The sequence below is a fragment of the Oreochromis niloticus genome, linkage group LG8 (assembly GCF_001858045.2).
Source record: "Oreochromis niloticus isolate F11D_XX linkage group LG8, O_niloticus_UMD_NMBU, whole genome shotgun sequence".
Classification (NCBI taxonomy): domain Eukaryota; kingdom Metazoa; phylum Chordata; class Actinopteri; order Cichliformes; family Cichlidae; genus Oreochromis; species Oreochromis niloticus.
Genome location: NC_031973.2, coordinates 3,170,364 through 3,425,889, shown reverse-complemented (window position 1 = coordinate 3,425,889; position 255,526 = coordinate 3,170,364). Strand labels below are relative to the sequence as shown.

The following is a 255,526-nucleotide window of genomic DNA, read 5'->3' as shown; positions in this document are numbered from 1 at the left end:
AGATTCCTGCTCAGCCAGAATGCCTGAGCACATCTTGGATGTCTCTGACCGCTGCATGCTGCTTTTTTCAGAAAAGCTAAATCTAGTCCTTTGGTAGAATTTTAAAAATATTTAGAATTCGTACAACAAATCATCTGTGCTCTGCACGTTGCAGATAAGAGCAGCTGTGTAGCTCATCAGGATAAACAGAACCCGTGATTGCTTGTGGTTTAAAAGGCCTCAGCAGAACAGATGGAAATCACTGCTGCGAAGACGAAATCAGTTCTCCCAAATTACCAGGGTAGTTTTATTTTTGTATTTTCTTGTGTTAAGGCGCTGCGGTTATTTCCTGAGATGTTGTTCTGGCAACAGATGTTGTCAAGCTTTTGCACGTCATTGTTTTTAATGTTTGGAAGCACTGCTCCCAGCTGACTTTGTAAGGGTCTGAGCTACTTTGATGTTCGTATGTGGACACTTTGTGCACTCTTATCAGAGGCAACTTTTTTTGTGGTTTTGGATTATGGGCAGTGTAAAAGAAGGATATAAAGGGGGACTCAAAAGTGAAGTCGGCAGGGGCGACCCCTCTGGTTGCAAACACTCCTGTCGTAGAGTAAATGTCTCCCTTACTCTTTGGAAACACTCCTTGGATGAGTTTATGGTCTCACACGTTAGTTTGAGGCCATACTGAATAAAGCATGAAGTTCATTAATAAATTTTGGTCCTCAGGATTCAATATAAAGGATACTTTTACATGCAAACTAGTGAAGCGGCCTCCTGGTCCTCTTTCTGATCCTTGTTCATCATGTGCACTTTGAAAACACCAACATGGCTTCATAATGGCACTTTACTAACAAATGGATCATGTCTGCATTCATACTTTTAAACCTCATACTCCTCAGTTCTGCTATAAAGGAGCTCGATGCTAGTGAATTCAATTAACGTATTAATTAATCTACGCTGTGGCTGGAGGCCAAAGGAGTAAGAACATGGATACAAGTGGATAAAATGAGCTTTGTCAGGAGGGTGTCTGTGCTCACCCTTGGAGGGAGATGTGAAGCTCAGTTATTCAGGAGAAGAGCTGCTGCTCCTCTTCATCACTTAGGATGCCTCCTGGACACTTCCAAGGTGAGGTATTTTGGGTATGTCCAACCAAGAGGCTTTCATAGGGCATATTCAGGACATCCTGTAGAGATGATGTCTCTCAGCTGGGGAGAGGGAGGTCTGGGCACATCTGCTAGGAATGCTGCCCCTGTGTCCCACACCCAGATAAGCAGGACAAAATGAACGAAGCTTATTTTTTCCTATCTAGAAAGGAAACCTCACCGTTAGTCTTCAGGCACACAGCTGAAGCATTTTGTTTCTGACTGACGTCCTGTGGTGTTTCATTCATGCTTTATTTACCCTGAAGGGAACAGTTGGTTACAGAACTCGGGCTACCAGCTGTAACCTTCTCATCAAATAAAAGAGAAACTTTAAGTACAGATATACAGCATCCAGTCCAGAGTAAGTGTTCTTTTGTGTTCTGCATCAGTTTTCACTGCGTGACCTCAGCTTTTAAGAAAAAGTGAAGTTTGTTTTTATCCTCAGTGCAGACTGATAACGCAGTATGACGACTGCACTTCATTGCATGACGGTAAATTGAAAACCCAAATCTTTCCACTCCTGTCACTCCCACTGCTCTTTTCAAAAAATCTTTGGCATGAAAAAAGTGTAATTAATCTCATTAAGGTCCCTGAATTGGGTGTTGAAGGACTCATCCAGCAAGCCTCTGAGCCTAATTGAAATTGACTCCATAAAGGCCAATTCAGCTGAGGCGTCACATTTAGCAGACACACATTAGTGTGGTGGATTAGCACGGCAGAGTCGTGCATACAACCTCCTAATGATGTGTGAAAACACAAAGCTGTGTCCTGATGCAGTGTGTATAACAGTATTGTGCTGCACTGCCTGTGACTGAAAGTAAGTTGAATCACAGAGACATTTAACTCCTGCCAGCGATCCTGCAGGAAAATGGATCTAAAATGACAACGAGACATTTTGTCTAATGTGTGCAGCCTGATATGCAGCCATGCTGGCAGGTCTCCAGCCCAGCAAACTAAATTATGACTAAGCAGCTGTCATTATTTATTCAGTTTACTGACTCACAGGTTCATTCAGGGGTGACAAACATAAGGCCCGGGGGCCAGAATCGGCCAAAGATCTGCAATCTGACTCAGTGGATAGCTTTGGGAAATGTTTAGGAGCGCATAAATTTAGACTTTTTAGCCAAATTTTCATATGTTTTACAGTTTTTCGTACTGATAAAACGAGTTTAACATCCTTGGGTTAGTTTATAAATGTCAGGAAAGAGTGAGCCTGACCTTGAGCAGACACCTGAAATTATTGTTTTTATATGTTTCAGTTTATTGTTGAGGTCAGTGGTTAGTGAGAGAAGGGAACAGGTGGAGAGAGCACGGAGAGGTGGACGTATGCACTGGAGAGGAATGAAAGTCAGTTGAAGAAGACAGAATGCATGAATAAAGTCCATTATTCGTCCTCCCCTCCTTTATTCATTATTCTCAGGTGGTGTTGGCCGACTCTGCTGGAGGTTTCCGCCCTTGGGCGGAGTCTCTTGGAGCCACCGGTGCCACAAACTTCAAAACGAAAGCAGTAAATTTAGGTCAGAGTAATGAGTAATATACCAAACTAACCACCTTCTATTAACAGTTTTAATTCAGTTTTTATATAAATAAATGCATAAAAACATAACTCTACATACTTGTGAGTAATTTCAAATTGAATTTGTGTTAACACTGCAGTGCATTCACAGCCCACCAGTGGACCCTAGCCAACACTAAGGGAACCACTGCTCAGGTAAAATATCACCAACTTCAACCTCTGCTCAACATAAAATAATAAAATAAAGCAGAGACAGCACCACCCTCAACACAGTGACCTCTGTCAGAACAAGAGTTTGACTGTTTCAAAATCTAAAGCTAAGAAACTTAAACGTCTTAACCTCAGGCTGATCCAAGCCTGAGACCAGTATTGCCATGGCAACAATAAGTGCTGCTTTGAGTGGTGGCATTCATAAAAAAAGAGGAAACAATGGCTCTTAATTTGTGGCTTGCCCACCACAGTGAAAGCAATGAGAAGGGAAAGAGTTTTCAGAGACTGCAGTAACTTGCTGGGAATATGCTGCAGTGAGGCTGTCAGCTCTTTCTGTTTGCCCGAGGAAACTGCCCTACTAATGGTTTAACAAAAGTACTGAGCCCTGTCAAATCAGGAAGCAACTGCATCTAAGGTTTGCTACAGGTTTGCATTATATCAAGATTTCGTACAACAGGAGGTTCGCTATGCTATCTACAGTACAACAGACTGTAGTTAGTCTCCTCTGATTTATTTACCATGTTATTCCAAAGACAAACATTAATATCTTAAAAAATGTTGAAATTCTAATTATGTTTTGGTTCTCTTGTGTCCTTCAAAGTTACTCTGTGATATACTTGGTTGTAGAAAAATGAAATGTTCCCAGTGTTCATTAGATTTTAACAGATACAATACCAAAGAGTCATTTTTGGAGTCATTTTTATTGCAGAATATGTTGTTGAGTCTTACCGTGATCGTCTTGATGTACTGTACATCCTATTGAAAGAGGATGTTAGGAGCAGATGTGATGTGGGGGAGAGTCACACCTTTCTGTGAACCATGTCAGATAAGAAGGACGAGGCTGATTGATTTGACTGGAGCAATGGAAGGAAGCACTGGTGAGATTTTATGATGAAACCAATCAGTGCACACAGGAGGCTCCTGTAAAGATTTACTTCTTTCTAACTTTCAGGAAGTGATACATTTCTAACCGCTGACTTGTTGCCTTACACACTGCAGGAGGTTTAATGTTTTATACTTTTTATTGTGCATTCAGAAATGGCTGAACAGGAAGGTGAGCAGAAAGACGGTCAAGATACAACAAAGCATTGTCTGTAAAATGGTTTGCAGACTCTGAGACAAAGTTGAAGAAGGAAACTCTTCCTTTTGTTAATTTTATAGGAGTCAAAACAAAACGGTTCAGTGCCTTTGTTAGATGGAGAAACAGGCTGTGGGGCAGCCAGCAGGGGTCTTAGCTTGTAAACAAGCAAAATGACTCTTTTTCTAATATAATTCCACAAATTAACAATCTGCTGCAACCAGGAGCAACATAAAAGGGTGCTGTTAGAATCACTGTGACACACTCATTTAGGGCGTTATCTGTTTCCTAGCAGTCAGCACAATGTGCGGCTCCTGTTTCTCCCTGCAGAGTTTGTTACTGGAGTTTGTGCCTTAATCATTTTTCCTTCCCCATGGGCATTGTTCCTGCCTGCAGGACGTAGGCATAACTCCACCACCCAAGCAGATGCTCACGAACAAACATTTAGACTTCGTAATTAATTAGTCTTCAATATATTTGCTCATGCATTTTAGAATCTTGAGAATAACAGCGCTGATTTAAAGACAGATTTAAGAAAGTGAAAAACTCTGATAAAAGAATCACAATTTATAGAAAAAGTGATGCTCCAAATAAGGAATGTGGAGGATTTATTTGAGAAATGACATGAAATTACAAATATAGAGTGTGAAAAAGTGTTTGCCTCCTTTCTGATTTCCAATTTTTCTAGATGTTTGCCACGCCTGAATGTTTAGGTCATAAAATAAATGTAAATATTAGACAGAGATAACACAAGTAAACACAAAATGCATGTTATTATAACATAAATTAACTCTGGTGTATGACATCTTTGGAAAGCTGAGCTCAGTTTCTCTAGCCACACCCAGGACTCATTACTGCCGCACCTGTTCTCAATCAAGGAAACACTTAAATAGGACCTGCCTGACAAAGTGGAGTAGACTTTGAAAAAGCAAGACGTTATGTCGCAATCCAAGAAAATTCAGGAACAAATGAGAAACAAAATAATTGATCATTCAGTCTGGAAAAGGTTATAAAGCTATTTCTAAAGCTGTGGGACTCCAGTGAACCAAAGTGCGAGTCATTATTGGCAAATGATGAAAACATGGAGCAGTGATGAACCTTCCCAGGAGTGGGCAACCAAAATTACCCCAAGAACGTAACGCCAACTCATCCAAGAGGTCACAAGTGACCAGAGAACAACATCCAAAGAACTGCAGGCCTGCCTTGCTTCAGTTAAGGTCAGAGTTCATGATTCACAATAAGAAAGAGACCGGCCTGTATGGCAGAGTTCCAATACAAAACCAGTGCTGAGCAAAAGTGACATAACAGCTTGGTTTTGTCAAAACATCTTAATGATCCCCCAAGACTTTTGGGAAAATACTCACAAAATTTGAACTTTTTGGAAGGTGTGTGTCCCGTTACATATGGCGTAAAAATAACACAGCATTTCAGAAAAGGAACCTCAAACAAACAGTAAAATACGGTGGTGATGGTGTGATGGTCTGCTGCTGTTTTGATGCCTTAGGTCTTGGAAGACTTGCTGTGGATAAACCATTCGTGACCTCAGGCTGAAACACACTGGGGTTCTAAAATAGAACAATGATCTAGGGCAGGGGGAAGCAACTCCAGGCCTCGAGTACGGTGTCCTGTAGGTTTTAGATATCACCCTGTGTCAACACACCTGAATCAAATGATTAGTTAATTCCCCGGCCTCTAGAGAACTTCAAGACATGTTGAGGAGGTAATTAATCCATTTGAATCAGCTGTGTTGGATCAAGGACACATCTAAAACCTGCAGGGCACTGGCCCTTGAGGCCTGGAGTTTCCATGTAGGTTAGATTTTTTTTAAATCCTTGTCTAAGATACAAGATGATCTGAAAATATTGTGGGTAAAAAAACCAAAAACCCATGCAACACTTCACACCACTACATCAGACAGTCCGAGCACAAAGACAAAATACAGTTAGCAACATACTGAATGTGAGCAGCATGTAAGGATGTGAATGTGATGTGAATCCTGTACAATATGGGATACAATATGCTAAGTCAACTGTTCTGCTTACTTAGCAGATCTGCATATTTAGATGCTGATGTAACAACGAGTAGAGATTTTCTATCATAGGGTAAAAGATAATTTTTTTGTATTTAATTTAATCGTTCTGCCAAATGGAGACCCTTTCTCCTCTAAACTGTTTGTGTGATATTAAATATTAAATCATCTGAGTTGTTCTGTGGTTTTTCAAAGCTGAAAATGATGCATGCTGTCAAAAACTGCAACGGAACTTTTGTTACAAGAAGGAACTTTACTGGCTGCATCCTACGTGGAAGATGGGCACTAATATGAAACACTGTATATAAAAGGTGGACGTAGCCACCATGATTGTTTTTTTTTTTTTTTTTAAAGCTTCTTTGGAAGTGGATCTATATCAGCTGGGGCTAAAGTTCAGCACCACCCCCAAGCTGCACTTCTCTTGTTTATGGACCAAATGTGGTTCCACCCAGGTTTCCTGTTGGACACTCCTCATTATGGGGGCAGCCATGTGACCTCACTGAACATTCATGGTGATGTCTTCCTTTGGTTCTGGACTGATTTTAGTGTTTTGGCTACTGCCATTTTGGATTCTGGAAGCCAAGAACCCGACATAGCCATAGCCAAAATATTTGGACAGGAGACCAGAACTGAGTCCCAATTCATAGGCCGCATCCTTTGGAGGTTGCATTTGAGGGCAAATTATGTCACAGCCAGGCGACGAAGGCTGTCCCAGTTCGAAAACTGCTCCAAATGCGGCCGACAAACGCGCCCTTCATTTCCCCGGATTTGAAGGGTGGGTTGGGCGTATCCTTCATGGCCCAACCTATCCCAGAATTCATAGGGCGGCCCAGACAATTCCAGTTTCCAACAATGGCGGCAGCCACTTAGTTTTAATATTACTCTTATTACTCTTTCTGGGGCGCAAAATAAACTTTTTTTTCCTCAAAGATATTTTTATTGATTTAAAGCAACAAAGAAAAACAGATACACTCAGAATTGTTAAACAACAAACAAGTAAGTTTCACAGTGACTGTTTGAACTGAAATATTAAAATACAGATTAATGACACACTCACATGTCTTATAATTGCTTTCATCAGTTTACCCCCTACCCATACCACTTAAAACCCCTATCCCTCAGGCCAGGTAGGAAAAAAAAACAAAAAAACAAACAAAGCAAGAAAAAAAGAAAAAACAAACACACAAACAACAGAAACAAAAAACACACACATGAAAATAAAAATACAAAAAAACAACGCAAATACAACAAGAAGAAAATAAGACAAACACAAATGACTAAAAAAAAAATTAAATAACATTTAAAAAAAATAAAATAAAATAAAAAGAAGAAGAAGGAGGGGGGGAGGACTTACTGAGTAATGCTGGAAGTTGGGTTCGCAACCTGGAGGCTGGAAATGTATTTCAGGAATTGCCCCCCCACCTTGTAAAACTTACCGCTGTTATTACTAATCGCATATCGGATCTTTTCAAGGCTCAGATAGTACATAAGGTCCCTCAGCCATTGAGTCTGGGTGGGCAAAGGGGCACCCCTCCATCTTAGTAGGATTGCACGTCTAGCTACAAGGGAGGCGAAGGAGAGCATGGCAAAATAAACTTTTAACATATTTTCATGCGAGAATGGAGCTGAGCATACTTCAAATATCTGCTTGATTTATCAAGACATCGCATAGTTGCAAAAGTGCTGCGACATTTTCAGAGACGTCTGTTACCGACCCGCTCGATCGCTGGCCGGGTGGTCGAGGCTCACTAGAGCCGGCGAGAACACTGGACTCCCAGCACATCGTTTTCAGAACCCCCGCAGTCTTTCGCTACTCAGGTTAAACATGATGCTTAGATCACTTTAAAATGTTACTGTTTGGCTTTTTTCAGTGTTTTATTTGTTCCTGAGTTTGGCTGAGATTAAAGGTCTAGTTTTCACACAGCTGAATAAACGTCAAACAGAAAACTGATTAAACAGAAGTGTGAGATGGTCGAGAATTTACTCCAATGTCCTGTAATATTTTAGTAAGCAAGGAGCAGGCTGGGTTTATTAAACTCCACCGAGACAGCTGGCGACGCAAATCTGAAGGCTAGACCGTCCCATTTTACAGCCTCGCACTTCCAGCTTTTTTGGTCTTCGAAGGACCCGGCCCACGGGTACTCGGGTCCAACCAATAGTTAGGGATGTGCTTATGTTTATATATATTAGCAGATAATTAATGCTTTACAGAAGACTAAACTTTGATGATAGCAGAGTCTTTATAACCACACCTAAATGTCATTCCCTCAGACACCATTAAACACAGCAACGGTTTCGACCAATAAGCTCTTTCAAATGTATTCAACACTTCTCTGATGGGTTTTTAAGAGAGGCAGGAATTCATAAAATATCTCCAGTCAATAGAATATAATCTACTAGAATATTCTATTAGATCGAATATTTCTGAGTTGGTGTTACAAGCTTGTTGGAGCACATGCTGTTTACAGGCCCCACAGAGTGAAAGCAGAAAGCAGTAACTCAGCATGTGGAGCTACCTCTCCAGAGGGAGCTGTTAAGGCTGGGCTCAAAGCCTGCCCGGGGCCACTGCGATCCACCCTCATCGCCCCCCTGGGACAGCTCTGAATTGTGGGGTGAGGATGAAGGTGGACGTGGTGTCAGGGGTGAATTGCTTTTTAAATTCCATCAGTGTAATTCAGTTTCTGCTTTACCTGCCACAAAATACATGCAGATTGATTTGCATAATGCTTTGGGTGTAATTAGCTGACTAGAAAAATATATAAAGGTACAAAGATTCAGTGCAGCTCACCTCAAGCTCTTCCCACTTGGTGTAAATGTTAAGTAAGAGGAAAACACTGTCTTCTCTGCTGGCATTTCAGAAATCCATCTTATCCTCTCCTTTCTGTTTCCAGGGAAACCGCAGACATGCAACACAATGTATCAGCGAGTCGAATATGACGTGATGAGACAGTGAAACAAGAGGAAGAGGAGGAGGCGGAGGAGAAGTGAAAAGACTTAGAAGGAATATTCCTGTCAGAGAAATCAAATATCCAAAAATAGGAAAATATAGACTCTCCTTCATCTTCCACATGCCGTCCGCTCCTCGCCTTCCTCTGCTTTCACTGTCTCTACACAGGTACACACAGAGAAATCACATCTAGTACTTCATAAAATACCAATAAACTTATAGATCTAACTTAATTTAAAGGCTATAGAAAGTCAGTTCTTCAGCAAATATCCTTTTTAAGCCTCCACAGATTAATTTTTGCACAATATTAATTTATAACCACTATCAACACAGTCTGGATTGGTAGACCGAGGCGGGGCACTAGAGAAGGTACTTGTTCTTCACCCCCTGACTGCCTACTCAGGCATATGGCCTTGGTTGAAGCTCCTTTGGGAGGATGGGGTATCAGGTCTGCTGTCAGGGACTGTTTGGTGCCTGTACAGCCGCAGGGAGAGCAGGGTTTGGATTGTCAGCAATAGGCCACACTCGTTCTCAGTGGTTGCTGGACTCTGCCAGAGCTGCCCTGTGTTTATAACTTTTGATGGACAGAATTTTGTCCAAGAGCCAGTGGGCATCCAGTCTGGTAGCCTGATCTGATGTGCTTAAGAGAGAGCTGAGTGTGAAGGCCAAGCTGCTGATTTACATCCCCACTCTCATCTGTGACCACAAGCTGTGTGTAGTAACTAGAAGAATGAGAATGAGCTTCTTCTGAAGGCTGTCTGGACTCAGAGATGGGATCATGAGCTCAGGCATTCAGGAGGGGCTCAGAGCAAAGCCGCTGATCCTCCACAGCTACAGAACCCAGCTGAGGATATGTGCTTTTGAGACATGCTGTAAGAGAGAGAGGAATGTTTGAGTATGACCTCCACAGTAAACCCAACTGAAAGTCCAAGGAAACAATATGTTTGACTGAGCCCACATCATCATCGTAATGCCCCCAGTACAATTTCACAGACTTAACAAATCTATGCTGTTCATTCTTAAAGTGCAAAGGTGTGACTTTGGTTATAACTTTGGGGCATGTTCTTGACCCTAAAGCACTAAAACTGAACCTGGTTCTCAATATGCACCTGAGGTACTTTTACTATGTTGTTTGTTTATTGTAGGATTTACTTTTTTTTTATTTTTTATTATTCGGTCTCTCTGCCTGCCTATCTAGGTGTCAGCTATTTAAATATCAGCTAACAGACATAAAGCATGAAACAGATACCTCACCCCAGCCTGTGCTACAAAATAGTTTATATCAGTTTCTGCTCAATTAAATAATAAAAAAAAAAAGAGTGGTGTATTTTTCTACAGGTGTGGTTACTTAACCTTAACATTGATTTAAAAACTCAGCATGATAAGAGGTGATTAAAATGGTCTTCACCTTAGGAAATGTGCTTTTTGCCTGCTTGAGGGGCACTTTCACTATTGATGCTTGAGTATGTTTTGCAGCTGATGTTTTTTGCACACCAGTAAAACTGTGAATGCAGGATTCTCATGCATTAGAGGTTTTTATATAAAACATCTCAGTGGGCATTATAACAGGGTTAGGGTTAGACTATTTTTGGATCTGCAGAACAAAGAAGAATGTAAGATGAAAATGGCCCTTCAGGACATACCGGCTGCAAAGTAATCTGATCAGTGAGGAAACCCACAGACAGCTGAAAGGGCAACGAGAGAGAAATAAAATGCAGGCATGAAAGAAAGCTTTTATAAATGAGCATTTGTTGAGATGTATTTCTCCTTAAATCAGGCCCTTAAATGTCTCAAGACTTCGTAGTACCACATCATCCCAACAGAGCACTTTGCTCTTACACTGCAGCCTCATCTGAGTTTCTAAAAGTAGAATGACAGGCCGAGGCTTCAGGTCTGGATTCAGGAGACAGGCACAAACTCTGCTTTCAAGATTAGGCTTCAAACTTTCCTTTTTGATAAAGCTTACAGTTAGGGCTGGATCAGGTGAGCGTGTTGTGCTGCTATAGTCTCAAGCTGTTCGGTAACAGGCACTCATGCACTGAGTACTTATGTTTTTGTCTTCCTTTATTCACTTTCCTCTTCTTATTTCCCCTCACCATCTAGCTAGCCCCTGTTGGAGGCCTCTTCCTGTTAAAAGGGAGTTCTTCCTGCCCACTGTTGCCAAGTGTTTTCTCATAGGAGATCATCTGATTTTTATATTTTCTCTCTAACAGTCTTTACCTTACTATACAGGCACCTTGAGGTGAGTGTTGTTGTGAACATGTGTAGTTTTGAATGAAACTGAATTGAATTTGTCACCCAGAAACAATTCTTACTTACACAGCACTGATGATTTTCACATTGCTGTCTGTGTTTCTGGCACTTCAAGTAGGGATATTCACCAGGACTAGATATCTATTAATAATAAACTATATATTGCATAACAATTCATCCATACAACAAAGAGCAGGGTGCACAGCTACAGTGATAGAAAACCTGACAGAGAGTTTGTGTTTGTGCTTTGAGCCATTATATTTATCCCTTTTCTTTCTTTGGCAGCTCAGCCTGTGACATCTCTGTGGCCCAGCGTGGGTGAAGCATTACAATCATAGTAAGGATGTAAGATGCACAAGGAAAAAAAAAAAAAAAAGTTAACTCCCTCTGGTGCAAGGAATCCAATCTGATGAGAGGAGAGGAGGATGGGGGGGATTGGCTGAGGCTGAATGCTGTGGAGTGGGGGGAGGGGGCCTCATCCAACACGTATGAACAGCAGGATTAGAGCGGGGATAGTCCTGAGAGCCAAGTCCTGCTGTGTGCCTTTCTCCTGCATTACATCACAGCCTGTTCATGGGAGATTTTCTAAATGGCTATCATTTTACTCATCCAGGGAAAGACACTGCTGCGGGCCCTGTTCCCACAAGCATAAAACAAATATAGTAACAGCATAGAAGAAAAAATAGAAATGAAGGTGCGGCCTTTACGTCAGTGATGGCAAATTGTCTTTTTAGCAGAAAAAAAACGTTTCTCGCTGCTGATCTTTCTGTTCACTTCAGTACTGTATATGTCAGTCAGCTGAACATGCTCAAGCAGCACAGTAGCCTATCCACAGTCTCCCTAGCCCACCCCCCCTTTTTGCAGACAGGGCGCAAAAACGCTCCATAAATTCTCTTTGGGTGCATTACCGAGCAAGATGGCGCTCTCGCTGTCAGCACCTCGGATAGCTCCGGCAGCTCTGACAGAAAACTGAACGTTTGTCCCGTTTTTATTTATTTTGCAGAGGTGTCATCGTGTGAGATGTTCGCTGGGAGCTCTCAGGTGATGTGAACGGCATCCAGGTGTCGGCAAAGTGAGCAGCCAAAAAAGAAAGAAGAAAAGGAAAGGAGAGCCACAATCCACAAATCAAGATCAAGTTAACAGGACTTTTGCAGAGGTGGATGAAAAACTAGATTTTGGAGGTCAGGAGAATTATTATTATTATTATTTTAAAAGACCTCAGATTGTGGTGACTTTATATTGAAGGAGGACTGCGTCTCTGTCCGCATCTGTCTTAAATCACACCGGTAAGAGGAGGAATGGAGGGGCGCGTTGCGAAATGGCATGGGTCCGCTTCGGAAGGGAGAAATGAAGCCATGCTCGAGAAATAGTGTCGCTTAATTTGCTTTCCTCCGAGCCCTGCAGTTGCTTTCTCTTTCGGTTATTGCCACACCGGCTGTGAAGATGCTGGCTCTCCTGATGATGATGATGTCTTCAGGGTTTTTCAGCCCCGGCTTTGCTCTCAGCTCTCATTTCAGCTCAGGTGAGCCGACACAAACACGGTGCTTTTATTTAAGAATGCTCCTTAAAACACTGACAAAGCGAGCACATGTAATCATTGCTAAATGCACATCATTATATTCTATAGAAACAATGTGATATCTCCATGAGATTGTGTGTCCTTGCACTGGGAGGGGAAAAAGCGAACTAATGAGAAATTGTGGCTCCAGCGTGTAAACGATGCATATTTTTAAAACCTCTAGACACACAGCTCTAATATTTGCCTCAATCCAAAACCTCAGGTCAGCTGAACAGTTCAGAGGTGCTCTGGGTGGAAAGGTGAAAGGGGGTGGAGAAGTTGAAAGGTGAAAAGCAATTGTGGGAGCTGAGGAGCAGAGGCTTCCTCCTAATTGGAGCAGGGAGAGGAGGAGTAGGCCAGCAGGAGTTATCCAATTAATGCTGACAAAGGAGAGGATTATGGGAGACAACGAACGGAGGCAGATTACCTCACATAACGATGAAATAATCAGAAATCACCGGAAACCAAAATGCTTTCTTTTTTTTATGATTCAGCGTAAGCAGCTGCTAGCCTGTCATTTAGGTGGTTTCTATGGCAACCAGGAGGCAGCAATCTGTAGCGTTCCCATTTTTTCTGTCCACCTGTGAATAATACATTGATTTATTCCTACAGTCTACAACAGCACTTTCAGTTTTTGGACCGTTTTTGAACATAAAGCCTTCTGTGAGCCATAAAACCAAATGCCTAATGCGCATGTCTGTTGTCTTCCCTTTGCTATTCGCCAAATATGCTTAAGTGCATCCCCGCCGCCTTCCTTGCAGTGGCTACAATGGTTTCATAATGCCCTCCTGCCCTTTTCAAAACACATTATCTGAATTGCATAAATCCCTCTTTCCCCATTCCAACATTTAGCCTCTGCAGCACTCGGTTTGTACCAGGTCACTAAATGAGAAAACAACTCTGTATTGTCAGAGTCCCATTTGCTCAAGAATATGAGTCATGACCTGTTTGTGTGTTGGGCCTATAAAAGCGCTGAATTTAATGCTTACATTTTGAGTTGTCAGTTGTGAGGCAAATGCATCTTCCCCATATGGTTTTATAGTTCAGAGTGCTATGTTGTGTGTATACAAATGTCTGCTGGAGCTCACCAAGGTGTGTCAGGCTCTCTCATGTGGGATCAACATATAGAAACAAAGCTGGCCCAGGAGCCAGAACCCAAAGTAACTGCCTTTGCAAAGTATAAAGAGAGAAGTGATGACATTAATTACTCAAAATTTTCAATAAAAAGAAACCGCTACTCCTTTTTGTTGGGATGCTACTGTTAAAAAGGAGTGAAAACAATGGAAAATTAGAAATATTTCTACAGCAGACGTAGGCAGGTGGTTTGAATCATAGAGACGTAAAAAAAAATATTTTTTGTTTAGCTGCAGAATCTCTACATTTCTAAGTTCTTCACAATTAAAAACATACCTTTAAAACTGCACTTATCCCAGACTATTTATCATGTGTATTGTAGTGTATACACAATATATCGTATTTGACTTGGACCTGTGCTGTCAGCTTCTTTTAAAAAGAAAATCTTGGCTGTAAGTGAATTTGATTGGCCTTAAATGTAAATACCTGCAAATTGTGTTACTGCTCTAGTGTACCCTGTATCCGTTTGAGCTGTATTTATGTGCTACGCGGATTAAAATGAGTTTGACATCCCTTCTCTAAAGTAATGTCAAAGGAAAATTTAGAGATTTTTCAACCTATAGACCAATTTATCAGGTAGATTTGGGAAATGCTGACTCTCAATAATTTATAGTAAATCTACCTGTCTTTACCTCAGAGGTACAGACTGTATATTAAAGATGGACTTGGCCCACTGGTTTTAGATTCTGGGTTTTGAAGCATTTTAACAGTTGCTGTTTTAGGGGGGCTCATCCAGTGTTTTAATGTCTTGATAGATTAGCTGTTGTGTTCCTTTTTGCTTTTCCTCTTCTTTGCATAATGATTCAAATGCAGTTAAAAACGTAGCGTTTTTTTAAATAAGGGAAAAATCAAGAGTAACTCAGCATGTACGATTAATAGAGTCTCAACAGTTTTAAAACCAAAACCCTAAATTGTCGGCTCCTAACCAAATAAAACAAATTTATTGGTCCTCATTGTTTAGGAATGAGGATGGGAGGGTTAGCTAGTGGAGGGTGGGAACTGCAGAAGCTGCCTGATGTAGCTGAGAAATAGAAATGTCAAAGCAAATATGATTATAGAAGGACAAAGTGAAAGAGAGAAGACTCTCCCTCTGATGACCGTTGTGTAAGAGGGCGGATATAGGGATGACATCACAGCCCAGTAAAGGCAGGGCTTGATGATGATGGTGTGGGTGATTTTTGCTGGCAGCGCTGGCTCATTTCCCGGGCCCCAGGTTATCCATTTCATATTTCTCAGTGGGCTCTTGGCTACGCATACAGCAGCACGCTCTAATTACATGGACACAAAACAGAAGGGGAAGCAGGACACGGCGTGTTTAAAACCCCCAGCAGATCTTCATCTCTACAGGCTATCACTAAACTACCAGGTCGAGCTGCTGGAGGACGCAGGCAGGGAGCCAGAGGAGCAGGTAAAACCCAGTTGAGAGGGGTTGTTGACTTGAAGATGTATGACAGGAGTTGGTCGAGGAGCGTGTGTGTTGATCTTTGATCTTCACACCGAGGAAAAAACTAGGTTGCATCCAAAACTCAGGGATTAAATGTGATTGAGCAGCTGATGTTGAAGCTTTGATGGAAGGGGAAGCTCAAGCTGGTGGCAACCTACAGAAGTGCAAGGTACAAAGCTATGATTATAAATTAGATTCATGCCATTTACAGCAATTGAAAAGCCTCTAAAAGCTTTCTCCTCTGATCTGCACCTTAAAACCTCCTGTTAGGAACAGCTCTCCAATACTCACACTGATGTGAAGAGATGAAAGGACTGTGGCACTCTTAAATTGTGAGTCTTTGCAAGCAGAAGCTGCTTTTTTTCCAGTTGTGTTTTCGGTTTCTGCAGAGGAGCTTGTTAAAAAAATCATTTCTGTACTGAAAGACCCGGAGTGTCTTAAGTGAGGCTGCAGCAAACATGCCTCTGATTACTAATAGCTTTTGCACTCAGAGAGAGCTTCTTTGTGTTTGTGCGTGCGTGTGTGTGTTTGTCTGAAGAATAATCGCTTCTGATTGCACACAAACTATTTTTCTAGACGGAAACAAACAGCCTCCTACGCGTGTCTCCACCTTGGTTCAAATTAGGATCCAGCTGTTGTGATTTAAGGTGAATTCCTGTCAAACTCTGCTTGTTTTAAAAATCCTTGGGTTGCATTAGACGAAAGGCACAAACGTGCTCTCAGCACTGATACGTTAATGGCTCGATGCAACATAAAGATGCCATCAGTGAATCGACCAGCATGTCTAGCCAGGCTGTTTGCCACTGTCTGAACCCTGAATTCTTGAATTTTTACCAAGGCACCTACTAAACACTGTACATCCGAAATATGTCCAACATATTGTGGACATTACATTATAACGGCTATATGTGCTGCACAGTTAAGCCTCTGTACCTTAGAAGACTTTGAAAAAAGAGCACAAAAGGTTAAGATCTGGCAGTCTCTCACATCTAAAGACAGCGCTGCGTAAGCCAGAGTTTTTAGTTATAGACTATAAGATTTTGCAAAGACTGTGGATCAGTGTCTCAAACACTACAACCAGAATCTTATAGGGATTATTTCACGTCTTTCTCAAGAGGCCTGTGCTACAGATCTGCAGGATCTCAGGTTTAGTGAGGGAATTTCAGATATAACCTGTTTTTTGTTTTTTTGTTTTTTTTAGAATTAGGAAGGTGCTTCATTTCTTAACAGGCCGCATTCACCATGGTAACAAATGCTGCAGACCTAACCGGTCCCAGAGCAGGTTCAAGATAAGAGACCGGTCAGTTAAATGGAAAATGAGATTGTCTGATGTCTCAGTGTTTTTCTCATGAGAATCAGTCATGAAAAAAAGATTTCTAGGAGCTTTCCTGCTTTCTGCAAACAATTGTAACCTCATTGCATTATTTTACAAGCCTTAATATGATTCCATAATCCTAAAACATGATTCTAAGCTGTGCGTGTAGCAGGCAGAATGTGGACCCAAATGCAAGACTCGGGATGCAGGAAGAAATTGAAAAGGCATCTTTAATGCTGTTACTTGAAATGATAAAAAGCATACAGGAGTAAAGGGCAAGAGTGGGGAACTGAATAGTAAGAAAACATGGATTCCGAAAACACACACACCATGAGAGAGGACACAACAACAGACAAGAGTCAGCTGCGAAATACAGCAGGAACAAATCAGGAATAACAGGAAAGGGGAGGTTACACTCAACACAATGCACAAAAGAAAAAGAGACTACCAAAATAAAACAGGAAATATAAGTAACACAGAGATGGAGGAACAGAAAAAGGAACTACCAAATCTATCTTCACCAAAACCAAAGGAAGGAACAAAACGCATAAAATAACAAAAACATCAAACAACAACAGAAGACTAAAGCCTGCTCATAATCCCTTCACAACAACAGATGTGTAATCCACCAAAACTCAAAACCCCGGATCCAAGACCCAAGGACCGTGACAAAAGGAAAAGCTTAATTTAAGTAAAACCTTAATTTAATTATAGGCAGATCCTCTCTTGCCTTAAGGATCGGGTAGTAATACAGATAAGTCTGTTAGCTTACACAGCCATCTTTCTTTTCTGGCATTTATGCAGCACTTCTCCAGCCTTACTGACCACCAAAACCACTTAAAGTGCACAAGGATTCATAGCGCGCACACACACACACACACACACACACACACACACACACACACACACCTGCTCTGCTGAAGTATGGCACGTTTTATTGTTTAACCGCCACAGAGTTGCTTTTAATTTCTCAAATATTTTCACTCCTCTGCCTCTTTTATGTGAGAACAGTGGGTTGACTTATCGCCCTGATAACCGACTTCTGGTGGAGGTATCTTGGCATGTTGGACTTGCTCTGTGGCTTTTGACCACTGCTGTGCTTGTTTGTGTGAGAAACAACACTGCACAAAGTGGACACGACACTGGGTGAGAGAACAAAGAGAGTACTCCTATTGGTTGTTGATGGTGTTTGCCTGATAATAATAAGCTTGAGATGTGTTTGATTTTATCAGAATGTTAAAATGAAGTTTTATGATCTCTTTATGGCAAAAAATTTGAGATATTAGGATGAAATATTTGGAGAAGTTGTTCAAAGCAGCGGCTTCGATAATTCAGTGATTGCAGGAACATCAGGAGCCAAAAGTCTGTGATGTTTTATGTGCCTTAGTTTTCTCACATAACAAATTAGAGCAGAACAGAAAGTTAAACATTCATCCCTTTGGATTTGGGCGTGTGTCATACCAGCTGTGTGTAAAAAGAGCTGTGATGATTTTAACGTCTTGTGGCGATTCAAAGGCAAACTCAATGAAATAATAATGAAGTGTAATTCTTCATTGATCCTTGTGGGGAAATTCTCTTGTCTTTCTGCATGGTGGCCAGGGTCACCCGTAACACAGCAGCATAATAGACTCACCAGGGTCCACTTCAGCTTCCTGCCTCTGCTGCCATACAGAGATGGTCCAGCATGAGGCTCTGTGTTGGCCAGCAGTGTGATTGCTGCTCTGTAAATGAAGTGGGATTAATCTTAGTTCATGGGTGTGTGGGAGGTGGGGCCACCTACTACTGAGCTGAAACCACACTTAATTAAAAAAGTGTCACGGTCCACGCAGAAGCTCTTTTTCCACACAGGAGTACTTCTTTAAAATGACCTCCTGTCAAATATCAGTGTTTTCAAAAACCACGGTGACTTTGATTAATATTATTACGTATTCAGTGTGTTTTGTAGCTGCCTAACCTTCAGTTTTTATAAGCATGGCTAGGTCTATGTGTTGGCTCTGTGACAGACTAGTGGTTAGCCCAGTTTGTACTATCCCAGTGAGCATATAGAGCAATACACGCTGTAATGTACCTCTTTAATTTTTCGCATTTTTACATTTTCAGTCCACTAAAAGTACAGGGCTACGTATTCACAGTTACAGAAGATGCTCCCACTGATCACTAAGGCAATCCAAAGAGCTTTAGTAGCAGTTGGCATGAGCTAGCCACTAACCTTGCTCACAGAAAACAGGCTGATTATGGCTGATTACAGTGATCAGCTTCTCCTTTATTTTGATGTTGGACGACAGGTTGCACACACATCCACCTGCTCGCTCGTTTATATAACAGACTCAACGGTAAAACAGTGCATAAGCCCTAATGATGATGATAATGGATCACTGGAGCTTTAATTTTAATCACAACAGGAGTGTTTCACCTCCTGATCCTCTCATTGATCCTTTCTGTAGATATTTCCACACAGCTGGAGAGTTTTAGGTTCATTTCTGCTCCTATTTCAGATGCAGCGGTGCCCTTGAGCAAGGTTTATTATCCTGCGACTTCCATCTTACCCTGCTCTGTGTCTGACTAATGGCATGGATGATGGAGTGTGACACCCATCGCCTCTTTAGATCTCTTCTGTGCTTTTGCTCTAGCTCTGTGCCTGGATCCATGTCTCTGCAGGCCCTGATCAGGTCCACTGAATTTCACAGTTGATCAGAGAGATTCTGGTGGTGTTGACTAAATACACCGCAAGCCTGATGGGTGTTTTTGCCTCAGAGGCAGCTGAAATAAAAGCTATGTTGCCTTCCCATCATACAGCATGTGGGATGTTTTAGCACTATGGACAGCTCCTGATATGAAAACAAACGAGGCCCTGAGTTGAAGAACAGAAGGAAGTTTTGTTTTTCATTTTTCTGGCCTAAAAACTGAAAGTGCAAATCCATTATTGATCTTGAAAACATCTCCCAGCGAGACATAATTAGCAAGTCTTCTGGGGTATTTCAGTATTTCAGAGATGACCTATTTGGGAAAGTTCAGTTTAGCCACAGAGCTCAAAAGTGAATTTTCAAACTCAATGAACCTTTTTCGTGTCTCTCGCTCAGCTCTCCCCTCTTAATGGGGCACGTGCCCTGGTATTGATCTGTAGCACCTGTATTTGGCATTGGATTTAGACTGATAATAAATGGAAACGAAAATTTTTTTATTCAGATGCACAATATTAAAGCAATGCGCCTAACCCAAAATACAAGCTGCAGAGCACATCTTGCCAGCATGTCCATGAGTGAAAAATAAATAATACAGTTAAATACTGAAAAAGTGAATCAAGAGGCATTTGTACACTTCTCAGAATAGTTTTTTAAAAAGTTTTAGATTAAATATGTTTCAGCTTAAATAGCTGACTAAGGTCATTAATATTTGAAGTAAACTGCAACGCAGGTTAGAGAGAAAGCTGGACTGCTTCATACACATGAACATGCACCAGGCTTCTCACGCTGAAAATTTTATATAGCACATTTTATACACAGCAAAACTAAAAAAAATGCCCACTATTGCCTCAGTACATCTTTTTGTCTAGCAACACCCGTGCTATTAACAAAAGGAAATTTGTGTGTTCCTAAAAATGGGAAACGCATTTCCCTTTTCCAAAAATATTCTGAAAATGTAATTTCTTAAAAAAAAATCAAATCACCGCGCACCGCCATGTTTGCTCGCTCGAGTCCATCTCGCTGACTGTTGCTGGTGCATTGCTGCATTTCTTGGCATTTTTTCCTCACCAACTGTCGATTAGCAGAATAGTGTGAAAGTGTTGGCAGGAATGTGGCTGCATGCACATTTGGGCCTCCCATCAATGTGCTAGTAGAGCAAGAGTGAAACCAAATGGGACCAACTGCTCAAAATATTATTCTAAAGAACTGCTATGGTCAAAATACACATTCCTGTTAAGAATGCATATAGATGATAAATCTTGTATTTAAATGTAAAATTACAAGCATGTTGTTTACGTGATACATCGCTCCAACCTCTACGCTGTGGCTATAATCGCACCTCCAAATTTTCCCAGTACTTTTATTCTGAAAAGGAGCAACAATGTGGTCTAACAGGCAGCCATCTCTGGAGTGCAGCTGTAGTTACGATTGAGCCCTCGCACATCAGGATTAAAAAAATGAGCCTAAAAAAGCAATTTGTCCTCCGGATGAAACCATGCTGTCTATTATTTCTTTTATGACTTTGTCTGTCTGTGCAATCATGAGTGTACTGCAGGAATAATTCCATTTCCTGGTCTCTTTTTAGCCTCTCAGTCGTGGCATTAATGGCAAATTGACTTGCTATAAAGTGAAACATCCAGTTATCGTCTTTGCCCTGTTTAGTCTGTTTGCACAAGAGAGAGGCTGATCACTACACTACACAGTCAGCACATGAATGGAGCCCTGCACTGACTGATTGGAGACTTTTTGCAGATTCAATCAATACACGACAATGCTGATTGCTTTTAATCCCAGTCTTGTCTGCCGCAGTGGTCTGTAGTTTCCTTTATCTTCCTCGATCCTTTCTTCTTAATGTCTGTCTGTGCCCACATCTCTAAATCTATCAATCTCCTCCTCTCTATGAATTGTTTAATGGAAGCCCTCACAGTCCACGCAGTATCACAGCAGGCTGCTAAGCTAGTTATTTAGAAGGATTCGTCATTGGCCAAGCTTAGCTGGCTGAGAAATGGGGTGACTGGTTTTCAGACTCCAAGTACGTCCTGATGCAGAGAGAGATGGAGAGGGTGTCAGCAGAGGAATAAACATGAGACAGAAAGATGAAATCAGCATGTCAGTGAAAGAACTGGTCAGACTGCGATACAGATGTGAAGCTCTGTGTCGGTCAGGACACCTAATGTGTTACTGTGGTTTTGATCACTATAGGTGCCTGGCAAGGTTTTAGTAAATGTCTTACATTGAAATGCAGATAATTCAAAGAGTCATGACAACTATGATATGTCAGTGCAGAGCGCTGCAGGTACGGCATTTCTGTAGGTCAAACTGGAATTTAGAAAAACTGGATTTTAGACGTGTGGTTAAGGCAGAAAATGTTGATACGATAATGTTGACAAACTGATTATTAATCTTTGTAAGCATCGATTTTCTTACAAAAAAAAAAATGCTCGATTACAAAGGAACTAGACTACCGCAACTCAACACTACGCTTAGATGACACTAGATGTCCCTGCCAAGGTCTGTGCGATCATTTAGCAAACACATTTTCTGGGACAACAGTCTAAAAATTCCCATTTAGGTTTATATATATATAGATATAATTCAATTTTTTTTTTTTTGTAGAATAAAATTTGAAAACATCTTAAACTGCTGTTAACCACAGAAATGTATTTTATCATCTAAAAGTTATTTCACAATTTACATTCTTAAAATTATGACAGTTTCTCTCATTCACTGCAGTGGAATTCCTTCTGAATCACAATGACAATTATTATTATTACTATTAGACAGCAAAAATAGCTTTTTCCTCCTTATTTATCTTAATTACTTGCTTTTATACTGATGATCATGTATTTTATTTGTAAACCAGTTCTTATAAAGTGCTTTTCAGCTCTCAGGGCATTTTCTACAAAACATTATTTTTTACTCACATGTTCATGCAAACACTTGTTTCTGTGTCAAAGTGCGTTCGATCTATTATTCTACTCCAGTGAACACACTGGATACTTTGGCAGACTGAAGCAACCAGACCACCCGCTCTACCTACTGAGCCACATGGTTAGCACTTAGATTGCCATGGTTACTATTTCATAACAGCCCAATTTGACCACAAACTTTTCCTAAACATAACAGTTCATTTTATGGCGTAAATCTAACCAAGCACCTCTTAGTACTTAAACTGAACCAGCGAGTGAAAGTGAAAACCAAGCAAATGAGGATACAACCAGTACACTCAAAACACACAGCGTTACTAAACAACTGCTTTAAGATCTCTTGCTTTGTTTGTGTAGTAAGTAAAACAGTCAAACAAACGGATCAATTTACAGTCAAAATAGTTATAAACCAAATGGAGGAACTCAAGAGAAGAAAAGGAAAAAACCAGAAAGGAAAATAGTTCGAGTCCTTTTATGGTTTCATGTTGACATTTTCAAACTACAAAGTTGCTGGTTTGTCGGTTTCAGAGTGAAGGTTGCTCTGTTGTCTGTTTCCTTCTAACATGGCTGCCATGGAGAAAAAGAAAACGATGTCAGTGACCACTTGTTCACGAAGCCTTTATTGCTGCACAGATCAGAGGATCATTAGCTGACCTGAGCACCAGGCTCCTCATCAGTTCTTTTCAAGGCACCACTGAAACAGCCCACACGCTTTCTGTTGTAATTAAGACTTCTATTAATGAACCTTATCAGTTATAATTTTGTGACACCAGGCTTGTACTATGCCACAGCTATTTAGGATGCACACACTGTGTGCAGGTAACACACTCGTTTGTGCTCCACGCTTCAGATGTGGCCAGGTGTTGAAACAGAAGCAGTCAACAGGAAAACGACACAACTCCTTTGTCTTTCTGTCCCTTGTTGTTCCATTTCGAGCTCCGCAGCTCTTCATCAAACGAGACAGAAAAACAATCAGAGTAAAAATAAAGAAAGGAACCAGATAGGTGAAAAATTAAAGCAAAAACCAACGTAGAGCTCTCTTTGTAAGACAAAGATAGACGCCTTATGTAAGACCACAGAAATAATGACTGTAAACTTTAAAATTTAATGAAATGGTCCACTTAAAATTATCTAAAGTCTTCTTGAGAGATGCTGTTTCTGATTATCTTTGCAAACATGTAACCTTAAAAACATTTAAGTCTCCCTTCCAATCTGCATACCAGCCTGCCCTTTGTCACAGCAGGCCATCCGGTGTGTGCTACCAGACAGACTAGAGAAGGAAACATCTGTAAAGCACTCTCTGCAGTATCAGGCTCACATGCAGTGAGAGCAGAAACCACAAATGAGTGAATCATCCATTTTACCAACTCCATAGCATCCTTCATCTTATCTTTACAGCTGCATGATGCTCTTCAGGGAATTTGGTAAGCAAAAAACTGATATAGGATATGTCCATACCAGAAATCACATATGATTTATTCTCCTTGTTGTGCATGAGTCAGCTTTTTCATTGCCTAGAGGGACTTTTTTTCTTTAAGGGGGCTTGTGTTTTTTGCACTAGCGTTTTTCTTATCACGAGGAATCAGCATCAGTTAAAATAATACAAATCTAAGTTACAGGTCATCATTCATTTGTCCTAAACAGTTATCAAAGCATAAAAGTACTCAAGCAGATCACATTTTGGCCCCAGCTGAATTGGTTTGAAAAGGATACCACACCTTTGTCATCATATTTACAAGTGTGGGTAACCATCCAACACATCCAGAGAGATAAACCTGCAATGGTTGCTGGTTTAGCTCAGTGGTTGAGAAGTCCAAATGCAGTGGTCTGGGTACAACTCTGACCCAAGGACCGTTCTTTTCCAGTCTCCTTCTCAATGAAAACATATTGTAGGTTATCAATGAAACTTACAAAAAAAAGCTCTTTAGTGGATATCTGTGAAGGTTCTCAGTCATCCAGGTCATCGTAGTCTAAGGAGCTTGGAAAGAAAAGCGTCTGGACTTCTTTAAGTTGCTTGAAGACGTTTCACCTCTCATCCGAGAAGCTTTTTCAGTTGAACTGAAGACTATCTGAGTCAGGAACAAACAGAAGCTTCCTGACCTCATGTTCAATGTTTTGTCCATTGGTTCATCCACCTTCACCTCCTTCTTGGCTCCTGTGACCACTAGAAGTCTGTGCTCCTGCCTTTGACTGAAACAGCAAGTGGTGCTTCACACAACAGCTAGTCTTCATAATCTTCAGAAAATATAGTATGCAGCAAAAAAATGTAAATGCGCCCCTATCAAAAATAGATAAAGATGTTACTTTACAAGAACAGGTGATTAATGAATTTAAAAACAAGTCTGTGGGAGAATTTTGAAATACGTTAAAAAGCTTTTTAGCCAGAGCTTCATGACCATTTCTGCTGTATGATGGCAGGCCTGTCTCTCTGCTCATAGCAAAGATGGCTATGAGGAGAGAGATGGGGCTATTCATTTATTCATAAAGTGAATTAGCACACTGACATAAGCCACTAATGAAACTGCACACATGTGTAGTAGAGATACCACTTACACAACAACAACAACTACAACTTAATTTTGGGGCAAAGTTCAAAAGTATTGAAACAGTTTTGATTAGATTTATATAATTTGTGTTATATATGTGCAGTTTTTGTGTCCCTGCGAGCACTGAGTGCCACAGGATGAGTGTTATAACCCAGAAATAAGTTGCCTTGCATAAATTAGAGTCCTGTAACAAAGTCTGTGGCTAACATGAGCTTCAGACACTTCTACATTGTGTCTTATAATCTAAATAAGGTGATAGTATCCATCCATTCTCTTTCACTTATCCAATTCAGAGTCATGGGTGGGCTGGAGCCTATCCCATAGGGCGAGGTACACCCGGGACAGGTGGCCAAGCTGCCACAGGGCTAACATGAAGAGACAGACAACTGTTCACACTTAAATCCAAACCTATGGCCAGTTTATCACCAGTTAACCAAACACAGTAACTGCATATCTTTAGACATGGAAGCTGATACTCCACTCATGGACCTTGGAAATCCCCCAGAGGAGGCAGTTGTCAGGATTTATCCTACCAGAGCTGTTTTTCAGCATCATGCTGATCAGAGGAGCTTATTCTTTGGAAAATCAAAAGCAGGTTTATCTCATTTATAGTTAGCCTTTTACTTCTCAGGATTCAATTTAACCTTCAGATGTCATAAACTGTTATTTTCCCCAGTCCCGCTGGCTTGTCATTAAGGGAATTAGAGAGACTGTAACTTCCTACAAAACAAAGTAATCCCTGTGAGACCATAGAAAGTAATGTTAACGCTCTCCGCCATTCTTTTAGTCTTAAAATGACCAGATAACTGTCTGAAGGCATTTCAAAGATTGCTTCTGAGTGATAAGACTTCCTTCTCAAAGGACTTTTGATGAAGTTAAACCACTGAGCAGCAAAAAACTCTGCTTCACTCCACGTGTGAGACCTGCTCTAGAACATGGAGGACTTATTTATGTCATTTTGTTGTTCCTGAAGGGTCCACTTTGACACACGGTAGGTCTGCATGGCAGTTGACCTGTGAGGTCAGCGCCACTGACCACCCACACAGCATTTTAAACCGCCATCTGCATCAGTAGCTGTTAGACTGCAGATACTCCATCAAACCATCTCCATGGAAACACATCTTCCTGCCTCAGCACTGCCATTCATCACAGGTTAATTCAGCGTTTTCAGAGCCCTTTTTACAAATCAGCATCTGAGAAAGAATAAAAAGTCTCTTTCTCTTTTTTCTCCCTCTATAAATCTGTATCTGTTTGCTCTCTCGCTCACATTTGCCCCTGACTAGTTTGCACGTGAGCCGACAGCCGCCACACGTGAAGGCGTCTCACTTGGAGAAGTTTGGCTGTTCATGTTATGATAAGGAGTGACAATGAGGAGTGAAGGATGCTAATTTACATATACATTCATTACACATTCATAAAGCATCTGAGCCGTGGCAGTAAGCTTGTCTGCACACATATAGAGTATTATTTTCAACGTGAATAGAGACTCTAAAAGAAAAAGAGCATCTGTGTAGTTGCTGTGTGGGTGGATGTGTTAGCGTTCGCATTTTATGTGACAGCATTTGCTCCAATTCATGGTGTTTTGGCCGTTGCCCCTTCCTCTTCTCAGTCACAGATGAGCTCATCCAATATTTAGAACATCAGCGACTTCAGTGTGGATCAGTATTCCCTGATCGCAGCCACGCATGGCCGAGTCTGGAGCCAGCAGTCTCTGAGATACACCGGCACACCTTTGATTTCATTTTCCTCTTTCACTTTACCTCAGTGGTAAGATAAGCTGAAAACAATGCAAAGGAATAAAGAGAAGAACATGGCAGGTAGAGGAGAGGAAAAAGAAACAGTTCAGAGAAATGTAAGTAATAACTGAGGACCGAGCGAGCCGTGAATTGGAAAGTGCCTGCATCAGCTACAGATGAGTCATTCCTCAGCAAAAACTGAAGTCTGAGTCTATTATGTTGAGTTACTATGAAATGAATGGGAGGCTATTTCAATAAATCAATAGGTAACTATAATAAATCTATTCATTTCTGTATTTCATAATGAAATCATAGTGAAATTTTGTACTTTTGAATGTGATAATATCAAATGCAGCTATAAAAAAGTAATGACCCAGCTCATTTCTTCCCATTCACGGCTCATTAAATAACATCAGGGTGTCAGAGGCACTGTTGTCACTGCCCAGACACACTGGGTTATAGCAACAATGAGACGGGTTCCTGACACACAAGGTTAATGTTGTGAGGCCTGATTTATTTGTTCATTTTACTCAGAATCAAAGTCTTTTCTAAAGGCAACCAAGTATTTTTCAGCACCTCGACCTACGGCAGGGGTGGGCACCGAGGGCCGGTGTCCCTGCAGGTTTTACATGTGTCCTTGAACCAACACAGCTGATTTAAATGGCTAAATTATCTCCTCAACATGTCCTGATGTTCTCCAGAGGCCTGGTAACGAACTAATCATGTGATTCAGGTGTGTTGACCCAAGGTGAGATCTAAAACCTGCAGGGATACCGGCCCTCAGGGCCTGGAATTGCCCACCCCTGACCTATGGCAAGTAGACGTCAGAGCCCAAACCTAACTAATGAGTAAACAGTTCAATTCAATTCATTGGGTGCCAAGTTACAACAACTGTTGCCACTGTTGCCAGGTGCTTCCCTATGAAGAAGCACCTGGCAACAGTGGGAAGGAAAACCTCCCTTTTAACAGGACAACACCTCCTGCAGAAACTGGCTCAGTAAGGGGCAGCCATCTGACATGACGGGTTGTGGGTGAAGGAAGCAAGTTAGTACAAAATAAGGACAGAAGCAGAGATTAATAGTAAGAAATGATGACACAGTGAATGAAAAAGAAACACATGTCATGCCATAATAAGGACTGATAAAGATATGTCTTATCTGACATGAAAGGTTGTTACACCCTGGGATGAGAACACGTTGAATGATCAAGTTGTTTTGAGGCACCTGCAGAATTTAAATTGATCACTATAAAGTGAGTGAGTAAAAAGCTTACAATGTGTGTGAAATATGGTTGAAGTACCATGAAGTTTATACTCAAACCTTTAATACCACAAAATGACTGCAATGAAGTTCCAACAAACCACAGAGAGACAAAAATATTCAAAAACAAACCCAAAATGAACAAAAGCAATTTAAAAAGACCACAGAGGCACAATTAAAGGGATCCAAAGTGACCAGAGCCATTGTTTATTAAGGATGTGGTTTGTGCTGCTCAGCCCTCAGTGGTGGTTTAGATCAGGAACAAGTTACATGAAGAAAGTCAATTCTGTCTCAGATATTTATGAACTACCCCTCACTTAATTATTTATTCATAGTTTTGCTCCATCTCCAAGTAACTCATCATTATCTGCTGTACTTGATTCTGTGTTATTCATGCACTTCTCCTTGGTGATGTGATAATTGGGAACTTTTTATTCTGATCTGCCCCTCAGTAACTCGTCAGTTATTCTTTGCACCGTGCTGTAATGATGTCTGAAGTAAAAGGAATGAAGTAACCACTGCCCGACATGTGACAGAACTCGTCCTGATGAGAGACCTGTACATACGGTATATCATTCACTGCCCCATGCTCTTCACATGGATATGAACTTGAACAACACCCCATTGTTAATCCACAGGGTTTAATGTGATGTTAGCCAACTCTTTGTGGCTATAATAGCTTCATCTCCTCTGCTTTCCATGAGGGTTAGGATTGTTTATGGGAATTTTTGACCATTCTTCCAGAAGCATATTTGTAAAGTCAGACACTGATGTTGGACGAGAAGGTAATGCTCTGCTCTAATTCATCCCAAAGGTGTTACAGCCAACACCAAACTGGCTCATTCATGGCTCGTCTTTATGGACCTTGCTCTGTGTAGTGGTGCAGTCATATTGGGAAAAGAAGAGTTGGCTTCAAACTGTTCCCACAAAGTTGGGAGCATGAAATTGTCCAAAAGCTAGCATTAAGATTTTCTTTCAGTGGAACTAAGAAGACCAGCCCAACTCCTGAAAACAACTCCACACCGTAATCCCCCCTCCACTTGGATGCAGCTGATTGCCATGGAAACCTGTTCAATGAACCTCTCTATGCAAGGTTTTTGAGCTAATCTGAAGGCTACATGAAGTTTGGAAATCTGTAGCGATTGCCTCTGCAGAAAGTTGGTGATGTATGCTCACTATGCACCGTCCACTTCCACTTTGCTATAATCTCAATAACAGTTGACTGAGGAATATTTAGTAGTGAGGTGAGCGAACTATTCTTTTACAAACGTTTGTAGAAGCAGTCTGCATACATGGGCACTTGATTTTATATACATGTGGACATGGAAGTGATTGGAACACCTGCATTCAGTGGTTTGGGTCGGTGCCATACGTGTGTCTATTCACACATGCACTCACAAGGACAGACAGAGATAGCGGACTTACCTAAAGCCTTATCATACAAGTTCAGCTGGTCCATGTTTCATGTAACTGAGTTATATAAAGCTTCCTCTGCTCTCATAAAATACCATACCTGTTCTTATTCTAGTTCCAAACAGGAAGTTCTAATTCTGGTCCCATCTCTTTGTAAAAGCACTTTAAAGACATAATGTTCCCAGCCATCAACGCACTTCACAAGCGGCAACACACTAAAATGAGGCAGCCTGGTATACTAAAAGCATCTCCATGGCAACCATGCTTGGAAACCTGCGCACAACGGGGGGGCACTTTAGAGCGTGTCCGCTGCCTGTGATCACGCATAATCATGGCAGACGCATATCACAAACTCGGCCTGCATCTCTCATTAATACTTGAAAAGATGCTGCAGTCTGTGAAGAGACGCTCCACAGCCTCTGTGCTCTTTCAAAGTGAAGACACTTGATTAAGTAAAAGGTGCTTTTATGCAGATGTCCAAGAGAGAAGGAGAAAAATGCCACCACATTTAAACACTCCTGATGAATCGGAATTTGCCGAAGTCAGCTTTTTAATGTCTGCAGTAATGAGTGTCATATTTAACTCTGGGATTCAAACAATTGTTCTTTCCTTTTCTAAGAATTGTAATTTTCCTGGAATTTCCTCATCTCCACTTTGTGTTTTTAGCCATTTGATTTCACTTTTTGTGTGCTTGCTTGTTTGTTTGAATGATTAAAATGAAGGAAATCTATTTAAGAAATCAGAAAGCTTTACAACTTACGAAACTCCTCAGCATCTTATTACATAACCTTATTAGCATTTGGAACCCGTCCATCCATTTTCCTAATAGCTTATTCAGCTTTAGATTTGTGAGGGTGTTGGAGCCTATCCCAGCTGTCATTTGGAGAGTGTCAGGGTACATGTTGCCAGTCCATCACAGGGCGAACACACAGAGAGGCGGTTTAGGATGACCAGTTAACCCAGTGACTCTTAAACTGTGGAGCATACGCCTACTGGAGGTAAACCAGGTTTAAAAAACAAGAAGTGCAATGAAGCTGAATGAAAATGTTTTGAGGGAAAATAAGCAAGCACTTGTGAAGGACTTGTGTTTGGCTGTTCTACTGACCTCTTTTTTTCTATTTTTTTTTAGTTAATAATGATTGACGTGTCAGAACAAACAAACAAACAACGAATTAAGCTAAGATGTGTGTCTTTCTAAAAACCCCAGAACGACCTTTGACTTTGAGTTGTTTGTTATTACAGCATGATGAAAACTCAAGATTCCCCTGTTCACGGTGACTGGCCAGGCTAGCACAAGGAAATAACGCACAAAGGCAACGGATGCAGCACAATCTAAACTTGTAAAACTCAAAATTAAAGAAACAAATCAAACGTTATTAACCTAAACTGAAGTGACATCAGTACTGTAACTATCACATGTAGTCAAGGCTAAAGAGTTTCTTTCTATCTATATGGAGGATTTTGCTTCATGTTGTAAAAGGAAAACATTAAACAGTTAGCGCCATAATAAGTGACAAAAAATGGAAAAATATAGTAAAAAGAACATGATGTTATAGTGCAAAAGTATTTTTTTCCTTATTGAAATAAAAACACATCCTGCAGCACAAACTGTATCTTCCCCTGCTCTGCTGCTGGGTTTAAATTATTATTACTGCTTTAAAGTATCGTCCAATTTGACTCCTAACGGGCAAATGGCATTTATAATGAAATAGCAGCTGTAAAGGGAAGATGACATTGAAGGAAGTTTGTAATGTACGTCCCATATAAACATTTAATATAATCCTCTAAAGGAGATACAATTGTGACAGGCTACCCTGTGATGGAGTAGTTCACTGTAATGTCATCAGGTGGTGCTTCCTTGTGCTGTATTTCCAACAACCCGTGGTCTGTAGTACCATACAGTGGCTCCTTTGTGCTTCATTGTTTTTTTATTTTACTGTCTCAGAGTGGACAGTTACATGGTTATGCAAGCTGAAGCATGAATAAATGATAAATGTCAATAATGCTTTTTAAACTGCTTAAAAAAAGTCACACATCACTGCTGACATGTGTTGTTTACACATGTGATTGCCTGTTTATACATCTGGCATACATTGAGTTTCATCTGACCACTAAGAAAATCCTTGTTACTCTTGTTTGGTCTCCACCAAATCCTAAGAAAAAATATTCTCCACCATGATGTTCACTGTTGCTGCTGTTTGGTGTTGAATGTGTAATTGTAGATTATTTTTTTCATTTTTATTATTTTAAAAAACAACTTCTGGTTTCAACATGCCATAAAAACCTAACTGAGCTGAGTGGAGGTTCAGAGTTCAAGGTCATAATTTATTGGGTGTCTTTACTATGTATGACACTGGTTTTATTAAATATTGTTAATATGAATAAGACGTAGGATCTTTTCTAAAAATATAAAATAAAAGCATATACCAAATTATACGCTGTTTAATACCTGCAGGAATGCACCGCTGTAACTTTGAGCTAAACTGTATTTTTATATTTCACGTTAATATAAAATAACACTTTGTAAATTTGAAGTATGTGTGCGTGTTATGTAATAGCCCCCATGTGGCATCTGAGATGTGATGTCATATCTGAGCGCGTGCAGCAGCCGAGAGCAAGAAGAGGAGATTCATTCTGCTCCAGTGACTTCTCATCCACGCACAAGAAGAGATGGCGATGACAAGAGAGAGACAGAGAAGGGAGAAAAATCTGTGAGCGAGTGAGAGAAACTGGGGAGTTTTGGGGAAGTGTAGGAAGGCTCCTGGGAGAGAATAGTGAGGAGGAAGGAGGAAGTCAGAGATTAAAGAAGTAGATGGCGGACCAGAGGAGTAAGTAGGCATAGAGGAATATGTGAAAGCCACAGCTCCACAGACTGTTATGATGGTTTTTATTTTCTCTGCTCCATTAAGTCTCACCAACTGTGATGATTCATCCACATAAGAACCACTAACAGCAGGACATGTTCATGCTCTGCTCACATGCTCACCGGGGTCGCTCAGGTGAACCATCTAATGTTCCAGCATGTTTCCGACGTTCCCGCGTGCCGCGGTTCAATTTACCAGACGTCTCGCTTCACTTTTAGTGGTGCCTGTGTGTGCATACATAACAGTCATCTACGTGAAGCCTTGTTGTGTTTCCATGCTTCACTGCACTCGGAGCTCAGCTGCACATGAACTGCACGCTCCAAAGGCCCATCGTGCCTTTCTTCTGTGCTGCTCTCCAAGCTGCGAGGGCTTGAGAAATGTCAGGATTTCACAACGTATCACACCGAATAATCTTCTCAAGTGAACATCTTGACAAATGAACTCAGTGAGGCTGTGTGCTGAATACTTATAAACAAATTAAATGCAAATCAGGAAAGAGACAGCAGTTCATTTTTTTTACTAAGGTTCTCTGCGTCAGTCTTGGAGATCATTCTTCAGCTAATTCTTTTTAATAGTAAAAAATGACGTTGGGGTTAATGTTCACTCTGGATCCATAATTCATCCATTTGCATTATGCTAAACCTTGTCCCTGAACTTGACCTCTTCACTGTGCTTGTGGTTTTTGAGCTTTTTAGAACATTTTAACTGAATTATGCATCACATATGATGAGTGAAGCCCTGTATTTTTTTTAGTCTAATTAGTTAATCAGCTATGCATTGCACCTGTACGGTTTGTGAATCAGCTAGCATTAGCTGATAATTCACCGCTCCATCCTCTCATCAAATGATGGCCACTTCTAGCTGCAGAAAACGAACCTGGAGGCAACCGAAAGGATTCCACTGAGGCTTCAAAATGCAGAATCCAGAATCAGAGGGTGTCATAACTCATAACTCTACTTGTATGACTACTATGACATTTTTGTAACCCTAGCAACCTTACTGAGGTAGTGACTGATAAACTCTGTGTTTGGAGGTAACCTCGAGTGTCTCCTCCTGCTGGTGATTTGAAAGAATACAGGTTTTAAGCATTTCTGCATTGAGCGTTCAGGTCTGATAGCTTTTGTGTTTACTCGATGGTGTCACTGACTATTAGGTTAGGACTATCAGGCACAGGTCTAGAGACAGGACGTCAGCGCTCTGGTATCAAGGGAGAAATATGTAGTCCTCGGTCAGTTGGAGAGTAGCTGCTGGTTGTTGCTGGGTAAAATCCGTCACAAAGAGGGTGTTGCACTAAAAACCTTCATGCGATTGCTTTGGTCCCTAACAGATTACCATGACTTGTCTTCAAAAACCTGCTAACTGACCACTGGGTGGCTCTCAAACCATCCAAGATGGAGATGGCAGAAACACTCATTTTGGGAATTCAGGAACCAGTGGGTGACATCATGGTGGTCACATCCATCTTTACTGTCTATGGGTGAAGTACCATCATGTTACCAAGAGAGAACATCCAGCAGCCACTCACCAACCACCTGGAGAATACTCATTTTCTCTGGTTGGCAGTTGGCTTAGATACGAAAACTACTTAATTAGTTTACGAGTCATATTCTAATTTAAGTCAAAATAGACCTTTCAGTAATGTTAAAGTCAAATTTCTCTCCATTTTGTTCCTTATCATGTGCCAGTGCTTTTCTGAAAAGGACATTTTCATGCACTTACTCACACTGCTGCAAGAAATAGCATTTATTAGTCAGAGGCGCTTTAATGCCCTTCAAAAATCAGCGAGTATTGTCTTCCTGGTGAGGTCGGGCAGCATTATCCACCAGCGTCTGTCTCCTCACTGAAAGCAAAGCTTCCTGTTGAGGTGTAATGCACCATTAGGCCATGAATGTCAAATGCAGTGATGGCACAGATGTCAAAAACATTTTAACTATTATCTTCAGCACATTTCATTAATATTCACATCCATGTGTCACATTATCAGCCGACACAGCCACATTATCTGCCCTTGAGTGTGAGGTTTTTGGTTTTTTTTACTAACATTCAAATCCTCGCAGCGGGCTGTCTGTTTCTCCTCTCTGTGACAAAGCAAAACCCACAGAGAACAATACAACTGCTGTTTATCCCCACACAGAATAAAATAACCATGCTCCGGTTGTTTTCAGTGCAAGGCACCCACACATACACGTACAACAATATCCCATCATCCCAAGGGACAGCGATGTGTTATGATGGAGAGAAAAGAGCAGAGAAGACGAAGACAAACAAAGGAGTGACATTCATGTTTGTCATGATGGGAGGTCAGAGGGAGCGACTGCACCGCTGGTTTTTACACTGCTGTGACCTTTAAAAGATCACAAACACACACAGAGAGCTTACCATGGGGCACACTTTCAGATAAATGCCTCAGCACGTGAGTGTGAGAACACTTCATTTGAAATGTAAGAAAAGATAATGGAAAGAAAGTCAACGAGTAAGAAATAAAGAAGGAATTGGTAGAAAAGAATCAAAAGGAGTAAAAAGAGAGAGGAAGGTCAGGCAGGAGAAAGTGCAGACAAAAGATGGGAAAGAAAGAGCAAAAAGTGCCAGACGAAGACAGGAAATCGAAGATATTATGGAAAAAGAGAAAATCTGGTGATAAAAGGGGAAAAAGAGAGAATTTGGTAAAGAAATAGAAGAAAATGGTGAACAACAGCAAGAGAAACATGAAGAAAAATGAAGAACAAGGACAGACAAAGGAGAAAGAAGGGAAAGAAAGGAATACACAAAGTCAAGAAAAGGAAAGAAGGCAGAGAATCAGTGAAGAGGGGAAAAGCAAATGAGAGAAAATGAAGAAAAGGGAAAACAAGGAAAATAAGAACAAAGAACAAGAGAAACAGAACTTTACAGCGAATAAACAGCAAGAAAAGAAAGCCTGGTGAAAATGAAAAAGAACACAAAACCAAATGAAAGTAAACAAAAAAGAGAGAGAAACTAAAAAAAGTAAAAAAGTGTGAAGGAGAAAGGTGGAGGAAACTATCCACCACTGCTGGACATCCTGCTGATGTTCCCGTCAGGCCCTCCAGAGAGCTCTGTGCTGAATAAACCAGACGAGACTGTGGTGTTTCTGGGCAGCGCGTTATCAGGGGAGGGAAACGAGAGCAGAGCCGCAGGTGGAGGCTGTCAGACAGCCGATGATACGTTCAGCATACTGAAGTGTAGTTCTGCCACAGCAGGGCAGGGGAAATCAGGTAGACATCACATTCATGCACACACACACACTGAAATAAATAAACTCCTGCAGGCAGAAGTGCCGACGCGGGTGATCCGGAGGACTATTCTCCTATTTGTACAGGGTTGCTGAGCAGAGATAATATGGCTGCTCCGGGGAGATGTGTTTTGTGGTTAGCAGCTCCGAATTACAGCGTCCTGTGTAATTAGGTTACAGTACGTGGGCTGCCTGCTTATATGTAGGAAAGGCAGATCTGACTCCCGAGTGATATGAATAGCTAATCCTCCATATCCTATGTTTCCGTACATTGTAATTGTTCTGTGACTCCACTCGAGGGTCTTAAGTTGAATGACAGTGAAAGGCTTCGGGAGAGGAAATTAAAGTGGGGAGTATTTTTTGAAAGTGGCCCATAAATTCTGGAGAGCAGCCTGTATGACTTTGCAAAAAAAGAGCATTCATTTGGGAATGAGGGCATCCGCTGATGGAGTGTTGCTCTTATCTGTGGAAAGAGGCAGGCAAAAGATTACACTTCCTGAGAAACAGTCACGATACTGAAGAAGAAGGGGTTAGAGGATGGGTTTTATTCCTGGGAAAGAGGGCTGTGAGTCAGCTGGAGATGTCCACTATCCGTGTTTCTGTGAAGTGACGGATCACAGAAAATCCTCCCAGTCCTCTGCAAGAACAGAAAGTGTCGGAGAAAATAGTTTCAGTGGGACTCCATACATGAATGTGGAGAGATGAAGAGAAGAACCCGGTGTTTATTCATCATCCACTCATCAAAAACAGTCTTACTTCCAATTCTTCACAGGTACGCTTGGCCATATATTACAGCTCCCTGACGAGTTCCCTTCTGATTGGCTGAATCCATGGTGTGGTTGTTGATGTGCCAGCTGTGTCCGGCCATTGAAAAAAAACCCCAAAACCCCTGAAAGCCATCATATTCACATCAAAAAGAAAATGCTGAGCACTTCCTGTTTGTTTTTTCTATTTGTGCATCTTTTCAAATCCTCCTACATATTATTCCACAAAGTCCCTCCATAGACTGTTGTTCAGCCTGGAGTACTTTACATTCAGGTTTTGGTGTCTTGTTCTTGTCTGAGTTTGCATTAATACATAATACCTTTAACCAATGACGTCTGGTTACATCCTTCTATTTTGCACTCCCTTCCACCTAAACAGAGGCTAAACCTAAACCAAGGGAGCCACCTAAACAGAGGCTCCCTTCCACCTAAACCAGAACCCGAACTTTTCATATGAATGCACATCACCACCCTCCTGCATCCTCCTGCAGTATTTCTTGGAGTTTCAAACAGCAGCAGTTATTCTGGATGGAGCATCACAGAGGATTTTCCCTGCCTTTGACAAACTGCCGCTGTATGACTACCTGGGAATGAGAGGGAGTTGAGTGACAGTGGGAGTTGAAGTGAAAATTGTAACTTCATTAAAGCAGACATGTAGTGAATTTAATGCAACACACTGACTGCTGACCGCTTAGAAAAATTTCAAACTTACCAACAGTGGGGAATTTGCTGGAAGAGCTCATTAAAACAGAAGAAAAGATGTTTGGTGGTGTCAAAGGAGCATTGTAAAGTGTGTCGTTTTGATGAAAGGATTTTGTGTGAAATGTAAAACTGAAAACAGAGAGTTTATTCTCCTGGTATTTCTTTGCTTTACAGTGTAGTGACATTGTTGTTGATGAAAAATGTTCAGGTTTAATTTAATGGATCCTTTGGGTCCTCTGTAAACTCTTCATCTCAACCTCTTTGTGTTCATTATAAGCAGGAATATTATTATGAGGGTTATTTTTGATAACTTCATAGGAACTGTAGTCAACAAATCTCTGTGAAAATGCCCGTAAAGTCATCATAATTAGCAGCAGATGGTAAATTAAATTACCAACATTAATACAGTTGATTTAGCCAATTCAGAAGGAGCTGCATGGTCTCTGCAGTTTGCTTGTTAATGAGCTAGAAGTGCGCTGCACTTATTAACAGTGATTTCAATAGGCGGAAATCCAGTGGGCAGGGAGAAGTTGAGTTTAGCTGTGAAAAGTAAGAGTAGGTGGGAGAAACAATAGCACATGAACTTTTTAAAAATCAAAGCAAGGTTTGAGTCCCTCCTGACAAAACGAGTCCTGAGGCTGTGTTACAGTGAGTCACAGCGACAGCTTCCCCTTCTTTGAATAAATAGTGCCTCAAAATCCTGCTGAGCTTTTCAAAGATGACTTAAAATTTTAGACACATGATTATTGGACGGTGGTAGAGTGGCCTCACAGCAAGAAGGTTCTAGGCTTCAAACAGCAAAGCCTTTCATTTTAAACTTACATGTTCTCCCTGTGCCTGCCTACATTTCAATGGTGATCAATAAGCTGTCGGTCTGGATGTGAGGGTGAATGGTTGTCCGCCTCTATGCATTAGCTCTGTAATGGATTCAAAACCTGTCCAGGATGTGTCCCACTTGTTTTCCAGTTTGCTCCCAGTGCTAATGTCCAAGTCCTCCTAGAAGCAAATCTTTTTACTTTATTTATACACAACATTAAACAGACTGCATGGCAACAATTTACTTCATCCATCCATCCATCCATCCATCCATCCATCCATCCATCCATCCATCTGCTTATACATCTGCTTATTATTGGGGGGGGGGGTCTGGAGCTTAACCCTGGACAAGTTGTTTGTGTATTGCAGATCATTTAAGCCATTTAAAAATATGAAAACAATTCAAACAGTAGTCAAATAAAAGTTTTTAAAAGTTAAAAACATAAACAGTAAAACAAACAACATCAATACCAACTGGGACAAGAATACATTTAAGGATATGCTGGGAAAACTGAGGCTGCACACAAAGGACTTAGCTGTGAACTGAACCTAATCTGAAGCTGGAAAGGCCAGCGAGCTAACGCATGTTTTCATTTGGGATTTGAATATTGTTAGTATGTTGGATGACCTAATTTGGAGGAGGAGGTTGTTCCAAAGTTTCAGAGCTGCAACTGAAAAAGCTGAGGAGCTACAATAGGAACTGCTACAAGCTGCTGATCAACTGACCTGAGGAAGTGGTATAGGATATACAACTGTAAATGACAGTATTTTAAAAATGGTCCCAGTATACACAGGATGTCAGTGTTACCATGCCAGAAAATGTGATGACTATGTTTCCTTCAGTATTTTGAAGTGCGATTGTAATATTAGTAGTTTGTTACATAAAATTACAGATTTGATCCCTGAAGTTACATAGAATGTATTTGCCTGAGATTTAATACAATGCCAAGGATCAAAGCTATATAAAAGCCTCTGGGCAGGTGTACTGAGACCACTGTCTAAATGAGTGGAGAGCCTGAACATTAATATCTATGATCACGGGAACATAAAAACTGATTCTATTGGATTGTCAGTAAAATCTGAAAAAAGGCTTTAAAAAGCTTTTTTGCCTGCAAGTTCTACTTCTGTGCCAAGAGTTCTCTCTAGTTTATTGAGCCATAAATCTTAACATCTATGGTTCAAATCAGAGTGATACCATAATCAGTTCATCTGCTCATCCCACAAGAGCTCTGAAGAAATGCCATGGTAATGCAAAGCATGGACAGTCTTCAGGGTGACGTTGATGAATTAAGATGGTGATAAAATGATAATAGGATGAAGTTGGTCTGCTAACAGTTTGATTGGATCAAATTGCCAAGATGACCCATTCTGTTTGTGATTGTGTGGTGATAAATCAGCAAAAATCACAAATCTGTTGGACAGAAATTCACATTAAAAACAAATTAATATTAACCACTTTCCTTCAGAAATTACTCAACAACTTGTGACATGGTTGCTGCAGAAAAGGACATCCTCAAATGTATATTGGAATATAACCAGAACACAACCAGCTGAGTCAAGTTCCTTATTGCAAAGAGTCTGTGTTTATACATTACATGGCAGTTACTTCAAACCTTTGCCAAGAGTGAATGCAGTGAGTCCAAGACAGACAGCGATTGTTTGGAGACAAATTACCAGGCAACCCGTGCAATCATCTTGTAATCAAAAGTGGTTTCTCAGAGGTTGAAGGTACTGCACGCTCTGTCTTTCTTTTTTTCCTCCAAGTCTCAATGAGGTTTCTGTCCTACTTTGACTTTATAAGTGACGCCATAAGTGAATTTATTCTGTATTCTAGTGGAAAAGAAAAAAAAAAGCACACTTATTTATATCTATACCATAAGTCGCATGCCTGCTTCCACACACCTGAAACTGTTGTGAACCTCTGCTGTGGTAACAGATCTACTGGGTCATATGGTTCCCACTTCTACTGTTTATTTGCTCTTTTGAGGAAGGGCCATGATAAAAGCCAGCTTTGGCGTTTCAGATTCTCTAATTTCTAGATATTTGGTGAATGTCATTTCTTCTCACATGTTTCTTTTCTTTCTTATATGTTTCTATTGTTTGAGAGCAAATGTGAAGAATGCTTGTCGCCTGCATTGTTTCGAAATGTAAGACGGTTTTATAGATGAGTGTGTGAAAGGTTAATTTTCTTTCTGCTGTCAGGGCAAGTTCTTCTTTGTTTTGGCACAGCATCTGTGAGGATTATGAGGACATTTGAATAAGTCTGAAAGGGATTTCAAGGGAAGAAGTCACCATGGAAACCATTTGATTTTATTTTTTCGAGCGTGCTCTTGAGTGAGAAATTCCAGCAGCTGTTCGCTAGCATTTGGTCCTGTTTACATTCACGTTGGTGATGAGAAACTAAACCTGCATTACTGTTGTTGTCTTTTTCTATATGTCGCTCTGTCAGTATGAAGAATGACCAGAAGCAGAAGTGTGTGCCAGCAGATGTACAGCAGATTGGTTTCGTATTTGTCCCCCAACGCAGATTGTTCATGACCAGATCATCAGCTTCACGCGGTTCACATGTGTTTGCCCCAAATGTTCCTGTTTAACTATCTATAACCCTCCCACCACCCATCTGTTTTGCCTCCTGTCACCATACCTCTCCTCTGTTGTTGTTTTTTTTCTTTAATAATGACTCTTCCTGGTGCCATCTTGCTCTCGGTAAACATGGATGTACCGAATCGTGTCAGCAGGAGTTTTGCAGGGTAGCAGAAGACAGAGGAGGGGTTTCTGTAAGACTTATTTTACTAGCACCAGTATTTTTGATGCAGTGGCTATGTTGGCTGTGAGAGCAGAAGCTTCATCTCTGTCACCAGTTTGGCACACAGACACTCATGCATTCAGGAGCTTCTACTGATTCTATCCATTCCTTAACTTATGATCCCCATTCCTGTCATCTGCAGTAGAGATTGATGTGTTTCTTATGAATTTATTTAGAATTCACAAGAGTATTTTAGGTGTGATGTGCATCGAATAAATACAGTATTTTTTATGCTGTAAAAGCCCTAAAGGCTGCTTAACCAGACAAAAGTGAAAAGTAATGGTTGCTCATGCTCCTCAGATTGCTCATAAGATATTAATTAAGGGCTTTTCTGTTTCTGATTACTGCAGACTGTGGGAGATTTAAGAACTTATAATATTAATGAAGCTCATGTGTGTGCAAAATGTGGAATGATTAAAGTGTTTTTATTGATTCTGATAATAATCTAATATCTAAACTTCTATTAATTAATTATATATTTCCATTGTTATTGTAGGATTTTATGCATAAACACCATTTGAATCATGAAAACTTAGTGGTGATTTTCATCCATCCAATGCAGTTTTATTTATACAGCGCCAAATCACAACAACAGTCGCCTCAAGCCAACATATAGTAAGACCTTAGAATAATACAAAGAAATCCCCAACATAAAACTCACTATGAGCCAGAAAAAACTCACTTTTAACATAAAGAAACCTGCAGAACTCAGGGAGGGGAAGCCATGACCGGTTTAGGTGGTGCAGAGGGAGAAAAATCCATCCATGCATCTATCTCCAGTTTTTTCCCATTCCCTTTTTAGACTTAGACTTTAGACTGTTTTTCCCAGAAACATTTTCCAGTTCATCTTAGCGGATCCTGAGGTACCTCCAGGCCCTATTAGTTATATAATCTCTTCAGGGAGCTCTGGGACTATTCCAGGATCTCCTCCCATGTGGGTGTACCTGGAAATCTTCCAAAGGTGAGGTACCCCATGAAGCACCCAGCTTACATTCATGTAACAACTCAGCTGGTGACTTGAACTGAAGGAGGAGCTGCTTTACTCCAAGATTTCTCCAGATACTTGAGTGTCCTAACGTATCTGTAAGGATGGGTCCAGCCAAGAAACTCATCCTTTGGGACTCTACACAGTGGTCAGTACCATATGTGAGTCTTGGAAGCCAGTGTCTGTGCTTTCTGGGTTAGAGGTGCTGACTAATATTCTGGCTAACCCAAAGTTAGTATAAACAAAAAAAAACCCCAACCCCCCCCAAAAACAATATTTAAAATGTCAGGATATACCCATTAGCTTTAATGGGGCTTTCAGGCTCACAAACCCCTTGAAGATGTAGAAACATGGCCAACAAACCTCATGATAGAAGACAAATGAGGTCACACAGTGGGGAAAACATCAATCCTCAACATTTTTAAGCTGACTTGTTGTCTGTCATGGTTATTTTACTTCTGTGGGATGCAAACATCACTCATTTTGCATATTCTCATGTTTGACTGTCACTGTATTTAGCTGTCAGTCATTACGTGTCAATCAGTCCAGCAATACCTCAGTGAAAAGATGCTGAGATGTGGTGTGAAAGACAACAAACCATCTTCTTGAAAAGACATTGAGAAAAAGATTTTATTTCCCTTTATTTCTTTATAAAACTAGTGAAAATACACTCCCCTATTACAGCACCTCTAAAAACTCTGTCCAGCATATTCAAACCCAGATGAAGCAGCAGGGCTGACCACTGCCCCACCACGCCAGCCAAGCATGTGGGAACAATAAGTTTTGCCTGTAAGGAGTCTCATATAAGTAAAGTCATCATGCAAATTCCAAGAGACACAGTTTATGAAATGGCACACACATTTTTAATTTATATTTTAAAAAATTATTATCTGGGAATACAACCCCAGTGGCCTAATGGATAAGGCACTGGCCTCCTATGCCAGGGATTGTGGTTTTGAGTCCCATCTGGGGTGGGAAGTGATTTTACATAATTTCCTTAGGGATTAATAAAGTATTCTGAATCTGAATAGTCTGTGCAAGTGATGTTTGGCTAAAATATATCTGTTGTGGGTGTGATCCACATCTACCACACTAAAGTGATTTTAGCCTTGTCAGGTTCTTTTAGACCTCGGTATGACATGTGATCGCCTGCTCAATGCACTGAGCCCAAAAAGATGAGATTTAACCCAGAAGTCAACGTCCATGTCTGCTGCTTGGAGGATATTTTATTGGAGCATGCCTGGTCGGTGACACTTTAAAACCAAACCAGATACAGTATGTTTGTTTTCAGGTAAATGCTGACAGTCACAGAGAGGAGAAGTTATTTTTCGGTTGGTATACAATTTACGCAATTAAAGCGCTATACAAATACAGACCATTTACCATTTACATCCATGCATGATGTAACATTTTAATAAAGTTCAGTTGTGTCCAGACTGATGTAGTATGTGTAGAACGGTGACCTTTTGAAGATGCTATCGGCCACATTTGCATCTAGCTCAGAAAGCTCCTTGAACCCTGGTCTGGTTTCCATGTTCTTATCTTAAACATGAAGTTTGCGCGTGACCTTTCATTTCTTTTCACTGAAGGCCTCAAATGATTTCAGATATTTTGTCCTTTGGAAAGCCTCATGATTACTGATTAAAATGTCAAAAAGACCATCCTGCCCGGCTTTCTGGAATGAATATCTTTATTCCTCATCTCTTTTCACTCTCCCTCTATCAGCCTTAATTGGGATCACAGTGCTAAATCTTTGCTCTGGCCTTTTTCCAGCCCTTCAGGTGATCTCACCTTTCTTTCTGCTGAGCTTTAGATAATTTAGCTGTGTCGTGGACAGTAACAGGCCCGATGATGGGTGAAGGGTGTCAGCATTCCCCAGGATATACTTCCTGCTGATCGCTCTCAGATGGATGTGAGCGGCCAGCTCAGGCCGAGAGCCAGGGCAGAGCTGCAACTATTCTGGCTTTACCTCAGGCAGTGAATAGTGTCCCTGTCAGCTACTGCATAAAGTCGGCTATCAAAAGGGAGTAGGCTTAAAAGGAGTGACACACTGAGAGCTAAATTAGGTCTAGAAAAAAATGCCTGTAATGTAATAATACAAGTGAAATTGTGTTTGCTGGAAGAGCTTTTGTTTCATGCTCTTAACACCTGCAGAGTTAATGACATAATGGGTCACCCCATCCAGGCTGATAGCCATGGTATTATGTTGACGAGGCTCGGAGTTGAAACTTGACACAGAGGCTGTCCGCTCCGCTCTGATCGAAATGACTGATCTACCCCTGCTTCACTTTAGTGCATCTGACAAGACGAGTCACACCAGCATGGTGACTCAGAGCTGACGGAGCTGAGTTGCTTGTTGTTTGTGGTGTATGGAAAATACCAGCTTTGCTGTGTGTCAGTAAGAATGAAACCCCCAGGCTGCATCCAAAGTGATGTCACCCACTGGTTTCTGTTTTGAAACCTGAAATCTTGTGTTTGGGCTCCTGCCGTGTGAATTATTTTAATTATATGTTGAAGACAGTTCAAATAGGAGGCATCATTTGAGAGAATTAACCGTGGTTTACTAAGACAGAGAAATGAATTAATGTATTTGGTGATTAAACTCCGGTGATGCAAGATGGCAGAATCGAATCAAGTGGTGATAGGGCTTAGGACATGACCCCACCGGACGCCTTTGGAGTCTAGATGCTGGAGCTGGCAAAGATGAAGATGGACCTCCAATGCAGAAATGGGGGAGGGGGTGGATTGCATGAAGGAGAGTCTTAAAGGGAAAATAATCAAAGAGCTCTAAGAGTTAAACTGCACAGAATGAAGCGTGCGGAGGCAAGCAAGAAGATGATTAGACTAGAGTAATGATGTTATTGAGTTTGACAGAGTGGGAAAGTGGAAGTGATGTAAAGAACAGACTAGCAGCCAAACAGCCAGGAAAGCAGGCAGATGAGTGATTACAGATCTTCCTTATTGAACTTACACATAAGCTTCATGTGGAGTGCTACGTTATCAGCTAAGTCACTCAAATCCATTTCTTTTGAATTGTGTTGATTTCATGAAAAACGTAAACGGTCTCTGTCTTCGGTTTGTTTTGCACTTCAAGCTTCACTGTTGCTCACTGGTTGGTTATCAGATATTTGCAGGTAAATTTGTCTTTTCCAGCCAAACTACTGCTGCTGATCACTGCTAGTGTGTGTGTGTGTGTGGGGGGGGGGGGATGTGTGTTTTTCCCTACATGGTAGCTAACTGGTCTCCTGAGGTCAAATTATTAGTCATAAAATTTTGCTTAAATGCTCTAAAAAGCACAGAAAGGTGAAGTTCAGCAGACATCCTGCACCTACAGCAGCAACACACCTGTCAATCAAGCTAGCGATAGTTAGTGATAATAATGAAGGATGGAAACCAAAACTATCCTCAGGTCCTTGTTTTTGCAATGACATTGGCAGTTTTATTTATAGAGCACATTTCATTACACCAAAACTCAATATTCTTAACATGAAACTGCATCATGCACATGGAGTTAGTGAGAACTTTTGGACCCTTGAAGGGCTTCTAGTACAAGAGGTCATTTCACCGAGTGCTTTCACTGTCAGCAATACAACCCTCATCTTGTACTTGGCCGCTGTGGCGTTCCTCAAAGGAATAGTTTGACATTTTAGGAAACACACTTGCTCATTTCCCTGCAAGGCTGTGGAAGGAAAGGTTGATATGACTCTAAATGTAAATATGGCCTCCCAGCCATGAAATTATTCTATCAGCATATCTCGGTTAGATTATTCTGATGAAAACACAAATGTTAAAAGGACACATGCTTGGTGGACACGTTTTGGTTGGTGCTTTGTCATCACCATGATGTTGCCAGGCAACCTGTGGTGGCTAAGCTAAGCTAATCGCCTGCTGGCTCTGACTCCAGTTTTAGCTTGCAGAAATTACAGTAGTTCAATATTTATTTTCAAATCTCAGAAAAATGTCAATTTTCTCTCTTTCTCGAAAAGTGAAGTCCCCGCTTCAGTGCAACTTTTTGAACTATTGCTAGCATTTGATATTGCAGCAATGCAGAGCTCACAGGGTTTTGTGGTGCCGGGGTTTTCTGGAAATCAGTCGGTGTCATGGATATAATGCGGCAAACTCATTAAACTGGAAAAATATCCCGAGTGGTTTTTCACTCAGCTCCGTCTCTGTGAAGGCAGAACAAACACATGAGGCTGTCAGATAGACTCAGTTTTTTTTCACACTCTGCAGTTTCTGCCTCTGTCTGCTCCCCGTTAGACTGCGAGCTGCTGCTCCTCAGCTCATTTCTGTGTGGAGTACTGAGATGAGTTTCTCTCGTGGGAGAAGCTGCAGAGTACACAGCTCTTTTCGTCTTTCTCAGATTCTTTCTGCCCTCACCTCGTCTCCTCATGCTCGCACTCGTTTCATCATTTAGTCATCAAGATGTGCTTCAGCGTTCTGCCAAGGGAGGCTAAAAATGGCTACCACCTCTGACTAGCTGAGAGCTATACGGTGCTCAGGCTGCAGGCAGTACTAGTAAAGTGAGAGAAAAAATGCAACATCCACTAAAATGTGCGTGCACCTTCTTACTTGTTCACTCTAGTCTATGTTGGAGTGTGCTTAGTGAAGTTCCCTGGGGAGGGGGGCTATCCCAGTAAACTAACTCACCTTAAGTACTAAACTTTTGTCCCTTTGGTTCTTGTCTCATTACAGTTAACAAGAGAATGAATCTTCTCTAAATCATTAGAATTAGTGGTCAATAGCATTGATTTTACACAGCAGACAAAAACAAGGCATTTCTTTTATATTCTGGACTGTTACAAAGACAGACTCAAGCACTACCTGTCACATAACATTTACCGATCTGAACAGCAGCATCGCATGACTGCACCAATATATTATCACTGACCTTTCTCTCCTTTTCCTCCTGCACTCTCTTTAGATATAGCAGCTTTACTAACTGCTGTCTAAGCTTTTTTCAGAGTCTACCTTAATTTTTCCACTGGAAAAGGCTTAGGCATAAGATGGTAACACTTTCTTTAACACACTGCTTCCCTATTTCAACACCATCCCACTATGGCATGCTTTAACTTGCATTTTTTAAAATAATGCTTCATAAATGTGCTATATGTAGGTATATGCTATACTCTGGGAATACATTGATTGCATCAATTACCTTCCCACCCACTCAAGACAGTGTTTGACATTCAACCAGCCACACCAGAAGCAGCTCTCTGCTCTGCATTGCTTAAAATAGTGTCAGATGAATTTTTTAGGGAGGTCACCTCGAGCTGCACAGAGCAGATGAGGAGCGCAGGAAGTCAAACACAAGAACAGCTTTAGAGAATACAAATACTTCACTTCCCAAATGTCCCAGGTATAATTTGAATCACCCACTACCCTAAAAATCAATTACCTATGCAAACCTATGACGCTAGCTAGCTTGAGGTGCTTTACCCTGTCCAGGTGAGTTGCTCACCTCTGTTTTTGGTGATGCCTGCTCTTTTCTGTGCTGTGAACAGAGCCATATGCCCAAATATAAATTGGTGGATCTTTAACAACTGCACAAGTTTAGGTGTCCATTTTCTACCACTGTTTAATGCACATGTGACGCACTTGTGAATACTTGTAGCAGTTGGATGGTGTTGACTTTGTAATGAAGGGACAAGACAGCTTATGTGTGCATGTGTGCATTTTTGACAAAAATGGAGCAATAATATAGGATAGCACAAATACAAAATTGCACCAGATAACAATGCTTTGTACGTGTAGAAAGAAATGTATAATATGAGGTAGTAACATAACAGTTTTACATGGGCTTGTAATAAAAATGCACCAGTGGGATTTAAATGCTCTGTATTAATTTTTCTGGCACGTAGGCTGTGTGTTGTCCTCAGATATTAATACACACTGTGTGTGAATTTGTCAGCAAGAGAGTTTTAGATAAACCACAACAGACTTGGGCTGTGCGTCTGTGCTCTGTAATTATCCCCCTGACAATAAAGGTAATTGAATGTAAATCTTCTTGTGTAGTATCGCTAAGCGCTAAATGGATATTGACTGATTTTAAAAAGCTGACTTTTTCACCTCTTCCTCCCACTCTATGGCATCATGTTACACTGTTAAGGGACCACTGTTTTATTTTTTCGGTTTTATTAAAAAAAATCTGTAAAATTCAAATTCAGAGGCTGACTTCCAAAATCCCCTGAGCTGTCCAGCTAATCCTGTATTTAACTGTTAAATTTGCATGTTCTCTTCCTTCTTTCTGCCGGCCAGCCTCCCAAACAACAGTGCTCCCTCTCTGTCCAATTATACTAAGAGCCCAATACTCACTGAGAGCCAGTTGCACCAGCTTTCAGAGGATCAGCACAAACTGGCAGCAGAAATGACTCTGTGTGCTCTGTTTATTATGTATATGTGTGTGTGTGGAGCTGGGTGGCACTGGTGTTGGCAGGAATTGGTGTGAGAGATTTACAGCTGAAGGCAATCCTGCCTGGCCGTCCTTCCAATCTGTTTCCCTGGTGACGGTTGCATTTCGGAAGTTGTCGGAAAACGAGGGGGGAAAATGCTCTACTGCCCAAAAATGTCCCCAAAACTGGGAACAAGATTTTATTTATGAGATTGGACAGGATGCACGAAGCCCACATGGAGGATAATTCAAGCCACCGAGGCTTTGCTTTGAGACAGAGCCTGAAGGAAATACCTCACCAGAGAGCACCACCGCTTCTGAGCCAGGATTGGAGTGTGTAAATATTATAAATCAGCTTCATTAATATTGTAACATGATTACATTTTGCTTTTAATTATACCACCGGGTTGGTTGTCGAGATTTCTAACTGAAAAACTGTGAATATAGGAGAGGGAAGGTGCTTATCATCTCCCTCAATTCCAAAGTGCCCCACAGGGTGCCGTCAGTGTGGTGAACTGCTTTTTCAGTCTTTTTTTATTTCTGCTTTGTTGTGCATGCTATGATATTGTGTGTGAAAAAGATTTATTTTAAGACTTCTTGTAGTGTGAACGGGTGTTCAAGTGAACACACGTATGGTGAAACCTATGCTATGATTACCAATAGTTTTTACAGGTGATGTAATAGAAGAAAAGGAACTACATAAAAGTATAACATAAACAAACTTTAGCTTCCAAGTTGGAAAGATAAAAATGGAAGACTCTGTAAAATGTCCCACATAGTTGTCCAGTGTTTGACTTCATGTGGGACTGCAGAGGATTTGTATGCCTGGTAGGCCTGTCCCACATCCTGAGACAGTGTCCCACATTTTCATTTGCTCAATTTTGCTAATATTCAAAAGTCAGCGGTGCAGGACAGACATTATCTTCTGGCTTTTATCCAGAAAAATCTTTTCTTTTTTAATCTTTATGACTCGCACAAAGCAAGGAAATCTCTCATCATGGATGAAGTGCAGGCTCCACTTCTGCTGCACCTACACCAACACTAACAGGGAACGTTTAGAGGGTCCACAAAGTTACGCAGGTTTCAATGAATGTGATGGAAACCACAAAAACATATATCTGTCCTCGACATGCTAAATAATTGGAGTGTGTTAATTAAGTGTAACATACCAGACTTTGAGATTAGCTTAGCCGATTAGCAGCGTGTCCCAAATTGTCTCAGACAAACACACTGTTTGATTCATTTTGTTGGTGTTTTCTGTCTTTTTTACTGTTACTGCTGCTGCATTTCTAAAACACGGATAACACACAAACACAGAGAAAAGTAACAATGCTCATTCTGCAAAAAAGGAAATTGATTAAAAATACATGTTTATGACAAGCTGGTAAAGGTAGGCCCGAATTTACTGTACCAATACACTTTTTATTGTTAGATAAAATATTACATACATAATATGTGCTGATTAGAATCTACAGAATAATTAGTATATTACATAACCAAATAAATGTATAGGAGAGTAAAAACGAAAATATCTGAATGTGAAATGTAAGTACAGTGTTTGAGTACATGTACTTCCTTTGTATAATGAATTTTTGAAGGGCTTGATCTCATTATTTACTCATTATTTGAGTTACTTTCAGGGCAGCCTGCAGGAGTGTGATGACCTGGGTCTATGACAGGCACTATTTGTTATGAACAGACTGAGTTTCTGTATCTGGAGAGCTGATTAGGAGGGAATCCATGAAGCTCTGCATGAGATTACAACTTGTGAATTGTATGACTAGTTGTTCATGTTGATGTCTCAAAGACATCCATTTTTTGGAAATCATCAGGTTGTTTTTCCATAATAACTCCATTTAGTCTTAGCAGCAGACTTTGAATAGGACAGAATAGAAACAAACTCTCTACAAACCATCATAAAAATGCACATCAGGCAGAGGTTGTTGCAGTATGAGCTTGTTTCTAGGGCACTGCAGTAAAGCAAAATAATAATGCTTCAACTCATCCCCCTGAATCTTATTATACAAAAACATCCTTTTTATTTGGTTACAACAAATTAAAGTTAGCCAGTGTCATTTCTTTTTTCAAATCACCATCAAATATCTGTATTGTATATAAAAAATGTAATAAAAAAGAAAATTCCACAACCTTTAATTTCGGCGTTGTACTGTGCAGAGGTGTAATGTGGTTCTGGGTAACTGCAAGAAGACTATAATGTTTCCGAGAATTTAATTTCCATTAAAAACATGATTTTAGGCAATGAATCAAGCATTTGACTTTTGCAAATGAAAATATGAGATATCATAAGAAAGAAATGCAATGAAAAGACCTGAATGTCATTACATGCTTTAGTGCCTTAAAAAAAACAGCTCCCTTATATCTCAGATGCTTTAATGTGCAATTTGATCCCATGAATCTCATCCCACTGCTAACACTCTCGTGGCTCTCCTTCTGTCACTCTGTGTCCTGCAGATGGCGCTCCACTGAGTGAGCTGTCCTGGTCGTCGTCCCTGGCTGTGGTGGCCGTCTCGTTCTCGGGTCTCTTCACCTTCGTCTTCCTCATGCTGGCCTGCCTCTGCTGCAAGAAGGGCAAGATCGGCTTCAAGGTGCGCCTCTCCATCTGCTTCCATGTGAAATATGATTACGTCTGAGGCATAGAGACAAATCACACATTTGCACATTAATTAAAGCACGAGTTTATGGACTCTTGCATAGAGATGTGCATGCTTGCTTTCCCTGCCCATAAGTGTTACTGCAAATGGCCTAAAAGTAAAACATTCCTCACAGTTTTTTATTAGATGACCATTATCGGCACACACTGTCTTCAGCCATTTATACTCATGTTGATGGAAAGAAGGATAAATAGCACACAGAGGTGGTAGAGTCCGTGTTTATGGAGTGGTGGGAGGCCTGCAGCTTTTCTGAACCGTCTTGTGGCTGATGTAGACCCCGTTTCTGAGCAGCACGCTGAAATGGGTCATGGCACCCGAGAAAATAGGACAGGGAACAAGGAAGATGGTGTGTATGTGTGTGACTGTATGCATGACCACAAAATGCTTGAATATGTGCCCTTCTCTGTAGTTATTCTGTTTTATTGTGGGCTGAGTTTCCTTTTGCAGCTGTGCTAGAAACAAACATATAGTTGTTTACAATCAGGGTCTGAATGAAAATCTGCAGTATATGTTCTCACAGGTCGTAGCAGGTGCCTTCATCTCTGTATTTTTTCTCTGGACAGTCTCACCAGCAAGAAAATAACAAGAGACAGAGGGAGGCTGTTATTTAACTGAAAACTGTAAAATAGACTTAAAAATTTAAATAGAAATTTAAATAGAAAATAACAAAATCCACAATGGAAACTAAGTTTAACTCTTGGATTTGCCCACGGTCTCCTCCCAGCTGGACATGCCTTAAAACAGCTCACCTAAGAGCCAACTAGCAGTGCTCTGCCACGACTCATCAGGGAGTTCACTTCCTATTTGAAATGCAGGTGGGGGAGAGGGGATAGTCTACTTGGTCAGCAGCAATGCTTGGTGGTTGGTTCTCACATTAACATCCATGTAATCAGGGTCCAAAGTTAGCCAGCAGAGTACCGCACTGTGCGGCGGGTCATCGTCATTTCCGGCAACCTCTCATGTGTAGTCCATGAGTTTGACCGAGGCAAGGCTGCTGAAGATGAAGCTACCAGGCAGGAGGTTTGTGCAGTAGATGCAGATGAAGGAGGACATGCAGAGGGTTGGTGCAACACAGAAGGATGCTGGGATGGGGTCAGGTGGAGGCAGATGATGATTCTTGATCATGATTGTTTTGCTAAGTTCTACACATGACCATTTAAAACAATGAACATCAACTCAGAAATACATGTGTGAGTAATGCAAATTGTTTCACTTTCTATGACTGCAACTAGTGGCAGAGAACAGCTGTTACCAGAAGTGGAGCAGGCAACACCCTCCACCTCTCTTGATCGTAAGGGGATTCCACAGGTCAACTGGTGAGAGGCAACCTGTCTACAAACAGTCAGTCCAACTCAGACTGACTGAGTGCAATCACTCTGAGACTGACTGACGTGGTTTGCAAATAATTGTCATCCAGTTTATAAACACACGCAGATTGCCAAACACGGAGCAATCAGTCTGAGCCAGTCTTTGCCAACAAGGGCAACTTGTCTGCAATACATCTCCTTGCAACAGAAGACTTGGCTCGACCAGTTGGCAACTGGTTTTATTCTGCTTCCCATATGAAAGCAAGGTTGCCAAGCAAGTATGTAATGTTTCAGTTAACATCACCTACCTGGAGTCCAGTCCAGGTTCGGGCTGGACTCTGAATGTAAGCAGTTAATTTAAATTCCTGTTTGATATAAGTCAGATTTACAAAAAATGGAAACGGATTTGCAAGTTTTGCACATTAAATGGTAAATGGCCTGTATTTGTATAGCGCTTTACTTAATCCTTAAGGACCCCAAAGCGCTTTACACATCCAGTCATCCACCCATTCACACACTGGTGATGGCAAGCTACATTGTAGCCACAGCTGCCCTGGGGCGCACTGACAGAGGTGAGGCTGCCAGACACTGGCACCACCGAGCCTCTGACCACCACCAGTAGGCAACGGGTGAAGTGTCTTAGCCAAGGACACAACGACCGAGACTGTCGGAGCCGGGGCTCGAACCAGCAACCTTCCGATTACAAGACGAACTGCCAACTCTTGAGCCACGATCGCCCCACATTAAACACACTGGACACAACCCTGTTTTCTCTACTGTGACTGTAGCATTACACTGACATCACCGAGATTAGTGAAGACATGGCCTCTTCTTATTGGCTAAAAATTACTTGGTAATCATTTCCCTTCACCTAATAGCCAGCATGTTCACAGTCCAGGTTTAGCATGTTAGCATTAACTAACATTCGTGCAAAAAATTCCGAAATATCCTATTTGCACCTTTTTCAAAATGTGGGTGCAAAAATGTTTGTATATATAGTTTTTTCACGTTTCAAGAAAACAAATCACTTAAAAAAAGAATTAATTTCTTTGCTTTGTTAATACGACATTCCCTCTGCTCTCCCACAGCAAGCCTCTACTGTGCTCCATATTAATACACGACGCTTGTCAAAGGAACATGATTAATTCTTTACTTTATTAATTTATGTTGCATCATTATGTAAGGAATTAACATAATTCAAGGCGCTTTAGAGGAAATTGCCGAATCATTTATGCTACTGTGAAGCTGTTGAATGAGTGTGATTAGGCCTGCCACATGACTTTTCCTCACAGAGGCAGGGACATGTAAGATTGTTTTAATAATGAGACATGTTCGCCTTTAGGTACATCTCCATTCTCTCACTCTTCTTGTCTGCTTTTTTTTCACCACTTCCTCTCCACTCTCGATCAGGAATGTCTGATTGCAGCAATGTTTCTAGTCATATTGCATAACATCCTGTTCTCTCTTCAGCACTAAATGCATGATGGGTTGTCAGGCTGTATGTTACAAAAACGGATTCCTAGTGAATATATATGATGTGCCTCATGTCTGGTTTTTGTCTTCGGCTGGTTGGACCACCCACCTCAAAAACCTGTCGAGAGGAGTGGGAAGAGAGGGAAGTGAGAGGGCGCGAGGGCGTGAGGAAGGGCATACCCATGAGCATGCAGTGCATCCGGCCTCGGGGCCCCATCTGGAATTAGACACAGCTTCTCCCAGAGAAGGAAGGGGGAATTTTAGAGAGAGGAAAAAACACTTCAGGGGGGGCAAGATCGAAAAGCTCTCTGTGTTTTACAGACAGTAACGGGGAGGCGAGAGTCGAATTTAGGAGTTTTGGTCTGCTTAAACTGTTTGTTATCATCTCATCTAAAAGGTCACATGTTACCCAGTACATGGATAATTTGATTCCTGTCAATAGAGCTGTATCAGACAAGAATGAAGCAAAATCTAAACTGAGACACAAAAAGAAGCAATAATAATGTAACAGTAAACCTGCTTCCTAAATATCTTAATTTGCTGCATCCCAGTCTACTAAAACAGCAGCAATGTGTGACTCAAACAGTTTTCATAGTGAAAGTCTCTCAGTTATACAGCTTAAGGTCCCTCGACCATGAATATTTCCTCTGCATTTCTGTAGCACTTTTCTATTCTTAATGTATAGCTTCAATACTTCAGCACACTTTAATCCCTCTATCTGCTGCACATCCACAGCCAACATCATCAAACCAGTTAGTCTAACAAGCATTTTTGTTTAGACTGTCAGAGGAAGCCCACAGGCAAGTTTCACACATACAGTCGGCACATGGAACACGATCCACAGCAAGGGAATTTTTAGAAAACCTGAATAACTTATAGAGCTAGTCAACTCTAAGTGTAGACTAAAGGTAGATGAGGTCAAAGGTTAAAAGACAGAGAGAAAAGCAGTGAAATAAATGTCCTCACAAGCATAGTGTTAATAAAAAATACATCTGGCTGTTTTTTTCTTGGTTTTGTGAAGAAGGGGACTGCCCCACAGATGTTCTCTGGCTTTTAGGAGAGAAAGGAAGAGAGCGAGTGATGTCACACATATAGTATGTGAATCCCCCCCATCCCCCACCTCTTCCCTCTTCCCTCACCCTTTATCCCTCCTCCTCCTCCCACTTGTATTTTTTCTCTCACACATTTTTCTGGGGGCTCAGTTTCTCCCCTCTCCCCTCATGAGATGACCAGAAGTTCAGTCCCACTTGTGAACTGGGAGATACTGCTCCTCCCTCTTCCTCTGTGTCCCCCCCGCCATTCTGGTTCTCCCTCCATCCCCAGTAATCCCAGGGACACTCAGTGGTCAAGCTGCAAACCTTTCTCTTCCTTCTTCTCTGTGGAGCAACAGTGAAACTCTCAGTGCAGACTGATGAAGCCTTTTGCTGCAGCCACTCTTCCTGCCACTGCCATCCTCCTGCTGCCCTCAACCAATGGGAGCCCTGAAGTGGGGCGGGGGGGGCACTCAGTGTGTAAGGAAAAAAAAGGTTGAGATGCTGTAACCCAAATTTGAGGGCATTTGGGATGTCATCTTCACCTGCAGATTTTGGGGAGAGGTAAGCTTGCAGATGATTTTGTAGAGAATTTATTTATTGTTACTAAGAAGGAAACTTTAAAGTAAATATTGTAAACGGACACTTTGAAAAGGAAATCCAAAGATGTTGAGTGGGTTTCTTTATCTTAACAACAAATGCATTTCTTATGTTTTTTTCCCCTTTTATTAGTTTTGAGATGACCGATTGTTTCATGAGTCAAGTAAAGATAACATTTCTATAAAGCACGATGGAAATCGTGTGCTGCTTTTATCTGTTTTATACGATTGCAGAACCTTTAAGTTTTGGACTCATTACAGGACAAAACTTGTGCACAATAATGAAAAGTACACATTTTTGCAGCCATAGATTCAGCTTGTGTTGTGTAAATGCTGTTGTGTGTGCATGTGTGTGTGTGTGTGTGTGCAAGTCTGCAGTGACAGTGTGTGTGTCAGTGTGGAGAGTGAAACCACATGTTGAATGGGAGGGCGAGCAGGGCCGTGTGAAGATTTGGATCTGAAGGGGGGGGGATGCAGCGTGCACTAATGTGCTGTTTGTGTGTGTGTGTGTGTGTGTGTGTGTGTGTGGGCGCGCGCCCACTTTCTAGGGGGACAGACAGGATGAGGCGTGAGATGGAGGTGTTTATGTGTGCATGTGTTTGTGTGGGTGTTGCAGAAGGTCAGATTTTTCCAGTGATGGGACACCGCTGCTTTCCAGCTCCCATCTGAGAGATTTTATTCTGACATCCGGTGTGTGTGTGTGTGTGTGTGTGTGTGTGTGTGTGTGTGTGTGTATGTGTGAGAGACCACCTCCCTCCCCTCCTCGTTCATTGCTTCATCGATGTGTGACTACGTTCAGCAGACAGAGGCTTTCACCAGCTCCTAAATGCTTTTTTTTTAATTGAATTGAATTTTTTACGAAAAAGAACGACATTCAAAAGTATATCCACAGCCAAAGTGAGCTAATATTTAAAAAATGTGAATCTGCTTCAGAATTTAATGGCTTTTTCCTTTGACGATGCCACGCCTCTCCACCAAGTTTCATGAAATTCAGCTTTGCAGCTGTTGTGCAAAATTGTTAAGCCCTGGCAGAGAAAGAAGCCTTTTTTTCAATCTCTGGTTGAATGCTGAATCTCACATCTTTAGTTTGTAGTACAGCATTTTTTCTGCACATTTTCCAGTAGTGTTTTAGAGTGCAAGTTGATTTTTAGTATAGTTAGCATTATAGATTCTTCACTATATTCATTCATACAAGGTTTTTACAAATGTGGGCACAGTTTTTCTTAGTTTTTTCTTAGTTAACAATTTAAAACAAGTTACTTCACTCATCTATTGTTTTCAGCTTCTTTCAAGTTCAATTTGATGTTTAACCATATTAAAGGATCTGTCTTGCCAGGGATGTGGGTGTGACACCAACCTCGCTAATCCACTCAGAGATGCATTGATCACTCTGCCTGCTGCTGTTTAGGGCCTGTGAAGCAGAGGGATTGGCTAAATTGGTAGTAAATCATGTTAAAAGACCCTCTTTGTGCCTCAGTGTTTTATAAATATGCTCACTGTTAATTTTGCATGAAAATGTAATTTAAAGAAAACCATTTTTGTGGAGTGAAAGTAAGACAGCGAAGCTCTCGTCTCCAGTCTGTCCTTTACATGTTTCCAAAAGGCGTAAGTCATCAGGCTTATCTCAGAAGAGGATTGAGATACATGTAATCTTAGAGCTAATAATCTCTGGACATTCCAGACTGGCTTTGTTTACACTGCGACTCTCCAACAGTTTTACAAACAGCTCACAGAAATGCAGAACCGAGCCAGGACAGCTTGTTTCAGTTTATCTCAGCTCTGCTTCAGTGGTTGTGCCAAGATACCATCAACTTTCTACATAACCATAAATCAGTGCCACAACAATCAGGGTTAGTGCAAACAAAAACAACAAAAATCTCTGTTTTCTGTTGAGGGTCAGTGATGATAACTGAGGATCGCCCTGGCCCCTCCCCTCTCACAGGCCTACAGCAGCCTGATTGAACTGTATGATGCAATCCAGCATGGACGAGTTTGTAGTGTAAAGCTGCAAGGTTAAAGGTCAGGTGCGAAAGTCTTTAGCTTTATATTTTTCTTTCTATTTTATTAGAATGGAGCTTGTCAGTCAATATTTGGTATGAGCACCTTTATTTTTCAGCCTGAACTCTCTTAGACAAGCTTACTTGGAAGAAAGGTTTTAACAGGAAGAAACCACCAGGACCGACATTCTTCCTGAAATGGTTTAAGCACAAGGAATGGACTGATAATGACTGAAGTTTAAATCATGAATCATTAGTGAGGTGATGCTGTTTTCTTGACAGCAGCTGTGTTTGTTCAGATTAAGGTTCAGTCTGCTGCGGCGACTACAACAGTAATGTTTCTTGTTGCACTCACGGGCTGTAATAAGCCATGAGCTACATGTGGATAACACATGGTCTGATGGGTACAGGTGTGAGGTAGCTTCAGTAGGTTCCCATAATGTTATAAAAATGGTAGTTAATTGAACTCAGGTTGAATAATGAAGTTGAGAAAATACTGAAGTTTAAGTTATAAAGTTTTTTTTATAGATTTAGGAGTCTGCTCATCATTTAACGTGGAAGACTTGTCAGCTCCCACTGACATCATTGTAATATAAATGCATAGGGGCAAAAGCTGCAGTGTTTTCATTGGTATGAAAGAACCCTCCATGCTTTGATTTAACATGCATTAACACACAGCAAGTTTCCATCATGAATATTTTCCTCAAATTACAAAACGCGGGAAGTCTCTGGAGAATTTTCACTCTGAAATAATGCATGCTGGGAAGTCTTCTAATGTGCGAGTTGCATTTTAAGGAGCTGACTGAACTTTCAGTTACAAATTCATTCAACTCTCAAATTAAATGCTGTTTAAGTTTGAAGTTACATAATTATTGAAATTTTACTCCACACTGTTTTACAGTTTTGAATTTTCATTTTTTTCATGTGGGAGCAGACTCTTCATTAGCTTGACCTTTGACCTTTTGTGCATGTTTGCCGGCATGTTGCAGGAATTCAAGAATGTGGACGGGGAGGAGTACCATGCAGACATGTCCACCTTGGCCTCGCCGGCCTCCCAGGGCAGTCCTGACGTCTACATCCTGCCGCTCACTGAGGTGTCCCTGCCAGTCGCCAAGCAACCAGCTCGATCAGGTGAGTTCAGCTCAGTTTAGCTGAGCCAGGGCTGGAGCCAATCAGCTGGACCAAAATTTGCCTGCAATTCACCTAATGCAGGGGTATAAAACATAAGACCCGGGGGCCAGAATCGGCCTGGCAAAGACTCAGTCCGGCCGACTGGATGGGATTGGAAAATTGGAAAATATTTCAGAGTTTCTTTGGTCAAAGTGGGCTGTAAATGACCTACGATGTAAAAACAGGCTGATATATTTAAACTACAGCGTGTTTAGTGCTCGATAACGGGAGGTAAATTAAGCTAAATAGTTAAAATAACTTCTGTGGATTAAAAAAAGAACAATTTTTATCTTTATTTTACTTTTAGGAAATCCAGCGTTGATTCCATTTCTGAACTGAAATAAAACATGTTCATGTTTGTTTGCATGCTGATTACTCAGCTGTGTTTTTTGTTTACAACATACTCGTGCTATGGCCCTCGTTTCCAAGCAATAACTCCAACAATCATTAAGAAGCACAGTTCAGAACAGAAGCCTCTGTTTGTGCATCAGGAGCAGCTGGCTGTTGTGGATGAAGGTGACTGCAATCAGGACGCTGCTACAACTAATTCCTCTGCTGCTGCTTACTTCATGCCTTAAATCAAAATGGTGGATGTGGCTTGTGGTGCCATGACATTACTAATACAAAGAGGAACTTCTTTTCCTACAAATGCCCCTGTGGAGATCGAAGCTCCAGCAACACTTGCACTTTAAAGAACAGTTTTGTTACTTGACCTTTTGGATTTTTTACTTGTTTCCAGGGGGTGTAACGAGGACTTCCCAGTCTACGAGTTTTTAAGGTTAACACTGTATGTTAACTATAACTATATGTATTATTTTTCCTTTGTTTTCTATGTTTGAATCCAGTTTACAGTTGTCACATTTTATCTGTGGTACGTATTTCAGAGTGAACTATCTGTACAAATAAAGGTTAATTTTTTTTAGCAAAATGAAAATTCAGCAGTTTATCGTCACTGTCATGTAAAATTTTTTCTTAATATACACTTTTTAAGTGTATTTTTATTTTTCACTTATATCTTTACTTTTCAGTGTCCACCATAGTGGATGTTTGAGGAAAAACTTGAAACGTCATCTCAAATTTACAGCGTTCCAGTTTGAGTACCAAACATACAGAGATCTGACACTAGTCACACCCCTTAGATCACATGACCATATGCCCTGTTGGTGCTACATTAGAGGATAAATATACTAAATGTAGGCAGTTGGGTGTTTTAAAAATGCCCACAGAGTTGAGTGGATATGATTGGCTATTTAAAATTTTTCCTATAAAGACTTTATTTTCTCCTCACACGTGTTCTATTTAAAGTGCTGACTGAACCAAAACACGTTTGATCAGGTAATAAAACCGGTCCTTATACTGCAAGTGTTGCTGGAGCTTCGACCTCTTTCGAACCATGCTCTTCTCCCTGCACATTAGTGCTCATTTCTATTCTCAAGCGCCCCCCCTCACTTTCAACCCATCTCATGATATTGAATAAAATATATTGAATATTGCTGGGAAAAAAGAATTTGTTTACCCATGAATGTTATATTTGGGCTCCATATGACCCCATTTATTCTGGGCTCTTTTTTTATACCACCAGCTATAAAAAACAAAAAATATATATATCTAAAAAACACAAAAACATAAGTCTCCGTGGGGTGGGGTTCTTCAGTTTTTAGAAATTCCTTTCAGTTCTTCCAGTAAACAAACAGTAACATCATATTTTCCAAGGAAGCACAAGTACTCCAAACACAGGCACGGGCAGGAACTTTGAATTAAACTGGAGCATTTTCAAAGAGGCTGAAGAGTGAAGTCAGTGCAGAAGGGCTTTACTTGGATGCTCTTTCTAGTGGCCAGTAAGGAGGCAGTTGGAGAATAGGTGTGACTGTGTAGAAGTCAATAAGAAAACAACCCAGCTAAACACCTTCCTGATGAGTTCATGGTTTCAGTTACTAGATTTACACCATTTTAAATTATGGTCCCCATTACTGTCAAAAAGGACAATAAAGCAGGCCATGATTTAGGGTGGGCTTACTGTTAGTTCAGTCAGATGCACGATGATGGCGGCCAAAAAGGCTTCAAAATGGGAGCCAGCAAACCAGCGAGTGACAGCAGGGAGACAGTCTAACTATCATGTATACTCCCTATGGTTAAAAAAGCATACAGAGACCTGTAAAGGTGTAAAAAAGATGAAGAGGTTAAACAGGGTCCTCCCATTTTCCTCCCATTTTCACAGAGTAAATCTCAGAAATCCACTGATCAACTTTAAAGTGATTTGTGCTTTTTCTCTGCGTTTGGAAGGCATGATGTGAAATGAACCAGGGTTTAAAGAATATCCAATCCTAATCTCACTCGTGACAATTTTTAATCATTTATGTGTCCAGTCATTTACAAACTGATGCAAACCTTTCAGGGGTTTAGTAAAAGTGCCAGAACTTGACACATTCGAGTGCATATCAGGGGTGTGAGAGTAACATAAGATGGAGGAGACTAGTGTGTCTGGCATTCGTCAGCGTTTGTCCCTGGAGTGAGCACCACCCTTACGCTGGCCTCGGTCAGCTGGATCTCCACCTATCCCACAATCCCTCACTGCAGGTCCCTACAGAATGAACTCTGTGCTCTTTAGCTTTCACACTCTCCCACAAACATCTGCCTGTTGCATAATAATGTCCAGGCGGCCAGCCTACACTGCTGTTTGTTGGTATGTGAGGCATGCAAGAGCACAAAACCCCAGTGAGAATTCTCCCCTCTCACTCTGATGCTTTCTTTCTCCTTTTTGCTCGTATGTGACAATGGTCCTTGTTGTGTGTTAATGGGCTGATGCTGCCTGATAAACTTATGGCACTGGAGTGTGGTGAGACTTTGTGGATCGAGCCCACGCAAACGCGGGTCTGCAACAAAGCACAAATACACAGAAATGTAAATGTTTGCTCGGTTTCACGTCTGAATGTAGTCGAATAAAAAAATAAAGCCCTGAAGGGTAATTTTATTTTAATAAGGAAGAATTCTAGCTTTTATTCTTTATGATGCCTACACAATATACCTTTATTGATAGATGGATGCAACCTGGGTCTGAAAAGTCAGGCCAATTTTTACTTACAGAAAAAAATAGATGGACATAGCAGCATAGTGTCATCTGTGGTTTTGTTCCACTTCACTGCCTCCGCTCAGCTACACAAAGTGGTCACACACCTAAACTTAGGCCTTACTGGTATGCCAGGGGATAGGTTCTGAAAGCTGTTTACCCACAACATGGATGATATGGGGGAGGAAAGGGTCCGCAGACAAAACAGTGTTTTACTACCAGGCTGTAAACCTGCTTTTTAATGCTGTAATGCGTTTTATCCCAGGAGTCCGTGGAGAGTGACTCAAACAGCCACTGAAGGAGCTGCAGTTTTTGGCACTTCTTTGTTGGCAGACTTTTTCAGCCCCCAGAGGTTATCGCTTGGACTGTATAGAAACCTGCGGGAAAAGAACTTCAGCAAACACTTTCCTCATGAGTTTTTATGTTAATCACTCATTTCAAGGCTTTCTGAGTTCAACAAGATGTGCTTTTTGTAAACTGTGGTCCCCGTTAGCTGTGTGATTGACAAGTTGTTATGGTCTGATCATGCAGTGTCGCTCTTTTGTCAGGTAGATCCTGGTCACATCTGGTTTCAAAGACGTTCCTGATCACAGTTTCCAACATCTTTTATATACAGTCTGTGATCTAGACAGGCAGATTTGGTTTCAAAAGCAAAACTTTTCTCTTACTTATTTCCTATGATTTTGGAAACTGATCTTTTAAAACAGGCGTTTTTTCTTCTGTAAATAATAGGAGCCATATGGTTTGTATTGTAGTGGCAGTCAGGGATTCATTACTGCACCTTGAGGACTGCCTCACCCAGTGACATCATTTGGGGGATTTTTTTTAAGGAGAAATGAAGTAAAGAAAATGATCCGTCTCGCTCCATTTCATGTTTCTCACATTTCTCATAATTTTAGTTTTCTGTTATTTGCTGCCATTTCAGCAAGAACAGATCTCATTTTACTCTAACGTCTCTACTTCAACTTCAAACGTATCGGTATATCTTCCTACAAATGCAGTTTAGAAGGCTTTTTGATGAGGATAAAATATTAAAACTACAAAAGAAAGAAAGAAAGAAAGAAAGAAAGAAAGAAAGAAAGAAAGAAAGAAAGAGAGCAGAAGAACGCTTAATTACAAAAACAAAGAAAAAGCATGAAAAAACTACACAGGAAGAGCAATGATTGCCACAAAATGACTGAGGAAGTGAATGAAGGGGCTCCAAGAATGAAAGCTCCTGACGTTACTTTCAACACCGTGCTGGTGTGAGTCTCACATTTCTAATGTCTGATGGTTCCTGAGGGCTGAAGCAGCTAGGAGGATTTCAGCCAATATTCCCATCTCTTCTGTCATTCTGCAGCACTGTGGGGCTGTGGTTGGACTGTGTGGATAAGTGGAGTTCCTAATGAGACACCAGTATTGCGCGAGCTTGGCTCAGACCAGAGCACAGTTTCAAGGACCCGCCCTGATGCAGCTGTTGTGCACTGCAGGCTGCACTGTAACGACTAATGGAGCTCACACCCACTCATATTACACATGAGAACAACTACACACACACACAAAAACACAATGAGGAATTGAAGCAAAAAAAATGGGACATGTTCTACTCATTTCCCGCTTCTTTTATCGCTGGCCTCGGCGTAGTTACATGATTCACAGCTCAAAATGATCCTTATTTATCTCATACTTATAGAACAGTCCCGCTGTTCTGTCATCTGTAGTTTAGCCACACAAAAAGGATGGTTAAACATCATAATTGGCTTTAAATGATTATCCAAGGACAGCACTACAGCTCAGCACCTGCAGAGAGTGAACCATGATGCACTGGACTGTTAGGGGATAATGGGAATTCCATTTGGCCGTGATTGATTTTGCCAACGTGCATCTCGCTAAAGGCTTCCCGGCTGCTGGGGTTTTTGAGCCTGATGTATTCTTATCAACACGCTCAGCATCTTAGAAAGGCCGGTCAGTGCTGTCAAATGAAATTAACTTATAAATAGGATCTCAGAACTTAGCTCGGTAATGTGGAGGTTTTTTCATTTCAAGCACTCAGTGAGCATATTTTTCTGTTCTTATTCTGAGCAATTGTGTTTGGTCACAGGACCAAAAACAATCAAGCTTACATTGACATGCATAGTGCTACCTTTGTGAGAGTTTTGGATCAATTGACTGATTAAAATGTCATGAAATTTGCAACTTTTAGGCTTAGGGTTAAGATTAGAATTAGGTTAGGGTTAGAAACGTAGTCGTGATGGTTAAATTAAGGGCTGAAAGGCCTGGGAATCAATGAATTCATAAAGAATGCATGGATGCATGAACAGAGAGATCTCAAAGTATTAGTAAAATAATACAAAGACAACCAAACATATGCTGCTACAGCTTCTTTTGCATTGTTATGAGTGAGTACACATTTACATGTTAAGGAAAAATAATTCTATTATTTCACATCCATCCTCATACAGTATACTCATATATATATATACAGATACCCCACTATACCTTATAAATGTCATTGCAGCGTGCACACAAACCAAACGTGGTGGCAGAGACAATGTGAAAGTTAACAAATGCTTAATATAGTCTTTAAGAGTTTCTTTTCGCTCATTGTTCTGTCAGAATTATGAATATTTGTGGTAAAAATGAGGGTGTAGGTGGAACTCATTGCATGCCACAGTTATCACCAAAGCTCAGTTCATTCTTATGTCATGGAGCTCACAGATAATGGCTCCAGTGTTGCTGACTGGTCCTAACTGGTGTAATGCTGCCTTAAGCAAAAAGACAATAGTAGCTATTCTGTTATGGCCCAGCAAGAGTGTAAGTGGGTGTAAGGAATGACCAGTCAGGGGAAGGGGACAGGGGTGCCCAATATGGCCTCCACACAGTGACTGGACTGTGTTGCAGTCTGGAGGGGGGAAGATAGCACCACAAAGATCTGTCTGTCTGCCTCTACGCCCAGAATCCAAGTTCCATCGTGGGAGACACAGAGTGAAAGAAAGAGATAGATGGTGAGGGGAGAGAGGAGGGGATGCTACACTCAGTCTGTTTCATTCGGTGGAGCCGGGACAGGACGGGCCGGTCGGGCATGTTCAGCAAGCAGGAAGGACGCGGGTCATCGGGGGATGCTGAGAGCGATGCACGGGCGAGCTGGAGGACCGCCACACAGATCGGTGACAGAGACGGCTCGGTAGAGAATAACACTTAGGTGCTTTGACTGGGCAACAATGGGCAGCATCCACTGGCATGTGCGGATGTTTAGCTTTAGAGGCGGTAAACAGCCATCGACTGTACAGAGGATGGATCCTTCAGTGGCTACTTAACAACCTGGATCTGGTGCGTTGCGTCATATCATTTCTTCATGTTGTACATTTAGTCTTTTGGTATATGTTTCAGGTTTAAGCACATCCTCTCTTCATTTGGGGAGGTTTATGGAAACATATAGTCCAATCATTATAATACAAAGTAGTAAAACCAGGAAATCTTTTATTATTAAAGAATAATCCATTTCATCTGTATTATGATGAAAAAGGCAGAGAGAATAAAAAGGATAAAGAAATGTGATCGTGATAAGATAAAAGATCTTTTTTTGTTCTTTGGGAAATTGTCCCAGCCTCAGAGGAGCTCTCGCACAGAAGTTTTAGAGAGGTTAATAAACTTATGATGAACTAATAAAACAATAAAATGCATTAAAGTGGGGTAAACTATTAAAAAAAGAAAAAACAGGAACCCCAGCAAATGCAGATGTTTTTTTTGACCTTGCAGATGTTAAGAAATGTTTAAATTAAGAACATTTTTTCAGTGTTTCCAGGTGTAAGACATCTTTCAGAAGCCTTTAAATACTACTTTAATTAAATATTAATATTTTTAAGTTGAAAACCTTTTTAAAAAGGCATTCAAGTGTAAGACGTGCACTCTTCTGCTGACTATTTATAATTGTTTAATGAGCACTTAAACTTTTTTCAGCGTTTGGTTTCCCTCCATTTTCATATAGTCGATAAGCACTCCTTATGTCCGAGCCCCGTTTGAGTAGTGAAATCCATCAGAGCCATCATGATTTTGTTGTGTGATAATGGAACATTAAATGTTTACATTGCATTACATTCTAATGATAATGTACTTCTGATCCAATATATGGTATGTACTGTCCAATGATTTGTGTTTAGTGGATTTTACTTCACTTGACCCATTCATTTCTGACTGACAAATACATATAACATTAAGATTATTAGTTTTAGTATGTTTAGTGTGTTAAAATTATGTAAACTGCACACATGGAATATGCACGTGCAGTTGAAATGGGGGAGACTGGGACCATTTTTGACCATTGAAACTTTAATCTGTGTACAAAGGATTCGTGCCACTTACAGGTGGAGTCATTTTACATATCAGTCACAATCTCGTTTTTTTTAAATAAAGAAATTAAATGTTACCACTGACACCAACTCTCCACAAGGACAGCTGCAATTCATTACTTGTAATTAATTTTTTCTCAACGAGCGCAGTTTGAATAGTTTAAATCATTGACGATAACACAAAGAAATTTGTAGAAAATGGACGAAAACATGCAAAATGTTTAGTGCTGTGACTGACCATGACTTCAATTCAAAGGCTGTTGACTGACACTCACTAAACTCTGTTACATCTTTTTTCTCCGTCTCCTTCAGTCCAACTCCTGAAGTCGACAGATCTCAGCCGCCACAGTCTTCTCTACCTGAAAGAGATTGGGAATGGCTGGTTTGGGAAGGTAAGCCCACTTCAGAAACCTCAATCTTCATAAAAACCTGCTGGTAATTTCAAACCTGTCGCTCCCTGCCAGGTAGATGAAACGCAGCATCATGGCTGTTAGTCTTTGCTGTGATCCCGGCTCGTGCTCGGAGCGGGAGTCGGTTAAAAATGTCCGACACGCTGCGTTACCTGAAATGTCTGCGTGTGTAATGCCAGCCCGATCCTCTCGCCTTTGATGTCGGCTTGTTCCCAAAGTGATAGACTTAGCCCTTGAGAACAAATTTTACGCTGCTAAATTTTCAAAGTAATAGCCCTCCTTGCAGCCTAAACCTTCTGGTGTGTTAACGTGTTTTTACAACCAGATAACATGTTGTTGTCATTCTCTCTCGTTTTCCCCCTTCTGCTTCTTTGTCTGCTTCTCCTCCTTTTCTTATTCGTACTGTTCACTCATGAATATTCATCCACCCTCCTCATCCTTGTGCACCATCACTGGGTACGTCCATCTGTTTGTGCGTATTATCTGCACTGCTGAACTCCTGCATGACTGCTTCATCTCGTTTTGTCTGTCTTTGTGTAATGCTACTTCCATTTCATGTTTAATGTGTTTGCTTATGTGAACGTGGCCATCTGTCTGTGTGCCTTCCCCTGTATGCATTTGTCTCTACTTGTTTCAGGTTCTTCTGGGGGAGGTGAACGCAGGCCTGAACACCACCCAAGTGGTGGTGAAGGAACTCAAAGCCAGTGCCAGCGTGCAGGACCAGATGCACTTCCTGGAAGAAGCACAGCCTTACCGGTACACCTTTACCTCCTTCACATGTGTTTGTCTGTAGTTTATTCTTACATGGACAATGTAAGCAGTGCATGTAAAATCTACAGTCTAAAAGTACTGATTGAAAGGGCAGAAGTAGTGCTTACATATGTCCAGCCTACATTTTAATAAAGTCTCCTTAATTGAAGATGGATCAGGTAAACCTGAGCACTGAGCATTTCTCATGTCTCTGTCCTGAAGTTTAGTCCATTTTTGTTTGTGGTTTCTCACTGCTCCTCGTTTCTCTCAATTTTTTTTCTTGTCACCCTTCCAGGTGTTTGAGGCAGACGATAAGCTTATAAAATACTGACAGGCCAGCTCCCCAGGATCTATGAAACAACTGGCTTTTACTTGCTTTTCCGTAACTTTTATGTATAGCATCATGTTTTTGTTTTCCAATCACAATCAGTCAAATATTTTAGTTAAAACTGAGAATGCATGTCTTTAAATATACTTAATAAATACTGTAATATATAATTATTCATCCTAATAATTAATCCTTTATTTATCCCTGCAGAGGGATTCAGGCATTATCTGGACAAGTTAGACTGTGTACTTCATTAGGAATACATATGCAGTGTAAAGCCAATATAATAACTCTATCATAAACTCTTCTTTTACAAATCTTATACTTTTTCCATTTTTGTTGGGGAAAAAAAATCAGACGGAGGTCACGGTGTTTATATTCTAAAGTGTTGTTGTTATTTTGCCCCTTCGTTGTTAACATAGGTTAAAATCTTCTCACCGGCAATAACAGTAACACATGCAAGCTTGTAAAAGTGTAATTATGACAGACCTCTCAGTGGATTGCATTAAAGTTGTTAAAGGTTATTAAAGTGATCGGTGCATAGAGACTATAATATCAACCACACTGGACAACCACACTGAGACTATAATGTCTCAGTGTGGTTGTCCAGTGTGGTTGTTGTTGTCGTTGTTTTATTTTTCTATTGTGCTCTGTTATTAACTTCCTAAATGTCACTATGGATATGTTATATACAGTATACATATATTTTCTTGAATACTCAGCCATATCTCAATACCAAAAGTATTTATACCCATGTAATATTAAAACTAATAAAAATAAACTCGTGTTTAAAGGTGATAAATAATATGTGCATGCTGAGATCCTGTTCTCTTCCTGCCTTCTGCTCTCCAGCGCCCTCCAGCATCCTGCTCTGCTGCAGTGTCTGGCCCAGTGCACTGAGATCACTCCCTACCTGCTGGTGCTGGAGTTTTGTCCTCTGGTGAGTATCCAAAGCCACCAGACAGGTGCGCAGAGACACTCTTCAAGTCATTGTATGAAAAAACATACAATACCAAATCTCAATTGGAGATTTTACTTTTTTAATCTAGTGGATCTCTGACAACCCCAGTTTAATTTAAAGGGTTTAATATTTTAATAAAATCACTGTGCTTAACATTAGTTTATTAATGTCCTTGACAACTTTTTTGACTGTTGACTTTAATCCAAATTCTGTAGTACTTCAACTGATTGAAAGCATTTTAGTAATTTGTCATTGTAGAATGTTATATTATCTGCCTAATAAAATCATTCTTGGCAGCTGCTGTAAGTATTTGGCAGACAAGCTTAAAGTGAGTCAGTTTACACTTGTGCCACTCCAACCACTTCCCAGAATCCATCACTGTGATTGGTTTAGTAGATTACACACAGATATTTATAGTAAATAATAGTAAAACCAACAGCCTCCTGCCACTTTTTATCTTTTATTTTTATTCCCACTGTAAGTGCAGGTGGGTAGTTCCTCTTATAAGATGAGGTCGAGTGTGGAAATGTTAGCAAAAGCTAAACTGGAAAAATAATGTTTAGATCTAACTTAGAGGAAACTTTGCAATGATTAGCATCAAACTTGTTATTTATTGTGAAGACTCCAAACAGTCTAAAGCTTTAAGACAAAGTAGAATGAAGACTGCCAAGAAGATGATATTTAGTCCAAAAGAGGAGCTTAATTCACTCAGATGGCCGGATTTCTCAGCTCATCCCTAAAATCTCTAATTATCCATTTCCATAAAGAAAAGTGAAGACAACAAATTTTCTAGTTCATCTGGTGTTCTTCCGTGCAATGTTCCGGTTTCTGACACCAATCAAGGTTTACAGACTGGACAAAGACGACGTAGTAAAATAGTAAGACTGCCCTCCAGTGGTCATACAGATGTTTTATAGCTCTCTTATGTGTGTAGGGGGATGTGAAGGGTTACCTCAGAAGCTGCAGAACCTCTGAAACCATGACCCCAGAGCCCCTGATTCTTCAAAGGATGGCCTGTGACATTGCCTCGGGCCTCCTGCACCTGCACAAACACAACTTCACGCACAGGTAAAGAGTCATTTTAGACTTAAACCTGAGAAATCAGACTGCTGTCACTGATGCTGTTCAGTCAAGCAGGCAGTCTCTGTTTACCCTATTGCCATTTCCCTTGTCCATAAATGACACAATTATTTTATTCATTCATCATTTTAAAGTCCACTTCTTGCTGAAGCTGTTAGTTTTGTGTATGCCTCAGTTCTGCCGCAGCCCTGGCCCTGACTCACCTTCAGTCTGCTCTTAACCAGAGACTTTCAAAATGCAGACTAAAAGCTGTGACTCTCGTAAATATTTTAAAACGGTCAGACTGCTATGACTTTTTTTCCAAATCGTCAACGTATTGTGTTAGAAAGACATCAGCTAGGACTAACTCTCGTGCATATTTCTAAAACTAATTTTTACCAGAAGATGGTCAAAGTTATTAAGAACACATTTGTATTTGCCCTGGTGGCCTGGAAAAGAGAACTTCTTTAGGAAATGCAGAACTTAAAAGAGCAATCGCACATGTTCAAAAACATTTCTATCCATTGGTAAAATGTTGTCAAATTTTTTTGGAAGTTTGCAGAGAATATTTGCAAAAAGTGACCCGACTACCACTCTTTTGGTGTCCAACAGATACTCAGGTTTTTGGCCTGATAACGGTCATTAATTTAAGAGTCTCCATCTGACTCATCTGGTTTCTTGGACAGTAGAATTAAAGGACGTCTTTAAATGTAGCCATAAGGTTATCGTCTCTGTGATCTTGCTACAGCAGTGAGCCTGTATATCATAACTTACTGTTCTTCAATACTAATAACAGATTTCACAGTCATCACTGATCAGTGAAAACACTGGACGGCTTTACTAACAGACAAGATGCAGCCATCTAATGCTGTTTATTTGTAGAGTATTATTGCTAAAGCCTCCAAACTACCTCACAGTGCCCATTCATTTAAATCTGTAAACGTTCAGCGAATGCTTAACCTAACCTTGATCTGCTTTCAGTTGAATGAATCATAAACTCTTCTCAAACATGTCCTTCAAACTTCTTGAGTCACTGTGCAGCTTTATTAACCATTTTTCATATTTTTGTGTGCGTGTGTTATTTTTCTGTCTGCTGTGCTTCTGTGAATGTTTCATTATTAAAGCTCTATTCAGAAAGATTTTTTTTTATCTCAATGAGATTTTTCTCCTAAATATTACAGATTTAGATCTGAAGGCTCAGCCACTATCTCACTCTGAATTTCAGATTAGCCTTTTGCCTCTCGGTTGCTTCCTGAAACAATATCCTGGTGCTGCCTGAGTGCTCCTTAAAGACTCCAGCATCAGTGATTTTGTTGCAGGCGGTGATCCCTCCTCTCCAGGACTCCAGTTTTTGTATTTTTTTCCCAATAATTTATTGTTATTTTATCTAGTTTTCATTTCACTTTATACTCAGAAGAAGAAAAAGTTGTATTCCTACTACAGTACACCAGGTACACCAGGTTTTATCATCAAAACATACTTAAAGTATTCAAGTCAGGATTATTTTACTGACTTTATATCGTGGTGGATAAGTTTACCTATAATATTATAGATTCATATTTCAAATGCAAAATAAGAAGTATATGAAGGTTTAAATGACATAAACAATACAAGTAGTTACTCTTGTCCTATTGGGCACTGACAGCAATACATTTCCTGTATATTTTATTTCATTTTAGTAAAATTTACTTAATTTATTTTGTTTATTTTTAGCCTACTGTGAAAACACAGGGCTAAATGCTGTTGTTTGCAGGACTTCTAAGTGTTATTTCGCTTTGATAAAAATGTTCTAGTCTTGTTTTTTATGTTTATTAATATTTGAAAGACATAACAGCTGTTTACCCCCCTCTCCAGTGACCTGGCTTTAAGGAACTGCTTGTTGACGGCTGATGTCTCAGTGAAGATCGGAGATTATGGTCTGGCCCACACAAAGTACAAGGTACACACACTGAAATATAGAAACACAACAAGTGTGTTAAATGTGAAAAAGATCAGCAAATGAAAAACGGATCCTGTTGCTCTTTGTAAAGTTTGAAAATATATTCTGTATTCAACAGTAGCAGGCAACAAAAAAGCAAGCTTGTTATATAAATAGTGAGTTTCCAAATGGTTGTGAGTCTGCATTAATCACAGTCGAGCCAAGTGAATTTCTGCAGGGTTATGAGAACGTTCTTTTCACTTTTTAGCATTATATCAGAAAAGGCAAAATTGTCCAGCAGGTCATTTAGTTTGAATTTGTTTTTCATCATATTTCTGCGACTTAACAATTTACCTGACCCTCCTTTCAGGACGATTACTATGTGACATCAGATCAGATGTACGTGCCCCTGCGCTGGATCGCTCCAGAGCTGGTGGACGAGGTGCATGGAAACCTGCTGGTGGCAGACCAGACCCAACACAGCAACATCTGGTATCTGATCAATGCACATAGACACATCTTTTGTATTTTGTGAGGACGCTCGCTGACATCAAGTATGCTGTAGCCCTTAAACATCATTTTAAATACTGTACCAAGTTATCTAAAACAATCCTTACGTTAGCTCCAAACTTAGTGAGGATGTCACCAACATGTCGTCACTCCAAGAAGTTTAAAACAAAATGATTATATTGTAAAACTTTCTCTTTCTTGAACGACTGCATGCGTTCTGTTGAATAAGATTTAAATTATGAAATGTAGCCAAATATATATTATGATAATATTATTTTAATTCTTTTGTCTCTATTACTTTCTGAACAGTTTGTAAGACATGCAAAATCACCAGCCCTAACTCCATGGATATAAGTTATAAACAATGACACACACAAGAGTTTTCCCGTAATCAAACTGTGCTTGACTCCTTTTAATGAAAAACAATATCATAATGAAGATGTAAGATCTTTTAGAGGCAAGGTCTCTGGATTTAATACACTAACAAACGCTTATATAGTTGTAAGTTTTTTTACAGTAGATAAAAGGATGGACGTTACTGGAGGATTATAAGAAATGTATACATGAAATGTACATGAAGTTACTAATAAGATACATTTCATCTTATCCTGTGTCTCAGGTCTCTTGGTGTGACTATATGGGAACTGTTCGAGCTGGGAAACCAGCCCTACAGACACTATTCTGACAGACAAGTGCTGACCTACGCTGTTAGGGAGCAGCAGCTGCGACTGCCCAAACCACTGCTCAAAGTACCCCTAGCTGAACGCTGGTGAGTCACACATAAATGCAGCAAAACACAACACTTAAAGCAACACAATTAAATCCCTTCCAGGATGAGGTTTAATGAGCTTCCTATTGTTAGTCTTTTGCTATTGCACTATTCTTGGACTCTGTTACTGTAGCCTTGTATGATTCACAGTTCACAATGAACATCGCAGTAATATCTTTTTACTTCCATACTGAGCTTTGGTGCAGCTCCATGCCTCAGTTATGGCACATGTATATATTTATTTTTTGGTTTGGATTATAATATAAATAATGCTGCATATTAGGTTTTGCAATATTATTTTCTGATTTTACGTATTTGAGTTTATTACTTCATTATCACCCACCTTACTTTATGATTTAATGTACAGGATTAATTGTGGCATTTAGTGTGGTAATTTTGGTTGCTACTGAGTGTTTACAGTGAGGCTGTTATTAGACAGTACAAGTCAAGGAACAGCAAAGTAAAACACTGAGTGTACATCAACACTGTTGGTGTTAAAATGAACTGTAGCTCGCCGAACGCCCACAGCCCACAGAGACTGGAGAACACAACCACAACCAGAAACCAATATCATACCAGCCAGAAAAAAACTGATGAAATAGAGTTTAGAGAAGTCAATATTTGAAACTTTGCCCATTTTTGATGTGAGCATGCATCATTGTTAGAGAATAATAGGTCCTCTCAGTATTAGCTACAATATTACGAACAGGAAACCAAGTCTAAAAATCAAAGGTCAATTTCTGAGTGCATTGAGCTGATTACTTTTTACTTTTTGTTTCTTTCATTTCATTTTAATTAAGCTTTTTTTCTTTGTTTGTGCCTTGTGTTTTGGGTCCACAGGTATGAGGTGATGCAGTTCTGCTGGCTGCAGCCTGATCAGAGGCCAACTGCAGAGGAAGTTCACTTGCTGCTCAGCTACCTATGTGCCAAGGGGGCCAGCGAGGCCGAAGAGGACTTTGAGAGACGCTGGAACTCCCTGCGTCCCAATACTGGATTCAACAGTCAGCGTGGTGCCTCAGCGATGTCACGAGACCACCCCTCATCAACCACCTCATCTTTCCCGCTCTTAGAACCATTTTCTACTGGTGATGGCTACCACTCAGAGTCTGGAGATGACATACTAACAGTCACTGAAACCAGCCACGGCCTGAACTTTGAGTACAAGTGGGAGCAAGCCAGGGCAGACCAGTCATACAGAGCCCCAGACACTTCTAGTACCTTAGGTCAGGTAAACCATCATTGTCAGGAAGCATTTTACCCACCTGGAGGCATTGTGGGAGGCTGTCCCATGGAAAGCCTGAGCCATGGAGTTTCTCCTTCCTACTATCAACCAAAACATCTACACGCTCCAGGTGTACTTCCTGTCCTCAGTGCCCATAGCCCCTCAGTAAACAGTGAATACTACATTCGCATTGAGGAACCAGTAGACTGTAACATTGATCCAGACTACACCATGGTCTCATACAGCCCAGACTACCAGGGCAGCAGTGGGAGCTTCCTGACTGGGAGTGCAGACTCGGGTGAGTGCATGGCCTGCCCATCACAGGCTAAAACTATGGGTCCTTATTGGTCAGCTGACATCCATAAATCTGACATGTATGACTCCAATGACTCAAGTCCTGCCATCTCCCTGACAATGGAACCCCTTTTAGGTCAAGTGTCAGATAACAGCCCCCTACGACCCTGGGAGTCTAGTCACTATGTGTCCTATAAAGATCGAGATGGGGGCTATTATTTTGACCACTCACCACCTTTGGGAATAGATCACTATCTGCTCGGAGGTGAGCTCTCCAGAGAGCATCATCAGGAAAGCTGGGGCTCAAGAAGCCTGCGTCAGGCTTTAGGGGAGTTGGAGAACCCACTAGGGATATCCCATTCTATAAACAGTCCACCTCAGCAGGCTTACAGAGACACATACCTGGACACAAGTCAGACGTCCATTATAGGAAAGAATGTCACTGGAGGTTATTATGACATGATGGGTTCCCTGAGGAAGACTATGCCCAGCCACACAAGACACAACAGTAACTCTGTCAGTATAAACATGGAGACTCAGGGGGCTCTCTTTATAGGACACAGAGACAGTGACTCAGAAGAGGAAGATGAGGACATATTTGTTGAGAGACACACTTGCAATACTTGGCCTTCGAAGCACCGCCACAGCAGTGCCGGTCACCAGAGACGGGCAAGCCATAGTTGCCGACAGGACACCTATGCCGATTTCCATTATACAATGCCAAGTACAGACATCGAGGACTCCTGGCCAGAAGGACACAGCCTGGCCTTCCACTCTCTACCCAAACCCATCGATTATCTTGAGCCACACCAGGTCAAAGATAATAGTGCCTGCCTTAGTTTGAGTAAACATCATGCTATGGTGCCCTCGGAAAACTGCAATGCCTACATTTACATGTGCCATGAAGGTGAGACTCAGGTGCCAACATCGGGAGAGTGCTGCCACTCGCACTTTGTTGACCCACTCACTGGCTTGCTTGTTCGAAACACAAGCTTTTGTCAGCTCTACAGTCACACTAACTACAGAGATAAAGTCATTGACATGCCAAGCAATGAAGAGATGATCAATCTATCACCAGCTCCAGGAGGTCCCATCGTGGCCAAATCTGTGGACTGTGGAGAACAGTATGTCGATCTTACAACTGATGATGTCCAATCTAAAGAGAAGAGGGAGGACGTTATTAAGGAAATCACACAGAAACTGCCAGAGCCTAGAAAAGAAGAGGTGACTCTAACAATGACAAAAGCCACTCAAGCCACTCCACCTCCTGATGATAACACACATGTGATGGTGGCGGTGACAGATCCACAGTCAGAGATGAGTCACACCAGTGACAGTGGCGTCGACCGTGAAGATTCCAATGTAAGCCTTGCTGACATACTCGACTGCAGTGACGATGACGAAGAGGAAGACATCACAGACGATATAACTGATGTTACTTCAGGCATCTTCGCTGATGAGTCCAGTGAGCTGAACGCTTCTCCCGCCTTCAAGTTGCTACAAAAGCAGGTAGGAACACCTGATTCCATGGATTCCATGGATCTGCCGTCTGCAGCTGGGTCTTGTGAAGGCTCCAGCCCTGCGTCATCCCGCCCTTCCAGCTCACCTAAAGCTATGGACAGCGGCTATGACACGGAGAATAATGAGAGCCCCGAGTTTGTTCCCAAAGAACCTCATGAACCTCGTGAACAACCTTTAGGAAAACCTGCTCTTGATGCCAGCCTGGAGGAGGAAGAAGTCCTGGAGGAAGAGGGAATTGAAGCTAAAGTGGTGCCCGCAGAGGGTGAGTCATCGATGGGCGAAGATTTGGCACTAGAAGCATCACAGGCTGATGACCAAATTCTGTTACCCTTGAGCGATAAGACGCCATACAGAGACTCTGCCTACTTTTCAGACTATGAGAATGAAAAGCAGACTCGGCATGAGGGAGAGGAACTCCAAATGGGGAAAACAGATGAGCAAAACATTGAAAAAGAACCAAACATGCTAGAAAAGAAAGCTGCAAAAAGGAAAAATGATGGAGAGGAAGAACTAAAGGGTGTTGTAGTGAACAAGGACATAAAACTTGAAACGAAACAAACAGTAACAGACACAACAGAATTCTCTCATTCACCAGAGATTGAGGAGTACTTGACAGAGGACTGTTGCGAAGATGAGACTTTAGGACTTCCTCCAGAGCCTTCTGATACTGAGGGAGGACTGGATGAATGGCCATCACAGGAAGAGAGCTCATCCTTGGGAGACTGGGCAGCTGAGGTGGTGGGGGCCATGGAAGAAGCTCTTGGTGCCCTGAATGGAGATTGTGCCACCAACATAAATTTAGATAAGGAGGAAGCAGATGACATAAAAGACTCTGCTCAAACTTCAGAAACTTCAGAGGAGGCAGCAGCCGAGATGGTTCAGAACAGGCCATCAGGCATATCCAGTGAAATGCCACACACCTTACCCAAAGATGAGGTAGCTTTGCAACACACCTCAAACACCAGACGATTTTCCTCTTCCTCTCCTCCACCTCCATCCACCCCACCGCCTCCGCTCCCTGCAACAGAGGGCAGAGCATCTCCGGCCGACGGGGAGGAGGCCGACGAGGAGGACGGCGATACCGATGACAGCGACGAGTCGGACGAGGAGCTGCAAAGCTACAGTATGCAGGAACAGAGTGGAGGGGAAGAGAGTGAGGAAGAGTGCCACCCAGTGCCTATTGTGGTGAGCGACAACAGCGAGGCCCATAAACTGCGAAGCCTGCTCAAGATGCCAGCATTGCTCACTGAGGAGAACCTGGAGGAGGAGCTCGAACACAAGAAGAAAACAGTGTCTTTTTTTGACGATGTTACCGTGTATCTGTTCGACCAGGTGAGTGTCAAAGAGGGAAGATCCAAATTTGAGGAGTTTTAGCCTTAATATTGGCTCTATTAATGGCACATCAATAATGTTTATTCTGGTCCACTCACTGACTCTTTTAATATCACAACTGCTAGGAAAGCCCAACTAAAGAGCTCGCCGAACATGGCTTTCCTTTAGGAGCAGAAGGTTCTCAAACCAAACCCCAAGAAAGGGTTAATGCCTCAGATGACTCTTCAGACGGGAACATTTCGGAGGAGAGTATGTATTATTCTTTTACTTTCAAATGTGCAAATGTGAATATGATTACACACAATTTATTAGCACACTGAAGACTTCCTCATGTTAAGATATCAAACCATTAATTCCTTCCCTTTGCTGTTTTCTCTCAGGTGCGGGTTTTGAGTGGGAAGATGACTTCCCCCTACTCCCTCTGCCAACATCCTCAGCCGCATCTGAATCCCCTCCACCCCGTTCCATCACCACAACCCCAGACACTAAACCAGCCGTGCAGTATTCCCGCTTTACCGTCTCTCCCTCCAGCGTGTCCCGGTTCTCCATCACTCACATCTCAGACTCTGATATGGAATCTGCAGGAGGTAGGTCACTTCTGCAAACTCATGAGAAACTCACATTTTTAACAGTGGATATACATATCTAATTTTGCCTCTGTAAACTATCACAGTGAATTTTAAATCAAGCAATCATCGTGTGGTTGAAGTCCAGACTTTCAGCTTTATTTCAGTAGGTTTTATGAAAACGTTGCAGTAAACGTGTTGATGTGAAGGTTTTACAGTGTGTATTTTTTCTTCCCAGAAGTGTCAGATGGAAACTGGCTAGTAGCTACATCTTATGAGATCACAGTTTTTGTGCATTATCGCTGACAAATAAAGAATAAAACTAAAATGCTTCTTTCTGCTGTGTTAGACTTAAACCCAGTCTGGGAACCTGGCCCATTAAAGATGCAATTGTTGGCTGCAGCATATTGCCAAAAGCTGAACTGCCATAATAATGAGAAAATACACTCTTGCCAAATGTCTTTGATATGTGCCAATGTTTTGGGGATAAAGATGCCCAGTGGCCTGTAAAAATGGGTGGTATACATTAATCCTTTCTGCCTCATTGTGTCTTCTGCAGGAAGCAGTGAAGATGGAGACAAAGAATAAGAAGCTGTGGATATTTACTGCCTCTTTGTGACAACAACTCGGCCTGCTAGCATGACTACTGATTTCATTTTTAACGTCAGGTTTTAGAAACACAAGACAGTGCCTCTTACCGCCTGTGGACACTTTCGAAAGGTCCGTCTCACCACCATGTAGGACTGGCCTAAGCTGTTTAGAATACTGAAAAGAGAATTGTTAATATATAATATTTCAAGAATATTAATATATACGGTATGTATGGTGAGTTTAAGAAACCAGGGGAAACTTGTATGTTGAGTCTACATATTTTTTTGGATTAAAGAAACAACGTGGAAGGACAGACCTTTGAAAAGCATTACATTTGCCACTTCTTTCACTTTCTAATTCGTCATGGGGCGCATTCATAAGAGTGTGGAGCCACCTGGACTTTTAAGAAAGAGGACTGTTAAACTGTTGCTGAGTAAAAGACACAATGTCAACTTTCTGACTTTTCAACAAAGGATCAGCACTTTGAACAAGACTGTGCAGCTCCGCAGACTTTATACTTTTTAGGAAATGGTTTTACCTGTATTAATAATGAATATCAAAAAGAATCTTTAAAGTATCACAAGTAATATAATGTCAGTATTTGGGATCATTCAGAGACGTGCTCGTGTGAACGATGGAAGCGTAGGAGATCCTAATGGGTGTCTGCTTACAGGATGTTTTCTTTTTTTTGAGGAAACAGCTGAGCAACCTTGACAACCTAATAATTATTTGTGACTTTTTTCATTGTCACATCAGGACCGCGACTGTACTGTTTTACACAAACATCATTCTATTTACCAAACTGGGTGCCAGCACCACAATCGCAGCCAACTCCTCTTTACTGTAAGCATCAGACACAACATTGTGACTATAATGGGAAGAAGTATCGGGGTAATTTCAGACTGAATTCTTATGAAAGTTTCTTATAATATAGCAATGCATGGTTTCACATTTACAAGAATTTACGGCTAAGAAACAAAAGGAAAGTGTTTTTATTTTTAAGGCAGGTACACAGGTCATTAAAACTGACATCGACTGAACCTAACAGTGATGTAAGCCAGTAGGGTGGGCAATATAATGTAATATTTTATCATGATGTGCGTGTACTGGATCTTCAGCTCAAAAATATAGACAAAATGTCTGTTTTGGTTAACCAGCAGATGCCTGACAAATCAAGGCACTTCATCACATTGATGCAAAGATACTGTTAATCCAACATTGCTAGAGAGCAGTAATACTCACTAACATGCGAGAAGATGTAGTGCAGCCTACGGAGGTACTGAAGGCATATATCCCTTTTCCACTGACACAGTGTTGGTTCACAGTATTAATAAAAGTAATTGTTTAGTAACAGAAAACTGCTGGGCCTGCTGGTGTTAGTGGTCATGGGAGGGGAATGTACCAAAAACCACAGTTCTTATCATGGCCACTTGAGGCTGGCTCCAACAGGAGTCAGTTCCCATAAACTCCCATGTATAAAAAATTCAGCTTTACAACCTTAATAAGCATGTGTCCAGCTTGGTACAAAAATGGTTTAGGCCTACAAAGATAGATTTTGGTATTGTTGCATTTTATTTTTTGCTTTTATTAACTCAAGGTCACTGCATGACCTTCACCCTGCATTGGAATGATTTACAACTGAGCGTAAAACAGCTGGGATGAGTGTCAGCACCTCTAAGTGTGAGGTTATGGTTCATTCTCTGTTCATCAGGAGGTGGAGGATGAGATGGATTCGTTAAACATCAGCAGCGATGTGGGTGTTGTACTGGGCTGTTGTGGTGAAGAGAGAAGTTTTTTATTCTATGTTCCAACCCTCATCCCTGGTCATGATATCAAGGTAATGACCGGAAGATTAAGGTAGGGAATACAAGTGGACGTTTCCTCTGCAGGGTATCTTTGTTCAGCTTTAAAGATGTGGTTGAGGTAATTCGGATATCCGGTTAGGGGATCACCTGGGAACTTCTTTCAAGCACACTCAACTGATAGGTGACACCAGGGTAGACCCAGAATCCAATGGAGAGATCTCACCTGACCTGGGAAGGTCTCAGGATTTACCAGTCCAAACTGAAAGTGATGCTGTGGAGAAGGACATCTTGAATACCTTTGCTTGCTGCCATCATTACAAAACCTTAAATAAGTGGACATGGATGGATGGATGGAGGGACGGAGGGATGGATAAATATCTCCATCTCAATACAGGAGTTTAGGGGCGTAGCTGCTTTTCATACCTTCACCCTCCAAATAAATATCTGTCTCCAAAGAAAGGCATGGTAGAGTGAAAAACCACAATGACTCAAATCTGTCACAAAGGTTCTCAAAAGACTCCAAGGCAGAACTGCCAGGAATGCCAGCACCACATTGGTGGAAAAGCAGTAACAGATACCGTGGTAGAAACATTTTTTCATTGGTGTACCATCATATTGCCCATCCCTACACGCTAACATCTCAAATTACCCAACAACATTTAAATACAGTTTTTGTCTGCACTGAGGCTTGTCTGAACAAATGTGATTTTTGTGTTTGTAAATCAGCACATTATAGATCCAGTATTTCTCTGTTTCTGCCCATTTACCTATCATGTTATGTTTGGAACAACTTGTTTGGAGCAGATTTCTACAATAATTCTAGGATCAGAAGTTGAACTGTTGGACTTTTTCAGACTAAAAGGAAAAGACTGTTCAAAAAATTATCACACTCAAAAACGAATCCCTTTGAGCCTCATTGTTGTTAAGTGAGACTCTAATTTATAATAAGCCTAACTGGTCTGATCAGCTTGTTGAAAGGCCACAGAGGGCTGATGTCATGATGATAAAACAATGCTGTCATGCTTTGCTCTGTTTGTAAAACTGTGAGAAAGAGAAAGATTGATGGGTTGGTGTGTTTGCTGGATGGAAAAGTTGGATTCCACCTTTGAAAGATGCCCGGTGATCAACATGTAGTGTCTTAAATGTTTGTTTGCCTTCCAAGGCTTTAATATTCTGTAACAGTTTAGCATAGAAACATCTAGATGGCTGTCCGTAATATTTTTGTATCTCAACAAAAATACTTTTTAGAGTATTGCTGTACTGTATCTGTGAGGGAGGGAAGGTTTAAAAAATCTCTTATGTTTATTGTTGCCAAAGAGATGCTGTGTTTTTGGTCCAGAGGGGGTGAAGGGGGGGAAGTACAGTTTGTATGTTTTCACCCCATTGTGAGGACAGACAGGAAGCTCACTGGCCTTGAACCGAAGGCGCAAACGTGCGGGAGAAGCTTTGGTTGAGATACTGTCATAATGTTTGCCCCCACAATGACCTGGTCACATCATTACTTTCTGTACCTTCTATCAATTACAAATAAAATCTGGTTTACACATGTTAAAATATATTGGCCATTTTTTACGTGTTTTTAAATAAATTAATTTATTGACACATGTAGACTCTAAAATCTTACAGAGTTGTTAAAGCGTTCAGATGTAAAATTTAAGGAGTCCTTAGAATCATTTTGGACAACCAACAAATACTGAAGAACTCTGATATTAAATATAAGTTTTTAAAACTCCATTTTTAAAATCCATGTAGAAAACAAAACATCTCTCATCTTCATTGTCTATGTTAAAAGGTGCAATGGGAACCATTTTTGCACTCAAAACCTATTAAGCCACCAAATTCAAGTCACATGGTGTGTAAAGTCTAGTATAGTATAAATGTACTGTATATTATATGTAAAAATACAGAAGATTAATATTTTTCCTGGTTGCTTGTGAACCACCTAGGGCACAGGAAACAAACGTAGTTTCAGATAATAGATGTTATTGTTTCAAAACATTTTAGCATTACAGTTCTGTTATAGGACTTCAATTTGGGTAAATTCAGTATAAGCATGGGCTAGAAGAACATCCACTAGAGACTCAGAGGCAGAGGATGAGGTAGAAAAGTCACAAAGGTGACCCATGTTATGAAGAAAAAATCAAAAAGTCTCTTATTTGAGTCTTTTGCCACATCTTACATTTTTATAATGACCTGACTTATGTCTTGTTGACTTCTTGGTGAGTGTCAAATCCAACACCCATTTCCATTTCTCCTTAAACCCAGAGGAAGCGGATCTGAAACTATTTCAAACCAGTGTCTTAGTTTCCTTTAGGACATCAAATAAAAAGTAGTAAAGTTTAATCTCTCGACCTCTATCCTTTTAGTTTAGAGGATGTGCTAAAACTTTGACCACCTTTGAAACCAATAAAGAAAAGTGTAACAGATCAACTTTAAAGTTTCTCAGGGTTAAAGTTTTGAGCATTATAACAGATAAAAAAAAATACTGCACAATATTGTTAAATACTTGATTCTTTATTCTCAGAATTAAACGAAAAAACAAACAATTTGTTTACCATCAACTCACATCAGTGTATAGTGTAGACTGCCAGTACAGTACTCCTCATGTTACATTAACGTAGGTTTTATTGGTTTTCATATTTCTGAGCCATATCGTTTTCAGCTAATTTCTCCCTAAAAAGTAACTGTAAAATGAGCTGCGACATGTGGGATCATCTAATAATAAATAATGCAGATATTTCCAAAACATCCCGTGTAATTTTGTATTAACTATAGGGAAACTGAAGATAGTGCTTCAAGTGTATGAAGACTTGATCATTTTAATTAACAAATATATTATAAAGAACAATGAAAGCATATAGTTTAAGTGAAAATTCGTTTTCATAAACTGATCTCAATAATCAAGAACAGTTTCCTTAGAAAGACAATTAAAAAATGATTATAGCAGATCAGAGCACAAAAGAGAGTGAATAATTGAATCACTCAATACAGGTGACTCATTATGAATATGTAGTTTATGTACCTCTGTACTACACAAGTACTCTGATAATGAGGAGGTACTAGCATGATCTCTACAGAAACCTGAATTTTATTTTTCCTCATAATTAATATAAAACAATGGAGGGTTTTTTGGAAATATCCTCAGAAATATAGAGCTGAATACCAGCTGACTTTGGGGAAAATATGTGTGAAAAATTCCAGAAACTTTAAAAATTGCCTTAAAGAAAATCTCTTTTTTTCCTTCCAAACTGTCTACATCCAGGTGAGGAAGTCCAGCTTTATTGCCATCTAGTGGTGGATACATGTTTTGCATGCACATACAATAAGGTGAATGATAGTTTTGATGTATATTCATCGGAGTAGAAAGAGCACAGCTGATTACATCCATGTGTAATAACAAGCTCGTTCACTGCATTGCAGGTACGGGTGCTTTAATAAGGGCAGAAAGTACTGAGGCGAATTCTGCTCTGCTAATATGAAAAGTAGAAAAACAAATAAATCAGACTTAAATCTGTTTTAAAACCAGTTATATTCAAATTTGTTACTTCTCAAATCTCAAAGTCTTAATATTTATTACTGTGAATAGGAATTCCCCTCATAGTCCTGTTAACTAAAATTTACTGATGAAATTAATCAACAACTTAAAAAAAATCTGGTTCTCTGAAGGCTAAGAAAAAAAAATCATAGGTTTCACTGGGTCTGTTCATGTCAGTTCATCACTTATGAATAGGAATTAAAATTTCAGGTCTCTTCTGTTATTGGTTTTCTTAAAAAAATATTTCAGTGAATGACCCTCATCCACCGACATATTTTTAAAGAGGTATTTTTTGATATTTATGGAGATATTTTAAAATTCCATTAGGATATATTAAAATACTCACATAAATATGAATATTCCAAAATTTCATATTTGGAAAATGAGCCTTTCACAAATTTTGGATATAATTTTATGAAAAGCATGCAGTTAATTTAGATTTTGTACATGGTTTCATACTCGTGCATGGTTGAAAGATGCTAGGACAGCTTTCACATCCTGGAATACTTTTCTCAAAAAAGACAAAAAAATAAATCATTTTTTAAAAAAATAATGAAAGTTGAGACCTGAAATTTTGCATAATTCCTAAAGTGGGTCCTTCCCCTGGATTTTTCATTCCAGGCAAATTTCACTTTTTTGCATTAAAAAGTCTGCAAAAAAATTCCACTAACTCTAAAGTCAGACTTTAAACGCACTATATTCAGCGAAAAGTAGTTCAAACCTGTCTTCCAGCTATTCCAACATGAAGGTAAATCAAACCTAACCTGAGCAGGTAAAATTTAACATACCCACACTGGACCCTAGAATATTATTATTATCAATAAGAACCATGACACTTACTGAAATCACATAATTGTTCATGTTTATGAAAAATAATCAATAAGTCAACAAGGGGGGAAAGTAGAGGGATGATGTGATTTTTTTAAATGTAGTTTTCAGTGCTTTATCAAGTTATTATTAAACCCCATATTTAAATCTAAGATTTAAATGTATTTTAAATTCTTAAACAAGTAAAACCACAGACACCGAAACCAGCACATCTTAAATGACCTCGGCTCAGCGCAACCAACACAACCTACGTTAGCGTGACCCTGTTTGCCTGTCAACGATTATCTTAAACTAGATAAACAACATGCAATTACAAAGTTTTTCTCCTGCTGATTGTGTTACTGAATTAAATCTCTGCTGAACATGTTGCTTTAAGAAGATCTTATAAAGTGCTTGTTCACTACGAACAATAACAATCAAACATGAATCTGAGAACCAGTGAAATTCATTATTAAGTGTAGGTACAAAGGCCTGCACGGCTGCTTATCTCTAGTATTGCAGAAAGATAAAAGATTTCCTGTGAGTACAGAATTAGTTGAAGGTACAGTACTACGAGTAGTGTGCTTATCAGTTGTGATGCTATCAGCACAAACGTATTCTACAGATATCTTTTTCCATATAATCTACCTTTCTGATGTGTTCCAGTACTTTTTTTTTCTGCCGTCGTGCTTTAAGATCATCGGTCTCAGTCAGAAGAATAAGATGGTTCTTATGGTGCATACACTGGACTGTTTGACAAGCATACAGTGCTCTTGCCAGGTGAAAAGGCAGTATTGAGAGGTGAGGCTCAAAGGTGAGACACCCAACATGGTGTAAAGCTTAGCAATTTTAAAGCCCTTTCATTGACAAGGCAAGAGGGGAGGAGCTGCATTTTAAATGCACAGAGACGGGCTACCGATCCTGTGAGTCTACATGGAGCTAGGCATTAGTCTTTGGGTAACGAAACGATACAAGAGGCAAGAATTCTGACTTTAAAATGAGCCACACAAGTAAACATCTGCTCTCATTCTTCTTTTTATACACCACGTGCTCCTTGTAGGCTTTAAAACCTTTACAGGAGTTAATCAGCTCCACTGCTGCTCATCTAAAATGTCACCTTACCAAAGTCAACAATCAACAGGAAAACCTCATCTTTAATTTTTCTAACTTTTGAATGTGGCTTCCTCGCTACACGGTTCAATATAAAGTCAATCCTAGTATTTATTTACATTTTTTCCGGGCGATTACAGAGATTTCTGTTTCTGTGACATGTTGTAGTGCACTTTATCTGCTGATTATGTTTCATTCTTTTCATTTTGTAGCATTATTGTAATACCAAGGGTAAATCAGAGCCTTTCAGCTTAGGGTTGAGGGTGAAAATGTGCCCCAGTGATCCACCTACAGCTAGTTTACATTAAAAGAGAGCTCAGAAGTCCCCTGGAGGACTGGAAGTCTTCTCCAAGGAATCATAGTGAGCTTCATCAAAGTGGTCCTCCTCAATTTCATCCTCATCGTCGGAGAGGGGCGGTTTGGCAGGTGCCTCCACGGCCGGCTCGCATGGTGGATCATCGCTAGGAAGAAAAAGAGCAAAAGGGAATGTAGTTTTTATTTGTTACAATGTAAAATGGTAATGGAAGACGAGGTCAACAAGAGCACAGGATGGAACAATGGGTTTTTTTTCAGCCACATTGTTGCTGAAAATAAAAAGGTCTGAGTCATGCAAATAGAGAGAAAGCTGAGGCGAAGAGCATGATGCCGAAACAAACAACACGTTTTTCAGGCAAAGTGTAACAGCCCACAATCAGCTGATGAGGTCAGCAGTCACGTCACATTAAAAACAAACAAACAGCAATGGAAATAACCCAAAAGCCACTCCACAGCTCGCAAAGAAAACACAAAAAAATGAAGCAGCTTTCAGTTATAATGAAAAATTCAAAAGCAAGTGGATACATGAAGACACTTTAGACCCAAGATTATTCACTTACGATGGGCTTTGGTCACTCAAAAGCGGGCGTAATCAGGCCCTGTACTGAAAGGCAGAAACAGTCCCCATGTGTCAACAGTCAGGATCAAATACCAACTCACATCTTCCAACATGAGACAGGGAAATAAATTACTACTAACATGGCTGCACATTATATGGTGTATATATTTGATTTCCTGTTAATACAAGGTATCATTAAAGGTATTAAAAGGGAAAACAGACCAAGACTGAGATGACTGGAGCCTGTATTTAGAAGGTACTATTGCTCCTTTTGTTTGATTTTTTCCACACTATTATCTGTAATACAGTGCCAGATATATGCAGTGATAACACTGTGAGACTTTTAAATGACTGCTCTGAAAAGCACTTTATATTCAGTGCATACAGTTTTCCATTATGATCTCACTGCTGTACTTTTACTGAGCCAAAGGTTAAGAAGGATTTTTTCACCAACATCAGCACCACATTAAACACAGCATCTGCTGAGGCTGCCAGTCAAACTCAGTAAAGATCGTGTTTAATATTACTAAATTAGCCAAAATTATTTACATCATTTACTTAGATTAAATTGAAAATATGACCAAAAAAACAGATCAGAACTCCACAAATTCACTGAGACTGTTTACATTTAAATTATGACCAATACATATTCACGTGTGTCATATGGAGGAAAAATAAAGATTAAATAAAAACAGGCAAACAGGCGTGTGAACCCACAACACAGTGAAGCAAAACAACTACAAAAATTAAAAAACACTAAAAATGAACACACTGTGTTGAGCACAATACACAAACATACACACACTCACACACAGTTGAGTTGAAAAAAGTACCTTTGCTAGCAGCAGGAAGAGCAGGCCAGTGGGTTTATGGCAGGTCAGGATGCAGTGTAAGTACTACTGTGCACAGAACACACACACACTGTACATGCAACAAGCCCGGTGGGAGGTTATGATGGGTCTCGGTTCCAGAAATGTTGACATGAGTGGTGATGTCAAATGTGCAAGAAGAGCCGCTTGTTAATGTGTTAAAGCAAGAGGACGATCCCCAGTTTGTTAGCTGTGAGAAAAGATGTGGTGACTAAAGTTTATTCAGCCACAAACTTAAAGCCAGAATCGAGAGTTGAAATGCTGCCTGTCAATGAAAGTTCATTGGTTTTACGAGCTAGTTTGTCACTTGAAGGCTAATTAAAAACTTCTTCAAATGGTGTATTCTAAAAGTTTCATCATGTACACCAAAGCCTTCAGGGAAAAAACGAACAGAAACAATAAAAATATCCAGCTGAATAAATTTATTTAATACTTTGTAAGAGTAGAAATTCACCATACATTTGAGGTCATCAGTGTTACACTTTTTGGTGCCCCCAAAGCATGCATATCCATAAATTCTCTATACAATATTTAGATGCTTTTTCTTGTAACTCTTTTACAACAAAACCCCTCACAATCAGAGCACATCAGTGAATGCTGGCGTTATTAGCCACAGGTGATTGGTGTGCTATCTCTGCAGCGATGTCAGCCATACCTTGGACTATTTTAGTGGAGAAAGAAGAAACACTGGCAGCTTCCAGTCGTTTGCACTCGACTTTTGTCTCTAAATTCATCAAAACAGAGATGAAAAAAGACGGGGGGGTTGGCAAAGCTAAGGGGGAAGACGAGCGTTAGGTGACAGACAAACAGAGAGGAGAAGGAGAAGAAAGCACAGAGACAGCAGACTTATGCAGCAAGGAGAACATTTCTACAGTGCAAAAAAAGGTCCGTGTTAGGTCTCAGGTAGAGTCTGAAAATATTTTTCTGTCTATAAGTGGCAGATCAGAAAAGCAGCACTTGAAAGTTGTTGTTTTTTTAATGCATGTGCCTTACTTTTGCACATACTTGCAGAAAAATATATTGCAAGACTCTTCAAACAATTTCCCTCATTAACAATTTAGTAAAAGACAAGCATTTTTTGCAGTGTAGGAGGAATGGGAGAGATGCACAGTTTCATTTTTAACCTCCTCTCTTTGGTGAAGAAAGCACTCAGACGAGATTTCAGTAAAAGCCTCGTACGAGTCAGATGCCGAACCTACGAGTTAAAAAAACCTCACTTCCCAGCGGGCAAGCTCGTGGACACCAGATGTCAACAAAGGGACAGTGGTTAGTACAGACAGGCACTAACTGGGCCGACATACAGACAAGCACACCGGTATTTTTATTGAGCACACAAAGAAGAAGACAAACACTTCTCTTGCCGTTGTTAAAACACGACATTCTTTACTCACTGAGGTTTGGAGAAAATAAACAAATCAGGCTTTTAATCGCAGAGACAGCAGTACAAGAAGGCTGAATGAGGCTTCAACCGCAAATTAACTCCTCTCCCCTTCAAAGCTGCAGAGCGGCTGTGCCTTTAGTCTGTACATTGGATAAATGCAGCACAGTATAAACACCACTCTGTAGCCAGTGTAGGTTTTTTTTCTAATAATCACAATACAGCTGAAGCTTCATGTGAAGTCTTAAGTTCCCATAAAACGACATTAATCACAGAAGTTAATCGACAGCAGAAGCACCACATGTGAATATTTTTGAAAGTAGAAAAGACTTTGAATCTTTTAAATGAACTGTATTCCTGTTTCTTTTATTTATGATAAAAATAAATTAAAAACGGTTTCAGTATCACGTGTACCGAGCAGCGCCACAATACCAGTTGTCTTTTCTTTCATGCATGAACCAGAGTTTGCCTCCAACTTTTTTTAACTGGTGATGTCAAAGTGATATCTTTCTATTGAGCTCAAAAACCAAATATATTTAATTTTCAGTCATATAAAAAACAGAGAAAAGCAGCAAATGTCTGTATTTGAGAACCCAAAGCCAACAAATATTTGGCATTTAAGCCTGATAAGTTATTTCAAACATTTAATCGGCACAACACATCAGTTAACTGACTAACGAACAAACAGTTTCAGCACTAAACCCGACTCAGAGCCTCGCGTAATCTCTCGGGGACGAGAGTTAGTTGACCCCATTCAGCCTTGGCACAATATTCAGGCACCACAACAGACAGTCAAAGGACCCAAGAGTGGTGTGTTTGTGTGTCCATCCAAGCGCAAAGGCTCACACTGAAAACGTTACAGTAAGTTTGTTTACACACAGTCAGAAATATAGACTATTATTTCCATAAGGTGCATTTTTTTATAAACTGATCATAGATACTGCATGACAAGCACTTCTGTATGGCACATTTATGTACAGTAAACATTCCCGTCACACTTTTTTTTCCCCACGTTTCATGTGTGAAAACATTTACATGAGCTGTTCACTACTCGCGATACATGGCCTCTTATGTCAGAGGAATACAAAACCTCACAGCATGAAAAGGTAAAATTATTGTTAAATACTGAAAGATCCAGTAAAAGCATTGATTGCAATGTCATTTTTACATAATATAAAAATCCTCTTTGGGATCAACCACTTTAAGATTACACCCTGATTTACATATCATTCTTTACACTGTCATTCTATCTGAGAGCACTGACATTAGTGAAAATCAGGTTCCTTCATTGGGAAAATATAATTCCCAGCAATATATAAAAGAAATGTACATGCATGAAAGACAAGCAAAGGTTACATTTTCCTCACAGAAAATGTCCATCACACTGATTTTGAATATGCAGATGGCACAGAGTCCACTTTGTTCTGGTTTTGGCTTGGCTCTGCACCAAAGCTCCACCAGTGGCCCAGTGTGGCTACTGGCCAGTTAGACAGCACAGGGCAGGACTGAAGGACGAAGGGAGGGAGATCAGAGGGAGGAAAAGAAAGAGACCCAAGCGTCTTCCTCGAACTGACCGGCTTGGGGAGAGTTTATTGTCGTGAAAAGGAGGTAGGGAGGCGGGAAAGAGGGTGGGTTAAGGATGACAGATGGGCAGCGAGGTGCATGTCCTATCGTGTGGCTGAGTCTGTGCCTGTTTGTCTGTCTGTCCTCACACTGTCGAAATCAATTTGCCCTCTGTGGAACTGTGGACACAGAGAGGGAGAGGCTTCCAGGTGGGCTGGCTCAGGAGAAACAACAGCAAACACAACCAGGACACACGCAGACGCAAAAACCTCGTCTACCCTACAAGTTTAACTGGATCTGATTTTAAAGCAAAATGTGGATGTGGTTTTAACGAGCAGGGATTGGGTGAGTGCGGTTAGCAGACAGAAGATACAGGAGCTGCATGGAGTGTGGGGGGGGCGGTGGCGTGATGGGAAGGTGCTGTGGAGTCAAAGCATGATTTTCTTTCTTAACTTAATGAACAAAAGGAAACTTAAAACCACTTACACTTAAATTAATCAACTATTTCTCTTCCGGAGGTCTAATTAACTGCCACTTTGTCAGGTGCCTCCTGTGACTCCACATTTCATGCACACTGTCCTCTGGACTCAGGAATACTGGCTTTTTGGAGCCCACAGCCTGATTTGCATGTTGAAGAGGCGGCGGTGGTATAAAGCAGAGGTCTATCAGTTAAGGACCCTAGTTTGGGCCCAGATTGAGACTGCATAACAGTCCCCACGTTTTTACTTTCACTTTGGCTCGGTCAGGTTTGTGTTAAAACAGCAGCACTCAGTACTAAACACCAGAGGACTCACTGGGCATGGACGAGCCACACAGTGGCTTTGACAAAACAGCGCTAAGTGATGCTCCAGAGATGATTAATGTAATCTAGTTTTACAGATAGAAACAATTGTTACTAATGGATGACTTAAAGATAAAGGCAGCCTTCTTTAAAACCACTATGCAGTTAGAACTGCACCTATGGTTTCCAATCACGCTGCTGCAAACAGAGGAGAACTAAGAAAAACAACACAAAACAAAGAGTGTGGTGTGTCCTGCTGGTTGTCTGTTTGCGGGTCTGAACTTGGCGTGCGCCAGGAACTGTCCCAATCCCTCCTCTCTCCATCTTCAGCTGTTTGGTAAACTAACTCTCACTGATGTCTCAGATTCCAGCCCTCGAGCCAATGGGACAGAATTCCACTTTGGCTTCCCACCCACAAACACTGCCGAGTGCATTTGAAATGACTGAACTGGAACTGAGTTTAAACTGATTCCTGGCACAATAACAAAACACTGACTGAATCAAGCTGAGTGGTTCTTACCTCGTAGGGAAGCGGGGCTCATACTCTTCGACTCCCTGCTGCAAAGACATAATCAAAGAAGAAAGAAACGTTTAGTTTTTGCAGTTTAAACATGAACTCCGAAATAAAGCGTGAAAACCACATTAACTGTCACTCATACCACATGATACCAGTATGACTGAATGTAGTGTAACACGCTTTTGGGTCCTTAGGGACTAATAAAGCGCTATACAAATACTGGCCATTTACCATTACAGGAACATATAAAATAATTTTGGTAAGTATTAATACTATTAATTGAAAGTAGCTGTGGCATAAACCGGGCACTGGATGGTGGTCGAATAAATTTGTACCATACATCAAACCCTCCTCGTGCTCGTAGTGTCTGTGATTTTGACCAAAGACTAAAAAAAAAGAAATTTATTGTGTATTTTTTATCTTACTTTGGTCTTTTTGTTTTGTTTTTACAAAATCTGCTTTTAATTTTTTATTTTGGTTAACAAAACTGATTTTTGTTAAATCAGCTGAGCCCGGTTCTGAAACTTAGTGAACTGTTGCAATGACAAAAGCAGTCAGAAGGTGGCGACAAAGAAACACGAAGAAGAAGACGCAGCATCATCAAAGGAAAACTGGAGATTTGAAAGAAACTGTATAGAAGGAAAATACACTACAATATACATCAGCCCGTCTCCTGGTTGTCATCTCATTATTCTTTCACTGACTGGTTGAAATTGATAATTTAAAAGTGAAACGGTGTAAAATATATTTAACATACTTGTCATTTTTAAGTTCATATAAAACAAACAAACGTTTGCACTTTATTAATGATCAAATCAGAATTGAATGACCTAATAACTTCCACGCATATATATTCTTGACCAAAATTACAAAACACATTTTTCCTTAAATGTCAGCAGAGATGTTTCAAACCTTGATGTTACATGACTGCTGAGCAATTAGGCATCGCCCACATGTAATGTTCCAGGTGAGGCGTAGGAGGGAAGGTGGGCCAATAGTGAAGAGTTTACCGTTGCGTAAGGCTACTTTTGATTTTTCCTTCTGAAAAATTAAGCTGCCTCCATCACCACAGCTGCCTTCTCTCTAGCCTGGCTGAACGCCGACTCTGTTATCAGCTGATGCCTGTCAGAAGCACTTCCTTCAGCGACAGCGGTAGACCTCTTCAATCTGAGCTGTGCCTCATCTTACACTCGACCCTCCGTGACCAGGAATGTGAAGCGAGGCAGAGCTGATTTGTGCGTTTATGTAAGCTAATGTGCCAGAGCGCTCCTCTATAAGAGAGAGCGAGTCAAAGCGAAGCATCTCCGGCTGGCAGCACGTAGGGGGAAAGCTACCTCCAAACTTTCTGAGACAGACGAGATCTTTGCCAGGTTTCGTGAGACTGCTCGTGTGTCATGTGTGAACCCATGTGGGTGGATGCGAGTTTGCATGTGTTTGTGTGCTTGTTTTGCAGGCCCCCCACCTGTGAAAAGCCTGGCACCGCCACGCTGTAGGGGCGTTGTTGTCTGCCGTGCAGCGCAGCAGCGCTCTGTGCTGCCATACGGGAGTGGATGCCGTAATCAGGGACGGGGAGAGCCATGTCTTCTCTCTCTAGAAGGTTGCCTGTGCTGCTGCTTTTGCCATGGTGGAGACTAGAAACACAAGAAATACACAAAAAAAGAGGAAACTGTAAATCATGTGGTCCCCCATTGGGCAACTCCTCCTGGGCCAATCAGGTGCTAACATTTGATGTCTCTAGGCTGGGAAGGTGTATGGGCGAGTCATCAGGGGACTGATTTTGATTTTGGAAGTACTTCCATACCTGGTTAACTTTTACTGCAAGGTACAATATAATTTTGAGTGCTGGGGCAGTACAGTGTAATCACATTATATTTATGCAATGTAATACAATAACATAATACATTACTGTTCCCAGTATGAGTAAATCATACTGCAGTTTTATTTTGAGGCAGTATAGCCTAGAGTCTGATATTTATATTTAGAGTTTGTTATGTTTGTGTGTGTGTGTGTGTGTGTGTGTGTGTGTGTGTGTGTGTGTGTGTGTGTGTGTGTGTGTGCCATCCTTCACACAGCATCAAACCACAACCAAAGCATTTCAGAAGATTTTAGCCAGGGTCTTTTATTTTGAAAATTGACCAGCTTCCTAATGCTGTTCCTGCCCATTTCATCTGCTCTGTGCAGTTTGACATGACTTCGGCCAAAATACACTCACTGTGCATTTTGTGCCACACAGAACTAAGAGCCGTTTCTGGGATGCTTCTGAAAAATGCTTCAGTGCATCTGATGGAATCACAAGGACTGTACGTGGGCACAATTACATCAGTGCTGAAATACAACGCAGCTGCACCTGGCGGCCCAAGTAAGGAGTAACATCTAACATTAATATTTATGTTAAAACGCCAACTCTACTGGTAAAGGAGATCTGGCAGGTTAACCAACAAAATCATTAAGTTTCTGTGAATAATATTAATATTTAACTTAATAACATTCAGTGGTGATGCATTCAAAACAACAAAGTCTGCAAACACTCACTTGTGTACTCGAAGTTGCCGCATAGAGTCTCCTTCGCCATCAGTGATCACCCGTGTGTAGGAGAAGGGAAACCAGCCACGCCTGCAGAAGGAGGACATCAGATGTAAACAACACAAAAATCAAATTCACAGCATTGGCTGACCTGTTCATCTGCAGTCTGCAGTTGCTGCTGCCTCTGCAAGCCATTTTGCAACCCTTCTTCGCCCCAGCTCCTCCACTTCATGCTAATCATGCTATTTCTGACTTATTTAACATTATGTCTGTTTGTCGCAGATTCCTCTATTCTGTCACTCCTCTCCCCAACTGGGCAGAATATAAATCACTGCAGGTGGAAATAACGATTCAGCTTTGACTACAGTGACCCTGATAGAACTTCATTTGTCGCTTTTTTGCTGCATTTTATTTTGCACTCACATCCTTGTCTTCTCATTCTCTCCATAGTGCCAACCATCACGGGCCTCGGGTACCAGCAGGGTAATCACATCGCCCTCTGCGAAGCTGAGCAGCGTGCTGTTGTCACCGGCAGCATGGGAGAAGACGGCCTGGACACGAGTTCTTCCGTTTCTCTCCAGACCTGCTGCCATGGAGCTGGACCGGGGCAGCGTGCGGGTCTCTGCTGTGGAGATGAGGAGGAGGAGGAAGAGAGTTGCTATCACACTGCCATAAACTTCAGTTTTTGCCACAAAGCCCTTAACGATGCTTGAAACATACAGAATGTCTACAGGGATTTTATTCAATGTAGCGCTTCATATTTTTGTGAAATATTCTCCTCTGTATCTATTTTTACTCAGAAATGTACCATCTTACTTCGGTTTTATTATCACATCTCCTTCTATTCCCACTTGCTTTGGCCTCTTTCTTATTAAAACGGCACTGAGCATGTGTGTGGCAGCCGGGTCATCTCATTAGCTTTTTCTATATCTGAGATGCAGTAATTCTTTTCTGGAAATATACTTTCCCAGTACATTCACTGTGATTAAAAGCACGCTGAATGCCAAGTTAAATTTGCTTTTCAAGATATTTTCATTTTGCCACTAAACAGCAGAACAACTCCACAACAAGCTGGCAAACTCACCGCCCTGAAATAACACTGGCTCGCAATATTCTTATGCCAAGCAAACGATGGTCTTTTTATATATCCAGCTGTCGGAAACAAAGAGAACCATTTATTTAGAGTGCCGTTTTCTATCCTCTTGAATATTACTGCTGTAATTATGTCCGGTTTTTTTTCGTCAGACTTTGCTCTTTTGTGTTTTCACCTATATCTGACTGCTATATATTTGACTGCTAGAGGTTCCTTTCTTCTTGAAGCTAAGTCTCGTCATCACTTTGCTGTTTATTGCTGTGCAGAGAGACGCTGTGGAGCTTTCTTTGTGAAAAGAGCTGCTAGCTGGGGCTGAAATAAGGCTGATAAGACTGAACCAAACTGCAAATGTTCTCTAAAACTAAAACAGCCATGCAGGACTGAAGAAACCGTTTGCCACTTTTATATTGCGTATAGTCTTTTGAGCCTTTCTTAATTTTAAAATACATTTAAGATTGTGAAGTCAGTTAACAAGTCCTTTCATCAGCATCCTTGCTCTGCAGAAAAGTGCAGCGTTAGTGTGATTATTGCCAGGACTTATGTTAGATTAAACACCACAACAGAATAAATTTAGCCCACAGTGTGTGTCCTTACTCAGTGTGGTCTTGCTCTTGGCTGGCGCGGCCTTGCGCACAGGTAGGGTGTTGGAGTACACCTCGCCTCCGTGCCGCTGAGTCTGCGGTGAGGCTTTGCCCTGGGCGATTTTGCCCTCCATCCACTGCTGGTAGTCTTCTCCTCCATGAACGCCGGCCGTACCATTCATCACAGGCATCCCTCCTTCCACACCTCCCATCAGCCTCTGCATACAGGCAATTAAAATGCAAACTTTTTTTCTCATTACGTCACAAAAGGCTGTTACGCAACATCTTGCAGCTCATTAGTGATAAGGAGGAGAGCAGATCTGGGTCATGAAATTGTGATTAGTGAAAACACTATTTGAGTTCACGCCGATTTGAAGATAAGCTTAAGGAGTAGCTGGAAGACGGCAAAAAGAATTTCAAAGTATATTTAGTCTGCCGTTATAAAACTCTACTAATCTGCACCACCGTAATTAAAATGATGAAGTCTTTGAATCTTGAAAGTTTGGGTTTATTTTTCAGCCTGCAGGAGGAGAAGGAAGGGGGCAGGGAGCAAAAGAGCCTGAGGATATAAGGACCTCTGCCCTCTTCTGTGCATCAAGCTCATCAGCATGGTTTCCTAATGATTTCATTTACCTTCACCCAGATTTTGTAAGGATGTGTTGAGGGATTCTCTGATGCAGCTGACCGCCTGGCTGGGCTTCTCATTCTCAAACCTCAAGAGTTAGAAAGTGGCCATAAACTAAAACTCTATAAAAAAAGACTGACATAGGTTCTGGGTGCATTTTTTCTAACGGCCTGCAGGGGGCGACTCTGGGGCAAGTCGATTAGCTGATGAGCGTTGAACTGTGCTCCAGTTTCAAATGGCTAGAAAATGTGAAAACAGCTCAAAACTTCACAACGGAAATTCACTAACCAGTGAGTGACATCATGGTGGCTGCACCCATCCTTTACATACAGTCTATTGTACATTGTAGAGTCTAAGCTTGAATCCTGAGTTCTCTCTCACAACAAACCCACAATGAGCTCAGTGGAACACAATACTAACAGATGTTTATTTCCATCAACTAAGTGAGTGTGAAGAAACAAAGCACACGGGTGTATCAGTGTTTGGCAAACTAAATCAGGCCAGAGGAAGAACTCACCTGCTGTCCCATGCCACCGCTGGCCCTGAGGGCTGCCAGCTCTGGAGGCACTGGCAGGGGTTTAGCACCAGGAATAGGCTCAGAGATGGGCAGGCCTGGGTGATGAGCACCAGGAGGCATGGTGCCCGTTGCACCGCTCATCTGCTGGGCCAGAAACATGGCACGGTCTGGCAGTTTGTTGGGCTCGGCACAAGCCTGCTGCCACAGTGGGATCTTCTGAGTTAAAAGCTCCTTCCCCTGAAAGAAAGAGATGAGAAATACTTGGTAGTCAAAATAATGTGCAAGTTTTAAATCTTTTGAATCTGTAGTTGAAAGGAAATGCAAGGGTACTAGCAGAGTGCACCAAAATCAGTACTCACATTACAACTTCTTCTGCACATGCGCTGTATTATTCCACTTAAACAGTTATGTAATATTCCAGAAAGAAGTAAAATATTCCTTTTTTGTAAGAAAAAAAACTGGCCAAAAAAAGAGGAAAAAAAGGCTCACAGATGTGCTGTGAATATCACTTTTTGTGGCGCAATAAACAGGTAAAGCTGGAGCTCCACAGTGTGAGTCGTTAATTTTTCTGTTTCTTTGGAGCAGCGCTTGCCCCTTTTTGCTGTGGGTGTACTTAAATTTCTCTAGTTTGTTTACCTTCTGAAATAAAGCCGCTTTTGTAAGTGTTTTTTCCCCTGTGGGCATCAATATAGCAACACTTTTTTTTTTTACATAATCCAAGCAGACAAAAGGTGATGCAAGAAAAAGGGAAAAGGAAAAAGGAGAAAGAACACGCAGTCAGCGCAGGCCACGAGGGATGAAAAGCCATACATTATACAGTAGTTCAGTTACATAAAGATGCTTCTCATTTGCATTTGTCATCAGTGAATAAATGATGAAGTTCTGAGTTTTCATGAATAAAGAAAGACGGCGAGCAGAATCTCCTCTGCAAACAGCTTTTAACCATGCCAGGCTGGTGTGGAGGATAAACACAGCGTGGTTCCAAGGTTGTCTGGCCCCGCTGAGCGCATGTGGGCCACAGTGTCAGGTGTCCGGGTGTGAGTGGGATGATCAAACAAACTCACACATACACAAAGGAAAAAAGTGCAGCAAGAACTAATTCGCACTGATAAAGTGACATCATGTAAGTGGCGATTCAAACTTGTTCTCTACAGAGAGTTCGGTCGACGGGCTCAGAGACGGCCGTGTCAGTTCACGCCTCCTGTGGCTATAAGGCTGTGAGTACACAACATATGTAGATTATCCACAGTTAATGCAGGATGTGTTGGAGTTAGAGACGCTTTTGTTGTTTCAGGGAACTTAAATTATCACTGAACAAAGCAGGTCAGAAGGAAACACTGTTAGCGCTTCCTTTTTGTACCTGCATCAGTGAAATTGCGATGAATGAAGTACGACCCACGCAAAGCTTTGTGTTTTCATCAAAATCTTTCTCGGTTCATGTGGATGTTGGCGAAAAAGATGAGTCATAATAATCCGAGTTAGCTTTTCACATAGTTAAGGTGGAGCGTAGGTGGGCAGAGCTTTAGCAGTGATGACAAAAATCGACAAGGAGAAGGCGGCTCTGTTTTCTTTCATTCTTTCTTTTCGGCTGATTGACAACAGCACGAGAGAGCCACTCGCCTACAGTAACTAATAAAACACGAGATTTCCCAAAGTAACAGAGAGCTTCAGCAGTCATCTCACAGTACATGTACTCCTTAAGGTAACTAAGAAGTACCGGACCTGCAGGGTTTCATCGGTTCAATGGAGCTAAGCAGCTATAACTTAGGATTATATTTCATTTCTAATTCTCTTACAACCAAATACCCAAAGAAACAACGACATACTGAGTATGAAGCAACTACCTGGTCCTGAGCTTCAAAACCACCAAAAATACATTTACATAAATCTGAATGTATTTATGCATAAATAGGGTGACTACAATTGATTATTATCATCACCACATGAGTTAATTCAACTATCAGAGTCATTCAGAGCCTCACATCCACCGAAAAAGCTGAAAGTGGGAACATTTTTTCTTAATTTAAAAAAAAAATAGGGAATTAATGTGAACTCCTCTAATTTATTCTTTTAAGGCTGTTTTATCATCACAGCAGCAGTTTGTGTTCTGTGCTTCCTCCCTCTGTCTATCAATCACCCATTCAGACACTTCACACCCACACACAGTGAGTCTGAACCAAGTGTTCTTGCAGAAGTAGGTCACTCTCCCTCCCACCGACCTCCACACTCCCTCCCATCCTCCTCTTCTACATCCTCTCGCACTTCCCTTTGCCACTTTTAAATAATTGACATTTTACATTCGTACAAAACAGACATAACATTTTCACATTTTACCATTTGTGAGGGAGTGTGATACAGGAGAGAGTCGTGATTGGCTGATGCATCTGAGGCGTCCTTAGGGTTGTTTATGGAATTAATACATGAATAAATACAGAAGGTCGGCGCATTTGGTAAATGAAGACGCTAAAGCGGCACACTTCTCCTAACACTGTTTGGATTTGTGTGGTAAAAGTTGCAGATAGTCAGAAAACATGATCATTCATTTGGAGTGAAATCCAATATTCCCAATCTTTGGGAATATTGGAACATACATTCATACTTTCGCCGAGGCTCTGAAGCCAAACAATAAGGTCGAAGCTCAATTTTGGCCTTTTTTTCAACTTCTTGGTCATCTCAGAAACACAGCTGTGGGTGGTCCTAAAGGTGTAACAACTTAAAGGTAAACATCTTTTTTTAAGACGATGAACTGAGGGGCTGCGTAAAGACTCACTATGAGATAAGTAATGATTATTTTCATCCGCGCATCAAAACTATTTCATTTGTTTTCAGGAATACAAATATGAAGCTGAAAAACCCCCAAAACTCAATTTTATTTATTTTTATTTCTATACTGTAGCGCCAAATCACATCAACAGTTGCCTCAAGGCGATTTATATTGGAAGTTATAGACCCTACAATAATACAAACCTGTTACACAACTGGAAGTCCTAAAACAGCATTTTACCCTTCTACCCTTATTGGGAAATGCCTCAGTTACCAGTGAGCTATGAATGTGGTCCTACCATGACAACAATTAATAAGCAGATAATGAGTGCAGCTGACCAATCGTGTTGTTTTGATGTCACAACCTTGGGACTGTAAAAACAAAGATAACTAAAAAAAATAAAACTTATAAAAACCTATAAAAGTTCTTGTTTTTTCAGGTTCTGGAACAACATAAATTATGGTGTCGTAGGAGCAACAGTAATTCAAAAATATCAAATATCTTCTCACCTTGTTGTGGTAGACGCTGCTGTTTTTGGCCACGGCACACTGACGGTCCACCAGGAAGCAGTACCTCCTCCTCTCCTCAGACAGAGCGTTCTTGTAGCCCTCAGCGATGTAGTTATCCAACTCACTCTGCTTATTACTGATGGCCTCCACATACTAGAAGCAAAAAGAAAGCACATGAAACAAAAACATGGAGGAACATCTTAATCCAGACACTCGATTGATAATACAAGTTTCAAGGAAAAAGTAGGACGCCATAAACTGGAGTGGAAATCCACAACATCTCCTCTGATGATTAGTAAACCAAAAGGGTCAAGCTGACAGACTCTGGAGCAAGTTTTTAAAAGCAAAATCTCTTTCCTGAAATGTATTTTTACAGAAGTTCAGGGATGCAGTGTCTTGATTATTCTCAAAAACCCCCCCAAAACTGTTATGTAAAGTGGGTGAATCAACCGTTTAACAATCAAAGCTTTAAATGACTTCAGATAATGGACAGAATTTCGATGGCTCAGGCATCATACATCACAATCGTGACATATAAAAAGCAGACAAATTGGGCTTTCGTGTGCCGCCTTGAAAATTAAATCGAAAATGTCACAGCACATCAGACCTGAAAACCGTGAATTAGACAGAAAGAAGTCAGGCCCCCTCAGGCTGTCTGATCACACATCTATTATGTGATTACAGTGACTGGTGCTCTAAATTTCCCGCAGATTAGTTGAAATCCGCTCTTTCCGAGCTATATCGAGCTTTTAAACTCATTCAACCTCCTTCACCAGCTCAGCCCACTGAGTCCATTTAGTGCTTGTACTGCGTAAGGGTACAGGATGGCTCCTCTCCACCAACAAGTGGAGCCACTCGTCCACATCCACAATCACCTTGAGGCACACAAAGGCGAAAGTAGAATGAACTCAAACTTCATCGCAGGCTCGCTTACGTAACTGAAAACATTCAGATTCCCACGGTGTCACATAATGTGAAACAACATTCTCCGAGTGCCAGACAGCAAGGAGGTCCTGGATGAGGCGTTAATGACCGCGGCTCGGTGGTTTGCAGGGAAACTTAGAAGCCTACGCACTGTCATGTGTGACTGGCTGTTTGAACTAACACTAGTGCTGTGGATGGCAGACTAGAGCTTAAAAAAAAAGAAAATAAAGAAAAAAGAGGTGACTTTTAAGCAGCTCTTAAGTTACCTAATGCTGCGCTATAACCACCATCACACATTAAGCAGCACCAGATGTACTAATTAGTCCTTTAATGAAGCATAATTATGTGTTCTTTAGAAAATATTCCTGCCTCACCATCAACATCACACTTACCTACAACATGGGAAACTGAATGTATAAAAAGAAATCATCTGAAGTATTTTATGCAACGCTGAAATTTACTCTGGACTGCTGGAATTCTTTGTTATCCAGTTGCCCTAAAAGCTCCGAAAAGCCTTCAGTTGATCGGGAACGCTGTAGCGAGAGTACCAGAGAGCATATTTCTCCCATATTAGCTTCTCTTTATTGGCTTTCTATTAAATTCAGAATTTAATTTAAAAGCCTTCTCCTCAAGCAATGCCTTGAATGATCAGGCCTCAGTATATCTTAAAGACCTCATAGTGCCATCTTATCCCAACAGAGCACTTCGCTCTCAGACTGTGGGCTGATTTGGGGTTCTTCAGGTTTCTAAGAGTAGAATGGGAGGCGGAGCCTTCAGCTCAGACCCGTCTCCTGTGGAACCAGTTTGGGATCAGCAAACAAACACCCTCTTCTCTAGATTAGCCTCAAAACTTTCCTTCTAGATGAAGCTTATAATTAGGGCTGGATCAGGTCACCTTAAACCATTCCTTAGTTGTGCTGCTATAAGCTCAGGTAACCTTGGGAGTTCCCACAGCAACCTGAGCCTCGTTTACGTACCAGGTTGCTGTCAATACCTGACCCTCAACTACTTTTGTCCATAGTTTGCGTTTTCACAGCTCTTTAAACTGGTTCACTCCAGTTTTACACACTGTAAATGTATTTTATTGACATGATACACTTTTTTGTTTTATCTGTGACAAAAATCCCTTTTGGTGTTGTGTCAGGAAGAGCGTCTGCTATAAAACTCATGTGGAGCTACTCTGTGGCAACAACCTTGTGACAAAGGAGAAAGCTGAGGTAGCTCTTTTCTGACTCTGTAGAGTCTTTAAAAAAGCTTTTTCAGATGACTATTTGTGTATACGATTGTATAGAAATAAGCATTCGCTGAACTTATTAAAGAAAATCTAAATTTAAAAGCAAAACTGAACAATATCGTCACAGTAAGCTTGTGTTCATGTAAAGCTTTAGCTCATCCTTTAAATAGTAATTGCTCCAATTAAAAAGTAGCCATAGTGCTCTGCCGGCTGAGAGATTTAATTAAAAGATCATCTGTGGATATAAATGCGCAGGCACCAAAATAACACTATCACGCAATCTAATGCACAGAGATCAACATTAACACAGGAGGGCTTTCACTTCCGCTCGTCCTTATTGAGAAAATTGGCCGTGAAGACATTATTCTGAAATAAGAAGTGGTGGATTTTCTATCTACTGATGTTACATTTAGGAGTGAAGTGAGGGGATTTGCAGAGAGTTGTTCATCATGTATATAATTGTTTAGGCTTGTAATTCTCTATGGAACCGACCAACTCTAGAAATATTTCTTTTTCCTGCTTTTTAACCAATAACACTCATAACCGTGCAGTGTTTATGACAGTGTAACACTCTGCCGAACCTTAACTACATATGCTCGTTAGCTTTACGATAATCCTTCACTGGGGGTCACTTACACTTTATCACTGCGAGTGCTTTAAAAATCTGTCCAAATTATGACTGTAATAAAAGTAGGAATAAATAAGAATATGGTACGCTTATTTGATCTACGTCATCTCCACTCCTTACTGAACCTGTACAGATTCACTGTCCACAGTGTCTTCATACAGACGGTCATTGGTTTCAGGAAGAAGACACATTCACAGCGATCGGCTGTCTGTGCTGGTCTTTAATGAATCTAATAGACCCCGACTGACAGGTAAGATGTGGCAACAGCTGCAGACAACCAGCAATTAATCTCATTCTTCCACTCTTCACTACAAAGTGATTACAGTTGGAAGCACAGAGCTCCATTTGTGCTGTGACATGGACTGCGCTTTGTAGACAAGGTCGAGCGCAGTCATGAAAAATATGCATATTTTCTATTCCTGTGACATATTTAATAGTTGAAATTACAAAGATTTAGGACATCTGAACTATTTAAATTCTGGTTGGGGATTTAAATCCTACCACACGAAGAGAGTCCAGCCACCGTCTTGTTCTTTTCTTCTACGTCTAAGTTTTATTTTATTTATCAACACTTTCAGATTAAAATCAAAACAAAATATTGGTAAAAGAGAATCTGTTACTTTGGAGACAAAGTTAGAGAGGGATGGCTGAGATGGTCCGGGCATGTGCAGAGGAGGGAGGGTGGATATACTGGACAAAAGGTGTTAAAGACGGAAAAGAGGAAGACCTCAGAGAAGACTCACGGATGTAATGAAGGAAGATATGCCGAGGGTTTGTGTGACAGGACTGTGGCGGAAAAGTTGACAAAAAATAAACCAACTCATTTGTTAAAAACTGGATACTATGTAAGATACTATCCACTAAAATCATCCTTTTTTTCAAAAGTGAATATATATATATATCGATTAATTATGAGCCTCTTTCACCATACAGTTTCTGTGATGGGGTGAATACTGTGTCCCTTGCACCCCTCATAGGCAGGTGGTAAGAATCAGTGCTACAAAATAAAGACATTCATGTGGCTGAATCTGGTTATTTAGCAGAAAAGAACAATCTCTTAGAACTAAACAAAGTTGTTTATGTGGGCGAACAAAGGCTGAACATGCACCAATCACCCACACTGGAATATTAAATGGTGACAAAAAAGTGGCAGCAGCAGAGGAAGATGAAGGCCATTCATGAGTCATAAAAACAGTGGAGGTGGAGCCGCTTGCAGGTATCGCATTCCGACCGTCGCAAGGTTAGAGCAGCCAAAAGGGTGCAGTCAATCACCGGGAAGTGAGTGATGGAGCGGTTTTCCCCTCCGTCAGCTCTCTGCCTGATTTCCTGAGAATTTTACTATTTAAGAGTTACAGGAAATAAATCTGCGGTTTACCGAGGAGGTCACTTGTTTATCTACTAAATTCCTCGTGATTATGTCATCTTCCTAGAATGTCATGTGAACTCAGAAGGAAACCGAAAACCGTAAAAGGAGACATTTAAATAGCAGAAGCTGCCAAACCGGTCTCCTCTATCTCGAGCCTAAAGCCTTCCTCCTCTAAGATCCTTTATTCACAGCATGTAGACATATAAGGCCGCAAGCTTAGACTAAACTGTAGTCCCTGAAAAGTGTGTTTTGGGGGATAACTCATTTAAATATTTCCATACTTGATGAATCCCACTTCTTCTTCTTGTACTTTTACTACACCTGCAGCTACCAAGTTTTCATCCTTTAAAACAATTTCCGTGATTTGTTTGTTTGTGTGTCCTTCAAACACAAAGATATTAAAAAATTTTTATAAAATAGGGAGAGCGAAAAACATTTGGGCTCATTATTTGATAGAGAGAAAATTAATTATTGTTAACTGTCTGTCACGTGACTAACTGCACTTAGAGCTGAAACAAAGATCCAGTCTTGATTCCTAAACATCGGAGAAAAATATGTGGCTAGCTTTTACATAAGCAGCCGTTCTGTGTGTGCAATGTTTTCTTCATTCTATTTAGGATTTATTGCAGATGCGTTATAACGGGGTCGTGTATTAAAGCCTAGCTTAAAAAGCCATACTGTACTTGCACATGGTTGATCTATCTAAAGATATTTGGCAACAGCAGCTTTTTGGTTTACTCTTGTGTAATTACGTAATAATAATAATAATAATATTACACAATGTAATAATAATTACATTTAAGTAGGCTGTTAGGTTTTGAATAGTTTTTTAAATTAATGTGCATTTGTAAACATTGACAAGTAGACAAATCAAGTGTAGCTACAGTAGAAGCATCAAAATAAAACTTTAACCTCCTCGAAAAAGACCAAAAACTTGAATAAACAAGGAATATGTAAATGTAATCTCTCAGATCATGAATTCTGTTATATCTTAAATAATCCTTATGCTGCCATTGCATATGCATGAGAAAGGAACGTATATGGAATATAGGATGCAAATGTTTATAAAAGCATCCCTGGATAATTCATATACTGTACATTCAAGTGCATTTATTCGCCACAGCTCCTTCTCCATTATTCATGCAGCTTCAGTGCATTAAGCCTGATCACCCTCAGATACGGAGCCCTAATTAGATTCCTACTTGCTTTTCATGTTACTGCCAATCAGCCACTCTTCACCCAAAAGCTCCCCCTTTACACAAATATAAATCTGGCCAAAAGCTGCTTCTGGTTTCTGCTGACAGTGAGCCCGATCAGCATTTAAGGCCTGTGCATGGAGGGAGATGGTGTCCAAGTAATCACCGACTTTTCACATTAAAGATGGTCTAAACCACTGGTGCAAAAACTCTGCTGAGTATGAAACATGTCCGTCTGTGGTGGAAACGGCCATTCAAAAAGCTTATCGGTACCATTTGCAGTGTTTTCTTCAAAATGACACCGAGCTGCGCAGAGGGATGTTAAGCAGTGTGCGGCTGTAGGTACATTCATTCATTACATGGAGAGGTCAAAGAATACCTCCACATCCAGCTCTTAAATCTAAAGCTTTCTGTGTCTCACTGCAAGGAAGGTAAATGCAAACTGCCAAAAGGGCGAAAGTAATAACAGACTATTGTGTTAACTCCCTCCAGAGGAGCCTGCCAGCTATAAAAATAAGATGAAATGGATTTTGAAGTCTCAGCACTGATCCTAGTCATAACAAACCCAAATAGTAAGATCCCATCTTCACGAGCAGAAGGCCTACAGTATATGTGTTTAAAATAAAACCTGGTTATCAGATACATGTGGCAGAGTTTAAAAACAACAACAACATAATAATAATAACAATAATAAACTTCCCAAAAGGGAGTTGATCCTATAGACGGTACATAAAAGATGGACCTAGCCACAAGCAATGGTTTTGATTTTTTAAGTTAGAAATCATCCAAATATGATTCCCTCGAAGTCAGCAGGTGTAAATTTATAGCTGAAAACAGAATGGGTGACATCACGGTTGCTACGCCCATCTTTTATATACAGTTTATGCTGTAATTTTGGATATTAGCAGGTTAGTCTTGAACTCGGATATCAGAAAGTAGCTTATGATATCTAACAAGCAGGGTTTAGGGTTATTAAACTATAACTATGTTTACAGTATATAACCTATTTGTATTTCAGGCTATATTCGGTGGAATGTTTTACAGCTGATCAAACATTACAGAAATCAGTACTGTAATGTGAGCAAAGAGTGCGATTCTATTTTTTGCATTTGAAATGATCACAACAAAAAAGCATCGGCACATAAATGTAGAAACGACCGCATCTCTTTCCATTCGTAACATTTCCATTAAAGCGACTTATCAACTGAAAGCGAGCCTGGTTATGTAACGCAGAAATGTGTCTGATGGAGCCAGCTAAGTGTGTTTACACGTGAAGAACACGAGCACACAAGCGACAGAGCGAGATCATTAATCACAGCCAAGCTGGCTACGAGCTGACTTCCTCTTATCTTCAGCAAGACGCCCATAAAAAAATAAACACACACAGAAACAAAGAAAAAGGTTTTAACTATGCACAGTTCTCACTTACCCCTCATCAGCCTCGCGTTCCTCTCATGATGAGATTGTAATTTTGATTGGTGTTACTGCTGATTAACGTGACTATCTCTGACATCTTTGCTCAATAGGCAGAAATAATTACTAAACAAATGTCTGCAGATATGTTTAGTTCCTTTATGAAACACACGAAGGATCTGCATGCTAAGCTTGGTCATCTCACAGTTTCTGTAAGCTGCACATAAAATGGACGAGCTGAAGTCTCTACAGTCAATCAGTGTGGGAAGATTCAGAGTTGGCCCCGAACAGAAGAGATCTCAGAAAGATGAGACTTTCTTCAGAAAAGTGTGGAAAAGCCTGCTGGTGTATTTTTCTCAGTGGGACATCAATGATTTAGGAGACCGCAGCGAGTCGAACAAGCATATAAAGGGAAATGGCTCTGCGCTGACGAGAGACCACCAACGAGACTTCATTCAAGTGCCAGTGAGACTCGATTAAGGCTAATGATAATGAAAATTCATCAAATACTCTTTATTACTTACTACTGTCTCTAAAAGTGGTAAAAGGTCATGTCAGTCTTGTTTTGTAAACACTAGCATAAAAAGCACAGAGTATATTTATTTACAATAATCTACAATAAAAAAAACTGACTAACGCTCATATTCGAGGGGATGATGATACAAATATTGCTAAATTACTGAAGATTATTCTGTTATGTTGTTTTATATTCAGTGTTTTCCTGAGTTTAGAGTTCATGAATATCACAGGGGAAGAAAATGTTTTAAAAAATTCTATTCAGCTTTTTAAAAAACATTTTATTTCTCGTTTTCCACTCTTCTTATCATCCTGGGATTCTGCAAATGTACTGACCTTGTAACTCTTGCAGCATTATTCATAATGTGAAGTGCTGATGTTGATATTTCGGCATTCTTTCCATTGAAACATGAAAATGTTAAACTGGAGGATGAATAAAACTGTTCTAATGAGCATAACCTAAAGCCACAACTTACCTTTCCCTCTAATCCGAGTCCAAATAACAAACACATCAGACTGTGTGCTGTGCTTAAAGAGAAGCTCTGAGTTTTGCTGCCCCTGAGAACTGCCCGCTTTAATATTAACATCAGTCTTGAGCTGGAGGAACAAGCGGCAGTTACTTTAATCTGTGTTTTCTCTTCCTCGCTGCTCTAGAAGGCACCAGTGAGCTGTGCCATCATTTAATTAAAAGTTAGACAGTGGAGGATGCTGTAGTGATGGCCTCATTTCATGGAAGGAAGTGAGCAAACTTTCAAGCTTGCTGCTGCCAGAAAACACCCAGATCCATGCTGTATGCCATGCTGCATCTTGAAAAAGGCAGATCTGTGTTTCACCTTTACCTGATGTCACTTGTTCTTGCCAAAGCCTGATTCCCATGAGAGCCCTTATGATGCACAACAAGAATCTGGCTGTTTAAACATGCTGTTGCCCTCTGACTGTGCTAAGGCTAGTCAGGAGGTCCACAGTACTTGCTAGCATACTCAAAAGGTGAAAACATGGCTGCTCTCGTGGGAAAGTTAATTTGCCAAGAGATCAACACCATGAATACTGCATGAACAAAGCAGCACCACAGACTAGACCAGTTCAAGCATCATTAACTCAGACAGCCTGAATCGCTAATTACTAAGGAACATGTGAAGAAGTTTGAGCCCCTGCTGAGTAGAGGCATGTGTTTAAAAAAAAATCTGCTTATTGTTTTCCTGAAACTTCATAGGAATCTGACTGTAACCCTGTTGAAAAGGCTGGTGTCTTTAATACAAATTAGCAAGGCTTTAGATGAAACAACATGAGATGAAACAACATGCGTGGCAGGAAAGGAGAGTCATCTCAGCTGAGACCGGAGCTTTCACACCCAATAATACATTAAGGCCCAGAGGGAATGACAGACTTTGTCCCTGTGCTGGCGTTCCTCATGCTGCAGCTGAACCCCCCGTATCGATTTTTGGAACGACCGACTTGGCCGCCCCCTTCATGCTCCAGCAGCCATCCACTGCAGCAACACTAACAATTACACAATAATTACCTCCCCTGCTGCTCCCACAGAGCAGCACGGGGCGACTTCTTCAGCCTTTATATGTGCTGCGCAATTAGCCTTTTAACCTCTGATACCCTGTTTTCTTTGCAGTATAACGATAAGTTAAAATCACATTGTGCATGACTTTATGATATATGATGGCCTCTCTTTCCGTAAACATTTTTCCTGCATCACAAGTTGTGTAAGTTGGACCAGAACTTCTCTCTAAATAGTATCAAGTCAGCTAACAATGACCATAATACATAATACAGGGGAGGGGAACTTTTAAAGGAGCGCTGGGGACAATACATACTTTGGACCAGTGCTCTGTTCAAACAGCAATAGCTGATGTGACAGAGAAATTACTTCTACAGAGATGTGTGAACCCCTGTTTTTACCCAGTGCAGCTGCAGGTAAGTACTTGTTTTGTGCTTGACAGGCTGTCAGCAGATGAAGCCCCATATTCCCCTTTCCACTGTGAGTTTAATTTGATATCTTAAGTGCTGACAACACATATAAGCTTCAGAGGTCCATCAATCATACATTCAACATATTGCTGACACCCAAATATACAAACAGAAACAAGTTTGTGTGACATTTGAGTAAGCAGCAGACAGCCAGCTGTGGAGATGCCTAAATCTGCCTAAAACTGACTTTATGACGCTGCAGCTGTAGCAAAAGCGATTTCCGGACTGAAGCCAATTAAGGCTAACCTATAAAAGGCTGCATACGTGTGCAAACGTCAGCTAAGAAGCATAAGAACATAAAAGGATATCATCTTCCTTCCCTCTGCATCCTCACTCTCTATCAGCCTCTCAGATCACAGCAGCTAACAGCAGCATCTCCTGTGCAGGTTGTATAAGAGGGCACGCCCACCATGTGTCACCGCAACACCTACAGATGAGAGCGCAGAGACTTGCACCGTCTAATCACGCCTCCGCTCAAGCAGTTACCGGGACACGAGAGAAATATGCCTCACTCAACCCATTCACCTGGCCTAGATATTGTCAACAAATATTATGCAACGCCGATAAGTGCAGCAACTAATGACACAGATAAATTATTAAAAGTTGTGGGAGTGCATTGAACAGTTACAAAATAGATGTAGCCAAGCTCCTTTTATCATAATGCTTGTTTTTGTTTTTTAATTAAACTGGTGCAACACCAGCGATCACAGCCATGTTAGCTTTGGCTAACATGGCTGTGATCATGTTATATTGATGCTATAAAAATAAAACTGAATTTAATTTACAGAAATTTAAATCTAGCATGACATAAGCACTTTTTTATGCATTAGCATCTATTTTGCTTCTATTGCTTTGTCAGACCCTTCCTTTAGGTGCAACATCTCTACAGAGATTCTTTGATTTATTAGTATATATTTAAGAGTTTCATCACTTCTTTTCCCATAGACTTTTTATTTGGGTTCTTAAGATATTTTGTACACATTTTAGAGTCAACATTTAAGCAGCATGTACAGGATAATGCTTGTTACCCAAATCATCAGTCTGGTAGGTCTAAAACCCACATGGCTTTATTTTGTCTACTCTACTGGAGAGTAGACAAAATGTTACTATGTCTGTTGGCATCTATTGGTGAGATACTGTTTTATGATCTACACTAAAACTCCAGTCTCAATTAAAATTTGTGCGTTGTTGTCTGAGTGGTAACATTCGCTATCTTCATTTCCCCTCAGAGACCGGATACACAAAGCACGAATGCACGGTCGGGGGCCACATCCCATTCAGCTCAGCACGTCCTATCCCATCAGCACCGGCAGCAGTCACGGATTACTAGGCGCACTGAGGCTCAAATCCCATCAGGAGGAGGGAAAGCATCTGTGAGCCAGGAGGAGCCGAGTGTGTGGTAGACTGAAGAGTCAGCACGAGTTCACTAAAAGTCTCTGTTGGCATTTCGAATTTTGACACTGCTGAAATAAAGATGGAATGAATTATTTGAAACAGACATTTTCACCAGAAGCTGACTGGCAGGTTGTCTGCGCCGGATCACATTTTCTTGGCACTGGCAGTTGTAGCCATGCTGCCATCCATTTTTTAAAAGGGGTCCTGCAGATAGCCATACAGATACTAGTGATGCATAGACATCTGCTTTTTTCTTTATTGATCCACTGAAGAAGCTGCACACATTTACTTTGACCGACACACACACTCACACACTGACCTGCATCTCCTTGTCCCCATATTTGGACGGGTGCTTGCTGCCCTGGCTCTTCCGGCGCAGTTTCTTTAGCTCTGCCTGGCACTTCTCCAAACTCTCCCCTTTGCTCTTGTGCTCCATCTGGTACTTCTTCAGTGCAGCCTGGGGGGGGCAGCACAAAGTCAGCAGGGGCACAGCAGTGCTGCTCGCATGTGTCAGCATCCGCAGTTGATGTTTCACACTGACAGAGGCAGACATTTATTTGACAAGTGGTCAGCTTCTGCATCACTGAGACAGGAGAACTGAAGGAGGTTTCTTATTTCTCCTCCTCGCTCCCAATATTTTGTTTCCTGATTGGATGTTTTTCTTTTCTTTGTGTATCACATGTATGTATCACAACATCAACTGTAGTGTGTTCACGTCAGTAGCATGCATTATGTAATATGTTCCTAACAACTTAAAGGAACATGCAAATCAAATTAAAGCATTCATATGCAAATATATTTGAGTGACATTCATCCAAAAGCCCTCCAAGGGTGCTGATAAATCCTTTGTTTAGTATTACATGATGCTCTGGGGGCTGATTCCAAACACAGATCACCCCAAATAAATTCCTCCACTTAATTTTGTTCTTTTTGTGCGAAACTCTCCGGTTTCGCAGAATTTCTCACTATTCACGGGACGGAATAGGATGTGATTTATGTAACTTGCTGCAGTGGTTTGGATGAAAGCTGGCGGAAAATTAAGGAGTGCATTTTGTCTCCAAGCCAGTGATTTTATGAGAATGTGGTTCATACTGTATTCCACATAAATTCACTCCTATGAGAGGTCCAACAGGATGTTTGATTCAAGCTCGTGGTGGGGCAGGTGTCCTGTTACATAATGAATCTGAATATTATCCCATCAGAATCTCCTCAAGCAGCAATTCTTATGACAAGTGGTTTTCATAAAATTCCTGCAATTAAGCCGGGATCTTTTTTTCCTTAAAATGAAACAGAAAAAGTTACGAACGAATGTCCATGAAATGCTTCAGGAAAGCATCAGGTAGAAATAATTAAACAGTATCATTGTCTATGAACATCTATAACATTTTAGAGATGAATGATATTGACTGAATCAAGTAAAGGCGAGCTGGTGTCCTCCTGAAAAGCTATCAACGTGTAGGAAACGAGAGAGTCTTCTATTAGCGTTGCTTTGGTCTCCACCAGTTTCTCCAGGTGGTTTCTAAACCAGTCTACAGCTTTAAAAAATACTTGTTGTGTGCTGTTGGAATCAAAGTGATGAGTTCAAACTAAACAGCAACTGCTTAGCTAAACCAAAACAATAAGCTAGAAGAGGCTGAAAAGCCCATTAGGGCGGCACAGTTTAGTGACTTGTGAAGAAAGAACTCTCACATTTAAGTATCGCGCGTCCAGCTCGACCTTCTTCTCCAGCTCTGTGAGCAGCTCGTTGTGGAACGACTTCAGCTGCAAGACACAGAAAAGCCTCAAAAACAATGCAAGAAACAACAAAATGCACTGAAACCTCAAGCAGTCACATGATCAACCACAGCGGATTATTTTTAAAACAGGAATGTCACTCATGAGTTAGTGTTGGTGCAGAGGAATGCCTTGAAGTGTGAGACTTTTACAGTTACAATGCAAATAAAGGAGGATGTCTGGCAGTGCACACCAAGTTTGCTGCCAGTGTGCACGTATAAGCTGAGAGAACACTAGACAGTATAGACTGGATTCTGCACATAATATACTGTGACCTTCCTTGTTTCCTTTGGATATGTTCATATAACCAAAGTTATATTTAACTTGCTGAGAGTCAGCACTGAATGAAATATTTGCATAAAAATGCAATATTTGCTCATTTTCTAATCTGCATCTTGTACCACTGCACTAAAAAAATATCATCATTACCTTGAATCTTTGACACCTATTATCCAAAAGATCAAGGATTCCAGTTTCAAAATACCCTTTAACACAATTTGCATAAACATTAAAGACAGGATGCTCCTCGCTGTTTCTTTTTGTTGACTGAGCGTTTCCTTCTAATGTTGCCACAATTGGCCAATTTACTCTTTGCTGGATTCAAATAAAGACCTTTTGGAGAAGTGAAATGAGAATGTTTTCAGTCTGTAATGACTGTAATTTACATATCAGAGTATCAGTAAACAAACCATAGCAAATAAAGAGAGTTGCTGCCATTAGAAACTGGAATTACAGTAGAAGCTACTCGTGTACAGTAGGGAGTGTGTCTTGCTGGGTATTAAATGTTAAAATATATCGTGTGACTCCAAAGCAACAAGCCCACAATCCGTCTGGCTCGAGGCTTTAGAACTGCTGATTTTAGCAACACCAACACCACATGCTCACCATCTCCTCAAGCTGGATCTGGATCTGTCTGTGCACTTCAGCCATCTGAAAGAGCACATCCCCTGCAGAGAGAAGACAAAGAAAGACAATAAACAAAAAGAGAGAAGGGAGGGGAGGGAGAGAGGGAAAAAAAGATAGCGATATTAAATCATTCAAACTCTGTGTGAGAGCAACACACATCGTGCAAAAAGAGAGACCATGCAGCTGCGCAAAACAGATGAGAGACAGGTGTACGGTGTCGAGGGAAGAGGACGAGGCAAAGGACAAAATGAGACATCTCGTGATATCGACGAAGCAGACGAAACTCAAAACAGTGACAAAAATTAAAAGTGCACTCGAGAAATATGCGCTAATGAATGAAAAATGAAAAATAAGAGCGTTAACCAAGAAACCTACTGAAACTATGTGGATATCCTTTTTACCAAGAGCTTACAACACTACTGCTAAGAAACACACAGGAACAGCATGGTAAAAGAAAAAATCTTTAGTATTTCATCCTTGCAATAAGACATGTATTACTACAACATAACAGGGGGAAACACCAAAAAGCAGACCCCAGAAAGAACTCAAAAGCTAAAAATAGAGAACAAAACAAAACACAAAAAACTAAGTAGAAAGTAAAGGATGATTCATGCAGCCAGGGAGGTGCGCATTGTTTTAAGATACCTACATGCTGCCTCTTCTGAATACGCAATGCATTGTAAAAAAACAAAAAACAAAAAAAGGAACAAAAAGATCTAGTTTGAGCAAAGAACAGAGGGATAGAGACCTGAAGAGACAGTGACAGATCAAACTACCCCAGAAAAATGAGACACACAACAAGATTTCACACAGAAAAACACTCAGACAGGCAGTTAGTCTGACCCTGCCCTTACTTACAAACCATCTACATGCTCTCCTCATCACCAGAGCTCAGACGGACACTGGATTTTTCATGCAGATGTTAAGACTGACTAAAAACTGGGGTATTAATTTGGTCGTGAAATTTATTATTTAAATGTTCGTGTCGGCTTCTTGTTTGTCAAAGAAATACTGTCCAGCGTATGGAAATCAACACACGTAAATAGGGATAAACTGATATACTGGCCATTTTGATATTCATCAATAATTTTGGATTGGCTACATATTAAAAAACTGTGAAATTACAAATTTCTTTTTAAACATATTTTTATCTGAATCCAAGCACCTTTTAAAACATCAGCCCAGATCAGTGCATCCCTGTTTGTATGCTTTGTAAATTCTCACATTTCAGTATCTGCCTCAAAAACCCAGCATCAGTGAAGCTCTACAAATAAGGTAATATACTTTAATACTAAAAAGTCATGTACTAGTAACATTATATATAACCTATAAATGAAAGGAAACCTAATATTCTCACATCCCATAAGAAAATAATAGTTAATCATCTATGAAAAAAAACACATCTCATAGAACATCCTGTACATGTACTGCAGTTTCTTATTGCACATCTACCATAATATTTGGAAATACAGAAGTTTTTCTCTTTTCTTAGACAATATAAGGATATAATATTAATAATATAAGACACTAAGTAAACCACTCTTGGTATTTTTATGAAAAAGCCCAAATGAAAGTACATCTTACAGCTGCAGCGGCACCATAAAGCACCCGATTTATTCCAAATGAACCCACTAATATATATCAATGTCACTCATCTGCCTCCTGCATAATGCATGCTGACATTAGATAATGTTCGCCGCTGCAGCGCTGACTTGAAGTGAGTCTGAGCGAAGGGTGTACGCGAGTGTGTTGGTGGACCTGTGGACACCGGACAGTGGACAGTCAGAGGGGACACAGAGAGTGGGCTGCCTGGACAGGATTAATGGGCTTAATGGAAGTGCTGTGGTCATGCAGATGAGATAGAGGGGATTTAGGAAAGGTCGGAGCAGGAGGAGGTGGGGGCAGAGGTGGAAGGAAAAGAAGTTTATATTTACTTAAGGGGACTGGACTTAAGTCTGCATCCAAGCTTCTGCTAAATAACTTGAGTATTTCAGATAGACGTATAGCAGCTGAGGTCACTTAAATTCTCTTTAATAATAGTAATATCAGCCTTTTTCTTGCCTTCATTTTTTCCTACTTTCTCCTATGCTTCATTTGCAACAGCTTCTGCCTGTCACTGTCAGCATAATAAAATAATCTTATTAGTCCTATAAAACACACAAAGTAAATGGTTTCTGTTTTTTGCTAATAGCTATCAGAGCCATGCAGCACATTCTTCTTTTGTAAATTTGCTGTCACCAGTTTCTCAGTAGAAGATTTTAACTTGTGCAAGACGTCATCCTGGCTGCCCTTTAACCTCACACAAAAATTCGATGTCACACATGAGGCAAACCTGACTCATGCGTGCAGAACAGAAAGCCACACAGGGGAGTTTAGCCCACAGCCCTTCTCATCCAACGCACTAGCTTACTTTAAAGCCTCCTGCTTCCACCCATCTTCTTATGAAAATGCACTGAAAGGCTATAACGCTGTGGAAGTGTCTGACTGCCGGCAAACAGGGCGTTAGGGCCAGCGAGGCAGATAAATGCACTGATGTGTACTTTCAAAACTCTCCTTTGATTCTTGGAGGACACCCAACGTACATTCCCATCCCATCCATTAATAAACAGCCGCTGGCCATCGACAAGCGACGGAGACCGGGCTGAACTCAAGCACCTCCATCATACACAATTGCACCAATGTTGATTTCAGCCAGAGGGGGGTAGCAGAATACTGAAGAGAGGGGGTAATTAAAGGGGCATTCGTTTCTAGAATATAACAAAATATCAGATTCTTGGGGAGGATTCAACTTCCTTGTTAATCCATTTCTATTATTCTAATTTCTGGCCATTTTCCTTTATATTTCCCTCTGAGAAAATATTCAGAATTTCTCACCATATATTAGCAGAAAATGTCCAAATAGAGAGAAATGAGTGTGTTAAATCACCTCTAAAGGCCCGCTTACTTTCCCTTACTATCTGAGGTAGCCCTCAGACATTAGTTTCCATACTTCCTCCCTCACTGCCAATAAAACTGCCTCTTAGCTGGTAATAACATTTAAAAAACTGGCCTTGGTCATATTTCTGGGTTTTTAAATAAGTACCTGCAGGCTAATTTACGTTGTTCTTCATTGTCCCTGAGGAGGAAGACTTCTCTCTGTGATTCTCCTCCCCTTGCAGGTCAGAGTTCAGTCTCCACATCAACATACTGAGAGCATCTCACTTTAACTTTAGAGACATTCACTTCACTTTAAACTTCAGAGCAGCAGATGGTGACTGAAAGGTCGCCCTGCCACCAGCTGCTGAAGCATATAAAAATAAATACATCCTCGTTTGAGCTTTTATGCCTCCAAGGGCAGTTCTGACTGATAACAAGCTGGCATGAGAGTATAACTATCACCACAATGTCTGCAATTTAGTTTTAAAAGACAAGCAGCTGAACAATGAAGCAATGCATATGTGCCAAAAACTGCAATACCTCTAATGACCACTCGAGGCAGGCTCTAAAAGTGAGTTGATCCCCACAGACTGTTACGTTTAAATATTCAACTTTACAGCAGAAATAAGCAAGTTTACAGCCTGCTGCTAACAACTGAACCACACAGCTTAACTACATTTGTGCTGTTAGTGCCTTTATTGGCACTTTTATCAAATTATCTGATAAATATGCTCTACTGAGAGGTAGACCTTCAGTTACGGTGGTGTTCTGGTGTTTTATTTGTCAAGCAGCACAATAATAAACAGCAATACACTATACAGTGCAAAGCCAACAGCAGATCTCAGTATGGCTGCACTGATCTTCTATAAATAAGTAAAATTTGAAAGGCATCTCCTGATCCATTTGCCAAAGTTCAACACTATAACAGCCAACGGGAACAAGGGTCAAAAAATTAAAACCAACTTGTAATAAAGAAGTAACTGCAGAAAAAAAACTGTTAAAGAGCCAACAGGTCTCACAGTGCTGCTCTGTGGCTTTGACCCACAGGCTTTTCACCTGGAAAATCCCCAAATTCCTGGATGTTCTTGTTTAATTGCACCCATCTAATCCAAAATCTCTCCACCTTGCATTGTGAAATATCGGACTTCTACCCGGCAGAAGTAAGCAGCTTACTGTTAATCAGAGCCGATCACAACATCTGAGGCTTAAAGGGGAGAAAAGCACATTGTTGTCAGCACTCAGCACACGCAGGTCCAGATCAATTAAAGATTAAATACACAATCACTGCTTTTGTCTGCAAAATGTTCTCACAAACCAAGACTCAAGCAGGCCACAACTCACAGTTAGTCGCATTGTCTTCCTCCTAGGATGACATTGTTACTTCACGCTATTCTTGGAAAAGTTAACACAAAAGGACACATCTAATTAACAAATGAAAACCTAATGCTCAAAATCAATTAAGTGAGATTCAGAGGTTTACAGCACACATGAGAAAAACATAACAACTCAACAGCCTCTAAACCCATCATAGATGGGCTGAGAAATAATGACTCATAAATGCTGAGAAACCAAAAGTGGAGTAAAGTTGATTTTAGAAGAAAAAAAGCAGCAATCACAGTTCGCTCAACACCCCAATGACTCAACTGCCAAACCACACTCTGTCGGTGGATATGTGTACAGTAAGAGCAGTTAAGACTGCAGGGTGGGAACAAGCCCATTATTCATTTGGGCAACCAAAGGGCAGCACTAACATCTGGGTTTATTACCCCAGCTACTTTTCCATGCAGCTCCTGGGCTTTAAAGAGTGAGAAGGAGGGAGTGAGCCACAGTTAATGGCCATATGAAGGAAAGTGTTTTATGTAGTGTGCATCTCTGCAGGGACTGTATTATAGAAGGCTGAAAGCAAACAAGCAGCTCTAATCCCCAGAAAGCTGCAGTGAAGGGAGTACAAGGTGCTGCGGGGAGATTTGTCCTCCACAATGCCACATGATTGACACCGTTATTGTTGTGCTCTTCTGGGTCTTTAATTTTGCTAAACGCCGGCTGCATCGGGGTGCATATAAACACCCCCGAGAACATGTGCAAATTTCCCCAGAAGTAGTAACAATGCCTGATTTAGCATTCAGATTTTAAGTATCCACTTGACAACAAAGTAATTACAAGTTTTTTTGTTGTACTCGCAGTTAATCAGCATAACATTTGGTGCGTCTGTAGTCCAGCTATAATCCTGCACTCCACCGGCAGTAAAAACCCAAGCTGACATGTTAAAAGCTGTCACTGCGTTTCATGTTATAAATTACAATAAGGGCAAAAATCCCGCTGACGCGAGTGTAAACATGTCGTCTTAGATCTGGGCTGTTTGACGTCTTCGCTTCTGGAGTTTATCGGAAAGAAAAATGAATCTTTAGAAAGCGCGATCGAGCTACAGGAGATCGATAGGAATGACTGGCTATACATAATCATTACGTGGTGGCTGATGGGGTGCTAAATGAAGAGTGAGCATCTGTGGCAGAAGATGCAAGCTGCTACTAAGACGCAGGCACAGAGTGGTGGATGGGATTTTGACAAATCAACAGAGACCCTGGCAGGTCAACACAATTCTTGTCATCTTAAATCATTACTTCTCACCTCTAATTGTTTCTCACAGTGAGAAATGAACAAATGAAGAAAAAGAAGATATATTTGCTTTGTGTGCTTGTATAGAGTTAGCACACTGAGGCACAGGAGACAGTGGGAATCAGGGTATAATGTGGATTTCAAGCCTACAAACATCTCTTCTTCCACTAAATGGGGCATTGCTTTAAAAAGGCATGGCAGATGAGAATTCATTGACAGCTTCACGCTACAGCTTGGTGACAATAAGTTAATAATGAGCTGACAAGTGCCACTATGTTCGGTTTTGAAATAGATAAACACGCAGAAAGAGAAAATCCCACAAGCCTGGGAGGAGACAGGCATCAAGAGCCTAACAACAGCTTCCTGTGCGAAACAACTCGCATGTATGAAAAGTGTCCGTGCGCGGTGCCTCAGATCAGAGTCTCTATTATCAGCATCATTAAGTCACCATTTGGCCGACTACCCACATCAAGGACAATGCGACAGCTCAAGGACATTTTATAGTCCAACACATTATTAAAGCCACATTACCATCCCATTAGAGACATTTGCTAAATTAATCACTACACAATCCCTCGCTGATCTCTTTTTTGTCAGTTGACTGGCACCCAAAAAGACGTCCAGCTCACTGTTGACAAGACAGCTTGTTTTAAAGTGCTGATGAATTGTAGTGGGTTGTATTAATGAACGGCAGGTGGAGGTGATCAAAGTGCTGGCGCTCCGGCCTGTGTGCTCACTTGGCAGTTTGGTTTTGATTTGCCAAGAGACTGGGTGGAAGCTGCTAATGAGCCGGGAGCACATCGCTTCCTGTCTCGCCTTCCTTGCTCTTTCTTCTGCATCTCTCTCTTCATCATGTCTCTTGTTTCTTCCTCTTTTTGTTTCTCTGCATCCTCCCTCACCACCTGGGGTGACATGAGGACAAAGGCTGGAGCAGTAAAGGGAAGCTAAATTAGCAGGGCAGCTCTGCTCTGGTGATGTCCGGACAGAGGAAGGATAGTTTGGTACCCAGTCGCAGATTAGCCACTTGGGTTTTCGGTTGCATAACCAGCTAGGGGAAAAAAGCTGACAAAAACTGTATCTTAAGCTCTTTTAGAACACTGCATGCTTTGGTTCTCTTCTAATTTAGTCCGATATATTGAGGAAGTGAAAACAAAGCCAAACAAAGTGTAAATCATGAAGCTACCAAACAGGACACAAGCAGGAGTCTCCTGGCTGACAAACCTGTGCATTTTTTAACGACTGGCAATGACCACAAGAGGGTAGCTCCAAAATATTTATATAGTATATATTCCGGAATATATATCAAATATTATTTTTTTAATCACACATAAGTTTGGATTTTGGTAAGGCTTAAAAGTTGGTGGCTCAGCTGTGCTGGCAGGTAAACATTTAAGCCTCGCCCGCCTTGATCTGTAGTCACGGGTTTTGGGTAGTGAATGAAAGAATGGGATCACAAATACAAGAGGTGGAAACAAGCTTTCTCCAAAGGATAGCTTCCAACTAACTTGGCAACAGGGTGAGGAGTTCAGTCACTCTGAGTAATCAGAGTAGAGCTGCTACTCCTCCACATCGAAAGGAGTCAATTGATGCGGTTCGGGCCCCTGACAAAGATTCCTCCTGGGCAAGGTGTGCCAGACATGCCCATCTGGGAGGTGGCCTCGGTGTAGACCCAGGACATGCTGGAGAGTATGCACCTTCAGTTCCCCTGAATAAGCTGGACGAGGTGATTGGAGAGAGGGAAGTCTGCCCTTCTCTTAGGTTGCTGCCCCTATGCCCCGTCCCCAGGTAAAAGGAAGAAAAATGATGGTTGAACATCCAGCAGCTAAAATGCTAAAGTCAATTCTTCAAAATGTGGAAATTTCAGTGACTATGTCCATCGTTTATGTGCAGTGTAGAGCATTACTCAACCACGTCCCCTACCACCCAGCTCTTTGCACTCTTTAGAGCTTTAAAAGAGGACTGAAAGACTAAATTGCTGCATCTGGTTCATTAAAGTGCCAAAGGACACCTTAATGCATCTCTGCAACATCAGTAGTATCTAAAGGACATCTAAAGGGCAGTAGCAGACACCCTGGGATGAGATGGGATGTGTTTACTTCATTATGTACTAAGACCTTCAGGAGAAAAAAAATTATAACTCTCCACAGAAAAAGGAAAACTGTCCTTGCTTCGGCATGAAAGCAAACACTAACCTAACCAATTTATCATCCTGTACTGTGTCCCTCATCATTCCAGTTGGGTGCAAACTCCAGTAATATCCTTTCATTTTGACTTTGCACATCAAGCAATGGTTCAAAATGCTGCAATCAATGATTTTTAAAGTTATACACGGTCATAACCGTTTCCGGTTTGCGCTCTGAGATGTTGAGGTGACAAGGCCGGGGGAAAAAAAAGTAAGAGTGCTCCCGCTGCATTTTCTCCCCTCTATGCAGAATGAATGCTGGCTGAATTCAGATTGGAGCTGAAGCTCAGGGGAAATTCTGCCTTTGCTGGATCAGAAAAATGAGGGTTACACTGGGGTCAACAGCTTTTCTTTCCCTTAAGCTGAGCAGCATGAGATTTCAAGCAAGACACATTTGGAGGGACACCACTTGTGCATATTATGGAAGAATTTCCCTAAGAGATGGCCTTAGAATGTCACAAATGATGTTTTCATGTCCCTCTTTATGAGCCTTTATTATTGCTTTCATCTTGTTTTCTCTACCTCTGCTTCAAAAAGCGAGTGCTCATATTTCTGCTGCTGCCATCCAGCTGTGCAGCATGAGAGGCGATTCAAACCACTTCCCTCTGCAACACTAGGTAATTATTTGAGAGACAAATGAGGGGAAAATTATACAGTGAAATTTGCTGATGAATATTGAACCACAGGAAGGAAATTTTTTTGTCTTTCTGACCCGTCAGAATTACATTCTTCCCCACCGTTGCCTAATTGAGTCACTGATTGCATCTAGCCCCTGTTCCCATTTGTGAAAGCGTGCTATCCTTTAACAGTATATTGGCTGAAGTGGAGAAATATGCCTTAAAGGTCGACACAGTCCTCTAATATGTGTTGCAATGAATTAATCAACCAAAGGGTAATTGTTTCCTGGACCTTAAATTTGGCCATCTAAATTAACCTTAAATTGATTTAATGAGATGGATGTTATGCTACACAGTGCTCAGCCCACGGCAATGAGAAGACATGGGATAGATTTTAATTTGATGAATAGGAACAGAATGAGAGCATAAATTATGTGGATATACTACGATAATTTGCTCACACTCATCCCAAGCAAGAAATATAGAAGTGAGCTGGAGTTCTGGTGGAAGATAGTCAGGAATCATGAGGTCTTTGTGCTTACTATGGAATTAAACAATAATTAACAGGAATATTTCATGAATAACAGACACAGAAATATAAAAATCTACCTAAGAGCTGATGTATAGTAAAAGCGCTATAAATCAGTGCTCATCGGAACATTACCATGAGAACGTGCTGGAGCAGTTTGCAGAAGACTGTGAGAAACCCGGGATCAGAATCTCTGCTGGAGAACATTTTGTGGCTCTCTCTGCACTGAGGGAAGACTTGTTAACCGATGAAGTTCAGTTATTTCAAGGTCTTACACATGAGTGAGGAAAAGATGGAGCGTGAGCTGGACCGGTGCGGCATCAGCGGTGATGTAAATGTTCTACCAGAGAATCCTAGAGAAGACAGAGCTGAGCCGAGCTGAGCCAGAAGGCAAAGCTTTTGATCTACCAGTCGATTTGCGTTTGAACCCTCACATATGAAACTGTATTTTTGCCACTGGCTGTCCTCAGCCTTAGAGACAGACATCCAAAGGAGGCTTGAAGCTCCTGCTCTTTCATGTCAGGAGGTGACAGCTAAGCTGAGGAAGTTTGAACATCTGAATAGGACGTCTTCTCCATTTGGATCTCATCTCCATTTGCTGCCACCCCAAGCAGACTTTGTATGAGCAGAATAGTTTTAATGAGGTCATCTTTTATAATCCTGCTCTATGTCCAACCTGTGCTAAGAAGTATGTGAAAAACCAGAGTAATGATGAGATTTTAAAGTAGATTTTAATGACAGGCACAGACGCATAAAGTGAATAGAATGCAGGTCTGCTGATTTTAAATCAGCTGTACTGCAGGAAACAATAAAAGAAGCCAAAGGGCTGTTTTTCCTCATGCTTCCAGCAGGTTTTGTGTCTGAGCACAGACCTGAGCGAGTACAATCCCTGCCAAATGCTGCATTTGAATGGCAGAGACCTTATATGGACAAAGGGGAACCGGAACTGCAGGAGCCTCCTATTTTTTTGCTCACAACCATGCCCATATTTAGTATACGGAAGAAGGATAATGTCATTTTCATCGATACTGACATCACCGGCAAACCATGTTTGGGCTGTGGCTCGCGCGCCGTACTCCGTCTCTCCTCCTCCTTCAAAGCAGCTCCAGCCGATGCGTTTCACTTAATCTATTTTTAGAAATGTGTGCAGAGTCGGCGTGTTCTCCCAGGGCTGCCTGAGCTCCCACATCAAAGCGGGGGCGTTCGCAGACACAGAGCGTAGTGAAAGCGGAGAGGATGAGTGGGATGACACTCCACTCTGCAGTCATGGAGTATCTCGTCTCTCCTCGCAGGGAGTCATGCAGCAGAGCGGTTGTTCAAACTCTGACAGCATCGCGTAAATTAAGAACAAGTGAATGAAGCACAGCGATGCATCATTTCCTCTTCCTGTGCCAGTTTCTTATGTGTTGTTTAGCACGTATGACACCACACGGTCCATCTCTCCATAAATGAGTGTCCCCGTGTGGAGATGTGTGTCAGTTTATTTTAAGGCTGCAGGAGTGGATAATAATCATGTAATGCTTTCTTGCTTTTTAGTCAGTTTGATTATGGCCTGCTCTGGCATGTGAGGGTGTATGCTTGTACAATAAGTCTATTTATGAATATGTGTTTGTGTGTTGGCAGCTCAAGTCTACTATTAAACTGTTCCCATGTCTCCGCAGCTGCTTTTTAACTGACACACAAAGCTGCCAAAGTGTTTAGTTTAAAAAACACTGTGGTGAGCATCTCTGTGTTAGAACTTCTTTTGCAGTTTGACACATTCATATACCTCTGCTGTTAATAACTGGTGCTGAAAAATGGGTTGAAAAGCAGACTGAGGCTTTATTATGAAACATGCATTAGTCCTTATTACATTTTTTTGTAACGCTATTCACGGGTAAAGGCTGGATTAGTTCAGCGACTCGCGCTCAAACAGTAGAGGCGGTCTCCCACTGATCGCAGCTTCAGCTTCACTCAGCACATTGAACCCATGATCACTTCTGATGCATCCATCAGTGTGTGAACATCCATATACTCGATATAAACTGCTGTATGTCAAGGATAAACGTCTTGTATGAAGAGATGATAATGGCTTTTGGTGTAAAATGCTTAAAGTAGGCAGTAAGGAGAAGAAAACCATGACACTATTTTACCACGTGTCACCAGAAATCCTTCAGTCAGCCTTTTTTGGTGTATGCTTTAGCATGTGAGCTGACACACCAAATCTAGAACATAAAAAAACTCAAACTATGTGTAAAGAAGCACAGATTTAAGGATATTTCAAGGCTTACATTTTGCTTTTTTTATAATATGAGTCATTTTTTGGTGATAGTGCCAGAAACAGAACAGCAAACCCATTTAGAAGCTGGAGGTTTTTAAGATGTTCTGCCTCTCATCTAAGAGGCTTCTTCAGCTCTAAAGAGGTAAAACATCTTTTTGGGATCTCAAAGCTACCATGAAATGGATAACTGGGAATATACACAGACAGAAGTTTCAGTTAGGAACAAGTTCCTTCGCCAGACTGATGCCAGGCTGTCTGCACAAGGAGTCCTACAGCACTTGTGGTACTGGTTGGAAGTTGCTGCCACTTGGGGTAAGGTGCAGGGTGCCTTTTAAATCAAACCACTAATTTTCCTATCAACAAACAAGCAATTTTCAATGCCTTAATTTAACCAAGTGGTTTTTATGGCTGACTTACCTGTGACTTAGCCCACCTCCACCCTTTCAGCCTCCTCAAGTGGACTCTGCAGACCAACTTAGGACAGGCAACCAGTATTGCCGAGGTGCCACTGCTAAAAAATGCCTCGTGCTTAACAATTAGGCACAAACGCCATCTGACAAAGTGGATTTCACCATTTACAATTACAGGGCAAGAAAAACTATCACAGACTGCAAACGTCAGCCTCAAAGATAAATTCACAATTTCATTAAAACATCAGATCTTCCATAAACACGGCACTTATAGTAACTTAAAGCTGTTTAATAATGTCTGATATGATCAACTTTCATTCCCACTTTTATTTAAGAGGAACGGCAGTGATCCATTTAGCCTGGATAAGATCAGCGTTGCTAATGTGTGAGCCAATTCATCAACAGTCCAGTGCTTTTTCCATCCCACATTACATTTTTCTCTTTGACCATCAAGGTCAATTTCTCAACCCGACTCCACTCCCCCTCCTCATTTCACCCTGTCACATGCAACTCTCCATCCTCTGCTCATGTGCTAATGCCATTAGCTGCTGTTCATCTTAACGCGCTGTGATTAATTACATTGTTTCAGAGAGTACAGTCGGAGGTGGCGGAGCCTTTCTGCAGATTTCACTTTGAGAGTTCAAGCAGTTGTAGTCCGGCCCTGTTACTTCAGCTCCACGGTGCCAACACATTTTCTCCTCAACAAAACCCAATTAAAGGAACAATTACAAGTTGGACGATTTTACAAATCTGCCTTCATTCCTCATTAATTATGAAGTGTGTGGTAAAGGCCTGGATGAGTGATTATCCCCAGCAAACACGCACAGAAACTCACACACACAGTTTTGCTTATCTGGGATTCTGTGCTCGTGGCTCCGGTCACAGCTACAGACATGTGCCAGCTGAGGAAATTTAGTTCAGTCACACATACACGCAAACACACAAAACCAAATGCACAACCCTTGTTATCTGTTAATTAATAAGCTGGCAGGCTTGGGAGTTTTTCCACATTATGCAGCAACAATGGTGCTCAGTGTTTCCTCCGGCTTCTTCTGGAGCAAAACCAGCAAAACCGGCAAAAGGAGGCTGTTTACTTTATAACGTATCACTGAATTGGTCTAATGAGAAAAATTGGATAATTATCTCTCATCGCCCGCTCATGTATTTTTAATAATTCAGTATTTCCAGAACGCGTTCATATTTGTCTACTACTATTACAGAAAAGAAAATCCCATTGAGACACTGTCATCTATGGATTAACCAGGAGAACTTTGATATAAGTTGCACACTTCATACCGAGTGACTGCAGAATCATCCACAAACTACATTTTTCTTCTGTTTTCATCAGGTAATTCAATGAAGCTGTGAGGCTTAACACAAGTAATGGAATATGCTAAAGAATCCACAAAAGCAATAAACGCCGTCAGAACGACTCCCCCTCCGCTCTGCACAGACCACAGCCGCTCTGAGCGCTGCTGATATGCAGAGACGGCATCAATCCATTCTGCTCAGCCTAGTCTGTCATTTCACTGGAGGAGGGAGGGAGGTTCTGCTGAGTTGTTAAAGGGCTGCTGAGTCATGGTTAGGCTGCTAGAAAAAGAAACTGAAAAAGAAACTCAAACATGCAGACAAAAAGACTACAGAAGCACAGTCGTGGAAGACAGAGAGCATGAGAGGCAAACAGAAGAGCAACCAAGCTGATGGAAATGGGGATGCAGAGATGGATGATGGGATGTCCTGTTAAGGAGTTTGCACACAAAGTCAAACATCTGCATTTTTTAAAAATTCATCTCTAATGCATGAAAAGCATTCATGTGTACTGCATATTTGCATATTTACACAATAAGTGAATCCTACAAACAGTTGCAAAACACTGTGAGGAACATTTTGGGAGGAATATTTACTCATGATGAAAATATTCTTGGTGTGCAAAGGCCTTTCCTCCTACTTTTAAATGGCTTTAATGATTTATATTTAAAGTTAGTCACCGGCTTGTATGTTTAAACATTCACCCCAAAACAGTGTGATATGAAAATGATTCAAACTAGATAAAAAATCATGGAGGCAAAACAGAATAGATAAAGAAAAGAGCTTTTCATATTGGAGCTCTACCCGGTATTTACTCAAGGAGAGAAGGAGAGGAAAAGCGAAAAGATGAAGCTCCAGAAGAAATGCGAGGAAGCCCCCCAAAAAGGTCCTCACATGAATAATGGATGCAGTTTTTATATCCTCCTCAGTCGCCTCAGATATCTCTGTTTCACACTCCTCTAACCATCTCTTCATCCTTTCTTCCTCCTCTCCTCTGCTGATTCAGGACACGCCTGCTATCTTACATCACATCAAGGTGAAGGAAAGAAGAAGCCTCCGTGATCACAGACTAACAAAGACTCTGCACACGCCCCAGCATGTGACCTGGTCTACAATTATAACACTGCTGTCCTGCTTCATACAGCTGCTATCAGCTAGTTCTCGTCAAACACCAGTTATCACTATAGCTGCGTCTATACCAAACAGAACCAGAGCTGATCCAACCGAAACCAGACGACACGCTGCGTGAGAGCAAAGGGAGCTGGGAAATTTTTATCCTGACAACTTGCTCGAAGCGCCATTCAAAACAGGAAGATTTTTTATTAGCACTGTAAATATATTGAGGGCTTATTATGAATAGAAAGCAAATCCACCTCACCATGTGCGCTCTTGTGAATACCAAATGCCAAACAAATTTGTAAATTTATTACTCGCTCACAGCAGTGCAATAAAAAAGCGACTGGAAAGCCTTTATCTTTCCTGAATGTGAGGAAACAAGGGATTAACCAAATGGGCAAGCTGTGACAATCATGCAGAATTAATTCTTCTCGAACCAGAATGTGTTTCACTATATGAATTGGAGGTGATAATGTATCAAATAAGCTCTGAAGTGCAGGAAAAGACAGGCTAACGCTCATCTTTAAGATTTACACACTGTTCTGAAGCACTTGTATGCTAGAAACACATCCGTGAGTGTGTGTTTGGGTGTGTGTGTCCAATTTCAGGTTGGTCATCAGCTGCTTCTGCCCTACAGCACGATCCCATCCACCATCTGCTTGTGTAACCCCCCGGTACCCCATCAAGGGTGCTACTGCCACTACAAGGACTCACCAAGATCCTTAGAGCCTTGACTTTCGCTGGCCATCTCGCCCATCCGCACCAGAGCGTCGAAGTAGCCCTTTGCAGCATATGTGACACCTGGAAACATGGAAGCATTGGGCATCAGATCAAGGGTGCGGAGTTGAAATGATGTCTTCTTCAGCTCTGCAACCATCCCCTACAACCCTCCCCTCCCCCAGAGAGGTAAGGTTGGGAGAGCGACAGGCGGAAATGGAGACCAGGTGGGAAAAGAAAAAGCTCTATGGAGGCAACTACAGGAAACAGAAATCTCAAGACTGCCAGGTTAAAAAGCAAAGCAAAACCTTTCACCACAAACTACTTTGGAAAAATCCATTTTAAAGGATTAGTTTATCCAAATTACAGGAAAATTATGAAAAAAAAATATTTTATTTGTTCATCTTTCCTTTTCTAATCAGTTTTAAAGGATTTTTTTTTTTGGCCAAAGGCAAAGTGAATAACATCCAGGTAACAGGTTTCCTATATTCAGCCATAACAGACCAACAGCTGCTGCGCAGAGTAAACTGAAACTGAATCACTAAATTTCCAAATTGTGTGAGAGAATTTCCTCTCTTCTACTTATTTGACTTTTTTATTTCTTATTTACCTCATTTATTATTACTTTCCTCTTTTATAATTTACCAGGAGAAACATTTTTAATGCTTAAAAAATGTAATTTTGTTTTATGTTGCACAAAGATCAAAGGTTCTTTTTAAGGTCATAAAGGGAAAAAAAGGTTTCTCTGTTCTGGGCTATATATTGACAACAAGTTTGTTTCTTTTAAATTGTTTCCTCACATCATACAGCAAACCTATGTTTAAAATGTGAAAACAATGCAGTTTTCAAGTAGACATCACATTGCAGTAAACTGACAACCCGACAAATCCTGCATTTTACTGATCTAATTTTTAGGTTTATAGATTTTTAATCGTCATTTTATCATCATCATCTGATACGATCTCTGATTGTGTAGGCAACACTCAGAGGGCTCATATTGTGCGGAAATAGAGTCATGTGACGCGCAAAAGCACACACAGAGCGGGTTTTTGGTTTGGAGAGAGCCGCAGAATCATTTTTATGTCTGCTACTTTTGTTTATTTGATTTTTTTTCTGGATACAGTTCCAAAACTAAATCATCCATCAGTTACCCTGACCTGTCATCCTGTCATCACATTCAGGTGAAATATCACCTCCCATTTAAACTGGCCTAGTTTATGAGAGAGAAGAGACTGGTGATGTTTTGTCTCCAGATGCACAACATTGTAGTGATGAAGACTTTGAAGATCTGTCTCCTAGTAGCTCATCTGTCCCTCGGTTATTCACTCAACCAGAGTCAAAGGAGTTAGTCCAGGCTCAGTGAGAAAAGCCTCTCGGCTCCAGGAACCATCGTGACAAGGATCTTATTCCAGTTTTTGAAAATGATGATGACTTTGTCTATTGTGTCGATGTTGAAGTTTTTATTGTTTATTTTATTGTTTATTTTTGGGTTGTGAGTGTGATACAGATGAGTGGAGGATGTTCAAAACTCAGCCTAAAATGTGTCCTACTGCATGAAGGCACTTTGCATCCGTCCCAAAAGGTCATTCTGTGTATTTATTTATGAAACTACACCAGCTGCGTTGGAGAAGCTGAAATACAATCAGCACAAATGAAACATATATGAAAAAATATAAAATATGAATATTTATATTGGGGGTTTTTTTATTCAGTGCCATGTAAAACGAATAACGTGAGGGCATTTTAAACATTGTTTACTAAAACCTGTTTGAATCTGCTCAATAATGCCGTAACGAACTACAAATAGAAAAAAGAAAGCTAATGGAACTTGTAACTTATATGCAGCCGCTTGAGATTAATCTTAAAACAATCCAAAGCCAATTTCCTAGTTGTCTCGATAAAGGCATGAGGCACCAAACGGTAAGTTGAATAGATACAAATTTTCTTCAGGGCGATTATCAGTGTGTGAAGTTATGATTTTATGTGACGTGTCACCCTCGCTTGTCCAAGACAAATTTCTCCCCAGGGAGACAATAAGGACTAATCTAATCTAATCTCATCTAATTTAATCTAGACCAGCAGAGTAATGTTTCTTCTCTATTTTAATAAACTAGCTGATTGAGTTAAATTACTTTTGGTGGTTCAAAACTCCAAGTTTGTCCTTCAGATACAGGTTATAAATGTTTTAGTCTAATCAAATTAACAGTTATGAATCTGGACCCTCAGATTTTGATTTAAACCCAAATGCTGTAACAGTGCAGAAATAGTAAGTAAAAGCACCAAGTACGTGAACAATAGGTTTGCTTTTTTGAATATGTGCCATTTGATGCACTTGAAATTTACATTACGACAGACAATAAAAATGATTTGCATGGCATAAGCAGAAAAAATAAGTATTCTCGTAATTTGGATGAACTAAAGCTTTAAAATCCTAATGGCACCTCACATCTTTACAACCCCATACATAATAATATGCTGACAAACCCTTTCACAGCAGTGATGTGTAAGCACTCTACAATTCAAATACTGTCAACCATTATTCTCTACAGTGTATCGCCACAGAAGCCGGGGACACGAGCTGAGACACGGCGGTGACTCAGGGCTTAGAAATGAGGGCCAGACAGCCTCAGGCAGCGGTGACGGTGAATTAAAGCAGGTCAGGGGTTAGCTACACAGGGAGTGAAAGTCATGATGACAGAGGACACATGCCCAGTCAGGATATACATATGGATGAGCGCTGAGTTTATTACAGGGCCGTCATGTTGATGAGTGTGTTTTGAACTGCCAGAGAAGGTTCATGCAGAATCCCAGAGAGAGAGCAGGAAAATGACAAGTATTCATATCTCCGCATGGAAAACAATGAAAATCTATTCACATCTAGAAGTCCGTGGAGACACTGAGCTATGCAAGTTATTGTTCTGCAAATTAAGACAGCGTCTGGCTTCTCAGTCTGGACAAGCACTTAACAATTTCATTTCTTCAGTAAGACAATTTTATGAGGACTTCTTTATGAAAACCATGAATAAAAAGCCACAAAAGTCTTTACACAGCAGTGCAACCCTCCTCCGTAAGCTATGACAGTGACAGGCCAAGACCCTTTTCCGGCTTCTCTGAAGCCTGGCTTGAGTTAAGCTTAGGTAGGATATGAGTGGATGCGAAAGCAAGGGGATGGAGGTAAGGCTAAGACGGCTGGGTGAGCAAGGCTAATTTAATCGATGTGCAGAGAAATCTCAGCCGGGAGGAGAGCAGGCCCAGGTGAGGCCGGATTAGCTCCAGGGAATGCTTTGCTTGTCTATCAGCTGGAAAGTGACAGAGAGGCACAGAAGCAGGAGAAAAAATAAAGAAGAAGAGAAGAAGAAGAAGGCAGAGGACAAGGAAAAGGAGGACCTGCCTGTAAAGAGGATTAGAACAGTGATATAAAGCCAATCCAGAGCAGAGCAGATGAAACATCAACAAGGTTTAAATCAGCTGAGGTTGGTGACACGTGGCTCATGTTAATGTCATCAATTTCAAAATCAAGCTTTCCACAACCTCAATCAAGTCTCCTCTCACATTCCTCCACAGAAAGCAGACAAATCTGATTCAGCTCAAAATACACCCAAACATCTCGGTTATAAATGGGCTAAATTTGGAAAAAGACAGCTCTTGATTACAGCTTCAAATAATCTTCTGTTTTATGGTAACTGAACCAAACAAGCAGTTTAAAGATAAACTGAAGTTACTAGTTTTTAATTAACTGCTTTTGAAGAAAAGGTTGGCCATTACTAAATCACAGAGCCATCAGTAGACACATCTTTGTACTCTTGTAAGCTTAAATGTTCCACTGAGACCGACGATTTTTCAGTGATGTCACCAAACAAGACTGAAATCTCAGTCTCAGCTGAACATAGCCCAGTTTTAACCGAGACGTCTTCCTTTTATTTGATTTCACACATGTGCTCTCCTCTTTCTCCACAAGCACAGCATGTTCCAGCCGCACAGCTCCCACATCTCTGCTGCAGCCCTGCACCACGCTGCAATTAAGATTTTAATAAAGAGAGAATTTGGCTGAGCGCGACATCCCAAACCACACCGCCCTCATCGAGCCCAGAAAGCAGACAGTCGGCTTCCTTCCTGCATCATTCTGGTCCTCTCAGTCCGCGGGGATGTCAAGCTGCCGCCCCAGTTCTAGTACGGGGAGGGGCTGCACTGGCATTTTTCCTATGACAATAGATGCTTGCTGGGTGCCCAGCCCCACTCTAAACTCTGCCTCTGTGCCGCTGCTTGGCATTGATGAAGTGTAATCCCCACTCAGAGAGTCGCAGGGCTATTTTTAGCCTTATCTATCAGACTAGAGTGAGGCCTTCTTTATTGTTCTTGCAGGCTGCCGAGTCTTCCCTGCATTTCCTCTCTGAGCACACAAAGGAGAGTCCAGCTCGAAACTGCACACAGCATACCAAGCAAGTCTGCGCCATCATTGAAAATATGATACGACCCCGATAACCTCCTCTTTCTCCTCCTCCTCCTCCTCCCTCCACAGAGTGACATCTAAGAGCAGAGCTGGAAGGTTTTCTTATCAATAAATGAGCTCAACATGGTTGGAGGCGTGTGTTATCTAAAGACATATACTGTACAAGGCATCAGTACAAGCGTTATCGGCCTGACCCGGAGGCATGAAATCTCTTTATCCATGCTGACTGCGTAGCTTTAATTAATCAAAGTTTGTGAAGTTAAAGAATAAGCCACTGGACATTCTCCAGGATAACAATAACTGCTGAGAATTTCTGAATTTCTGTTTTTGTGAACATTTGTCTCACAGTCTTTTCCTTCTACCTTCTCCTTTTTTTCAAAACATTTTTTTACCCAGTCTTGTCCTGAATACCGGCTCTGCTCGTTCTCATTTCTTGGGCCTCATGGGGTGGGGGTACCGTTATTCTCACGACTCTCCCTGTTCCACTTTGCATTGGCTAATGCTCCACTTAGCTCCCTCTGGACATTTCCTGTGTTTTGTCTTTGACCTTGACTGAGTTTATACCTCAGTTTCACACACCTCCCTACTCTTTGCCCCCCACGCACACACAATCACACACAAACACACCAGTACAAACCTCAAAAAGCAATGACAAAGGACAAAAAGGTAAAGACGGACGTTAAAGAGAATGATGAAAGGAACTGCTGGTGGACAGAAAGGAGGAAGACACCACAGTGGAACAATCACAGGACATCACAGCACAATACTGAACGTCTGAATAAGATCTAGGCACAAACTAGTGTGTGTAGTTTAAAAGCTTCTGATGGGGATTGTAAGCTTGGCATCAACAACACTCTTAACGTGAATATCTGAGCCATCGTCACCCTAAAGCTAACCAGACTCGAGGTAAATCAAGACGATACAGAAGCAGCGCCAAGTGTCGGGTCAGCTGGCCCTCTGCCTGGACGACTGGAGGAACGAGAGACAGACGAAGACAGACGGTAAACAAGAAATGGTTGGTGTACTCACTGGTGAGCGCCTTCTCATAGCTTTTTGCCATGGCTATGAAGTTCCGTAAGCACGGGTTAAACTGCTCCATGATGGACTGGAAAAGGAGGGAGAAAAAAGAGAAGGTATGTTTGGTTAGAAGCAGGAAAGATACGATACAAACACCGACATGAGCTACAGTGACAGAGCTCTGCTCTTTACTGGGGCATGAGCGTGCGCACACACACACACACACACACACACACACACACACACACACACACACACTCGTAGACAGAGTCAACTGAGCCAACCACGAGGAAAAGGAGAGCAGAGGATTCATTTCAGGACTCCGAGCCTCACGATGAGGATGGATGGATGAAATAGAGGGAAAGAGTCACTGAGGGAGGGCTTATATTTGTATGTTTGTGTGTGGTGCTTTTTCCCCTCAGCTCCCCTGCTGTATGAATTAAAAATAAAACCTGGTTTTGGCCGCTGAATCCTTCAGCTCAGCAGCAGACCTGGACCCAGTGCCATTTCCCTCTGTCTCCCTAACACTTGCTGAACTCTGGCACACTGCTCCTGCTAATTGCTTTTGTGGCCAAAAATAACACAAAATTTCTAACTTTTCACCAGCGGTCATCAAGTCTCAGAGGTCAGTACCAGAAATTCAGACAAATGAAATCAAGACAATTATCTTTGGACCCAAAAAGCCCCACTCATACATTTAATTAAATTGAATAAGCTTATACCATCTACAGCTTGCAGGACATCAATAATACTTTTTCAAATAAAATATTTATTAAAACTACAAAGAAAGTTTTCTAAAATAAAATAAATAAAAATGAATGATTCCTTATGGTGCCATATACACCCAGCAAACATTTTGAATTTTTTTCCACTTTCAAATAGTGAAATATTTATTCACTTATGGGTAATTTTCAGGTTAACCTGTTAAAATCTACGGTGTCATCTGCAACTCTTCTAGGGCTAGGGTTGGGTTTTATTTAGCCACATACCAAATAGGAAAACTTTCACAAATTAGAAAATGTTAACTTCTAAATGAAGCCTCACACATTAACGATGTTTCCAAGCAAACAAATCAAAGCAGTCGTGGCTGTTAACCCAACCGAAAACCCTAGAGGGTCAGTGTTGGATATTAAGAGGTTAATGTCCAGTACTTTAGCTGCTCTTTGTGTTCAGCGTTAATCATCCTGATCACAGACGGTACGGAGGGTTTACCAAAGCTTCTTTAGCTGGAAGAAGTTGCCTGCTGCTGGAAATGAGATTGATGAGAGCGGTGATAGTGAACCAGAACAGTAAAACTGCTTAACGCTTCGCAGCTCTGAGGCGCTGCGGGGCAAGGCGATAACTCTCACATTACAAATCGCTTTTTCCATCATTATTACAAAATACAGAGAACACTAACACTGAAACTAAGCACCCCAATCTTTGCTTATATGTTCTTGCACAGCACAGCACTTCATTTTTTATTCAATGAAGCATTAAACAGAGTAGGCAAATAAAAGTCAAATTCTGTAGATATCTGCTAAACGGAGTGGGGGAGATTAAGTCAAACATCAAGAACAGCAAAGTGGGTGAAGACAGATCGCGTGTTTAGATGAATTTGCTGATTATTGCCTGTGAAACATTCAGCAACATAACACGCTGCTCTGGGAGATTGGCAGCAGGGAGAAAACGTCACAGCTGGAGCTGCATTAATAGAGAAGACAGGCAAAATACTGCAACAAGCTGGTAATACTATGACTAAAAATGAGCAACGCTGTGACTTAAAGCACAGTGAAAAACTGCCAATATCCAGTTCAGACTACTCCCCAACAGATATACACATAAAACAGTACATGAATCCAAATCTCCTTCCTTCATGACAGATGGCCAAGCATTGGTCAGCAATGCACAAGCAGTGGAGTGCATCCACAATGAGAACAAACAAACAGAGGCCCGAGGCCTTGTTAGGAAGTGAAGAAAAAGTCAAGAACAAATGTGTAATGAGTTTTACTGTCTGTCTCTGCAGTGACTCAGCCTCCCCCTCAATCCAAGCTGCCCTTTCACTCTCGCTGCATCTCCGGCCAAACCCAGCAATTTAAAAAGCAGAAATGTTCTCTCTGCAACTTTCTTTTCAAACTTGCCAGAGAGGCAGCACGGATGGAAGCAGAGGGAAGGTAAAGGGAGTGAGGGATGAGCAGCATCTAACAAACAGCCTTAATCGAAGCCCTCATGACTATGATCCAAATCCTAGAAAGTGCAAAAAGCACTTAAGTAAATCAGTTATAGCACACTGACTGATGAGGTGAATAGAACATCACTCATGTCTTAACAATCAAAGCCTGTTGGAAGTTCAGTAAACAGTTTCTAAAGTCAGCGTGTTCAATGGAGATGATGAGAGAGAAATAATAAATACAAAAGGCCCACGCTAATTTTGGTATTTTCAGATAGTAGAAACATTTTTGTAGTTCTCTAGTCGCTCAAGGACGCGCCCCAGACTTTCCATGTGAGCACTGCAGGAACTACAAACTGCAAAAACTGCCTGGAGTGTACATAGCTCCCGTTAGACCATTAAAGCGGGCTCTTACTTCCATGTAAGTACCCCAAAACTAGTAAGACACAAGGCCAAAGTTTGCAGGGTTTCTAGTGTGCTTGAAGCATCTGAAAAGGTCCTCTGCAAACATCCCTTTGCCACATACCACAGGGCACCTTGGTCTTGTAGAGTGCACGGTGAATCTGGCAGGCATGCTAAGGACCAACAGATTCTGAGAACAGCGGTCTTGATGCGTTTAATCAGTGAATTTAGAAGCATATCACTGTTTGATATTGGCTTACGACTTCAGTTGAGGCAGTAAGGATGCTTGTGTGTTTTTCAAAGTGCCTGAAGGAAGAAGCACAAAGGGACAGAGCAGACAGAATAATGAGTATTCTGCAAAGGAAGAGTAGGGTACGTGTACATTTGATGGATGCCTTTTTTTCCAAGTCAGCCTGCTACACAGGACGCCTGCTCATGCCCACCGGCTGACGCAGAATAGTCACCTTGGTTCACAAACCTCTCCATGATTTCAAAGAAAGGGAAGCAGGAAGTAGGACAGGACGACACAGGGGTGCAAGAAAAATAGGCTGACTGCCCGGTGAGTGAGATGAGCTTCAAGGTGCGCAAATGAGATGAGGTTGGTTTAGTTTGGCACCGGAGAAGAGTTAGAGGAGTGGGACATGCAGGGAAATGGACTGAAACTAAATGCATAAAAGTATTTTCGGCTTTGCAAGGTTCTGGGTCCAAAACTGGTTTTGCATGTGATCAGAAGCACCATGCTGTGGATACTGACATTGCTGCAATGCTACGATATGATGTCATAAATGCTTTGTGTGTGTGCACATGCACATAAAGAAAAAAAGCTGTTGGTGGTGTTTCTTTGTGACTTTCCTGGCAAAAACAAACCTAATTATATCCAGATTCCCTCTTGCCCCTCTCCCATCTCTGGGTGCATTTTCTGTTATGCAAGGCGTCGGCTGCTGAACAAACCCAGTACGGAGAAACACTCCTAGCAGCGGTAATCATCGCCATGGCTGTACCACCAGTTGGCAGGAAGAAAGGAACGATCAACAAAAGAATATAAATAGATGATGGAAAGCGGCCTGGATCTCATGTCTAAATAAACAGAGCGAGGAACGGGGAACGACTGTGTGAAGAGGTGTGTGTCTGTGTGTGCACTGTGTATGCGTTTGCATGAGTGTCACTGTGTGAGCTGCGTTATGTAATCACTGTCAGACAGGTCCAGCTTCATGTGTTGCATTCCTGATTCTTGATGTGATGCTTCGTATTAAAATACCTTTACTATTTCCTATGCGCAACTTACTGACACATTCAGCTGCACACTAGAAACAGTCATTGTGACCACTGTGTTCACTGTTAGCATGGAGAAATAATAAAACAGAACCTTGCAAAGGAAAAGCTCTTTGCTTTGATAGGTCAAATTATTTTATATATTTTCTCTTATGCAGCCACTCAGTTTCTCTCTGGTCTGAAGCGAGCTGTTTAAGAGCTGAAAAACTGTCCGAAACCAAGCAGCAACTTTGAGCTTTAGCTTCACAAAGATTACATGTTGAAATACTGAAATTTGGTTATTTGGAGGAAAATGAAGAAAAATCTAGTAACACCCGTCCTTCCTATTACTAGTATATATTTGGAATACATGTTGTGGATTAATAGAATACATAGTACAACATCTAAGAAATAAAATTTCTGTATATTGCAGAGAGTTTGAAGAGACACTATTGTCATGCCAAGTCTACCATAAAGGCTCTTAATGAGGCAAACAAGTCAGTACTGACAAGAGAATTTATTTAATGTAGACAAAAAAAAGAACAAGAAGAACCAAAAATGACTATATGCAATGGATTCAAGGTAGTCAAAATCTAAGCTTATATTCGAAATGCAGGGAACTGAGATCCAAATCACATTTTTAATTCAATTCTATTTTATTTATATAGCACCAAATCACAACGGTCACCTCAAGTCACTTTATAATTTATGGTGAAGAACAAGATGGCCCCCTATTAGCATCACTATGGTGACAGTGGGAAGGAAAAACTCCCTTTTAACAGAAAGAAACGTCCGGCAGAACCAGGCTCAGGGAGGGGCGGCCATCATAATAACTAATGATTAAATGCAGAGTGATGTATGACCACAAAGAGAGTGAAAAGAGGTGAGTGACTGTTTTATTTTCTTGTGTTTTTATATGTGGCACTAAAATCTAACACAGGTCTGATTTTCAGCAGTGTGATATCAGTCAAATCTGAATTCATACAAGATTTATGTCACCCACCTGACCCAAGTGCCTTTCTGACAGAGTGAGCGTCTGAGTGATATCGACAGATTAGTGTAGTTACAAGTGGCCTTTCACACCACCCCGGCTTCAACTGCACACCCACCAAAAACCTCTATACACAACCAGATACACTCAAATAGTTATGCCAGAAATCCTGACTTTAAGTAATCTGATTACGTCTAAATTTTCCATTTATGTTTGTTACTTAACCACAGTGTAGAAAATTAACTCAATGGAATCTGGTCAAATTAAATTTACTTGATAAGTTGCTTAATTATATGAATAACTAAACCTTCAGTTATATATATTTTGGTAGCATTTTACTCCAAGAATCTTCTTTGTGTGCGTATTGCATTGGGTGCATTTTTCATTTTAATGAAAGTTGCTGACTGCAGTCTTGAAGTCAAACATCTGTGCAGAGGAACAGCAGCATACTTCACTGAATACCAATTCAGCACCAGTTTTAAGTTCTTAACCTTTTCCAAGTTCAGTTTGGTCCATGCTGGAGTTCTACAACTTTGCCCTTCACACACACACAAACCAGGTTACAACTGTGAATAATGTAAAGAGCAGAGACTCTCGGCCGGCACCAAACAGTCAATCGTTATCAATGCAATAAACATGCCATAATTTGCGAGTTCTCCCCTGGTCACGACACGCTCATGCGGTTTAGGGGATAATCTAATAGGATCATTAATTTGCCCGGTCCTTGCTTAATCCACACTCAATCAGCTGAGATTGTTCCTTCAGCAACAGGGACTGAGGCTGATTAGCATTCCACTGAATGAAAGACCATATTTAACTGCCTGCATGGGAAATGAGAAGGATTACAGAGCAAACGTTGCTTTGTCTCACTTTGCCCGTTTGCTCCGGTCACGTGTTTTAATTGACTCACTAATCACTCTTACCAATTAAGCGTCAAAACTCCACAACAATACACGGATTGTCTTATCACGTTGCAGCTTTGGGGGAACACAAGTGAATATTATCTCTTGGTTGAAATTTTAAGCATATCTTCAAGAAAAAGTTGAAAAATTGTCATCAAGACACAAGCGATCTGCTCTCTTCAGATCACGATACTTAGATGACGAGTTTTTAATCAATCATTTATGGACTTTGAGTGTCACTGAGGCAGCAGTTTTTTTAATGTGACAAGAGCAGACTAAATGCCAAAGAGGAGCTAATCTACCGTGAAGCACATCGCTGATCCCAGAGTGAAGATAGAAACGCTAAGCAAATAATTAGCTGACTAAAGAGCAAAATGGAATTAACCTTTAGGAGGGCAAAGTCTGGCCAAGAGATAGTAACTGTAGCAACACGAGGCATATTTAAGAAGAAAACAAATGTTCATAGAATTAAAAGTAAAAAGAAGAGAAAATTAAACTTTGCCGAGTGCACAGCAACCATCTACGACAAATAACTGATGCATTAATAGATCAAACGAATTATCAATCCAATAGAGACAGAGTACTGGAAGCACGTGAGCATCCTCATGCAATCTCACGCAGACTACGCACATGACTTTAGAGCAGTGCGATCCATCTCCCTGACATGTTATCGGTCTGTTCGGTGACTGAAATATTTATCTTCCCCCACATCTCACCAGCACTTGGTGGGGCAGATGTTCATCCTGGAAGCATCCGAGTGTGGCAGAATGACTGTGTGCGTGCGCAAAAGCACAACTCTGGAACAACCTTCTGTTTGCACCACTTTAATGGTCCTGTGTGTGTGTGTGTGTGTGTGTGTGTGTGTGTGTGTGTGTGTGTGTGTGTGTGTGTGTTCACAGAGCACTGTGCTGGCAGGAAGGACTGGCTGTTTGCAATTTCTGCAAGGGAAATGAGGATTTGGGCCTGTGAGTGTTTTTGTTAAGGGTTTTTTTTCCTCGTGTGTGTGTGTGTATTGTTTGCAGTTTGTGAACACCTGACAATTAATCCATTTATCTCATCCTCTGAGGTTTGACAGAGAGCCGCACCAGGCATTCATAACTAAACAGAGTGTGGGTCTATCTGCCAAACTAAGCATCGCATGAGCATTTTCTGTCCTGACAGCTTTATGATTAAGCTCCGGTTGTGGTTAGGACAGTAAAAATAATTGGTAACCACCGGAAAAACATGTTGGCTTAAAGAAACCAAGGTCAAATGTTGGTATGAGTTGGGATGAAAACTGCAAAACAGCCAATTTGGTTATTGGAGACTCGGTTTAGCTTTTCACCACCACAAAAATGAGCTCACTAGAGGCCAAGCATATTTACCTGACATTACCTGAAGAGCTGAAGAGCAATCGTAATTTAAAATAAAAGGAAAACAGTACAGAATCAGGAGTCTTCCACTTTGAGCTTGATGAAATGATCAGCTGTTTCAGGTGATAAATGATGAGTCTGAAACCAAAGTCAGCTGATTTCACTGCATCTTCGGCTCCAGCTTCCCTGCGAACCTGAACTGGAGGAGATTCTGAGAAGATTTCTCAAATCCTCCATTATCATTTTATTTTGTTTTTGTGTAGTTGGAAACAAAACGTGTGTTTAGTAAACACCACCCTGGCCACAGGTACACTGGGATTTTTGGCGTACCTTGTTTTCAATTTAACATCTTGTTTGAAAGGTGTGATTTGTAGCTTCATCCTGTGAGAGACACTGGCCCTGTTAATTAAAAGGAAAGAAAACATAACAAATGTTGAACTGATAATGAAAAGAGCTGCCTTTGTGAGCTGGAAAGGTTCTTTAATGTTTTGCTTCGCGGTTTGTCAAAAAGCTTCTAAATTCTAAAGTTTTTGAAATTCAGTTAAAATGGATTATTTTGTTCTCTCTCTGAGCCTTCTTCTTTTGTTTACATGAAGTTTTTATTCGAAAGGTTAAAAAAGCAACTATCCAAAAATCCCAGCACACTGCAATGTGTAAAAATACATCCCAAATCCGGTGATATTTTACTTTTAACTGTTGCCATGGCCATAACAGATTGCTATTATGATGAGAAGGAGATTGAATAGGTTGCAGCTAGCCCTCAAAGCCAAGGTTAATAGATCCATCAGAGCAACATCGCAGGGCACGGACACCACGTCCCATGACAGATGAGTGATTTGGAACAGAGGCACAGGTTATACAAGCTATTAATAACAGAACAAGGGGCGGCACAAACACTTAGAGCCCACACATACCTTTGTGAATCCTTATCCCAAGTTAATTTAGGTGGTAACGACCCAAAGCTCTGTCCCTGGTAAATGCTTTAAAATCATGAGTCCTCTCTAATTTGTTAAGATTTTATTTCGTTTGATCACTCAAGGGAAGAAGGCAAGGAAGAAGGAAAGAAAGATGCTGAACAAGGTCAAAATAAATAAAGGAGAAAAGAAACTAGGAAGAGAAGCAGAGAAACAGAAACCTTCTAAAAAACAACATCTAAGTAGTGCACCTACTTCAAAAGACTTACTATCTGATACATGCCTCCCACCCAGGTATGGATGGGGGAAACACTTGAGAGAACAAAGGAAAGAAAACAAGCAGCGTTAAGAACATTGTGACCTAGCTGCCTTCATCAGCGATGGTGTAGAGAAGCCAGTCTACGTGTGTGTGTGTGAGCATATATGTGTGTGTGAGCATGTGTCATTTGGTGGCAGGAGACGAGAACGTGGGGTGAGTCAGAGCCTACATAAACAGCAGCAGGTTCATATCATGTCGTGGCGTAAATTACTGTAAAGCCAAGACAGCCATGTGGCACCATTAGAACCTGCTGCGGTGCTGGCTGCCAAACAGATTAACCAGCGAGAGGAGATCTGGCAACCCCAACGAGGACGGAGAGGCAGGGACGCACCAGGTGGAGACCGAAACAGACACTCTACAAAAAAATGCAAAAATAAATGAGTGAATGCCACCAGCCTCGAGTTATTTACTGTTGGGTGATCAGGAAGCCCCAAAACTTGCTTTAATTATCATTCTTAAAAAATTAAAATAAACGGTTTCCAAGATGGACCAGCAGACTAGACTGGCACCTGCAGTAATGTAGGTATTGTATTGTACTGTTGGCATGAAGAAAGCTGAACTGGTGCTTCTATCATCTAACCCTCAACTGGGTAGTGACCAATAGAATAAGGTCATAGATGCAGGGCTGCTGGGCTCTGCAGCATGTGAGGGACTGCATGGACCTACTCAGGGTTTACACTACAATGCATCAACTGTGCAAGCACTTGGCGGTGGACTTCAAGCCAACTTCAAATAATAATAACAGAAATATCTACTCAGCCATCATGTCTGTGTCTGCGAACCCGAGCAAGGTTTTACAGATGTCAGAAAGAGCCAGCTCAGAGGTTGTGTGTGATTTTAAGAAGAAGGAAAAAGACGTCCATATCTGATGTGCAGCTTGGGAGTTTTGGGGGGGAACCATCCTCAATGTATTTGTATTATTCTTATTTTAAAACACCATTATGGCAAAAGCAGTGTTTTTATTGCTTATTTTAATGACCTTGACTTTTCCCACCCATTCTACCTTACAAAGGAAATAGCACTAACATCATATTTTGACCACAACTAAAGCAGAGATGGAACAGTGTGCAGGTCGGTTTCATAAAAATATTATCTTAAAGAAAACCTTTGTTTCTCTGTCACGTGACAAAATGCACTTGAAACAAAAGTTTCAACTGTGTTTCTGAAAGAGAAAGCTCCTGGATAACAACCACAAAAACATCAAACTGTCAACAGTTGATAAGGAAAGTTTCCACTTTGTTCTCCCGTCTGGGTGGGATACAAAATGTAACCAGATTAAACACACACAGGAAAGGTCATCTGCTCTATGTGGTTGCCATGGAAATAGGGAGGGCTCATGCGGCGCTGGTGTGTATTTGATTACAGTCACACGTCAAGGTGACCTCCTGTCATCAAGTTTTACTGTGCGTGTGTGAGCGTGAGCATGACTTCTCTTCATATCCTGCTGTTTCTCATGGCATCAGCTGGGGTAGAAACATTCCCAGACATGGTACAGACGGGGGTTTGTTGTCACCACATGACATTTTTAGCATAGGACCATGGTCATTGTGTTTATTTTAACATATTAGGTCTCCGTTTGTGCGCTGGTAATGACTCAGACATTTCTTTGGTAGAAGCTGCTTTCTAGCCATCCTGCTGTTCTGTTTTTTGTGTGTGCTTTATCACAAAGTCCCACTGATAACCACAGAGAGGTCTTTATTCTCAGGGTGGAAATGTTCCAAATGGCAGGAATCTGATTAAAATGGATGCTGGCATCACCTCAGGTGCTTTAGTGTCTCTTGTGAACATTTGAACAAATCAGATAACCGGGAGTACGCCAAGCGCTCTATAATGAGGAGACAAGCATTTCAAGTCCACTTGCTCCTAATGTGAAAGTTCAAACCGAAGTAATAAAAATGATGAGAGCTTGGGTCCAATTCAGCTGCATGTTTCACCTGGACGCTCATTACCTGTGCCAAGGAAGTTCAGTTTGTCTGTTTCTCTGTTTGTCTGAAGGATTACTCAGACAGGTATGAATGGATTTGAATGATAACATTACCAGAAGCCGGGGTTTGCCCAACATAGAAGGGATTATTTGTTTTTAGTGTCAAAATCAGATCTGGATCTGTCCAGGAATTTTTACTATGAAGACATGAGAATTGATTGGACAATTCACATTATATCTTCACAAACACATAACAAATTTAAATAACAAAAACTAGGAGACATCCTCTCAATGTTCAGGAAAATATCACATCTGGATCCACATCTCTTTCTGGATCCAGTGACTCAGTTCATGCATGGTGTGGAGGGAATGCTCAGCCTTGGTGGAGGTTATTGAATGCAGCTCATACAGATGCCTGCAGGCAGCCCTTAAGCAGATTGTGGAGACAGAGAAACCAACAAATATCACCCCCAAAGGGTAAAACTAACAAAGAACAGTAAGGTTAGAGAATACACCTTACTGCATTGACTGTATTTTGTAATTTTCAAGGGTTGGATGGAGAAAAGTGCGGCCATGGTTTCAGTCTTGTTTGTTTGTCCGTGTGTTACACTACAAGACATTCAGAAGGAAAAAGTAGTAATACATTTTAATTAAATCTGGTTGAGCCTTGGGACTCCGGCCAAAACACAAGTGATGAGTTTTTTGTTTCAGATCCAGGAACCATTGAAGTATTTTTTTCAAATTATGAATTAGATCATATTCTTATATAGCTGCTTTTACCCCCATACCATTTCCAGATACAAAGATGAATTCTGATATGTTATTAATCTGTTACTTAGCACTAATTAGCAGGTGTCTGTTCAGCTGTATGTGTGTGTTGCATCCAAGCTTTCTGACCTTAGCGGATAAGTTAGCTCTCCAACCTCTCATCCAGCAGTTCTCCCAGCAGTCTGCCAGACCGAGTACAAAGGAAATTTTACCACTTTCTTAAACAAAATCTAGGAATCTGTTAAATTTACTTAGATTACACTCATATATCGAAAAAGGCTACCTTTGATTTGGTGCTCTCTCGTGGTTATAGCTTACATTAGTGTAATGGCTTCAGATGCGGACTGGTTGTAGCCGCTGAGCGCATCAGTGCTTCTGCTGGTTATGTAACATAATCACTGTATGTTGTGCCATAAATACAAAATACAACATATTTTATGTAGATTGACGCGTCTAATTATTTTGGACAAAGAACATAAATAAAACTTTAAGTCCAACACAAACTGAACTGAGAAGCCTTCTCACTGAAGACCGTGCTGCTGATCATCCATCACATATCAACAAACATATATACAGAGGGGTATTTTAGAGCTCCTAATCACCAAAGCTTTCAAGCATGCGACGCACTGCACAAAAGAAGCAGTGCATAACATTGCTGCTAATGTGAAGAAAGCAATTAGCAGTCCCCTACTGCATTCTATACAGTATGTGGGAGTGATGAGCTGATATATATGCATCGTTATGTACCGTTAGTGCTTTGCTGCTGTCCCTTATTATTTGTTTCCAGAAAATGGACGTTATTTGCCTCTGCTCAGCCAGTGTGACAATCACGGCGCTAAAGCCGCCCTGCTTCAGCGCACTCAGGAGACAGAAATACAGCGCCGATATGCCGTGTGTGTGTGTGCGCATGTGCACGTGAATGTGAATGTGTGTGAAGTCAACCAATTTCCCTTTCAGATGAGCTCTTATCTGTGTGCAGGCAAGCAGCGGGAGAGTCAGCGCCCCCTATTCCACAGATGCAGCTTTGGAAGGAGTCTGGAGTGAGGGAGGGGTGAACTTCCGGCAGCCATATATGGAAGTGCTGGAATCTCCCCCCTTCCGTGACAGGGCAACCCATTTTTTATTCACCTCACGTTCGGCTCATACCACAGGAAAGCTGACGGGGTGGTAGGAGAGGCGAGAACGAGGAGGTGAGGGAGGGAGGAGGGGTGATGGAAAGAGAGGGAGTCTCCACGGCTGCCGTGTTGAAGGAAGGAGATCATCATCGTCATCGCCTCACAGTGACGCATCTGATACAGCCGATGCACCAGTTGTTCTCAGATTTACACGTGAACGAATGCATGTTCACGCGATCACATATGTTCCCACAAAGTATTCATGAACACCGTAAACGAGGTCAGGCTTTAAACCTGAAAATGACGGGAGAAGATTCATCATGGCAACGCTTCCTCCGCAAGGGTACAACATATGAAAGCGTATCAGCACATGTGTGATGCCAAGATGTGCCGTTTATCTCAAAGGAGACTGTGTGTGTGTGTGTTAGTCACGAAAGGATGAGATAACGATACGTTTCTGCTTTTTAATCCCCGTAAGCACATCTTCATCCCCTCTCTTCTTCTCTCAACCTCAAATTTCACTTTAAAAGCCACTCTATAGCAACATCTCCAATTGAACAAGCACACACACACATACAGCAATCTTCCACAAACACCTGCTTTTTCTTCCCCCCTCAGGCCTCTCCCCTTTAATTACAGTCTAATTAGTGTAAGAAAAGAAAAGAAAAGAGCAGAACAGGGGATCCACACCCTTGTCTCTTCACACTCATTCTATTGAGATCCAATCCCTGCAACTTTCCTTTCATCCTCTGCCAAGCCCCTGCTCTCTGGCAGCCTCCAACTCTCCTTATCTATCCATCTCCCTCCAGCTCAAGTTAGATAACTTACCGATGTGCTAAAGGCTGCTGACGTGCTGCAAACACACAACAGATGCCGGCAGTTATGTTGTATGACAGCTATGGAAGCTGTGTCGTAACAGAGCAGTTGGTGAAATCTAAATAATACAAAGTGCAACTCCATCCACTGTGCACCTGCACTGAGCTGACGCCTTCTGGATGTTGATTTAGGGTCTAGTTTTTTGTAGTCTATTTAAAGAAATGTAAAACAGCACAAAGGACGCTCACAGCTCACTGATATTTCTAAGAATTTCAAGTCCACACATTTAAGAGGTAAAATGGCTGAAACACAAAAAGCATCTCGTTTTTCTGGGTACATTTTGTTCTTTGTGGGTGTCCTTCTTACTCCCACAGATGACTAGCCAAACATGCACAATATTAACAAAGTAAAACGCTTAGCTACAGCTACTAGCCATCTTAAACATCATCTGCCCTGTGAGGAAAAGAGGAAGGTCTTCTTTTGGCACTCAGTACCAAGCCGGGGTTAAACCGGCAGAGCTGAAAACTGAAAGAAAAACTGGGAGTTTGCAGCTGTAAAATGATTACCGTTATTAACAAACACTCACTACCTTAATATCACCCACCACTTTATTAGGTACACCTTGCTGGATGTCCGTTTACCTTCAGAACAGCCTTAATTCTTCATAGCACAGATTAAACAAGGTGCTGGAAACATCCTCAGAGATTTTTATCCTCATTGATGTGACTGCATCACACAGCTGCTGCACATTAATAAGCTGCACACATGATGCAAATCTCCCATTCTACCACATCCCACAGGTGCTCTATTGGACTGAGATCTGCTGACTGTGGAGGTCATTTGAACTCACTGTCATGTTCAAGAAAGCAGTATGAGCCCGGATGGCTGTTAGGGCCCGGATGGCTTGGTGTGACAAAGTGGGTGAGAACACCATTTGTCCATTTTCTTAGTTAACATTCTTGTTTTGATTTAACCATATTTCATATGTAGTCTGCAATAGGCAAACATCTGCTATCCCAGGTTTGTTTATGTTTTGCACTTTTACAGATTATATAATATAACTGTCAGGGTCCTGGGTCTCCTGACCCAGCGTGTTTAGTTCTTCGTGGTTTTTGTATTATCGTACTTGTGAGTTATTCTATGGGTTCTAGTTTTGATCCCTTGCCCTTCATGTTTCTGTGTCCCCTCAGTTCTGTGTAAGTCTGTGTCTTTGCATGTTTGAGTTTCTTGTTTTCTGTCACTCTGTATTGTGAATTATGTTCTCATAGTTGGTCTTTTGTTACTCCCTCGAGTTTAGTTTCTTGTGTTCCAAGCTTAGTATTTCCCTCTGTGTAATAAGGCATAAGACCTCTGCCTTATGGTTTATGTCTCTGTGTTTCTTAGTTGCTGTCTCCACTGTGCCAAGTTCGTGCCTCTGTGTCATACTTCCTGTTTTACTTTGAAGGTCCGTGTCTTATGTGAATGTGTCCTGCTTTGCTTCCTTGTCTCGTCAGTCCTGATTTCTCCCAGCTGTGCTCTCCTTCTGTGTCTCATTCCCCTCGTTACTTCCCAGTGTACATAAACCCTGTGTTTCTCTGCGTCAGTGTCACGTCGTCCCTCTTGCTGTGTGGATCTCCTTGTGAGTTTTAGTTTGTTGTTTCCCAGTTTAGCTTGGTTTACTTTGTATGCTAGTCTTTCTGTGACCAGCAAATAAAGCTGTGATTTTGAGTTCATCCCCTGAGTCTGTGAGTCCTGCACTTTGAGTCCTCATCTCCTACCTGCCACACAGCGTTTCATGACAATAACATCTTGGTTTAAATCAATTCCTACAAGTTTAAGTTAACATGTTGTTTATTTCAACTGCTAATTTGTATTGTTTAGAACTTGCCTTACCTACCTGTCTTCCAGAAACAAAAGGAGGAAATGTAGTTTTACTTCCTGCTTTATAGCTTCTGGGTTCATCTGAGGTCACGGGATGAGACCAAGTGCGGAAGGGGAAGAATTCTTGTAATTTAATAAAGTTGATTTTAGAGGGTTTATGGAGAAATAGACTTATTGTTGTAATATGTATTGATTACACAGAGTTTGTTGCTAGTAAAGAGTAGCAGTAGAGGTTTGAGTATGATAATGTTCATCTTCCCTACCTACTGAATGGAATAGTCCAGAGGAGAAATTGTTTGGTTAAGTGGACTATTTAAGCAGAAGAACTCAGGCGTTTGAGGAGAAAGGACCAGGTCAGTGTAGCTGTGTGCAGTTTGACCTTAATTTCTGTTGATTTAAGTTCAGTTATGTTTATTTGAACTGAGTTAATTTGGAGTCGAGTTTCTTATTTGTTTCTTTGTAAATATTGTTTGGGTCACAAAATGGTGAATAAATCACTTGCTACACTGGACAGCATCAGTCTCCTGCACTTTGGCCGCTTAAGTCAAGTCCTACCACACTTGGGGATAGAAGCTTCTCTTGAGTCTCTCTGTCCTTGCCCGGATGATGTGAAACCTTCTACCGGATTGCAGAAGTTGGAACAGTTTGCTGCCAGGATGGGACGGGTCCTTCAGTATCTGCGCTGCTCTGGTCCGGCATCTCCTGGTGTAGGTGTCCTGAAGCAGGGGGAGAGCAATCCTGCAGCAGCGTTCTGCTGTACGGATCACTCTCTGAAGAGCTTTTTGGTCCTTAACACAGCTGTTCCCAAACCAGGATGTGATGTTCTGTGTGAGAATTCTCTCCACAGCGCCTGTATAGAAAATCCTGAGGATCTCTGGAGAGACCCTGAACTTCCTCAGTTGTCGTAGGTGGTACAGGCGCTGCCTAGCCTTTTTGGTCTGGACCTGAATGTGGGCAGCCCATGTCAGGTCTAAGGTGATGTGGACACTGAGATACTTGAAGGGGTGGACACTGAGATACTTGAAGGGCTGCACACTCTCCACTGGAGCTCCATTAATGATAATGGGCTTGTAGTCTCTGTGCTGACTCCTTCTGAAGTCCACCACCAGCTCCTTGATCTTGCCAACGTTCAGCTGGAGATGGTCGTCCTGGCACCATGATGCCAGATTCTTCACTTCATCCATGTAGGCCGCTTCATCGTTGTTGGAGATGGCGGCCAACACCACTGTGTCGTCAGCAAACTTCACAATGGTGTTGGAGCCGTGGGTGGCCACACAGTCTGAAGTGTAGAGGGAGCAGAGCAGTGGCGAGAGGACACACCCCTGTGGTGCTCCTGTGTTGATGGTGATGCTGTTAGAGACGCATCTACCCACCCTCACCACCTGAGTTCTGCCAGTGGGGAAGTCTAACACCCACGCACACAGACAGCTGTTGAGTCCCAGATGCCTCAGCTTTGTGAACAGTCTGCTGGGCACTATTGTGTTAAACGCTGGACTGTTTATAAAAAAAAAAAAAAAAAAAACTAAAACTAAAAAGGTGCGTAGTCGGAGCGGACCGGTCAGGAAGGCGTCTGGACATGGCCGCGCCATCTTAGAATGATGGCATTACTCCATAATGTATTCAAAATCACTTAAATTGTTTCTTTCTTATTCTCAGTTTAAACTTCACCAAGTTGCCTTGATCATGTCTACATGTGTGAATGCATTGAGTTGCTGGCATGTGATTGGCTGATTAGATATTTGTGTTAACAAGCAGTAGAACACGTGTGAGTGTTTTTGTGTGGAATCATCTTGTATGGGATTTCTCGCAAAAAAGAAGAAAGTAGCTGTATGTAAATAATAATAAACAGCAATAGATGCATGAAGCATTAGGGTAGATTACTGTTGGCTTCATGCTGGGAGTTTGTTTTTGTTTTTAAACCACTAAAGCTAAGAAATACTGTCCTCAAGTACTGTAAGCTGCAGTTACACCAAACTACTGAATGCAAATTTAATAAAAGCAATGACTATTTGACAGAAACTGAAATTGTACCATCATATTAATACTAAGGAGATCTGTGGAAATAGAGAAACTGTGGAAATTTAGGATCGTCAAATTCTTGGTGTCTGGCATTCTTGTTCGCTGAATGCTAACTGTAAATCTTTTTAATCATCCTTTTTAAGCAATCCTCTCTAGCTCTGCATATTCATTTTTTGGCTTTTTGCACACAATTTTTCAAACTTTTTTTTTTTTAACTTAGGACAAAGTTTTGCAGCCCTACAACTAGGTTGCCTGTCCAGTGTTCATATGCACATAACCATCAGGCACTTTAGCTGCTCCACTTTCATGTAGATGTACTATACTTTAAATAAGTCAATGCACAACCAAAAAAAGAGCCACAAAGTGTAGCCGTGACTCCGAAAAGATAAATTAAATTAACTTTTATATCAGACATGTGCATAACTGCATCCCCTTCTACCTGCACTGCTCCCCACTTACATAACACCATCACACACCCCACAACGCTGTCAGAGAGCGTCACTGTGACGCTCACAAACATGACTGCTGCCCAACGATCAGTGACGAGACACACAAAGCTAGAACAAACCCTGAAGCTTGAGGAGGCACAGTTTTCTGCAGGGACTGAAGCACAAAGCCTGCGATATAACGCTGAACAGAGACAAAAGAACTGAAAGCACTGTGACTAATCAGAGAAGAAAATCACTGGTTTGAAACAATTACACTGGAGTAATCCGGCCTAAGCAAAGCATCTGGATTCAATAGGTTTTTATGCACATGAGAACAGAGGCCGGAGGCTTGTTTTCACCTCAGACAACCTTTCAAATGTGAACAAAAGGAAAAATGACCAGACTGGTTTAATCTACCCGATCGGTACAGAGGTGGGACTCGACCCAGAAATATCCTTTTGTGGTGTGAAAGAAGGAGGAGGAAGAAATCCTGCTGAGAGGTCTCTGCCAAAACCCCCTCACCTCCTCAGTCAATCCACTGCTAACCTTTAAGGTTCAATTTCCTGGCAGATGTCCTGCCTCTCACCTGCGGCGCTTTGCCTCCAACAACAGCTGTCCACTAGCTTATAAGCTGAGGTGAGAACTCCAATAAGAAAACATACCAGATTTCAATCCAATGAACTAATAAAACAAAAAGAGGTTGTGGTACAAAGAACGGAAGTTCTAAAAATAGCCAGAAACGATTAATGTTGGTAGCAGTTCTCTGCTTATTCGTCCACTTGACTAAATTGAAAAGGCTGTGTTCATGGAGAAAAAAAACTGAACAGATTGTACGTGTGACAGTGGGGATAAAGTGTTCGGTAGTATTACTCACAACACTCCCAAAACACGCACACACGACAAAAATCCCTCCCTGGAGAACAAATACTTTGGGCTTAGTAGGAGGACTGCCTTATGTCTTTCGGAAGTTGGACCTGATAATACGACAGTATTTTACGGAGGAATTTATGACTCCAATCGTTGATAATGTTCCCTGGTGACAGTCAGGCAATACAAATACTAACATAGCATCTTTAGGAGAGATTGATGCTGCAGTTGAGACACTTTGAAAGCTTCTGTCAATAACAGGAGAATCAGAGGTGGGGTGGTGTCTTTCATCACCTGTATATCTTACAGGGAAACAAACAAGCGCCTATCTATATTTCAATCCTGTCTTTTGACAACTGCCTCAAATAATTTCTCCTCAGAAAATCATTCACTGCAATTATGCTTTGAGCAATAAAACAAGGCATGAAGTTATCACTTATTTTTATCAGTGAATCTATGATTTTTCTTTTGTTAACTGAAAAAAATAAATGTCAATTTCACGTTTTCAGAGAATCATTTGATTGGTATGGCTCAACCAACAGTCCAAAGCCAAACAGTTAGAGAAACAGGACTCAGTGAACAGCAGTGAACAACATTTAGATATTAACAATCGCTTCATGCAGCGTTTCATTGATATTGGTCCATTGGTGCCAAATGACCATAACCGTCGCTTTTATATTGTCCAACCCTCAAACAACCCCCCATGAGCGAGTCCTCGTATTATTCTAGCATCTTTACCTTACAATCTAAAGCATCTTGAGACAACTGTTGTTGTGATTTGCCGATTGGTTGGGGGTTGATCGGAGGCACATAGGACAAAAGGCAAACTACATGAGAGAGAGCCAGAGTTTAATAATTGCGAATGATTAAATGCAGAGTGAAGCATAAACACAGAGGGGGAAAAGAAACACTCAGTGCATCATGGGAATCCCCCAGCAGTGTACATCTATTGCAGCTTAACTAAGGGAGGATTCAGGGTCACCTGGTCCAGCCCTAACTATATGCTTTAGCAAAAAGGAAAGTTTTAAGCCTAATCTTAAAATTAGAGATAGTGTCTGCCTCTGAAATCTAAATTGGGAGCTGGTCCCACAAAAGAGGGGCCTTAAAGCTGAAGGCTCTGCCTCCCGTTCTACTTTTAAATACTCTATGAACAACAAGTAAGCCTGCAGTGTGAGAGCGAAGGGCTCTAATGCATTGATTGGTCTTTCAAACACAACTTGTGCTGTGTGGTCAGTAGAAAGACTTAAAAATGGTTCAATGCATATACAAACCACAAACACACCACGAAAAAAAAAAATCAACTGACCAACTGATCTCCCTTTAATCAACTCTCACCATCAAACACCTCAAACAATCGAGGCAGCCTCGCCCTGACACTCAGGCTTCATTCAACAACCTGAGCCTGCAGTACTCCTGGGATTACAATGCTTGGCTGAATACACTCCTGAACAAACATACAGATGGCGTTTGTTCAGCAACCACAACAACCTGAGGAAACACAGTGTACACACACTGTCAGTGGGTAGCAAACGCGTCTCCGTGTAGTATCTACACAAAGTCCTCTGGGACTCTTTTTTTTTGACATTTCAATCCACACAGACCGGTAACTTCACTTCATAGTTTGGCTCTGTGATGATGTGCAATCTCACATCAGAAAAAAATGCACAGTGCCAGCCACTCTCGCAGTACAGTGCGGGAGCTGACAAACAAGTGAAACACACACATATAGTCATGAGGCACTACTGCCCACACACACTCACGCACGCACACACACTCACTCACTCACTCACTCACTCACTCACTCGCATCCACTGATGTGAGTCATCCAAAAATTAGATTCAGCATCTTGCATTTCAGCAGCAGAGCAGAGAGGTTAAGACTTTGGTCTTCTGCTGTTGAGTCCAAGTTATTTTGCTCTGGCAGCTAACAGTCAGGCAAACAAAGAAAACAACAGGAGGCAGAGCGGTGGGAAAACAAAACCAGTGTTCACCCACCAAAGGGTCATTGTGTGCTAGAAACACAAAGGATTAAAAACAACCATCGTATTTACCACATAGTACACTTGGAGGTGTGTTAACAGCTTCACAATGACATTTGTAATTTACTTTCAGTTTTCAACCATATAAAAGAACAACATCAAATTACTAGCAGACAATCGTCAAAGTTGTATTTTCAAAGTTCAGCCGCTGCTAAAGAGCATCTTGGACTGCAGCAATTTATCACACTTGTTGTTCTGCGAGCTGCAGAGCAAAACCAGGAGTACTGTCACTCCTCAAGTCAACTAAATGGAGAGGCAACTGATGAATGTTTTATTGTTTTATTGTCGGGGCGATCGTGGCTCAAGAGTTGGCAGTTCGTCTTGTAATCGAACGGTTGCTGGTTCGAGCCCCGGCTCTGACAGTCTCGGTCGTTGTGTCCTTGGGCAAGACACTTCACCGTTGCCTACTGGTGGTGGTCAGCGGGCCGGTGGCGCCAGTGTCCGGCAGCCTCACCTCTGTCAGTGCGCCCCAGGGCAGCTGTGGCTACAATGTAGCTTGCTGTCACCTGTGTGTGAATGACTGGATGACTGGATTTAGTGTAAAGTGCTTTGGGGTCCATAGGGACTAAGTAAAGCGCTATACAAATACAGGCCATTTACCATTGTTTATTCCAAAAGAGCATACACATGTTTTTTTATTATTACTTTCTTAAAGCACTCACCCACCATGGATGTCTTCTGGGGGAAGACTGATCCTCTTCATAACTGCTTGTTACCAAGTACGATGCACAATGGAGGAACATAAACTTTCTAGATAAACACTCACGTTTTAGTCTTTGGCCACCATTGAGCAGAATAATAGGTGACCTTTCTCCACTCATAATTAAATCCACCTCCATGTGGCAATTAAAGGCAGCCTATTAAAGACTCACAGCTCACCAACACTGACACATAAAAAAATAAAAGTATTTTTTGCCCCAAAATACAAGTAACACCTTTCTCGGACTGTTTTCTGTTCTATAAATTGTATCCACTTCATGGCAATAACCAATAAAGCTTTTTCAAACACACTTAGATAAAATATGTAAATACTCAGTCTGAGGAAAAGGTGGAATAACCTGGACATAGCCAGAACATGATAATGATTAAATCAGCCTCTCAGCTAATTGTCAATGAATGTGCATCACAGAGTTGGTGTAGCCTAACTAATGCTTTCAATCATTAAAGGCAGGTCAAAGTCTAATTTAAACTGGGGACTTTACACAGAGGCATGCCCTCTGTGAGTACATGCTGTTAGACACTTTACCGCGATATCATGTTCTGTAAGAGATGATCACCATCCGAACACCACAGGAGTGCATTGCTGTCATCCCCTTATGCGTTTTCTTTCCTCGGTGGAGAAACAAACATGAGCGTTGAAGCTGGCACCTTCAGGCCTTTTCATCTTCCACGCTTATAATGAATTAATAAAGACCTGTTAGTTTCTTTAGCAGTCCCACACAAAGCTCATTGGACCAGCAATAACACACCCCAGGGCCCGCCATTACACCACCAACTGCCACACCAGTGAGCATCAGTCTCCTACAGTCAGCCCCCATCAGGGGTCAGACTGGCAGCAGCGCTCTGCTTCTGCCTGCTGATGACAGGAAGAAAACCCAGAGCTGCATTTCTGCAGGATGGCCTTTTCATACCCGACCCCCAACCAGGGCATTCTTTGGACAAGACAAAACCGCATCCTAACACAGATTTTCATAGAAGCTGAAATTGATGGTCACATTTTTTCTTTTTCATCTTTTTAATCCTGCATAAGTTTACTTGTGATAAAGATTTGGCAGTTTATCTGGCATTTCTTATGGCCAAAGGGTCAGTGGGCACACTCAGTTGCCTAACTTATCCAACAAAAACTTTTTTTGAAAAATGGAGCCAATCAACGAAGCTGTCCAGTCAGTTCAGTTCTGTTCTGTTTTTACTACGACACACCTCAGCAGGAGCGAGAGTGTGGGGAAAGGGAACAGCAAAGAGTCAGCAGTTTGGAGGCGTTTCATTTCCTTGTCTGCTCCACTCTGTGTGTGAGGAGGTGCAATCACAGAGGAAAGAGAGACTAGCATGGCTGCAATTAACAGCACTATGCTGTACATGTCTTACTAATGGGGGGTAGTGGGGGGGGTGTCAAACATAAGGCCCACTCCAATCTGGCCTACTGGACCACTTTGCAGATAAAGAAGACCACCCCCATCACCATTAAGCAACGATTTGAGCCCAAAGATATGTGCTGACAGATTCCGATTTACTACAGCAGCATTTCTTTATCATGTAGGAAAACTGAGATGTTCTGTTGAAAATGCACTTCTTTTTCATATATATTAAGATATTTTGGGGATTAACTGTGCAGTTAAACCGCTTTACACTGACAGAAAGGGCAGTTTTACTGCTTCACCCCAGTAAAGACTAACTAACGTAGGCTGCATGTGGCCTATGATGCAAAATGAAACATCCCTGGTGTAGTGGTTAACACATTCGCTTGCGATTTGATTCCAGCCGGAGACACAAATCTCCGTTGGGGATGCATCAGGAAGAGTATTTGACATTAAACTCCTCTATTTTAAACATGCGGCGTAATCTCTTGTGGCTTTCTAGGCAGTAAAGACGCTCACACTAAGCTAAAAACAAACTAGTGCAAAACACTTTTTAAAATCTTGATCCAGCTGTCTTTCACTATTTTGCTTTTAAATATGAATGAATATATTTAACAATATGCATTGATTTGGTGTGTTTTAAGTTACAAGTTAAGCTCTGGCTCTTGTCATCTTATGCATAAAGTAATCCTTTCCAGCTCTTACTAAAAAGGAGGGATAGCTTATTAATGTAACCCTGGTATCAGATTAGTAAAAGGTATCAGTATCACATCAGAAATGCAAAAAGTTAAAGTATTAACTTCCGCAATTAAATTTGAGATCATTTGTCATCAACTGACTAATAAACCTATCACAAGACTGCCTACTTCTCCATCACACAACCACCAGTTTTTTTACCTATCCTCCTTCATCATCTTCCACCTCCTCCTCCTCCTCCTCTCTGCAGTTTTCTATCCTGCTCAGACTATTAACAGTTCACAGAACCTACCCACAGGTCGCAACATAAGGCATCTAGCCTTTTGCTTGTGCCCCTCTGATCCCTCATTAGAGCCTTTTGAGGGTTTGTGTATCTGCGTGTTGGCTGAAGTCGGCCCCAGTCTGAAAAAACTCCTATCATTTCCTTGGCAGTCTAAATGGTAATGTCATGTTACACCATCCCGCCTCTGTCACACAAGGAACCATGAACTCTCGCTGAACCAACCCCCCTTCAAGTACATCTTTGGCTCAGTAAGCACACATGCCCTTCTCCTCCTGCATCCACCAAGTCGTGCCCTGCAAGAAGAAGCTTTTAGGCACTCCGACTCTTCTCTCCAAGCGTTTTTGCAGAGGCGTATGGAACAGTGACAAGTCTCCTCACATAAAAGGAAAGCCCTTGTCGTACTTCCATTGCCGAAATCTACCTCCCCTGGAAAGCTGCCCTGAGTGCAGTGAAAGTCAAGAGTAACACTTCTCCACCTCCTCCACAGACATTGCTAAAAAGGAGCTTTGTTGTGGAAATAAAAATGGAGGACATAATCATTTGCCACCTTTTGCCTCTCATCTTTCAACAAGTGCAGGGTGGTCTCCTCAGTGCATGATGACATATTTAAGAAACCTCTGACACCGAGAAGCAGTTTGTTTTCTTTTCTGCAGAGCAAAAACTTGAGCATGACTTTTCAAAGCAGCATTTCAGGCTGATCCCAAATTTAATGTCAATTTGGGGCATCCAGAGTGCAAAATTACAGTTGACTTTTACAAATACCACCATGCTGATAATGACTTTGTCCTTTCTCTCTGAAGTGATCCAACTATCAACAGCACAGACACCTTAAGAAAAAAAGCCCAAATATGAAGACTGCCGGGACCAATGGGGACCCCTTTTAGGATGTGCAGACTCCATAAATTAATGATCAGTCTCACTGAGGCAGATAATGTCAAGTTCACCTGCTCACAGCAGGATTTACCACTGAGGCTGACAGCTTCTGCTCTGCATAGTGTTGAAATAAATCGCCCCAGGGCAAACTGTCAGTTTGCAGCATTTACATAACTGGCTCCCTCATCATTATTGCAAATGTAGCATTGTAATGAGCACAGCTCAACCCTTTCCCTCAACCCTAAGGCAAATCAAATACTCCATGCCAAGCAATTTAAATCAATTACACCTCGTGTTATTGATTATCTATCGCGAATTTGCTACTCCTAACATTTATTAATCGCTGTAATGTGACTTTGCTGATTTGACTGGTCTGACTCTGATGTATTATCATTTATAACACGTTATAGGCTAAAACAGTACAAATTATTCACCTTTAAGAATTTTGAGACTAAAATCCGTCTCCAACAGTTCAAACTCAGAGCATCAGCTGAAGGAAAACGATGAATAAACTTGAGCTGTTCAGGACGCATTTCCTTTATCGGTAAATTCCTTCACAGCATATATAAACCGGCACTTCTGATACTACAGGGGTAAGACACAGTGCAGGTCAGCTGAGACAAAGTTATCCGCTGTCTCTCCTGTGACAGGGTCCTCTAAACGCCGCGGTTCACCAGTGCAGCAGGTGTCCCTGCGCGGCAGAAGGACGCACGATCAGCGGATCCCAAACAAACTACCAAACAGCCCGGCTTACCTTGTAGACATTCTCCGTTATACGGTGCACCTCGTCGGTCCGGGACATCCTTGTAGGCGTGTCAGTCAGAACCATAGACTAAGATTTCCTTTTGGATGAGGCTGGGAGGGTTTTCCGAACTGTAACAGGGGGAATGAAACAGCTGTTCGCGGGGAAGAGCGGCTCCTGTCTGCCGTTCACTGAGAGAGAAGAGCGCGTCTGGTCGTGGGATCCCTGCTTTTATAGGAAAGTCCTCCGCTTCGCCCACACCGGCTCCCCACGCAGCCAGTCAGTCAGTCGGTGCCTCTCGGTTGGAGCGCAGAGGCGGACTCACTCTGAGAGGGGCGGTGCTGCTTTCAAGGGCGGTGGGAAATAGAGTAACTTGCGACCTAAATTACAACAGTAGATAAGGATGAAGCGGCAGGAGCCATCATCCTCCAGCGTATCACATTGAAGCCTGGGGGGAGAATAAAACAGATGTTAGCCTAACAATAAGCAGACATTAATTTAAGAATTTCCCAAAGAAATAAGAAATATGCTTTGTCAAAAAAATCTCAAAACTGGATTTTGGCATGTGGATCTAAAAGAGAACAAAGCAAGGACGGAGCCAAATGGACTCCAGGGGTGGCACTGGCCTCCGTAAAATTTGCTTGGACCCCCAAACCTGTGCTACCCCAAAACGCAAGAGGAGGTATGGAGAAAAAGTGTGGTCCTCCTAAATACAGTTAATCCGTGTCCCCCTAATCTTGGTTGGTTCCTCTCTGGTAGTCCAGCTTCCTCACACAGTCCAAAGACATAGGTTAACTGAGGACTTTGGTGTATAGGTGTAAATGTGTGAGGGTGAATGGTTTCCTGTCTCTCTGTACTAATCCTGCCATAGATTGGCAGCCTGTCTGGGGTGTATCCTGCCTCTTGTCCTATGACAGCTTGGATCGTCTCTGGCCCAGCTGCAACCATGAACTGGATACAGAAAGAAAATGGATGGGCCCCACATAAAAAAAAAATCATGTGAACAACCCTGGAAGAACCCACCCTAAAATCTCCATCATGGCATCATACAGTTGGTCCTTATATTCTGATTTAGCTGGATACAGCAGAGCCCCTGACAGTGCGGCAGCCTGTCCAAGCTGTACTCCACATCTTATTCTATGATAGCTGGGATAAGTCTCCAGCCCCACACAACCCTGAATTAGATAAGTGGAAGTGAATGGATGGATGTATGGATAGATTTAGCAGTAAAATACAGTTTTAAATTAAATTAGCACAGATACTTTGACACGCTTTCTTTCATGGCTTTAGAAGCTGCTTTTCCCTGTTGGTAATCTGGCAGGTGGTTTCACTGCTGAGTTCCTCCTATTAAAAAGCACTAATCTCAATTAAAATGTAAAGGCTGGTTTGTTATGTTTGACAGACTTTATAGGAATCACCTTTTTTTTCTTTTTGGGAGTATAGACAGCTTTTGACATTAAAAACTTGAAGTCAGGTGATCTTTTTGTTTCAGTAATCAGGCATCTTTGTTTTGATAATTGTAATAAAACCTGATTCTTTCACCCTCTAACCCAGCCAAGAATTTGTGTTATTATTATTAATATTGTAAGTCATCACGACTGAGACCATCAGGCAGTGTGCTATTGTGTTATGATGCTTTGCACTGAGTCTAGAAATGCAGCACAGCTTTTAAAGAAGCCACACCTGCTCTGCTGTGTCAGCCAGCCCACGCCTCCTCTGCTACAACCATTCACAAGACCTGACTGAGCAGCTCCATACAGAAACTGCAACAGTCTTCATCCATTTACTCAGTACAAATATTTAATTTTCCAGTATCCTTATTCTTATAGTGATTTATGCAGTCTGTGTTTATTATTTCAGTCATTTAGACCCTCCGGCTCAGTCTTCCCTCTGCATAAAAGGGGCTGTAGGATGATGGTAAGGGTTTTTTGTTTGTTTGTTTTGGGACAATGCAAGTTTTAATAAATCCACAACAGAGAAAGATTTTACCGTGGTCCACATATGTGCGCCTGCTCTATATTTGTGTGGCTGTTGGCTGAGTGGGCTCTGGTCGGTATGAGTGGGATGGAGCCACATTTGCTTGGATTTGTAAGCCCTGGATTGTGGGCCGGGGAATCCCACACATCACGATCTGAGAGCTGCTGAATGGGGATGTATTTAAATAAAAGAGACAGAAGCAGAAGATAACAGAAGATAAGTGCGAAAGAGGACAGTCGTGCCTTTTCTTTTCGGCAACACCTTTTTTTTCTCCTTTAGTGAGACAGAGCAGATATTTAAGAGCAGCTTGTAGACCAGATAATAAAGTGGCACCGTGGATCTCTACCAGAACAGACTTATTTTGTTTTGTTCATCACATCCGATTAGAGCGAGTCCCGAGGAAACCAAACTGCAGACAGTTAGTGGAAATCAATCAGGCATGTTTGGTCTTCACTGGAGCAAACAGCAGCCTTCCCACTGTCAGCGAGGCTATTGATTTACTCCTGTGTGAATATTCAATCCACACAATTAGTTTCCGTAATTGAATGTGAGCTGCCATTATGTTTGCTGACATCCAACCTATTCTGAAGTATAATTGTACACAAATTAATTAAGACATTGATTATTAATCATGGGTTGTTTGAGAACTAAACAAAGCTGGAAGCTTAAGACTGAAGTCAGGTGTGAAGTGGCAAAAATGATGGCCTGAGACTAAAACAATGACAACAACAACAACACAAAGCATTTAACCACTAAACTTATCCAGTCTTTTGTTGCCCCTGCTACAAATTTCTGGCATTTAATCGGAAATAAGCATATAGCCCTTTTAAAAATAGTCTCACTTAGTACATTTGGTTTGCTGAAGGTTGTTCCTTTACACATACTTTTGACATTTTTTTTAAAAAAACTGGCTTGTACTTGAGGCTGGGATTCAAACCACAAAATAAACATCTATGAGATGTGGCGTTTTTGGCAGGATGGTATTATTCTAAATATGAAACCGCTCATGAGCTTTCATATGAGATCAATGCAGATTCTGGATCTGAAAATGAAGCCCATTTAACCATGCAGTCTTGATAAAAACCAGTGGGGAGTGTTGGGGTTCAGAGATTCTTTTATTGCTGCCATATAACCTGCCTTATGATAAATGCATTAATAACATGTTTTACAGTATTATTTTATCAGTAATATTGTTTACAGGGTTCATATTGCATTGAATATGTTTGTTATCACATTCATTCTATTCACAGGTTGAGTTCAGTTTATACACATTGCATATCTGTGCTTGTTTAGAGTTGATGTTCCATCCAAGAGGGTTTTAAGCTTCACTGGTGAGAGTGTCCAGGTGATACATGTTGAGGGAAGATGAGAACATAGCAGGTTAATTGCATGCATGCTTACAATACACATTAAATCTAGCAACAGGCCTGAGCGAAGGCCCAAGTGTCTTCTGCTTCTTTTTGAGACCTGCGCCAATTCTGTTTACTTAGTGATTGATGACGAGGGTCAATTATTAGCTCTTAACGATCCTGAAGCTTGAAGTTTATTACCTTAAAAGGCAGGTGTTATAGAAAAGAGAAGTTATATGTCTGTTTATAGTTATTAAGATGTACAAGATGTACTCTTGTCTGTAAACAATGTATTTTTGACCTGTATTGACGTGTATGTGTGGGCGTTAATTTTCTATGCTATAAAACCAGCATTCAATGTATTTTTGTCAGAGGAAGACATATGCTGATGTTTCCTCTCCTGTGTTAATAAACTCATCGTTTGATTGCACTTGTCTGGTGCCTCCGTCGTTTGTTGTCTGGTCTGCAGTTGATCGATCTCGCTTCAGGAGCAACACATCTGGTTGCAAATGGGAGGCCTGATTGTATGGAAGTCTACGGGTAAACAGTCGTTGGCTCCTTTGGTCTTTGATCTCATGAATTTACAGGCTGACAATTTTCCAGACAAATTTATGTTCTCAGTCACTTATTATTTTTTTTACACGGCATGATCTTTATATGTCAGCTATGGTCTCTATCAGTGTCAAAAAGGTAAATAAAACAGGGAACAAATTAGGGTGGGCTCACCTTATAACAGATGACCTGTCACTGCATGAGCATGCAGTGACGGTTTACAGATATAAGACAGATTTACCTCATTTTCATGACCTCTGGTTTCAAAAAAGCTAAGATTGGACTGTGATGACATTCACAGTGGTATATCCGTGGCTTATGATATGAAGCTGTATCCATGTGGCTTCAATCAGCATACCTGAAAGCAACAGCCCAGAAGGAATGCTTTTCCAATGTATTTTTGTACATTTTAAGCATTTAAAACATTTTAGTGAGCTAATTAGTGATTTAGAGACATTTTATTCATAAAGCTGGGGGCTTTTCATCCTTTTATTAGACAGCCAAAAATGGAGAGATGATAGGAAGTGAAAGGCAACTGAAAGGGGAACACAGGAAATAGTGTAAAAATTAAGTGACTAGTCAGAATTCAGAAACAAAGTACTTAAAATTATCCTTTAGTACTGGGGCCTTTAAATAAACTTGTTGAAAATGACATTTCACTTCAGTAAAGTTCTGCATGTGTGTATATTCAGTACAGTGGGGGTGTAATCAGGTAGGCAAGACTCCGGGTGGGCAGGATACACATACACACCTACATACCTGAAGCATTTATTCAGCAGCATTTCATGTGAAGCCTACTCATCGTCCTCTCAGGCTTTTTCTCTCAGCTTTAGATCCACGTCTGTGATTCATCAGCAAGCGCGGCGCTCTGACATTCAGTCTGTGCACCGCCCACTCCCACACACCTCCGAAAAGGCTTGTAGTGCACAGTCAGAATGGATTCAGTCCATTCAAAAAAAACAAAAACAAAAAAACCCAGTGTGAAGTGGACAAAGGCAATTCAGGCTATTTCAGACTCGTCAATACATCGGCTTTGTCGGAGAGAATGGTTCAAGGTTAGATATGGGAACATTTAATGTCTCCCTATCTATCTGATGCTTTGTCCTTAGCTGAATGAGCTTCAATCACCTTCAGAACAATAGCAGAGCAAGGTCATGGTGTGCCTGTACTTTTCATCTGAGTCATACATGCTAGAAGCCACAGAATGGGGGGGGCGGGGTTAAAAGGTTTTAACAGATTCATTACGTGTTTTTTTTTCTTTGTTTTTCTAATATTAAGAGTTCAAAGGCCTTTAATCTTTAATATTGATTCAAAAATATGACAAATCAGGTTGCAAATGATAAAACAGACCATTCATTGAGATTTATAATAGCACAGATCATTAAACTTGTGCCTCCTACTCTGATGAAATTAAAGAGGATTGTGAGGGCTCGTCAACAGTCTCCCCTTCTTTTATAGCACTGATGAAATGCCAATCGTTACTAAAGATAAATCATGCAATTTTATACAATTCAGTAAAGCACTACACCTCTGTACCCCCATTAGCACCACACTGTGCTATTAAAGTTTTCAATATCTTAACATTGACATAAGGCTTAAACAATGTAGGTATGCAAATGATTGGATAACAATTCTCAGTTTTTTACTGTCAGCAGAGCCTTTTTCATCCCACATGGACGCACAAGCATTACTGTCATTTAATCCTTAAAGTGATCTGTGCAGGACATTCAAGCTCCTCCACACCAAAGCAGGAAACAAATTTCTTTGTATTGCATCATGTGACCCATTTCCCCTTGTGTGATGTGGGAAATAGGTTGGAAACAGGTGAAGTGAATACCTGTCAGTATTCACAGATGGATATCCATGGGGGGAGGGGTTATATAAAGGAGCAAGTTAACATTTTCTCCTCAGGGTCAGGACATCTCCAGTAGAGTGTTCCTCTATCAACAGTGGTCGAAGGAAGGAACAGAAGGCACATGGGGAATGAAAGCTGGCCCATATGGTCCAATCCAACACATGGATCTACTCAAATTCCTGAAAGACTTCATGCTGGTTCTGACAGAAAGGTGTCATAGTGCACAGTGAATCACAGTTTGCTGTGTATGGGGATGCAGAGCTGCAGACCAGTCCGGCTGCCTGTGCTGACCCCTGTCCACTGCTAAAAACACCAACAAAGTGCACGCAAACATGAACTGGACCACAGACTAGTGCAAGAAGGTGGCCTCATTTGGTGAATCACATTTTCTTTCATATCACATGGATGGCTGGGTGCATGGATATTGCTGACCTGGGGAAAACTTGGCACCAGCATTTCACCATGGAAAGAAGACAAGTCGGTGGAGGCAATGTTCTGCTGGGAAACCTTGAGATGCTACTTCTACCTAAGCATGGTTGAAAATGGCCTTTATTTGTATAGCGCTTTACACACCCAGTCATCCACCCATTCACACAGGTGTGTGGCAAGCTACATTGTAGCCACAGCCACCCTGGGGCGCACTGACAGAGGTGAGGCTGCCGGACACTGGTGCCACCGGGCCCTCTGACCACCACCAGCAGGCAACGGGTGAAGTGTCTTGCCCAAGGACACAACGACCGAGACTGTCCAAGCCGGGGCTCGAACCAGCAACCTTCCGATTACAAGGCGAACTCCCAACTCTTGAGCCACGATCGCCCCACCATGTACCTTCTTTCAGAGGAACAGAATTCCCTGATGGCCTCTTTCAGCATGATAATCCAACTTGCCACAAAAAACTGGTTCAGGAATGGTTTGAGGAGCACAACAAGTTTGAGGTGTTGACTTGACCTCCATATTTCCCAGACTTTAATCCAATTGGGCATCTCTGGGATGTGCTGGACCCCAGCACACCTTCAGGCATCTAGTTAAGTCCATGCCTTGACAGGTTAGGGCTGTTTTGGGAGCAAATAGGGGACCAACATAATGCTATCCCTGATTGGTATATATTTAGAAAAATAAGGTGGTCGAAAATATTACATTTTAGCTACAAGATAACTTTCATCTGGATATGAGAGGGAAGCCCCACAGTAAACTGTGTACCTAATTCGGTTTTATTTACATAGCACCAGTTCAAAACAGTCATCTCAAGGTCCTTATGTAAGGACCCTACAAAATTAGAGACCGAAGCTCAGTGATCAAAGAATCCCTCATAAGAAGCATTTGGAGATAGTGGAGAGAAGGACTCCCATTTTTTTTCCAAACATGTAGAGATCACCTGCCTCGGTCAGTTGTGAAGTGAGGAAAGAGAAAACTGGAGCATGGAGACCAGCAGCTTAACTCTGCTGCCACCTTGTGTTCACTCACTGAATAACAATCTGAACAGTGATTTACAGGCAGTGAGACAACGAACGACAATAAAAAAAAACAAAAACACTTTTATTGTAAAAAGAATATATAGAGGTACAATTTCTGAGGCCATTTTAAGACAAGCAGTTTGCAGCAGGACTGACGAATCACAGCCTGTCAGTATTAGTCATCAGTGTTTCTGTCTGTGAGATTAACTGATTTACAGATTAGTTAGCTGGATCTTCAAAGATGCACAAGCTTTAAGCCTTCTGGATCTAGGCCACCCTTCTTGCTCCACTTTAAAATGAATATGTAAGAAAATCTAAAGCATCATACGCACACACTGAAATAATTAGTTTTGATAATACTTGATGGGTAAAGCCCCAGGTTCTGTCAAGTTATTACCTTGAAGAGATTACCAGCTGTTGTCTGGGCGTCAGAGGTAAGCCCACAGACGATATGATTAGCCCTTTCTCCAATGACACTGAACTAATCCACAAGGGGAGCAAGGAATTAGATTAGTTAAGCTGCTTGAAAAGGGGTCAGACTGAGAGAATATTCTGTAAAACTGATGCAAATAGTTTTCTTTGTTTTGTATTTTTTGGGGGGGTACTTTAGGGTGGGTTGAGTAACTCAGAAAGCAAAGCCAGGCAAAGAGAAGGCCTTTACGGTAAGAGAAAGACACCAAAGACAGAGAAAATGTTATGTTTCTGTTATACCTGCTTTAAAGGATCAGTTCACTCAAATCACAAGAAAAACAACTTACCCCTCGATCCTGTTGCTAAATGCAAATGTTTTATAAGCAAAGATTTTTAAAAACTAGCAGAAATTAGATCTAATCATCCCTTTTTGCAATCACAAATAAGTTATTAGATGGAAGAAAAATGTCTCTATGTGAACTTGTCAGAGACCAGTGATGGTCAGAGCTGTTGGCAATAGCTTCCCAGGCTTGTTTCTCTATTATTACATTGACTGATCACTGATCCATCATCTGAAAATGAGAGAAAACAGGAGCAGGGTGTTTCTGTCAGATGGTGTGAGTTTAAGTTTATGTAACTGTATGTTTGCAGAGATGCTTGTTTTGCTTTCCTCAAGTTTTTGTTTCACCAGCTGTGTGCGTTTGTTGCAGGGAGGCCGAGTGGGAGATTTTACACAGATAAAAACAGGCTGAGTGCATTAGTAGAACGATATATATATCAAAGAAAGTAAAGAGCCAGGCAAATGTTAGGGTAAATAATGTGATGCCATATGTGAAGGAGGCTCTGTTCATGGTGAAAGTTGGAAATTAACTCCTCCGCCACTTTGTTTTATGTGTTTAGGTCATAAGGGTAGACCATTTACTCCATTTACTCCAACTTGCTCAGGCTGTACAGGTATCAGTTACTGGTGAGCACACGGAGGGCAAACACGATGACAGGAAGGTGGATCAGATCGCCAGATCACAGCACCATCATAACGTCTCTTCTGCATTTTAACCCCTCCCTCACAGGACAAACGACAGAACATATATATATATTCTATAGCAGGAAAAAAGCAATTTAATCTCAGCTGGATTTTCTGCAGCTGTAAAGCAAAAAAAGCATGGCAGCACAGAACTGGATGCACTGAGGTAAATGTGTGTTTCTGTAATTTGGGTGAACTGGCTCTTTAAAAACATTACCCATCAGGTGAAGAAATTTAGAGGGAGGAATTAAAATGACATATATACATAGCTTTAGGTCACTGTCTGTCAAATGACTGATGGTAAACACAGAGAACTAATCAAACAAAGGTTAGGCACGATTATCTGATCTCACAGGTCTTCATGGTTCAAATCAGCATTTGTGACTGCAGTGAACCGGTCCTGACTCACTTCACGTGTGAACCTGCAGCCCATGAGGAGAAGCAGCCACTGGATGGGGTGGAGGAGGCCCGGTTATCTGAGACTGGCTGCCATCTTTGGGTCTTTGAGCAGCCAGCTGCTGTCGGCTGAAGGTCCTCAGTCGTGCTCCTACAAAGCAAGCGCCTCTCGCTCCGGTTTCTTCTTGGGACGCTCCCGCTCTGAAACAAAGAGATTCAGAGAGAAAGAAGCAGGGTGAGGGACCGCAGAGTCGTGACATGCTAAATCTTTTATAGGTAATGTTACAGCATTTTAGTATGCTTTAGTGCTTGCTATTGTTTGCATACCATGTCCACCAGTTATCTGAAGTTTTGTAAGTTTTGTTAACCAATGTATTATTTTATGCTGCAAACTTTTTCCTCTGCTGAGACTAGTTTATTTTATTGAACTTTACTTACCAAAATTGTTTTATTCTGTATTGTTATTTTTTTTTTTTAATCTCACTGCACTGAACTCATTTTTATGCAAAAATAAAACCCAAGTTCATTTTTCTTGAAGCCTGACCTGACAGCAGACACAACATCACCTTCATCTTGTCCAATAACATAAAACACACAACCTGGACCTGCTGTGAGATCACAGATCAAGTGCAGAAAGCTCACAGACCCAACAATGCAGAAATAAAACTGAGGTTTCAGCCACACAGGCCTAGAGACGGGTCAACGAACATATGGCAACCACTTGTTGCTTTTTTTTCTTTTTCTTTTTCTTCTTCTTACGCAACCAGTTGTTGCTAAGGAAAAATTTGTATTTTCTGAATGGTTGACGAGCATTTGCTGGACATTTGCCGTCGGTAGAGTGAAACTGGATGCAAAGAAGCACATGGTGCTGCCCCAAAAACCAAAACCCCCTTATGGCTTCTTGTCAACCAGTTAAAGAATTACAAACTTCTCTGTAGCGACCAGATGTTAGGTGTCACTGACCAGGCCTAATACAGATTATACATGTACATGTATAAAGTATCTACTGAGTACTAATCGTGCTGCAGTGACCATAGAGTATGTAATCTTGAAGAAACTCTGCCTATGAACTAACAAGGCTACCAAGATTCTTCACATATATACTCGGATTGATTAAAACATTTACTTCAAATAAAAAGTACTTTTACCTTTTATGTGTATAGAAAGTGCATGTATGTAGGTCATTTTTAGGCACGTAAATCCAATATAATGTTTTCACGCTTATATGCATGTTACACGCACATTTTAACGGTCACCAGAGTGTTTAAGCTTCAACAATTGACAGCCTTTTACTTCCTATCAGGTGTGCCTCTACCATTCCTCACCATTGACTGAGAGTCAAAGATCACAAAGATGGCAAAGAGACGGGAATCTTTCCAGACGTTTTGATTCAGCAGCGAAAGAACAATGATCAACACAAAAATCTGCAAGTAGTGGCTGCAAACAGCTGCAGGGCAGGTTTTTGCCATTTATATTAATAAAAACTTGATGCTAATAGGTGTAATAACCTCACTTTCTGAGGACCTCTCTCTTCTGAGCTTTGCATTTAAGCATCTAATAAAGCACCAACGTGACAAGAAGACACCTCATTAAAGACCTTTTTAAAGACGTGAGACAGCAGCGAGATTTAAGCTTCATCACACTGCAGTGTTTTAGTTTTAGACAGAGTGATAAGGTCACCGGGGCCCACGGTGACTCAGCACAGCCTTTTAATAAAAGCTTTCTATTTACTGACTCCTCTAAAATTACTTTCTGGTGGTGAAGTGTTTACAGTCATGGAAAGAAGATAATATTACTGAGGTTTCATCACAGCCTCTGCAATATGAAACACGATGGGAGGCGGGCTGTGGGATTTTTCTATTAAGTGTCATGCACATATTCTAAAAGTCATCAGTAGTAATAATAATAATAATAATAATAATATATTTTATTAATAGGTGCCTTTAAAGACTCTCGAGGTCATCTTACATTAGTACAACAAAATAAAAACAGAGTTATCAATGGATAATGAAAGACTTCTGGTTGGAACTTTAGTCAGTTTTGCTTTTGCTTTTTGAACAGGAATGTGAAAAACATGAGACAACAAACCTGGTTGCTCCTCCGAGGCCTCTGGAACTTCTGGCAGTTTGTCTGAAGGGACCTCAGGAAGCTCGACATCTCCCTGAGAGAAAGTTCAAAATCCAACAGGTCAGAACTCAGAATCAAAATGAAGAGCATGCTAAAATGCTTGCTAAATTTTTAATTTTTAAAGCCGATTAAACTAACCTGAGTTATTGCCTCCAGTTCAGCCAGCACAGCATCTTCATCCTCCTGAGATAAGGAGCCGGCCAGCATGTCGTCAATTTGCTGCAGAGAGACGACAAGTTTTTAAAAAGTGAAATGACTGTGGATACGAACCCAATTTTACATCTGTGAAATTTAATCTACAGAGACTGGAGAAATCCTTTTAAATTTTCACTCTCTCGACATCTACTTGCAGAATGAAGTCAAAAGAGGCTAAAGAAATAAATGAAACTGATTACCAGCTGAAAGGACCTACCCTTTGGTACTCAATGGCATCTTGAGTTTCATCCATAATCCGTTCTACTTCTTCAATTGACATCACCTGCAGTGAAAAAGAGTTGATAACGGCTCATGAATAAAAGGTGATGAATTTTAAAAGCATCTGCAGGCCACATGTCATCACCTACCTCATGCATTTTCTTCAGGCATTCATTTCCAACTTTCAGTCCATCGATGACTTTCCTTTCGATCTGGGCGAACTCCAGGTCTTGAACCTGAAATGAGGAGCACAGGGAGGAGCTGTGAGCATCACCTAAATGCTGCTGAGTGTCAGTGCAGTTCGCCAATCGCTCACCATACGCTCCAGGTTGCTTATCTGGTTCTCTGTCTTGTCCAAGAGTTGATCTTGATAGCGTTTCTTCTTCAGCAAGAGGAGAGCTTTCCTGTTCAAAAAAACAAATTAAAGCTTGTAGTAAGGAGGGAGAAATGTAAGAGATGATTGACAATTTCTAGACACATTGCCTAAAAAAAATAATCAGCGCTGCACAAAATGTCTCGTCTTCCCAAATTCTTTTTGTAACAGTCGCCGTCTTAAAAAACTCTCTTCTTTCCCATCCCATTTTCTTTCTTGCCACTATTAACTGGCTTTGGATTTACGTTTAGTTTTATGTTTAGTTTCTGATTCTCTGTCCAAGCATCGTGAGCACATGTACCAACACTGTACATGTGCTCACAGTGAGCTGCAGTAGATAACCCAGAGAAAACAAAAGGAAGGTTGATTGAAGAAGATCGGAGAGAATGTGATTTTCATCCAGTGCAGCCCTCTGTTAAACTGAATTTGGTGACAGTGAAAGGAAATATTTTTTGGATTCTTAACAGCTGGTCAGAGAAGCAAAACAACTGAAGACATCAGCTTGATTTGTGTTTTTCACTATTTATTATTTTTTAAGGATTCTGCCTGAAATAATGCAGGCCTAGCTACCCAAATAATGCATTTCAGAGTTTCTGACATAGCCTTCTCCAGCTTTTGAGACATCAATTAAAACAACATTTCAGAATTGCAGATTTCCAAACCTTATTTTTCTTCATTTTAATTTGAAGAAAATTGTCCTGTCCTGAGTATTAAGCTCCCTATTGTGCAGTATTTATATATTTCGTGCTGAGAGCTTATATGCCTTTACTCTGCTTTCAATCATTACTATGGTTTCATTGATTACACTGTACTCACTCTTTTTTGCCATCCTTCAGCAGCTGTTTGGCCAGAAACCTCTCCTTCTCCAGCTGCACATTGATCTTCTTTTGATACTGCCTGAGCTTATCTCTTTGCTGTTTGAGTTGCTGAAATGAGGAAATAGAGACATGAACAAACCATACACCTGCACTGCACTCAGATAAGCGTCAAACTAATTCACCCATACCAACTTCTTGTTGATCCAGGTTTGGAAATAGTAGCAGTCTGCACAAACTACGCAGCTATAATCTGATTATTACTGGCTGCACTTACGTTAAGGTCCTCCAGTAATATCGGCATAGAAAAACAAGTACACTACTGTGTTAGAATTTGAATGACTTATAGTGTTTGCTTAAAGGACACTTTAAAGAACGAGTCGAGGACGATTAAAGGGTTAAGTGCATTAAGACAGAAGAATAGACCCTGAATAATGATAACATTTTGAGGTTTTGCTTCATAAAATATCGCTGGGGGCTACTCGATAACCGAAGTTGTTAAATTAGCACACAATAGCTCGCTCTGTTTTACAGCACAGAATTCCAGGCTAACACTTCAGCTAGCTGTGTGACACTTACCAAAATCGCTTTGTCTTGTTCTGTCACTCGGGTTTGTTTCTTTTTTCCAAAAAGATTTCCCATCCTGGCACAGCATGCCAGCTAAAAGTCTCAACCAAAAAGCAAAAAAAGGAGGGCAAACTACTTAAATGTACAACTAAATTCAAGAGACAGACTTCTGAAGCTTCTCCTCCATTATTTGTGTAGTCATCTGTGTCCACACCCACACCAGGAAGGACGGTGTCCCGGCCGGGACAGATATTTCTGGTATGACATTTGGTTAAAGAACCCATTTAAAGCAAACGTATGACAGACCTGCCGTTATTTAACATGAAAATACTTTAAAATCACAGCTGTTTCGAGTGTAGAGCCGAGTAATCTTAAACACAGTTTAAAATAAAGAGAGCTACCAGTTTCCACTGCCCTCCAGTGGTCAGACACAGAAACTGCAGGGTGAACATACAAAACTTCCGGTGTGGACTTTCAAAGTAGAGTGACAATACAAAAAGTCAAAGTAACCTGTGATAAAGGATTAGAAATTTGGATGTTATAATTAATTAACATCCAAAAACTTCCACAGATTGAGTATTTGGAGTGTGTTAGATTTGTGTGTTTTTTGTTTTGTTTTGTTTTACAAAAGTTTGAATTTAATTTAATCTTCATGATTTAAAAAATTTCCTAATGAAAATGAAAAAAAAGCAAATTAATTCTAGATGATTGTGCCGTTCTCAAACAAATTTTTCTAGCACAGATCTAGCACCCACTGATACACTCACATTAATTATTAATAATTCAAACTCACATTTTAATAATTATGTTTTCAGTCTAACATCTTCCTGATTTATTCTAAGTCCAAACATTCAGTCACGAGCTATTTAAAAGTTTACTTTTTTTAAAACTAGGTGTGAAAGTTTGAGTACAGAGTGCAGAAAATATGTCGCATTCATGGATCAAATCAGGGTTTGGGAGTAATACACTGAAAAAAAGGAACAAGACACAAGCACACGTGATTTACAAAGAAAAAAACCCCATATACACACACACGTGAAAAAAAACCACAAGGTGAATAGAAACAAGGTACAGAGACATAAGAGGTGATTAAAAAAACAAACAAAGGATATATCTTAAATTCTGAAGGTAAGTGAATTTTTTTCTGTTGTTTTCAGAGGTGGGGTGTAATGAAATACAAATACATCATTACAGTATCATCTTGATGCATGCTCAATCATCCAGGTAAGTAAATCTCCAAAAGTTGATTCTGTTCATCTGGACGTAGCGTTTTGTGGGAGAAACGTTTCGTCACTCATCCAAGTGACTTCTTCAGCCTCAGCCGACTGCAGGTTTCCCCAATCTTATAAACAGTACATTTGCATAATGACTGAACCAGCCCAGTGAAGGAACAATGGGCAGTGAGGTCAGTTCCTTAATCATAATTATGCAAATTCCCATGACCATTGATCAACAATCACTGACCAAAACCCACTGATCAAAGAACACTGATCAATGGCCATGAGTACCATTCACAGAGAGTTCAGAGATCAAGAAACTAACATGGACCACGAAAGGGAACAAGAGAGAAAGTGATGCACACCAGAGGACTTGGGACAAGTGAACCCTGTGTCAATCAAGGAGAGACTGCAACAGTACAGAAGAGACCCACTGGAACGCAAGACCGCTACAAATATGATGTTGATGCATAATAACCAGTTACAGGCAGTGTTGGTCAAGTTACTTGAAAAAAGTAATTAGTTACTAATTACTCATTACTTCTCCAAAAAAGTAATCCCATTACTTACTGATTACTTATTTTCAAAATTAATTAGTTACTTAGTTACTTAGTTACTTTTCAAAAACATGATACACAACCTGAATACGTAATAAAGGAGATGCATAATCCATCATGTAAAATTGAATCAAATGGAAAGTTTTATTAGTTTTAATGTTATGATTATATGCACATTGCATTAAGCAAAAATTAAATTATATGCAGCTGTCTTTGACTTGAAGAAATTTTTTAACATTTAAACCGATTTTCTGCATATTCCAGCATATAAAATAAAATAATGTTTTGTGTTTACACTCGCTCTTTCAAATAGATGCAAAAAATAAATAAAATCAAAAACTCAGTGGCACTAAGTCCTGTCGCTCTTAAATCTATTTTCACCTGTTTCGCAGGAGTGGTGCCAGTGGAGGTTTGCCCGACGCTGCAGCGGTCATATCAGTGGGGGGATCCGGGGGTTTCTCTGTGAATTTCACATTCCCATGGCAGCGTGCTAGGTGCTTGCTCAGATTTGAAGTTTAATTTTTACTGTAGAAAGAAGTTTTCTTCCCAAGCAGAGTACAGCGGACGCTAATGTTTCTGTCACTTTTTATGGATTAAAATTTAAAGTAATGTCAGTACGTCCACACTTTAAACACTGCATGGTCGTACTCTCTCCATCACTCCATATTATCCATTGTTAAACTACACACATCTGTTGCTGCCACGGACGTCGCTTACGTCATTGTCATGAGACACTCTCACAAACAAAATCACGATGGTTTAGTAACACAGCGTGCTTACAGGAAAGTAACAGCAATCTAATTACTTTTTTTGCAATAGTAATCCCTTACATTACACGTTACTTGAGAAAAGTAATCGGATTACAGTAAAGCGTTACTTGTAAAATGTTACTGCCCATGTCTGGTTACAGGTAACATAATTTATTCTCCTTGAACTACCTACTGTTTTTTTCTTAAACTTTCCTGATTTCTGAAAGAAGAGACAATATAATGACAAGTAAAGAGAAAGGTGTAATATTTAGAATGATTGCTTTGTCTTAATTGAGATGCCGAGAGTACTTGCTCATGCTCAGTGTGGGAGCGTACTCCTCGCGCAATTGACTTCTAATCAGGGGGCCCACTCCGAAGTGTGTGGCTGACCCCCTTAAAGAGTTGTTAAACCACGTCTTATGGGTTTCCTTTTTTCTTTTCTTTTTTTAAAAAAAACACCCACAAGTGGAAATCCTGTATAATTTTCTTATTATCTGTTTGATTGTTATCTTGTTAGCAGTGGTTCTGTGCAGCACTGTTCGGACAAAGTGGTATTTTTATGTTTATTTTGACAATAACGTTCCACCTTAAAAATGGCAAACACTGTTAATATCCTCTCCTTTAATGTAAATGGATTAATCAGCCCACAAAAAATGTTCAAGATGCTGTCTAAACTAAAGAAAGAAATGGTTCATGTAGCCCTTCTACAGGAGACACATTTGTCAGATCAACAACACAAAAAACCACAAGAAGGTTTTCATAAGAATGTCTTTTCATCATCATACAAATCTGGGCACCGAAGCGGGATTACAATTTTTATATCATGACAGATCTCTTTTAAATATCTATCTGTTAAAAGGGATAGGGAGGGACAATATGTATTGCTAAAAGTGAGAACTGATGGTTTTCCAGTGACTATCCTCAATATATATGCACCTCCCACGAGTAACTGGGTTTTCTATAAGAACATGTTTAAGCTGATGACATCTGAAATGGAAGGACTCTTGATAAGTGGAGGGGACATGAATATACGGCTATCCAAATTAGAAAATTCTAAAACAGATATAGTAAAGCAAATATCATTAACAAGGAACATAAATTGTATTATGGATGAAACAGGAATTATTGATGTCTAGAGAGATGATAATCATTCCCAGCGGGACTTCACACATTTCTCGACTCCTCAACCTACAGAATTGATTACTTTTTCACATTTAGTAAAGACTGATATAAAGTTAAAACTTGCAATAGTGGCACAATTGACCTATCAGACCACGCTCCCATATGCCTATCAATATGTGTAAAGGAAATTCGAAACTCTACTATCTGGAGACTTATTTCTAGTGTCCTGAATGATTCCAACATTAGAGACAAATTTAATAAAGAAATTTGTCTATATTTTTAGGAAAATGAAAAGGGGGATGTGAGACCGTTCGTGCTATAGGATGCCTATAAAGCAGTTATAGGGGGCAAAATTATTGCATACACTTCCCTGATTAAAAAGCAGAAAAAAGAGAAACTTGAAAAATTACAATTGGACCTCAAGGAACTACAAAGAAAAGACAAAAATATTTTAGACAGCAAAAAAAAAATTAAATAAAAAGATTACAAAATGAAAGTGATGCAATATATTCTGAGGAAACACAGAAAAAACAAAATTATTACGAAGCAGGTGGCAAATCAATAAAGTGGCTTGCTTTTAAGCTAAGAAACTACCAAGCCGATAGTACAGTCCTTAAAATAAAACACCCCAAAATTGGCATTTTACACAATGGTATTATTGAAATACAGAGTTTCGAAAAAGATCTGTACTCCCAGCCTGAGCTAAATAACTAGGACCAGATAGAAAATCTTCCTTAAATCTCTGAAGGTCTCAGAACAGTAAATGGTAAATGGCCTGTATTTGTATAGCACTTTACTTAGTCCATAAGGACCCCAAAGTGCTTTACGCTACATTCAGTCATTCACCCATTCAATCACACACTGGTGATGGCAAGCTACATTGTAGCCACAGCTGCCCTGGGGCGCACTGACAGAGGCGAGGCTGCCGGACACTGGCACCACCGGTCCCTCTGACCACCACCAGTAGGCAACGGGTGAAGTGTCTTGCCCAAGGACACACTGGCTAAGACTGTCCAAGCTGGGGCTCGAACCGGCAACCTTCCGATTATAAGACGAACTGCCAACTCTTGAGCCACGATCTATTATGAGGACCTTTGTTTCATGTTAATTAAAGAAATTATGGATAAAGAAATCAATGCTGCAATTGCATGACTAAAACCACATAAGAGCCCTAGCACGGATGGATGATATAAGGCCTACAAGGAGGAATCCTAGACTGAAGGCAGTGTGTAACTGGGTCCTTAAAGGAGGGGAGGGTCCCCGCTCATGGAAAGAAGCGACCATATCTGTTGTTCCAAAGGAGGGAAAAGATAAATTGAACTGTAGCCACTATCGACCAATATCAGTATTAAACCTGGATTATAAAATATACACATCCATAATAGCCAAACGACTGGATAATATCATACCCAATCTTATTAGTCTTGACCAGACTCGTCAAGACTAGTCCTATGCATTGCCAAGAAAATGGTCCTCATGAACTGGAAAAATAAAAATAATCTTAACTCTAACCAATATAGAAACCATCTAATAGATCACATTAGTCTGGATACAGCCTCTGGGCTCCTTTGATCAGCTCCATCACCTAGCGGGGGTGGGGGGTTGTAGTTTGGTCCCACCCTCGCTATTGTGGTTGATGTGGAGGTAGGGATGGGCTTAGGGCATCTGGTGAGTCCCTAGGGACGTTATCCCTGGAGGGCTTAACCTGGGGGTTGTGGTCATGACCTGGTTAGGGGCTCTGGTGGCTCTTAGATGGTGTTTTCCTCGGCTGGGGGAGGGTCTGTGCTGGCAGATGTAGGTTGGAGTGTCACCGAGGTTGTGGGCGGGTGGGTGCATGGGGGCCCTAGCGCAGGGGGCCTCTGGTGCATTGGCCAAACTTGAGGGCTCTTCAACTGGCAGGGAGGTTGTTTCATCCTTGCAGGAGTTCACTCTGCAGGTGAGGGGGAGACATAGGAGAGGTGGAGAATGGACTTAACCTGGGTGCCTATTGTCTTGTGTAGCCTGGGAGATGATTGAATGATGGGGTGGGTACAGTTTCCTTTGCAGTGGGGTCAGGTGGGCTGCCCTGGGTGCAATGGGGCTTGGCGGTGCTGCTGCCGTGGGCCCCAGTCTGGATGGGCCTGGTCCCCCTTGCCTTGGTTGGTTCCAGGGGGCAGGGGTGCCTACTGGTCAGCGGGGGACCTGGCCCCAGGGAGGAGCTGCTTGCCCTTCCCTTCCTTCCCTCCCCAACCCTGAGTGCCTCCTTCTTCCGGCTCTACCACACCCACCCACACATGCAGGGCCTTGGGGTGCAGGTGTGTCGCCAGGGTGCAAGGGAGACAAATCTCCCGTCTGGACGTTTGTAATGTTATATAGAATAAAGAAAATTGTATTGATTAAAGTGATTGTTGATTGAGCATTAAACACCGAGTGTTGTTCTTCCTTCAGCCCAAAGATCAAATAATTGGGGTATTTAACAGGCAGGAAGTACCATGCACTCCCGTGTTTTAAATACACTTTAGAACAACATGCAGCAACACTACACATGAGCAGGAGGAGGTAGGCTATGGGGTCTTCACACACCCCCGTTCTCTGTTAGCCATCGGGGCGGGGCGGAGATGTTGGCCCTCCAATTGGGATCTGGGATGCGGGGCCTCCCTGCTACTGTGGGGCCGGGGACGGTCTGCTTGTCTCCACCCCGGGAGAAAGTGTAACACCTCCTGGGTCTAGGTGCAATTTCCTCCTCTGAGGGCGAGGGTACCTGGACCTGGGGCATAGAGTATGTTTGGGGAGTGTGATTGTATGTACAATGTCCATTTGTGTCTGTCTTTACATTGGTTGAGTTCTGAGCCCCCTGAGTCAATACTTTGTAGAACCACCTTTTGCTGCAATTACAGCTGCCAGTCTTTTAGGATATGTCTCTACCAGCTTTGCACATCTAGAGACTGAAATCCTTGCCCATTCTTCTTTGCAAAACAGCTCCAGCTCAGTCAGATTAGATGGACAGCGTTTGTGAACAGCAGTTTCCAGATCTTACAGATTCTGGATTGGATTTAGATCTGGACTTTGACTGGGCCATTCTAACACATGGATACGTTTTGTTTTAAACCATTCCATTGTTGCCCTGGCTTTATGTTTAGGGTCATTGTCCTGCTGGAAGGTGAACCTCCGCCCCAGTCTCAAGTCTTTTGCAGACTCCAAGAGGTTTTCTTCCAAGATTGCCCTGTATTTGGCTCCATCCATCTTCCCATCAACTCTGACCAGCTTCCCTGTCCCTGCTGAAGAGAAGCACCCCCAGAGCATGATGCTGCCACCACCATATTTGACAGTGGGGATGGTGTGTTCAGAGTGATGTGCAGTGTTAGTTTTCCGCCACACATAGCGTTTTGCATTTTGGCCAAAAAGTTCCATTTTGGTCTCATCTGACCAGAGCACCTTCTTCCACATGTTTGCTGTGTCCCCCACATGGCTTGTGGCAAACTGCAAACAGGACTTCTTATGGTTTTCTGTTAACAATGGCTTTCTTTTTGCCACTCTTCCATAAAGGCCAACTTTGTGCAGTGCACGACTAATAGTTGTCCTATGGACAGATTCCCCCACCTGAGCTGTAGATCTCTGCAGCTCGTCCAGAGTCACCATGGGCCTCTTGGCTGCATTTCTGATCAGCGCTCTCCTTGTTCGGCCTGTGAGTTTAGGTGGACGGCCTTGTCTTGGTAGGTTTACAGTTGTGCCATACTCCTTCCATTTCTGAATGATGGCTTGAACAGTGCTCCGTGGGATGTTCAAGGCTTGGGAAATCTTTTTGTAGCCTAAGCCTGCTTTAAATTTCTCAATAACTTTATCCCTGACCTGTCTGGTGTGTTCTTTGGACTTCATGGTGTTGTTGCTCCCAATATTTTCTTAGACAACCTCTGAGGCCGTCACAGAGCAGCTGTATTTGTACTGACATTAGATTACACACAGGTGCACTCTATTTAGTCATTAGCAGTCATCCAGCAATGTCTATGGGCAACTGACTGCACTCAGACCAAAGGGGGCTGAATAATTACGCACACCCCACTTTTCAGTTATTTATTTGTAAAAACTGTTTGGTATCATGTATGATTTTCGTTCCACTTCTTAAGTGTACACCACTTTGTGTTGGTCTTTCACGTGGAATTCCAATAAAATTGATTCATGTTTGTGGCTGTAATGTGACAAAATGTGGGAAAGTTCAAGAGGGCCGAATACTTTTGCAAGCCACTGTATGTCAGGTCAGATCTCAGACTCCACCTCTCTGGGAACATCTCAGGCCCTCCAAAGTATGGAGGCCTATCTCCCCTCACAACACTTCCTGCTGGTGACTGATGCCGTCAGGCGTTGGTGCATTGGTGGTTCTTGGTGTCTGGAGCTGGGCACTCAAGTATGTACCGGCTCACTCCCGGTGACTGCGTGGCTCGGTCGGGCCTCTTCCGGGGTGTGGGGGGCCCTCAGGCCTCCCGGCCTCCGGCTAGGTTCACTCTGGCACAGCTGCCACCCTCCTGGGAAGAGCTGAGGAGAGCCCCAGATGAGGGGTCACCCAGCTCTTCCCAGGAGGGTGGCATGTTTCTGCCAGGTTTAGGTGGTTGAAGACTGAGCTTCAGGATCTTGGACTGCGGCCCTGGTCTTGACCAGTGCATAACCCAGGGAACGCGAATTCACTCTGATGTCTCCCTTCTCAACCTGAGCTCATAGATACAGTGGCTCACCTTTTATCACCAAATTTCTTCCAGCTCCACTCTTTCTTTATATGGAAACCTGAAAGTGCTATCATGGTCATGGTTGCTTTCATCCACAAGTGACCTCTGCTGGTGTGGGCAGGCCAAAGTAATTTTTGGCACCCGTGGTCAGTGCCCTTGTAGGAACTGGTTTACTGACATTCCACGATGGCCTGAGAAACTGCCCAAAAAGTTTCCCAACCTTCTCCCTGTTTTTTTTTTTTACATCTGCAAGTCTTTTATGGATGAGTTGAGGTGGACTGGCAAATCCCCAGCAGACATGGCAAACCACATAAATGAATGCAGCTCAACTATGAGAGATTTCACCTGGCATACTTCCATGCCATAGAATGTATCCGGGCCTCTGAGGTAGGAGAACGTGGACAGAGGACCATTGGGCAGTTTCTGAGGAAGGAAAAGAAACCCCAGAAGTTCAGGTCTTATGAAGACCCACATGCCTGGTGTGGCATCTCTATGTCCAGCCATTACCTGCGTTACCGACTGCTTGACGAATTCCGACATCAGCATCCAGCCATATCCAAACTCCTCCAAGGCAGGTCTGGACACATCTTCAGGTCTGACCAAACCAGGAAGGTGGCAGAAAAGTCACGCTGGCATCTCGGGTCATGTCCAGTTATGCCATTATAAAGGAAAACTGGCTTATTGTTTGATGGATCATGGACTCTCTGTCCATGATCCATCAAACAATAAGCCAGTTTTCCTTAGAACCCACCACGGAATGGCCAAGAGGTATAGTGATGCTGGAGTGGAAAAGGCTGGCACCACTGGGTGGACAGGTGAAAACAGTAATCTTCATTGTCATTCAAACTGCAAATCTGTCTTGAAAAACTGAGTTGTTTTTCTATGATTAATTTAATACACACACATAATATTGTATAGACTTAAATATGTTTGTATTTCTCGCATTTAAGGATTGCTGATCCCAGACTGCATTCTTGTTGAAAATCTATCGTGGGTTGACTGGAAAACTACTCTTGCTATTGTTGCTGGGGTACATCTGGAGCAGTAGCAAACAGTTGTGCCTCTCGAACCCACTGCGATAACAACACTATTGTGAAACTGGATTTATTCCACTCCCTGAGCAGGACAAGTTTTTTCCATTTTTGCGGGAATGCACCTCTGGGCATCGTCCTCTGTTCAGCACTTTCTACCAGTTTCTCTCTGCTGCCTTCTCAGTGGTTGATCAGGCGGGTCTGAAGAGGCTCCATGATGCTTATAAGGCGTATACAGAGCATACAGAGAGTGCACATTCTGTGTTGATTGCCTCAGTGATCCATAACATTCCAAGCATGTAATGTTTAGATATGGTGGGACAGCTAAACCATGTCCCTGGGGAAGGCGCTAAGGTCCCCATCTGGATTCCTGTCCAAGGCACTTCACAGCAGGAGGGTTACCATTTTCACCAGGCCCAGTGGATCACAGGGACTCATGTATCCACTGAATTATTCCAGGCCCAGGGCATAACAGAGGTGACACAATAGGACTACCAAAGACTGGTGGACCTTAAGCAGCCAGGTGTCATTCTCCCTCCTGCTTTTTCCATCTCTAGTGGTGGAGTTGAATGCAGCCTCCAGGAGAGTGACCGGTCAGGAGAAGTTCCCTGCACTTCACCTCTCTGACAGAAATACTGGAGAGAGATTTGGACTTCAATACAGAGAGCCAGGCTGCAGTCCAGTCCCTCTGAACTGGGACAAACACAAAACCCAAAGAAAGATGAACTGGCTGCCCTTCAGCTGGGTGACCAATCCTTTTTTTGCACTTGTTGACTTGTAAAAGCCTATATGACATTTTTTATTTTGTGGAGGTAAGCATCAACGACACAGAGCTCTCAGTTCACACTCCTTCTTTATTTGTCTCCAACATCAACTGCACATATCGCGCCACAAAACAGAAGAACACACTTCCTCAACACTGGGTGTGAGTGGAGCCCTCTAGTGGTCCACCACACATGCCCCCCCGAACACCCAGCAGAACTAGTCCAGGACCCGGGGCCTAAGCAAACGGCCGGAACGGCTGAACCGGGGGGGTGGGGAACTGACAGAGGGCAACCCAGCCCGGAAGCGAGGCTGGCACTGGCGGTCAGAAAAAGCTGCAGACGACTCGGACTCCAGTGATTGTGGACCACTCCTGGGGGAAAAAACAGAATCCATCAGCCCGGTGGCAGGTGGGCGGCTGCGACGAGGGGCCTGGGCCGGGACCACCTGATCCTCTTGCATAACATGTGCAGGCTTAAGTCTGTCAACAGAGACAACTTCCTGCCGACCGCCAAAGTCCAAAATGAAATGTTTGTTGCCTGGTTTAAGAACCCTGTACGGCCCGTCATATGGTGGACGCAGCGGAGTCCTATGGGCATCGTGCCTGACGAAAACGAAACGAGCAGAGTCCAACGAACTCGGAACAAAAGTGTCAGGCAGGCAGTGGTGCACGGGACCAGGAACAGGAAACGAGCCTTTCGGGGGGCGAAAAGGCAACAAAGAGGGATCAAAACATGGGGGAGGGCTCTCAGGCAAGAATTCCCTGGGGACCCGGAGGGGCTGGCCGAGGACCAGTTCAGCCGGGGAAACCCCGAGGTCTTCTTTAACCGCGCTACGCAATCCCAGCAAAATCCACGGAAGACGGTCGACCCAGTCGCCACCTGTTAAGGAAGCCCGGAGCGCGGCCTTAAGAGACCGGTGAAACCGTTCGCACATCCCATTAGCTTGCGGGTGGTATGCTGTGGTGCGGTGGACCTTGACCCCCAGGCCGTCAGCCATAGCAGACCAAAGCTCAGAAACAAACTGTGGGCCCCTGTCCGAGGTAATGTCAGCAGGGGGACCGAAACGGGAAACCCACGTCGACAAAAACGCTCTGGCCACCGTCGCCGCTGTCGTGGACGCCAGTGGCACCACCTCCGGCCACCTGGTTGTGCGGTCCACCACAGTCAAAAGGTGCGTGAAACCCTGTGACTGCGGCAAGGGACCAACCAGGTCCACATGAACGTGATCGAAACGCCGACCGGGGATACGGAAAGGTTCGAGGGGTGCCTGCGTGTGCCGGTGGATTTTTGAGCGCTGGCATGGGACACAAACCGCCGCCCATTCTTTCACCGTCTTGCGAAGGTCCGGCCAAACGAACCTGGCGCTGACCAGCTTGACCGAGGCCCGGACGCTGGGATGAGAGAGGGCATGCACCGAGTCAAAAACACGACGACGCCACGAAAGGGGAACCACCGGGCGGGGGCGGCCGGTAGAAACGTCGCAAAGAAGGCGCGGACCGCCGTCCCACACCGGGGTGTCCTCCAGCACGAGGCCCGTTTTCATTGACTGAAGCGCCAGGATGTCCGGGTCAGCATGCTGCTCGGCGGCCATGGCAGCGTAGTCGACGCCGACATACACTGGAGAAACCAACACACGTGACAGACAGTCAGCGACGTGATTGGACTTACCAGCCACGTGCTGAATGTATGTGGTAAACTCCGAAATGGCCGCCAACTGGCGCTGCTGGCGTGCGCTCCATGGGTCAGAGACCTTGGACATCGCAAACGTCAAAGGTTTGTGGTCAACGTACGCAGTAAAGTTGCGACCCTCGAGGAAAAAACGAAAATGCCGTGTCGCGAGGTGCAGGGCTAGCAACTCCCTGTCAAAAACACTGTACTTGCGTTCGGCATCCCGGAGCGTACGACTGAAAAAGGCGAGCGGTTGCCAGAGACCTGAAACCCGCTGTTCCAACACCCCACCCACTGCCACGTCGGACGCGTCGGTGGTCAACGCGATCTCCGCCGACGGGAGCGGGTGTGCCAGCAGGGCGGCGTCAGCCAGCGCAGACTTGGCTGCGGAAAACGCATGGATGCGTTCCGGCAGCCAGTCAACCGGATCTTTGGCTGTTTTACCTTTTAAGGCAGCATAGAGTGGCTGTAGCAGGTGGGCAGCTCTGGGGAGAAAGCGGTTGTAAAAATTTATCATCCCCAAGAACTCCTGCAACGCTTTAACCGACGTGGGGCGTGGAAAAGCTGAAACGGCCTGGACTCTGTCGGGCAACGGAACCACACCTTCAGCGGAAATGCGGTGCCCGAGGAAATCCAGAACAGGCAACCCAAACTGGCACTTGGAAGGGTTGATGATCAGGCCGTGCGCTGCCAAACGCTGGAAAATCTGGCGCAGATGGGACTCGTGCTGGCTCGCTGAGCAGCTGGCCACCAATATATCGTCCAGATAAACAAAAACGAACGGCAGCCCACGCAAAACTGAGTCCATCAGCCGCTGAAAGGTCTGGGCGGCACCTTTCAGGCCAAACGGCATGCGCAAAAACTCGAACAAGCCGAAGGGGGTAATGACAGCGGTCTTAGGGACGTCTTCGGCGCGCACGGGAACCTGGTGATACCCCCGCACCAAGTCAATTTTAGAGAAAATCGACGTTCCGGCGAGGTTGGCAGAAAAATCCTGAATGTGGGGGATGGGGTAACGGTCATTCTCCGTGGCATTATTTAAACGGCGGAAATCTCCGCACGGCTGCCACCGACCGTCTGATTTGGGCACCATGTGAAGCGGAGAGGCCCATGCACTGTTCGAACGCTGTACAATGCCAAGGCGCTCCATGGCTGCAAACTCTTCCCGAGCGACGGACAGTTTCGCGGGGTCGAGGCCGCGCGCGCGCGCGAACACCGGGGGCCCGACCGTGGGAATATAATGCTCAACCCCATGCTTCGTTACCGCGCCAGAGAAATCAGGGACGGACAGCGATGGAAACTCTGAAAGCAAACGCTGAAAAGCATCCCCGGAGGTCACTACATTAGCCCGAATTAGGGGTTCGGCGGCCCGTGTAAAACATGGCAGCGAAGAAAACGAAAGAGCATCAATTAAACATCTGTTAGCAACATCGACAAGCAGTCCGTGAGCGCACAGAAAATCAGCACCTAAAATAGGTACAGAGCTAGCGGCAACAACAAAGTTCCACTGGAAATCCCGGCCATGAAAACAAACAGTCACCAACCTTTCCCCAAACGTTTTGATGGGAGAGCCATTAGCTGCCATGAGCTGCGGCCCACAGTTCGCTGCTAGTCCGTCGGCAGCGGTAGGGGGAAGGAGGCTCTTCTGGGAGCCGGAGTCCACGAGAAAACGTCTCCCGGAGCGCGAGTCCTCTATGAAGAGCAGCCTCTCTGTATTGCCAGCAGTCGCGGCTGCTACGGCGCACTGGCGGGTCCATTTCCCTGGGCCGTGAAAGCGCAAGGCGGCAGGCAGCGACGCGCTCTGTCGCCAAATCGCTGATGGTAGAAACAGATGTTCTTGCCGCCGTGCCGGCGTGTAGCAATCCCTGCCGTCAGCAAGGGGCGGATGCTCCGGGGGAGGCAGGTGGTGGCGTGGAAGGCGTCGCCGGCGAGTCCGTAGCCACGGCGTGAACGTTGAAAGTGCGGCTAGCCAGGAGAATGCGATCCGCTTCTTCAGCCAGGGAGCGATAATCCTTCGCAGGCAGAAGCTGGGAGAGGGCATAGCGCCGAAGAAGCAGCTCTTTAAGGGCGGCGTATTTCCCTTGGGCGGGTGGGTCCCGGAGGAGCGGCATCGCGCGGCGGGTGGCCAGCGGGTCGAGTGAGGCCACCACATGGTGATACTTCGTGTCGTCAGCCGAGATGCCGCGAAGGGCGAACTGAGCCTCCACGTGCATGAACCATGACGGGGGTCATGGAGCCAAAAGTCCGGCAGTTTCAGCGCCACAGCGAACGTAGCTGCAACAGGAGGCGGAGGTCCGGCGGCCGCCGATGCCTCCAAAGCAGAGTCTGCGTTATCTGCGGCCCGTTGCATGCTCGAGTCAGGGGTCACCAATGTGGAGGTAAGCATCAACGACACAGAGCTCTCAGTTCACACTCCTTCTTTATTTGTCTCCAACATCAACTGCACATATCGCGCCACAAAACAGAAGAACACACTTCCTCAACACTGGGTGTGAGTGGAGCCCTCTAGTGGTCCACCACAATTTCACCATTCATTAACTGCACAGAGAAGGCATTGCTTAAATATATTAAAGTTTTCTTTACGAAAACAGTATTAATAAAGTTCTTCATGACTGGGCTAAGTGTCCTCTTTTTTTGCAAATCAAAATATGGTCACCCTACCTTCAGCCCCCATCCTCTGTACAAAAACCTGTATCTGCCCAACTTCAGGTTCCAGCAGTTGGACCCTCCTCCAGCTGGGCAATGGTAGGCATGGTATCACCTGTACCAGCACCACCTGTCACCCACCCATTCTCTGCTGTCGCACTTTTAAAGCAGGAGATACCACCAGAAGACATCCAGCAACCTACAACAGTCATGGGTAAGTTAACATAATGGTATTTTCCAAACAATCTTGCATAATTACTATTATTAATTCATGAATTAGTTCCTTACATGATATATGAGCAACCAGTGAACTTCTACTATTGTTTCCTAGAAATCTCTGAAGCTCTACCTTTGCCGATGCGGTTCTCACCAAGGAGTGCTCACACTGGACTCATAAAGACAGGTGGACTGGTTTTTGTGTTGGGCCACACAACGCTGTCTCATGAAAGAGACAATAGACGACTTGTTGCAAAAGCACCATGTGAAGAAGGACATCCTGAAGCTTGTGGATCAAGATTATGCAAACATCGTCCATCTTTCTGCTACAGATCCCGACAGCTGCACCCCACATTCAAACTGTACATATCCCATTATGTGAAGCACTTAGGTAAACCTCTAAACATCAGTTCTTATTTGAACATAAGCCCAAAAAAACTTCTGTAGATTCAGCAACTGTGGCACTCTTCAACAGAAGGGAGTGACACAACTAATGTTCCTGTAGTCTTCCATTATGTTCTAGTTGTGAATGTTTCTTTTGTTTATATAAATAAAAACAGATTGTAAATATAAAACCAAATATTTAATCAATCTCTGTTTCCCTCTCTAGAGAAAACATAACATTTGGTTTTATTTTACAAGATAAGAATGAGATGTTGTAACATTATTTTGTGTATGAGCAAATTTTTCATACACACAAAAAAGACAATCCCCTAAGTATGTTATTTTCTTTTACAAACTTAAAATCTTAATGCTTGTTAATACTTTAACTTGTATTTTGAAAGTACCCACCGGAAGTGTCAGTACGTCTCGTTATGTTGTGATGCACTTCTTCAGTAAACCATCGTGATAAAACGCACATGTAATCTCTGGTTATTTTTTTAATAGACTGAATTAGTTCATGTGTTCTTGTGTTTTAAAGGTTTCGGTGTTTTCGAGGTGAGTGGATGACAAAGTGGGTAAACTGCGTGAATGCAGCGGGAATAAAGGCCGGTTGAGACGCTGTGTGTAATGAAGAGGGAAGCTGTCCGTGCAGATGCCTGTTCAAAACACAGCAGACATCAATAATTCGTTTCCAAAATAATTTAGAAGAGCACGATCCTCCTTTGAGTACTTGAACACTTTCATGGATCAAAGTGAGACAGACAAATGTAACCAACGCGTGTTTCACGGTGATCGGCGGCGATCGATTCTGCGCAGGCCTGGTTCGTGTCACACGAGCCTGCAGTTTATTTTAAAGAGGAGCCGACACCATGAATGAAGTGGATTATCTTGATCATAACAGAGCTGAGAGTCTGGATTTTGAAGAAAAACCGGAGATTAAACCTCCAGATGTTGAACAGCTGCAGGACGCTGATATAAACCAAACCGCTGGTAAGAATAACACAGCTGGAATGTGAAGAAATCTGCTAACAGCTGACTCGCTGTGGGGCAGGGTGGAGATCACGATCACACGATCTGCTAATCTAAATTTGTAAAAATAACAAAAATATTTCCTATTAATGACTTTTTGTGTTCTCGGAGTTAAAAAGGCGGAACTCATCTGGGCATAGTATAGCACCCGGCCTCTTTACACCGCGCACATATGCAAGAAATCTTGTAGTTTTTTGTAATTCCTTTTTAAAAACTACCTTTGAGCAAAGAAAAAAAAAATCGATGTAACTTTCAGATAATATAAGGGGCAAACAAGAGATAAATGAAAAAAGGAAATATATATAAACAAATCAACTTATCTGTTTTAAGGATTATTGGGGGTTTTACGCATTTCACTCCTTCCTTAAAATGTCTGACATTAATCTAAATGGTTTGTTTGGCTACATTAATTAGCTGATATACGCTCACTGGCCACTTTGTTAGTCACAGCTGTTTAATTACTCATTAATACAAATTTTTAATCAGCCGGTCACATGGCAGCATCTCAGTGGTCAAGGCGACCTGCTGTTGAAACCGAGCATCAGAATGAAGGCGAAAGTTGATTTTGGTGACTTTAAACGTGGCATGGTCGTTTGTAACCGTCGCTCTGACTGAAACATTTTTCAGACCTCCAGTTTTTTGGTTCCCTCAAAGAAAAAGTACAAACAAAGAAAAAAATGTTCTAAGCATTCAACTCGTTTGTTATCTTTATTTTTTACTATGAATTTTATTATAAAAATAAATATTACTAGTCATTCGTAAAGGAGCTTCTTCAGCTTTTGAATGTCTTTACATATATTTTCATGATTTTTGCTTTTAGATACAAAAATATGGACGGTTTTCTCCCTAAAGTTAAGTTTAGTTCATGTTACAAAGATATTTGTGGTATGAAAACATCACAGAGCAACATGCCTTTCCTTTTTTTTTTTTTTTTTATAAAAGCCTTTATTTTCAAAATTCATGGCAAATTTCACAAGCAAACAACACTTAAAACCTTTGCAAACAAATATATAGCAATACACATAGTAGTTTACAATAGATACATAAATATAAAATTTGAATTAAACTCTGCCCTCAAAAAAAAAAAAAAAAGTATTCAAGACATTGAACATTAGTTATATCTTCAAAAGATCCCAAGGTAAAGGGCTATTTTTTTTTTTGTTCTAAAGTTTTCCTCCTTCTCAGGTCTGTAAGGATATTCTTGCACACAGCCACACTATCTATCATTTTTTGCTCGATGACCACTTTGGCTCTCGTTTTCCAAATGTGAGTGTTAATGACACACATGATAAGCCAAAAGAGGCGTCTTTTACTGTCGTACATTTTTTCTTTAAACAGACCATATTTTATAGCTTGTATGTTGTTATCAATTTCAAACCCTACTTTAGTCATTTGTCGTCTGATCTCTACTGTTCTATAACAGGATAACAGTAGATGTTCAAGGGTTTCGTCTTCGGCACACCGTGACATAGGACATTCTTTGGTGGTAACATAACAGCTCCACTGAACCACGGCTCTAACAGGGAGACGTCCAACAGAAATTAACCAGACCGTATCTCTCATATTTTCAGAGATTAATTTGTCATAAACATTTTTAACTATTAACGGGTATTCTTCTACGCCCACGCCCTTATATTTTATCTCTCCTTCATTATTTTTATTATTAATTATATTATATACTTGTTTAGTGCATACTTGTGTCCAGTTAATGTTAAGGTCTTTCCACTGTTCTGTAGTGTCACCAAAAGTAAGCTTATAATACGGTATATTTGCTCTAGCCCTACCTACTGTTAAATCTCTCCCAGTTCTTTTAATCTTTGGGCTGAAGGAAGGACAATACTCGGTGTATAAATGCTCAATCAACAATATTTTATTTCCATATAATTCAACACTTATGAGCATATGAACCATCATGATGGGGAGAGTTGCCTGCAGAGGGTCACAGCAAGTCTCAAAATGGTGACGGGTTAGTCAGCCTTTTATAGTCTCTAGCAGCCCCCTCCTAGTCATAAAACCCTAAACATTCACATTCTTTCTCTCACACGGCGCCTATGTTATGACCTCGGCTCCCTGTCTTTCTGCTCTCTGTAAAGGTGGGGGCATGGAATGTAGTCTGTTTCTCCCATTTATCAGTACAAGGCCCTCTGCACCCAACATTCTCTTCATGATTCAGCAGTATGAAATGTCAAGAAACAGTGTAACACATTCAACAGTGTTGAGTAATACAGGTCAATCCAATAGATCTAATGATTTTCACACTCTTTTAAGTCAGAAGTATAATGCAAACTAAAACTACATACTGATCACACACTCTATATTAAGGGGTATAATATGATCTACAGCAGTATCATAATTCAACTACTTTGATTACATATATAAGGTAACATATGATAACAGAATAATCTCACAATTCCCCCTTTTGATCTCTTTTTTTTAAGAGATCACTTATAACATACACTCCAGCGTTACAAGATCCAGCTCTTCTTGGTCCTGAGGCCCTCTGTCCCCCTTTAACGGGTCGACCATATGTGGGATGACCTCTGTGTTTACGCAGTTCAGATGCCAGAAAAATTAGATTTACAAAAATAACAGCAGTTACAGATGACACTCCCATCACTCCCCAATTCTCCCACAGCTTTATTTTGGTGCTACAGTTTCCCACTCCCATTTTGATGCCACCTTATACCTTTCAAATGTGCTTAGACTAGAACCTCTGTCTAAGGAGCTTTTAACCTTTATTTTTATTGCTGCAGCTACCAGTATCTTCCAGTTGGGTGATTCTCAGCTTCTCTCTTCGACCTCAGGGGTTAGACCACCCTTTAGTCGTTGCACAGATCAGGGGATTATTCTGCCCCGATTTCAAACAAAGATCTGTGTATTTTGGGGTCACCGCCGTGTCCCCCTTTTTTCCAAGAGCCTCTCGAACCTCGTTGGTCTGGTGTTCCTAGATTTTCGCCAACCCCTTCATGGTTATTGCTGTGTTTATGGGATCCATCTTCTCAAGGAGCCCAAACGCCATGACACTTGACCCCAGTTGCTGTCTCGGGATGTAGGGGCTGCCCTACATCTGTCTCTGCTGTGAAGGGTCCTCATATCTCCGTGTCCTCGTCTGGTGTCTGTTCCTCTCTCTGTAAGAGACAGAAAACCAAAACACCTCTCTCCCTAGCCTTGATAATCTAATATTGTTATCCATTGTTCTTTCGGTGATGCAAATTTGGTTTAAAATATCGTGTTCAGGACTCTCTGACCAAGGAACTCATTCTAATCATTATCTATGTGTGTGTAAAAAAAAAAATCAAAAATTAATGAACCATTTCTAAGTCTAACACACTATAAGCTTAAGTTTTACCATACCTAAATTATTAAACACACAAAGTCATAAAATGTTCATAAAACCATTGTTTGATGTTAACACTCAACTTCCACTCCCCCCTTTTTGACACACTTCCATGTGTCAATTCAACGAAGCTAGAAAATTAAAAAGGTTAGTGACATCATATCTCAGAACTCAAAATTAGCAACCAAAGGGTTAAATCTGCAGTTCCACACTCTCATGTGACACTACCGTCTCCTCTTCAGTCTCTCTTATCCTCCTGCTCCTGCAAAAACAAAACAAAACAAAGCGAAGCATCCACCCTTCTCTTGCCGGCTGGGTGAATTGTTTGTCAGCATTTACTAATCCTAAAGTTGGTGCAGTCTTTGTCTCAGTATCAAGTCAGTCAAAACTTTTAGTCCGTCCATCACAGTCCAGTCACATGCATTCATTCACACACATTCATACCAGAAGTTGCTGATAATGGAGTCTCACGCGTGACCCATTCGAGTATCCATCACCAGCAAGATGACGTCATCATTTTAAAGGAAAACAATTCCTTGTTTTTTTTTGGACTGGATTGACTCGCTGCAATCCTTTTAGACTCAGGACTTCTCATGTGATCAGTGTCCCCTATAAGTGAATTTCTCCAAAGCCAATTACAATCATGGAGAAGCACACTTTGCAACTGTTTTCAGTAAAAATATTTCATAGCGCTTTACATTTCAATCTTTCAGGCCTGGTTTAAAGAGCTGATTGTTAAATCATGAACTCACAAAATATCACCATCGGTGGATCACACCTCTCAGATGTTTTTCCTCAGTGCACTGTAACAAAAACGAAAACAGACGTAACCAACAAAATACTAATAAAAATAACACAAACTAGGGCCCGTTGCAGACATGTCCAAACATAAAATCATCTCTCTCTCAGTTAGAGAAAGAAAACAACCCAAAGCTCACTGATAAAATCAAGCTAGCGCTAAGCAAAACCAAAAAATCAACCAGAAATTCACAGGAACGTTTTGCTTCCTGCCGGGACAATATTGTATAGGAATGAGAACCTCAGGTACCGTAGCACCTTTTGTTCCTCCTTGAATTAAATCTCAATCACAATTCATCATTTTCACTCTGTGCCTCTGTTCCTCACCAGGGCTGTGTGAAGCACAGCAAAGAATTCAGTCAAGGCCTTGAAACAGACATCACGCACAGACATTGTTTTCATAACCAAACTGTTTCAGACCTTACCCCTTAAATCCACATAAATGTACTCTGGGTGACATAAAACACATTTTACGTAATCAATGGTAATCAATGGCTCCTCATAAAAATTATTTATTGGGATATTTGTGTGCAGCATTTTGCATATCAGCATAAGCATTTGTTAGCAAAGCATTCTTCATTGCATCAGCGTGTATGTGTGTGTACGCATCACTCTTCATTGCACAAGCGTGTGCATGTGTATGTGTATGTGTGTGTGTGGATCGCTTCTCAGTGAATCAGCATTTCGATGTGTGCGTGTGTGTGTCATTTTTCACTCAATCAACGAGTGCACATCTGTTCATGTGTGTTTCTTTTCATCAGTGTATGTAGATGTGTGTGTTTGTGTGTGTATTCATCACTTTCCTGTTCTGGTGTCTTGGGTAAACCACAGCCTGAAGCATGCCCTGGGGTCCTGCCCTCCTCCTCTTCAGTCTGTTTGCGACCATTGCTGCTGCTGCTGCTCGAAGTTCTGTCCATCCTGGTTCTGACCCCAATTGGGGCAGTCCTTTCTCCAATGTCCATGCTCACCGCAGGTGAAACCTGCATCTTCTTCTTCTTCTGTGTTTTTTGTCCATTCTGAGGTGCCTTTTGACCTCAGTTGCTCCTTCGGTCTCGGTCACGCCCTTTTCTCTGCTGCCCGATCATGCATGTTGGTCCATCACTGTCCTGCACAGTGTTAATGCAGAGTTGTTAAGGTCAGCATTCCTTTGCTTGACCTTACTTTTCATTCGGGCTTGGCGGGCGTCTCGTCACAGCTCTGTCAGCTGACGCAGTCTGGGAATTTTCCCCCGTGTAGTGAAACGGGCCTTAGGTTTAGTGCTCTCCATCTCTGCTGCATGAGATCGCATTCCTGTAGCACTGACATTTTCAGGTCCAGCTGTTGCAGCATTTGGTCAGGATCACGTAGAGGGGAGAGCAGGAGTCCAGGTCAGCCTCGGCTTTCAGGGCCGGCAAAGCAGCCTGTAATTAAACATAAAGAGAAAAAAACAAAAACAAAAACAAAACAAAACAAAAACAAACAGAAGTGTGCGAACAGGAAAATGATGTTGTGTTGGCTGTGTTACAACGAGAGGGGAGAAACACCGGGCCAGGCCCTGTGTCAGCCTTCTCTCCCCTTTTTTTTTTTTCCTCTTTTTTTTTTTTTTTTTTTTTCCTCACGATATAATCAACTCATAACCCACCAAGTTGACAGGACAACATGCACATGTTCAAATTCTTAAGATCATGTTTAAACTCACAAAAGACAAATTTTCTTTCCGTCAGTAATCACTTGTGTTGTTCAATCATCAGAAAACATCTCACAATTTGACTGTTAACCACTAAATTTGTTATTTCATCACTGGTTGGTCATACCAGTCTCTTTATTTTCTTTTTTCTTTGAAGCTAAATTGTTGTCCTGCAACCTAGAGGGTTTATTTGTTAGTAATGGATAAACTTCATCATTAAAAAACAACAGGTGTATGTTAATTTTTGCTGCTTTAACCTTGCTGGAAAATCTTCACATGTTCATGAGTGTAAGCTGTTTCTTCATTGCATGTGTGTGCATTTGTAGGCAAGTTAATTTTAACTTTTTCTCCAACTAGGCGTTACCTTAAAAGGAGCCTTTCTCTCACATTTCTCTGCTTGTGTGTGTTTTTGTTTCACCTTTTGTTGTAATGCTCCGGACGCCTTCCCAACCTCCACAAGTCCGTTGGCCCCAATTTTATGTGTTAAAACTTCTCTTAATTTCTCCTCTAATTCTCTCCTCGCTGCTGTCTGTTTCACAGCTGCTGATTCGTGCTGGGTGTGGTTCCCATTACTATAATTTTGCTTCGGCCGCTGTGCTTGTGGGGGCAGTTGGTCCAGGTCCGTAGCTTCCTGTATTAACACACTAAGAGATTTATTTAATTTCATTTTCATCACTGTTAAACAGATAAGCAGGCAACACGCCCACCTTGACAGCGCAAACTGCACGCCAGTCTCCCAACACATTCCTCTCTCTGCTTCTCAATAATTCTCCACTACACACCTCTTACTCTCTCTCTCTCCTTTTTTATTTTTTTTTTTAATTTTTATTACACCACAGAGTAATACACCCAATTATGCCCGTCTATCTCTATGTGGCTCCAAATTCCCTCTTTATTTAATTTCACGCTATCAGGGGACAGGCACACAACAATTTTAACCACTGAAACGTCACTGAAACGAGGACTCTAACCTCTATTTTAAGAAATAAGGACTTTAACCTCGGTTTTCTTTTTGACTAATATAGAACTCAACCTTAGATGTCAAAGCATTCTCTTGTTCTATTCCAGAATAAATGTGAACCCGTGATTACACAGCCGTTCCAGTGTTATTCTGTAGCTATGCGGGAGTCCTCAGTTCCCAAGTCGCCACCTCGGCACCCAGACGCCGCTGGACCTGCCTGTGCGTCCACAGACAGGGGGGTTGCCACACCTTGAACAAACTTAATTTCCACAGGTACACCAGGCGTCAACCTTTGATCTTAAAGCATTCCCTTCGCACTAATGTCCTCCTATTCACACATCAACCGTCACTGTCACTGTGTTCACGCTTCACACACGGAAACACACCCAGAGCGCGCCTCACACACAGAGCAGCACCCAGAGCGCGCTTCACACACAGAACAGCACCCAGTGCGCGCCTCACACACACAGCGCGTTTCACCAGCAGTGAGACCCACAGAGAGCGCTTCTCATCAGCGGAAATTTACACAGAAACCTCTGAACTCAACTGTTAGAACTCTTCTGAAGCACAATCGCACCATACACCATGTACCCCTTTTACTGCGCTTATGGCCGCCACAACGGGGCAAAATCGCATCATAAAACAGAAGTGATGCTCGTCCCCGAAGCTCAAAACCGACACCATAAACCAGCGTCTACTTTACCTTTAATCGGGGTGAAGTAAATATTTTACTTATAATTTTATGACCGCAGCCCTCGAGGCTCAAAACCGACACCATAAACCACCGTCTAACCTCTTTTCAATGTGCTGAAACCAGCAACCCTTCACTACTGTACTTATGGCCGCATCACCGGAACACGGCCGTATCATAAACCAAAACCTACGGACGTGTTTCGCATTTACGCGTTGCCGGCGCTCAACCGCACCATGAGCCAGCATCTGCTTAACCTTAATTTCATACTAATTTCATGGCCGCATCAACGAGAACTCAACCGACATCATAACCCACTTCAAAACCTCTATTCAATGTACTGGACTTATGGCCGCGTCTCCAAAGATTCTAATGTATTATTGCTACAGAAGCCAGTCTTAGACAAAGTTAAATGTGGAAGGTAAAGTGGGCTGCAACTAGCTCAACGTAGTATATTATTAGTTTCTTGGTAGAAGCAGTTCAGCTGCAACTAGCTCAACGTAGTATGTTATTAGTTTCTTGGTAGAAGCAGTTTATCTAACACACTGGAATTCGGCCTCAACTTATGTTGTTAGTATCTCGTGCCAAAAACCAGACACCGACAAATTTACTGTGAAAATACGTGTAACTCAGCGAACAGATTAATTTGGAAAGCCCAATATGCACATTTGGTATTTATAATACAACAGGCTGTGCTTACCTTTTTGTTTAGGCCGGCCTTCTGTTCGCCTTGCCCCACGATCTCACCACAGGCCAAATCTGCCCCTCCTCAGCACACCAAAGATCCGGGTCACCGGCACCAAGTTGTTAAATCTCTCCCAGTTCTTTTAATCTTTGGGCTGAAGGAAGGACAATACTCGGTGTATAAATGCTCAATCAACAATATTTTATTTCCATATAATTCAACACTTATGAGCATATGAACCATCATGATGGGGAGAGTTGCCTGCAGAGGGTCACAGCAAGTCTCAAAATGGTGACGGGTTAGTCAGCCTTTTATAGTCTCTAGCAGCCCCCTCCTAGTCATAAAACCCTAAACATTCACATTCTTTCTCTCACACGGCGCCTATGTTATGACCTCGGCTCCCTGTCTTTCTGCTCTCTGTAAAGGTGGGGGCATGGAATGTAGTCTGTTTCTCCCATTTATCAGTACAAGGCCCTCTGCACCCAACATTCTCTTCATGATTCAGCAGTATGAAATGTCAAGAAACAGTGTAACACATTCAACAGTGTTGAGTAATACAGGTCAATCCAATAGATCTAATGATTTTCACACTCTTTTAAGTCAGAAGTATAATGCAAACTAAAACTACATACTGATCACACACTCTATATTAAGGGGTATAATATGATCTACAGCAGTATCATAATTCAACTACTTTGATTACATATATAAGGTAACATATGATAACAGAATAATCTCACACTACCAACATGCCTTTCCCTATGTTCATCATTACATATGGGGTTGAATTGATAACCACTTTGTGTCTGTACACTTTAACATTCCAAGATTTCATCCTGGATCGTGTAATGCAAAGCAACTCTCGCCACTTAATAACAATAATGATCACATTTTCCTTTAATCAATAAATATCTTTCTGCATGCTCATAAATCTGTTTGCAGTGTATCAGGATCTGCTGAGGAAATTAGGTGAGCTTACAGCTGTTACAACTTTTTCCAGTTCCAATAGAATATCAGTGTTTACGTTATGCTTCGGATTTATCTCCTGATGAGCTGATACATTCCTGGAGGAAAGTCTTGTGATGGGTACATCAAATTTATAGGAGCTAATATATTACATTTAATTTTGAGTAAAATTTGGAGTCAGAAGTATTTCATGTTTTTGTTGAGGGTCTCCAGTTTATTTAAAGGCTACTAAAAAAGTATTAATTTAATTGAGATTTGCTTCTATATGATAATCACAAACAAGTCAGCCTATTGCTGAACAAACACTCTGCTGCATATTAAAACAATCAAACAGTCAAAAGATTTTGTGTTTTTACTTAATTACCCATTTAATCCCACTGGCAACAATTATTGCCATTTTATGACATTAAAAAAATTAAACATTTTGTGTAGGGGAAGTCTAAGGAGTAAAACGCATTCACTTATTTTGCAGGGAAACATTTGGGATTAAATGGGTTAAGTAAATACTTTATATACTGATAATCAGTATGTCATTTTGTCACAGTATAAACATGAAATTGAATGTCTTCCTTTAGCTTGCAGAACTGCAGAACTATTGCTATTCAGTTTGACACGAAGTCATCAGGTATGAAATCAAAGGCTGACCTGCAGGCATCCCAAAGCTGCTCCAGCTTCTCGGGTTTCCTCCTCCATATTTCCATCTTTGTCCTCAGATGTACTCAATAATATTCATATCAGGAGACTGCTGGCCAAGCCCGAAGAACTTTAAGCTTCTTTACTTTGAGAAACTTCAAAATGGAACCGGAAGTGTAGCAAGGAGCTCCGTCTTGTGGAGAAATTTGACCATAACACTTTGACCCACGTTACAAATCCCCCTGACATCTCCATACTGGATGGCACTCTAAACCACAATCTTTTCATTGTGAAAGCATTGTTGTAACTGAATCATGATGAATGTGGTTATATCAGATCTTATGCAAAGAAAGAAAGAAAAGGTTTTGGTGTCACAGGTGTGAAAAACCTATATTCAATGAAAATAGGCAGTCTATTAAGCCATCATTATTTTGTCTCTAGCCATTTCAGATTTTTCTTTTTGCTTCCTTTACTGCTTCATAAGTAATTATATCTAAGCCTTATTTTTACCACATCCCCAAGATAAAGATCTGTGTTTTACCAAAATTTCAATTCAAAAATCTTTTATTTATACAGCATTAGAGCTGGGCGATAAAACGATAACGATATGTATTGCGAAATAACTTTTTCTCGATAGAAAAATTAAACTATTGCGATAGGCCTCATCTCTCTTGTCCTCTTAAAAAAAAGAAAAAAAAGAACAGCCAATCCAAATTAAGTAGCGCAGAGCCGAACCAATCACAGCCGCAGCGTCACGTCAGGTGACTTGTTATGTACAGGACAAGTGCCAAGGCGCACATGTGTATTTGTTTTTGCAGCCGTGCAGCCCGGGTAATGAAGGAAAGGAGTTTGCCGACTAGAGAAAAATCAACCGAGAGCGTGAGCGAAGGTTACCGAAGAAAAAACAGATGATGGTTCCAATGCCGGAGAGCTTGTCGAACGGAAGGGCCACAGAAGTTCCGTAGTGTGAAGGTATTTCGGCTATTTCAAGTCTGACAAAAAACAGAGTAGTGCGCACTGTAAATTGTGCCGAAAGCAAGTCTGGAAATACAATAAAGCGGTGCATGCTCAATCTCTGACTGAAAGCGCTAATTCGTCATTCAGCTTTTGTCAGACTAAAGTAACTGTTAAAACTGTTTGAAAAGCTAAGCTATACAACAAGGAGAGATTGAGAATTTCCTTTTAGTTCTCAGTTATTTGATATTGACAAAAGTTAGTCAATTTTGTCTGTTCTTCTGTAAAACGACCTAAGATTTATTTTTAGAATTAATATTTTGTTTCTAAGTGGAATTGACAATTTAGTCTGTTTGTTTGTTCTATTTTGAAACTTAAACTCTTTAGCGGCTGCCTTTTGTGTAGTTTGTAATATTTGCCTTTATTTATCTGAAACTGAAGTCTCATGTTCCTTAAGTACATCTGCCCTGTTGAACTTATTATGGGAAATAAATATTTTAATTAAAACAAGCTGCTAATTATTTCACATTTTACTTGTGAGCAACGGCACATTTAAATCTTACAAATATAGTTATTTGGCTTATATTGTGATATATATCGTTATCGCCTGAAATGAAAAAAACATATCGTGATATGAAAAAATCTTATATCGCCCAGCTCTATACAGCATCCAATCACAACAACAGTCGCCTCAAGGTGCTTTATATTGTAAAGTAGACCCTACAATAATACATACAGAGAAAAACCCAACAATCATATGAATCCCTATGAACAAGGACTTTGGCAATAGTGGGAAGGAAAAACTTCCTTTTAACCGTGGCGACCGGTTGGGGTGAGAGGAGGAAGACAGGATAAAGACATGCTGTGGAAGAGAGACAGAGATTAATAACAAGTATGATTCAGTGCAGAGAGGTCTATTAACACATAATGAGTTAGAAAGGTGACTGAAGAAGAAACACCCAGTGCATCATGGGAATCCCCCAGCAGCCTACACCTACTGCAGCATAACTAAGGGAAGATTCAGGGTCACCTGATCCAGCCCTAACTATATGCTAAGATAAGTTTGAAGCCTAACCTTAAAAGTAAAGATTGTGTCCATCTCCTGAATCCAAACTGGAAGCTGGTTCCACAGAAGAGGGGAAAATGAAATTGAAAATTTGTGGTCCAAAGCTTCCATCGACTCATCATGGGCATGAAGTGTCATAGTGATTTTGGACTTCTAACGATTTGTTTGAATGCTTCTTTTTCCAAGTTAGAATTACCGTACAGCATACATCTTTAATGATTAAAAGAAAAACAAGAATTGTGTGTACAACTTTGAATTTATTTTGGATTTTCTAAGCTACACTGGGTCGTAAGTGTACATACAAGTTGAAATATGTACATTAATATTTGGTTAAATATCCCTTAGCTAATTGCACCTTGACCAGACTTGGTATCCATCAACAAACTTCTGACATAATTCAGGCTGGATTTTGACCACTCTTCTCAGCAGAATTGTTAGTTTATTTAAAATTGTTTGGTTTCCTGGCACAGATCCGAGTGTAAGCATAGTTCACAAAGTTTCAATTGGATGGATCTCTGGGCTTTGTCCATTCCAGAACCTTAATGTCAGCCTGGTTTATTCATCCCGATGCCAGTTTTGATGTGTTTCAGCCCATTATCCTGTTAGAACATCAACTGTGTCCCAATTTCAACCATCTAGCTGTTGATTTGAGGTGAAGTTGAAGAATTTGGAGGTAGTCTTCCTTCATTATTCCATTCTGTTGGTGGAATTTAGCACTGGCAGTAAAACAGCCTGATGAGCATGAAACTGTCACGCATGAATCACCATGCGTGACAGTTGGTACAGTGTTCATGCAATGCCGTCTATAAATTACATTAATTCAAATAAATGAAATAAAATTAAACTGTGCACTCCATCGTTGTTGTTTTTTTACTTTTAAAAGAACAGCTCAAAGAAATTAAAAATTAAAAGCCCAAAATTACCATGACATTCACACCCATGAGAAGTGGATTGAAACTTCTTACCATTACTGTAATTGTTAGGGTGACTGGTGATGGATAGTGTTTCATTTTTGGTCTCAAAATAATTCCCACTGTAACTTGAATTTCAGATTACATTAACAGTTACTGAAATCAAGGTGAACGTATAGAAACCTACAGTCAGTGATGTACATGTATGTTTCAGTATTCCCTGCAGATGTCCAGCAGATGTTGGTGATTAAAGAAGAAGAGCTACCCTGGACCCCCAGTCTGGACCAGCAGAACCCAGACCACCTCCACATAAAGGAGGAGCACGAGGAGCTGTGGATCGGTACAGGAGGAGCGTATCTTGCTGATAGCACTAGGCGCACATTGTCTTCTATTTCCATGAAGTGTGAAGATGAAAGAGAAGAAAAACCTCAGATTGTACAGCTTCATCAAAGTCAGACTGAAGACGATGCGGAAGCAGAAGCTCCAAACAGCAGCTCAGCTACAAAGATCAACAATGAAATTGATGAAGAGGATTGTGGAAGACCAGAAATCGCCAGGAACTCTAAACCAAATTTCCATTTGCAACTAAATGCTGTTGAGAAGGCCCCAGACTCTTCTGAAACAGACATCAGTGATGGAGATGATTGGCAGGAACCTTTGTCTGATCCTGGACCTGCAAACGAAGATGGTGACAGTGGTTGCAATATACCTAAATCAAACTTGAAAACTCTGAAATCGCTGAAAAGCAAGTGTTCTTTTCAGAGAAGGAAGACATGTCATTCATTCAAAAGGCCTCATGGCTGTTTGTCTAATGAGAAATTTAACAGAGTGAAACAAAGTGAACCTTCAAAGATGAAAATCAACACAGGAGAAAAAACATTTACCTGTGGTGTTTGTGCAAAAAGATTTAAACAGAAACAAAATCTGAAGACGCATATGAGAGTCCACACAGGTGATAAACCATATAACTGTGATTTTTGTGGAAAAGACTTTAGACATCACTATAGTTTTAAAGTACACATCAGAATCCATACTGGGGAAAAACCGTTTGTTTGTGGTATTTGTGGTGAAAAGTTTAGAAAAAAGCAAAATCTCAAACGCCACATGAGGGTTCACACAGGAGAGAAACCATTCAGCTGTGGTGTCTGCACAAAAAGATTTACACAGCAGGGCGTTCTGAAGAGACATATGAGAGTTCACACGAGAGAGAAACCATTTGGCTGCAATCTGTGTAATAAAAAGTTTACACAGCAGGGGGTTCTGAAGAGGCACATGAGGGTGCACACAGGAGAGAAACCATTCACCTGTGGTGCATGTGGGAAAAGGTTTGTGCATCAACATGATCTCAAAATACACATCAGAGTCCACACTGGAGAGAAACAGTTTAGCTGTCCTGCGTGTGAAAAGCGATTTACTCAGCAGGGAAGCCTCAAGAGACACATGAGGGTGCACACTGGAGAGAAACCATTTGGTTGTAATGTGTGTGGGAAAACTTTTACTCAACAGGGAAGTCTAAATAGGCACACGAGAAGCCACACACAGTAGAAATTGTACTGGGTCTTAGTACAGTTTGAAACAGTTTTAACTAACCAATCTGTGTTTGTTAAACGTGAGATGAGGAAAACTTTAGGATTTCTGATTCACAAAGAAAGTTAACTTAAACTGAGTCAGACTCTATACACTAAATCTACTCACTGACAAGTTTTCTTTAACAAACTGACTCACTTCCTTATTAAAAAGTTGCTATCAAACCACTTGGTTGAGCAAATGAATTTGGACAAGTTTACATTTTATAGACACTAAAATGCTGATTATGTGTCAATTCACTATTTTTTATTTACCATGATGGCTGTTTAATTTTTCAGTGGTCAATTTGTATGAGTGAAGACAGTGAATATCTCACTGATTTATTATCAGCTAAGAATTAAATCCATCTTTCTAACTGTGAGTCTTTGAATATTAATGCAGGTGTCAGACTGTCAGCCAGTCAGTTAAATTAGACTGGAAAACAGTGTACATTACTATAGAATCACCGTTTACATCAAAATCACCTGTATAAAGATTAAAAGTGTTGTCATGTGTACAGAAGAATTACAGAAGAAAAAGCATTTCTCTGTACAATGAAATTCTTCCTTTGCTGTCCATACACCAATGCCAAGTTAGGTAGAGTTGAAGGAACAAGATAAATACGGATACAAATAAGACAAGCTATTAAGATAAATAACAAAAAAATTAAGGATAAAAAAATTGTGAAAGATAAATAAGTACAAAAAAAATAAGTGAAGACAAGTGAGGTATGCAGATGTCAATGTAAATGGATGTACAAAGGAGCTTAATGTGCAAAATGAACTTAGTGTGCAAAGTGTCCTGATGTGCAAATTGCAGTTGAGGTAGGTCAGCTGTTCAGGAGTCTTGATAGCAGTGGAGAAGAAGGAGTTGTTGAATCAGGATGTTCTGGATTTCACACTTTTAAACCTTCATCTCGAGGGCAGAAGTGTGAACAGTCCGTGTTGAGGGGTGTGTGGGGTCTTTGAGGATGGAGGCAGCTCTCCTCTGGACTCTGCGATGGTAGATGCTCTGCAAAGAGGGCAGTGGAGTCCTGATGATCTTCTCCGCAGTTGTTATCACTCTCTGCAGGCATTTGCGGTCCATAGCAGTAGTGCTGCTGTACCATACAGTGATGCAGCTGGACAGTGTGCTCTCCACAGTGCAGCTGCAGAAGCTGCCGAGGATCTTGGCCGACAAACTAAATTTCCTTAGCCTCCTCAGGAAATACAGCCGCTGCTGAGCCTTCTTGACCAGGTGTGTGGTGTTCAGTGTCCAGGTGAGGTCCTCACTGATGTTTACTGTGTTGTAATCAAGCACACTGTTGGAGAGATGTCTGTCACAGCTGGATCTTGGAGAAAATCTCAGTGAAGATGAGACTGAAATGACTTAAAACTGTAAAACTGAACTAAATGTGTTTTTAAAGTGACTTTTAAAATCCAGCTGCAGACAGCCTGATTGTAATCTAATTACATTTCATATTGAAGTGTGTCCACAGGTTGGAATTCAGTCGTTAAATGACATAAAATACCAGTTTAAAGTTTCATTATCTGAAATTCAGAGTCTGAACCACAAGATATTTTCCACTGAAAATCAGTCATCTTGGGTCGACCCAGAACTGGAACAGCACATCATTTCCCAGTCAGAGTATATTTTTATGGCAGGATGGATCCAAAATGGATCGGGGATTCAGACTGGATCACACCTGGATCTGGTTTGGCTCCGGTCATTGCCTAGCTCATCCCGTCCAGATCTGTTTTGGATTAGTTCATAGAAGCTTATCTTGTCAAAAAGTCAATGCAGCTAGCAGCCCGAGCCATGCCTTGTCACGTTTAACTTCTTCAGTGGATTTCTTGTTTTCTTTTAATTAAACCTGTACATTGTAAGTTAATAGCTCTTAGTGTGTAAGATGTCTGCGGTGATAAAAATAAAGATGTATTTTTTCAAGCAACATAGCTATAGTTGTCTTTTTTGTGGTTGTTGTTTACAAAGAATACAGAATCAAAAAATTAAAGTCTAAGGTTCAGGGTTTTGACATTTTTATGGTAATCAAATGATTTCCCTTTTTTCCCTCTTTGTTATGGATTTGGTGGCTTGAAGTTGAGAGAAAGAAAATAATTTTACTAAACAGCACATGAAACTCTCAAGTTACTTTATTTTCGTATGTGGATTTAGTCTTTTTGTTTTCTGCTGACAGTTGTCACTAACATGTTTACTATGTATTTTTATCCTTCACATTGCCACCAACCTCATGACTCACATCGTTTCACAACAACCATAGCCAGGCCTGGAGCTAATTGAATAAGAAATAATTTGGTCTTGTTATTGGAAAAAAGTAAATATTCAAAGAGAAAAAAAAGATTTAAAAAAAAATGAACTGCTCTTTCATTTTAGTTTTAGAAATTGCATAATTTTTTGATAGCTTAACTGCTTGTCAAAAGAACTAAACCCTTTCAGTTTTTTAAATATTTTTTTAAGAAAACATATTCTTAAGTCCAGAAATAAACAAATAACAAATATAGTAGAAGCATGTGCCGTTTCCATAATGTAGTGGTTATCACGTTCACCCTAACACGTGAAAGGTCCCTGGTCCGAAACCAGGCGGAAATATGCTTCTTTGCTTATGTGTCCTGATACAAAACTGTCTGACTGCAGGCACTGCTTTATCTTGTGGGGTTGTACTGCTGTTTGGGACACAAAGAAGAGAAAGTACTCAAATCTGGAACAGGGCTCAGGGGTTTTCTACCTTTGGAAGCTCTTTAAGAATGGAAAAGTACTTTTAGTATTTGGCATTTGTGGATTTGGAAGTTAATGACAAACACTAATAGCGCTTTCACATCTGGAAATAATCATATTTGTTGCAGGTCATGTAGTTATATGTTGAATTTGGAAGGCTTGATTTAAAAAAAAAATGTGTTAATTTATTTTCACATTAGATTATTGTTCAAGCACTTCATGATACTACAGCAGTTGGCATCAGTGTGCACCATCACCATGTATACAAATTGTAATTAAATATGGAGTCACAGTTGTCCCGTGTCTGTTTTTGTGTTCTCTGCAGATGTCCAACAGCTGTTGGTGATCAAAGAAGAGGTTTCCCATGAATGGAGCAATAGTCCGGACCAGAAGGGCCCAGAGTTTCTCTTTATAAAGGAGGAACAAGATGAACTCAGGAACAGTGAGGTGGGAGAGCCACTTAATGATCTAACGAAGGCTGATATCATCAGGTTCCAACTCACTGCTGGTCCTGTGAAGACTGAAAATGATGAAGAGAAGCCTAACTCTTTACTTCTCCTTCAAAATCAAATGGGAGAGGCAGTCTCTCCACTTTGCAGCTTAGCTAAACAGATAAAAACAGAAAGTGATGGAGAGGACTGTGATGGACCTGAACCTGGATCATGGAACCCAGATCCAAATACTGATGAGAAGGCTTCAGACTCTTCTGCGACTGACGTCTCAGATGATGGTGATGATCATGATGATGATAGTGATGATGGTGGTGGTGATTGGCAGGAACCTTTGTCAGATTCTGGACCTCCAAATGATGACAGTGAAAATAATCAGGGAGCTCCTACATCAAGCGCAAATGGACTCAAATCTCCAAAAAGCAAGTGGCCTGTTCAGAGGCTCATGACAAGCCATTCAATGGAAACTTCCTCCAGGCATTTGGGAAATGTAGACTCACCCAGACAAGACAGACAATTTATCTGTGGTATTTGCGGAAAACGATTTACACAAAAACAAAATCTTAAGACACATATCCGAATTCACACTGGGGAAAAACCATTTCATTGTGATTTTTGTGGAAAGCGTTTTCGACATCTCTATAGTTTCAAGGCGCACATCAGAATCCACACAGGAGAGAAACCGTTTGTATGTGACATCTGTGGTGAAAGGTTTACACAACAACAAAATATCAAGAGGCACATCAGGGTTCACACAGGTGAGAAACCATTCGGTTGTGGCGTTTGCACAAAAAGATTTACACAGCAGGTGGACCTGAAGAGACATATGAGAGTTCACACAAGAGAAAAACCATTTGGTTGTGATCTTTGCAGTAAAAGATATAACCGGAAAACACAATTAAGTGCACACATGAGAGTTCACACAGGAGAAAAACAGTTTGCTTGCGACATTTGTGGTAAAAGGTTTAACCGGATGGCGCTTGTTAAAGCACACACAAGGGTTCACACAGGAGAGAAACCATATGGCTGTGATGTTTGTGGCAAAAGATTTAACAGGAAATCACATCTCAAAGCCCACACAAGAGGCCACACGGGAGAGAAACCACATGGCTGCGATGTCTGCGGCAAAAACTTTGTACATCAGCGCGATCTCAAGATCCACACCAGAGTTCACACCGGAGAGAAACAGTTTAGCTGCACTGTATGTGGGAAGAGATTCACCCATCAGGGAACTCTGACGAGACACATGAGAGTCCACACTGGAGAGAAGCCATTTAGCTGTGGTGTTTGTGGTAAAACGTTTACTCAGAAGGGAAATCTAAACAGACACGTGAAAACCCACACAGAGTAACAGCTCTGAAGGTTCCGAGAATGCACTTACCTGCTAATGAATAATTTGGATGGATCTTTTTTGTTTGGTTGTTTTTTTGGTCATTAATTATGTCTGTTCACGCTATTGGGTGCTTTGAAGGATGTCTTGTACTGTATGACAAAAATAAAGACTATGGCTGGTGACATTTGTAGTAGGGGTGGTACCATGTGCTCAAAGTGAGGAAAGCTATATTGTAATTGGGAAATATATTACTTGAATTCAAGCTAGCATTTATTTATACATTTTCTATATCCAAGGTACGTAACCATGTTTAGTCATGATATTTTTAATAATAATCTATGCTTGAGCATTTTGTTTTTCTGCATAAACCAGAACTCGGTGGGTGTGCACCAAAATAAGTTTGGATCAGCATACAACAGTCAAACAGCAGCTATGTGGTGTTGGATTACACAGAACCAGATGGACACATCTACTCCTGATAGCTTTTCTGGTATGGAGTATATCAACTAATGTTATTTAGGTTTTAATTTTGCATTTAATTTCAACTCATTGTATTTAATCACTTTCTTTTTTGGTTGCTCTAACAGTAACTTACCAACTTCTGTATGAATAAAATATTTATTCTTTTCATTCTTCTTCTTGTGCTTTTTACTTCAAGCGTGATGTCATCAATTATCATCATTTTTCACAATGCTTATATCCTGTGGCATTTTTGGATATAACTGTTATGAAGGACAGAAACAGGATCTTGGGTTGAAGATGATGTTGAATTGCAATGCAAAAAATGGAAGCTTATGACACACAGTAGATAGCACTGTAAACACTGAAGGTAAGCATCTTGCAGAATATTAATTATTTATTGCTTGGTTACATGATTAATTATTGCATTTAATTGGTTGGCAACCATATGGCAATCAGAAGGGAGAAATGTGTATTTCCCAAACAAGTTTGTGTGGAAGATGTTAACTTGTCTTCAAACTCTTGCCAGTTACTCTCTGAGCAGCTTCAAAAAGTGCAGCACAGACTGGAAACAAAACATTTGTTTTCAGATTAAAAGTTGTGCCTCAATATTGCAGCAATGACATTTCAAAAGCCACAGCTTTTACTTTGAAGCCAAACGATCCCAGTAGAGGGCAGTCTCTTCTTGCCATTATTAACAGCAGTCTGTCCTCTGGTGTGGTAAATGGACTGATTGTTATATAGCGCTTTTTTACTCTCCCAGAGTACTCAAAGCACTCTATACAACAAGCCACATTCCCCCAATCTCACAAGCACTTTATCAACTCACACATGCACCGATAACACAGCCCCCCCCCCAAAAATTTCCCATTTCCTCTATGAACCACAACTGTGCAATACCAAATTCTATGTACAATAACTCAACTGTATACACATAACACTATTTATTACATATTACTTTTTAAAAACTGGCTTGTAAATTTGTACTTTATATTTTATTTTATAACTTTATAATATGTATTTTATATATTTTGTCTCTGTTAATAATATCCATATGTATATAGTGCTGCAGAACTGTGCCCCCCCACCCCCAGCATGTTTGCACTGAGTAGGAGATGCTCTGTATCTCATTGTACAACTGTATAGTGACAAAAAAGGCATTCTATTCTATCTAAGCTTACTGCTGTTTCCTAACTACATTCACACTCCAATGGATGCATCAGAGAGCAACTTAGTATCTTACCCAAGGGTACTTGGGTAAGATACTAAGTTACTAACAGACATACAGACTGGAGTAGCCAAGGACTGAACCACCAAACTTCCGATCGGTAGGTGAGCTGCTCTACCTCCTGAGCTACAGCCACCCCAGTGGCGTGGTTCCTGTAAATTTCAAATATGTAGGAGTGTAACTACTGCTTAAGAAACCTGGCCTTGATCACACTTTATTGATTAATTCTAGACAGACACAGACACACACACACAGACACACACACAGGATGAGGGAACTGTGGATTCTTCGATACCCAACATCCACAATGACGGCGAAACAACTAGTGGCTCAGTGTTCCAACATTCAAAAGAAGGGACTGCTCTCACAGCTAGAGATTGACGAGGTACAACATAAATGCTACGGCAAGGGGGAGCCAGGACGCCAGGTCAGGGGGGAGATATCATCACCCCCACCTGAGATTGGGTACCAAGCCCCAAGTGCGATAGGAGAGTTGAGTGCGAGAGGAACTGACCTGAAAGATAGGATCATGGCCAAGCTTAAAACCTGGACCCGGTTACCGAGATTACGTGAAGTACCCTCAGGAGGTCTGCTAGATGATGTTAATGCAGCACTACGGACGATACCTACAGCCACGATTAGCGAGACTAACAAGCTGATCTACGATATGGCAACAGTGATCAGCCACAAGGGGCAGTACCCTCCATGGAGAAGGAGGCTAGAGGCTAAAATCAAGGTAGCACGGAGGGAGGTCAGCCAACTATTGGAGTTGCAGAAAGGCACAATGAAGAAGGTGCCTAAGAAGTACAGCAAGCTGTCCATACCTGAAGCCTTGGAAACTGCCAAACAAAGACTCACAGCCTTGGCCAGCCGCTTGAGGAGGTACACCAGAGAGATAGAAGGCAGGAGAAAGAACCAGCAAAGGTGTACTCTCAGTGGCAAGGGAACAATAAGAGAACAGCACCACCAAGGCTGGAGACGGAGCAATACTGGAAGAGCATATGGGAGAAGGACGCAACCCATAACGGCAATGCTCAGTGGCTAGTGGATCTGAGGGCAGACCATAGCAACCTCCCTGAACAGGGTCCAGTAACCATCACGGTGGCAGACATCCACGAAAGGGTCTCCAGTATGAAGAGTTGGACAGCACCAGGCCCCGACATGGTTCACACCTACTGGCTGAAGAAGCTGACTGCACTCCACGAGCGTCTGGCAGCACAAATAAACCAGCTGCTAGTTGACGAGAGACACCCGGAATGGCTAATCGAAGGTCGGACGGTCCTGATCCCCAAGGACCCCAAGAAGGGACTGGTCCCATCCAACTACCGACCAATAACCTGTCTCAGTACTACATGGAAGCTCCTGTCAGGCATCATATCGGCTAAGATGAACAGGCACATGGGTCAATACATGAGCGGGGCACAGACAGGGATTGGCAAGAATACCAGAGGCGCAAAACACCAGCTACTGGTAGACAGGACAGTCAGCCGAGACTGCAAGACCAGGCTGACCAACCTGTGCACTGCCTGGATTGATTACAAGAAGGCCTATGACTCAATGCCCCACAGCTGGATACTGGAATGCCTAGAATTGTACAAGATCAACAGGACCCTAAGAGCCTTCATCAGGAACTCAATGGGGATGTGGCGTACAACACTAGAGACTCCAAGCCCATAGCACAAGTCACCATCAAGTGCAGGATCTACCAAGGAGATTCTCTGTCCCCACTGCTGTTCTGCATAGGCCTGAAACCCCTCAGTGAGATCATTAACAAGACTGGCTACGGATACCGACTACGGAACGGAGCAGTTGTCAGCCACCTCCTGTACATGGATGACATCAAGCTGTATGCCAAGAGTGAACGAGACATCGACTCACTGATCCACACTACCAGGATATACAGCAATGACATCGGGATGTCATTCAGGCTGGAGAAGTGTAGTCGGATGATAACAAAGAGAGGGAAGGTAGTCAGAACTGAGGGGATCGAGCTACCAGAAGGCAACATTGCAGACATAGAGGACAGTTACAAGTACCTGGGGATCCCGCAGGCGAATGGGAACCATGAAGAGGCAGCTAGGAAAGCTGCAACCACCAAGTACCTGCAGAGGGTCAGGCAAGTCCTGAGGAGTCAGCTGAACGGTAAGAACAAGATCCAGGCTATCAACACCTTCGCCCTGCCCGTGATCAAGTACCCAGCTGGTATAATAAGTTGGCCAAAGGAGGAGATAGAAGCCACTGACATAAAGACAAGAAAGCTCCTTACCATGCATGGAGGGTTTCACCCCAAGTCCAGCACCCTGAGGCTGTACGCTAAGCGGAAGGAAGGGGGCCGGGGACTGGTGAGTGTCAGCACCACAGTCCAGGATGAGACAACGAACATCCAAGAATACATTGGGAAGATGGCCCCAACTGACCGAGTGCTCAGTGAATACCTCAGGCAGCAGAAACCCAAGAAAGAGGAGGGAGACGAGGAACCATCATGGAAGGACAGGCCCCTGCACGGCATGTACCACCGGCAGATAGAGGAGGTGGCTGATATCCAGAAATCCTACCAGTGGCTGGACAAAGCTGGACTGAAAGACAGCACAGAGGCACAAAATTTATTTTATCAACTTTTCTTCTGACGATGCTGTCTGTGTTGAGCGCTCAGTGGATCTGCGTTCGACTACTCCACCTAGGCTGTACTGTCGAGTGCAGATCCACTGAGCGCAGCGCAAGCTAGCAAGACTCGTTAAGTTAGTTATCAGTTGTCAGTTAAGCTTGTTACAACATGGCAACTGCCTCAACGCTACCAGAAATTGAACCTACCCCACCCTCATTCAGATCCGGCCTTTGGAACTATTTTGGTTTTCATGTGAAGCATGACCCTGATGGTAAGCGCGTCATGGACAAAAGTAAAACAGTATGTCGGATGTGCCACGCAATGCTCAATTACATTGGTGGGAACTAGTGCATTAGCGCAGTTAGCTCGTTAACGCACGGGGCAATCCACTGTAACTCGTTAATGGAGATTTGCCGCGTTATGGCGTTAGTGTCATTTTAACGAGATTAACGCTAACAGCACTCGTGGGAACACAACGATTATGACTGCACATTTACGCCGACATCATCCTAGTGCAAAGACAAGTGGAAGCAGACAAAAACAACAAGCACGCATGCTACAAACTTTACCCGAGTCATTTAGACAGCCGTTAGCACATGATTCTCCTTATGGGGACCTGATATGTTTAATATGCTGCTGAGAATATACCCCAGAAGAAGCGTATAGTATAGCTTTTATTTTGGAAAGAGCCATTTCTCTGTAATAAACTCTCTTTTCCAAAGATGAGTGATTTCTCGATCTGATAGATTTATTTATTTTTTTATTATTTTGTTGTTTCAGCAACATCGAATTTAAAAACTGTACTTCTGAGTTAAAATATATATTTATAATTTTAGTAAATGACAAATTAAAAAGACATGAACATTTTTTTGTATCGAAAAAATATCGAACCGTGACACTAAAGTATCGAACCGAACCGTGAATTTTGTTTATCGTTGCACCCCTAATATATACATATATATACACACGTGTGTGTGTGTGTGTGTGTGTGTGTGTGTGTACACACACAGAGTTTGACAGCAAAGTGCTCTAATGGGGTGATGTGGTACTATGAGGTCATTAAGATAAGATGGGACCTGATTATTCAAGACCTTGTATGTGAGAAGCAGGATTTTAAATTCAGTTCTGGATTTAACAGAGAGCCAATGAAGGGAAGCCAATATGCTCCCTCTTTCTAGTCCCTGTCAGTACTCTTGCTGCAACCTTGTGGATCAACTGAAGGCTTTTCAGGGACTTTTAGGACATCCTAATATTAACAAATTACACTAGTCCAGCCTAGAATAAATGGTTTAGCTAGTTCAGCATCAGTCTGAGACCGTATGTTTCTAATTTTAGAGATTGCACAAATGGAAGAAAGTAGTGTTGGTGTGTGTTACCTGGCTTCATGGATAGATAAAGTTGTGTGTCATCTGTGTAGCAGTGAAAATGTATGCTATGCCTTCTAATGTTACTACCTAGGGAAAGCATGTATAATGTAAACAGAATTGGTCCTAGCACTGAACCCTGTGGAACTCCATAATTAACCTTAGTTAATTAGAGGACTGTTAGGATTAAAATTATTAAATAAAGCAGTTTTTATGATTTTCTATAAACACATTGCGATGTGCTCATTAAAGTGTTGGTGCTCCATGTTTTGAGGGTCGGAAGCTTCATTCAGCGCCATGACTGAATTTAAATATTGCGATTGACGTAGAGTGACGTTTTTTTTGCAACATACTTACACATCACGCTGGTTAACAGTCAAGATGATATTTTATGGGCCAAGGGAGTCTGAATAGAATGTCTCAAACTTAGATATTAAATGGAATCAGTAGGATAATATTAATAATCAAGGCTAAGCAGGGAGGTGGTTTCTCTTTTTCTGTCTTTGTTATCCCAGGAAGAGGAGCAGATACGAGGCAAGGTTGGACATGAACAGAGAGAAGACTCGTAGGGAGACAGCAGGACTGCCACGTTGCTTCCGTAAGAAGCAAGTCTTAATAACACTTGTTATTATTGGGGTATAAAATTGTAGGCCCGATCCAGGGTCAACCTTTTCTGTGAAAACAGATGGCTGATTTCACAGAGAGGTCCAGCGCTGTAACTTTTAATTTGCTTCGGCAGTTGAAATTAAATCTTTTTAAACAAAAAAAGATTTAAAAGGGCGATCGTGGCTCAAGAGTTGGGAGTTTACCTTGTAATCGGAAGGTTGCCGGTTCGAGCCCCGGCTTGGACTGTCTCGGTCGTTGTGTTCTTGGGCAAGACACTTTACCCGTTGCCTACTGGTGGTGGTCAGAGGGCCCGGTGGCGCCAGTGTCCAGCAGCCTCGCCTCTGTCAGTGCGCCCCAGGGTGGCTGTGGCTACAATGTAGTTTGCCATCACCAGTGTGTGAATGGGTGGATGACTGGATGTGTAAAGCGCTTTGGGGTCCTTAGGGACTAGTAAAGCGCTATACAAATACAGGCCATTTACCATTTAACAACAGACATTTCTCCTGTACTTCCTTCTGAAAAAACTGAACACATCAGGACTCTCCCTGTACAGCTGTTTTCTGTAGTGTGATGAGCTCTGAAACCTGACTGAAACTCAAACCATTCCTTTGCAGCTGATCAGTTAGCTGTTTTACAACTACTCTTTTAATATACGTTTTGGTTTTTTTGGGGGGGTTTTTTCCACAAAGGGAAGGTTGGAGATTAGATAAGAAAACTTGGTCACATCACAATTTAATGACTTCCACCTTAAAGGCTGACAGCCTATTCAAAGTGTACCCACTTCTCTTGACCTGTAACATCTGGGATAGGCTCCAGTAAAGAAAAAGCATGGAGGCAGTTTCTCAGTGTGCTTTATTGATGTTACCTTAGCCATCATCAACAAAAATGGTTTAAATCAGATTACTGCCACTAATAATTACTGAAAGACCATGTACACAGCATCATCTGGAATTATTCTCTTGTACTGATCAACTAACTATTCAGCAATTTAGAAACATGAATGTGATAAGATAACCCCTTGTTCAAATTTCCTACTCTTCCGTGCATGCTAGAAAGCCATCAGAAACACCAATGACCATAACACTAAAAATATGTAATAAATCATGTCATCAGTCATGTGGCTTTGTGCCAACGCTACAACTAAATGGTCTCTCTCGGCCCCATGTGAACCCCTACATCTGACACTTTAACCTTATTATTTTTATTTTTTTTTTTTTTTTTACAAAAGCTGCAAACTGTTTGTCCTGTCCTATGTGTCTTAAGTAATCTGTTTTGGTTTATTAAAATATTTTACTTGTTTTACGTCTAATTTTACAATGAAATGGTTTCTCTGGTGTGTGAAATCGCTTTTTTCCATTTGCACCACTGTTTACAAGTTTAGATTCAGAGTTTAACAACAGTTTCTGCCATTTACCATCATCTTCATTGCTGCTGCCTTCAGTTTCAGATCCAGATTCTGATGAAGGTCCATGCAAGTTATAATTATCAACACTGCTGCTGCTTTCCGTTTCAGATCCAGATTCTGATGAAGGTCCATGCAAGTTATAATTATCAATGCTGCTGCTGCTGCTGCTGCTGCTTTCCGTTTCAGATCCAGATTCTGATGAAGATCCGTGCAAGTTATAATTATCAATGCTGCTGTCTTCAGTTTCAGAGCCAGATTCTGATGAAGATCCATGCAAGTTATAATTATCGATGCTGCTATCTTCAGTTTCAGAGCCAGATTCTGTTGAAGATCCATGCAAGTTATAATTATCAATGCTGCTGTCTTCAGTTTCAGATCCAGATTCTGACAGAGATTGATGCAGGTTAGAATTTTTACTCTTGCCATCTTCAGTTTCAGGTTCAGAAGCAGACAATGGCTCCTGCCAATAATTATCACAATCACCACCCACAGCAACATCTTTAGTCTCGGTGAAGTCTGAAGCCTGTACATTAGTATTCTGTGGTAAACAGCTACTGTGATGAGCGTTCCTAGCCTGTTTGCTTGCTCCATCGTCCTCAGTTTCTGTTTTCATTCGTTTACCTGATCCTCTGTTTTGTGTCTGCGCTTGCCTGTTTTTGAGAGGTGGGCCTTGATAAGGTTGTGGGGACTGCGGTTTCTTTTCATCATTTTCACTCTTCACATGAACAGAAGTGAGCAGGAACCCGGCGATATCAGCCTCCTTTATCCTATTAAGATTCACTTCAACCTCTTCGCCATTTATGTGATGTTCCTCCTGCTCCTCCTTTATTTGGCGTTCTTTGTGTTCGTCTTTTAAGTGGCATTCTTCCTGCTCCTCCTTTTCGTGGCGCTCCTCCTGCTGATTTATTATACGACGCTGCTCCAGATCCGTCTCTATATGACGCTCCTCCAGCTCCGTCTCTATACGATGCTCTTCCAGCTCCATCTTTATACAACGCTCCTCCTGCTCCTCCTCTATACGACGCTCCTCCAGCTCCATCTTTATACAACGCTCCTCCTGCTCCTCCTCTATATGACGCTCCTCCAGCTCCATCTTTGTGGGCCCTTCTTCCTGTTTTTTCTTTAGCTGGAGATGATCTATGACCCACCGTTTCAGACCAGCATTTAATTGAGGTGGAGCATCTTGGGCATCTGCATTGAACACAGATGTGGATAATGGATGAGTGTGTGTCTGCAGTTTTAATATTATTTAGAAATGTGTCCTTTTATTTTCAATTTTTGGAAAGATTTTCAAATTACAAATTATTCAAGAACAGCATTTATTTTATTAAAACTGGTGAAAAAGTCTCAGTTCCAGTTCACAGCTGATGGACCCAGTTGACAGTTGTTGTATATTTACCTTTCTTTAGTTTAAATCACAAAGTAGAGAGCAGTTGCAGCAGTCAATTGTAGTCATTTATGGATAAAATAATCCCCAGCCATGTGTAAATTAGTGCCATCACATATTAAGTTATTGTGCCATCTAATAGTTTTTACATAATTTTGTGGGAATAATCATAATTTAATAGGCTACAATAAAATAAAAAATAATTTAATACTTACTTCTCCTGACTTGTGTTAACCCTGATGTTGCTCGCGGAGGTACAAATACAACCATTTTGAGAATTCCGGGGTCCGCTGGTCGAAGGTTCATCACTGGACGCATCCCCACTCCATTTGGCAATCTTGGATATGGAAATCTGAAAAACAATAAGCCATCGAGATATTCAGAGTTATACCCCACAACGTGTGAGACTAATGGTTCTTATAAATACTAATTTTGTGTTTACGCATTTTTCTGTTTTCTGTTGGTCTCAACTGATCCAAAAACAGATGCTAGAGCAGCCATGGAATTAAATCTTTAAAATGTATACATGACTATATACAAAAATATACAAATTTGGACAAGGAAAGACTTACCTGTTTACTCCACTGAAAGAACGAGTGGTGCCAAAGGCAGCTGGACCTATGACTTGTATCGGTTTTTCCTTTGTGGCCAATGATGTCATCACAACTCTCTCATAGCTGGAGGAAACAACAGAAACATCAAAATGTTAAATTCTACATGACACAACTGCTGCTGGAATTAACCATGAGGAGCATATCAAGAGGTGGTTTATTTTAAACCTACAACACTGAACGGCACAAAGTTAAATATAAATTTGTTTCATTTCATGCCATTGGTTGTGTGTACAGACGTTGGAAGAAAAAGTCAAAACTGACTGTATCAAAGTGTGTTAGTTCTGAGCCAGGGGCAACAAAATGCAGCATTACATTCATCATAAAACCAAACTAGCAGCCTGAATATATGCAAAACATTTATAAATTTAGACATGGAAGGCCATACCTGTTGAAAGAACGAGTGGTACCAAAGGTAGCTGGAGCTGGGACTTGTGAAGGCTTTTCCTTTGTGGGCGCTGATGTCATCACAACTCTCTCATAGCTGGGGGAAACAACAGAAACATCAAAATGTTAAATTCTACATGACACAACTGCTGGTAGCATTAACCTTCCTCTCTCACTGTTCCTATCATATGAATCAATCAAATGAAACAACATTTAACCCACAGCTAACACTGTTCTACAGATCAAACATCAAAACACACATTAATTTGTGAAACTCAGAACCTTTTTAACATTGATAAATACACATTTTGTCCAAGCCAGGGCTCGAACCGGAAGGTTGCCAGTTCGAGCCCCGGCTTGGACAGTCTCGGTCGTTGTGTCCTTGGGCAAGACACTTCACCTGTTGCCTACTGGTGGTGGTCAGAGGGCCCGGTGGCGCCAGTGTCCAGCAGCCTCGCCTCTGTCAGTGCGCCCCAGGGTGGCTGTGGCTACAATGTAGCTTGCCATCACCAGTGTGTGAATGTATGTGTGAATGGGTGGATGACTGGATGTGTAAAGCGCTTTGGGGTCCTTAGGGACTAAGTAAAGCGCTATACAAATACAGGCCATTTACCATTTTTAAAATGAACAGCACAAAGTTAATAATGTGTTTTCCATTTCACACCATTGTTTCTGAGACCAGCTGTAACAATGCAGTAAGAACATGTTGGGGTGAAGTAAGATGTGCATTTTGTAGTCCATCTTCTGGAAAATGTCGTTTCAACACCATCACATAATCACAGAGTCTGGAGTACACAACGGCATTCTCATTCTAAGTGCTTATAAATTCCCCTTCACATCTTTCCTTCACCTACATACTGAAGACATCAAATATATGAAGCAAGATGTATGGAATTGTGTAGCAAAGTAAAAATTGATAAATAACTCCAAATATATCATATATTTTACATTCCTGAAAGTAGCCACCCTTTGCTTTGTAGTCAGCACTGCAAACCCTTGGCCTTCTCTTAATGAGCTTCATGATATAGTCACCTGAAATGGTTTTCACTTCACAGGTGTGCCTGCCAGGGTTCATTTGTGGAATTTCTTGCTTTCTAAATGTGGCTGGGACTACCAGTTGTGTTGTGCAGAAATAAGGTTGGTACACAGCTGACAGCCCTATTTGACAACTGTTAGAATTCATATTATGGCAAAAACTATCAGCTAAGTAAAGAGAAACAACAGTCCATCATTACTTTAAGAACTGAAGGTCAGTCAGTCCAGAAAATTGCAAAAACTTTGAATGTGTTCCCAGGTGCAGTTACAAAGACCATCAAGCGCTACGAGGAAATTGGCTCACATGAGGACCACCCCAGGAAAGGAAGACCAAAAGTCCCCTCTGCTGCTGAGGATAAATTCATCCGAGTCACGAGCCTCAGAAATCACAAGTTAACTACACCCCAGGAAAATGCCACACAGAGCTACAGTAACAGACACGTGTCTACATCAACAGTTCAGAGGACACTGTGTGAATCAGGCCTTTATGGTCAAATAGCTGCTAAGAAACTACCACTAAGGAAAAGCAACAAGCAGAAGAGATTTGTTTGGGTCAAGAAACACAAGGAATGGACATTAGTCCAGTGGAAATCTGGGCTTTGGGCTGATGAGTCCAAATTTGAGATCTTTGGTTCCACCTGCCGTGTCTTTGTGTGATGCAGAAAAGGGGAACAGATGGTCTCTACATGCATGGTTCCCACTGTGAAGCATGGAGGAGGAGGTGTGACGGTGTGGGGGTGCTTTGCTGGTGACACTGTTGGGGATTTATTCAAAATTGAAGGCACACTGAACCAGCATGGTTACCACAGCATCCTACAGTGACATGCCATCTCATCCAGTTTGTGTTTAGTTGGACTACCATTTATTTTTCAAAAGGACAAAGACACCTCCAGGCTGTGTGAGGGCTATTTGACCAAGAAGGAGAGTGATTGAGTGCTGCGCCAGATGCCCTGGCCTCCACAGTCACCTGACCTAAACCCAATCAAGATGGTTTGGGATGAGATGGACCGCAGAGTGAAGGCAAAAGGGCCAACAAGTGTTCAGCATCTCTGGGAACTCCTTCAAGGCTGTTGGAAAACCATTTCAGGTAACAACCTGATGAAGCAAAGGTGCCTATTTTGAAGAATCTAAAATATAAACCATGTTTTGGGTTATTTCACACTTTTTCAATTATTACATAACTCCAAATGTGTTTATTCATAGTTTTGATGCTTTCAGTGAGAATCTACAATGTAAACAGTCATGAAAATAAAGAAAAAACATTAAATGAGAAGGTGTGTCCAAACTTTTAACTGGTAGTGTACATATATGTGAATTAGGGGTGCAACAATACACGTGTCGATATTGAACCATTCGATACAGTGCTTTCGGTTCGGTACGCATATGTATCGAACAATACTTTATTTTTAATTTATTTTATCAACTTTTCTTCTGACGATGCTGTCTGTGTTGAGCGCTCAGTGGATCTGCGTTCGACTACTCCGCCTAGGTTGCACTGTCGAGTGCAGATCCACTGAGCGCAGCGCAAGCTAGCAAGACAGAAGTTAAGCTCGTTGCAACATGGCAAACTGCCTCAACGCTACCAGAAATTGAACCTCCCCCACCCTCATTCAGATCCGGCCTTTGGAACTATCTTGGTTTTCATGTGAAGCATGACCCTGATGGTAAGCACGTCATGGACAAAAGTAAAACAGTATGTCGGATGTGCCACACAATGCTCAATTGGTGGGAACTAGTGTTAGCGCAGTTAGCTTGTTACCGTGTTGACGCCGTCCAGCCCCAAGCACGGGGCGATCCGGGGTAACTTGTTAACGGAGATTTGCCGTGTTATGGCGTTAGTGTCATTTTAACGAGAGTAACGCTGACAGCACTCGTGGGAACACAACGATTATGACTGCACATTTACGCCGACATCATCCTAGTGCAAAGACAAGTGGAAGCAGACAAAAACAACAAGCACGCATGCTACAAACTTTACCCGAGTCATTTAGACAGCCGTCAGCACATGATTCTCCTCATGGGGACCTGATATGTTTAATATGCTGCTGAGAATATACCCCAGAAGAAGCATATAGTATAGCTTTTATTTTGGAAAGAGCCATTTCTCTGTAATAAACTCTCTTTTCCAAAGATGAGTGATTTCTCGATCTGATAGATTTATTTTTTTTATTATTTTGTCATTTCAGCAACATTAAATTTAAAAACTGTACTTTTGAGTTAAAATATATATTTATAATTTTACTAAATGACAAATTAAAATGGCATGAACATTTTTTTGTATCGAAAAAATATCGAACCGTGACACCAAAGTATCGAACCGAACCGAATCGTGAATTTTGTGTATCGTTGCACCCCTAACGTGAATATGTATTCATGAAAACATATGGAGTTTCTTGACATGGAAGGACTTGCCTGTTGGCTCCATTGAAAGAATGACTGGTTGCTGGAGCTGGGACTTGTAAAGGCTTTTCCTTTGTGGCCAATGATGTCATCACAACTCTCTCATAGCTGGGGGAAACAACAGAAACATCAAAATGTTAAATTCTACATGACACAACTGCTGGTGGCATTAACAATGAGGAGCATAGAGACGGTTTATAATAAACGCACACCTTCCTCTCTCACTGTTCCTATCATATGAATCAATCAAATGAAACAACATTTAACCCACAACTAACACTGTTGTACAGATCAAACGTGTATGATTTTCATACAGATCATGTATGATTTTCGTTCCACTTCTCACGTGTACACCCTTTGTATTGGTCTTTCACGTGGAATTCCAGTAAAATTGATTCATGTTTGTGGCTGTAATGTGACAAAATGTGGGAAAGTTCAAGGGGGCCGAATACTTTTGCAAGCCACTGTAAGTAACTTAGATAACATAAAAATGTTGTTTGGCTTTTTTCAGTGTTTTATTTGTGCCTGAGTAAATCTGTTTGGCTGAGATTAAAGTTACAGTTTTCACACAGCTGAATAAACGTCAAACAGAAAACTGATTAAACAAATGTGAGATGGTCGAGAATTTATTCCAGTGTCCTATCATATTTTAGTGAGCAAGGAGCAGACGGCTAAGTTTATTAAACATCACTGAGACAATCTGCAAATTCCATTAAAAGTTTAATAAACTGTCACCTTGTCTTTATTTTTAGTTAGCACATACCGTAAACACTTCAAGCTGTAAGCTAATTATAGTTATATAAGAGCAGATGCATGCTGGTGCAATAAGCTTTATGGTTTATGTCCGGATGCACGATGTGATTAGTCAACTAATCGCAAAAATAATCGGTGACTAGTCGACTATCAAAAATAATCGTTTGTAGCAGCTTTAGGTGTAATGCAATAATGGTGGTGGTAAATAATGGGACTCTACAGTGCCACAGCTCAGAGTTAAGCCCTTTTTTAATTAGTACCTAGTCAAATTGACTCAGCACGGTTTTCAGGGTTTTCCATTAGGTCATAGTACCTGGTAGCAAGTACTTTTTTAGTACCTGCTCTCCCGGGGTTCCAAGCAATCTGAACAGGTACTGAAATGTGACGTCATCAGACTGCATGCCACCGATTGGCTGGTCAGTAACCCTACCCACTCGATGAGTAATGAGAGCGTCTCGTTCACGAAAATAAAACCGCCATTACTGGGCTGTAGAAAAAGGGGCTTTGTGATTAGATAAGAGAAGACGGCAGAAAGAACGCGATACATGTAGAAAAAGAAAGGGATCGATACAGACGAGTGCGCCGGAGATAGCTGAGAAAAACGGAGAGAAAAATAAAGAACAAACGTTCTGTGCAAAAAGAAAAGTGGACATTGAAAACAGAGCAATGGCTGCACACAAAAAGCCACGCAATTTTCTCCACAGTGAACATGCTCAAAGCTAAATATCATCCCAGCTCATGAATGAGCACCTCCACATGTAAGCCCGGGTTAAAAATCCTGGAAGGACAAGCTGGAGCTCAATTATCTTAACGAGCAAACAAGTGGGGGAGTTGATTAAAAGAGCGGAACAAAATGAGCCCCTAAAACTGTTCACAGCTTTCACCCTTCATTTGTGTTTTCATTTGAACATGCACAGTTATCATGTTTCAGTGGTTATAATGTGTGTATGTACAGTTCTATGTTGCTTGATCTCTAAATCCTAGTTGAATACGCCTGTACTAGTACACCACGTAGCTAACTGTGTTTCCTGTAAAAGCGTCTCACACGTTTCTGTTCCCAGCACAGCGTTGGAAAGATAAAGAGGCTCGAAGGGACGTTAACACTGCTTCCTCGCATGCAAATAAACGTAATTGTTACGCTATGTGTCTCACTTCGTAAAGTAATTTTTCTAACAGTAACACCGATTCACGCGTCGCTTCCAGGCACAACTTGAATTACCTGTCCAGCAGAAAGCAGGCCACTTCGGCATCACTCTGAAAACTTTTGTCCCTCTTCAGCGAGGTCCACCTGGAGAAGGCGACGCCTAAGAACACTTTCGTTTCTTCCAGGAGTTTTTCCTCTTCGTGCCCCAGCTTGTTCGCCAGCACGTCCTTGATCTTTTCTCCTGAGAAATAATAATTATGATCCTGCATTTTTCCAAATGCGGACACTCAAACTCCCCACGACACCACAAAAAGTTAAGGCACAAGCGACGATTCTTCCATGAGGACGATAAAAACTTTACGACTAGCACATGACCAAAACAGCAGCGTGCCGCTCAGTCCGAACTTTGTTTTGTTCCCCCTTGCAACACACATCCCCCAACAGAAAGTTCCTACCCCTGAATTTTACCCGGCAGTAGTGCCCTTTCTGGGTGTGACCTGGTAAAGGGTGTGTAGCTCACTCAGATAATCTGATCTTTATCCAATATCAAATAATTAAAAAAGAAGGCAGGTTTCCATTTGTAAAAATTTCAAATTGAATAAAAAGAGAGCTGTTTACAAAGTTTGAAAGGTGAATAAAATAAGAGCCTCAACGCAAAGTGAGACCAGTTTTCTCTAAAATACCAAAAATAAGTTATTACAGAATCTAAAATGGCTTAGTAAAATATTAATGATTCATTAGCAGGGAAAAATGCATAAATGATCTAAATCATTAAGATAAGAAAGTTATGGTAACATATTCTTTACTGATCGTGAGTATAAGGAGCGTCGGGAAGCATCCATACACCACCTGGGGACCGACTCCACTTAACGCATGTTTTTAAAATAAGTGTATTGGACTGAAAGGAGCACAAGCAGAAAGTACTTATAACTCAGTGAAATGGAAGTATGTTAACGCCACAAAAACTGTAAAAAGTACCATTTTGAGTACATGTCAGTTACATCTCTAAAGGATCCGTCCAGGGTATAAAACACATAAATATACACTTCTTTGTCGTCAAAACAATGCTTCTAAAGAAAAAGGTGTGTCCAGCAGATTAACAGGATTGGATGTAATGTTATAGGTGTGATTATAACAGTAAAAAGTGGGTTGTAAAATATGATTACACAACCAAAAAGCTTAAATTTGAAACACTTTTCAACATGTGGTTCAGTGTAAGGTACTTGTATTTATATAGAAATGACACTACAAGTCAAGGTCAAGGTCAAGTTTATTTCTATAGCACATTTCTAAACAGTTCAAGCTGCACAAAGTGCCCAGCAATGTAAAATGCCACTAAAATAAATAAAATGCAAAACAATGATGCAGTAAAATAAAGAAAAAAAACCCTAATAAGTAGATTAAATAAGTCAATAAAAACAACAACGACAACAACTAAGGGTGTTAAAATCAAAATGTTTAGCTCAAAGTGTGTTCAAAGCCAGACCATAAAAAGTGTCTTTAGTAACGATTTCAAATGTTTGAGTCTTTGTGCAGATCTAATACTATGAGGAAAACTATTCCAACGACTGGGACCTGCCACAGAGAAGGCTCTGTCACCAAGAGACGCAAGTTTAGTCCGTGGAATAGTTAAGTTTAGTTTCGATATTTGGACCTCATGGTTCTTTCTGGAGCATAAATAAATAGGAGCTCAGCCAGATACGAAGGGGCTCAGCCATTAAGTGACTCAAAAACAAAAAGTAAGAGTTTAAATTGGATCTTGTAAGGAACAGGAAGCCAGTGTAGAGAGGCCAAAACTGGGGTTACACGCTCCTTCCGTTTAGTGCCAGTTAGAAAACAAGCAGCTGTATTTTGCACTAACTGGAGACAATAAAGTACAAACAAAGTACAAAGAATTGCAGTAGTCCAGTCTGCAAGTAATGAACAGATGAATAACACATTCAAAGACATTAGCTGAAAGGTATGGCTTAACCTTGATTAGCTGTCTAAAATGAAAAAAAGATTGGACTGGACTACTGCGCTCGCCTGCCTACACAGTTTGAAGGAACCATCAAGGTACGTGGTTTTTTACATTTGTCTTACAATAGGAAGATAAGGGGCCCAGAGCACCGCCAATGTGATTATTAACAAAGTTACCAAAAAGTGACTCTTGTTTTTTTTTCATTTAATTTTAAATTTTTTTTAAAGACATCCACTGTTTAATGTCATCAAGGCAGCATAATCAGTCACATTTTAACCACTCATACAGCACCTCACATCCACAGCCAATTTAGAATCACCAGTTGTATCAATAAGTACAGTACATCTCTGGACTGTGTGAGGAAGCCAGAGTAGGGCTGGGTATTGATTTTGATTTCTATAATCAATTTGATTCCGATTCACAAGGTCCCGATTCAATTCAATCCGATTAGATTCGATTCAACTTTAACTCAGATGGTCAGAAATATTATAATTCTGATCATTTATCAGTACATATCTCTATATTAGTATATTATATTTTTATATCTATGTATAAAAACAAAGCTGACGCTTGTGAGACTTCATCAGAGGTGTGAGCATCACAGCAGATGCCTTTGTGTCAAAGTAATAAAACAAAAGAACATGAAGGAGATTTTCCTGGCCTGGCTTTTTATAGCAGATAAGTGAGATAACCTTAAAAATATTCTACAGTAGAACAAAAACTGAAGAAAGCCATGAATCGACATGGGATCATTACCTGATGCTGCTGAAGTGAAACAGAGCAAAGTTACAGAGGTTTCATTAGAGACACAGCTAAGCATTTTGCAATTTGGCATAATTTAAAAAGTTTAAATTTCTTCAGTACTGAACAGCAGAAATGAGGCTTTCTTGTCTGAGGTCATTTTTGAAAAACAAAACAAAACAAAACAAAAACACAGTGGCCGACTGCGCTGTAAACAACGGTAGAGTGGTGCGTAATAAGCAAGCGAATAATACAGAAAATTTAGATTTTTGATGGGAAACTGTTCTTGAAAGTACACTGTAGCTATGTCTCAAAAGCTAGGCTGCATCCTTCGGAGGACCCGGCCTTCGTGCTCTACATGGGCCGGGTCCTTCGAAGACCGAGAAGGCTGGAAGTGCGAGGCTGTGAAATGGGACGGTCTAGCCTTCAGAATTGCATCACCAGCTGTCTCGGTGGAGTTTAATAAACTCAGCCATCTGCTCCTTGCTTGCTAATATATAACAGGACATTGGAGTAAATCCTCTACCATTTCACACTTCTGTTTAATCAGTTTTCTGTTTCATGTTTATTCAGCTGTGTGAAAACTATAACTAAAACTATAACTTTAATCTCAGCCAAACAGATTTACTCACAAACTTGACTGCATGCTGAAGTGGCAACCCCTAACCCTACTCAAGTAAATTTAAGTAAATATAAGTGTTTGGAAAAATGTATTTCTAAAAGTACTTTTATTGCACCATGTTCATTCACTCATGAGCTGCTGTAACATAAATCAAATGGCTGAATAGCAACCTCAGCATTCAGTCAAGTTCTATAGTCTTGCTAATGACCTACTAAATGTATTCAGGTGTGTTGCAACAGGGACACATGGAAAAGTTTCAGGACAGTCAGAAAAGATGTAGAGGAAAAAAACAAGAATGACTTCCACCTGTAAAAACATTCCAGCTTTGGAGGCGGTGCCACTGTTTCCCCTCTAGTGCATCTATTGTTCATACAGCGCCAAATCACACCAACAGTTGCCTTCAGGACACCGGCCCTCAAGGACTGGAGTTCGAGACCCCTGCCTTAGGCAGTATCATCAGAAGGAATAGCATACAGATGACACCCAACTTTATCTATTCATGAAGCCAGATAAGATACACCAATTATTTAAACTACAGGAATGTCTTAAAGACATAAAGACCTGGATGGCCTCTAACCTTCTGCTTTTAAATTCAGATCAAACTGAGGTTATCATACTCGGCCCTGAAAATCTTAGATATATGGTTTCACCAGATTCTTACTCTGGATGGCATTACCTTGGCCTCCAGTAACACGGTGAACAACCTTGGAGTCATTATTCACCAGGATACAGTATGTCCTGCACATATTACATAAATATGTAAGACTGCTTTCTTCCATTTGTGCAATATCTCTAAAATTAGAAATATCCTGTCTCCGAGTGAAGCTGAAAAACTAGTTCATGCATTTAGTCCTTCCAGGCTGGACTACTGTAATTCATTATTATCAGGATGCCCTAAAAACTCGCTGAAAAGCCTTCAATTAATTCAAAATGCTGCAGCAAGAGTCCTGACAGGGACTAGAAAGAGGAAGCATATTTCTCCTATAATGCCTCCCCTTCATTGGCTTCCTGTTAAATCCAGAACTGAATTCAAAATCCTGCTCCTCACATACAAGGTCTCAAATAATCAGGCCCCATCTTATCTTAATGACCTTGTAGTACCATATCACCCCATTAAAGCACTTTGCTCTCACACTGCAGGCTTACTTGTTGTTCCTAGAGTATTTAAAAGTAGAATGGGAGGCAGAGCCTTCAGTTTTCAGGCCCCTCCTCTTTGGAAACAATATCCAGTTTAGTTACGGGAGACAGACACCATCTCTACTTTTAAGATTAGGCTCCAAACTTTCCTTTTTGCTAAAGCATATAGTTAGGGCTGGATCTCGTGAATTGATGTAGATGCCTGTTGTCTGTTCTAAAACCACAGTCGCAAAAGCATAGACTGTTCAATAATCAGTGCTTTAACTTACATAAGCCCTGTCTTTTCACACAGGCTGACCTTTGGATACATCAGAATCAGAATCAGCTTTATTTGTCACGAGCAGGTTGCCCTGCAGTGAGATGGGACCCCCCCCGACCTTACACACAGTACACAGACATCACATGGGGGTTACAAGTCGGAGATCGGTAGCGTTGCAGAAAGAACACTGAAATGTACACAACAACGGGACGGTACAAGAAGAAAAAAAGAGACCACCTCTCATGCTGTGCTTCCATGGCAGGACAGCACGGGAGCAGGAAACAAAAAAACTCCTCTGCACAAAAAAGCACATGAATAACCACAGCACAACATTATGAAAGACATGACAAGCCACAGGGTTGGGTAGGGGGATATCATAACACAATAAACACAGTGTGCACATCTGATCTGGGACTGCTGCAACCTTTCGACTGCGCCACCAGCTGACCCGCTGTCCACATCATTGGGTGGGGGGGGGGGGAAGCATCGAAGACGTTGGGAGGGGAGGGGGATCAGTGAGTGCTTATCAGTGTAAGTGTATGTGTCTGCGTGTCCATAGTTCAGCAGAGACACTGTCCTTCGCCCTATCAGGCTAAGTAAACAGTCCTCCAGCCGATCCAGGTGGCCTTGGGATGGGAAGAATAGTCATCACAGTCGTTATCAGGGAGTAATTGTTCGGCTCCAGCCTTGGGCCTGCAGCTGGCGCCGTGGTGATGTCCGCATTTCGATATTGGTTTTGTTGATTTTTCATGCGAGCAGGCCAGGAGAATGTCAAGCTGCTCTTTAACACTCCGACGCTGGTCCCTCAATCTCCTGTTGGAGAGCCGCGAGCCTCCCCATGATGGTATCAAACTTCTTTTCCGTGTTGTTGTCATTCTTTTGATTCTGAGACCTCACAGCTGCAGTGATCCGTTCTGCAATATGATCCAACTGTCGCTCAAGGGTCTCATTTTGAGCAGGCCTCTCTCTGATGTATCCCCCCATACGCTCAATGGTGTTGTTTTGAGCCTTTACAGCAGCTGTAAGCGTCTCCAAGGTGTTAACCATGCTCCGTTTGTTGTGAGAGGTCGGGCCTCGTCCCATCGCTTCGATTCCAGTGGGCAGCCTTGGGGCGGTTTGAACAGCTGGTTCCGCTTTCTTATTTCTCTGATAAACCAGGGCCAGGCCAGCTCCGATCAGCAAGAACCCTGTTATCATGGTTCCAAATAGGTAGATATCTTCAGCATCCTCGATCGACAGTCCCGCCAGGCACACGACCCTCCAGGTCTGCCACCCGTCCATCGTGTATCCGGCAGGGAAAGTCCCTCCAGGGCACTCAGGCTCTCCCGAGCCCAGACTTCTCATTGAGAAAAGGGTGTCAATAGCATTCAGAGACCAGTTGATCAAATCCATAATTCTTTTAGGTTTTAGAGAACGACAGTGAGAGACTGTTCCAGGGAAAGTAATGCACACGAGACAAGACAAGGACACAGAGGCTAAGCAGGGAAGATAAGGGTAAGGAGGAGAGGAGAAAAGTGCGACCGCCTTCGCTGAGAGCCAAAGAGAAGCAAAAGAGCCAAAGAATCAGACACTTTATTCACTGTACTCTTTTTAATTTTACTTAGAAATGTAAAAATTATTTTTTGATGCCATTAACCCTCCAAAATTTGTAGAGCAGCAGGTCAAATGAAGAGTACTACGGAGGCTCTGTTCAAAATCCGTTAGCCTATTTTGCCACTCAAAACACATTTGAAAAAGAAAATACCTTCTTAGAATTTCAGACACAAAAAACCCCTAAAATTTATTTGAACCCAAATCATCTTTTCCTAAATGTAACTGATTCTATAGCCAACAAACTTCCCCCTGTGGGTTAGGGTTAGGAACTTGAACCTAGAAAACTGAAAATATAATATGTTAGCACTGAAGGAAGCTGCAGGAAAGGTTTCTGGCAAAAAGAACGGCACCTTTACCTGGTTACATTGTGTGATAAATCATCCATCCATCCATCTTCATCCGCTTTATCCGAGGCCGCAACCCGGCCTCGGATAAATCATAAAATTTTAAATTGTTGAAAGCATTTCTGTCATGCAACAATGACGAAAAGGTCCCAGTCTTTCTTCCATTTCCTTTTTAACACTAAAATAATTTAAAATGCCGTACGTCCGAGAACCTGCAAGCAGCACACATTAATCAATTTGTTTGAAATGTACACAAAAAACCCCACAAAAAAACGGAAGCACTGTCAGACCAGTTCTCCCCCCAGTTTTATTGTTTAATATTATATAATTTAGAGATTTATAATAAATAACATAATTAGAAATACTGAAAAACCACCATTGCATTATATATGTTTTGTCAACATAAATTAAAAAATATTCATTTAATTACATTATGATTACTGTCAGGTAAACTTTTCACCACAATCAAATGGTTCATTCCCTGGCGTCTCATGTGTCTCCTCAGACTTCCCTCTCGCGTGAATCTTTCTCCACAAATGCTACAGTGGAAGGGTTTTTCTCCAGAGTGGACTCTCATGTGTGTCTTCAGATTTGTGCTTTGGTTAAATTTTTGTCCACAAATATCACAACCAAAAGGTTTCTCCCCTGTGTGGACTCTTTTGTGGATTTTCAGATTTCCTTCTCTGTTAAAAGTTTTGCCACACAAATCACAACCAAATGGTCTTTCTCCTGTGTGAACGCTCATGTGAGTTTTGTAATGAATCCTCTGCGTAAATCTTTTACTACAAATGCTACATTTGAATGGTTTCTCTCCTGTGTGGACACTCTTATGTCTTTTCAGATCCCCAGGCTGTGAAAATCTTTTACTACAAAGACCACAACCAAATGGTTTCTCCCCCGTGTGGATCCGCATGTGCGTCTTAAGATTTGTGTTACGGTTAAATTTTTGTCCACAAACACCACAGCTAAATGGTTTCTCTCCCGTGTGGACTCTCATGTGTCTGTTAAGGTTGTATTGATGTCTAAATATTTTTTCACAAATGTTACAGCAGAATGGTTTCTCTCCTGTGTGGATTCTCATGTGCGTCTTTAGATGTGCATTTTGATTAAATCTTTGTCCACAAGTATCACAGCCAAATGGTTTATCTTCTGTTTGGATTCCTTCTAAATCAGTTCGGTTCACTTTTAAGCATTTCTTATTAGCTAAACAGCATGAAGACCTTATCCCTGAACTACTGATCATACGTTTCTGAAGAGACCGTTTACACTTTACACCTGAATCAAGAGCCCTGCCGTCCTTCCAACCATTGCTACTGACTTCAGTTTCTGGTCCAGAGTCTGTCAAAGGCTCCTGCCAATCATCATCATCATCAATACTGACTTCGGTTTCACAAGAGTCAGAAACTTTTCCATCAGTATTTTGTTTTAAATGACCAGACTGGTTTTTGTCAGGGTCTGTCTCTCCACAGCCCCCTCCATCAGTTTCTGACTTTATTTGTTTGTCTGAGCAGCTGCTTGGAGGCTCGGAATCATTGTTGTCTTGATTCAGTTGCGAGCAGTCAGGTTTCTCTTCATCATCTTCACTCTTCACTCGAACTGCAGTGACTGGAAACCTGGTGATATCAGTTTCCTGCAGCCCATTAAGGTGCTCTCCCTCACGACAGATGAAGAGTTCCTCCTGTTCTGCCTTTATCTGGTAGAGGTCTGAGTCCTGCTGGTCCACACAGGGGCTCGAGGGAAACTTGTCTTTAATCAGGAACGTCTGCTGAATATCTGCAGGGAACCCAGAAACACAAATGTCCATAGACTGGAGTGTTTAGCATGTGTGGGTTCTTTTATTTTCATTATGTAGTGCATTCTCCCTGTCACTCCTCTGGCTACTTGCCTGCCCTCCCCAACTGATCTGTGCAGCTTGACATGGCTTCAGTTAAAAAAAAAAAAGAAAAAAAGTCTATTTTAAGCAAATGGAACAGCGTGTCAGTTCTGGGATGTTTGTGAAACATCTGTTGGAACGAGAAGCATCATCCTGGCTGTGTCAGAGCCAGAATGTCATGCAGCTGCAGACAGTGTATTTTTGGAGTAAATCACCACTGTCAGAAAATCCCAAATCCTTTGGAAGAAAGGACAATGACCTGCTATACACTATTGTGAAAATAATGCGTTTTGATAAGCCATACGAGTCATATGTTAATACGCTGCAACAAATGCACATGAATGTGCTTCACTTACCTACTCTGTTCAAGACTTGTGTCTGCACCAGTTCTGAAGCAGCTGATGGCGTCACGAGTGCCATCAAACTAAGACGTCTTGGTTCAGCTGGTCGAAGGCTCTTAACTCCTGTGTGGATGCTCCTGTGCCTTTTCAAAATTCCTGGTTGTGAAAATCTTTTATTACAAATATCACAGCTGTATGGTTTCTCTCCTGTGTGAATTCTCATGTGTGTCTTTAGGTTTCTCTTACAGTTAAATCTTTTACCACAAACATCACAACCAAACGGTCTCTCCCCAGTGTGGACCCTCATATGTCTCTTAAAATGCATCCTCTGTGTAAATTTTTTGCCACACATACTACAGTTAAAGGGTTTCTCTCCTGTGTGGAAAATCTTGTGTCTTTTCAGGTCCCAGAGTTGTGAAAATGTTTTATTACAAACACCACAACTAAATGGTTTCTTTCCAGTCTGGATTTTCAAATGTCTATAGAGATTATACTGATGTTTAAATGTTTTTTCACAAACGTTACAGCGAAATGGTTTCTCGCCTGTGTGGCCAGCAATCTGTGAATCTGGATTTTGCTTCATTTTAAAACATTTTTTATTTGTCCTTTTTTCCAAATGACTTGTCACATGTCTCTGAAGAGATTGCCTGTAAAGGAAATGTTTACCACAGTCAGAGCAGTTGAAGGATGTGTTGGCACTGTTAAATTCCAGATCTTCATTTTCACCTGACTCAAGTGTCCTGCTCTTCTTTCTACCATCATCACTATCTTCAGTTTCAGGTTTCTGTAATTTATCACCAAAGCTGACTTCCATCTCAAGAGAATCAGGACTCGGTTGTGGGTTTGGGTCAGTGGCTGATTCTGGTCCTCCACAGTCCTCTCCATCAATTTCTGCTTTCATTTGTTTATCTGAGCAGCTGGTCAGAGGCCTTTGATGAAGCTGCAAGGAGTCAGGTTTCTCATCATCATCTTCACTCTTCACAGGACTAATTGGAAACCTGGTGATATCAACCTCAACCAGGCCATCAAACTGTTCTCCCTCATGTACCTCATTTTTGTGGTGAACGTCTGTGTCCTGCTGGTCCAGACTAGGACTCCAGTGAACCTCTTCTTTAACTGGCAACAGCTGCTGAAGATCTGAAAATTTTCCATTCATAGCAGACGATGGTGTGGCACTTCTCTCATAGCTGAATAAAGAAAAACAACAGGATATGTCTTAAATAACACAGTCACATACCATTCATCTTCATTATGATTTATCCTAAAGGAACAGTGAGCTCATGTGTGCAAAAAACAAGAATAAATAACAATCATGGAAAGATAAAAAGGCCCACACTGTGAATGTACAGCATCGGTTTTGTGTCTGATATGAAGGAAAGTCCACACACATAGAGATCTGAGCTTTGTCACTTCAGGACTGTGTCAGTAAAATACAAAATGAAACATCTTTTGGGGAAATTCTTTTTTCTGCATGACTCTGAATGTGTTTTTGGAAAAGCTTTTTTTTTTAAAGGAGAAGAAAACAGAAAATAAGTTATACTAGTGGGATACTTTGGAAAATGTTTTAAATGCTAATTTTAAATCTTTGAATAAGTGACGGAAACAATGTTATTACATCTGTCTGACAGAAGTGGTGATCCTTGCAGGACAGAATTATCAAAATAAAACACAGGAGCGTTTTCAAAAGTCTCCACATTAGAGGACAAACGGAAAAAAGTGCTGTGTTGTGATACGTATACATATGTTCACGAATGTATATCAAGTTAATCTGGGTCCTGCCTGTCACACTTTGCTGTTAACAGTGCCTGAGTGACTGTCAAGAAGCTTTTTACTGCACATCGGACAAATGCTGTCTTTTTAAAAAATTATTTTTGGGCTTAAACACCTTAGCTTTAATAATTTCTTTTATGGAAACACTTTTTCAAAAAGTTATTTAAAGAAATGAAAAAAAGAATATTAAAAAAATGATATTCAGCCTGCAGTAGTCAAACACTTCCTCAATAAATAGTTTTATAACCATTAAGCAGAAAATAATGAGTGATAGAAATGATATACAAATTAAAGCAAAGACAGACTTGAATTCAACATAAAATCCAGATATCCAAATCTGCCTGATGTATAAAATTAATATTTAAAGGAAAAACATGTCTAAAAAAAATAAAATACGATTATTCAATAGCAGATCAAACTGAATACTGATGTGGAAGAGTAGCTACAGTATCTCCTCTGGGTCCCTCCCCAATCACCTAACTCCTCTCCCTGTCTCTAAGGGAGACACACTCCAGAGGAAAGCTTATTTATTTGGTCACTACTCAGAGCTCATGGTCACAGGTAAGGGTAGGAATGTAAATCGACCTGTAAATTGACTGCTTTGCTTTCATCCTAAACTCTCTCTTCACTACAGATTATTGGTTAAGGCATCGACCTATCTTTCTCCCACTCCACTTTGCTTTTAGTTATGAACAAAAACCCAAAACACTTTAACCCTACTTTCCTGCTAAATGAAATTATGCTGCTTTTGGACTCCCAACATATTTGTCTATAAACCTCCTGAGCTGAAAACTGGCCCCAATCAGGCCTACAGAAGAAAGTTATTGTCACAGACAGATGCAGCTGATGCTGAACAGACTGATACTGAGCATAAAACCTTCAGAGTTAAAAACGGGCTCCAATCTGCCCTTTATACCAGAGTGACTTCACCTCACACTGATACACATACCCAAGAAAAGCATCATGACGCAAAGGTTTCATTTACACCTGTTACACCCCAAGTCTGAGTTTAAACTTTTGGAGCATTGTACGTACGATCTGCATCCCAACGGGGTTTAGATATTTCCGCCATAGGTAGCAGAGGTTACCTGTCCAGCAGAAAACACGCAAGTTCAGCGTCAGTCTGGAAACATTTGTCCCTCTTCAGTGCTGTCCACCTGGGGAAGGCAGCACCGATGTTCACTCTGGTTTCCTGCGGCAGCCCCTCCACATTTACTTCCGCATCTTCGTGTTTTGGCTTCATTGGCGGCTCAGATTCGCGCTCCAGTGAGTTTATTAAACGCTGAGGTCCTCCGTTTGTCAGCTTGTGGCTCCTCAAAATTCACAGAACACAACACGGTTCGCAAAAAACATACCGAGGGATGAGCATCCTCTCCATAACGTCTCCATAAGCTACATGCCAGTGAGTCCGATCTTTGTTTTGTTCCCCCTTGCAACTCAGTACAAGCACACGAAGGTTCCTACACTCGTTTTACAACACATTATTCTTGGTTGGTGTGTGTGTGTGTGTGTGTGTGTGTGTGTGTGTGTGTGTGTGGGGGGGGGGGGGGGGGGGGGGGGGCAGCATTCAAGCCTCATGTTTTCTCTAAACTTTAACTTAAGTAAAAGCCGCAGTCTTACTGAAATAGATTAAGAGTACTAAAGATTTAGGCAAATATAATTAAAGTACGTGAAGCAAGCATACTCATTAGACAGAATAATAAACATTATAATTTATATTATTGGATCAAAGTTATGGATTAATGATGTTTAATCTTGTAGGTGGAAATAATTTGAAATGCTTAAATATTGCTTAAGATAAGATAAGATAAAACTGATTAATATCTCCTATAAGAGAACTTATCTTAGGGCCAGAGGCAGGGTACACCTTCAACGAATCACCAGTCTGTCGCAGGGCTAACACAGAGAGATTCACATTCACACCTATGAGCAATTTAGAATCACCAGTTAACCCAATCCCACTGCTTAGCTGCTAACAGCTGTGGTTCTGAGTAGGCGACCATATGCTTGTATCATAAGACATCATTTTCAGTGTTTCTACACAATCTCTCAGTTTTGAATCATTTTGGAGATAGTTTAATTAAGTGGAGAAAAAATATCAATGAAGGGTAAGAAAGTAGTTGATAAGAATACAATTTTAATTACGAACATACATACTGACAAAAAATACAGACAAAAAGCAAGTTCCAAATCACTGATGACAAACAGTTATTAACAAGGGAAAAAAACATGTTTAATCACTTTAAATTAACAAAAAGAACACACAGGGATTGTAGACACACATGCAGGATATGATGTGTCATTAAGGATATAAAACTGCTTAAAAACTGGGGTTTTGTAAATTATTCAAGCAGCTTCATGCATCTGTTAAACTGATCTTGTCGCTGTGCAGCAGGCAGGAAATAGGACCCAAACGCAGGACTCAGTTTTATTGAGGGATCATACTAATACCAAAATTAAACACAAGGAACTACAAACATGAAACTCAAACCAAAAAACTGAAGACACTAGGGAGCTAAACTGGGCACAAGAAACTAGGAAGCATGGTGGAAAACACACAGCATGAGGGGACGATGCGACAACGAAAGGTGGTGAGCACAGACAATAAATACACAAGGAGAACGGGGCAAACAGGGAACAGCTGGGGAGACATGGCTGAGGGCAATTACACACGTGACAAAACGGGGAGGACTAGTGATGGGTATCGTTTAGGTTTTATCCGATACCGGTGCCAAACCAGTACTTTTGAAACGGTGCCAGTGCTTAAATGGTGCTCAAAGAATGGAGAGCACAAACTTTGTCCAAAAACCTCTTAGCTGTTTTTTTGTAAAATGATAACAATGTTAGCCTTTTCTGCAGCTATAGGGCATATATGGTCTCACTCTTGGCTGGAAGCAGTGCTTAAACAATGGAAAAAACACAAACTTTGTCCAAAAACCTCTCATGTTCAGCTGTTTTTTTGTAAAAAGATAACAATGTTAGCCTTTTCTGCAGCTATAGGGCATATATGGTCTCCCTCTTGGCTGGAAGCAGTGCTTAAACAATGGAAAAAACACAAACTTTGTCCAAAAACCTCTCATGTTTAACTGTTTTCCACTTTTTCTTTGGTCATTTTTAGCCTTTTTGGCCAGGGTGAAGGGAGTATCTGCCATCAAACAAGAAGACAGCCGCATGTAACTACGACGGTGTTTGCTAGTTCACCTTACGTGCATTAATTTAACCCGCTGCACAGATCTACCCGCAGTAGATGTGCTTGGTGTGAGGTCTTGCAGCAAGCTATCAAATACAGTGCATTTCTCGGCTTTAAAAAAAAAACGCTATGCGTCGCCAGGTGTTTCATCAGATTCAAGCTGTTACCTCCTTTGCACAGTATCAGCTTAAAGCACTTGTTGCAGGCTGCTGAGTTTGCATCTTTTGCTGTGAAGTACAGCCAGACTTTTGACCGCTTCACCTTGGGCATTTTTAATCTGTAGCCCTGCTCTAAAAGAACGTACGTACCTGGGCCCGCCTACTATCCTTGGAAAGGTAAAATGATTGGCTAGAATCCAAAGTGTATGACATCTCAGGAAAAAAAAGCACCGAAATAAAGCACCAAAATGTGCGCTGCTTTTCGGTCTGGTTACTACCGTTTATGTCACCAGATACCAGTACCCATCCCTAGGGAGGACACAGAGACAGCCTGGAGGGGGCACGAGAGAAACCACGGACATGACGGGATGAGGAGACACAGTGGTCAGCTATACAGAGGGAAATTACTAAACAATCAGGGAACTAAACCAGGACCACAAGAAATTAGACCCTATAGAAATAAACTAGAGACTAACAAAGAGAACTTCATACATAATTCATAATACAAAATGACAAAAAACACAGGAACTCAAAACACTGGGTCAGAAAAACCCAGGACTCTAACAGATCTGACAGGCACCAGCAAAACATTTATAAAGTTTTACAGCTAACAGGTTTTACAGAAATAATAATAACAATAATAGTACTTATTAAAGACAAGCATTTTTGTTTATGACAACAGAATGAAATAACAAACAACAAAGATGTTTTGCACCATGAAGCATCTCTGCATAGAATACACTTTAGAAGGGCATTAAATAAAGTCTACATGCCAAGGTATCCTTGGGCAAGATACTGACCCCTGAATGTTAGATATAAAATACTTGGAGAAAAGTGTTTGTATGAATGAGTTACAGTGTATAGAGTTCTCTGAGTGCTGAAGTAGAGTAGATAGACGCTATTTAAAAAAAAGTCCATTTACCAAATGACATAATTCTCCAGAAAAAACAGGAAAGATGATCTTTTAACTTCCCAAACTGCAGGATGTACACTCCCTGCATCTCCTTCATCTCTAAGGCATTGCTTCCATTGTAATGGCTCACAGTCAGAGCATTCTGCCAGACATGGGCTTCCCTCACAGGTGCAAACGTGCCATGAAGTGTGGGGTCATCTTTAATCAGTCTAGCTTCAACAGAGGAGGAGTGATCAAGGTGGTCCCTGGGTATGACATGCAATGAAAAAAAACAAAAGTTTTTCGACACAAATAACCTACGTCTATCTATGTCTGTGAAGGTTCTCAGTCATCCAGGTCATCGTAGTCAAAGGAGTTTGCAAAGAAAAGCGTCTGGACTTCTTTGAGTTGCTTGAAGACGTTTCACCTCTCATCCGAGAAGCTTCTTCAGTTCTAAGGTCAAATGGCCGAGAGTCCCAGATTTAAACCCAGTGGGAGTATCCCCCCAAGGAGGGACAAAGGACCCCCTGGTGATCCTCTAATCACATGCGCCAAGGTGTGAAAGTGGGTGTGGGACCTAATCAGCCAGGGTTTCAGGTGAGCTCATTGTGAAACCTGGCCCCACCCTATCATGTGATTTCCTGAGGTCAGATGGCCCAGGATGTGAGTGGGCGTTAAGGCGTCTGGGGAGGGAACTCAAAACTGGATTATAGATGGCAGACAGTTGGTGTCGTAAACCACCGCCTCTGTTCAAAGATGGTCGCTCACAGTGGACATAGATGGCCTCTTTCACTCCTCTTTCAAACCATCTGTCCTCTCTGTCCAATATGTGAACATTGGCATCCTCGAAAGAGTGACCTTTATCCTTAAGATGCAGGTGGACTGCTGAGTCTTGTCCTGTGGAGGTGGCTCTTCTATGTTGTGCCATGCGCTTGTGAAGTGGCTGTTTGGTCTCTCCAATGTAGAGGTCTGGGCATTCCTCACTGCATGTATGCTGTACAGTGCAGCGAGGAATGCCCAGACCTCTACATTGGAGAGACCAAACAGCCACTTCACAAGCGCATGGCACAGCATAGAAGAGCCACCTCCACAGGACAAGACTCAGCAGTCCACCTGCATCTTAAGGATAAAGGTCACTCTTTCGAGGATGCCAATGTTCACATATTGGACAGAGAGGACAGATGGTTTGAAAGAGGAGTGAAAGAGGCCATCTATGTCCACTGTGAGCGACCATCTTTGAACAGAGGCGGTGGTTTACGACACCAACTGTCTGCCATCTATAATCCAGTTTTGAGTTCCCTCCCCAGACGCCTTAACGCCCACTCACATCCTGGGCCATCTGACCTCAGGAAATCACATGATAGGGTGGGGCCAGGTTTCACAATGAGCTCACCTGAAACCCTGGCTGATTAGGTCCCACACCCACTTTCACACCTTGGCGCATGTGATTAGAGGATCACCAGGGGGTCCTTTGTCCCTCCTTGGGGGGATACTCCCACTGGGTTTAAATCTGGGACTCTCGGCCATTTGACCTTAGAACTGAAGAAGCTTCTCGGATGAGAGGTGAAACGTCTTCAAGCAACTCAAAGAAGTCCAGACGCTTTTCTTTGCAAACTCCTTTGACTACGTCTATCTAGTCACATCACCTTTGATAGCTTGCCTTATAAAGAAGAAAGCTATTAAAAGAAATCTCTGACAAATCTTGTAGTTAGGTTTGCACAGAAAGACGCAGGAGACAGGTTAGTAGACAGAAGTGATTTAAAGATTAATGATAAGAAAATACTAATTTCAAACAAGACTGTGATCGGTGTTAAGCTCAATCAGTGAAAGCTAACTCTAATAATAGAGTTAGAGTTATAATCAGAGTGAATCAGAGGCCTGAATACTTTCGGTTGCGCAGTAAGATGGCCGCACTGACAAGAGCTCTGAGTCATCTCAGCAAAAATTGTATTATTTATTTTTGTACTACTTTCTATTTCTATCGACACCGTGGATGCTCTGCTGCTCAAGGGTGGTGGAGAATGACCGAGCTAAGATCCTGTGGGACTTCAGATACAGACGGACAAAGTGGTGGTGGCTAACCAACCGGACATAGTGGTGGTAGACAAACAGAAGAAGACGGCCGTAGTGATAGACGTAGCGGTTCCGAATGACAGTAACATCAGAAAGAAGGAACACAAGAAGCTGGAGAAATACCAAGGGCTCAGAGAAGAGCTCGAGAGGATGTGGAGGGTGAAGGTAACGGTGGTCCCACTGGTAATTGGAGCACTAGGTGCGGTGACTCCCAAGCTAGGCGAGTGGCTCCAGCAGATCCCAGGAACAATATTGGAGATCTCTGTCCAGAAGAGCGCAGTCCTGGGAACAGCTAAGATACTGCGCAGGACCCTCAAGCTCCCAGGCCTCTGGTAGAGGACCCGAGCTTGAAGGATAAACTGCCCGCAGGGGCGAGCTGGGTGTGTATATATATATATGTTCTAAGATAAGATAAGATAAGATAAGATAAACCTTTATTAGTCCCACATGTGGGAAATTTGTTTTGTCACAGCAGGAAGTGGACAGTGCAAAAGTTATGAAGCAAAAATTAGAATAAAATAAAATAAGAATAAATACAGTACACAACTGTACAGAATAGAATAAAATAAAATACTATATACAGCAGAATAAAATAGAATAAAATATACAATAAGATAAAAATAGAATACAAATGCTATATACAACTGAGTAAAAAATACAACGATGCCAGGAAGATTATTGCACTTAGTGTTATTGCACATGTGTGTGTTTGATCAGTTAAAGTCTTTGTTGTGGAGTCTGACAGCAGTGGGGAGGAAAGACCTGCGAAATCTCTCCGTCCCACACCGTGGGTGCCGCAGTCTCCCACTGAAGGAGCTGCTCAGTGCTGTCACAGTCTCATGCATGGGGTGGGAGATGTTGTCCAACAGGGATGACAGCTTAGCCGCCATTCTCCTGTCACTCACCACCTCCACTGGGTCCAGAGAGCATCCTAGAACAGAGCTGGCCCTTCGGATCAGCCTGTTCAGTCTCTTCCTGTCCCCAGCAGAGATGCTGCCACCCCAGCAGACCACACCATAAAAGATGGCTGAGGCCACCACAGAGTCATAGAAGGTCTTCAGGAGTGGGCCCTCCACTCCAAACGACCTGAGTCTCCGCAGCAGGTACAGTCTGCTCTGCCCTTTCCTGTAGAGGGCGTCTGAGTTATGAGTCCAGTCCAGTTTGCTGTTCAGATGAACACCAAGGTACCTGTAGCTGTCCACAGCCTCAATGTCCATACCTTGGATGTTCAGTGGTTGCAGTGGAGGATCTTTGTGCCTGCAGAAGTCTACCACCAGCTCCTTGGTTTTACTGGCATTGATCTGGAGGTAGTTCAGCTGGCACCAGTCCACAAAGTCTTGAGTCAGTCCTCTGTACTCCTTGTCGTCCCCATCAGTGATGAGGCTGACTATTGCAGAGTCATCAGAGATCTTCTGCAGGAAGCACTGGGTGGAGTTGTGGGAGAAGTCTGCAGTGTAGATGGTGAAGAGGAACGGAGCCAGAACCGTTCCCTGTGGGGCCCCCGTACTGCAGACGACCCTGTCCGACACACAGCCCTGAGTCCTCACATACTGTGGTCGGTCGGTGAGGTAGTCCAAAATCCAGGTAGTGAGGTGATGGTCCACTCCAGAGTTCTCCAGCTTGTCCTTCAGAACCGAGGGAAGAATAGTGTTGAAGGCACTGGAGAAATCAAAGAACATGATTCTCACAGTGCTCCCAGCGGTCTCCAGGTGCGCGAGGGAACGATGTAGGAGGTGAATGACGGCATCATCCGCTCCAATGCCAGGCTGGTAGGCAAACTGAAGTGGGTCCAGTGATGAGCTCACAGTGATGAGCTCATGAGTTCTGTTAATATTTGTAATATTTTTTACTGTACTATGCTGCTGAGTGACTTGACTTCTGCTCATTAAACAGATTTCATTGTAATGTTGACCCCAGAGGTGTGGACTCGAGTCACATGACTTGGACTCGAGTCAGACTCCAGTCATTAATTTTATGACTTTAGACTTGACTTGAAAAAAGGTTGTAAGACTTGTAACTTGACTTGGACTTTTACACCAGTGACTTGGGACTTGAACCTGTTTACTTGAAAAGACTTGATATTTTACCCAAATCTAAAATTTAACATACATATTATATAAAAAGTGCGGACCATTAATTCACTTTATTTATTCATTCATTCTTACCACACTTCGTATGTATGTGAGCGTGGGCTGTAGCACAGCCAATCAAATTAACCAGATTTGAAAAAAACAAGAACAAAAACGCTCGAGCCAAAAATGCTTCCAAGAGTAATTTCTTTCCGGTACATAAACTACGAAGTAGTCAACAAAAAACGAAATGCAATATGCAAAACATGCAAGAAGAGAATCACAGACGGAGATGGAACAACTTCCAACTTTGTCCGACATTTGAAGTTGCATAAAGAACGGTAGGTGGTGCTTTTTTTTCTTTTTTCTTTTGCTAGGATGAGACAGCTGACTTAGCTAACTTCATCTTATTAGCAAATGTTCTTCGGGCTACGTTGATGATACTGTTTGGCTTTAACAGGTATGTTTGTCATGCTATTTTAAATCCGGTCCTGCAAGCGCATCCAAGAATAACATGCAACTTGTTAGCTCAGAATTGTCGGTGAATGGTGAGCAGGGTCCGTTTCAGAAAGTGGGTTCTGTAGCTGTACTCAGTCTCTCTCCGTCTCCTCCCCATCATTAACCCCGTAGATTTAACCCAGTTTAGACTGACAAATATTTATTTTACCATCACATCACAATTCAAAATCACTGTGTTTAATTTGCAATTAGTGTATGGTCGTGTTTAACTTTTGCATGTCTGAGCCAGGGAAAAAATTTTTGGGGGGTTAGAAAATCTGGCCCACCTTAGTGTGTAATTGAGTAGTCCTGCTATACATGGCCTTTTTCTTCTGTCATTTATGTCAATACATCAAATAAAATACTTTGATCTTATATTATTAGCTGTTGTTTATTTGCAAAGGTTATTCTCAACAGGGATGCTAGACTAAAACACCGCGGTCAAGTGAGCCGTCATTTGTGAGCCGCGGTCAAGCCAGCCGCTCCTTATCCGCTGCATAAATTTCCTTGCAATTTTACACCAGTCTTTACGGTAGCGCCTTTTCGCTTTATATCCCGATTGAAAGCCTAGAGCCGCGCGCACACAAATTGCAATGGAACAGCCCAATACAACCAAAGTGACAGTCTGGTTGCATATTCAAAAATTCATTAAAAATCATCCTTAGTAGTTGAGGTCCCACTTTCAACACATCCCTCCTCTGGGACACCTACTGTACCTGTGTGCCAAGTTTCATCCAGATTCACTGTAATATTCCTCAGAAATTACAGGAAACCTATATTCAGTGCAATACAGTCAATAAAATAGAATTATGTCATTTTCAAAAATTCATTAAAAATCATCCTTAGTAGTTGATGTCCCACTTTCAACACACCCCTGCTCTGGGACACCTACTGTACCTGTGTGCCAAGTTTCAGACAGATTTACTGTAGAATTCCTCAGATATTAAAGCAAACTTGTATTCAATTCAATACAGTTAATATACTACAATTATGTCAATTTCAAAAATTCATTAAAAATCATCCTCAATAGTTGATGTCCAACTTTCAACAGCTTCTTAGTCTGGGACACCTACTGTACCTCTGTGCCAAGTTTCAGACAGATTTACTGTAGAATTCCTCAGAAATTAAAGGAAACTTTTATTCAATGCAATACAGTCAATACAACAGAATTATGTCATTTTCAAAAATTCATTAAAAATCATCCTGAGTAGTTGATGTCCAACTTGCAACACATTCCTCCTCTGGGACACCTACTGTACCTCTGTGCCAAGTTTCAGACAGATTTACTGTAGAATTCCTCAGATATTAAAGCAAACTTGTATTCAATGCAATACAGTCAATACACTACAATTATGTCATTTTCAAAAATTCATTAATAATCATCCTCAATAGTTGATGTCCAACTTTCAACAGCTTCTTAGTCTGGGACACCTACTGTACCTCTGTGCCAAGTTTCAGCCAGATTTACTGTAGAATTCCTCAGAAATTAAAGGAAACTTTTATTCAATGCAATACAGTCAATACAACAGAATTATGTCATTTTCAAAAATTCATTAAAAATCATCCTGAGTAGTTGATGTCCAACTTGCAACACATCCCTCCTCTGAGACACCTACTGTACCTGTGTGCCAAGTTTCAGCCAGATTTACTGTAATATTCCTCAGATATTAAAGCAAACTTGTATTCAATGCAATACAGTCAATACACTACAATTATGTCATTTTCAAAAATTCATTAAAAATCATCCTCAATAGTTGATGTCCAACTTTCAACAGCTTCTTACTCTGGGACACCTACTGTACCTCTGTGCCAAGTTTCAGACAGATTTACTGTAGAATTCCTCAGATATTAAAGCAAACTCGTATTCAATTCAATACAGTCAATAAAATAGAATTATGTCATTTTCAAAAATTCATTAAAAATCATCCTGAATAGTTGATGTCCAACTTTCAACACATCCCTCCTCTGGGACACCTACTGTACCTCTGTGCCAGGTTTCATCCAGATTTACTGTAGAATTCCTCAGATATTAAAGCAAACTTTTATTCAATTCAATACAGTCAATACAATAGAATTATGTCATTTTCAAAAATTCATTAAAAATCATCCTGAATAGTTGATGTCCAACTTTCAACACCGTCTTCCTCTGGGCGACCTACTGTACCTCTGGGCCAAGTTACATCTCAATCCGCTGTAATCTTTATCAAAAATTGAAAGAACAATTATTTGTCAAGGCTGGCTGTGTGCCTTTCAAAGTGACACTAAATAACAGAACTCAGGCACATCAGGGAATAATCCAAAAAGCGGTTTTATTAAACAAAAACAACATACAAAATATCCCTAACCCATACTACATAACCTAAAAAGAAACATATTGGAAACAAAGGGACACTTAGAAGCACAAGAAAACAATACTATACTGAAAGGGCAAGAGACACAGCCCAAACATAATCCACAACTAAAACGCCAAAAGAACAAGTCATCCCACATAGCAGACGGGTCTTGCCTGGATCTGGTGTCAAGCCGGCACTGCTGGCTGACTTCTGGCATGGTAAGTACATCCAGATATGGGCCAGGCCTGGCGTAGATGGCACTGTTTATGTGATGGCATGCTATATCTGGCCTGATTGTGGTTCGCTGTATGTGGCCCAGGCTCATAGAAAACAGGTCTGGCCCGGATCCGGCATCAAGCTGGCACTTCTGACTGACTGGTGTCATGGCAGGGTGTATGTCAACCAGATGTGGGCCAGGTCTGGCAATGATGGCACTATTTATGTTCCTATTTTCCTGTTTTAGTTAGAAGATCCAAATGCCATGTTGCAATACTATACTGCTATGGTAGCCAACGTTTCAAATGCAGGTTTGTCAAGTTTGTGAGTGTACACTTTATCCAAAACATAGTGAGGGTTTACTCATGTTTACCACCTGGTAGCTGTAGCTCAGGAGGTAGGGCAGGTCACCTACTGATCGGAAGGTTAGTGGTTCACTGGCTCCTCCAGTCTGCGTGTCAAGAGTGTGAATGTAGTTAGGAAACACTCAGTTTAGAGAAAGTGTGTGATTGGGTGAATGTGACATGTTGTATAGAGCACTTTGAGTAATATGGGAGAGTAAAAAAGCGCTATATAAGAATCAGTCCATTCACTGTCTGAACAGAGTTTCGTCATGTTACTTTTGCACTATTATGTTCCAGCACATGTTGTTATTACATGGCTTGATTAAGGTACACATTAGGCTGACATCTGGGGCCAGAGCTGAAAGTGTTCTGTGCCAGCACAGGGCCAGCAGTGTGTCTGCAACTGGCCTTGTGCTGGCCGATGTGTGGGCCACCTTTGGTAAACCAGATCTGGGCCACCAAAGGGCCGTCATTCTTTGTGGTACACAGGCCATGTGTAAGCACATTGTGTGGGACAGATCCGGGCCATACCAATTTTGCTATGTGGGAGGAATTATGTAAAAATAGAAACATCATAAAAATGAAAATGAACATAAAGTAAAATGTACTGAAAAGAACATCAGTATTGCCATCATTATTTGCTTGGAAAGTCTAAAGTTCCGTGGCTTTGAACAGCCAGAGAACGCAATGCCCAGCTTAGAGTGACTAAAAGTAACTTCTTTTAACATTCTGTCATTCTGCTTCTATATCAAAATCCACTAAAAATAGTCATTTGAAAAAAAATATTCACCATTTTTCATCAGTTTGGGTTCCTCTGTTTATAGCAATTTTTAGAATAGAATCGAATACCTTTGTCACTATACAGTTGTACAGTGAGATACAGAGCATCTCCTACTCATTGCAAACATGCTGGGGGGCTGGCTCTATCCGCCTTAGTGCAGCTGCCGTACCATACTGTGATGTAATAACTTAGCAGGCTCTCAATGGGCGAGTGGTAGAAGGTCAGCAGAGGATGTCTGGGATGACTGCATTAAAGGCTGAGCTGTAGTCCACGAAGAGCATTCTGACGTAGCTCTGCCGCTGTTCTAGGTGACTCAGCACCGAGTGAAGGGTGATGGCGTCTTCTGTGGATCTGTTTGTGCGGTATGCAAACTGGTGGGGGTCGAATTCTGGGGGGAGTTAATCCTTGGTGTGCTGAAGGACTAGTCTCTCAAAGCATTTCATGATTACCGGTGTGAGGGCCACAGGGCAATAATAGTTCAGGCTGGTGATGGGAGACTTCTTTAATAATAATGCATTGGATTTATATAGCGCTTTTCAAGGCACCCAAAGCCCTTTACAATGACATTATTCATTCACGCTCACATTCATACACTGGTGGAGGCAAGCTACGGTTGTAGCCACAGCTGCCCTGGGGCAGACTGACAGAAGCAAGGCTGCCATATTGCGCCATCGGCCCCTCTGGCCATCACCAGTAGGTGAAGTGTCTTGCCCAAGGACACAACGACCGAGACTGTGGGAGCCGGGGCTCGAACCGGCAACCTTCCAATTACAAGACGAACTGCCAACTCTTGAGCCATGATCGCCCTATAAACAGTACGTTGCATTTTCAGTCATTATGCAATGTACTGTTTAAAAGAAAAAACTTTTTTTTGCCTTGACAACATACATTCATCTTCATTTCAAATAAGTAGTTATTTTTCACACAGAGAGCAATACCATTCTCCAGCCTCCGCTGTCCAAAACTACTCTGTATTCATCTGGAGGCACTGTGTGTGAAACCACTTTAAATAGCTCTCATGCAGGAACAAAGCAATTGTATAAAATGAAGTGAGGGAATGGAGCTATAAATAGATTAATATAGAGATATGAAAATAAACTTATATATAGACATAGGAACACAAGTTTAAACATTAATGTTTCTGGGATATAATAAACAATATAAGCATACAAGTGTCTAAGCAAACATTGTGGTATACAAACTGAGAGAGTGCAGTGAGTCATGTTTATTCCTGTTCAATATGTGTCTGACACAAGTGGATGAATTAAAAAGTCTGACAGCAGCAGCAACAACAGGCAATGCCTTCCTGGGGCCCGTTCTTCGTACCTCGCTTACTACATCCAAGATCAAATGACACATCCAAGATCAAATCATCGCGCTAACTTTGAGCTCGCTAATCCGGTTCTCCGAACACACCTGTTGTTGACGATTAGTATAGCTGGATGAAGTAATCTGAGATCACTGGGTGGCTTAAAAGGGGCTACGCATCGATAGTAGAAACATTGATCGGCAACCCTGTGATTGGTCGGCGAAGATGTCGAAGGAGCGCGCTCAGTATTTCACGGCAGCAGACCAAGAACTCTTGATTGAGGGATATCAGGAGTTTCAGAGTCTAATTAAAACGCAGGGGAACACTGCAAAGGCTGCAAAAGCAAGGAGAGAGGGCTGGCAGAAAGTTGCTGACAAATTAAACTCGTAAGTGATCCATGATATTACATTATATCATGTGATATTATTTTATTCCACATTATATTATATTACATCATATCCTCTTTCACATTAGAGCCACAACAGGACCCACTAGAACATGGGAAAAAGTAAAAGTGAAATATAAGAATATTCTACAGAATGGTAATATTTATCACTTATATTGCTTTTAGTCTATGACAAGAGACCCTGGAATAATCTGTTTGTTTGTTTATAACAGCAACCAAGAAAAGGGCAGGGCAAATAAAGACAGGTGGTGGTCCTGCACCCCCTCGTCACACCCCTTTTTGTACTGTGACATTTATTGACATTGTGGGTTTTTTTGTGTGTAGTTTGACATAACACTCCATCACTTTTACCTGTTCCCATGCAAGGGGTGACTGAAGCATGCACAGTAAATCGGGAGTAAGTATATACAGTACAGTAAGTATACATATATATATATATATATATATATATAGAGAGAGAGAGAGAGAGAGAGAGAGAGAGAGAGAGAGAGAGAAAATAATACCCTCACGGGAGAATCGATATCTCTCTATGAGCACACCGTCGCGCTGAGCTAAAGGATCCTGTCTATCCCGCAATATCCGCTAAATTCTGTAAACTCTCCTTATCAATCTTGCACCTTCCTTGCTCGCGTACAAACAGACAGGACATGGCTGCGACAGACTTCCCAAATCCACCTTCGCTTTTATAACCGTGGTCTCATCTTGATTGCACGTAGTAATTTACTATTACTACTCTAAAATATGAATTACATCTGACATGATCTACTACATGTAATAGAATGATTAATAGTACATTTCCCTTTTTTTCGGAAATGACCTGTATGTATCTGTATGAAATCAATAAAAGAATCAAATACTGCATTATCTTTAGTTACATTGATGATATTTATTTATGGTAAAACAGTGGCGAAATATCGCTCTTACTTTCATATAACTGCAGCGGACATACCTGAGTGGCCGCGATCTAATCCTGTTTACATAAAGTAAACCTGCTCCCGAGCAGGTTTACGCTTACGGATCTGTTGCTATGACAGCAAGTCCCGGATGAGCTTCGGAGAACCGAACGATCCAAGATCACGCGAAATCGTCAACATTCAAATCCGGCTAACTTACTTAGCAAGGTACGAAGAACGGGCCCCTGATGACTTTCTATCTGTTTACATCTTTTTCTATTATGCCTGTATCCCAGCTTGAAGAGTCCTGGACCCTTTTTCTAGTCAGTGGGTGTGTAAGCAAACAACTCTGGCTTGTCACCCAGTTGGATTTCCTGGTATTTGTAAGATGGCACTATCTACAAATCAGGACACATTAACTATGATATTAAAAAATGACAGGATGACATAGTCGTTGGTCAGTTTACCAAGCATTTCTCAGTTTTGTTCTTTATAGTTCTGTTCATCATATCATTGTTTGTGAGTCCTGGATTATTTGATGATATGTATACATTATGTATTCTTTTGTTTTCAGTTCCATATTGCTTTTTAGTGTAGTTCTTCTTCAGCGTTCCACAAGTGGATGGAACACTTGTGAAAATACTCTAGTGTTAAAGCCAGTCTTGTCTTCATGTCTGTTTATGGTTTTGTCTGTGTCAAGCTCATGTGTCTTAGTCTGTGTTTTAGTTTGGTGGCCTCTTGTCTCTTTCTTGTGTTGAGTCTTACTTCCACTGTCTTCTTATTCCCAATGTATCCCTGCTGTGTTATGCAGCGGTCTCCAATTCCCCTAATCGCCATCCTATTTATACATTTTGCCAATCTCCCTGTCTGAAGTACATTATTCTATTCTATTCTATTCTATTCTATTCTATTCTATTCTATTCATACAGTGCCAAATCACAACAACAGTCACCTCAAGGCGCTTTATATTGTAAGTTCGATTTTACAATTATACATACAGAGAAAAACACAACAAACATATTATTCCATATAAGCAAGCACTTTAGCGACAGTGTTAAGGAAAAACTCCCCTTTAACAAGAAGAAACTTCCGGCAGAACCAGGCTCAGGGCCATCTGCTGCAACCAGTTGGGGTAAGAGAGAAGGAAGACAGGATAAAAGACATGCTATGGAAGAGAGCCAGAGATTAATAACAAGTATGATTCAGTGCAGAGAGGTCTATTAACACATAGTGAGGGAGAAAGGTGACTGAAAAGGAAAACTTCAGTGCATCATGGGAATCCCCGGCAGCCTATGTCTATTGCAGCATAACTAAGGGAGGATTCGGGGTAACCTGGTCCAGCTCTAACTATATGCTTTAGCAAAAAGGAAAGTTTGAAGCCTAATCTTAAAAGTAGAGATAGTGTCTGTCTCCCGAATCCAAACTGGAAGCTGGTTCCACAGAAGAGGGGCCTGAAAACTGAAGGCTCTCCCTCCCATTCTACTTTTAAATACTCTAGGAACAACAAGTAGGCCTGCAGAGCGAGAGCGAAGTGCTCTAATAGGGTGATATGGTACTACAAGGTCATAAAGATAGGATGGGGCCTGATTATTTAAGACCTTGTATTTTGAATTCAATTCTGGATTTAACAGGGAGCCAATGAACTGAAGCCATTATAGGAGAAATCTGCTCTCTCTTTCTAGTCCCTGTCAGGACTCTTGCTGCAGCATTTTGGATTAACTGAAGGCTTTTCAGGGAGTTTTTAGGACTTCCTGATAATAATGAATTACAGTAGTCCAGCCTGGAAGTAATAAATGCATGAACTAGTTTTTCAGCATCACTCTGAGACAGGATATTTCTAATTTAAGAGATGTTGCACAAATGGAAGAAAGCAGTCTTACATATTTGTTTAATATGTGCGTTGAAGGACATGTCCTGGTCAAAAAATGACTCCAAGGTTCCTCACAGTGTTACTGGAGGCCAAGGTAATGCCATCCAGAGTAAGGATCTGGTTAGATACCATAATTCTAAGATTTTCAGGGCCGAGTACAATAACCTCAGTTTTATCTGCATTAAGGAGCAGAAAGTTAGCGGCCATCCAGGTCTTTATGTCTGTAAGACATTCCTGCAGTTTAACTAAATGGTGTTTGTTATAAGGCTTCATGGACAGATAGAGCTGCGTGTCATCTGCATAGCAGTGAAAATGTATGCTATGTCTTCTAATGATGCTGCCTAGAGGAAGCATGTACAATGTAAATAGAAATGGTCCTAGCACTGAACCCTGTAGAACTCCATAATTAACCTCAGCATGTGAAGAAGACTCTCCATTTACATGAACGAATTGGAGTCTATTAGATAGATATGATACAAACCACTGCAGCACAGTACCTGTAATACCTACAGCATGTTTTGCAGCCATCTTTTATGGTGTGGTCTGCTGGGGCAGCAGCATCTCTGCTGGGGACAGGAAGAGACTGAACAGGCTGATCCGCAGGGCCAGCTCTGTTCTAGGATGCCCTCTGGACCCAGTGGAGGTGGTGAGTGACAGGAGAATGGTGGCTAAGCTTTCATCTCTCCCACCCCATGCAGGAAACTCTAACAGCACTGAACAGCTCCTTCAGTGGCAGGCTGATTTTGCAGGTCTTTCCTCCCTACTGCTGTCAGACTCCACAACAAAGACTTCAACTGATCAAACACACACAAACGCGTTATCTGCTTTAGGCTACATGTTTGAGAATTATACAACGGGGTCAAGTACTTCTGATTTGAGGCCTTATTTTTCACAGGAGCTACAGTATCCAGTGTCATATGTGGTGAAGAGGCAAAATCAATTCACCTATATATTGTGTATTGTGCCTTAATTAAGTGTTCCCTGGTGTTTCCAAGTTGCAGTGTGTGTTACTACCAGTAAGTTTGGTAGTTCATGAAATAGAAGAGCTTCTGTTCCTGTAATATTGAATGTTGATTTAAAAGGTGTCCAAAAACAGAAAATAAAGTATTTCAAAAGACAAGGAGTATGTCACAATGAATATATAATTTGAATTTATACAATTTAATTAATTCCGGTGTTAGCAGTTAAATGTTATGTATTTAGCACCAAATCACAACAGCAGTCGCCTAAAGGCACTTTATGTTGCTGGGTAAAAACACAACAATAATACAAAGAAAACAACAACAATTTAATTACCATATGAGCTAACATTTAGTGAGAGTGGGAAGGAAAAACTCCATTTGAAGAGATAGAAACATCTGGCAGAAACAGGCTCAAGGAGAGACAGCCATCTACTGTGACTGGCTGAGGTTGATGAAAAGGAGACAGGACAACATATACACTGTGCAAGAGAGCAAGAGATACATACTAACTAATGATTAAATGCAGAGAGGTGTATAAACACAGAACAAGCAAAGAAGGAAAAAATTCATACATCACGGGAAGCCCGCAAGAGCCTAGGCTTATTGCAGCACAAATAAGGGAAGATTCAGGGTCACCTGATCCACTCTAACTGTATTATTTGTCAAAACTGAATGTTTTAATGCTAATCTCAAAAGCAGAGATGGGTGTTTGTCTTCTGAATTAATATAGAATAGAATAGAATAGAATAGAATAGAATTCAACTTTATTGTCATTGCACATGTCACAGGTACAGGGCAACAAAATCCAGTTTGCATCCATCCAGAAGTGCTTTAGCCATGATATAGATATATTACAATATGTATTAGCAATAATATAGGTATGTAAGTATATTACAGAAATGGGTCTATTATGGTATGTTACAATGTACACGGTATGAAGGTATGTTATGAATATGCTATAACTATAAGTATGTACAGGCTGTAGTGAGTACAAGCTATGTACAGGCTATGAACAGGGTATAAATATGAAAAACTATATAGAATATGAAATAAAAAAAACTATACAGAAATATGAGATATACAGTGCAGAAATGTTTAGTTTATTTTAGAGTTTAGGCATGTAGGAATGTTTAGTTTGCTTTAGAGTTTAGAAATGTGTTAAGATAGAATGTAGAATTATGGTAGAGACACTGACACTGCCCTGGATATAAATAAAGGCCTGACTGTGTCATGAACTTAGGAGTAGATCTTAGGAGACCCTCCCCCAGTTGAACTGTGAAAGTAAGACAAAGACAAAGAGGAGTTAATGCTGAGTGGAAATTCCCCAGAGGATACCTGTGTGGGGGTCTCAACATTTAACTTGATAACTGTGGTCTGGAGGGGAGATGGTATTTATGGCCCCTAGGAAGAGACACACACCCACAGTGTTTTAACTGATACACTCACACATCCACATGCACACTCACTCACGTGCACGCACATACCAGGTATGCACACACAGTCACTCACGAGCACTCACATAGACACGCGGGTACGCGCACACATAGGCACTCACGTGCTCGTGCACATAGACACAGACACAGAGTTTGCAGCACATTGTGGGGGATTTATGATGGGGTCGCTGCTATAAAGCTGGGTGTAACTAACAAAGAGGTGAAGATTGTTTCAGAGGGACACCGGCCTCGTCTTCCCTTCTAGAAGTGCATGCTTAAATGAAGATGAATAAAGATTTTTCTAAAAATAACTACTGAGTTCCAGTGCCGTTTTCTGGATCCCTCGACGAATAAAAAAGAACCGGGGTAAAACTGATTTCCCAAAAACAGCCATACAGAAATGTGAACTATGCAGGTTATAAACAGTTGTAGAATTAAAAATTATCGTATTGTACAGAATGATGTGAGCTGCATCCACAGAAGAGAGGCCTGAGAGATGAAGACTCTGATTCCCGTTCAACCTTAAAATTCTATAGGAACCACAAGTACACCTAATATTCCAAAATTAAAATCTGGATTTCAAAGCAGGTCAGTGAAGACAAGCAAATATGGCTGAAATATGCTGTCTCTTTATAGTCCCTGTCATGACTCTCTCAGCAACACTTTTGATCCATCAATATTAAACAATTATTGATGCAGCGGATTGATATGAAACCTGGCACAGAGGTACAGTAGGTGTCCCAGAGGAGGTTTGTGTTGAAAGTGGGACATCAACTACTAAGGATGATTTTTAATGAATTTTTGAAAATGACATAATTCTACTGACTGTATTGCATTGAATATAGGTTTCCTGTAATTTCTGAGGAATTCTACAGTAAATCTGGCTGAAACTTGGCACAGAGGTACAGTAGGTGTCCCAGACTAAGAAGCTGTTGAAAGTTGGACATCAACTATTGAGGATGATTTTTAATGAATTTTTGAAAATGACATAATTGTAGTGTATTGACTGTATTGCATTGAATACAAGTTTGCTTTAATATCTGAGGAATATTACAGTAAATCTGGCTGAAACTTGGCACACAGGTACAGTAGGTGTCCCAGAGGAGGGATGTGTTGCAAGTTGGACATCAACTACTCAGGATGATTTTTAATGAATTTTTGAAAATGACATAATTCTGTTGTATTGACTGTATTGCATTGAATATAGGTTTCCTGTAATTTCTGAGGAATTCTACAGTAAATCTGGCTGAAACTTGGCACAGAGGTACAGTAGGTGTCCCAGACTAAGAAGCTGTTGAAAGTTGGACATCAACTATTGAGGATGATTTTTAATGAATTTTTGAAAATGACATAATTGTAGTGTATTGACTGTATTGCATTGAATACAAGTTTGCTTTAATATCTGAGGAATTCTACAGTAAATCTGGCTGAAACTTGGCACAGAGGTACAGTAGATGTCCCAGACTAAGAAGCTGTTGAAAGTTGGACATCAACTATTGAGGATGATTTTAATGAATTTTTGAAATGACATAATTGTAGTGTATTGACTGTATTGCATTGAATACAAGTTTGCTTTAATATCTGAGGAATATTACAGTAAATCTGGCTGAAACTTGGCACACAGGTACAGCAGGTGTCTCAGAGGAGGGATGTGTTGCAAGTTGGACATCAACTACTCAGGATGATTTTTAATGAATTTTTGAAAATGACATAATTCTGTTGTATTGACTGTATTGCATTGAATAAAAGTTTCCTTTAATTTCTGAGGAATTCTACAGTAAATCTGGCTGAAACTTGGCACACAGGTACAGTAGGTGTCCCAGACTAAGAAGCTGTTGAAAGTTGGACATCAACTATTGAGGATGATTTTTAATGAATTTTTGAAATTGACATAATTGTAGTATATTAACTGTATTGAATTGAATACGTTTGCTTTAATATCTGAGGAATTCTACAGTAAATCTGTCTGAAACTTGGCACACAGGTACAGTAGGTGTCCCAGAGCAGGGATGTGTTGAAAGTGGGACATCAACTACTAAGGATGATTTTTAATGAATTTTTGAAAATGACATAATTCTATTTTATTGACTGTATTGCACTGAATATAGGTTTCCTGTAATTTCTGAGGAATATTACAGTGAATCTGGATGAAACTTGGCACACAGGTACAGTAGGTGTCCCAGAGGAGGGATGTGTTGAAAGTGGGACCTCAACTACTAAGGATGATTTTTAATGAATTTTTGAATATGCAACCAGACTGTCACTTTGGTTGTATTGGGCTGTTCCATTGCAATTTGTGTGCGCGCTAGTGATGCGCGAATCATGAACGAATCGTTCAATACTCGAGAATCACTTTACTGACTCGTGAATCATGATTCACAAGCGCAACTGACTCACTGACTCATCCCTGTTGCTGTTAGCAAACTAATTTCATTAGTAGAAATATATCTAGCTTATAATTCAAATTGTGAAGAAAAACACAACATCCAGTATCTTAACAAAAACATTTCTGCTCTGAACTGGAAGAAAAAACCCTGAGTAGAAGCTCACATCAAGACAATAGCTCCTCGGTTCACAGTAGCATCGCTCTGCTAACATGCTAACAGCACATTTGAGCTACTCACCCCCTCCCTTCCTGCGCTGAATCGTAGGGGAAGCAAATCACTCAGGACTCACTAACCCCCTCCCTCCTGTGCTGAATCGTAGTGTAAGCAAATCACTCAGGACTCACTAACCCCCTCCCTCCTGTGCTGAATCGTAGTGTAAGCAAATCACTCAGGACTCACTAACCCCCTCCCTCCTGTGCTGAATCATAAAGCGCGCGAATCACTCATGACTCGCTCACCCCCTCCCTCCTGTGCTGAATCATAAAGCGCGCGAATCACTCATGACTCGCTAACCCCCTCCCTCCTGTGCTGAATCATAGAGCGAACGAATCACTCACTCACTCACTCACCCCCTCCCTCCTGGCTCGCAGCTACTTCTTCTTCTTCTTGGTTGGCAACCAATGTTAAGGCGCACTACCGCCCCCTGGCTCACAGCTCAGTGGACATTTAGATGAGAAAATATATATTTGACACATGTAAGGACAATACTAATAAAATAAAAATAAACAAAATAAATGTTCCCTTTAGAAATTCTTTTGCTCTTTTTTGCTATATAAAATAGTTGTTTTCTTTAAGAATCACTCATCTTAGCAGTAGGATTTACATTAAAAGAGAAACAAATTAAGTTTGAGTGAAAATGTACATTTTTTGCACTCTCTGGTCAACTGACTCAGTGACTCAAATGACTCAAAAAACCCGATTCACTTTGGTGAGTGACTCATTAAAACTCGATTCAGTAAAAAGAATCAAATTTACCATCACTAGTGCGCGCGGCTCTAGGCTTTCAATCGGGATATAAAGCGAAAAGGCGCTACCGTAAAGACTGGTGTAAAATCGCAAGGAAATTTATGCGGCGGATAAGGAGCAGCTGGCTTGACCGCGGATCACAAATGACGGCTCACTTGACCGCGGTACAAAAACGGCGTTTTCTACTGACAGCCTAGCATACGCTCTCCACTTGCGAGTGAAAAAAGAAAAAGAAAAAACACCCCTTCCCTATTGGTGTTAGAGTTTACCATGTCAGCCAATCAAAAAAATGATAAGGCAACATGTGACATTTGGTTGTTTAGGGAGAAGGGGAAGTTTTTAGGAGTGACACCCGCGACGGAAAGCGGGCGAGCGAAAGAAAGAGAGAGAGAGAGTTTTCATATGTGAGACATTAGTGACGTTTAGCGTGTTTGGAGGCTGTAGTTAGTTTGTTGTGTAGTTATTGTTTTGTATTGTGTGTCGGTTAGACTGCTGAATTTCATATTTGATCTAAAAAAGCTGTCAAAGGCAGATTCCAGTGTAAACGCTGTCTCCACATAGAAAACTGGACTGTTGCACCTCCAGTTGTCAGACCTGCAGGGTTTAGGCCTGTGGTGTTCTCCTCTGTCTTATACTGAACACAAACTACATTTTTTGGACTGGCACAAATAATTTGTGTGCCTTCTTATTTGATGCAGCACACCTGATTGTTCTGTAAATAGATTTAAATGGTTATATAAAAAACGCCTGAGGCCTTGGCTGCATTTTTAGGTAAATAGTACCATATAACTTTGTTGTTTGCAAAACTTGTGCATAACTTTTAGAAATGTACAATTTCTATTTGCATTTCAAGTTATGAAAATGATTCGTTAA

At 41.4% G+C, this 255,526-nt stretch overlaps 6 protein-coding genes across 28 annotated transcripts; 2 read left to right on the top strand and 4 right to left on the bottom strand.

The window, feature by feature from the left end:
- The first annotated feature begins 12,055 nt into the window (after positions 1 to 12,055).
- On the top strand, positions 12,056 to 80,979 carry aatkb (apoptosis-associated tyrosine kinase b). Of its 7 annotated transcripts, none has more exons than XM_025909747.1 (14): positions 12,056 to 12,335; positions 50,218 to 50,351; positions 57,814 to 57,955; positions 65,702 to 65,781; positions 66,437 to 66,555; positions 67,730 to 67,817; positions 68,773 to 68,906; positions 70,752 to 70,836; positions 71,186 to 71,307; positions 71,945 to 72,094; positions 72,935 to 76,463; positions 76,589 to 76,712; positions 76,844 to 77,050; positions 77,589 to 80,979. In XM_025909747.1, the coding sequence occupies exons 2-14, from the start codon at positions 50,307 to 50,309 to the stop codon at positions 77,615 to 77,617; spliced, it is 4,854 nt and encodes a 1,617-aa protein (XP_025765532.1). In that variant the 5' UTR covers positions 12,056 to 12,335; positions 50,218 to 50,306; the 3' UTR covers positions 77,618 to 80,979. The 7 variants fall into 7 exon arrangements, with proteins under 7 accessions (XP_025765532.1, XP_005453707.1, XP_025765533.1 ...); XM_005453650.3 differs by having other exon boundaries at positions 12,056 to 12,676; XM_025909748.1 differs by lacking the exon at positions 12,056 to 12,335 and adding an exon at positions 15,140 to 15,254.
- A 944-nt stretch (positions 80,980 to 81,923) lies between these two features.
- Positions 81,924 to 158,060, bottom strand: baiap2b (BAR/IMD domain containing adaptor protein 2b). Of its 11 annotated transcripts, none has more exons than XM_025909767.1 (16): positions 157,737 to 158,055; positions 132,953 to 133,028; positions 127,471 to 127,557; positions 113,452 to 113,463; positions 112,782 to 112,843; positions 111,813 to 111,884; positions 110,443 to 110,580; positions 99,472 to 99,624; positions 96,199 to 96,435; positions 95,070 to 95,274; positions 93,806 to 94,007; positions 93,392 to 93,472; positions 92,322 to 92,490; positions 90,863 to 90,897; positions 85,753 to 85,796; positions 85,200 to 85,338 (listed from the first exon to the last, which is right to left on the bottom strand). In XM_025909767.1, exons 1-15 carry the CDS (start codon positions 157,809 to 157,811, stop codon positions 85,769 to 85,771), a joined length of 1,632 nt encoding a protein of 543 aa, XP_025765552.1. In that variant the 5' UTR covers positions 157,812 to 158,055; the 3' UTR covers positions 85,200 to 85,338; positions 85,753 to 85,768. The 11 variants fall into 11 exon arrangements, with proteins under 11 accessions (XP_005453698.1, XP_005453699.1, XP_005453697.1 ...); XM_005453649.4 differs by having other exon boundaries at positions 90,863 to 90,900; positions 157,737 to 158,054; XM_005453641.4 differs by lacking the exon at positions 85,753 to 85,796 and having other exon boundaries at positions 81,924 to 85,338; positions 90,863 to 90,900; positions 93,806 to 94,004; positions 157,737 to 158,060.
- Positions 158,061 to 164,975: 6,915 nt separating this feature from the next.
- Positions 164,976 to 171,349, bottom strand: chmp6b (charged multivesicular body protein 6b). Its single transcript, XM_003448737.5, has 8 exons — positions 171,051 to 171,349; positions 170,473 to 170,582; positions 169,600 to 169,687; positions 169,433 to 169,519; positions 169,282 to 169,347; positions 169,008 to 169,088; positions 168,831 to 168,903; positions 164,976 to 166,943 (listed from the first exon to the last, which is right to left on the bottom strand). The coding sequence occupies exons 1-8, from the start codon at positions 171,111 to 171,113 to the stop codon at positions 166,894 to 166,896; spliced, it is 618 nt and encodes a 205-aa protein (XP_003448785.1). The 5' UTR covers positions 171,114 to 171,349; the 3' UTR covers positions 164,976 to 166,893.
- A 15,128-nt stretch (positions 171,350 to 186,477) lies between these two features.
- LOC109203184 (zinc finger protein 37) lies at positions 186,478 to 206,479 on the top strand. The gene is made up of 3 exons (XM_019362366.2): positions 186,478 to 187,079; positions 200,001 to 200,738; positions 204,393 to 206,479. The coding sequence occupies exons 1-3, from the start codon at positions 186,959 to 186,961 to the stop codon at positions 205,865 to 205,867; spliced, it is 2,334 nt and encodes a 777-aa protein (XP_019217911.2). The 5' UTR covers positions 186,478 to 186,958; the 3' UTR covers positions 205,868 to 206,479.
- Positions 206,480 to 212,945: 6,466 nt separating this feature from the next.
- LOC102083040 (cilia- and flagella-associated protein 251) lies at positions 212,946 to 221,693 on the bottom strand. 2 transcript variants are annotated; one of them, XM_005453638.2, is made up of 6 exons: positions 221,309 to 221,693; positions 219,349 to 219,444; positions 215,903 to 215,998; positions 215,476 to 215,580; positions 215,119 to 215,255; positions 212,946 to 214,707 (listed from the first exon to the last, which is right to left on the bottom strand). In XM_005453638.2, exons 1-6 carry the CDS (start codon positions 221,500 to 221,502, stop codon positions 213,392 to 213,394), a joined length of 1,944 nt encoding a protein of 647 aa, XP_005453695.1. In that variant the 5' UTR covers positions 221,503 to 221,693; the 3' UTR covers positions 212,946 to 213,391. The 2 variants fall into 2 exon arrangements, with proteins under 2 accessions (XP_005453695.1, XP_005453694.1); XM_005453637.3 differs by lacking the exon at positions 221,309 to 221,693 and adding an exon at positions 220,428 to 220,844.
- Positions 221,694 to 227,527: 5,834 nt separating this feature from the next.
- Positions 227,528 to 233,364, bottom strand: LOC100711392 (zinc finger protein 2 homolog). 6 transcript variants are annotated; one of them, XM_019362357.2, is made up of 4 exons: positions 232,962 to 233,364; positions 230,830 to 231,290; positions 230,119 to 230,750; positions 227,528 to 229,662 (listed from the first exon to the last, which is right to left on the bottom strand). In XM_019362357.2, exons 3-4 carry the CDS (start codon positions 230,684 to 230,686, stop codon positions 228,308 to 228,310), a joined length of 1,923 nt encoding a protein of 640 aa, XP_019217902.1. In that variant the 5' UTR covers positions 230,687 to 230,750; positions 230,830 to 231,290; positions 232,962 to 233,364; the 3' UTR covers positions 227,528 to 228,307. The 6 variants fall into 6 exon arrangements, with proteins under 6 accessions (XP_019217902.1, XP_019217901.1, XP_019217900.1 ...); XM_019362356.2 differs by having other exon boundaries at positions 230,119 to 231,043; positions 231,152 to 231,290; positions 232,962 to 233,363; XM_019362355.2 differs by having other exon boundaries at positions 230,119 to 231,290; positions 232,962 to 233,363.
- Positions 233,365 to 255,526: the final 22,162 nt, after the last annotated feature.

Bases quoted from the DNA above. Each gene is read 5' to 3' on its own strand.
- LOC109203184 (XM_019362366.2), top strand. From the start codon at position 186,959: ATGAATGAAGTGGATTATCTTGATCATAACAGAGCTGAGAGTCTGGAT. The intron at 187,080-200,000 runs GTAAGAATAACA...TGTATGTTTCAG, and splicing joins TGATATAAACCAAACCGCTG to TATTCCCTGCAGATGTCCAG. The intron at 200,739-204,392 runs GTGATAAACCAT...TGTTCTCTGCAG, and splicing joins GCATATGAGAGTCCACACAG to ATGTCCAACAGCTGTTGGTG.
- aatkb (XM_019362352.2), top strand. From the start codon at position 47,952: ATGAGATTGGACAGGATGCACGAAGCCCACATGGAGGATAATTCAAGC. The intron at 67,818-68,772 runs GTGAGTATCCAA...TTATGTGTGTAG, and splicing joins TGCTGGAGTTTTGTCCTCTG to GGGGATGTGAAGGGTTACCT. The intron at 72,095-72,934 runs GTGAGTCACACA...TTGGGTCCACAG, and splicing joins GTACCCCTAGCTGAACGCTG to GTATGAGGTGATGCAGTTCT.
- chmp6b (XM_003448737.5), bottom strand. From the start codon at position 171,113: ATGGGAAATCTTTTTGGAAAAAAGAAACAAACCCGAGTGACAGAACAA. The intron at 169,348-169,432 runs GTAGGTGATGAC...TTTTCACTGCAG, and splicing joins GCCTGAAGAAAATGCATGAG to GTGATGTCAATTGAAGAAGT. The intron at 166,944-168,830 runs GTTTGTTGTCTC...TCTTTGTTTCAG, and splicing joins GGCCTCGGAGGAGCAACCAG to AGCGGGAGCGTCCCAAGAAG.
- baiap2b (XM_005453640.4), bottom strand. From the start codon at position 157,811: ATGGTTCTGACTGACACGCCTACAAGGATGTCCCGGACCGACGAGGTG. The intron at 111,885-112,781 runs GTGAGCATGTGG...TGTGTCTTGCAG, and splicing joins AGATCCAGCTTGAGGAGATG to CTGAAGTCGTTCCACAACGA. The intron at 85,339-90,862 runs GTAAGAACCACT...TTTTCTTCCTAG, and splicing joins GAGCCCCGCTTCCCTACGAG to CGATGATCCACCATGCGAGC.
- LOC100711392 (XM_019362355.2), bottom strand. From the start codon at position 233,116: ATGAAGCCAAAACACGAAGATGCGGAAGTAAATGTGGAGGGGCTGCCG. The intron at 231,291-232,961 runs GTAACCTCTGCT...TTCTTTATTCAG, and splicing joins GCGTGTTTTCTGCTGGACAG to CTATGAGAGAAGTGCCACAC. The intron at 229,663-230,118 runs GTAAGTGAAGCA...GGTTCCCTGCAG, and splicing joins ACAAGTCTTGAACAGAGTAG to ATATTCAGCAGACGTTCCTG.
- LOC102083040 (XM_005453637.3), bottom strand. From the start codon at position 220,819: ATGATATTTAGCTTTGAGCATGTTCACTGTGGAGAAAATTGCGTGGCT. The intron at 215,999-219,348 runs GCAAGTCCTTCC...TGTTTCCCCCAG, and splicing joins TCTTTCAATGGAGCCAACAG to CTATGAGAGAGTTGTGATGA. The intron at 214,708-215,118 runs GTAAGTATTAAA...TGTTCAATGCAG, and splicing joins GTTAACACAAGTCAGGAGAA to ATGCCCAAGATGCTCCACCT.